The sequence below is a fragment of the Mchenga conophoros genome, linkage group LG16, assembly GCF_057382185.1.
Source record: "Mchenga conophoros isolate Kocher_MC1m ecotype Shallow Benthic linkage group LG16, M_conophoros_male_GT1.1, whole genome shotgun sequence".
NCBI classification, from domain to species: Eukaryota; Metazoa; Chordata; class Actinopteri; order Cichliformes; family Cichlidae; genus Mchenga; species Mchenga conophoros.
The window spans coordinates 12,887,408-13,175,765 of NC_140541.1; the positions used below are offsets into that span (position 1 = coordinate 12,887,408).

The following is a 288,358-nucleotide window of genomic DNA, read 5'->3' on the forward strand; positions in this document are numbered from 1 at the left end:
GGAAGCTTTATTGGTAATGGCGAGCGCGTAAGAGATCGCGCACACACATACGCTTCCCCTCCCTTCCCTGCGTCTCCGCCCCCACTCCTCAGGGCTCGTTAAAAAGCGCCAGTCCTGGACCTGGAGGTTAGATAAAGACCTGAAGCACCCTACGACGAAGTGGGACTTTACGCTGAGGGCCACATTTATTTATTTAGAAGTTTTCACGACGTTTCTGGATCATTTCTAAGCGAACTAGTGGAATCATGAAGTCCCCAAAGCTGAAGCCTCAAGGTAATGTCGTTTGTTTTAAATATATATGTATATAAATATTATCTTATATATGAGTACGATAACTGAATTGCAGTTGTGTTTATATAAGAATAGAATAATGTGCTACGTGAATGATTTTCAGACCTGAATCATAACATCAACAGTTTGCGTAACATTTTATTTCAATTTTGTGAATTATCCCCCCCCCTTTGCAGCCAAGTTCGTCAATGAGGAGGATCTGAACGATGTGCTGTGCGAGTTCGACGCGGTGATCGAAGACTTCACATCGCCGGTGGAGAGGCGACACTTCAGGTACGACGAACACCTGAAGACCATGAAGAGGAGGAGCAGCGCCAGCGTCAGCGACAGCGGCATCAGCGACACAGAAAGTAAGTGGGCAAGGATTGTGATTTACTCTCGGCTCACCTGCTCCTCAGTATTACCATGGTTATCTAACCAGTGGAAAGGTTCAGTGGCGCGACTTTGTTGTCATCCTTAACATGGAGCAATTAAATTGGACCCCAGACAGTCAGGCAAGAGTTACAGAGTGTCACAAAATAATGACACGTTGTACTTCTCTGCAGACTGAAGACACAGGGTTTGTTATCTCTACAGTACCACTCCTCCTATAGCGCACTGTATGCCTTGGGTGTGTAGTGTCTTATCAGGTACACTGTAAAGTAGGCTTTATGTAAAAAACATGCAAACTCTCTAAGTAAGGAAACCTTTTAAAAAAAGCCAGGTTCACAAGCTTGTTTATTTTGAGTGTACTTGGCTTGAGGAGGATATGTCACATCAATGTAATATAGTACACATAAACATAAGAGAGTGTTATTTAATTTTAATTTAGTATTGCTGATTAATGTCACAGTGGCCCAAATACCACACAGTTACATAAACGCTAGCAAACATTTGACCATCAACTAAACAAGAAAACTGAGCAGGAATCATTATTCTCAACAGGAGGAAATGCTAGAGACCACATTCCACATCCACAAGAAGTGCAAACACGACATAACTGGAATCGGGATCACCACACTGCTAAACTTATTGAAAGTTAAACATTAACATTCTCACAGGTGTATGAGGTACAGATAAGCATACAGGCTATTTTGAATTGATTAGGGTATTGTTTGCATTTACAGTGCCGCATCCAGAGGGCACCCGAGTCGAGCGTCAAACTGTTGCATACGCCTTCATGTATGCTCGCACGCAGGGAGAGTAGCAGTGAGAGAAAATCCCTTTCTCATGCTTCAGAGATGTTGGCGTCACGTTGAGCTGCATATTTTGGCACACCTGCCCCTATTTTGTGGCTGCGTCTCTAAGGGTTTACTGTCATATGTTACCATATCACTCTACCATACAGTGTCTTAAAAGTCTAGCTTCCCCCATCTGTAGAGCCGACTTCAGGCGGGCAAGTGGGATATGCTGACACACAGAGAAAAATATGCTTCATGTCCCCATGCGCAAATATACTTTTCCAAACACATGCCAGTGGGTTGGGCCGTCTAAGGGAGGAAAGAGGGTGTACAGGTTTGATGGCCAAACAGTCGAATGTATGATATATACTAGAAAGAGAATCAGATGTTTAAAACTAGATAATTGCACAATAACAGGGGCCATTATCACTAATGATCTCGCAGGGAGCAACATCAGTGATACAAACACAGGGAAGGTGTTTGAACACATGTCTATGGCACTAATGAGCTTGCTGATTTGATCAGTGGATCGGATTCCTGCTTGAACCCTGTCCTCTCCATGGTAGTGAAGTAATGACGAACGAGCTGTCTCCCACAGGGGTCATCTATTGTCTCAAAGTCTGATGGATGTATTGACTGTTGAAGGCGTAGATAGATGACAAAAAAGTCTTGGAGCTGCACCCTGGAGTGTCAGTGTGAGTGAGAGAGGCGACAGAGAGCCACAGAAAGTGGTATGAAGAATGTAGGAGTGAATAAGAAGGACAGACAGACATGAATATAGAGCAGCAGAGGAAGCTGAGAAATGAGAGGGATTCAGGTTCAAGTCAAGTGCAGACATTAAGGGCTCATCAGTGTGTGTGTGTGTTTGCATGTGATCCACTTGCACTTCCCGCGTGTTTTGCCTTTATCCCATGTGCAATTTCCCACAATCCAGAGTTGCGGGAGAGGCATTGGTCAGAGAGGCGGGAACAAGTGGGTGCTTGACATCTCAGACATGGTGCAAGATACACATCGGCATCTTTAAGTGTAGCCTAATCTTAGTTTGAGCACACACACTTCACAGCTACACATTCATTATTATCAGTGTGGTTTGCACTTCTACAAAGAATGATATAAAAAGTCTCTCATGCTGTCGGATAAACATTTATCCCTATCCAAGCTACACCCCGACAGGTCACTTGTCTGCCACAAGCAAAGATTCTCACTCACATTCACACAATTTAGAATCACTAGTTAATCTAACCCCACTAACTGCAAGTCTTTGGGCTGTGCGAGGAAGCCGGAGCAGCCACACAGATGGTGGATTCAAACCCAGAACCTTCCTTGCTGTGAAGCAAGAGTGGTGGTTTGAAGTACTGTGCGGCAAAATAAAGGTGACTATTAGATCATTTATGTAAGACTCTGTGTAGAGATTTGGGTGGTGCATAAGAAACACAAACAGTATCCCAAATAAGAGCGTGCTCTGCTGTTTTGAACATGTCAAAGATAAATCTTACTAAAGAGCAGGAGAAGAGTTGGCTGCCTTTAGAGACCTCTTTGCCCAGAAAAACTTTTGATATTACTGTCACTAACAGCCTCAGTGGTGCTTTAATCCATGATTTATGGTCATCGAGACTTTTTCTTTTTTAGCTTTGAAAGTCATCCAGAAACTTTTGCTGCTAGAAAAACAAAGACTTCCGTAGAGATTCATTTTAACACTTTAGTTTTTGTGCTGTACCCGCACGTGTTTGTGAGGCATGCACGCGACAGCCCATAGAGAAAGGGTGTCATTAGAGGAGAATGCGATGATTACACACTGAAGCTTGTTCCACTGACACAGATGTAGAGAAAAGTGAGTACTCGCTTGATCTTATGTGCCTGCATTTTCTCTTCTGTCTCTTTCTGACAGGTGCCGAGTCTCTCAACAGAAACAGCTTCAGCTTCAGCGACGAGAGACTGAACTCGCCCACCATGCTCTCCCCCATCACCACCACCTCACCTCCCCTAATGTCACCAAAACGTGAGTAAAAGCCCTTGAAAACTCATGGACATAAACAAGCTATGTATTGTACTGTATATGTAGTAATGAGTGATTGAAGAAGCTTATATTTAAACTGCTTCAAAATCGTGATTCTTTCTGCGTGTCTCCATTGCAGCCAAACTGGGCGACACTAAAGAGCTGGAGGACTTCATCGCTGACCTGGACAAGACACTAGAGAGTAAGCACTAATGCAATCTGGCTGTCAGAGCCCCATGATAAATTAGCCTGCATGCTGGCGCCACCCGCTACTCGGGATTAACCGGAGCGTTTGTTCCCTGTGTCGGCTGTGTTAACAACTGCTCATAAAATGCCATGAGAGCCACCCCGCAGGTTTCTATGAAACAATGATGTGTCAGGATTATGAAGTGGCTGAGGCTTGCTATATGGACCTCCAGGCCTCCAGGGCCACACTGGAGAGAAAGGCTGCGTATCCCTTTTCACCTGTCACTCAGCTTTGAAGTGCAGATCATACACAGTGGAACGCTGCTTTATAAATTTCATCCTGGTCTATTCTTCCCCTATCTCTTTCCGTGTATACAGTGCATGGTACATATACCCTGTACGGAGGCATTTTCCTCTGGGCTTTTGTTCTTTATCCAAATTGATCCTCTTAGTGTAGAGCAGGGGTGTCAAACTTATTTTAGTTTGTGGGTCACATACAGCCCAGTTCAACCCTCCAAATCATTCCTATTACTTTCTTTTCTTTTCATGTAAAGTGTAACTCCAATGTGAAAATATCTACAGGTAATAAAACATCTATTTGTAATGATAATGATGAGATGTCTTTAGAAAAACAAGTCAGTTTGAACAATATGTGGTGGTAGTGAAGCAAAGAAACCCCCACCTTACTCTCGTGTAGCCTTGAGTGATGTCAGGATAAACTGCAAACCCAGCAGTGACCTAAATAACAGCTGTCATCACACCATTCATTCTTATCAACTAGCAGCACAGTTCTTCCAAATGTAAAAAGCAGTGAAAATTCCAAAATTTATGCCCTCCTTGTTGCAGTCTTTGCACTCTGCAAAGCCATTCAGTGGGCTGAATCTGGAACCTCTGCTGTATATTTGGCAACCCAGAGGTAGGGAATGTTCCGTGGTGTATGCAAATTTGTCATCTCTAGCCTACTGGGCTTTAATAATAATATTTGACCTGAGTTGACTTGGAATGCACAAATCTGTAACCTGAGAAGGCAATTTGGTAGCTTACACTATGTTAGGCTAATAGACGGCTGGTTTGTGCTGCGCCTCCTCTTTGCTCAGGCCTTGTCAGAGTTGGAACTTGCATCAGAGAATAAGGAATGTGTGCCGGGTAAACCCTGTCGGAAATTTCAACTTTAAATGTCAGTATTGGAAAGAGACAGGGGTGGGAGTGAGGAACTTTTCTTATTTCCATGTCTGTTCCTTGGGCTCCCTACTCTGTTTTAGCCACTGCACATCCGTCTTTCGCAGACATCCCGTCTGTCTGTAAAGTTGGACATTCAATTAGCCGTTCAGGCAGTCAGCCAGCTCCTCTGTTAGCAACGGAGTGTGGTGTGTTTATTGGGGCCACCAGTGTTTACGATGAGCAGCCTGTAAAGTTGAGCGTCCACCATTCTGAGAATAGAACCAGGAGCCAGGGAGTCCTGCTCTAACCGTGTCCGTCTCTGTCTGGTCTAGGCATGTGACACAGAGGCCCACAGTCAGCTTGGAGCCTGGCCATGAGGGAAGGAGGGAGTGTAAGTCTGGAGGACCCCCCTTGAACAGTTAACATGCACCTGCCCACCCCTCACAGAAAACCACCCAACAGGATGCAGCTGGATGGCGGAGCAGCTGCCAAGTAGCTCGACCACAGCATCAGTTCCAGCCGCTCAGCGCTCCCAAAGTTAACCCAGCACTAACTTCAGACCACATGGCTGTAAAGACTGCAGTCAGGGTTAAGATTAGCTTTGTAGGACAAGAATACTGCGCAGCCATGAAGTAATGGACTCCCATTAAAGGTGCATTCGTTGTTTGAATTACAATTCATCCTGCCACAGACCAGATTACACTCCCTCGTGCAAAACTTGAGCTGGAAGAGTTATTTTAAAAATGGCTTTTTATAACAGAAAGATATTTGTATTTTATAGAGCTTCTTATTGTAAATATATCTCTCTTTTATTGTGAAATCTATTTTTGTATCATATGTAAATAATAACTGCTTCAAATTCTATTTACCTTTGTTTTGACAGGACAGTCAGATTAAGATTTGACAAGTTGACTGGAATAAAGTTGATCAAATGTGAACTAAAGCCGTAACCCACTCTGAAAAAAACTGGAAAATAATGTGTGTATTTATACAGCTACTACCTGCCTGCGATAACATAAAACGATTAAAAATTGTTCTTTTATTAGCACGTGTCTTGTCTTTTTTTTTTTTATTCTGAGCTTCAGTTCACATCTGAAATTAATCTGCTTTTGGATTTAAAAAATCCTGGAAACTCCCCTGCAGGGAGGTGTTTCCAGAGGTAGGCAACCACACTAGGTGTACCTGCTGTCTTGCAAACTCTACTGGTAAAGCAGTGTCGATCTGTCAATGGAAGACCACCAACACCACATGCACAAATGGCCCTGTGTGTTTCAGTGACCTGATCACTCACTGTTTATCTCTGAAATTAAAGCCATTGTAGGCAAAACAAACAAGATCTACACTGAGTGTCAAATGTTTCTTGGAACATCGACATAGTTCTCTTAATGTGATCCATCAAAGTGAATCACAAACATAGACTACATAAAGAAGGGCAGGAAGAGCCTTCACTTCCTTCTAAGAATGTAATACCTACATGCAAAACTGCAGGCACAGTGAAAGATGTGTTACAAGTCTCTTGACTTCTGTGCGCATGAATCAACCACTCGGCAAAGCTGAGTGGTTGATAACTTCTTAAGCAACACTGTGTCTATTTCCAGAGGTGGAAGGAGATGGGAGGGCGTGACCCCTTTCTGGCTCAGTGGCAGCTGTGACTAAAGGAATCTGATGTCTGCTGACCAGTAGAGGTCAAAGGTCAATAACTACGAGTAGTTATGCCTCCTTACTGATAGTGCCGCAGGTGTACACAGAAGCAAGTCTTTACACTTACTAGGCATCTCTGGGCAGTTAACTGGGCAGGTTTTTTGTTTAAAATTGGACTCCCCAACTAAATGACTTCAGTGGTCAAACAGGCATAAAAAACACGTTCACTTGTATTCTTTGCTCAAGAAAATGTTTAAAAAGATTTTCCCATCAAGTTATACACAAGATTATATGATTAGGTTACACATTATGGCGTTATTTATGGGTCCGTTCAGAGCGCCATAATCAACAGACCACCAGAGCACTGAACAAATGCTGTGCTAATTCATGGTATGAATATAGAAAACCAAGACTAAAGCACTTCATGTTCTTTCTATAATATGGCTGCTACTACACAGTTATTGGCTCTTTAAGGGGACGGGGAGGATAACAGAATTCACCAAAAGATGTCTATTCAGGATTCCTCGAGTCCAGCCTTTCCCCCTCTCTGTCTTTGCCATTGAGATGATATTATTTTTTTCTATTCTGATCTCACATTTCCTATAATCTAACTAGTCTTTATTGCTAGCGGGTTTTTGATACAAGGTTTCTGTTATAAATTGTTACCTCCTGAGCCAAGGAAATCCTGCTTGCATTACTGCAACATCAAGATCCTTTCTGTGATTTGAGAACAGGATTACACAACAATATGAGGCTTAACTTTACCTCTAATGACCCATCTGGAACATGTTGCACAGCTACAAAGTCTAAATTAAAAAGACTTTTCAAAGTAAAGTCATTAAAAGATTTCATTTATTTTTCTAATACAAAGTGAAGTAAAGAGAAAAATTCTCAGAAAGTCAGCATTTAGTGTAAGACAACAGAGTTCTTCTGAACTCTGGGTTATCAGTCTTGGTTATCAAATCCACTTATCAGTCTGACTAGGACTATCTTTCACTCATGGTATGTTATCATGATAAGAATCTAAACATCTTAAGTAGCTAAAAGTTCAGCACAGAAGTCCACGCGCACACACGCAGGCTGTAGCTAAATGTAAAGAGATACGCCTATGCCCCCACTCCCACCTTCAAATAAGTGTGCGGATGTGACCAGACTACTGTCAGTCCATGCCAGTCTGTATTAATGTGATGGCAGGAAGCTGGCACTGCGACACCCGTCCATGTTGTTTTTTCAGTACAGTTGGCACTGGGAAGTTGCCACAGGGAAGCTGTGGGTACAGTGCCACTGCCACTGGATGGTGTTTGGAAGACAGCTGGCACTGATCTGGCAGTCCTTGTTGACATAACACATAAAACAACCTCCCCCCCTTGGCAGCAGCGAGCATCTTTTTGGCCACATGGGTCAATCCTGTAGAAATGTTGGCCTTGGCAGTGTGGACAGCAGTCATGTTCACAGGCCTGGAAGTGTGGGAAAGTCAGGGAGTCAGGAGCAAGGAGGACACAGCTGTGGAAAAGGGGCTAGAACAAGATAAGGCAACGTAGCAAGGTGAAAGGATTAAGAGGCTTCCAAAACAGAAAATTAAGATGAATAAAGAGGTGCATAGACAATGGGAGCAAGATGGGCAGCATCATATCAAACAAACTAAATCCTTCCGTATGACATCTATACATTCACACGGATTCCCATGGGAGGCCCCTCGAGCCTGCTCAAGTGGTTGGTCTATGAATAGGCTGGGCAGAGACCCACAGATGTGCATCCACATCACAAAGAGACAGAAATACACGAATCCAAATATCAGATTCAGCTTTCTACCGAGTCTTCACATTACTGGTGTCCAGATGTCACTGCTAACACTGCAAGAAGAGGGAAACATTAACTGATATGTTCAGATGTCTCTGTCTTTAATCTACCCATCCTGTTTGCACTGTTGCCTCATAAAAGAAAGGTTTGAGTCAGCTTTTTCTGAGTGTTGGTCACAGATTCTTTTTTGTATTCTGCTTTCCATCCAAACTAAGGAAAGTCAAGTGAATGAGATTTAATTTCCCCCATGTCTGGATAAGTCCTAGCCTATAATACAAGAAGTAATACAATCTCCCTTGGTTAGAATTTTTTTCAGTGATGTGAAGTGGTTAAAAGATCCTCCCAAAAATTACTGTAAATGTCCCAGTTTACTTTTTTTTTTTAGATATGACATGTTCGAGATATTAAAGGGATATCAGTCATTAAGGGATGTTCCCCAAATTTGGTGATGTTTTGAAAACAATGTGATGAACTTCATATGACAGAGGCATGCACTAAAGACCTCCCCTCCAATGACAAGCTTTCAAAATCATGAGCAAGTTCAGACTTCCTCAAATGAAGATGAACAACTAGGTTTAGCTGTCATTTGGGTAATTATGATTGCGTCTCTCTGACCTTATCATGTCCCCTAAATTGCACATTCATTATGATCATCACCACTATTACACTGACTCATCTATGACCTGAATGACAGTGTCCTTTGACTGCAGTCAACAGTGAGAAAGATTTTTCACAGATGGAGAACATTCAAGATAGTTTTTATTTTTCTCATGACTGGATGTCCCAGCTGGATGTCTGAAGAGAGAAAACGCAAAAAACTCAAAAGCTAAAAAACGCCCAAGAACAAACCCCTACATAGCTTCTGTCAATGTCTTAGGGCGGATGAGATGAAAGCGGAGATGTTTGGCCAAAAAGCACAAAGTCGCTATCGGTGAAAAACAAGCCAACATATCAGGATAAATAGCAACTGTTGATCACCATATTGGAGTAGGAAAATTTTGGCTTTGCAGTCAATGAGTTGACCAAAAGCTCCTCTGTTTATCAAAGTGTTCTAATGTTGAATCTCTCAAGCTTGGCCAAAATTGGGTCATGTAATACGACAAAGGTCCCAATCACAGCTAACAAGAAGAATGAAGGTGTTGCAATGGGCCACTCAAATTCGCAGACCCCAGCCTAATTGAAATGCTGTAGTACAGGGGTGTCGAACTCCAGGCCTCGAGGGCCGGTGTCCCGCAGGTTTTAGATATCACCCTGTTTCAACACACCTGAATCAAATTATTAGTTGTTAACAGGCTTCTGGAGCACTTCAAGACATGTTGAGGTGATAATCTAGCCATGTAAATCAGCTATGTTGGATCAAGGACACATCTAAAACATGCAGGACACCGGCCCTCGAGGCCTGGAGTTCGACACCTGTGCTGTAGTAGGACCTTAAGAGACTACAAAACTATAATGAACTGAACCAGTGTCATTGTGATGAACTGAGCAGTGAAAGAAAGTCAGGCACAGGTTAAAATCCAAAAATGTTTTTTTTTTTTGTTGAACCCAAAAACATAGTTGGTTAAATCATACAAAAAAAAAAAATCAAAATCTTGGGCCCATAAGAGAGGTCAGAATAACAGAACTCTACTCATAGATCAATCAAATAATACTGATAACTCAAACAAACTGACCTCTCTAAACGAGCCAAAGGGGAAACTTAAATAGTGGCTGATCAGCCCACAAAAACACAAAAAGGGGTAGAACACACAAAACCTAACTGAAACTAACATAACAAATCCCAATTCCCCCCCCCCCAATGATCAAGAGTTATGGTATGAGCCAATTTGCTGTCCTCCATATATGCTGGCTCCGCCCCTTTTCCACCTCTTGGCTCGTCAATCAAGGGACTGGAGTAGCTGCAACTCAGTTAACTCAGAAAACAAAGAGATTAAATCATACATAACAGTGTAAACTAAAATGTGCGCACTTATTTTAGAATGCAGTGTTATGTGGATACGTGAATTAATTCTAAACCAAAACCAGTTATTATCCTGTAAATTAAACCCTATTTAAAGAAAGAAAAATGTTAGTGTAGTGTTATGTATAAGCCTCTACACTAATATTTGGTGGATATTACCACTGTGGAGCTGTAACTGCAGCCATCACAGTTATATAGAAAAGTGTCCCAAAATTTCTCCACAATGATGTGAGTGACTGATAAAGTCACACAGAAAACGGTTACTGCTAAAGCTGGTTCTACGAGCTACTGAACTTGGCTTTAGTTTTTCACAGGGCTGTATGACTAAAATGACTTTGAATGGCCTATCCATGAAGATGGAGTCTTATCACCACCGTGGGAATTATGGGTCACTCTCTGGTATGAAGGCAGATATTTCACACATACAGAACAGAGGCACTGCCTGCTTGGAAATCGGAACAATATGTGGGTGTGTTGGTGCTGACAGATGAGTAAATTTACTGCTGTCAAAAGCTAAGCAGCAGACGGTTTTCTAGAGACTCACATATTAAGGAAGAATGAGACGTTTTGGCTTGTTTAGTTACTAAGAAACAATGTTGAGTGGAAAAAGAGTTAACATTTCAAATCTGACTAAACCCATAACACAAAGTATTATGACAACAGACTAAAGTCAGTTATGTAATCGTTGTGGGCCTTCTACTTTTTTCTAATCTGGGTTTGAATGTTCTCTCATTGAGCTCTGTGAGAAGCTGAATCATGTTTCTTTTTTTTAGATGAATCCGTGTCCACTGGACAAATTTTGGGTGGCTGCAATTTAAGTGGTGCAAAGAATTGGCCATTTGCCTTCAGACTAGAGTTTTCTCTCTCACTCACTCGCTCACACACACACACACACACAAACCCCAGTCGTTTTCATAGAAATATGTTTGTTAACTTATTAATTTTACATGCCAGGGCAGTTACAGCTTTCTATTCCACTGCAGTTCTTCAAGTGGCCTCTTGAGACTGTGCACAAAAAACAGGTTAAAATTCCCAAATTTAGAGCAGAAATAAACATGTTTACAGAAAACAAGTTTTCTCTGTATAGCTATCTCAGTTTGTGTGTTTTCCCTGTTCTTCAACTTCGTCCCACAGTTCAAAGGTTAATTTGCTATCCTAAGTTAACCATAAATGTTAATGGTTGCCTGCGTCTCTCTGCATGCATCCTGCATCCTTGGGCGAGATACTAACCCCAAGTTGCGCCCTGATGCATCAACTGAAGTATTAATGTGTGTGAATGGTAAATAGGAAGTACTTGTGTGAATGGGTGAATGAGACAAGTTGTGCAAAGCACTTTGAGTGCTTTTAGATATGAACCAGTCCATTTACCATCTGTCATAGTTCTGCTTTTCAGGCAGACTGAATTAACCGTAATGTGGAAAACATAAATAAATTAAACATAAATAAAATAAAAAGCTGAACATTGGCTTCTCAGTGCTTTGTCTGCTTATGAATAATTTAATTTAAAATCTTACGTGACTTTAATATAAGCAAAAATGTGCTTATATTTTATTCAGTAACTGAAGTCTTAGCACATACAAAGCATTATAAATTTGCTCATCACTGCAGGTTGCATATGTGGCTGTAGCAAAGCACAACTAGCGAGTTATAAAGCTTTGGCACACTCTGATATCACTGGGATTCGAGCCCACCAAATCCCCAGCCAAATTTTAGGCACAGCTGCCTTCCTTGGCTGCTCTTAACTGAGTCTGTACTTCCTCTGAGCCTCAGACAAACTGGAAAGATTTAATGCAAGGAATGCAAATGACTGGTGTGTTTTAAAGTAATACTGAAGAGAACCAGTTTTGTAGTAGTTTTGCTTCACCTTCATTTTGATGGACTGTATCAAACTAATATTTTGTCCTATTGAAACAAAAACTTTTTCTAGTCTACAAAGAATCCAACTATCCAATTTGGTAATAAATACCAGATATGGCTCATGAATCACGCCGGATGCCTACGTGGCTGATGGACCACAGTTCGCAGACAGACTCTGAGTCAGGGTGTATGACCATTACCATGAAGTGTGACCCTGTATTTCCATCTGATGAGTCACTGGAGTGTTGCACATATGCTGGATGGGCTATCCCAAAGAGCCAGTATGACGGCTGCATTCTGCATTCATCAGTTTACTTTGCAAACATTAATCAGAGGTTTGTTATTAAAGTGTTAGATATTTCCTTTCTCCCATGTGAAACACAGAAAAAGTCATTAATAAGCAAACACCAGAAAACACAATACATAGACAAAAACAGACAGATTCCAGATGGCCCTCTGTGACCATACAGCTCTTCCTATGTTGTCAGTTTATGCTGTCTGGTTCCCATCTGTTCCACTCTCTATTTCCTCCCATTTATCCATCTGTCTGTGTCCTAGATCCATAATGCATTTAACAAAACCCTTTCGTTCCCACTTCCTCTCATTTGCCACACCCCTTTTGTCATGCCCACTTTTGATAAGTAGATTTGGAGGGATCTCTGACAATGAAGAAGAAGAAGCAGATATGGGCAAGAAAATGGAAAGACCTTCAGAATGAGCAAAAGTAATTTGAAAGCAAGCGAGCAAAAACAAATGTGACATGCATGTCAATGTTTGCTGGAGTATGCAGCTTCGTTTCAGATGTCCCCATTTACCTGCACTTTGTTAGTTCTGTGTTTTTTTCTGTGTTGGAGGCAGAGTCATGCAGACAAATGCTTTTCTGCTGAAATGAACTGACTTCAATTCGGTTCATTTCACTTTCAATTCAATTTCATCATACTCATTATAATTTTCATCATATAGTGACAAATCACAACAACACTCACCTCACAGTGCTGTATAGTGTATGGTAAGAAAAGTCCATAAAACCGGGCTCAAGCAGAGGCAGCCATCTGCTGGGTGTGATAGGAAGGAGACAGGGCACAACACACACTGTGGAAGACTCACCAATTAATAATTGGAATAAAAGAAAAACAAAAAAAATATCCTTTAAAGTCAGGACTCTTAAAAGTAGTTCACGTGTAGCCACTGTTAGCAACTGATAACATTTTGTTACCACATGTCATACCAAGCAGCACAACAAGATACCAAGGACATGTTTCCACTCACTGTAGTTGACTACACCTTCCTCACTTTGACAAATACACAAGACTTTAAGAAACATTAGCAGCTATGTCAATAGCAGCTAAACTATAAACTAGCAGAAGAACAAATGTGTTTTCTGCAGGAGGAGTTATTGAAAGGGAGTGGCTGCAGGGGTAAAAGAGGATGCCTTTGTTGCTGCCCCATACTGTATCATATCATATTATGAATGTACTTCACTTATTACGCACATGACAAGTAAAACAACAAAGCAAAGAACATTACCCAAATGCCCGTCTGAACAGATGGGCTGTAAGCTGTTTTTTACATGATGCAAAGAGAGAGCAGCAAACACTTTCACAGATTTGGAGCTAAGGTCTGGAATGGACAATCCCTCTTACTTTTTAGACGGGTAGAAGGCTTCCAGGAGTGGAACTAAGGATCAGGCTTGGAGAGCAGGAGTGGAGTAAGTGATAAATGGGTGCCTCACCTTGTAAGGCCATAAAAGTAAGAACCAAGATTTTAAAATGATACCTAAACTTGAAGCATGTGCAGACACTTTTTAACATTTGGGTGATATGAGATAATTTACAAGGGTGAGTTAAAAGCCTTGAAGCAGCATTTTGGACAGACTGGAGGCGATTAATAGACACTTTAGACAGACAAGGAAATGGAGCATTGCAGTAATCCAAGCGGAAGGAGATGAAGGCATGAACAAGTTCACTTTTTGAGACAACAGTCCTGAGTTTAGCACTATATTTTTAATGGAAAAAGCAAGAGTGGGTCATAGACTCTATCTGAGCATCGACAGTCAAAAACTGATCAAAAATGAACCCAAGACCGAGTAAAATTTAGTATGAAGAGAACAAACAGACATTAGAGAGAAAATGCTCTGTTTAATGTTTGATCTGTATCATCTATACTCTGATGTTATCTAGTTGATTCTCAAATGAAAGCACATTTTTACTGTAATACGTTTTGTGAAGGCACACCAGGATCATTCACAAACATCTGCTGAAATAATGATAGCAAAGAAGTGTTTGTGAAAAGGCATCATATCAGAATTTTCTAATTGGTTTACATCCTGTTCATTAATTGGGAATCAGCATGTGCTGTGACTCGAAGACTAAATGCATACTTCAGATTAACACACTATAATTAGTTACAGCAACGGAACTGACAAAAACTACCCGTAATGCAATAATCTAGTGTCAAGCAGGGAAAAATGCTTAAATACAGGCTCTTTTATATGCCATATTTAAACTGTGCAAATGTGATGCACTGAAACATGTTTCTTTGAGCAGAGCTCTAATTTCCTTACACTAAATATTCATCAGCAAACACTGTGAATAATCATATTAATCTGATGCAAGTAAACGCTATTACATAGACAAAGGCCGCTGTTAATAAGTAAGCATCAAAGAGATGCTAACTCCTCTAATCTCTCCTGCTTTCACTTCTCCTCCCATCTTTCTGTTCTGTCTGTGTATCCTCCACCTGCTCCTTTTCACAGCTCCTGCAAACATGTGTCTGTCTATTGTCTTCTTGTCACGCTTGCCTTTACCCACACTTATTCTCCTTTGGGATTTCTTAGAAGAGTTGACTCTGCTTCTGTTCCTCCATCTCAGACCTCGTTACTCCCGTCAACATCTCTGTCTCTGTTCCTTTATACAACCTGCCCCTTAGCCAGGTTAGAAATGTGGGTTAGTGTTTAGCTTTGGGCCTTCACCAGGACTCCTTCAGTAAGGGTTAGTTTACGTGAAACTGCACTTTCCTGATCACTAATATAAAACTGACCTCACAGCCCATTGTTCGTCAGTGGTGCTAGTTTCAGTCATTATGCAGATGCACTGTTTAAAAGGTTGGGGAAACCTGCAGTCAGCTCAGACTGAAGGAGTCACTTGGATGAGTGACAACACATTTCTCCCACTGAAAACGTTACGCCCAGGTGAGCAGAATCAACTTTTTGAGATGATCCTTTCTTGGATTAAGCAGGAAACAAGCTACTGGAAATACTCCTTGTAATTCAAGTGAGCCGCTTGAACATCCCTCCCCAAAATACTACATAATAACTATTGATTTACATCAGAAAGGGGAGCAATTTCCTCCAAAGTACTCATATCAGCACTTTGCACTTACCTAAAGCTCCTTCTTCACCTACTACCTCAGGACTTTTTTATTTTCCTAGACTGTTGCTGAACAAGTGCCTTTCATCCTCAGGAGAGCTCAAGGGGAATCACCTCACACAATCATTGCTCTACACAAGGAGAATGCTGTCTTGTCTTTCACAAAAGGCAGATGCCTTCAAAGCCCTTTGCTTTCAACCTTAACCTGTTGTGTTTGTTTTATGCTTTCTTTCTTTGCTCTGTGATTCATTTTCTCCTCATTCTTGATGAAGTATTGTTTCCATTTTCTCAGGCAGTAAGGCGGAGTTAAACAGGATTTTAAAATGTGCATGAACTTGTGTTTAAATCTAGCTTTCTCTCTGTGTGTAGGTGCACATCCCAGTGCTTGTTATCATTCATAAATCAAATGAGAGAGGTGGTAGCCAGGATATGTCTCCAATCCCCTAGACTTCCTTTCTCAAATTCACTTTTTATTAAATAGATCTTGGCTGGAAGGATACTAAATGACTGTCAAATCAAAACATTTAATTACTGATAAGATAAGATAAGATAACCTTTATTAGTCCCACACGTGGGAAATTTGTTTTGTCACAGCAGGAAGTGGACAGTGCAAAAGTTATGACGCAAAAATTAGAATACAATAAGAATAAATACAGTACACAACTGTACAGAATAGAATAAAATAATATACTATATACAGTAGAATAAAATAGAATAAAAATATACAATAAGATAAAAATAGAATACGAATGCTATATACAACTGAGTAAAAATACAACGATGCCAGAAAAGATTATTGCACTTAGTGTTATTGCACATGTGTGGATGTGTGTGTTTGTTCAGTTAAAGTCTTTGTTGTGGAGTCTGACAGCAGTGGGGAGGAAAGACCTGCGAAATCTCTCCGTCCCACACCGTGGGTGCCGCAGTCTCCCACTGAAGGAGCTGCTCAGTGCTGTCACAGTCTGCTGCATGGGGTGGGAGACGTTGTCCAACAGGGATGACAGCTTAGCCGCCGTTCTCCTGTCACTCACCACCTCCACTGGGTCCAGAGGGCATCCTAGAACAGAGCTGGCCCTTCGGATCACCCTGTTCAGTCTCTTCCTGTCCCCAGCAGAGATGCTGCCGCCCCAGCAGACCACACCATAAAAGATAGCAGAAGCCACCACAGAGTCATAGAAGGTCTTCAGGAGTGGGCCCTCCACCCCAAACGACCTGAGTCTCCGCAGCAGGTACAGCCTGCTCTGCCCTTTCCTGTAGAGGGCGTCTGAGTTATGAGTCCAGTCCAGTCTGTTGTTCAGATGAACACCAAGGTACCTGTAGCTGTCCACAGCCTCAATGTCCATACCCTGGATGTTCAGTGGTTGCAGTGGAGAATGCTTGTGCCTGCGGAAGTCTACCACCAGCTCCTTGGTTTTACTGGCGTTGATCTGGAGGTAGTTCAGCTGGCACCAGTCCACAAAGTCTTGAGTCAGTCCTCTGTACTCCTTGTCGTCCCCATCAGTGATGAGGCCGACTATTGCAGAGTCATCAGAGAACTTCTGCAGGAAGCACTGGGTGGAATTGTGGGAGAAGTCTGCAGTGTAGATGGTGAAGAGGAACGGAGCCAGAACCGTTCCCTGTGGGGCCCCCGTACTGCAGACGACCCTGTCCGACACACAGCCCTGAGTCCTCACATACTGTGGTCGGTCGGTGAGGTAGTCCAAAATCCAGGTAGTGAGGTGATGGTCCACTCCAGAGTTCTCCAGCTTGTCCTTCAGAACCGAGGGAAGAATAGTGTTGAAGGCACTGGAGAAATCAAAGAACATGATTCTCACAGTGCTTCCAGCGGTCTCCAGGTGAGCGAGGGAACGATGTAGGAGGTGAATGACGGCATCATCCGCGCCAATGCCAGGCTGGTAGGCAAACTGAAGTGGGTCCAGTGATGAGTTTGTTAGGCGCCGAAGCTGAGCCAGGACCAACCGCTCCAGGGTCTTCATCAGGTGGGATGTCAGAGCCACCGGCCTGTAGCTGTTGAGGTCCTTGGGGCGTGAAGTCTTTGGCACTGGTACAACACAGGAGGTTTTCCAGAGCTGTGGGACTCTTCCCAACCTCAGGCTCAGGTTGAAGAGGTGCTCCATCACCCCACACAGTTGGTCCGCGCAGGACCTGACGACCCTCGAGCTGATGCCATCTGGGCCCGCTGCCTTCTTGCCATTAATCCTCCTCAGTTCCCTCCTAACCTGGGTGGTTGAGAGAGACAGGCTGGAGCCTTGTGTTGAGTGTGTATTGGATGCTGTTGTTGGGGGTGGGGAGGAGTGAGCAGGGTGAATAGAGGAGGTGTGAAGTGTCTGAGGTGTCTGAGGTGGAGCAGCAGCAGTGGGGGTGGGTGAGTCTGCAGCCGATGTTGTAGACTGTCTCATGGTTGAATCAAATCTGTTGAAGAAATGATTCAGTTCATTTGCCCATCTCACATCCCTCCCAGGCAGAGAGTTCTGCTGCTTGTGGCCTGAGATGGTTCTGAGGCCTCTCCAGACTTCACCAACGTTGTTTTGCTGAAGCTGGTTCTCCATCTTCTGCCTGTAGCTGTCCTTCCCATTCCTTATCAGTCCCCTCAACTCTCTCTGCACCCTTTTCAACTCCTCTTTGTCTTTGGATTTGAAGGCCCTCCTCTTCTGCTTGAGGACAGCTTTAATTTCTGGGGTAATCCAAGGTTTGTTGTTGGAGAAACACCGTACAGTCCTGGTAGGTACGGTGTTATCCACACAGAAATTAATATAGTCAGTAATGCATGTAGTAAGGCTGTCGATGTCCTCTCCATGGTCGTCACAGATCACCTCCCACACAGTCGACTCAAAACAGTCCTTAAGAGCCTCCTCGCTCTCCTCTGACCATCTCTGCACTGTGCGGGTGGCTGGTGGCACCCTGCGCACTAAGGGCTCATACACAGGGACAAGGTGCACCAGGTTGTGGTCAGATTTGCCCAGTGGAGGGAGAGGTGATGAACTGTATGCCTCTTCTGCATTGGCATACAGTAAGTCCAGTGTTTTATTGTCTCTGGTTGAGCAGGTCACATACTGGGTGAAGGTGGGCAGTGTGGAGTCCAAAGAGGCATGATTGAAGTCCCCTGATATTATGAGAAGGGCTCTCGGAGATTGTGTTTGCAGTCTGCTGACCACTGAGTGGAGAGTGTCACAGGCTGCATCCGCGTTGGCCGAGGGGGGGACATACGCTGTTGTTGCGATAACATGCGAGAATTCCCGGGGCAGATAGTACGGACGCATGCTAACGGCTAACAGCTCAATGTCTCTGCTGCAGAGTTGTTCTTTCACAGTGATGTGCCCAGGGTTACACCATCTGTCGTTCACAAAAACTGCCAGTCCCCCTCCTTTCCTCTTACCGCTCTCTCTCGTCCTGTCCGCTCGCAGCATCTGAAATCCCGGTAGTGTCACGCTTGTGTCCGGAGTTAGCGGTGTTAGCCACGACTCCGTTAGCATCATGATGCTACATTGCCGGTACTCCCTCTGTGACCAGGTTAGCGACGTGAGCTCATCCATCTTATTGGGCAAAGATCTTACGTTTCCAATGATTACAGAAGGAAGAGATGGTCGATAACGTCTCCTTCTCGGGCGACGGCGCTCCTTCCCAGCACGACACCCCCGTCTTTTCCTCCTCAGCTCGCTGGGAATGTCGGGTCCAATGATCCAATAATAGCTTCTATCACCCGCTCCTCACTCCCAGCACAAATAAACAGAAGGTAGCTCAACAAGACACTGCATGTCTTTGAACTAGGGTTGCCAACTCCCTGAAAAATAAATAAGGGACACCTCGTGGCCAGGGCCGGGCGACCCAGTTGTCTTCACCCTTCCCAGTGTGGTGAATTTTCTAGCTCTTTTTTTGTGTGTGAAATTATTTTTTTAACCATTTCACTTGAATTTGATTTAAGTAGATGTGTATTCTTTGTGATATGAACACATGTGAAACAAATGATCATTTAGCCATTTATTTTTTTAGCTCAAAATGACAACATTAACACAATAAAACAGGTCTCCTTCTTAAACAGAAGCCTGTCATGCTTAACTTTTGAGAATATAAGTAAATCTTTCTTTAAAAGAACTCTGTCCTGCTTAACTTAAAATAATAGAAAACAATAGAAATAAAAACATTCTTGTAACAGTGCTCATTTAGTGCATTTAGTACAATTGGCTTAATGCTAATCAGCTGCTCCTGTTTGTAAACCCGCTTGTTCCCATGATTACGCATCTTAACTCATCATCATTATTCATCTATGTATTACTTTTATGTATTAGTCATCAATTTGTTGTAATCATCTATCCTTACAGTTGTTTATTACACAAAATAAATTATATTATCACACTTCTGGCCACATAGCGCTGATATTCACTGCACATGCCCATATTAACTTTTTCCAGCCAGGTGTTTTCCTTTTCCCATTTTTCCCTTTCTCTGAACAAACATTGCTGCTCTAATGCTGGGCTTACACTGTGCGGTTTTAGGCCCATTTTGAGCCGATTTTTGAGTGATCGGACCGATTTTGGCCTTCATCGTGCATCGTGTAGTATACGTGGGGTAACGAGAAGTGATTAACACCTCACGACCAGCTCCCGATCATCAATCGCTCGTGAGGGTCTCACCACAGGCGCTCACACTGCTCACGCGCAAACACGTAAACGTTGGTGTAAAAGACGGCGCAGCACGGCTGTGCAGCGTGTGATCTGGACACAAGCAATGGAGGCACACAACCGTGAAAATAGTTGGATTTACATTGCTGCTCAGTCACAGCTGCCCGATCAATGTTTTTCATTAGCAATTTAGCAAAGTTGATGGTGGTGGTGTGTCTGTGTGAGTGAGTGAAAGACGGAGAGAGAGAGCGCGACAGATTTTCTGTTATAACCTTCATTTTATGACTGGTGTCAAGCCAGCCTCCAGTTTGTTTTACGTTCCCTGTGTATTCAAAGTATTACGGGAATGGATGTGGAAACCGGATTTCAAAATAAAAGCCAACTTCGAGTGAATTAACAGATATGTTAAGAACATAATAACATATAATTTAGGCTTTTTTTTTTTTTTTACAAACTCTAATGTTAGATCTATATGACACAGCCTTGTACCCTAATTGTGCCCTGTCAAGGCCATCTTATTTTGGATTTCAAAGTAAAAGCCCTGTGAATCTTCATTTTTGAACTACTCTTTCAATGACTTAATAATGCTCTTAAAAGCAAAAGTCGTATTTCCAAATACTATTTGAACTTTATATCAACACTTTCCAACCACAGTCTTTTTACAGTGATACCATATCAATATCAAGTCAGTCTGATTTTGCCTTTCATAGTAATGGCCCTTTGAAATTGTCCATAATTGACTTAATCTTCTAACGATTCAAAATGCTCTAAAATGAAAAATTCTTGTTTCCACAGGGTAATTCCACCTTAGATCAACAGTATACAGCCCCACAGTGATACCATATCAATATCAAGTCATTCTGATTATGCCTTCCAAAATAAAAGACTTTTTAAATTGTCCATAATTGACCTAACTTTCAGTGATTTCAAAATGTTTTAAAATGGAAATTTCCTGTTTCCACAGGGTAATTCCACTCCAGATCAACAGTATACAACCTCACGATGTTACCATATCAATATCAAGACATTCGGATATTGCTTTAAAAAATAAAAGCATTTTCAAACTGCCCATATCTGAGTTGCTCCTGGAACAATTTCAAAATGCTCTAAAATGGCACATTCCTGTTTACACAGGGTAATTCCACTTTAGATCAACAGTATACAGCCCCACAGTGATACCATATCAATATCAAGTCATTCTGATTTTGCTCTCAAAAATAAAAGCCTTTTCAAATTGTCCATAATTGACCTGACTTTCAGTGATTTCAAAATGCTCTAAAAAGGAAAATTCCTGTTTCCACAGGGTAATTCCACCTTAGATCAACAGTATACAGTCCCACAGTGATACCATATCAATATCAAGTCATTCTGATTATGCCTTCCAAAATAAATGCCCTTTCAAATTGAGCATATACGGCCTACTTTTTTGACGATTTCAAAATGTTCTTAAACAGAATTTTGCTGTTTCCACAGGATAATTTCACTTTAGTTCAACAGTATACAACCTCACGATGTTACCATATCAATATCAAGTCATTCTGATTTTGCTTTCAAAAATAAAAGCATTTTCAAATTGCCAAGATACGACCTACTCTTTTAAAGAATTCAGAACGCTCTAAAAATGAAACTTGCTCTTTCCACAGGATGAATCCATGTTAGATCAAAAGTGTACATCCACACCATGGTACTACTTCAATTTCAAGTCATTCTGATTTTGCCTTCCAAAATAATGGCCTGTTGAAAATGCCAATAACTTACCTAACTTTCAGTGATTTCGGAATGCTCTAAAAAGGAAATTTTCTGTTTCCACAGAATAATTTCACTTTAAATCAACAGTATACAACCCCACAGAGATACGATGTTAAGATCAAGTCACTCTGATTTTGCCTTCCAAAATAAAAGTATTTTCAAATTGCCCGTAGACGACCTACTCGTTTAACGATTTCAAAATGCTCTTAAATTGAAAGATGCTGTTTCCACAGGATAATTCCACTTTAGATCAACAGTATCCAACCCGACAGTAAAACCATGTAAATTTCATGTTGGTCTGATTTCGCCTTTCAAATTAATGGCCCGTCGAATTTGTCCATATGTGATATACTCTTTCAATTATTTCAGAATGTTTTAAAAATGAAAATTGCTGTTTCAACACATATTGGGTTTTCATTTTGAAAAGCAAAATCAGACTCAATTGATTATGACAGAATTGAATCATAAAGATGATGTAAAAGGAAGCTGAAATTGCCACTAGGTTGTAATTGATAGTACGTTTATATTTTAAGTCTGTGGAAAGATGTCATGGTTGGTTTGCAAGCTGTTTTGTAATTTCTTTATTTAGAATGACATCTTTCCACAGACTTAAAATATAAACGTACTATCAATTACAACCTAGTGGCAATTTCAGCTTCCTTTTACATCATCTTTATGATTCAATTCTGTCATAATCAATTGAGTCTGATTTTGCTTTTCAAAATGAAAACCCAATATGTGTTGAAACAGCAATTTTCATTTTTAAAACATTCTGAAATAATTGAAAGAGTATATCACATATGGACAAATTCGACGGGCCATTAATTTGAAAGGCGAAATCAGACCAACATGAAATTTACATGGTTTTACTGTCGGGTTGGATACTGTTGATCTAAAGTGGAATTATCCTGTGGAAACTGAAATCTTCCTTTTTAGAGCATTCTGAAATCACTGAAAGTTAGGTAAATTATGGGCATTTTCAACAGGCCATTATTTTGGAAGGCATAATCAGAATTACTTGAAATTGATATGGTAACATCGTGAGGTTGTATACTGTTGAACTAAAGTGAAATTATCCTGTGGAAACAGCAATTTTCACTTTTAGAGCATTTTGAAATCTTTAAAATAGTAGGTCGTATCTTGGCAATTTGAAAAGTCTTTTATTTTGGAAGGCAAAATCAGAATGACTTGATATTAATATGGTATCACTGTGGGGCTGTATACTGTTGATCTAAGGTGGAATTACCCTGTGGAAACAGGAAATTTCCATTTTAGAGCATTTTGAAATCACTGAAAGTTAGGTCAATTATGGACAATTTAAAAAGTCTTTTATTTTGGAAGGCATAATCAGAATGACTTGATATTGATATGGTATCACTGTGGGGCTGTATACTGTTGATCTAAAGTGGAATTACCCTGTGTAAACAGGAATTTTCCATTTTAGAGCATTTTGAAATTGTTCCAGGATCAAGTCAGATATGGGCATTTTGAAAATGCTTTTATTTTTGAAAGCAAAATCAGAATGACTTGATATTGATGTGGTAACATCGTGAGGTTGTATACTGTTGACCTAAAGTGAAATTATCCTGTGGAAACAGGAAATTTCCATTTTAGAGAATTTTGAAATCACTGAAAGTTAGGTCAATTATGGACAATTTAAAAAGTCTTTTATTTTGGAAGGCATAATCAGAATGACTTGATATTGATATGGTATCACTGTGGGGCTGTATACTGTCGATCTAAAGTGGAATTACCCTGTGGAAACAGGAATTTTCCATTTTAGAGCATTTTGAAATTGTTCCAGGATCAAGTCAGATATGGGCATTTTGAAAATGCTTTTATTTTTGAAAGCAAAATCAGAATGACTTGATATTGATGTGGTAACATCGTGAGGTTGTATACTGTTGACCTAAAGTGAAATTATCCTGTGGAAACAGCAATTTTCACTTTTAGAGCATTTTGAAATCTTTAAAAGAGTAGGTCGTATCTTGGCAATTTGAAAAGTCTTTTATTTTGGAAGGCATAATCAGAATGACTTGATATTGATATGGTAACATCGTGAGGTTGTATACTGTTGACCTAAAGTGAAATTATCCTGTGGAAACAGCAAAATTCTTTTTAAGAACATTTTGAAATCGTTAAAAAAGTAGGTCGTATATATGCTCAATTTGAAAGGGCATTTATTTTGGAAGGCATAATCAGAATGACTTGATATTGATATGGTATCACTGTGGGGCTATATACTGTTGATCTAAGGTGGAATTACCCTGTGGAAACAGGAATTTTCCATTTTAGAGCATTTTGAAATTGTTCCAGGATCAAGTCAGATATGGGCAGTTTGAAAATGCTTTTATTTTTGAAAGCAAAATCAGAATGACTTGATATTGATATGGTAACATCGTGAGGTTGTATACTGTTGAACTAAAGTGAAATTATCCTGTGGAAACAGCAAAATTCTGTTTAAGAACATTTTGAAATCGTCAAAAAAGTAGGCCATATATGCTCAATTTGAAAGGGCATTTATTTTGGAAGGCATAATCAGAATGACTTGATATTGATATGGTATCACTGTGGGGCTGTATACTGTTGATCTAAGGTGGAATTACCCTGTGGAAACAGGAAATTTCCATTTTAGAGCATTTTGAAATCACTGAAAGTTAGGTCAATTATGGACAATTTAAAAAGGCTTTTATTTTTGAGAGCAAAATCAGAATGACTTGATATTGATATGGTATCACTGTGGGGCTGTATACTGTTGATCTAAAGTGGAATTACCCTGTGTAAACAGGAATGTGCCATTTTAGAGCATTTTGGAATTGTTCCAGGAGCAACTCAGATATGGGCAGTTTGAAAATGCTTTTATTTTTTAAAGCAATATCAGAATGTCTTGATATTGATATGGTAACATCGTGAGGTTGTATACTGTTGATCTGGAGTGGAATTACCCTGTGGAAACAGGAAATTTCCATTTTAAAACATTTTGAAATCACTGAAAGTTAGGTCAATTATGGACAATTTAAAAAGGCTTTTATTTTGGAAGGCATAATCAGAATGACTTGATATTGATATGGTATCACTGTGGGGCTGTATACTGTTGATCTAAGGTGGAATTACCCTGTGGAAACAAGAATTTTTCATTTTAGAGCATTTTGAATCGTTAGAAGATTAAGTCAATTATGGACAATTTCAAAGGGCCATTACTATGAAAGGCAAAATCAGACTGACTTGATATTGATATGGTATCACTGTAAAAAGACTGTGGTTGGAAAGTGTTGATATAAAGTTCAAATAGTATTTGGAAATACGACTTTTGCTTTTAAGAGCATTATTAAGTCATTGAAAGAGTAGTTCAAAAATGAAGATTCACAGGGCTTTTACTTTGAAATCCAAAATAAGATGGCCTTGATAGTGACAGGGCACAATTAGGGTACAAGGCTGTGTCATATAGATCTAACATTAGAGTTTGTAAAAAAAAAAGAAGCCTAAATTATATGTTATTATGTTCTTAACATACCTGTTAATTCACTCGAAGTTGGCTTTTATTTTGAAATCCGGTTTCCACATCCATTCCCTTAATACTTTGAATACACAGGGAACGTAAAACAAACTGGAGGCTGGCTTGACTGCAAGTCTCGAATTGGAGGCTGGCTTGACACAAGTATTTTACGGAGGCACAGTGTGAGCACTCAGGTCGCATCAGAGCATCGGGTGGTATAGTGTGAGACCTGCATCGTGACCTACCAACTTCTAACCCCTGCGAGTCAATCGTGCAGTTTGAGCAGGAGCTGAATAACGTGACTGAAAAAATCGCACAGTGTCTGCCCAGCTTTAGGTGTATTGTCGTCCGAGACTTGCACCGCAGTGTCGGCGTTTGTTTCCCTGTTGGCCATGCTTCTTGTTGTGGTCATCTGTTGTCTTCCGGTATTTTCTCCATAAGCGACCTTTCCTCGACCAATGAGATGAGCGGTAATCTGAATTGTCATACTCGAATTGTCATAAGTGTGCTGTCAGCTCATTGGTCACAAAGCAGGAGAGGGGCTGGGAATTATGTTTTCAAACAAAGTGTTAATTCCATTAACATTTATAGACTACTTTTGATTCTCACTGTATTACGGGACAAAGTGCGTCCCTTATTAGCTCAATACGGGACGTGTACTTTTGTTTCGAAATACGGGACGATTCCGTTTTTTAAGGGACGGTTGGCAACCCTACTTTGAACTGTACGGAACATTTTTCATGAGCAGTAAATCATGTCGAGTTTAACTGAGAAAAGCTGTAAGTCAATAGCTGAAGGGACTTACATATTACAGATCTCTGATATAAAATATTGCTCAAGTCAAAGCAGATGCTTTTAAAGTGAAACTCAGAAGAGATTCATTGGACAGCACCATAAATCCAAGCAACTATCAATGGGGCTGAAAAATGAAGCTAATGCGGAGCAGCCAAAAACTGCAGTTCCTCAAGTGGCCACTTGAACTTGAAGTAAAAAAGCATGTTTCCAAACTGGTACAAAAATTAGCTTTGGACTCTGTGGATTGCACCCCTATTCATAAAAATTAGGAATGAGGCTGCTTTGATTGACAGGTGTGTTGACAGAGGCAGCTGTAGCTGCTAGTCATCTGCTAGGCTAGTCACTGGACCCTTTGTCCGTGTTTGTCCTGCTGGGACGATTTGGAACATTTTGGATTGAACAGTCTGATAATGTATCATTTTATGTGGAGCAGCTCATTCAATATACTTTGTATTCTACTTTACAAGACTCTAATTGTAGTGTTTTATTATTATGTCATTTAGCACTTGCTAGCAGATATGTGTTGCAGCTAGTATAGCTTGCTAACATAAGCTTATAACGTAGCATTTTATCTTCTCATCCAAATATGATCCCTTCCAGATCTAATATGTTGGCAAAGGAAACTACTCCAAAGTAGTATTTCATCCATTTTCCATATACATAGTGTATCTACACACTATAAACCTTATAAAGGTATTTTTGCAGGAATATTAAACTTTTTTTAATACCCCTTGACATGAAATGTTTTTTTTTAACTGTTTTACAGAGATTCATATTCATCATTTAATTTTTTTTTCTGCTACTTTGATCAAGTTTTGTGGAAACTTGTTTTTAAGAATCTACACTTTTAGCACTGCATTAAAACGGAGAAGACTGCAGCCAGGAAGTTCAGAGCTGTGAACTGAAATGTGAAATTATGCCTTTTAAACAAATTAGAATGAGAATATTAGGCTCCATGTAGGGCAGCCAGTTGGAAACCAACAGGGGGTCATTACTTCCATTACATAAGCCACTGGCACAGAGGGGAAGTCCCCGTAAGCTACTTTGTTATATGCATCGATAATCACCAAAATCTCCAACTCTAGTCTGTTTCATTTGAAAGGAAACTGACTGATTTGGTTGACTATGATTGTTCTCATTGGTGTCATATCCAACAGCAGGCGGTTTTTGCATTCAGATAAATCTACTGCTTACTCACAGCATAGCAAAGAACAAAAACAAAGGACAGTAGAACATTTAGTTTCTAAAGCGTCACATGCAAGCTCTGGGAGTTGGTTTCTAAAGCTTGCAAAAGTGACTCCAAACAAATAATAACAATACTCCGTCTCCTGGTTGTCTATATAGAGAGCTCATATTACCAATATGTTTGCCAGCAAAATTTTAGGCAATAATTTCTCCTTGATTTAAACCTGACTGGATTTTTCTTTTCTTTTTTTCCTGGTAGCATCACTAATTTGTTATTAATAAAATAATAAAAATGTGTTATTTTGTCAACATGCTTCTGAAGCAGCCCTTGAAACACATGAACATGCAATACACAGTTAACAGCTGCTTGAATATTGCAGTCTGGCAATCTTCTCTCAGTAAAAACACAAATTCTGCATATCATTGCATTCCCCATACAACTTTCTAAAAAAAAAAAAATCCCAAAGGCATCAGCGCATAAATTTGCAGTGTGATCACAATAAAGTGGAGTGAAAAACCTGTAGTCCAAAACAAGCTTTGACTCCGTTGTCAAAGCTAATTACCCCAATCAAGGCTCCAGCATGCAAGAACAACAGACTCTAACTGTGGATACACTAATTACTGTTCTCTCCCTCTCACTTTGAAGAACTGCAAGTGAGAGAACAGGAACACCCTATAACTGCTACTCCATTTTTTTTCTTTTCCCAGCCCATTAAGCAGCAGAATAATATTGCTGACTATTATTAGACAAGAAAGAACTTTTCAACAGGAATTACGTGGGTAATGACATTTAAGCAGGGAAGCTGAGAGGTGAAAAATATCTTCCCCTGTTATTCCAAAACAGGTCTGAATGCTGGTCTGTAATGAAGTTCCTGTCCTCAGTGGAGTAAGAGTCAGGAAACGCACGCACGCACACAATCCACCACTATGTCTGCACTGTCTTGGAGAGGCAGATTCTTGAAAGGAATGCATGCGTGGGCTAAACTGTAGGGGTTTTTTATGATACAGAAGATGGGTGATAGGGCCTCCACAAATCTGCTCCTACCTGTCACAGTTTCAGAGCTTCATTCATCATCATTATGGCCATTACTGCGTTTTCCCTCAGGGCTCTTGCTGGCAAAAAAGCCAGCTCAGACACTGTCTGTGAGACACTGAGGCTGTGAGGTCAGCTGTGATACCTCCATCCTTGTTTTTTGTTTCTAGGAATCAAGATCGGAGAGACATGGATGAAGCATGAACACAATAGGTAAAGCCACAAGAGAGGCAGAGTGAGGAACCTCAGTTGCCTCTAGTGACATCAGTCCTTTCTTTGTCATTCATTATGACACTCCAACGGGTCTGAACCAGCTGAGTTATCGCATCAGATCTGTGGCACACAGTGGAATATAGCTGGAGGAGAAAGTGACAGAGACAAAAGAGAGAAAGAGAGTACGGGAGAGAGAATGGTGGGGGTGGTTGAAGGTCTTGCCAGAGCAACTTGAGTTAGACAACGTGATGCAAGAGTGAAGCAGAAGGGAAAGAATGAGAGAGTGGAATGGGGGCAGAGAGAAAGGAGCAATCTGCAAAACAAATCAGGGTATATAGGCACACACACACACACACACACACACACACACACACACACACACACACACACACAAGCACACTTAAATCACCATGCAGGAAGTGGAACAGGCAACAAACAATAAACAGCAACAACCAAAAAAGTCAGTTCCAGCCTGTAGCCAAGGCAACAAGTCCCCAGCCAGATGTGCATCCACCACCATGTGCAAAGTCAGCAAGTATGCAATTCTCATATGACTATGAGCTGGCCTGTGGATGACTCTCCTGGCTCAATATTTTGAGCCTCTGATAAATTAAGCGTAGCCCACAGCTAACTCCACAGTGGGCTGATTTAGCCACAAAATAAACGTTCAGAAAGCATGGAGGAGACACATGGAGAGAATTATACTAATCAATACAACTAAACTGGAATAAATGTCAGGATTCTGCATTTCCAGAATAGTTGATTGGCAAAGACTTCTTTTTGTGCTCAGAAAGTTTTTTTTCCACAGGGCTCTATGCAGTCCTCTGAGGAAAAAAAAAACCCTTACAGTTTCCATTGCAATTAACAGGGCAAGTATCATCAAGGCGATGAGGCCACTTGTCTGACAGCTAACTCTTTGTCCACACTAGATCACACCGGACTGCCTGTAAATCTTAATGTACTGAAACAACGTTGCAAAAAACTCAAAAATTCCTCCACACCAATGTGAGAGACTGATAAAGTCATATAGAGAAACTTAGCATATGTGTTTGTATTTCAAGTATCTAGCACAACAACAAGTCAACACATGGCAGCATACAGACAAACACTGTTTACTGGTAGTCATGGATGACAGCCTTATCAGATCTGTTTGGAGTGCTGACCACACTAACACTGTGCCAAAACCACATCCTCTGCATGACGTAAGATGCTTCATAGGACCATATGAAATTGGATGCATTACTAATGGGGGATTCACTGACTCTGATGTCTGATTTTACTGATGCCTTCATTTATTTCAGATCATATGATATCAGTAGCCACATGTACTGTATATAAGTGATGTGAATGTAGGATGTGTACAGATGTAGAGAGATTTCAAATAGCAGTCTGTGGTAGCAAGAAAACTAGAACAATGTCAGTTTTCCAAGCTTGCTCTCTTTGTGTTTCACTGGCCTGATATTACTTACACACTCATGCACAGAACCTTGCTTATGTCTGAATCGGCTGTTATCATTACAAATGTTCCACTTTGGTCTGGCAAGACTTACCTGAGTTATTCAACAACTAAGCACATGGTTTCAGCAGAAACAAATAGCTTTTCCAGAGAGACTATGGAGTAATCTGTTCAAACTTTAACTACCTGACAAAGTCAGAGAAAACAGGGGCACTGTCTGAGTGCATGTTGTACATACAGTGTGTGAATGTGTGTGTGAATGGGTGGATGACTGGATATGTAAAGCGCTTTGGGGTCCTTGGGGACTAGTAAAGCGCTATATAAATACAGGCCATTTACCATTTTTACCATCTCTTCAGTATAGCTCATTTACTTACATATCAAGCTGTAATTTTACACAGCTCCCCGTGAGTTCATTACAGACCACAATTATGTTGCACCCTGCATTTTGTCCACTGTATCAAATAAGAGCGATGTGGCCGAAATACCTCTTTCCTTTAAATGCACTCTGATTAAGAGTTTGTGACACAGTTCAGGTAATTTTCCTTGGAGATCAGAGGACACTACCGTAAATTTCCTCATTGAAATAATCCATAAAATTTCATTTTGAACTCAGTCAGTGTAGTGATATCTGCTAACTATCAAACTAATCATTAATTGCGTGGCACACACAAAACAGCCGAATCACAAATGAACCGATCTACACACAGCAATTTTTCCCCGGGGAAGCACAGCATAGATACTAATGGGAAAGCACTGAACTGTATTCAGCAATGTAAATCTTAATCAGCGGACATAAGTGGATGAATATCACTAACTTGGTTTCCTCTTGGAAATATTTTTTTTTCATGCTGTATTTATACATTTAAAAACAGCTAACAGCAGGCCAAACAGTAAGTTAATTTCATTTAACTTAAGAAAAGTAGGAGATGACATTGCAACACTGGGGCAGGGAGTAGCCTTGACCTGATGATCTTCAGGTTTGGACAGTGCAGGCTTCTCCACTGCAGAATGCTGTTTTTAGGTTCCTGTTTTTAATTTACCCTCAGGCAGTCGATGAGGCTACCCAGTCAGATGCCAGAACTTAGAAGTCATCTGGCTCCTATCATATCCAAACCCCCAAATGTTTTTAACAGCATGGTAAGAGCTGGAGGATCCAGCTGATTGTCCAAAACACACGAGGCAAACCAAAAATGTAATAATATACCTAAAAAAACTCCAGTCCTTTTGGCTTTCCAGTACTTTCTTGGGTCTTAGCCAGGTATCTCTATTTGACCCTTAAAACACTTTTGGGTGTATTGGGTCTGTTTGATGTTCACCATAGATCAGGCGATCAAAAATCAAAGATGTTTGAGGATTAGCTACAACTACAAAGTCCTGCATATGACAACGTGGCACCTGTAATGGTGATCGATCACAAAATTCTGAGTTAAGGCATTTTTTTTATTTATTTATGATCAGGTAACAGAAAATAAACTGCTGTTCAAAAGCACAGACCCAAGCAGTGATACTAAGGAACCCAACCAGCTGTTCAGGACGTTGAAACAAACAAGAAGCTGTCTCTTCCTGTGCCTGTCATGTAGTTATTCGTTCTCATTGTCTGGGAAAAATTCCTCTCTCCGTAATATATTGGCACTAAACCAGTGACTGGAAGTGACTGGGGCACTCTGGAAAAACAGAGACTATCCTTAGTTTTAAAATGTTGAGTTTCCTTCCATAACCACTAGAGACAGGAATCTATACTGACCAAGCGTTTCATTTCTGGAGCCACACTTCAGCACAGAGCTACTCCTTTGACTAACAGCCTGCTGAAAGTGAGATTCCTTAAAACCTTACCTTTGACCAGCAATCACTACAACAATGCGGTACTGACAGGGGTGGGATGTCCCAACTACATGGTAAAAAGAACATATTAATGCTGAAAAACTGCACTTAAAACTAATTTGTTTCCCACAAAAAGTACATTAAAACTAGTTAGCATTAATCGTATTTATATCTGCATATAACACTGACATACTGACATGCTAAAAACACATTGCCCGGGTTATATCAATAATAGGTTTGCCTTTAATCATTTCATCAACATACACTCATGTTTGGAACAAAAATTGTGTCAGGAGAACTTGAATGATGTGATGAAATAAAGACGTGTAATCCTCTCTGTACCGCAGTTTGTTTTTCATCACTGCTCCAACAGTCTGACTGGCGGCCCATGTGTCTCCGTATCAGCATTTCTATGTGTCAGGTGCTCCGCCACTCTGTCTTTGGGTCTGTCAGCAGCACAGCTCATAAAGCACCTCCCGAGATTTCATGTCCAACTCAATTAGGGCTTGACAGGGGTGGATGTCAGGTGGCTATTTGTCAGGATGTGTGTGTAAGGTGTGGGTGTGTGCCCAACCCAGGAGAGACCTTTTTTAGGCAGATGAGGCCTCTCTCTTGCTGTTTTTCTCCCTTCCCTTTACAACACAGACATTCTTGTCTCCGCAGACTCAGACATAGACTGATACTACCAGCTAATGAGTACCAGAAAATGTGCTACAACTTCACCTAATTCAAATGAGGAACGCACCCTGCTTCCATAAACAATAAGAAATGTGGCTGCACTGAAGCATAAGACTCACCTGCAAAGTAACAGACCAAACAGAATGCTATCTGTCTCACTGTTGATGGCTCTTCAGCCCCTGTACAATGTCTCTATAGGTTCTCAGTCATCCGCGTCATGGTAGTCTTAAGAGCTTGAAAAGAAGGAGTCCGTTGTTGGGTGCAGCCAAAAAAATAGAGGGTACCAGGTACCTATCTACAGGTATGCTTTTTTGCAGATGATGTAATTCTGTTGTCTTCAATCTCCAGTTTGGAATAGGCTGGTTTGTATTTCAGTGTGGAGTAGCTAGGATGAGATTCAGTATTAATTATCATTAGTCTGAGGCCATAGTTCCCAGTTGGAAAAATGTAGTGTTCACTCCACATTGGGAAAGAGCTGCTGTCCCCAGGACACGCTGAAGAGATTATGCCTCTCAGCTGCCTTGGGAATGCCTTGGTGTGCCTCCAGAAGAGCTGGATGAGATAGTTGTCTGGCATAAGGATTCTGCTTAAGAGCGCCCCAGTAAGGCAAACTAAAGCTGCCATTGCACATATCGTTCACACAAAGATGTACATTTACAGCAATGTGTTTATTGAAACAAAAAACAGAGTCTGTGTTTTTGAGAAATGTTTCCATCTACTGAGCAGGTAACATTCCTGTGGGTACATTCCTAACATACAGGGCTGCAAGCAAGCTAGAAGACTGGCATCAATCACCCAGCAGCTACAATGAGCACATATGCCCCTGCTTTTAATGTTTATAGGGAAACACAAAAGCAGGGGTCCCCAATCCCAGTCCACGAGGGCCGGTGTCCCTGCAGGTTTTAGATGTGTCCTTGATCCAACACAGCTGATTTAAATGGATAAATTACCTTCTCAACATGTCTTGAAGTTCTCCAGAGGCCTGGTAATGAACTAATCATGTGATTCAGGTGTTGGCCCAGGGTGAGATCTAAAACCTGCAGGACACCGGCCCTCGTGGACTGGGATTGGGGACCCCTGCACTAAAGCAATCACCCCACCTCATGTCTCCTGCTAGGCTGCCACAAGATCAGCAATCAATCACAGTCACAGTCAATCTCTCCCTGTGGTGTCCCTCCTGTGATCAGTCCCACTGTAGTTTAACCCAAAGCCAGCCATGCGAGTTGCTCACACTTATTACAGTACGTAGTGAACATGTATTTGTGTGCCCAGGCATGAAATGTAACAACATCAGCAAGAAGTAGCTGAAAATAGATTGCACATTTTGCCAACTGCAAAAAAATACAATGTGACTCATAGGGTATGCCAGCGTGTAAGAAGGGGGAAACACAAGATAAACACACATCTAACTGTGACTAATGAATGTAACGCCCCACTATACCACGTCTTATTTTGTGTTTGTAGAGGGACTTAGGATGAGTGTAACAGGTTAAGTGTGTGTCGGCACACAAAGTTATCCTAAAACCATTTGTCATTGCAAATTCAGCGTGACAAACAATGAGTCAATAAAGCAGTATAGCACAGGAAGCAAGCAGCAGTATGTAATTACCAGCACACTGGGCAGACAGTCTCAAGCAGAGGTTAGTGTAGACATACTCACTGTATACCAGCAACATTCTTATGTAAATGAATCTTATTTTGCATGTGCATGTTGTAAACTTCACATAAACCTCATATATTTCTTGAAATAAGATCCTCTGTGTTATAGAAAGGGCGCTTATTTTTCCTCACAGGCCCACTAAGAGTAAACAGAGGAAGCAGCATAGTCAGAGAAAGTCATGACAGCCATTGACTGAGAACATAAATAATCTTCTAAAACGTCATTACCCGAGCACCGGAGGAGGAAAGACTTCAAAGCAGCGAGAACTGTGCGGCAAATTATTTCTGGTGGTAAAGCACGGAAACCCAAAGAACACAATGAATGTAGCACCAGAGCTATCAGCATGCTGTGCGTATATGTGAACAACAGCACATAGTATGCAGACAGTTGTTTTGGCTACAGTGGGAGGGTGGGCCTGGTGATTGTGGTCCAATGAATGGATCATTGAGGCACACGGAAAAAGTGACCAGCAGGAAATGAGAGGAAAGCCGAGCGGTCTGGGATGCAAAGAACTGCCTCGGTTTCTAAGAATGGAGTTCTTGTGTTCCCTTGTAGAATTATACACAACACAGTAACGCATTATTGCCCACATATCATTCGTGGTTTTACTAAACATCCTAAATATGTTGCTGACACTGAATATGAAATTATAAATGTTGACTCTAACCAACACTTGCAAAATGTCCTTTAATCTGCTCACAATTACGGCTTGTGTCAAGCAAAAGCAAAAGGTTTTTTTTCTGAATGTATTATAAATGTTGGAAGATGATTGCATCAGGAAAAAAAGAGAGTCTAGTGCAAAATCTGTGCCAAATTAAAACATGCGGATCCATCAGCCGTGACAACCCACTGGAAGAAAGGGGCAGCCCGGAGCACTTTTACGAATTATGAACTAAAGAAGTCAGTTTTTGTGTTAATAGCAAGCAGTGGCCATTCTCCAACTGGAAGTTTTACTTCATTTCTTCTGTAAAATTACAATTTAGAGACTAGTCTCCACTTATTACCACCAGCAAACGCTTGTGTGTATCGCTGCCATTATTTCAGTCTGTAAACATGATAGGTCAGAAAGTTTTTAATGAATTCTGATAAAAAAAAAATTTTTTTAAAAAGGCGTGTAAAGTGGACTCATGTTAACAATCTATTAAAATCTGGCTTCTATCCACTGAAGTCTTCAAGGTCCTTTAATATCATGTCACATTTGACCTGTGACCTCTCCTTCAAGGTCAATCGATTGAACTGAATGTCAAAGTGATAATAAAACTATATAGACCTGTTGCCATTACTGTCATTGCTTATACTGACACCATAGGGGCATATAGGGGATGATATATGGGGATTCTAAATATCACTTACTTTGGACCTTTGACCTCTTCTTCAAGGTCAAATAATATCAAACTTTCATAAAATGTCTCATCTTTCAAGCTACACTTAAAAGCATTTATTGAACGATTCTGGTATATGGGGACTCTAAACATCACATTATAGTTTGCATCTAAATATATCACATTTGACCTCTGACCTCACTTTTACATTTCACATCTGCCTTTCTTTCAGGTTGACTTGTTTAAAGAAAGAGAATGAGTTGCCTAGTTAAAAATACACTGCAGTATAATATTGCATTATAAAATAAAGCTATTTGTCCAGTTATTTACAAATCATACCATCGCCTACTCCTTCAGAAGGTTTCTGTAATCAAAGTAAACATCTTCATGCATCCCTTATCTGATTTTAACTGGACTACAAAGTTTTCAAAGTACATTTAAAAATGATTAATAATAATTATCAAAATTATTTAAAAATATTCCTGGATGGAGTAGAGCTTGAATTAGCTCCAGAATTTAAATATCTTGGGGTCATTCTAGACCCAACATTATCCTTCAAGAGTCACATAAATAAAGAGTCCCAGGTACTTAAATTTAATAATGGAAATTTTAATCATATACGTAATAATTTAAATATGAATGTTGCAAAAACTTATTTTTACTCAATGATCATCTCTCATATGGACTATTGTTTGACGTCCTGGTCACTTGCTTGTCCAACAACACTTAAAACTATTGAAAACATTTATAAAAGAAGTTTAAAACTACTTGACAAAAAACCAACTTCCCATCACCACTGTCATGTGTTAAAAAAACATAAATTACATGAACTTCAATAACTTAGTGAAACTTAAAAGATTGTGTTTAATATATAAAGTCTTACACTCCCTTGCTCCACCACCACTAAAGCAGTTCATTAGGCATAAAGAAAGCTCAGACAGGACCACTCGAGCTTCAACCCGAGGAGACTTGTTTATACCCTACAGACGGACAGCATTTGGGCAGAACGTCCTCTCTGTCAAGGGAGGCCATCTGTGGAACAGTCGTCCTCAACCCATTAGAGAATGCTCGACATTCAATTTGTTTAAGGCAAAGGTTAAAAACTGGTTATGGACAAATCAAGTATGTGATCATGTATGAGTTGTATAGTTTTAATGTTTTATTTGGGAACAGAATGGTGTGTATGTGTGAGTTTGGTGATGGAGTTTTTATTATGAATGAATTATGCATTTTTTATGAATTATTATGTCTATTTTTTATGGACAACAGATGGAAATTAAATGGCTATAATCTGGTATGTTTACATTCATGTAATTTTTTTACATTTATGTTCATTAACATGCACTGTTCTAAATAAATAACATAAAAAGAACAAAGAAAACCAAACAAAAATTTACAAAATATGAAATGATTTCCCTGAAAGTAAAACCTGCTCAGAGAGTGAGCTGCTTTGACGGAGGTTTGCGCTCTCTGACTGCTTCTTGTTAAGAAATACTTAATCTTCATCCATTATCTCCACTTGTTTTTTAAAAAAAAAAAAACATCTGCAGATAAACGGTTTTCTTTTGCAACACCAGGAAGGACGCTCGTCAGAAATGTGACTTATCGGATAATCGAGCAGCAGCAGAAATAGTCTTCAGAAGGGAAGTGATGGGGCAGAAATTGAATCAAATAGCAATGTTAACATTTATTAAAATGCTCTACATTACTTTTACAGTTTATTTCACCAGAAATTAACAATGTGAAAACTAGATACATGTATGAATTTTAATATACACTTTTTAATGCCTTCCCAACATGAGGTTCCACCCAGCAAATATCTTACATTTCCAACTAATCAGCAGCCCAGGAGCCAGAGGCAAATTAAAGTAGGTTAATAAAAAAATGGCATATGCCTCACTCACAGAAATCAATAGAGGCTGACAGCTGGACAGGCTTCTATTGATTCAACATAGTCAGGCATGAACAAAAACTATGACAACCAGGGAAGACACCGATATGATGTTTGATACACACTGACCCACTAGTCCTGTATTTTTCTCTTCATCTGTCTCGCAGTGAAAGTATTTTGTGTTTGGGAGCTCTTGCAATGAAAGGCAGCTCTGAGCGCACACGAGGCAACACATGTTCCACCAGACAGGAAGAAAAGGGTCTGCACATGTTGACATAGATGCTCTAGGAAAATACACACACACACATACACGCACACTCACACAGCATGGGGGTGTACAACAGCGGCAGGCTTTAAAGTCCGCGTGCAGCCAGGTGGGAAATTCCCTGGTGGCAGTCCCAACATACCAAAGGCGCCAAGTTATTGCTGCTCGGCGCATCCTAGTGTCGGTCAGGTGGGGCTTTACTGTCGGCTTTCTTGTGTGTGTATGTGCATTTTTCTGCGTGACAGACAAGAAGTCAGGAGCTCTGACATAAATGGATGCTGTCACGACTCCATGGCCCTTCCCTTTGAGTTTCTCACAGCCCGATAGAGGACAAAGGTGTGTGTGTGTGTGTGTGTGTGTGTGTGTGTGTGTGTGTGTGTGTGTGTGTGTGTAGGGGCAAAAACACAATTAAAAAGAACAGCTGTTAGGCTGTGTTTGATCCCTAAATGGGATCTGAGACAGGCTCCAGGCATACGCGTCACCGATTACACAGCAGATTACAGTCACACTAAAAGAGATCACACACTTTGTGTACTGTAGCTGTTCCCAGAGGGACACAGCAAAATATCTAAACATTAGTTACTCTGTCATGCTAACAGGCTTCTTAACAATAACAAACTGTCAAACCCCCGGCTCGTGCTAATGCGACCCCTCCGGACCTGCTGCAGCCATGATAAAGTCATTTGATCTGACACAGAGTGTGAAGATTTTCAGCGCTTTCACAACAAACTTTTTGAAGTTTTGGGTGTGTGAGATAACAAGTGAGTGGACGGTATGTACTATGTGTTTGCATCAAGCACTCGATAACATTGTGGAGGTGAAGATCTGCTGCAGGATTTGGGGGATCTGCTTGGTGTCCATGGCGACAAAGGACCTCCCTGCTGGAAGGGTCTTTTGGAGTCTGAAACAAAAGAACACGAAGAGAGAATGAAGATAGAGGTCAAAGAAAGGAACTGAACTTTAGCACTGGAATTGTTTCCCAAAATTAAAAGAGACTACTTGTATTTGCTGTGTGAGCTGGCACTACATATTCCCATTAAAAGAATACAGTGTATGAGTGTGTGTGGATGAAAGAGATGCCTTTCACTCGGTGGAGCTCAGCAACAAGACAACAGAGCCACCTCCAATGCCTTTGAATCATTTGTATAAACCCATTTACTCTAATGAGCCTCTGCCTTTGTTCTTTCATTCAACCGTGTCCCTATGCATTTCTCCTCTCAGGACATACACACACATGGGCAGTCAACAGGGATATAAAATTAGCATTCCCAAAGTGTTGCTCAAGAAGGAAAATTATATAACTCTAAGGGCATCCATAACCAATTCCAGGGCTTCCAGGGCATGACAAGATATTATTTTAATTTCTATCTTCAAATTCTGACAGCCTGCCCTTAAAGAGTAGTTGACTTCTTGTCTCTTTCTATCTTTGCTTTTTTTCTGCTCTTTGTGAGCAAAGCATAGAACAGGTTTATTATCTTCTGAAGCTCCTGGAGCTAAAGACTGCATTAAGCCAGGCAGTTCTTCAACGAGTTTAAAGCTTCAAGGCCTGCAAGCCTCAACAGAGAGGATGTATGTCTGGTAAGGAGCTACAGTAGAAGCCTGCAGTAGAATGGCAATGAGGATGAGGAGGAGCAGGTTAACGAGTACACTTGTTGCGCTTTCATCTGGCCTGGAAACTTGATCTGAGACAGGACAGTAAGGACAGGCAGCAGATGGGGATGCTGATGTTTTAATACAGCCCAAAAGGAGCTACTTTAACATTCTGGAATTGAAATTGAAGATTTAAAACCTTAACTAAATAAAAATTGGTCAATCTCTTCTTCAGGGTTATCTCCTCATTCATCTCTGGGACTGCTTTCAGTGATAACCGCAGCACTGAAAGCACTGGGGGGCTCTTTCTGTCTCCTGGCCCTTCTGTCTCTAATATGCCACTAGATTCCCTCTGGTGTGTCAAAACAGTAACCCTGCACTTTGCTTTCAATCAGAGGGAGTGGACAAATTTTCAGCAACATGAATCTGTGGGAAACTAGGGATGGGAATTGAGAACCGTTTCTAGCAGTTCTATTCCTAGTATTTCTATTTGTTTAGTCTGCTTGCTTATCAGTTCCACTCGCACCTGCACTACAATCAGCTGATTTCAGATTGTGTGGCTGAGGAGGAAAATAGAGCCACGGTCTACAGCGTGGATAAGGACTTTTATTTTTATTGCACAAAAGCATGAGGGCGCAATGGTAAAGTGCAAACTGCATCCAGGACAGAAACAACCACATTATGCTGCTAACACAACTTAGGGTCTTTGCAAGGATCTGCACAGACAGCATGCTAACCCTTAGTTAGCCAAGAGCCTAGAGTGATGATATACATAAGTAAATACCGACCTCAGCCCTCAAAGTGGAGCCAATGAGATCATTATTAACAATAGTTCCAGATTTCAAAGCACTCACTGTGTAAATTTGAGGTCCATTTTTAAATTGCAACGACACAGGTGCAAGCAGACATAAGCAATCAGAAAAATAAAAGCAGTGTTGGAAGCAATACAGAGGTGCATGAGAAGATGACCTTGAAGAGCAAACTAACTAAATGCAACTGTTTGGAGCCCCAGAACTTAAGAATTGTCTCATGATGAGTTCTTTGCATCTTCATGTTCCTTCATCTACTCCTCTTTTCTTTCCATCTCTTTTGCACTTTGCTCGCTCTTAGTTAACTCCACCCAAGTTATCATCATCTTCACCTCCTTACCTTTCAGCCTGATCGCCAAGGGAGCCAATGAAAATGGCAAAGGCATTGACCTGTGGGTCAGAGGTCAAGACTTGGGCAAAGCGCTCGGGCCGAATGCCGTAGCGCTCCAGATTAGCATCGCTCAGCACCACCACAAAGTGCTCATCTGCTTCTTCTCTCGCCAGCTCCTTGATGCTGGCCTCCGTCCCCTCCAGAGTGTAGTCACCACTCATGCAGAACTGAGAGTGGGCATGCATGACCTGAAGTGCAAGGAAAAGGCTGATTAATAAAGAGCAAGCCACAGATTTTATTTATCTTCATACTTGCAGCCCCAAATGACATCGTTTGGAGATGTTCATCAGTTTGTGTGGCTACTTTGACTTAATGTACAATTTCATGTGAACACAGATGTTAAAGAGAAAGAAATGCATGCAAAACACTTTTTGCAGTCCAATTGGGTGAGCAAAACAAAGCATGAGAATACCTTCAGGACTTTAAGTCTCTGCTTGTTATTCTTGGGGATTTTGTCTGCCGTGACCAGTTCAATGTCGTAGCCATCGCCCGAGTGGCCCACTATGTCATACTGTGTAGAGAAAAGAGTTAAAAGACACAAAAGACACATTGTTACAACATTTAAGTAAAGACTGTAGTGATTTGACTTGTTACTTAACTTGTAATGTAACAGTCTCCCCGACAGAGGTGTGAAGGTGCAGAAAGGTCACATTGTAAATGCGAACATTGCAAGATGTTAACAGTGTCAGAGGTTTACATGTCTCCACCAGACCATCCATCATAACTGACTTACATAAGGCAGCTCACACTCAGCCTGACACTGTGAGCCCCCAGGCAGCTATTTGAAGACCCAGGTATTATGTATATGAGCCACATCTAATAAGGGCAGTTATGACTGTGGTGGTCAAAGGTATGCGACTGTGTGTCTCATGCATCCATATCACTGTTGCTGGGTAAGAAGACCTTTTGGTGCTGTCAATTTTGTATTGTTTTTCCAGGGTTTATTTTGCTACATGACTCATAAAGTCTAACACATAGCTCTAAATCTAACCAGGTTCAATGTCACCAAAATTAAGGCCATGTCAATCCACAGTGGGCGTCATCCACTTCAGGATTGTGAATGGGTGCCTAAAGAGTGTACTAAAAAAAGGCATCAAACTATAAAGTGACATGTTTGACTATCGATGGTGGATGATTGTAAGATGCAAACACGCATATAATGCGAAACTGCGGGCAGCACGGGCACATGGTGACAGTGTATATATCTTATGCGTTACCAGACGCTCTTTTATGTAAGGAGTGTTATTCAAAGACAGCAGTGAGACTGAAATGCCATGTGGAACACTGAAAAATGTGTATGCGAGTTTGTGTGATATGTGATCAGTATTAGGTTGGCTTGAGTGTCACTAAGGGGCCAAGAAGTCTGTCTCTCTCCAAAACTTTTTTTGTATGCACTCCCGTCTCCCCCTGTCTCTTTTCATGCTCCATCTCTGGACCGATTCCACTTCTCGTGGCTACAACGGACTCCTGATTTTCCATGAAAAGCGTCAACTGTATTACCAATTCCTACCCAATAAAGCACTGACAAATTAGATCACAGTGTGGCATGAGAAAGGCTTTAAAAGACACACTGCATGTTTTGATATACGAGGGTGCAATTCAGGAATTATGGCAATAATGAATTTCACACCAGAAACAAAAGCTTGAATAGTTATTATTATTTCATGTACGACTACTTGATACTTAAGTTAAAATAAAGATTTACACTAAGTATATAGGGTATGAAGTGTACTATATAAAAGTGTACTAACACAAAGGAAGCACAGTAATTGTTCATGTGAAGTAAACTCCATATACTGGACATGCAGCTGTTATCTATCACCTGACTTAGGAAAAGTCACATAGAATCTTCTGTATTGTGATGCGCGATGTAGCGTTTTCACCTTGAATTTGTGCTCATAGTTCTCAAGAGCTTCCATGACCATACAAACAGCTTCCATGGAGCGCTCCAGCCTGCCATCCACACCGTTGAAGCGGTACATGCTGCCCGACACGTCGGCCAACACCCGTAACCGCTTGGGCTTCTGCTGAGGGCTGCCCAGCTGTAAGCACACATAAGTTACTAAATAAATAAATACATCAGCAACTACTGATTAAATCGAGCTAAAATCCCTACTTTAGATGGTGTAGTTACATAAAAATAATATTTTACACAAGGTCGGGATTTCAAAACTGGGTGCAATTATTTCAATGTAGCTCAGCTCAGACCAAAACTATGTAAGACTTGGAGCTAAATACGTTAGAAAAACACAGTATTTATATTATGGGCTAGTGTGTGTTGGCATGATTAGTGTGGGAACTACTTTTCTGCTGTGTGCATGCGCGCACAGATGACAGCACAAGACGTAACTAGAAACTGAGTGAGCTGGAGCAGAAACAGCAGGGTGTAATAATAATCTCGCACACACACACACCGCTGGAATGTACCGCCTGACAGATAAAGGTCAAAATTATGTGTGACTGTGGGAGTGAGTGTAGCAGTCTTTGGAGGTGTGGCAGATTCAAAAATAAGAAAGTTTCAAGAAAAAACAAACACCTCTGGTTCCAGCTCTCCCCTGCGTTTATATATAGCCTTCTCTCCAGTCAGTCCATCGATGATCTTGGTGTCATCCAGCTCTCCCAGAGCCTGGTTCTTTAACCACTGCCGCTCCTTCCCTTTAGCCTGAAAGCACATCCACCAAATTAGAATAAGTAAGCCAAATATGCCTGGGAGAGATGATTTTGTTTTGATGGAGGTTTTTAAAGATGACAGAGGAGCTCAAAGTTCACCAATACCAACAACTAGCACTCACACCCAGCAAACAAAAAGAGGCTAAGGCTACATTGAAAAGGCTACACTGAATCTGTGGCCCCATTTCTTGTGATGTTACAAGGAGAAAACCTGAAAGGAAGAGCGCCATCACTCCCTGTCCTGCCCTCATCTTTCCCTCAGCGGAAGGAGATCTTTAGGGAGAAGACGTCAAACAAAGAGGAAACCCGATGTGCCTCTCCCCATTCTCTTTAGGTCACTCCTGCAGTTACTGGTGAATCAGGATATTTGGTTTCGTGTCTTGAGATTTTCTTTACACGGCAAATGACGTGTGAGCACACAAAGAAACAAAGAATAGCCAGCAATAACAAGGTTGTTTGACTTCACATCATTGATAAGTAGTAACAGATGTAACAACTACTTTCACCTTTCTGAATGCAGTGCACAGTAGAACAGCACAAACAAAGGTAACGGAACCAGATCCCTTTTTTCCTCACTATGACAAACAATTCTGACATAAATGGATGCACATTCTCTTCGTTCATGACGCAACAACATTTCTCAAAGCAGGCACAAAAATTACCTATCCAGAAATACAACAGACTGAAGTTATTACTTCTGGTGCTTAAGCGCATCTCATTTAAAATACAAGGTGTCAGCTTCAATTTAACTATTCAGTTCAATTTTGTTCACATGGTGCCAATTCACAACAACAGTTGGCTCAAGGCGCTGTTTTTTTTAACTATGTTGAACTGTAACTGAAAGAGGTGTTGTGTTAGTGCGGCACCTAAATGTCATATAGGGCTGCCACAAACGATTATTTTGATAGTCGACTAGTCACCGATTATTTTTGCGATTAGTCATTGGACGTACAGCGTACAGCTTATTGCACCAGCAGCATCTGGTCTTATATAACTATCATTAGCTTACAGCTTGAAGTGTTTGTGCTAACTAAAAATAAAGACAAGATGGTAGTTTATTAATTTTTAATGAAATTTGCAGATTGTTTCGGTGAAGTTTAATAAACTCCTTGCTTTCTAAAATATAACAGGACACCGGAGTATATTCTCCAGCTCACACTTCTGATAATCAGCTGTCTGCTTGACAGTTTTAGCTGTGCAAAAAACTATAACTTTAATCTCAGCCAAACCGATTTACTCAGGAACAAATAAAATACTAAAGAAAGCCAAACAATAACATTTTTAAGTTATCTAAGTGACTTATATATATGTTTAACCTGACTAGCGAAAGACGGCGGTGGGTTTGAAAACGATTTGCCGGGAGTCCGGTGTTCTCACGGCTCTAGTTAGCCTTGCCCCCGCCTAGCTAACGAGCTAGTGGGTAACAGACGTCTCCGAAAACGTCGGAGCGCTTTTTAAAATATGTGGTGTCTTGATAAACTGAGCAGATATTTGAGGTTTACACAGCTACATTCTCGCCTGAAAATATGTTAAACGTTTATTTTGTGACCCAGAAAGAATAATAAGAGTAAAGTTAAAACTAACTAGCTGCCGCCATTGTTGACAGCTGCGCTATGAATTCTGGGACACAGCTTCTTCTTCTTCGGGGTTTAACGGCAGCTGGCATCCTTGTACATGCAGTGCTGCCATCTTCTGTTTCAGTCCGTTATTACACTCTTAAATCCTACTACTCATTCCTGCGTCCTTTGTGATCTTACAAAGCTTCAAACGATGCGTCGACTATTAAATTAGTCGTCGACGATTTTAATAGTCGACATAATCGTGACTAGTTGACTAATCGTGGCAGCCCTAATGTCATATTAATGAAATGTCTTGACGCAAAAGCCAGGATACTCTTCCTCATCAATAACGTAAAATAAAAACACTTTGCGGTCAGCTCGGACTGATATCTTACTTTTAGAACTTCACAATGCGGGCTGAGGGTTTGTATGTTCCAAGCCAGTCTATTGTTGAGAGGTAAATAGAGAGGGTTTTCCCTGAGGAAAACCCCAGCAGATGGAAACAATACACTATCAGTTTATTGAAAGCTTGCCATTTATAGTTGTGTGCGTGTGTATGACTCCTTTCAGTCCCTCTGTAGGAATGGCATAAAAATTGACATGACTTCATAGCGTCTTGCCTGCTGGGTTTTAGTGGGATCTCCATCATCTTTCCAGTGAAGAAGCTGCCCAAGGCAATAAGGACAAACGCAAATTACAACCAAACTCATGTTCAAAGCCCACCTGGATGGAAAACAAAATCACACACCCTCCACAGCACAACACATGCAAAAAAAACACCTTCACACCTGGATAGAAGAATAATAGAGCACAGTTCAGTGTCACTGCTCTGTAATCGTGGCTGCATGATTGCGTTCTTGTCAGATGCCCATGAACGCACACAAACAAGCACACCCACCAGAGACGCTCGCACTAAGACGCCCAAACAAAGGGCGGAAAGTGGAAACCAAAATAATGAAACGTAGACAATACCACCACTCCCTGTGATCTTAGTCCGCATTCTCTTTAACAAATCAGAGTGCTCCTGGGGGACAGCGCCCCCTCTTTCCGTGTCCAGCACCACGTGCGAGGATGTATAAGGTCAACCAATTGTCATCTGCTGACTTTATGACCCCATGACTTTTTTCAGTGTCAAGCCGTACAATAGAAGCTACTGCAGCCTGAGTTGGTGGTGTTTAAATAAACTGATCTGACAAAGACGAGCCTGTCATTACAAGCAACCACTTAAACCAGCAAATTGGGAATCTTGGCTTTCAATATTTTACTCATTTTATAATATTGGGACTGAGCAATAAATAAAAAAAGCTACTGCAGATGAACCTGGATGTTGCAAAAACACTGATACCTTCAAACAAGGAAACTTGTGTTAAACACAAACAGTGTGTGGTGTGACGCCAACCTGTAAACTGTCCAGGATGATGCGGAGTGACTGAACTTGTCTCCTCACGGCACTGGAGAAGCGCTCGTATGTAGCAGCATCGTATTCACTCATATCAATCTCCTTCAACCTGAGACAAAAAGTCAGACAAAAACAGAGGGGAGGGGGAGATGCATGGCATTAGCTATGACTAAACCTTTATTGTCCAAATTAACACCGTGTGCATCTTGAGGCAGTGAGATACAGAAAGAGTACAAACAGAGCCCTTTTTTCATTAGCCCAGGACACCTGAGAACAAACTGACAAAGGGTCAGTGTTTCTAAATATGAACCCATGTGCTCTCTAGAACACACCTGCGGGCATCAAGACACAGGTGCTCCTTTCTCCCCAAGTCATGCTTATCGGTGTAACGCCAGCGTGCAGGTACTTTAGTATTACTTATACACAAAGACACAGAACCTTCCTTAAGCGTGGTAAGGGTCCTTCATGCTGGTGTGTGTATGTGTGTGCAAAGTGGGTGAAATCCTCTGACACGCATTTGAAACCTTTGGTGACGACTAGACCGTCAACACTGCAGACATTCAGAGCAGTGACTTAAAAAAAACAATGCAGGGATGAGAGTAAGCCTTATCTATCACAGGCTGCAACAAATCTGCGTGGATCGGTTGTGTGTGAGCAGATTCAGACAAAATACTGACACAGACTGCACAGGCATCGGCTATGCAATCAAAACAGATCATGCATTCACACACACACACACACACACACACACACACACACACACACACACACACACACACACACACACAAACTCATAATCACCAACACTTGGATGGCAGTTTTAAAAAATGTTAATTCAGGTAAGTCATGCAGTATAAAGACAAGAATTTGTAGTTTGAAAAGCTAATATTTTTAATTTGCATCCACTCAATTTGTTACTTCCTATTAGAAAAAAAGAAACTGCATCTCAGGCTTCATTAACGGAGGCTTCAAAAACAGTATATAAGTGACAATAATGATATTTGTTTAATGAATGCAGTTTCATGATGCAAAGCATTTATAATTGATCTATGATCACTAATGTGACGACTGGGGCCTTGTAGTGAAAGGGTTGCTTATTGGAATATATTTTAATAAACGGGTTTGCTAAAGCCTAAACCTTATGACTAACCTTAATATATAATTTAATTTCTTTGAATTAATTCCATGAGCCTTTTTTGGTTTGTATTCTTCTGGAAAACAGTAAATAACGACAGAATTATTATTATGATTATTTATTTCTTTAAAACTAAATTGGATTGAATTAAAGGCCTTTATCACTTGTGCACATCTGATCTGAGACCAGTCTAAATTTGTTTGCAGAGTATCCCCTGTGCACATCCTCACTGTTTGTGAATGACCTTCCTACAACTTATATAAATAAATGATACTTCAAAGTTTTTACTACTCAGCTGTTAGGTATACCACTCATCATATCATATTAGTGTCCTCTTGGACTCTTGGAGTAGAATCTATGTCAAATGAATCTAAAAGGAAATTAAATAAAGGTAAATGTACAATAAACAAACTTGATCTGCATTAAGTAATATCGGACCTACACACACAGCCATTTTGTTTGTTTCTGAGTATTCTTACTGCGTCGCGTCAGTCCACAAAACAAGAGCAACGCCTTCCTCCACACATTCCTATGTGTGTGTATATGTGCATCAGTGTGAGGATGCATGCAATGGATGTGGCGAGCAGACACTCTGGCCAGCGGCCGGAGCTATTTCCTGCAAATTCCTGAACCTTGACTTATACGGGAGAGAGCAACAGAGGGTTTTTACTAAATAAGGTGGAGCCAGCACACTGAAAACTCACATACAACAACCACAAAAACAAAGACTTAAGGTTGACACTCCCTGCTACTAAACAAGCTGTCCTCCACTCAAAAAAGCTCCTTTTCCAAGGACAGAGACAGTTTTATTTTCCTATTTTTCATAGTGTTTTATCACTCCTTTATTGTCATGCATTTAATTAGAGGAACTGAGCGGTTAAATAGGCCTTTGTGGTCGCCTGACTATTAACTGTCACATTATGTGAGCATTTCTTTACAGTCATTGCAATGAAACTTTGAAATACAGTCCTCACTAAACAATAACAGCTTTGTTAACACCCATTAAATCTTGAAGCGGGACACCCATTTTTTGGATTTGGATCTGTTACTCTGGTATTTAGGAAACCTCATTCTTGTGTATTTGCTTTGGATTTCCTTAAACATAACTACAATCGTGTTTCCAAGCTGAACCAGTGGGTGAAGTGTAAATTTAACAACAATGTGATTATTTGTAAACGAATCTCATTGAAACCACACTGGAAGACTTCGGGAAATGAGAGGAACAACTGCAACTCAAATGTTTTCCAGTTTTTCCAGCTTCCTTTCCTGCAGTTTTTGTTCATAATCCATCAAATGTTTTCAGTGTTTCCTGCAGCACAGGAAAAACTGTCTGCAGGCCAGACATGACATGCTGAGGTCTGATATCAGCGCTGATGTAATACATGCAGAATGTGATGTGGCTCTGTTTTGCAGAAATAAAACAAGAGGTCTCCAAAAAGGCGTCTGGATCTGTTGTTCATTTGTGGTGCATTTTCAAATATAAGTGTTAGTTATACCAGCTGCACTCAAACCCACCAATACCATTATGGATGCTGGCTTTTAACAGCAAGCTGGATACTCCTGCACCTATTTAGACCAAAGGATGCTTTTTCCATGATAACAAAGGGAAATTCAGATTTTGATTGGACCATCTTAAATAAACTGCATTGCAAACCAGCATTTCTTCTTGTTTATATATAACTTTTGCTTTTCTTGCATTTGAGGAGGCAGATCCTAAGGGCACGTCTATAAACCCACTATGGAATTCAAATAAAAAGTAAGGATGCAGCAAGAGTGAAACTGTAAAGAAGGGGATGACTGCAAAGAGGAAAGAACAAGGCCACAAAACACAGGATCGAAATGGGAGTTTTACTATTTCTGGTGTCTTTCACCACCACTGAAAACAAGCAGAAGATCTTTGTGTGTGTGTGTGTGTGTGTGTGTGTGTGTGTGCGTGTGTGTGTGTGCGTGTGTGTGTGCATGTGTCACTTACTTAAAGGTTTCTGCAAAGATCTTAGTTTTACTGATGCTTAACTTAAAGCTAAGTAAACATATGACTTTGGACACACATTGGGAAGGAATAGGAAAAAGGCTGACAGTGTTGGCTTGTGGCATGGAAAAGAAAAATCAAGCAGCCCTTTATTTCTATGTCTGTGCTTACCTGTTAGAGTGACATGTGAGTGAATAGCAGAGTGTCAGCATGTAGCTACTAGATATTATCTGAGCTTAGTGATAGACAGGCTGAAGACAAGGCAGAGGAAAAAATCTGAAAAACAAGGCTATTAAAATGGGTAAAGACAGAGGGAAGAGAAGAGGGGGAAAGAGAGAGAGAGGAGAATCTGAGAGGTTGTCCTCTTGGGGTGAAAGCAGGCAGTGTATGAGAAGGGCAATGCAGGAAAGAGGGAGGGGGAAGGGGGGACTGTTTGAAGCTAAAGTGAACAGAGACGCCCTTCATGGATGAGCTGGTGAAAGGGATGCCCTCGCAACCTAACCTCCTCTGAAGTGAATATGGACTCAACACGCGCGCGCACACACACACACACACACACACACACACACACACACACACACACACACACACACACACACACACACACACAGAGGTCGCCCAGTGGGATCTACCACTGTGCTTTACCATCCAGCTGGGACAGAGCGCCCTGGAATTGTTTGGTGCACCATACCTGGGGTGGCAGATGGCCCACACATGCGTATTGTTCACACACATCTGGTTCACATCACATTACATTATACACCTCAGACACTTCAGTTGTTGTTTTTTTGCAACAATCAGTGAACAAAAAACCAACAAAAAAAGTCTGCACACCTCTCCATGGTTTTGCACCTGTGGCGTTAACTCTATTTGGATATGGTTAAAGATCAAGCGTGCTTTCCAACACCGCACAGCTATTTTTAGCATGCATTTCATGCATATTACCTTTCTTTGAAGGCCTTTTCAGCCATTTCTCGGGCTGCCTTACGGACCTCTTCAGGAACCGCATCCTTCTCCACCTGTGAAACCTGATAGACCTTATGCCCTGCATCCAGACGATAGGGGCCTCCCTTGCCACCCAGCCCTGCTGTGTCTCTGCCACCTGTAGAGAAAGCGATTCAAACTGTTACAAAAGCTTTTGTCATTAATAAACGTTGACACAAAAGTATTGCCATACCTCACAAATATAAAACAGATCATTATCATTATAACTGACTATATAAAAGTTGTTAATTTTCTGTTGACAGACGATACATTAACTGACTGTTTCACCACTACGACTGATGACGATTTTTCCTGCTGCCTTCTAAATTTGACCACATCTTCTGACTATCAAAAGGACCTATAATGCTGCTAACAAGCTTGACATTTTTATTTTGGAGTTGTCTGTGCCTCTTTATCTTATACTAGGCCTCTGACTGAAAGAAGCCATTTCAGCTTTGTTCAGATTGGTTGCCATCATAAACGGGTTTGAACAGCAGGTGGGTGAGGCTTCTATCTTCACAGCCAGAGATTTGTGCCTGAGATGACGATACATAATCTATGTTGTGTCTATGATGCAGACTAACCAAGTTCAGCAATTTTGCTGCCAAAACACTAGTTGGTGGTGGAGTTTCTCACTTCAAGGGGATCCATTCTCTTCCAGTCAATTTAAAAAAAAAATGTTAGCAGAAGAAAGAGTCGAAAATGTGTACGTGTCATGCATGTAGTTACAATACTAGGGACATATTAATAGGTTACATTACAAGTTATGGCAATGGGTTTATAGAAGGGTCTGTGGATATATTTGGACACATGGATTTTTTTATTTCATGCATGTTACAATGTGGTCAGAAACAACTGTTACCTGTGCCTCCCGCCCACTGGTTACCCCCGACATGAGGAGCATTGTGGGGGTCGATCTTGCCATGTTTCGGGGCGCTGACATCCAGGCCACTGTCCCTCTGGATGGTGATCTGCAAGGATAGGATGAAGGGAAGCCATGTGGGTGATGTCATAAAAATGCCATAAACATCCAACAAAAACATGCTCATTTTTTGATACAAAATAACAAAAATGCACAAAATAATAATTCGGTATTTCTATTATTTTAGAGTAAATTGAACTGACAAGCTAAAAATGTATCCATATTATGAAAAAGAATCTAAGTATGTGTGTTCAAATAGCACCTAATGTAATCCGGTTTGAGATCAGCCATCATTTCTTGATAAGCCCAGATCATTTCTCTAAAACCTTTCTCTGCAATGTCATGATGCACTGAACTAGTATGTGAGGGCCATACACACAACCAAACAGTCAGTTACATAGCATTATCAGTCAAAGCATTATTAGAATTAAAGGAGTCTCTATCATTTAGTAGTGAGGTCTTAGCAGAATGGACAGAATAAGCTCTGTCTTTCTCTGCAGGGGGGATAATAGACGGAGGGAAGGAGACACAGAGGTTAAAACTTTGCTTTTTTAGGTCCATCTCAATGGCACCATCAGAGCCAAAATCAGCATGCTGCCTCTCACTCTGAGGCAGGGCGGCAGGCCAGAGTCTGGCACGCTTGAAGGACTGAGAGAGAAACGGGTAGTTCAGTGAGAGACTAAGTGTATCCCCTGTGGTTCAGCTGCATTCTTACATATTGCAGGAATTCAAATGGTATCTGTGGGGGGAAGAAGGTCTCTTGTAAACTGTGGAAAGCGCTGTGTGTATGTTCAAGTTATTATCTTTTCTGCTGTTGATTTTTTTATTGGTTTCTTGTGGTCTGAGCGGTTAACAGAGACTTATCTGAAGGGAGCGGCAGTTTGCTGAAAAGGACCCCTCCCCTCCCCGTCCTCACCCAGTATCCACGCATCACACTGACACACAGAGGAGCTCAGAGCTCAGGCTCTGTTCCCACACCTGCACGAAGCTGCTGGATCAGCAGTGCTCTCTATATTTAGTTCAGATTAGGAGCACCAGTCTGATACACAGCAAGTCAGATTATACGGACAAGATAATGCCCATTGTGGTACTGAGCTTAAACAGAGGCTCTATTATTGATGACGGGATTTACCAGACAGACAACAGATGTTTGGATCCTTGAACAGATTCACATTAACGTTTTAAATCAAGCTGCACCTCTAAACACGACTTACACAGCAGCAGCTTGTTGATCACAATATAAGGTCCTTCTAAATCATATCCTGTGTTGTCAACCTTTGAGACACCAATGGGGAGCATAGTTTAAAATGAACATCAAGTTGCTTTCAATAAGAACTGAAAATAGCGATTAAGACCATGAACTCATCTTCAAAGTGTCTGCTAAATTCACAAAATGAGAGTCATTTTTCCACAGTCTATACAAATGCAACCAGATGAATCGCCCCTGCTGGCCATTAGAAAGAATGTATACAGAATGTATAATAAATTCCAATTTTAAATTTAAGACAACTAACTGTTAAAGTGTGTCTAAAAGTAGATTTGACATTTCTGATATTATTTTATTGCAGACAAAGTCACTCGTCAGCCTTAAAATAATAAGACAGAGGGAGACTGGAGGTAATGTAGAGCATGTGTCACCATTACAACGTGAGAGCACAGATGGAGGGAACCCTGCGAGCTAGTTCGGGCAGACAACTGGAGTTGCTCTGCGTCACACACACATAACCTGACCCTCTCTTCACATCACATCACAAACACACCCTCTAAGTTTGGCAGCCTATTTTAGCTCCCATCACCATCTGTGAAATGTCTCTCTGCCTGCTGCTTCAAACCATCCACCTCTACCACGTCTACTCATCAGTCCCAATTTTCATACGTAGCATACTGTGAAGTTATGAGTTCACATATGAGTAACATAGTGACAAATGAACAAACCCGGGAGAATATCTTTAAAAAAAACCAAATAAAGATCAAAATATTTTATTCACTTTTTCCTTTTCCCAAGGGGAGATGTCCCCAAACCAATCACTGGAGCCAAAATGATGCTTTTTCATGTTGATGCTGATGTGTAGCCTTGCCAAGACCAGCCTCAAAGGTTGCAGAAAACAATTGAGGCCTGGCTATTTAAAGCCATGTTATGGTACTTAGCTTGATGCGCTTGATTACAGTTGGACAACAACATGCGTGACTGGACCAATGTTTTTGATTTTTCATTGATAAATAGCTAATCAAGCCATACATGCAAAGCACAACTTTAAACACTCTCCTTTCCTACAAATAGACACAGACTCAAAGAGTGAGGCACAATCACAGCAGAACTCCAGCTGTGTGGGCTGCCTTACACAACAGACTGACATGAGGATTGCCTATACTGGCCGACAGTAAAAATGTCTTTAAAAAAATTAAGAAGAAACTAGTGTTAACCTAAGTAAGTAGTGAGACCTTGGTCAATAACCAAAGCTCACCTCCACCACTGTAACTGATCTCTGATTACACACTAACGTGCCTCTCAGAAACCTCTGCATAACATGAGCTGTGCTGCACACAGCTGTGTCATGTTGAGGAGTGGGTGTGTGCACTTGATCCACAGGAATATGACTTTAAGGCTTACAGTTGCTATACAAGTGTTTTTGAATGAGATTGCAATCACTCGATAAAAGTTAGTGCCACCAACCTAGCACCATCTCCATCAGGTTAACATCACCTGGTCCCCGATGCTCATTTTGTGCCTGTCATTCACAGAGGAAGTTGAGCTATGGGATTTTCTCAGCGTCGGCTTATTTCAGTAATTCACCCTTGTCATCACACTGTATATAGATATAACACTCTCTCTGCGTCGCAGCATAATTATGAATGTATCACCACACTGCTAATGCACTCTAATCTGACTCTGTCAAACCAGGAAAAGGGTTGAGTTCTTAGAACTCAACTAGTGTTGAGTTCTAATCTAATATAAAATCCATTATAAAAGCTATATTTTGATGTATTAACACAAATTGTTCTCCTTTAATTCCATAAAAGATATTTATGCACACAAAAATATTTGTATCATCTTTAGCTGTAATAAAAGGTCATGTCTAAAATCATTCCCTGTTTGCTACATGGTGTGTTACATATAATTTGCATCAACTGATCAGAATGTCTTAATTAAGGATGAGAACTTATCCGTGTAGTGCCCTTAAAACTGGAACGACAGAACAGAAAAGAAGAGAAAAGAAAAACGTACTTACAGTCTCACAAATGTGCTGAATTTAGAGTTTCCAGAATGATTGTTAAAGTCTGAACAGCCTATGGTAATGACACAATGTGCAAGCGTGTGTTCATTATGTCAGTTACTGTTCAGCTTTGAGTGAACTATCGGCTGTCTATTATACCAGGATTAGTAAATGAGTGATTTCAGACACAGCTAATGTTGGCTAAACTATAACTGTTCCAGTAGATCTTGCTACAGCAACTGAATGCTCATTGTCTTTGAAAAACACAACCGATGACCTCCCAGGCTGAAAAATAGATGTCATGGAAAGGTGAAAAAAACATGGACTTTCATGTTAAAATTCACTGAAAAAATGGTTTTAACCTCTATGCATCATCTCACATAAAACTGTACATTCTCTTTTTTATAATTCCTCCATTTGAATGGATTAGAAGGTCGTTGGGGCATTGCTTTACCTCCACATATCCGAGCCACTGAACTGGACCTCTTGAGCATGTTTAAAATAACAGATTTTATAAAGTTTATAACCAGATATGAAGTACAGAAGCTTAAACACATATGGAATCTCTTACTTATGTTCATATGAAAAAAAATAACACAATATTTAATCCACAGTACATCTCAGTTTTTCAACACGATGAAGAAATTCTGCTGTAGTAAATGAAAAGAAATCTGTCAGGATGACTCTTTGGGACTAAATTGTAATTAATAGATCTGTAAAATTACATAAAAAGTACCTCATTTCCCAAAATGTCTTGTAATAAGAAAACACAGTTTTTGCTTCTTCTTTTTTTCTGTATAGACAAATAGATCAGTAGGAAAAACTGTAAAATAAAGTCCCAAACATATGCCCTTCTTCACATTTTCCAAAGCCGTCCAGTGGGATTTTAAGATATTGGGAGTCTCTGTCGGGCTAATTTGGCCCCCAGGCCTTCTGTTTGACACCACTGATTTAAACAATGACACACAATTGAATTAAAACCCTCGCTTTTTTTGTTTTTTTTTAATACTGGCGTCTTTAGCATAAAAGGATTTAAGGATGGATGATTCTTACCAGTCACGCGAAACTGATAAAACCACACACTGTAATGAATGAAATTAAGAGTTGAATGCTTCATGCGTAGAGATGTTTGCTTAGATTAGAATGAATATTCCAAGATTGTATCACGCTTAAGGCAAAGCTTTGATGCAGTTTAAGCAGCTCCATAAGAGCAGGAAAACACCTTTGAAGAACATGCTGAACTGTAAATACCTTATAATACCTGCATTGATGCCAATTTTCATTTATTTCTCCACAGAGTCTGGGTATGTTTGGACAGCATGCTTGATTGGTGCTTGTCTCATGCTAAAGTAATTTTGAATTTCCTGCTCCAAACAAAAGACAGATTACTACGCTCCGTAACCACAATTTGGGGTTTAAAGAAGCACCACAGAACTGAATGGTTGATGTCAAATTACTGCGTAAATCTTGGATAAATGTGTTTGTGTGCTGCTGTTGCTGCATGTCCCACTCATAAACAGTAAGCTAATGATGGCACGTTAGCGCTGAGAGACAGGCAGAAACCAAAAGAAGGAATTAAGGGAAAAAGGACGGCAACGTCAGTGGAGAAAACTTCATTTTTAATGACAGTGGGAATCAACGTTTTTACCCCTCCCTTTTTCTTTCTTTTGCTTTCTACCAGTATATGTCTCTGTCTGTCTCTTATCTGCGGTCCACGCCTTGTCTTCTAGGATAAATAACCTCATAAATTTCTTATTCTCCTTCAGACCACTACAGACAGACAGTGATATAAGAGCGATGGTGTAAGTGTGAATACACACTTTTGAATGTGTGTATGCAGTCACACATAGTGCATGAGGTCAGCCCTTTTCTTGAGTAAATACATGTCCCAGTGTGATGCTGGGCGCACGCTAGTGTGTGGGTGTCAGCATAAATGCGTGCCCGTACACGAACGTTCAAAAATATTCTGTGTGTTATATAAAGGTCTCAGTGATTCAGTGTATCTGCAGATTGATGAAGCTGTGTTATGTTGTGTGTGTGCGTGCAGGTTCTGAATGACCTGAAATTAATGGTGTAGGAAACACTGCACCATTAATCAATGGCTTTTCAGTAAAATGAACATATAGATGGATGCATGAATGGATGGGCATAAAGAGATTTCGGAAACTATTATTAAGATCGACTAATTTATGAAGTGAGCAATGTGGTTAGAAAGCTTTGTCTCAGAGTTCAACATGCCATATTTTTATGACTTGTATTAACATACTTGGCCCTATACTTTACAACTGGTACAGCATACAAATATGTCCATTAAGGTGGGACAAAGCATCTGTAGACACTTCTACAGATGCTTTAAACTTTGAGGGAGCAAGCATGTGCATGCATGAATATGAGTGAAACTGAAGAGCTTGTGTCAGTGGGGAAAGGCCAGGTAGATGGAAAAGTGGCACCTGGCCAAACCTGCCGAAAACAGGGAAGTGTAAAAACAACAAATCACACAATTAAGTGTCAGGTTGAGTGACTATAACTGGTTGCAATATGCAGGATAGCTGCAGACACCAATCTGGCACCATGCGTGCAGATAGATGATGAGTGATGTCTCCTATGTATCTTTGTCTGCAGGAATGATGTCAGCTATGCTGTAATGGAGCAAAGTCAGAGCGACGTGTGGAGGCGCCACGCTTACTTGGGCACACACACTTCCACTTCACACTTTAGTCAGAACCCATTTTGTTATGCTCTATAACCATGTCATAAAAACAAGGTACTTGGCACATACTGTGCAAACATCTACGCCCATATAGAGCTAACGTAGTATGTACACTGTTTGGCAAAGCAGATATAGAGAGCCTTTTAGGCGGCTGTGAACAAACTCAGTAGAGCCCATGCTGTTTGCTGAGACTGAGCACAGGGAGAGTCTGTCCAAGTCTAACCTACAGTGGACTCAAGGTGACCCACCAAAGAAGATATGACTATTGACAAATCTAAACCAGAAACAGGCAGAAACGGTGAGCTATGGGTGTTTTCGAGTCTATAATCTCACACAAAGACGCTTGGGATAGCCTTGTGATATGTTTTACAGCAACCAATGCAAATAGCTCAGACTCCAAAAATTAGTCACTGATATTATACAACTTCATGATTGGTCTCCTTGTTACCATTTTTTCAGGCCATGTTGCATCTTCTATCTTCATGCCTGGTGCAACAAACACAGATCTGCAGCTAATGCTCTCTGCATGTGGACGACTCCAATATGCCAAGAATGTTTGTGTCTATGTGCACATGTGGGCACCTAAACAATGCTGTCTCAGTGCTCTGGTCTGAATGTTCTGACCTACACTAAGGGTCAAAGCTATTGCATCATCAGCACGACAGCCAGCCATTCATAACCACCCACCCTGGGTACAGCTGGGTCATGAATTATGGAGCTGAAAATATTCCCTTTAGCACAAAAACAGAAATGTTTCAGCTAATGTCTTCTGCCAGAGTGAGGCGAGCATGCAGAGCAACTTCCAATGGAGAGTTGCTTTAAAATAGAGGTGCTGCCCCTCTGTGGTGTGGAGATTAACTGCAGGCTGCAAGCGTTTCTAGTCATTGTATTTGCCACTTTGTGGAATTCTATAGAGAAACTTATCAATGAGCCATGTAATGTGCTCAAAGACACTCTGTTGTATTACCTGTATGGGTCTGCCGTCCTCTGAGCCAATCATATTCCTCCATTCCATCAGTGAGCGCTGCAAGGTGTCTAATCCTGTCTCCCAGAGACGGATGTACCCGCCCATATCCACCGTGACGACACCTCCAGAACCAAGAGCAGCTATCAGCACATCACACTCTGACACCTTGGACACCCAGTTGGTGTAGGGCGACACAGTCATTGACCTGCCAATTACAGATACAAGAAAAGGTCACAACACAGAACACAGAAAAAGAAGTTGATTTAGATAAGCAGGGACCATTGAGTTTTTATTCCACTCTTTTCTATTCCAGATCCTATGCAATTATAGTAATGATATTTATTCATGGTCTGTACAGATCTTATACTGGGCCTTGGGGCAGGCCTTCAGATCATCCTCTGAAACAAATGTTTTATCTCTTTCCACCCTTTAAAGCTGCCCCTCTTAAATAGATGATGGGAGGGGCTTCTGCGCTTACCGGCAGAATGGTGTACTTGAAATGACAATTTTCACATATGCTGGGTTAATTTTTTTGGAACCTGGTCCATGTTAAATATGAGTATCCATTTGTCTAAGAGACAAAAATTAGGGGGAAAAAAGCGTAATATGTCCTCTAAAAAAATTACAAGTTTCCAAGGTTGAACACATGTAAGATGCAGAGAAGATATATTAGCACTTTTGGGTTTTTTTTCTTTTATAGTGCAATGCTGTCACTGACCTCTAGCTGGAGCCAAAGGATGTAAAGTTACATTCTTGTTCTGAAAGTACTGCAGAATGAGGTAGTGAGGTAGTAAGACACCAGCGGTTTACCTTGGAACAGGAATATATTTGAGCTTCTTGGAGTTGAGATCAGTCACCTCCAGGTATGCTGCTGTCATTGGAGGTGTGACGTCTGCGTGGCAAAGAAAACTAATCTTTAAACTTTTGAAAACTTTCAAAACTTATATTTCCTGAAAACCTTTATGTAAGGTGAACTCTGACCTTTGGGGTACAGCTCTTTTAGGGGGACTTTGTTAGGTGGAAGAGCTCGAACCACCTGATTGACCGGGATCAGACCGACACAATTCTCCTGTTTGGCCGTGGCGCTCCGAAGCCCTCCTCTGAAGAATGCTTGAGCCCCGCTGTCACCACTCTTTATCGCTGATAGGTTGACGGGTCTTTTAAAGCTGTACACTTCATTAGGTGACTCATCAAGAGAAGAAATCCGAAGGAAAACGTCACTCTTAAGCCATCGGTCATACGCATTAGAGTAACTCACTCACAATGCTCTTTGTTTTCAATTAACATCTTCTCTAACGCTTTCATTTTTTCATACATGAATCAGGCAGATAAAATACAGACTCAAAGCTAGGCCTTGTCTTAGCTTTGACTTTCAAATAGGTTCCAAAAAAATGTTAACGCCACATGACCCCGCTTCCCTTCAAGCTCTATAGAGTTAAACTAGATATTTCTACTTCTAGTAGAAACATAAAAAGAAAGAAGACAGGAAACTGGAAAAAGAATTATTATTGTCACACAAATTTCTTCACCAAATTCCCTCATAATCTCACCATGAGATCTGGGAAGCCGACGATGAGCCGCGCGTAGGAATCTGTGTCAACCAGCACACGGTTAGGGGAAACAATCTTCTGGTTCAGAGCGGCACTCAGGTTCTCGTTGGGTAGCTGCTCACATGACAGCATCTGGGGTATAGACAACTCGGCTGCAGTGATGGACCAGCATGAGTTTGGTGGAACAGAAACATGAAAGAAAGCAGTGAGACAAAAGAAAGAAATAGAAACTTGTCCATTGGGGGAAACTGGGACTGAGTGTTGTCGAGGGTCACATCAATAAGCTGAACTCACTCGTGCTCAATATTAATTTTTATTTCTTTATAAGCCCTCGCTCCTTGGGAAATCAATTGCCCTACTTCTGAACTCAACTCTACTCAATCTTTGTACTTCATGTGAAGAATGCAGAAATGACATCATTTAGAAACCTGTCAAGAAGCTCCCGCATTTCCTCTTAAGAATACAATCCACTGAAGTGTGACAACTATGAGCTATAGACTTTTCAAATGACTAAACATTTGAAAATGTATTTAACTTATGGCCATTTAATGTATAAACTTAGAGGTCTGAAATACAGCTGTTATTAGTTTAATTCTCTCTATTTCAGTCTCCATGTTAATTGGGTCTTTAAGAACTGCTACACAGCAATACAGAAGAACATGAAAATCTGTTAAATAAACATAGGGAGATTGCGGTTTGCCATTAGGTGCGATTTTCCGAAAACACAAAATTTCATTTCATCTATATGGTGACGATTGCCAGCTTTATCTATCTTTTAATCACTCTGACAGCTCCTCGGTTGGAGTCCTGCTTGATTGTCTTAGCGATGTTAAGTCAAAATTTCTAAAATTTTAACAAACGGAAAACTGAAGGAATTTTATTCGGTCTCAGTCGTTCTTTTGGTACCCCAGATGTTGACTTTGCTGCTCTGACCCCTGAAAAGCTCGGTTACTAATCTTGGGGTAAAAATCGACAGTGCGCTTTGTTTTGATGCCCACGTAAATGGCTTGGTGAAATCTTCATTCTTTTACCTCAGACGTCTGTCAGAGGTAAGCCTCTTCTCTCCAGGCGTGACTTGGAAACTGTCATCCATTCTTTTATAACCTCACGCTTGGATTACTGGAACTCCCTTTTAATAGGGGTTGGCCAGGGCGCTCTGTCACACCTGCAACTGGTGCATAATGCTGCAGCACGGTTTTTAACTGGTAAAAGAAAATTTGAGCAAATTACTCCAGTTCTGGCCTTCTTACAAAGGCTTCCAATTTAAAATCATTTTAAATTGTAAATCCTTAAACAGTTTGGCGCCTGTATATTTGTCCAATCTGCTGAAGCCCCCCTCGTTTACTCCGGTCAGCTGAGCAGCTGTTGCTCTCAGCCCCTAAATCGCGGCTGAAACTTGGAGGAGACTGAGAGTTCTTCTTCTTCCTCGTCACATTAGGCAATCTACTTCAGTATTGGTCTTTAAATCCAGGTTAAAAACAAATTTTTATCCGCTGGCTTTTGACTCAGTGAGTAACTGCCATTGTTAATTTATTGTTATTGATTTATTGTACTTTTTATATTTCTGCTGTACAGCACTTTGGCTGCCCATGTGCTGTTTTTAAAGTGCTATATCAATAAATTATGGTACGGTACAAAGATTATTTCAAAAGAGATTTCACTAATTACGATCAAAACGTGCAAACCTTTTAAGCGCAGTAGGACCCGCTTTGTTTGTTTGTTCTTTTTAGTTTCTTTGTGGCTTTTTTAGTCCATTTAAAAATGTGATGAATATAATGTTGGAGAAAAAAAAACAGTATATCCCACAAGTGGATATTTGACATATTTAAACAAGCAAACACTTTGAAACAGTCTCTAAAAGTTAAAGGTGATCTACATGAGCAACATCACAAGTTATTAGCTTTTCAATTATTTATTGATAAAAATATAAACGGATATTCTTGAATGGAAAAAGTAAGTGCATATTTGGCCTCCAGACGCTAGCATTGAACAACATCTTGAAGTTGTTTTGCATATTTGTCCACCAGTTACTGACATCAGCTTTCTAAGATTTATGACCACAAGAAGTCAAAACTTGTAGAGAACATATCTTTATTGCTGGACTGACGTGTTTAGGCTTGTGGCTTTCATCAGTCAGGGTCATCAGGATCATGATGACCACGAAAACCCCGAAGACACGTCTTGTGGCCATCAGAGCTAAAGGCCACTAGTCAATACAGATTACATCTATCATTACAGCCCTCTTCCTCTGCTTGTCTACCACCACTATGTCCAGTTGATTAGCCGCCACCACTTTGCCTGTCTGTAACTGGAAGTCCTACAGGATCATAACTCGGTTGTTCTCAACAACTCAAAGGGGCATTTTCCATTTTGACCTTGGGACAGGCCATACTCAGCACAGGTATTCCTGTATATTATACAGGCTACCTGGTTCTGCTATTCCATGTATGCCCTGCCTGCTAGCATCCTGGACACTGTTGTTATGTGCTGGATTGTCTCTGGGTATCTTTGCACAGCCAGCACCAAGGATCTTGCCTGGTGTGATAGACCACAACATCCCAGGAACGACATCAGATCTGTGTCCAGAAGAGCACCAGTCTAGTTAAAGCTAAGATACTGCGCAGGACCATTAAGCTCCCAGACCTCTGGTAGAGGTCCCAAGCTTGAATGATAAAGACAAGAAAAGTAAGATTTTTCATTTCGACTCTGTGTGTGTGTGTGTCTGTGTGTATAAATATATACCTGAGCTTGTTCCATGGCCTGAGTTGACTGAGTCCTCACTGATGCTGTGAAGCTGACAGACTCCAGAGTCTTCAGCTGCCATGTGCATGGGCTTGGTCAGCAGGAACTTCCTATACAGTCAGACATGCACGATTATTTTAAAGTTCAATCCAGAGACCTGGACAGATATTTGAGATCCATTACTTACTTGTTAGAGTTGCTCTCCAGCAGCAGCCAGCGGTCCTCTGCCACCAGGAAGACAGACTTTAGGTTGATCGGAAGGGAGATGGAGTGAACTCGTCCCTCAAGCACATCCAGGACCTCCAGCTGGTTGCTGCACATGCAAAAGCAGCGACTGATACCACAGGACTTCAGGATGCTGGTGCTGTGTAACAATGTCATGGATGTAGTTTACCTGTCCTCCTTATAGAACAGAAGCCAGTTTTTGTGGGAGAAGTCACGACACATTTTATACCCTGCCTGCAGGCAACAATCACAGAAACAAAAACACATTAAGTTCAAATCTTTTCACGGAATGATCAGATGAATAATTGACAAGTCTTTTCATAATGCAGTCTAGTTCAATGTCAGATTTAAATCTAGTCACGTGGAAAAAATAAAGCCTTGAATGAAAAGCAAAGAGTTTACGAGCCACAAGTGAATTTAAATTTGTCTCTGGAGACACAGAGTCTTCTGACCTGTTGTTCCTTACTGTTCCACCAGTTCGACGATCTGCTGGAAGACTGATCACTGTCGGGGGAAATCATGAGCCTCCGCAAGGCGCCTGTCACCAAGTCCAAATGGAGCACTGTGTTACCCTAAAGAGACAGAAAGAGGAATTAAAACTGGAGAATACAACTGAGAGGAGCCTGAATTCTGGCTGGTTTTCAGGGGATCAAACACTTTTCTCACTCGGTGCAAATTATAACTTTTGTATAATATGTTTTTTGGTATGTGTTTTTTAAATGATATTCTGTCTCTCCATTAAAATTAAACCATAAAAATTAGAGTGTTAATTTGTCTATTTGGATGCCATTCACCACTACACCACAACGCACCACTGCAGGACTTTCCTAACTACAACTACACAGTTTTCAAACAAAGCTTGCTGACAAGAAAATACAAGCTCACTACACCAGCACTAGTAGTGTCATTCAGGACACTGATTTTAACATACAGCTGCTTGTCTACAAATCACTCGGCAGCTCTGTGCCTAAACACATGTCCAAAAAGCTAAATACATATTATATGAAATATTTTGTTATTTGAAAGACCTAGGAGTGTCTTCTCATGTTTTAAGGTTCAAAGGAAACCTGTAGTGAGGTGGGCAGCATTTTTACAGCCTAATCACTTGGAGATCCAACACTTTTGTATAACACAAAACTGTCAACACTGAATACAGTTGTCAGCAAGCGTACTTGGAAGATTGATGGAAAAGGTTGGTTATTAGTCTGCTAAGACAGCGGTCCCCAACCTTTTTTGCGCCACGGACCGGTTTATGCTCGACAATATTTTCATGGACCGGCCTTTAAGGTGGGTCATTCCCCTCATCCCCAGACTCTGCTTCCTCCTCGGAAGACGTGTCAGTGGGATTAAGGAGGTCCTCGAAGTATTCCTTCCACCGCCTGACAATTTTCCGGGGGCGAGGTCGCTGAGGCAGTTAAACAACTCCTTGGTGGCAGAGCCCCTGGTGTTGATGAGGTCCGCCCCAAGTTCCTGAAGGCTCTGGACGTTGTAGGGCTGTCCTGGTTGACACGCCTCTGCAATGTTGCGTGGAGATCAGGGGCAGTACCTGTGGACTGGCAGACCGGGGTGGTGGTCCCCATCTTTAAGAAAGGGGACCGGAGGGTGTGTTCCAACTACAGGGGGATCACACTCCTCAGCCTCCCTGGGAAAGTCTATGCCAGGGTGCTGGAAAGGAGAGTTCGTCCGTTAGTCGAACCTCGGATACAGGAGGAACAATGCGGTTTTCGTCCTGGTCGCGGAACACTGGACCAGCTCTTTATCCTCTCCAGGATACTTGAGGGTGTATGGGAGTTTGCCCAACCAGTCTACATGTGTTTTGTGGACTTGGAGAAGGCATTCGACCGTGTCCCTTGGGGTGTCCTGTGGGAGGTGTTGCGGGAATATGGGGTGTCTGGCCCATTGCTACGGGCCATTCGATCCCTATACAACCGTTGCAAGAGCTTGGTTCGCATTGCCGGCAATAAGTCGGACTCGTTCCCGGTGGGTGATGGGCTCCGCCAGGGCTGCCCTTTGTCTCCGGTTCTGTTCATAATTTTTATGGACAGGATTTCTAGGTGCAGCCAAGTGGCGGAGGGCTTTCGCTTTGGTGGCCTCAGAATCTCATCTCTGATTTTTGCAGATGATGTTGGCTTCATCGGGTGAGGGCCTCCAGCTCGCACTGGAACGGTTCGCAGCCGAGTGTGAAGCAGCGGGAATGAGGATCAGCACCTCCAAATCTGAGGCCATGGTTCTCAGCCGGAAAAGGGTGGAGTGCCCACTCCGGGTCGGGGATGAGTTCCTGCCCCAAGTGGAGGAGTTCAAGTATCTCGGGGTCTTGTTCGCGAGTGATGGGAGAAGGGAGCCGGAGATCGACAGACGGATTGGGGCTGCAGCTGCAGTAATGCGGACGCTGCACCGGTCCGTCGTGGTGAAGAGGGAGCTGAGTGTAAAAGCGAAGCTCTCAATTTACCGGTCGATCTACGTCCCTACCCTCACCTATGGCCACGAGCTGTGGGTAGTGACCGAAAGAACGAGATCGCGGATACAAGCGGCAGAAATGAGCTTCCTCCGAAGGGTGGCTGGCCTCTCCCTTAGAGATAGGGTGAGAAGTTCGGCCATCCGGGAGGGGCTCAGAGTAGAGCAGCTGCTGCTCCACATCGAAAGGAGCCAGCTGAGGTGGTTCGGGCATCTGACAAGGATGCCCCTGGGCGCCTCCTGGGTGAGGTGTTCCAGGCATGTCCCACCGGGAGGAGGCCCCGGGGCAGACCCAGGACACGCTGGAGAGATTATATCTCTCGGCTGGCCTGGGAACGCCTTGGTATTCCCCCGGATAAGCTGGAGGAGGTGGCTGGGGAGAGGGAGGTCTGGGCCTCTTTGCTTAGGCTGCTGCCCCCGCGACCCGGCCCCGGATAAAGCGGATGAAGATGGATGGATGGATGGATGGACGGCCTTTAAGGTGTCGCGGATAAATACAACAAAATAAAACTAGTACCGGTAGGTACCGAAAAAATACGATTTATTCATAACACACTGAAAAGACCCAGGAAAACCGAGTTAACGATAAAAACAATAATAAAACAACGCTGAAAACCGATAAACTGTCCCTGAGCTCATCAGTGACTAGGATTGTCTTTTGCTTCCAATAACCTCCATCTGTGCTCTTTTACACCACCCACACAGCTGATCGACTTCTTCTTAATTAGTTTCACTGAATTAACTAAATATTTCTTGATTTCAACTTGTAATTCCCTGTGTGGTCTCCTGTTTTTGTTAATTATGAGACAGTTTATGACCATTTCTGTTTAATACTATAAATCCTAGTGTTTATTTCCTCCAGTACAGTTCCTCCATCAACAGAGGGTGCTCTTCTTCCAGTGGAACCCTCTGGTTTGGGTGCTGATGTTCCTCTACATTCAACAAATGTGCCTGCTGCACTTTCAACTAATTCAATTCAAAGATAAACCGATTGCCCGTATGGGCTTCTGTGTTTGTATGCAGGATATTTGTGTGTGTGTGTGCGTGTGTGTTTTGGATGAACTGTGCAAAAGGCTTTCGTTTGTGACGCACAAGGATTCATCTTCAATTGAGTTTTATGAGAAGGAGCCACAGGGGAGCTGGCCTCGGGCCCGGCTACCCTGCTTCACGCTAATGGTTTCCTTATGGCCTCCCATTCCTGACACTCACACAGTGATACTGAAGACAGAGAGGGCAAACCCCATTTCCTGATTCTAAACATACACTGCCATTGGAGGAAGTATGCACATCTGAGAACACACGTGTGCATCCTGCATGTGGATGTATCTGCACTAAGATTTTGTGTATCTGAGGGATAAAAATATAACTACTATGTTTTCATACCCTTAAATGTACCATTGTGATGTCTTTAAATACTTTCACAAGACTGTGGATGCATTCATTCATGTGTGTATGCTTAGCACAATCGGCCAACCTCTGTAGATTATGTATCGGAATTTCAGGAGCGGGACCACGCCTCCAAATACGCTCCTTCCGGTCGTCATCTATATAGGTTCCCACAGTTCTGCAAGCTGTTCATTCTCGTTTACGTGCCCCACCCTCCCTCCCTCCTTGTTCTCAATTCTTTAACTTCTTCACTCCTATTTAAGTACAAGGGGATCTGCCAGGCCCGGGAGCCATTGCCAGTCCCCTTCGGGGCCTTCCCCAAACCGCAGCTCACTTCATGTCCAAGCATTCACCTTTACCTACTAAAATGCTGTCAAACCTAATATGAGGACGTGGGCCCAGCTAGTGAAATGTGTGTGTGTGTGTGTGTGTGTGTGATGGTTTCCCTGATCTCCCTGGAAGGCCAATGACCTGCAAATGAACTTCATGTTGTCTGGACCTCTTCATTTTTAGACAGACGTAACATGATCCATCGCCACAGTATTTTTAGAAGTCCTCCTCTTGCCTAATATGCACCAGCTGTGGAAGTGTTCTGGTCGGAGAAACAGCCTACACACATTGTTCTTGTCTGACACTCTGCTGTCATAGGACAGGGTCTTACGGGGTAAGAGGGATTCAACGACCGACTCAACAACCACTAACCTCCAACCATTTTAAGAAGCGGACTTCTGCACAGCTATTTTAAATCTGTGAGGAATCTGTGGTTGTCCTCAAGAAATAAAAAAAAAAAAAGTTTAAATACCAGTGTTGTGTAAGTGTCCGGTTACTGGATTGTAAACAAGAACGTTAGACAAAAATGGTTAGACTAGGGTTCCTCAGTGAAGACCAACAGATGCAAGTGCACCCTTTCTATACCACTAAAACTACAAAACATACTTAATGGTGATTCTTTTCATTTATGTGTGTGTGTGTTTTTGGTTTTGTTGTTTTTGTTTTGACTCCCCTCCACTACCTTGAAGACACACTGTTGTGGGTTTTGACCACTGGGGGTGCTGTACAGCTTTGATGAATAAATCATCTTCTGGAACTCAGACGTTTATATCAATTGCAAAAGCCAGTCAAGTTTGATGCTGTTAAAGTTAGCAACACCCAAACGTATATTTGACCAGTCACGGAGGCTCCACTACCACCTGTCTAAGACAGACCAATCACTTCAAGGACACGAGGTTTCCTGACCACATTTATAAAAGCGCCTGGCACCATACCAGGTATTGTTGATAAATAAAGAAGAACGGTCTGTGGCCACCACCTGGAGTTGCTACTCCAGTGCACCTGCTGTCACCTTCATTTGCACCAAAGCAGGTGAAATAGATTCATAATGGTTTATGGTTCCTAACTGGACAGAGAGATATCCCTGAAGGTTAACTGACTTTGTGCTATACTGTGATGATCCAGTGTTTCCTTTTTATGGAGTACCTTGTGCTAGCACATCTATTTGTGTGATGCACTCATACTGTATATGAATCAACCTGCTAGCGAAGCCAGACACTTTGACATAATGACTTCAACCTCATGATGGTCGTCAAAATACTTTTGTATACAGTCTATGGTTGAAAACTGAAATCATGATAACATAGCAAAATGTACAAACTGATCAAAGTGGGCAAAAACTGAAAAATGTCACCTTGTCCATAGGTATGTTAAGTGTTACAAGCTACAAGCCTTTTAGGGAGTGTGTGAGAAATGTCAGCACAGAGCAAGCCCCAAACCCCACTTCCCTTTGAACAGGCATTTAGAGCAGTTTGGATAAACGGCCATTGGGCTGTGGTGAAAATGTGTAACATTAACAATGAAAATCTCATTGGGTACATTAATTTCATTCACTCGATCTAATGCAATCTAATCATGCAAACATGTCTTTGTGTACATGTGTATATATTTGTCTGCCAACCTGTTCCTCGTGCAGCACCACCTGTCCATCCAGTGGACTCCCAAGTGGAGCAACCGTAACAAAGGGCTGCCAGACACCACTGATGGTCCTGGGGAAGACATCGTAGAGCTCTATGCACTTGATAGTTTCCCCACGCTCCTTCATGGAGTACAGGGACACTGGGTTACAGGTGGCCACATACAGCACATCTGTCAAAACAAAGATTGAATGCATTCTCTGAATTGAGCTACTGCAACAGGCAGTACATTTCCCAGAATGCAAGGTGCTAATTAAATAGAGTAATGTTACTCTGCAGCTGTCGTGTCGATGCAAAATGGTGACAATCTGAAATTAGGGGTGGTCATCATTGATCGAATATATAGGGATTAATAAATACACTGTAGGGGTGATTTCTGACACAACCGATGTTATAATGGACACATGGCACTCAAGTGATTCTGGATTGAACTGATGAAAGAATTCTGCAGGAGACCAAAAACTTATTTGGGGGTGAATTCAGCAAACCTTTGAAGTTTAAAATCGGATTTTTAAGGAAATTCTGTAAATGTAAAGTTTGTAAATCCTGATGAATACTGAAATAAATCTAAATACACTTAGATAAAGTTTCAAAATAGCTACCCAACTGAGTGCATACAGGTGTTTTAAGATGGCTCGCATGGTGTGAGGCTTGCTTTAAAGGTTTTTTTTTTTTTCTTTTTTACCTCCAATGTGAAGTCTGACAGGTGCTTTTCAGTATGCTTCTGATTAGGCCACCTAAAGCTGATATAAAGCTTCTATAAACTTCTATGTTTTCTTATATATTGGTTAGTTGATATCATCGGCCAGTATGGACTTACTGCAAAGATATGAGGATATATGTTGTCCAGTATGTATGGACTGATTCTTATACAGCGCCTTTCTATTCTTCTAGAGCACTCAAAGCACCTAATATAAGATCCCTCATTCACCCATTCACTCCAGCACTTTTTTCTTCTATGTTTAAGTTCTTTTGTATCTAATGGGATTAGTATCTTGCCCGAGGATATTTGGCATGCAGACTGGAGCAGCCAGGAATCCAACCACCACTTTTCCGATTAGTAGATAGCCTGCTCTACCTCCTGTGCAACAGCCACCCTTGTGCATCAATGTAACACTTGTGATTGTCTCTTTTATAGAGCATGGTGCAGAAAAAGACATCTGGGGTGATTTACAAATGGTGTCATCACATAGTTTGTTAAGCAGAGTTACGTCCTCTCAGCACTGCCTGCAGCACATGTAGCAGAGTAGCACCACAGCTGAACAAACATGGCGCAAAGTCTAACCGTGTGTCCGTGGTAAGTTTCCAACTACTTTAAACTGTAAATTACTGAAAAGTTGTAACAGTAACTCCATCCTTAATAACTCAAGAACCAATAACTCAGGGGAAAAAAACAGTATTAAAAATCCAATCTCTTCTAATATCTTTTTGTTTTTAATTTTACTAAAAATTCTATAATTAGGAATTTTTAATTACCTTGTTAAATTTCCAGGTGTTTTTTTTTTAAATGTTCTTCTGTCGTTAGTGATTTTCCTATTGGTCTAATTACTTTTTAAATACATGAATCCATTCTTCATTATGTCATGTTAATGGTATCCTGTCTTCTTCCAGTTTATGATCACTGTCACTGCATATCTTGTGCTTTTCCTCTCCCTTACACAGCTGCACACTGTTTCCAGTACATACTTCAAACAGTTTCCTTGCTTCATCCTGTACTGTCCACACACACACTGAGGCCTAGGGTAAACGTTTTTTATTGTTGTTATTCCTTCCTGTATATAGCACCTTATTTACTTCATGATGCTTCACCCACTGAAATCTCTAAAGCATCACAAAGAAAAGAACATCTGATAACACAGACTCGAGGAGGGACTGCTTAATAACGTGCGCAAGTTTGTGTTTGCTTGTATAATACCATCTTTGGTGGTGACGTCACAGATGATGTTAACTTCATTCATGGGAATCTGCCAGTGGGCTTTCTCTTCAGTGAAACTCAAAGCCCTGCTTTCCTGCCTGTTGCAGGGGTACTTCTGGACACGCAGAAACACTGGGCCCTGGAAACAGACGTCAGACACTTATAGCAGTGCGCACGTACTCACAATATATCAAAACAAGTCATACTATTGCAACAACATGGCACACTCTAGTGTTCTGCTTGCAGCTTAAGTGCGAAAGAGTTAAAAGAGTACATTTGATAAGCAATGTAACCAGAGGAACCATTTGGGTTGTGGATGAACATCTTGATACATTTCTTACGTTAAAAACTCACTGCTGTCAGTCTTTTGTAGCTGGGAGGAATGTAAGATAACCACAGACACTCACTTTGAGTACTGGTCCAATACACGAGAAGTGTGGGGCATCACACTGTAATAACCTGTCTTCATGTGTATACCTTGACATCTATGGGCCGTGTGTCCGTGGGACACAGTAGTTTGCGTCGAGTGTTGCCACCTTGGTTTATGGTCCAATATCCTGTCATCTTGACCTCCGGCAGCGGAAACCTAAAAATTGAAGGTCACATGATAACTCCACTGTAAGGCCTGCAAAATGTAATTTATAATAAGAAAGTACTGGCACAGATGCATGGAAGTTTTTTGTTTTTTTCTGGGTGTGGGTACTGATGTTGTGATTTCTCATTTTGGAAATGGGAAACGATTTTGCTTGCCCACATCAATTAAGATGAACTCAGCCTACTTAAGGGCTCAACGTGGCTGCCACAAACTGACTTCAGATGTGAGCCTTATCCTGTTACAAGCTAGATTTTTAAAAGAAAGACTTTGAAATGTGATCCCATTGTCTCAAGAAAGGCTAAAGTCAACATATTCAGAACAAGCGTCTATGTGTTTGTGTCTGACCAGATGTCCACTGGTTTTCCCATGAATCTTATTGGCTGCAGGTGGAGTGAAAAATGCATCAGTACCACAAAAAAAAAAAAATTCTGGAGGATAGACAGTTCTCTAATCATAAGCATTTCTATGAATGGAAAAGCAGAAAGAGAAATTACTCTTTGTTTTCCATTTCCAAATCTGAATGGACAAATGTTTGCTGTGATGTGGGTAGAGAAACTAGTCTGATAAGGTGTTTAAGATGGGTGATGACAGAAGAGTAATTTAACGACTTGGATTGATGTCGGTACAGACATAACAGGAAAATACTTGTTTCTGTCCTGTTTGTTTCAGGATTTACTTGTTAATGAGATATGAATGTGTATTTATAAATGTGATACTTAAATAAAACCACAGGAGACAGAAGAAACAAATATTTTCCTTTATTTAAAAGACAAAGCTGTACATTGTGAGGCAATGGGGTTGATTTCAGAATAGATTTTTCTTATAAATAGGTTTTAGAATAGATCTTTGTTTATTTAACACTTCAGGAAGCATTGTGGAGACTTCATGAAAGCCTAAAGATCTAATAGAAACCACTCATACAGTTCAAGGCAGCATCAACCGAGTTCAAGCCTTTCAGGAATTCAATGCCAACAGTCAACAACATTTTAAAATTACAAAATGATGCCTGACAGTCACACACTCACGTGGAACAGTCCCTGAAACCGCTGACCTCTCAGAAGCCACTTTCAGTTGGCAAGTTTCTGGAAAGGTTCTTTGAAAGGCAACAACAAAACTACCAACACAACAAAAACCACTGGCATTAAGACAAACTCCGGGGGAACAATTATGCTGAAAAATCTATGCATTAAAAGATTGCATGGCCAGGATTACTACTGCATGTCTTCTGCATCTTTGAGTTGCTCAGCTCACTACAGAGTGCCTTCCACTCGCATCGCACTAATTTAGTGAAGTATTTCACTATATCTCTTTGTAATATGTAATAAGAGAGACATTTCTCTGTGATTCATTTGCAGCGTTCAGAGCCAGCTCCAAACCAGAAGACAGATTTGTGTGCCGGGGGCCTGTGTAGGAGGGGCAGCACCGTGAAGAATGCACTAATGGAGAAGAGCATCTTGCATGCACGGCAAATATTGTACACTGTGCACGTCTGCCATCACTTTACCAGACTGAGGAAGCTAGCAGGGTTGATTATTCACATTTGAATGGGCATCATATTAGATTATATTTCCACTGTGTGTTAAGCATCGATAGTTTTTGATATATTTAAAATAGCTGACATGCTAAGATAAACTCTGAACAAATCAAGTAATGACAAGTTTAGGTTCCATTATTTAAAACCGCTTCTGACAGATTTCTAATTTTATGAGGGATAAAGGTTTGGATTAACAAGAAAAACGGATCCTCTGTGGAACTGATAAAGATCCGAGATAAGGCTCTACTCTGCGATCATTCTGAGCAGCGCCACACATCAGCTAGCACCTTTTATAGTATGACAAACCCCAAATCTTGATCTGCTCCATCGTTGACTATGTGTTCGTCATGTATTTTGGTCCATCCAGCTATTATTATCCCCCTGTGAGGCTCTGTGACCACAGTTCTAACAGTGCAACAATCTGATTCTGTCTGTGTGTGTGTCACGTAATTGATGTGCCTCTAATGTGTGTGTGTGTGTGTGTGTGTGTGTGTGTGTGTGTGTGTGTGTGTGTGTGTGTGCGCGCGTGTCTTGTCAAACATCTTGTGCTCCCGATGCCTTACTCCTTAGCCAGCTTGACAGAGCTGGGCTTGGCTCCAATGGGAATCCCGTGCTTGTGCAGTGCTTCAATTAGAACCTCCCGCATGTCTTTGTTGTATGAGTCAAAGTCAAAGACGTTTCTCACCACGTTGGCCAGACCCTCATCGGGAAATTTCTAGCGGGAGGTAAAGGAGAGTAGGAAGGAAAGGCCAGAGAAGAGGAAGTAAAAGAGGAAGGGTCACCAGGGAAAGAAAAGGAAGAGGAAGGAAGGACACAGAGAGTAGGAGGGGGAGAAACAATGATAATGACAGGTGGGAGGTGGGAGTTATGGAAAAGGGGGCAGAGACAAGGAAAATTAATATGATTTTCAGCTCCTTAACAGGGGTCAACGCAGGGAAAGTTTGGGATAAGACATAAGAAACGAAGATTAGTCATCTCTAAACTCTGAACAATGACAGACAACAGCATCTTTGCTCCGTCTTTGATGATAATTACAGACTCCAGTTCTAATGCCTAAAAGCATTTTCTGTATTACAAAGCAAACATGGTGGCACATTTGAGAATGATACTACCTACGTACTGTACAAGTGATGTTTCCTGGCAGCTTAGAGCAGTCCTTGGATTACTTGTATACATGCTGACTTCAATATTTGATACTTACGCCAGTTTAATATGAGAATCCACCACTGGAAGAATATATTTACAGTATGACAGACAATAGAGGAAAGAAGAAATGGTCTTTTTTAAAACAGCAGATTTCTGATGCTTTCTTTTATATAAGCAGACAACAACCTAAAACATTGTTGGAGTGAAGATTTTGGTGACAGACTTTCTTTTTTTTTTTTTTTACAATACCAAACCAGCACAGGGGTTTGGAACTGTTTGTGTGCACACTGAATATTTAACAGTAATGTAAAAAATATGAACAATAAGTGTAATATACCATGTTTGTCTGATTAGAGTATTATAAATAAGCAATGAAGGGAGAAGTAAAGACAGACATTACAAATCTAATTTGATAGCTGCTTTCAGTACTTGACAGTTATTGAATATTTCAGAAATTTTTCAGACTATATTTCCAGGCATAGAAGTGCTTGACAGCAAGGTGGAAATTAACATAATAGCTGCAAATACGAATGCATCCCCTGCCCTTTCAACTCCTTACTGCAATACATCTTCAGTTCTGATGTGAGTAATCTTCATGCCATTATTAGGACCATAATTGCACTTTTAAGCCTCCATATTACAGTGTACTTATACAGTCCAGTGAATCGCTGCACAGTCAATAGCAGTCTCTCCCAGTAGGTTACAGCTGACTATAGAGCACTGAGCTGCATCGATCACGATGGTATAAATTAAGGTTAAAATAGCAATGAAGGCATAAAACGAGCTATTTAGAGTACAGCTAAATTGAAATGATTCCCTGTCACACCCAGTCATTCAGACATCAATAATGGTGGTGATGGATGAAAGAACTGGGAGGTCACTCAAATATGAGCTGGTCTCTGTACACTAAACTGTTGATCTATAGTGCAAGCTTTAATGCTTAATCCCCTCTCCTTCTCTTCTTTTGGAGTCTGTCCTTTTTGTGCTCTATAGCGTGTACATTTCTGAAGAATGTAACCACAAGGAGGCATGGTAATGTGACAGCTCTGCATGCAGCCATTCACTTGCTTTTCTTTTTCCAGATGATTGAGCTGAGAGGATGATGGTAAACAGCAGCTTATAGCTATTGATGGTGGGAGACTGTTAATGTAAACAGCATGCGCTCTGTAATGTGGCTCCATACTGTTCGTCTGAAGGTGGAAAACGGAGTAGCTGCTCAAAAGACTATGGTATCAAAGGGATAAAAAAGATTTGAAAATATGGTGACAATCACTTCTAAAACCTTGTAAAATATCATTCTAAATGTAAAACAAAACATCTACTCATTGAAGAAAGTCTAGCAATTTTATACTATACAAATATGTCGCTTTGATGACATATTGATGATCATCTCGCCTATCTCCTAAGTCGGTTTGTGGGCTCTGAATACTAGGAAATTAGAGGGTTAAAGAGAGGAATCGGTGGCCGGAGAAAGAAAGACATGACAAATGAGGGTGGAGGGACTTTTAAGCTCCTATGGAATGGACTGGAAAATTCCTTTTAAGAGCACAGCCAATGTAACATATGATACTAATTATTTTAATGTTGGAAACCACAGTCCTGCATCAGGCAATTTAAGGCGGAGCCATTATGCTTGTCTTTATGATATACACATCACAAATTACAAAAAGATTCGGTACACTGTGAAAAATGTATATTAAAAAAAATGCAGTGATTTGCATATCTTACCTAAGCCACATTTTACTTACAAGAGAATACAGAAAATATATTGAATGTTTAAACTGAGAAAAAGTATCATTTTAAGAAAAGAAATAAGAGCATTTTGAATTTGATGGCAGCTACAGGTCTCAAAAACAGTTGTGACTGGGCCATTTTTATCACAGTGTAGCATCGCCTCTTCTTTTAACATCAGTCTTTAAAAGTTTAGGAATTGAGAAGAGAGCTCTTGGACTTTTGGGAGAGGAACGCTATCCCATTCTTGTCTCATATAAGAGTTTAGCTGCTCAACGGTCCTGGTTCTTCTTGGTCCTATTTTTGTGTCACGATGCTTCATTTGATGAAAGCCCTCTGACTCTTCTATTATGAAGCCATGCCATTATAATATATATGGAGTATGCTTTCTATCATTGTCTAGCTGAAATACGCAAGGCTTTTCCTGAAAAAGACACCTGGATCTTGTGGTAAAACCTGTATTTACCTTATAGTATGGATGGTACCTTTCCAAGCTGCCAATAAATGAGCCATGATAAGATTCTACTTTTTAGTCCAGAGGACGCAGTGTCCATGTTTTCCAAAAAGAATTTCAAATTTTGATTTCTCTGACCACAGAACAGTTTTCACTTAAAAAAGCTTTGGCCCAGAGACAACAGTGGTGTGTAAGGATTTTGTTCACACGATAGAGCTTTGACCTGTATTTGTGGATGGCACAGTGAACTGTGTTACTGAACCCCAAGAATCACATCTGTTTTCACTGCAGTGCTGCCTGAGGGCCTGGAGATCATGTTCATTTATTATTGATTTTCAGCCTTATCCCTCGGGCAAAGAGATTTCCCCAGTTTCTCTGACTCTTCTGATGACATTATGTACTGAGGATGATGAGATATTAGCTTTTTGCACACTGGTACCCATCTTCACTTCTGAGAATCTCTGCCTCTCTGAGATGCTCTTTTTACACCCTAACATGTTACTAACCAATGAACCCAATTAGCTGCACAATGTTCCGCCAGCCGTCTGTTTCTACAATAGCACCACTTACCTTTCCAGCATTGCCCTAATCATAACTTTTAAAAGACGTGTTGCTGTTATCAAATTCAAAATGCCCTCATTTGTTTTCATTAAATAGTAAAATGTCTTAATTTAAAAATTTGATATATTTTCTGAATAAAATGATGATTTCTATTTTTTATTTCATTTTACACAGTATACAAACCATTTTGGATCCAAGGTTGTATATAACGCTCCAGTGGTGCATGCTCTTATAAAAACATGGTCAAGGTTTGAAGTAATGTGTTTAAGCTATGTACAAGTATATATATATATATATATATATATATATATATTTTTTTTTTTTTTTTTTTTTTTTTTTTTTTAACTACATGATGTTTATTTGTTTTCTTATAGGTTGTTTTATATTACGTTCCTTATTTAAAAACTGTATTTTCTTTGTTTCTGGGAAATTCTAAATTTAAAAAAAAAAAAAAGCTATGTACAAGTAATCCACATGAGTCAAAGGTTCACACGTCAGACTGCTCTAAATGCTTTGTTTCACACTTCTGTAGCTCTGTCTGATGTAACAGAGGGGATGCCACGAACATCAATACTGCTATTTCTAGATACCAAAGTTCTATAATAATACTTTTTTTTGTTTTAGTACTACAGGTACAGTAGATAGTACATGTACCAGCTGGGGCAGCATAGTCTTCTCAATGTTCTAGTCATGCTGATGAATGAAAAGAAGGACACCCACAAGTTCAAGAAAAAGTGTGCAAGGAATAGCAATAACTGCAATGGAAGATGGTGACTAGTCCAGCTGTTGTCACAGCTCTGCTCTGACGTGGTTATAAGAAAGATAAGAGTTTAGTATGGAAGCACTTTTCATTTGAAGCAGATGACCAAGGGCAATATGCAAACAATCCTATCATGCTTCTCAGACCCAGGCAGGAAATACTTGCAGTATAGTGACAGACCTAAAACCATCTGTTCAAAGAATTCAAGTTGACAAAATTTCAGTTAGTAACATATAGTTACTATATGTTACTGAGTTAGTAACATATGTTGTTACATATAGTAAGAACATCCAAAGTATTATCCTTCTTGTTTAGATGTTTTTTTCTTCAAAACAAAGTTCAGGTTTAAGTACATGCAATATCTTAATTATATTGGTAAAGGTACAGACTACTACATTTCCTGTATTGTGACATTCCTAGTAGAGAGGGGGCATATTTAATATGGTCATCTCAGGCATAGAGGTCTGGCTGGGGGCGCGGAAGCCCCACCCACCTGTTACTCAAACCTCTTTTTTTTATATCATTGATAGCCAATCAGAAGAAACCTGGCTTAAAGGAACAGAGCTAAAACATAGATTCGATTTTTTTGAACTCTCAGTCAAGTAACGCCACTTTACAAGAGGATAAAAACATGGAGATACCGTTGATCCCTTTAACTGACAGTTAGCTGTATGTTTAAGCTGTAAGCTTCTGAAAGTGGACCAAAGCACAGACACCCTCTCTCCTCTCGGAGACAGCTATATTTTGAGGAGACTCTCTTACATTATTAAAGCACTAGCAGTTCAGGATTCAGGTCGCATAAATGTTATGAATTATTAATAAAAGGTAGTCAGTATGTACCGTATTTCAGTGTGTCTTCCTACCTGGAGGTGTTTGACAATGTTGACCACCTCTCTAGTAGAATAGGGGTAGTTGATGGTACCCTGGTCGGCCAAGGACCTGAGCTCTCCAAAGGCTGCCACGAGCTTTTGCAACGTAGCATCGGGAACATCGGGGCCATACTGTTTTAGCATAGCCAGCTCCGCTTTGGGCTTCGGGTTGTCCACAGCATGGCAGCTAAAAATATCGCCTGGTACAAAATACAAGACAGAATTTAATGTGTTTCTCTCCATATACAATATTCGATACCCAGGGCAAAAAAAAAAGTTAAGTGTTTATCTATTTTTAATGTGTTGGGGTATTAATGTTGTAGGAAAAGCCTCAGTTTCAGTTGTGCGTGTGTTTTTGGGTACCTAGAGCTCCAAAGAAGTCATTGCCCAGAAAAGGAAAACCAGGTCTGTTAGCGAGGACGATCATCCTGAAGTCTGGGTGCATAATTATGGTGTCAGGCCTCCCCTCGGCTTCACGTGGACCTGTGGAACAGACAGTTGTTGTCTACACATGACCAAAACAAGCACAGTTTCATCTCAGTCTGTTTCTGTATGAATCTCCTTTTTTACTCTCAGTGTTTTAATTTGTCTCACAGATTTTCACACACACCTCTACTACGCTGACAGCCTGAAGGTCGTGTTTATGAAGTCTCAAGATTGCGTTTACATTCCACTAGGAGGATGAGCCTCTCAGGAATGGAGTAGCTGTCAGCAGCCCATGTGATTACATGGGAATATGTGGAAAAACTAAATGTTTACAGAGCAGCGTGATCCAAAATCTGTTGGTACCTGTCCATAAAGGCTTTTATCCTAAGCTTCCTTCAGTGGCCTGCATCTGATGTTCCACTCGTGTTTGCCTTGTAGTACATGCAGTCGTTAATTCGTCGTAAAAACAGTTCTCGTTCTGAATCTGGGACATGTCTGCTGTCAAGGTGTGTGCATGCATGAATGTGCGTATGAGTGCACCTGAGATGATTCTGCGTCCATCAGCCAGGATCATCTCTCCGCTCTCCACCAGGGTTTTGAGAATGCAGGTGACGTTTGTAGGAGCTTTGTCGGCCTCATCTATCACTAACACATGGCCAAACTTCACTGCCTTTACCTGAACACAGACAACACACACAAACATACACACACATGCCATTTGACTAACAAAAAAGCACAACTGCTGTTACAGTTGGGAAAAAGCTGATGATGAAGATGCTGTCCCAGATAGAAAGAGTTCATGTGGTGAATACATATATCAAACTGGCCTACACATTCACAATCCACCCTCACAGGTTTTTTCACTTATTTTGACTAAGTAGTCCTAATTTTGGGATTGTGTAGGTGTGCATCACAATGTACTAAAAGCTCTGGACACTGTGTTCTGAGAAGTCATCAGATATGCTCCTATGAAAGCTGCTTATTCGACACATAAGTTGAGAAAGTTCTTAGGCATATGGGAGACACAAATACCACAGTTTCTTCTCTGCTGGCGATTAGAACAACAAAGCTACTATTATGTATTTTTATTTTCATGTATTTCATGGAGTAAACCATTAAGAAGCCTGCCATTGTCAAGCAAAATAATCCTTTTTTAAAATCTTGATCTAAAATGGCCAAGATGGATATCTTTCTCTGAGATTAAAAAACAACAAATAATGTTCACACACAACTCTGTGCCACTGCACCCAGAAATGTAATACACTATTGATGATTTTGTATCTTTCACTAAAAAGTCCAGAAAATAAGACAAATCACTGGTAATCATAAGTGGAATCCAATGACAGTCCCTGAGCATTCACATACTGTTATACATAATATTATATATTTACATGTATGAGTCCTCAAGGCTCCATCCTTGGATCTTTCATACTTACATATACACCCTTTCTCTATCTCAGATGTTGCATTCATATTACATTTCATTCTTATTCACACCGCACACATCAGTGTCACCTCAGGACTACTGAGCCCTACACTTGAAATTAATGAGTGGATGTGCCCAAACTTCCTGAAATTGAAAGAAAGGACTGAGGTATATTTTTTTCACCTCTAAAGAAAAAAGAATTAAAGTCTCTAACCTATCTAGACGAATGTTGCTTAAATTCTCAAACCAGGCAAGAAATCTTGAAATAATTATTGACTGACCTAAATATCGATAGTCATATAAAGACAATTAAAAAAAAATCAGCCTATTAACCTTAATCTTAAAACTATAGCAAAAATGTATGGATGTCTGTTGTTACAGTTGTGAAAAAGCTGATGATGAAGATGCTGTCCCAGATAGAAAGAGTTCATGTGGTGAATACATATATCAAACTGGCCTACACATTCACAATCCGCAGGATGTCTGTCTAAAACTGATACAAAAATAAATAAATATGTGCACAGATTTCTTTTTAGTGGACTATTGTAACAGTGTCTTTATGGGTCTTACTAAAACTCCATCAGACAGCTCATTTAGATTCCTGTAATTACACAAAAACAGTTGAGCACATTAGTCCAATTCTCAAATCTCTGCACAGGCTTTCTTCATCACAAAAGATGGCTTTTAGAACACTTCTAATAGTTCACACTAAGAATTAAACTGACTGAGTTACATTTCAAATGTACTTGTACCTTACAAAACATCCAGAACTCTCAGGTAAATAAGAACATGCTTTCTATGTGGCAAAAACAAATAAAACCATACAGAATAAAACGATTCCAACACAACTTGATTTGTGGTGATGATCATGTCTACCACAATATACATCTGTGGCATCTGTGAACATGGGGGAAAAAAAAACTAACTGACCAGAGGGGAGTCCTCATATGTAATGATGCCATCTCGCACCGAGGGCTGTAAGGTCAGAGTCTGGACTGTTGTATCCCTGCAGAGGCAAAAGAAAACGAAAAAAGAAGATGGTTACAACAGAGCCATTACATAAGAGGAAACAGGCTCAAAGAATTCTGAGCAGAAATCCATGTGGACAGTAAAGACGGCTAGGTAATGGGAAACATATCTGCTGTCATGTTGTTGCTCTAACCCGTAAGCACAGCACTAATTATGGTAGTAAAAATGTGGGTAAAGGTACTTAAAAAAAACTTTTTAAGCCTTGCTGTAATGTGAATTACTTCTACACCTGTTCAGTGCTTTGGTGCAACAAGCCACAATGCACACCAGTCAACAATCTGCCTTGACTTTGGACTCTCTAATGCGCGGTTTACACCCTTGTTAGCATCCAAATGAATGTTTACCCTCTCTCCTCATTCATTCAGCGTTTCAAGATAACTGCCCAGGCATGTTTCAAAGATGGCTGCTGAGTAGCAAGACTGGCATTAGAAGGACTTTAGCTACACGTACATGCACAGCAGGGGAGAAGCACAGCACATCTTTATTAGACAAACAAATTGTACTTTTTCTTTTAATTATATAGTGCTAGAAAAAAAGTGCACCCTTAGAAATGCTTTCTATTTCTTAAGGACCTTTTTGGGGACTTTTCCTTCATTAGATAGTGGAATGGAGAGTGGAGAGGAAAGCAAGGGGACTCGGGCCGCATATGGTGCCTCATTTCAGCCTGGTTGCATGTGCTCACCTGCTTGCCCCATAAGCTTAAGTTACACTCAGAAATGCTTTGTATTAAGAACAAAAAGGGCAAAACAGGTTCTGGTTACTAATTCTTCTACAAAGTAACTCCTAACTGAAATGGCTAAACTTAGTCTTGTTGAACTGAAAGGGTAACTCTGGTGATCAGATCTTGCACATGTTTCTCGTAGTGCTTTTTTACTTGAACATTTGTTACTATCATTTGATGTAGATGCAGTGCAGCTAAAAAAAAAGGTGTCAGTGACACTGTACTTGGTTTCCACAGGCCAGCCACACAATCATAACACTGAACATTTCCCCGACAACTATAACTCCCTGGGGTCGCCCAAAATTTTCTCTTCCTCTGAACATCTCCTCTCGCTTGCTCTTCGATATCTCACAATATCTGACCCAGGAGCTGTCCTAGTTTCCTTCCTGGCCGGCTGCACGTGTCTTGCTTTTTCTGAGCCACATCTCTGTAGGCCTTCAGTCACACAGGCTCCCAATAGCCACAGGCAGATATTTCTGCCTCTGCCCTGGTCTAATATTAGCTACTGCTACAGTAGCAAACCAGGCCACATCCATGCTCAGCTCCACTTTGACTTTCACATGACTTTAAACAACTACACACGCACAGGCAGTAGAAAAATCTGGCCTTAAGAATGATATTGAATATGTTATTGATCTAGAATTGACCGGCGTCAAAATTAAACTTTTCTCCAGTAAATTGCTCGGCTTCCATCAGAGTCATTGATTTCTTATAAGTGCCGAGATCAAAATGAAGCCCATCTCTTGGCTCCATGATCTGAGCTACAGAACCTGACCTAAAATTCTTATGGTGTCACCATGTGAGTATTTATAGAACCAGGGGACCCGAATTAACAAAGACTGAAAAGGCTTTTCTTTAGTTTGTCCATGTAAAGTCTTCGTTCTGGGAAAGAAAGGCCTAATTTACTGAGGAAAAAAATAGATTTTAATGCTCTTATATGAGAAGGTCAAGGCTGCCAAGGTAGTAAGAAAAATACTGGCTTTTTCCTTACAGCTTTTGGTGGAACAGGAAAGTTTAGTGATATCTTTAAAAAACATTAAAGCATCAAATTAAAAGTGGCATCAGACACACTGAGCAGGGAAGTCTTCTTTGTCCATCTGATTTATTCCAACAACTGTGTTGTAATAAAGAAGCTCTTCATTCACACCTCTCACGTTTGTCTGTCTTCCTTCACCCACAACCAGCCAGGCAGATCCCTGCCCCTCCCTGAGCCTGGTTCTGTTGGTAGTTTCTTCCTGTTAAAAAGGGAGCTTTTCCTTCCCCCTGTCCCGAGTGCTTGCTCATTGGATGGGTCCATCTGATTGTTGGAGTTTTCTCTCAATTATCGTAGAATCTTTACCATTACACTATAAAGCACTTTGAGGAAATTGGCGCAACTTGGAGCTATATAATGTACTAATTTTAAACTGGAGACTGCCACTGTGTTGGCTGGCCATTTCAACTCATTTCTTTGCCATTGCATATGTGTTTACAATTTTCATGTAACCCACAATAACAGAGAAAATCCAACAATCCAACGTCACCCTATGAACAAGCTTTTGGCAACAGTGGGAAGGAAAAACTCCCTTTTAACATGAAGAAACCAGGAAGAATCAGGCTGAGGGAGGGGGCAGCCATCTTTTTTGACCAGTTGGGGGTGAAGGGAGGGGGCCAGGTGAAAAGACACACTATGGAAGAGAGTCAGAGATTAATGACTAAATGTGAATGATAAGAGATAAGTGTCTCTTAACTGTTCTGCTGGTCAACTCGGTTCCTTGATTCAGTTAAAAAATGAATTTAAGATTACATAACATAATCTTTCCACATACCTCCTTGTTACTGCAGAAGTACCCTCTGAAGCAGAAAGTTGTTGGTTGGGAACCACTACTCTAAACATGAACCTCATAAAACTTTAACTTAGCTTCTGGAACTAAAAGTCTCCAGAATGACTTCTCTGCTTCCAAAAATAAGGCTACTTGTGCTGAAATCCATGGGAAAACAAAATTTAGGCTCTCTGATCTAATCAAACTGATGAGTTTATGGTCTCAGTAACTGGTTTTAGATCTTATCACTGGCAACATAAATCATTAGTAAATCATGATTTCAATTAGAGTCAAAAAGAAAAACACCGTAGGGTATGCTTAGTGGAGGAGCTACGCTGTGACTGGGGGTGCAGAGTACCTTTATTTCTCAGTGAGACTTCTTAGTTGGCTCATGAAGTTTGGTTTCAAAAAGGCTAGGACAGCAACAGAAAAATGATACTATGGTGATTCTCCTCACCTGTGGAGCTGTAGATATTCTCTGGGCCTGTTGAGAAGGTGCAGGAACCGGTCCACAATTTTATTTTTGCCAACACCCTGTGGAGGGACATCATCATCAGTCTTTATATGTGGACTGTGTTTGTAGTTAGACCACAAAGATAGAAAGAAGCATCCATTTCAACTTTCAAAGAGGCAGGACTGAGAGGAAGACCCAACTGCATCCCTCTAATTTTGATGGTGCTTTGCTGTGACAGGGGCTGTTCTTCGGGACTCCCACCGGCATCCCACAGAGCCTGTCGGATCTCTCGGCCAGTCTGTCAGATGTCCAGTAAGTCGCTCTGACAGCTCGTAATGCCTCAGCGTGGACCGTGCATGGTCACACACTCAGATTTGCAAATGCCTTCTGCCACTCAGTCCCTCTCATATGCAAGCGCACAAATAAACACAAACACAGAAACACTCCTCTGGGCTCACAGCACACCATGTCCAGTCATCCATCCTCATTTATCCTCCCTTTAACCCAGCCCAGTTGGACAACGCTGGGGGCACAGAGTGTCCCCCAAGGAGTTGCTGCATGTGTCCTTATGTTACTTATGCCTTATGTGAACTGTGACTGCGCAGGGTTGGAGGGTGACATGAGGATGCAGGGAGTCTATTTCGTAACTCTTCCCTCCATGCTCGAACAGAGCTGACATGGGTGGCCTACTTCACTAAAAACCACTACTCCAGAAATTAGACAAAACCATGGTCTGCAAACACAGATCTGACCTCTGTTTATTTTACATGACAAAAAGTGGGTTTGTAATCCTGACCATAAATGGACCAAAGGTTGCCCAGGGTTCTTTTCTGTGGGCAGAGGAAATTACAATATGGTGAAATTAATACGCTTTCAAACATCACTCACCTGGTTTCCCACTAAGAGGAGGTGCTCTCCTAACAGAAAGTCTTTCAGCATGTCCTCCATCACCATCATGTGCTGCAGAGATATTTAAGCAAACACATATTCAGCTGAACAAGTAGCTCAGATTGTAATTTAACCCAGATGGATGTTGCAAAGAGCAATACTGCTTACAGTTGAGAATAAATCAGCTTAAAATGTATTAAAAACAACAAAGTTTGCTCAGAAAACAGGTCATTCATAAAGTAGGTCATCCTCGTTGCTTCCATCCTATCTCAACCTCTTCCACCTTTTTTATTTCAGACCAAAACACGGGCAGGCAGAGGAAAAAGCGCAAAATGGGGACATGAAGAAAGAGATAAATCATCAGTGTTGCCAGAGGATGTCACAGTATCATTACCATGGCTGGTTGTTTTTTGGATATACTGCAATTAATGTCACCAATAAGGCAAGGATTAGGCACAAGACACTAGCATTAAACCAAACAAAAACCTATTGATTTATCCACTGAGGAAAGCGATCTGTGAACAGGATACCAAAGGCAAAATTTATGGAACTTGCTGCATTTAAAGATTTGATTCAGATTCAGCTGCTTGAGTTGTGATATTTGTTACCACTCAGCATCAATCAGCACAGAGCAACAGAAGTAGGACTGTGAAGAATCTGAAAAGAAAGATAAGCACTTGGAGTTCTGCCCATTTTCACCCCCACAGCATGTACCCTGAAGCCGATGTGACTTTTGTATTTTTGGCAACTGAACATTTTAAAAACTGAAAAACACAAAGTCCATCAGGAGGAAGCTTTTTAAAAAATTTTTGATCCTATTTAAACACCAAAACTCAATGTGTATCACACCAAACATTCAGCAGTAATCATGCCTGGCGTACACACGACGACACACAGTTAAGAATTTTATTATACCATAAAAAACCCCAATACCAACCAATCAGAGGTCGCTAACAGTGTATTGGGGCTGATGTTACTGCCAGGCCAGATTAGCATCTCTAAAACTATCTGATAAGGGTCCAACACAGATGAGAAAGAGCATGGCCAGAGGAAATATCAGCTAATACCGGAACTAAAAGCAAAATCCTTACACAATGAAAACTTTAATCTGACAAAGGCAAGTATGATAACGATGACAACAAGGGACAGAGCTGTGTTTTCATTGGTGTATGATTGCCTGAACTGGGTGGTGGTGAATCTGCAGAGCTAAGCTTTCTCAGTTTGAGGGAGAAAAAAAAAAGAGCAATTGAAATTCAGATTACGCTTTACAGGTTGTAATCTGCCTTAGCACTTATGTGATCAAATCTGGGTCATGTGCTGAGACTGAAAAAAGTCTTTTCCAGCCCTCTCACAGCTTACCTGGGGATTATCATAGAAGAGCACGTCAGGAACCTTCATTTTCTGGTCAGCATTGTAGATGGGAGCGGAGACACTCCCAATGGTCAACACACCGTCCTTTACCATACCTGTAGAAATACAGCAATGTGGGCCATAAACATGATGTCAATGGAAAATTGTATTTAGTAGTCAGTATAATCTTTTAGTGATATAAGTTTGCATATGGTAGAATACTGCATGTAGTTATTTGTATTAGGAAATATTCAACCATGTATACTTAGAGGCATATAATTAATTGTGTGTGATCTCTAACAGGCTGCAGGCTTGGGGTGCATCCCAGGAATGCACCCCCACGTCTGGGAGCATGAGAGCTCATACCTTGTTTTATTGTTTTACGGCAGGATTAACGTAGCTATGTCTGTTTTAGTTTAAGTGCTTCTTTACATATAGATGAACTGCTGGACTTCCTCACCATGTTATCTAGGGTGGGGGAGACTACCCCCTTTCCTGACCAAGGATGTACCTTTTGTGCTCTCATGACCCTTTGATCAGCAGGACACACACACACACACACACACACACACACACACACACACACACACACACACCTACTGAAGTATAAATAAAGATTGGGGCAGTTTCTTAGTGCGAGTCTCAGTCTGGAGGCTGCCCTTGCTAGCAAGAAGTTCTGTGTGTTTCTCTTCTCTGAGTCTTTACTGAAGAAGTGTTTTAGAATATTTTCCCTAACACATGGGCTTCTTCATTTAGACTGACTAATGCTGGGAATGGTTCCTTTTACCCCAACTCAGACTTTGAGATGCAGTGATTTGACCGTACAAACTGCAATAAAACTGCATTTTCTCACATGCAGCCCATGCCCAAACCTTTCTGGACATGACAGAAACGCATGTGAGACAGAGGTGCCTCCAGAATTTTTTAATTATAGGGGTGGCCATATGGGAGCCACTAAAAATATTGGGGTGGGACACAAAAAAGAGAATTTACAGTTTTATTATGCTGTTGTCAAAAAAGAGAGAGTGCTTGCAGTACTGGTGCCTTCTGGAGCTGTTTAATTGAATTGTCTAAATAATAATCGGGCGTGCTGTGTGGTACAGCCAAGTTTGTGCTTTATCTTTGGTGAGTAAAATGTTATTATTATTATTAGCAGACACCTTAGGACTTCACCATCTTGTACAAATATTCTCACTTCTGGCTCAAAAATAAAATAAAATCCAAGTCTAACGCTCCAGAAACCTATGACGCCATGGTGGCTAGGTCTATCTTTTAAGTACAGTCTTTGATGAAAATATAACATTGGACACTTTAACCTGCTGCTGCTGAATACAAAGTTGGTGTGATGTCAGATTGTGCTGATGCACGACTATCAAAGCTAACAGGAAATATTCTTCCAGTGGAAAAGAAGAACTATCAACATTCATAACATAATGTGGATGAATAATGCATATCAGAAATCTGATACTGTCATTCATGTCTAGAAGATGTATCAGTGTAGTTGGCAAAAATTCGGAAACGTTACATTTCTATTGCTTTTTTGTTTTTGTTTAGGTACCTTGCCTGTACTGCAGGCAGCACGTGTATTGAAGCTGCAGTTCTCTCAGAACTGACAGGGACAGCATACTAGTGTCCTTAAATGCTGAAGAAGGAGCAATACACCCAAAAGCACAGGGGAAACTGCAGGCAGAAGATGGTAACTAATGCTGCTACTGCAAAATCTCTGCCCATGCTTTAAGAAAGGCAACAGGGCTATACACAAACAATGCTAATGTTGCTAATTTCAAAGCAAAGGAGAAAATACCTCAAATTTCATGAAGCAGCTAAAAGCATGGAATTACAGTTTCATTAAGAATTCCAGGTGGATGAGTTTCAATTCAACATTCAACAACATCCACAGAATTATCCTTCTTATGTTATCCTGAAATACACATTGGCGCTTTGTATGAGACAGCTGGCTGTGCCAGGTTAAAATCAGCTTTGCCCCATCAGTTACAATATTTGCAGTAGCTAATATAGAAATGCTTAACTGAGCATAATCTAATGAATGTCATACCTCATAGTGACATTAGCAAGCTACTAAGGAACCAACCCAACATTTCCTGCTAACAAAGCATTGTGCCAACATTTTAAGTAAACAACATGCCACCACCAAGTTAGTGGATTCAAACTACTTTTTTGACAAAGGAGGTTAAAAACATGGAAGAATCATTTTGTTTTGACATCAAATGAGCATCAAGAATCATGTACCAATATTAGTAACCCAGTAGTAAATATCCTGGATTGTGACATGTAATACAAAGAAAAATAATCCATGGAGTTCCACAGCATCCTTTTATTTTATGTTTTGATCTTACCTACAATAGCATCATTAGCTGCTTTGTCACTGAGCATTTTGTCACCAGCTTTTTAGTGATAATAATCCCACTCACTGGTTTACATGAGTGGTGCTCCTAGTTCTCACATGCCAACTCACAATCGAACACTAATCACACACTCAAGTGATCCACTGTTCAAATTATTAGTGCTTTGGAAAACATCCATTTTACCTGTAACCAGAATAATTGCATGCATGAGTCAAATGAGAGCGTCAAACCTGATTTTTGACAATGCTGAGAGGTGCTTGTGAGTCAGAAGACGAGATTATTTTGGGTTGAGCTGTTTGTTTTCTTTGAGGCCAGCTGAATCCTGCTTTCCATCTTTTAAATAATACATGTGCCTGCGCTACCAGTATGTCCACACAGTAGAAGTCGACATTTATTCTTTACAAGGAAACATCACAAGTTCAGAATGAATGCTAAGAGACAAAACTTTCCAGCTACCAGCTTTACAAGTTATTTGTCATTTATCGTGCATTGTTCCATTTCTGTAGAATAAGCGATTGAGGTTGCCTTTGGAGGGGGGTTACAGTTCTATATTCAGTTATTAACCTATGTTCCGTAATATTGGTACAATAAAGACTTTATTGCTGTATGTAAATGAAGCGAACTGATTTGTGCTTCTGCTGGTATACAGTGCTGTGCAGAAGTCTTGAGTCACAATCTTAATGGTCCTCTATGAATCATTCAAGAACAAAAAAGGCACCTAACTAAAGGGATGAGCCTGTGTTATGTCAACAACACATAACACACAATTTCGCATAATATACCATTTTAAATCTAATTGATCTAAGTGACTGGAACTCACAGGGATAATCAAGAGAGCGATCAGCGGGGTCTGTTGCATCCTGTATGGAGCAGTTCATGAGGTTTTTTTGAAGAGAGGAACGGGCCAGGCTGGGCAGGAATCTAAAACACACGCACACACACACAAAATAAAAACCCACACAGTTGCCTTGTTTTTATGACACACAAATCAAATATTAACATTAATTTCTGTGTATCCATATTGCTGAAACCTAACCCAGCCATCACAGAGTGAGATGTGGGGTCTACCCTGGACAGCTTGTGTGTGTGTGGGTGTGTGAGAGAGAGAGAAAGAGAGAGAGAGTGTGTACCTGGAGAGACAAGCCTTATTAACTGCGTGAGTGATGCTCTCCTCAGGGTGCTGAGAGAGACGGCGACAGATCCTTAGCAGCTGTCTAGTGGAGAGAGACGAGGCCAGAGACTGTGCCTAGCAACAGACACCATACATGAGTAGCCTCCAAACATCTCTACCTTTATATCTGCACGAAAAAATATCTGCAATCTGACACGTGACTGTTGGACTGTACACTTCTGACATCCATTTACACCACCTGGAACGAGAACAACACCTGTATTTTGGGAAGTTTCTCAAAACTCCACTACCATTTACCTGTGTCTGTAGTTTGTCACATGCTAGGTCTGGTGAAGTAAACCCAAAATTCTGTTGTAATAATGCAGTAATAATGTTCATGTCCCGCCCACCATTTGGGAACTGCTGCCATATGTAAAGCACACACACTTACTGTGGGGTCATTTGTCTTGCGGAGACTGTGTGCGAGGTGCAGTAGCTGCTCTGCTCCTTCCATCGGTACATTAGGAGCCTAAAAACAAAAGAAGAAAAAGAAGCCAAGAAGGACTTATGATGAGAGTGGAAACAGAGGCGTTGTCTTCCAGTTAGAAAAATACTGGCAAACACCAGTGCTACCCCTCAGCCTCCTAGAGACACATGTATGGGATCAATTTCAAAATCCTACGTCGCCTTGTTTTCCAGTTATCAAATTCAAAGGATTTTAACAAAACTTGACCACTGACCTTTGACCAAGGTCAAGGTCACTGAGATTGAAACCCATCCAAGATTTTTAGTAGGTCTCAGTATTTGCATGTCTCACCAGTCCCTGTATGAGGCCCATCTCCTCTTCTTTGGCCAGCGGCATGACATTGTGGTAAAGGAACATAGTGAGCACCTCGGGGCCCAACCACTGCTGAGCTCTGCTGTTGCTGCCTGCACTCCCCACGACAGGGGGTTCTGCTAGGGCCAGCACTCTGAACGATGGATGAATGGGGAAAACTGATCTAAAAAGACACAAAAATAAACACACACATTGGATCACGCTGGCACACAAGTTGAACATCTGTTCAAGTCGATGTGGAACGTAGGTGCACACAGTGTTGCTCACGGATGTATCCGTTTGCATGTGTGTCCTAGCCAATCGAGCTCAGGGTTAAGAGCATGACTTTTGACAGCTGCCCATGAAATCTTCTGATTCAAGAGGACAGCAATGTCCATTTCTATCAAACCACGGAGACACCCATGCTGCGGCAGGATATATTTACACTACTGTGGGCAAAGTGGGCGCTAACCATCATCCAAGTCACTGGATGAATGTGTGGGAAGATATTTTATGCATAAAAACACACTCCACTATCTGCTGTACTCCCTCTGTTTGGTTGTATAATGTAGTGAGTATGAAACATTTAATTGTGTGAGATCCTGTTTCTCTTTAAACTTTATTCTACCTTATTCTAGTTGCTCAGACCTTTGCTGGTTAAACTTTATACTGTTCTGCTCCTTCTGCTAATGCCAGCTATATCTTTTCATGCTAATAACGTTTATACTTTTTGAGATATTAAGCTTTTTATTCAATTTTTGGGCCAATTTTGCTTAATGGCACCACATTATCAGTGTGATCACCAGTTTTGCTTGCCAGGCTGAGCCATGTTTTAGCTCAGTGAGATGAGCAGCTGTTCTCAGAGCAGGAGTTCGAATCCCGCTTATGACAAAAAAAAAAATCAGTTGACAGTTCAACTGTTTAAACTCTTTTCAACACAAATTTCAGCTTTTTCACCCCTTTTTAGCAGAATGTTCACTTTTTCCACTACTTTTCAGCACAAATTCCAGCTTCTTCAGCTGTTTTCAGCACAAACTTCAGCTTCTTTACCTCTTTTTTTTTTTTGCAGAAATTCTGCTAATTCACCTGTTTTCAGCACAAAGTTCTGCTTCTTAATCTCTTTTTAGGCAAGGCAAGGCAAGGCAATTTTATTTGTATAGCACACTATCAGCACAAGGCAATTCAAGGTGCTTTACATGATTAAAATAAAACACAAAACACTATAAAAGTAAAATACAGGAAAACATTTACAAGAAAGCATTTACAATAAAACAATAATCAAGACAATAATTTATATGAAAAAATTTAAACAAAGAAGTAGAGAGCCATAATAGGATCAGTTACTCATAAGCAAGTCTAAATAAGTAAGTTTTAATTTTAGACTTAAAAGAGTTCAGTGTCTCTGCAGCTTTAAATTCTCCCGATAGTGTGTTCCAGATGTGAGGAGCATAGAAACTAAAAGCTGCTTCTCCATGTTTAGTTCTGGTTCAAGGGACGGTCAATAAACGAGAGCTGGAGGACCTGACTGATCTAGATGGTTTGTACCATGATAGCAGATCCCTAATGTACTCTGGTGCTAACCCATTCAAAGATTTATAAACTAATAAAAGCACTTTAAAGTCTATTCTCTGAACTACAGGGAGCCAGTGTAATGACTTTAGAACTGGAGTAATGTGCTCTATTTTCTTGGTTCTAGTGAGAACACGAGCAGCAGCGTTCTGAATCAGCTGCAGTTGTCTAATTGATTTTTTGGGTAAACTTGTGAAGATACTGTTACAGTAGTCAAGCCGGCTAGAGATAAATGCATGGATGAGTTTTTCTAGGTCTCCTTGTGTCATCAGTCCTTTAATCCTAGAAATGTTCCTCAGGTGACAGAAGGCTGACTTTGTTATAACTTTTATGTGGCCCTGGAGGTTCAGGTCTGAGTCCATTATTACACCTAAATTTCTGGCCTGATTGGTAGTTTCTAGTTGGACCAGTTTGAGCTGATTACTGATATTTAATCAATCTTTTTTGGGTCCAAAGATAAGTACTTCAGTTTTGTTATTGTTCAGTTGAAGGAAATTATGAGACATCCAATTATTAATTTGCTCAATGCATTTATTAAGAGTTTGGATAGGTTCAATATCACCTAGTGACATTGAGATATAAAGTTGAGTATCGTCTGCATAATTGTGGTAGTTAATATTATTGGTGGTTATAATCTGGCTTAACGGGAGCATGTAAATGCTAAATAAGAGGGGTCCTAGGATGGAACCCTGGGGGACCCCGCATGTGATTTCTATATTTTGTGACGAAAATTGGCTAATTGACACATAGAAGTTCCTGTTCTTAAGGTAGGACTTGAACCAGTCAAGTGCTGTACCAGAAAGTCCGGCCCAGCTCTCTAGACGCTCCAGTAATATATCATGATCAACGGTGTCAAACGCCACGCTAAGGTCCAGTAGTACCAATACTGTGGATTTCCCACGGTCAGTATTTATACGGATGTCATTAAACACTTTGACAAGGGCTGTCTCAGTGCTGTGGTGCCTACGAAAACCAGACTGATAAATATCAAAGCGGTTGTTCATTGTGGGAAAGCTGTTTAACTGCTGGAAAACAGCTTTTTCAATAATTTTACCGATACATGGAAGATTAGAGATTGGTCTGTAGTTCTGCATTAATGTGCTGTCTAGGTTCTTTTTCTTTAATATTGGTTTGATAACTGCTATTTTTAAGGCTTTGGGAAAGACACCTGATAGAAGGGATGCGTTAACTATTTGGATCAGATCCTCCCTGATGGCTGGGAGGACCTTTTTAAGAAATAATACTATATAATAATATATCCAAGCAGCAGGTGGCAGAGCTTAGATTCTCAATAATTTTATCGAGGCTTGATTGATTTATTGTTTGAAAGTGAGTCATTTTCTCTGCATAAGTGCTAATTGGGCTTAACGTCGGTATTGGGGTTGAAACTAATGTGCCAATCAATCTTCTGATTTTCAAGATCTTTTCAATAAAGAAGCTGGCAAATTCATTGCAGGCCCTGGTGGAGCTTAGTTCAGGGGTTATTGCCACTGGAGGAGTAATTAATCTCTCCACTGTAGCAAATAATGTCCTAGCATTATTGTTTTTTCTATGAATAATCTCAGAGAAAAATGACTCCCTTGCATCCTTCAGGGATAGTTGATACTTATTCAGCCTCTCTTTATCTCGCAGTGAACCTGGAGTTGAGTTTTCCGCCATTTTTTCTCAGCACGCCGGCACTCTCTTTTTTCATTACATACCAGTGGATCACTTCTCCACGGAGACTTCTTTTTACTAGAGACAGTTTTAACCTTGAATGGTGCAATCTTATCCATCATGTCTAAGATTTTGGATAGAAAATCATCTGTCAGTTTGTTTACTGAATGTGTGTTGGTGGATGTTGGTGATTTAAACAAGGTGGAAGTGTACATCAGTTTAAAATATTCAGCTGAGTTTTCTTTAAGGAAGCGTTTTTTAACAGTGATCTTACTCTGATTAGGTATATTGGCTAAGATGTTGCTATCAAATGAAATGCAGAAATGATCAGATAATGCAATATCAGTAATGGCAATGTTAGAGATATTTAGATCTTTGCTAATACGTAGGTCCAGAGTGTGTCCTCGATTATGCGTTGGCTCACTAATGTGCTGGATTAGATCAAAGTTATGGAGGACATAATTCATTGCTTTTGTTCTGCTATCTTGTGGCTTGTAAGTATGAATTTTAAAATCTCCCACAATTGCTATCTGGTCATAGTCTAGACATATTGCAGAGCAAAGGTCATTGAAATCATTAAAAAAGTTTGTATTAGATTTTGGTGGTCTATATATGTTTAGAAATAAAACTTTGTTTGGTTCATTTATTTCAATAACTAAATATTCAAATATATTTAGCACAATTTTCAGGTTCCTTATCTCTTTTTTGCTGAACATTCAGCATTTTCACCTCTTTTCAGCACAAATTCCAGATTCTTTTTTTAGCAGAAACCTCAGCTTCTCTTCCTCTTTTCAGCAGAAATTCTGCTGATTCACCTCTTTTTAGCGCAAAGTTCTGCTTCTTTACCCCTTTTCAGTAGAAACTTCTCCTGAAAGTTTCACTGCCCTCTCTTACCATCGGAGTGAATTTGGGACAGACACAAAAAAAAAAATGTCTAGTAACAATTTCTGAATAATATAAAGAATTTCACAACACAGTGAACTAGAAAAACCTTCATAAAAACAAGAGAAGACATTTTTTCAGCCACATGAAAATATCTTGAACAACAAAGAGTGGAAGAACTGAAAGGCCTTGTTATTGTTACGCACTGTTTTTTGCATGGTGAGGTGCTCGTTGCCAAGATCTAGCTCCTCTGTCAGATGATGTTGTGTATGTGATGAACTTTGTCAGGACAAGACCTCTGAGAAGCTGCATACATCCATCTTCATGTGACGAAATGGAAGCAGACGCACAACAGCTTTATTATCCATACGGAGGTCTGAAAGTTGTCGAGGGGCAAAGCCTGTCTATATGAGCTGCAGAAGGAACAAAAACTGTTTTTGACTGCTGAGAGGAACAGTGATGAGTGGTGTGTGCGGCTGCCATACAAGGAGACATCAACACTGCCGCACTGTGTGACATAACAGGTAAACATCTGGAAAGTCTTAGAGAGAAGTTGTCATTTTATTTCCTTTGAACTTTCGCTGAATGCCTTCACTGGGATATGAACCACAATAGATCAGCAGCAGTTTTTGGAAAGGAAGTGATTTGGTAAGAGCAGGAGGAACTAACTGAACTGAGACAAGCTAAGCTCTGCTGATCTACCTTTGGACAGTTTTTAGCCGACTACACTCCACCCTTTTCCGGCTGAGAACCATGGCCTCAGATTTGGAGGTGCTGATCCTCATTCCCGCTGCTCCAAACTCGGCTGGGACCACCACCCCGGTCTGCCAGTCCACAGGTACTGCCCCTGATCTCCACGCAACATTGTAGAGGCGTGTCAACCAGGACAGCCCTACAACGTCCAGAGCCTTCAGGAACTCGGGGCGGACCTCATCAACACCAGGGGCTCTGCCACCAAGGAGTTGTTTAACTGCCTCAGTGACCTCGCCTCCAGAAATTGGGGGGGTCATTCCCCTCATCCCCAGACTGTGCTTTCTCCTCGGAAGTCGTGTCAGTGGGATTAAGGAGGTCCTCGAAGTATTCCTTCCACCGCCTGACAATTTTCTCAGTCGAAACCAAACCGATTTGCTCAGTTGTAAATAAAACAGCAAAGTAAACGTGACCCGACAAACAAAACCTGAGTGAATTAAGTCCAGTTAAACACTGGACCACTGAACCACTGAGTGCTAACACTCAGGTGAGGTTTCAAAGCAGTGTGCCGGTGATTGGACATAAGCCGCTGATAAAGTGGGTTCACCAATAAAGTGCTCTGTTGGGAAACAAGCTCCAGCAGCTCTGCACTCAGGGAAAAAACGATATTTACTTATCTTGTGCAGAAAAATGTGCCGACATTGCGTTAAATCGAGCACCGGCTGCCCAGTTAAACTGTGACTATCACCAGGTAACGTGGGCGTGTTTCTTGAATTAGCAGCAGGTGTTAAACAGCTGACAAGTGAGGAGGAGGATGCATGCAAGTAAACTGAGGGTCTGTTGAGCTGATCGCTGGTGTCGTGAGAAAAATGTCAGCTCCTTCTTTATGTTACAGAAGCACAGAGACACAAGACCAGGCGGAAAGAGACGATCGTTCGGTGCAAATGAGAATCTGCGAATGCAACATGTGGAACACGGAGAGTGGAATATGTAAACAAACCGGTTAACGTAACTCCCCCCCCCGCCTTTTTCCCCGAAAAACAAACAAGCTAAAAAAAAACCCAAAAAAAACTGTCAAGATGGAACACCGGGGCTGTGAGCTTGGTACACTCTGTCAGCTGACTGTTAGCAGAGCTAGTGACATCTCTGAAAACACCTGAGCACTTTTGTAAACATGTTCTATGTTGACAACCTGACCAGACATGTGAAGATTAGTCTTGACTTACTTGGCACGGCAACCAATCAAATGTTAGAGAAGCTGCAGTGGCAGCGTTAACCCCGCCCACTTAGTTTGATGGGTGAGGCTGACAGATAAAATTATTTCAAGGTGAGACATGAAGGGGACAATAGTGCCATAATGAATTAAATAAATAAATTATTAAATAATTCATTAAAATGGTCAATAATTAATTAAATGTGTCAATAATTAATTAAATGTGTCGTATATATTTATTAAATTAATTATTTCCAATTTTAATTAATTATTGCCACATTTAATTACTGATTTAATGGTGTATTTAATTAATTCATTATGTCAGTCCTGGTGTTCCATACTTGTGCAGACGTATACTGCGAGAAAAGTACTGAAACACGACTAATTTGCATGAGCATGTACATGTCCTCCATCTGGCTGTGTATGCTAGGCTATCACCAGCTTCTGCAGCTCCATCAACAAGCATTTGGGCGCACTCTGAGGAGGGTGCATTTGCTCGCAGATGAAAGAGGGTGTTGTTAAAACAGCGCTATTATTATTATTTTTTCTGTTGACTAGTTGTATTAGCTCCATCATTATTAGCAAACTTACTCATGGGCAAATAAATAAATCGCCCTTGTAAAAACTTTCAACGATAGGCTCGATATATTCATCCAAACGCCCAACCCTAACACACACACACACACACACACACACACACACACACAAACTAGAAGGTTCTTTCTTCTTGCTCTGACTTTGTCAAATCTATGTTTCCTACTGGATACACTTCATCTGAGCCACAGGAGTGGGAGAAGTGGAAGTGGGTTTATTTAAGCCCAGACACCCCACCACAAACATCCTTCCTGCCAGCTTCGGTGGGGGGTTTTAAAAAGTGCATGCTCATACATACACACAGAGGCACATGCAGGGTCAAAACCATCAACAGTTGTTCACATGTAAAATATGCAAGATTGTTGCCCCCACTCCCTCACACCACCCCCAAAGAGGTTTTAACGGAGTTGGGAAAACTGGGAGAAAAATAAGTATACCTGAAAACTGGAAATCATGCCTTTGACTTCCAGCAGTCACTGTCAACACACATTGTCACACTCAACCCACTCCCAGTACCACTGCTCTAACGCAGTTTGTCTTTTTGTTGTTACCAGTTTTGTTAATTAGGAAGCACAATGGGCAGTCAGAAAATAAGAAGAAAATGGATGTGTAGTGTATAAAAAGTGTCTGATCTTATGAGAATGTTCTCAAATGCTGCAGATCCAAGCATTCTTCTTTACTTTGGGCTATTTTAAGAACCAATGTAACCCAGCCATAAATTACATATTGTTATAATTACACAAAATGTGTTCCTTATACCTGACTGTTAGGACCTCCAAGCCTGTAGTTATATTCATTATTAGTTGGAGCCCCTCCTCATTGTTCTTCTTCTTCTTTGGTGCAACCCTATAAATACAGTGCACCCCTTTGGCCTCTCCCCTTTTCTACAATTCCCCTGTGGGAGAGGTGGGTGTCATTTCTTTCCAGACACTGTATAACACACATATAATGTATATTTATCCACCCTGATGCTTCTGATTGTGATTTTAGTTCAATTATTGCCATCATTGTGCTTTTTTTTGTGAGATGCTATAAATGTGTAGTATGTGTGTGTCACAAATGTGTTTTAGGCGCCATTAACGCTAGCATGATATATAATTATAATATAATTCTGGCTAGCTTGGAAGTTGTGATGGGTTGAGCTAACCCTCTCCCCCACTGTTTGTATTTGGTCGTAGGAGCTGGAGCGAGCAAGTTATTTACTCGGAGGTCTTTCTTTCTTTTACCTTTCTTTGTCAGGTATGTCGGATTTTGTGTTGGTGTTTTTTTTTTATCTTATGTCAAATATGTCCCATGTAAGTTCGTACTTTATGTTTAATGTAAAAATAAATGCAGCCCTTTTTCTACAATTCCCCTGTGGGAGAGGAGCTTTCTTTCTTTTACCTTTCTTTGTCAGACACAACGCAGAAACACACTGGTTACACTAACATCTTGTAAGACAGTCTCTGTGATATTATCCTCAGAATATGTTAGATGAAAGAGATCCAAAAGAGAGATACAACTCAAACACACGCACCTATTACAAGTCCTACAGTGAGTTTCAGTATCAAACCAATGAAACCAACAAAAATCAGCTTCTCACTCTCTTTTAATTTTTATGGAATAATGTTTTGTCTTCACTCTCTGCTCCCCACATGTTTAAAACAAAGAAAACTTCACATACACTACTGTGCAATAGTCTTGAGCTCCCCCTGATTTCTTTATATTTTGCCAACAATGAGCCTGACTTTAGTCATCTGTAGTCAAGTGGTCTGAAAAGAAAGACATTGGCTGCCTTTTCTATCATATTCAGTTCAGTCTTTGTGCCTGACCATTTACAGAGAAATGTCTTTGTTTGTTATCGTTTTTCCCTAAACCGCTTAACACTGACCTATGAATCATTCAAGCATTTTAAAAAAGCACTGAACTTATGAGATACATCACTATTGGGTCTACACAAAACAGGCAACCTAAGACAGAACCCATTTTAAATTATATCTTTAGTCACTTTGTTACTAGCAACCTGTTAAAAAAACATACAATGTATGTAATACATGTGTGTAATGTATCCTATTTCTTTGGTTGAATCTACAAAAAAGGAGTTGGCATAAAATAGTATTCCTGCACCAACAACGCATGTTTCAGCATGGTGTGCAGTGCATCCTCAAAAAATAAGAAGTGGTAGGCATGAAAAAAAATCCAACTGTAGTAGACGAGGAGTATATGACTCATGAGAGGGGGAAAAAATACAGTAAGACCCAACACAGTACCTGAGAGATGCATCTGGACCTTCAGTTTACAACCTGGGTTATAATAAAACTGTAAACTGTGCAAACTGTTTTTACTCACTTGGAGTTTAGGTGGGTTACACAAAGTTGGGATGCACAGTCAGCCAAGAGTAGATGTCATTAGATATGTTATCAAGCAGACACAGGAGCTAAGGACATTTAGTGATGGGGACAGGATTGGCAGTAAAACAGGTATCAGCCACCAAAAATAATAAATCTAATATTTTCTATTAATTCTATTTTTTATATGATATTCGTTTGTTTCAGACAGTTGTTCCAACAAGGAACTTAAACTCCTGCACTCTTAGCAAACACGGCTAAATTTTTTGATTTATAAAAAACACTAGAGCTGTACTTCTTCTGCTTCCTCAGTAGGTTGGTAAGTTTGTGTTACTGTGTCACTAAGGTGCTAGTTTTTGTTATTTCAGTAAGTATCCTGTGCCAGTACCCTCACTTCTTGTACTCTTGTTGAAACGACAGCTACATTTTTTAGCTTATTCTTTCTCATCCTTGTTGACTGGTGCCACACAAACAATGCTCCTCTGAAGGCTTTTGAATCTAAAATTTAAGAGAAGGTGAACTACAACTTTACTTTTACACTTGAATATATTATTTATTTTATCACTCCATTCCATCACTTTAAGCGTGAGCCTGGAAGCTGAAATAGACAAGGGACAGTGGAGATTTGGGATTTCACGAGTGTGCAGTTAGAGAAGAGGTGAAAGCACTGCCATGGCTTTATTGTCTTTAAGAATTCAAACATAGGTCAAACTTGTGATATTTGTTACTGTCTTTAAAAAAACAAAACAAAAAAACACTGTCACATTTCCAAGTGTGATCACCTTTCGTACAATTAACCCAAATGTGTGTGCATGCATGTGTGTACCTCTCTTGCAGTTCCTGGTCACTTAAATGTAGTTGTTCCTTTAGAGTCTGGTATCTGTCCCACCTCAGCAGCCTGGTCCCATCATACAGATCTATCTCCCTGTCATGGAGTAACCTGGGGCAAGAAAATAAAATCTGAGAAATGAGCTGAGTGGTGTGTGTTTGTTTGTTATTTTACAGCACCGGCTTCCTTTATTAAGAAACTGAAACAATAAGAAATACATTAAAGCAGAACCTTAGCTGCTGTGGAGCGTTCTGAAAGGAGAACACAGAGTACAGATGGCACAGATAACAAAAAACCCAATATCAACAGAGCATTTGGAAAATATCACAGCAGCTACATCCAGGAAATGAGCCAAAGCACCTGGATAGTACAGCCAAGGTTCCCAGGTTGACTCTGTGTATGCCGTCAAGAAGCAGCAGCTTGCCCTCCATGGCAGCAGTGACCAGTGGAGATGGCCTCCATGCTGTGTCCCCATTTGGGAGCGTGTACCTCTGTTGGAGAAGGTCCCTGACTGTCATGTCCTGGGAATCAAACACAATGGAGGGAGGTGTGTGATAAAGGCAAGAAAGTGGGAGATGGAAAATGAACAGCAGAGACAGATGTGTACAGCAGGTTGGCAGAGCAAAAAAGATCTAAAAATAGTCAGAAGTGATTCTGTCTGCGATTGCGTTTAGTAACTGTGAAGACAAGATGACAAATGCACCAGCTTTCCATTTTTCCCTCCTTTAACTCTGTTCCCAGATGGTTTGGCCCAGCTGCTAAATGCAATATCTCTACTTTACAGATAACACTGTCTGTTAAGCAAGACTGTCATATTCACTATCATGCTGCCATGTCATGGTAAAGACAGGGGGTAGACGAGGGAGGACAAGTGCAGAATTTGTTCTAGGCAGTGATTACTGCAATCCTAACAGCTTCACAGCAACATACTACTCATTGCTTTCTTGAATTAAAGAGAATTAGGTACAGCTGTAACAGCAGCTGGTATGAGAGAGCTTCATTTTGTCACAATATCAAGTTCAAACATTAAAAGACTCAGAGGAAGTGTCATTCGTCCTAGATCTGGTGACATTTATCATTTCTACGCATCATAAACCCCTCAAGTCCTGTCTATTATTTTCACATTTTTATCTAACAGAACAGACAGTGATGCATTCAGTGAGAGCTCCAACAAGTAAGCCACACTGATAAACATGGGACATAACAATACTATATCTCCCCATCACCAGGCTGGAGTGAAAGCCTGAAAGCCTTATAATAAATCAGAGAGACTGGTGCTATTGAACCAGGTTAATTTTTTTTTAAATGTCATCAAAAAAAAAACATCAACAGTGCCCATGCGAAGGATGGTATTCTATACATATGCTCTTTAAAAGATTTTCTGCAAACTGTTTTATGACGATCCTGATGAAGGTCATGAGTCAACCCCCCCCCACACACACACACACTCAGCTTGTTGAAGGACACAATCTATATTCTGTTCTCTAGCCTGACATGTCACTTTGCTTTCCCAAAAATGGGGTTTTCAGAGTTGACCAGATGAATTGTGTGGTGGAGGATTCCACAATTCCCGCAGCACAGGTCACCCCTGACCTCAGCTAGCTAAGAATAGCAGCTACATGATGCATTCATACATACAGAGCTGCAGCACACCCGCTTCCTTCACAATTATCACCGAGCTGACTACATTCCACACACACACATATTGCACACATGCACTGTACACTCATTCAAAATTCTAAAAGCAATAAAAAAATCAAAATAAATTAACCAACTGAGCATGCACTTCAACTTATGCTTTTCCCTATTTTCTCTCATATATACATATTGCTCAAAAAATTTACACGAACACTTTTTCATCAGAGAACAGCATCAAGTCCATTAAAATTCTGGGATTTTGATCTGATTGGTTAGGTATCGGGATGATGCCCTGGTCCAGATCTGGGTGGGCACCATCCATCATCTCAGAAGGCCAGAACAGCTCCAATATAAGATACATAAGCATTATATTTACCTGTCAATCATGCAAAGTTAATCTAGTAAAGTCCAAATTTTTAAATATGAAGCTGGAAATTAGCATAACAGAGCCACTTAAATCTAAGAAGACTTTTAATAAAATACCCTCATAGCAACATTTGCTTGCCTCTCCACCCTACTGGTTGGGGTTCTCTATGGCAGTATCACACTGGGGCCTACACATTCCAGAGAAATAACTGACGCAACAGTTAAATGAATAAGCAATCTCATGCTGAGTGTGCACGGTCATGCCGGGCTGTGCCAAGGTGCAAAAGCATCTGGACATCAGTGCCAGAGTATAAATTGTTGTTAACAAAATGCTGTGTCCGCATGTAGTGCTGGGAGCCCAAGGTAGACAGAACAGTGCTACACCCTCTTCATGACATATCTGAGTTATCTGAGCCACTGGTAATAATATTTTTCCCTGACATTATAAATACATTATTAGATTAGCATATATTTACTGCCTAAGTGATACTGCTTTAATTTGCAAACTAAGACAGATATATACATGATGCACAGAAGTATCTGTAAAAAGAAATACTGCAAAATCTTTTACAATGTAGGTCAAAGGGATGACAGATGGTGAAAGATATGACTGTGGCATTAATTATTCGGGGTCTGTGACGCAAATGTTTGGTGGTTACATTCGTACTTCCCCTCATGCTCTGCAGACAACTCAAAACTTCAGAAATAATCATATTTTTGAACATTTTAAAGACCAGACGTTTTTACCTGGTAGAGCATGACAGGCTCCATGCTGTAACCCAGCATCTCAGCAAACTCTCTGGCAATCACCGACTTGCCGCAACCCTAGAAATAAAAGAAGGTATTCGTTATTAAAATCAGATTCACTATGTGCATTGTATGTGTATATGTATATCAAGTGTTAGCCACCTTAGGTCCTATCAGACATATGTCCTTAACCATGTGCGACTGTATCATCTCGGCCAACAACTGGGAGTGGCTTGGTGTATGAATGTAGGTGGGACTGCTTTTGGGTGGACGTGGCTCCTTAACGCCTGCTGGAACCTGAAGTTTCATAAACAGGAGAAACAAGCATGAAGGAGGCAAACAACAGCAGCGGCATCTGGTGAAGCCTGACATTTTACCCTGTGTGGGAAGAAAAAAAAAGTAAAAAAGAAAGTAAAAATATGTTTAGCTCCCTTTATGGTTACTTTCTTATGACTGGCTGCCCCTCACAGACAAGTTTGCACAGCTGGTGTGCAGAGTTTTGTGCTTGCAGCCAGCACTGTGTGCATATTAAGGATGTTTCCCTTTATTGACTTAGTACAAAAACTAGAAAAAACACACATACCACTCCCTCAGTGGGTGAGAGTGGTATGTGTGTGATGGTTTATATCGATATTTTGGTTTTGCTGCCCCCAGACTTGGGTCATTCCACCACGGTCATCCAGACATCACCTGGAGTGGCTCTGTGCCCCACAGATTAAGAACCACTGCCCTAAACAAACCCGTGATTCACAGATTCACGGCCGAACAGCTGGAAACAAAATTCATTATTTTTTAAGAACTCTGCGTTAAACAAGCAAAAAAAAACCCACTACATATTAGGAGCCAACACAGTTCCTGCCACACATGAAGAAAGTGCAGCCTCAAAGAGTTAACCAGAGTGATATCATTTGTTTACCTGCAGGATCCACACCACTATTTTTAGTAGTCTGAAAGGATGTCTGTTTTTCCAAACACTATGCAGTAACATTCACACGCACTGCTGCTTTTTTATCTAACATGAAAAATTAATGACTGATAAACATGTTGCCTTAACAAAATTTACATTCAGCTACAGAGTGTCAGTGAGAGATAAGACGGTCAAGCTACTGATACAGTGTGTCTGCCTGTCTGTCCGTGTGTGGTCTGCGACGTGATAATGGGCATCTCTATAAAAGGATGACTTAATCACTCTGCATGTTTTTTGATTCATAATGAAGCCTAATGCTTGCACTCATTAGGATCGATTACACTATAGATTTGCTTTATGCATTTTTTTTATACATTAAATGCTTTTTATTGTTAATGTTTGAATGGACTAATGGAAATTTAATACAGTGACTTTTATCTGAAAAATGCAGGATGGGTTTTCTGCAAAATCTAACCCGTCAATGCAACGCTTCAGTGACTCTCACATTGTCAAACGTGAGAAACGCTAGCTAACAGTTGCTTAGTAAATGAGCCTGCTAATCATAAATATCAATAATGACTAACTGTGACTATTGTAAACGACTCACGACTCCAGCTAGCACAGAAAAATTACACAGTATCTTAAGAAAAAAAAACCCAGTGAAATAAGTACATAAGGCTGGCTAATTTAAGACTGACACATAGTTGTAATGAATTTGACCAAATTATAAGCCATATCAATGTTGTACGATTTGTGTTAGTCAGAGCTGGCTGGCTAACCGCGTAATATGTATGCTAACCTTGCCAGACAGTTAAATCTGCACAGCGTGCAAACTAGACTTTAGCTTAAATGTTTACTGCAAACGGTGACCAAAAAATAAAACCAACAAGGACGTATTTAAAACTGCTGTTCCTTTGATGACCACTTGAGGTCAGCTCCAAAGACACTAATCTCCACTGACTCACATATCAAAATGCTCAACTTTACAGCAGAAATAAAGTATGTCTATGTCATGGTATTAAAAGAAATGGTATTTAAAAAAAGAAGAAAAAATTGCTATCTTGAAATTAGGGTGTTTTTTTCTTCACTCATTGTATTAAGGTCTAAAGGTTGGTCTTGATGCATACTCAATTTGGCCGTAGCGTTTTCAGTGGGAGAAACATTTCGTCACTCATCCAAGTGACGTCTTCAGTCTCAGCTGACCACTGATCTTTGACCACTGATCTTTGGCGGAGTCATTTACATGAAACGGGAAAGACCATCTCTGAAATGAGGAGGGGGGCCTAAGTGTACATCTTTTCCCATCTTACTTTGCCGTGATTGCAGCCATTCCCCAACTCTCTGTGAATGGTACTCATTGCCATCAATCAATGATCACTGATCAATGGTCTTTGATGAGTGGTTATGACAATTTGCAGATCAAGGAACTGACCTCACATCCCACTGTTCATTCAGTGGGCTAGATTTGTGCAAATGTGCTGTTTATAAAGTTGGGGAAACCTGCAGTCAGCTGAGACCGAAGAAGTCACTTGGATGATGACGCAGCGTTTCTCCCACTGAAAACGCTACATCCAGAATCAGTCTTTTGGGGTCTAAAGGTTGGGTAATAATTGCGCTGTCCACAGAGGTTGCTTGACTTTATGTGTTCTGCTCGTCCCTCTGGAGCATCTTTGAAATGCTTATTTGAAGAAATACAACTTGATTTGTTTATGTCTAATTAGTGAATTAAATTATATCCTTCATTGATTTCTAACATCGTGATACTAATTGGGTATCTGTGTCTTTGCAATGATCCCAACTTGCAAACCAAGCTGGTTAGCTGATAAGCTACAGTCCAATAAACAAGAAGGCAACTACCACACCTCTAAATTCAAGGCTTCAAAATAAAAGTTCACAAAGCAGTGGGCGATGTCATGCTGGCTATGTCTGTCTTTTATATGTAGTCTATGGTGTACACCCAGACTGCTGGTACCTGAAAGGTGATGTCTTTGTCCACTACATGTAAAGTGATGTCTGCATGGCCTTCTACATCTTTTGCCGTGGACACACTCAAAATGGTGGTGGGTGCTGGCTGACGATGACCATCCAGAAGCTCAAATCGCTGTGAAAGAATGCATATAAAGCAAAACTGATGCCTTCAATCAACCATATGATGTTCAGGTTATATCAAGCATGCACCTGAGGTAAAACCATATACAGACACTTTAACATCACATCTTGACTTACACTGAGTACACCCTCAACAGCAGTGCGACCGTCCTTGCCCAACATACTGTTATATGGATAAAGCCTATGGAGCAGTTGCTGGGAGGATAGCATTGGGAAAGAGTTCTGGAAAAGGACAGAAAAGTCACACAGGCACTAGTAACTTTAAAACAAATTCTCCTTTAAATTTTTGGCTTTCATTTTTCTATCTCGCTCCTGTCTCACCAGGACATGAAGGACAGGAAGCAGGTTGTCCACAGGAAAGTCAGGAAGGCCTAGGCTGGATGATTCCTGGGAGCATAGCGTAGTAGCTAGTGAGAGCAGCTGGGAAACTCTGACACACAGGAAACAACACAATACTGCATGAAGACACAGACCATCAAAGAATACTCGCACTTCAGTATGCATCTACCTAAATGTACCTTTCTGCAGCGACATTTGGTCCTGCTGAGTACAGCAACTCCAACTGGTCCTGAAAATATACAGAAGAAAACAAGACTTAAATATCCTCAAAGTCTCACAAATTTACCGCAGAACACTGTTGGCTGAGAGGCCAGAGAGAAAGAAAACAAAAGCTCAATACTTAAATTCCAGAACAAATCCAAAACTAATATATCCTCTAGTATTATCGCTAATTTTCTTCAGTATAATAACATTTCAGTATGTTGTACAAAGTGTGTTATGTTTATTATCAGAGTGCATAAAAGGAAAATTTGTATCGGTTCGTCTCTTTCTCCCCCACAGCCACACCTTTCTTATCTTATTGAAGCTTTCAGATCTTATTGAAGCTTTCAGCTTGCAGATTACTTTCTTTTAAGTAATCCATAAATTCCTGGATTGACCTTGAATGGTAGGTAATAGACGTCTCTAGCCTGGAAGCGAGAGCGGAGAGGAGGATCCAGCGGATTGCCTTTGTACTTGGGTACAGGAAGACCAAGCGCGATGACCCGAAAGTCCTCGCTTACGCGGACAATCTTCCAGCTGTCCAGCTCTTCTTTGGTGTGCTCCTGAAATGCATCAAGGTAAGAAATGGCCTATAACTTTCTTTCATCTCACACATTTGATATTAAATGCTATTTTTATCCAAAAGGCTGCAGCTCCAAAGCTCCATGTGACAAGTACAGACTCTGAATGTCGCACAGCAGCAGGATTTATAGCAACAGCATTTTTTTCCCTCAAAACACAACAAGAGCACTGTAGGAGTAGTGTGGAAATTCACTGCTTAAGTGGGAATTTACATATAGACATGACTCCATAAACAACAGCCAGCATTATAAAAAATAATAACAGCGCCCCCTGAGGCTCCCAGTAGATGAACCTGTGCTAGAAATGTGAAAATCCGAGGTAATATCCTTCTTGAGTTATCGCATTTTCACCTTGACCTGGAAGTTAAGATGACCAATATTTGAACGTGTCTGACATTTTTAGTGAATGCACCTAAGTGTCAATTTGAAAATCGTATGTCGCCTTGATCTTGAATTATCATGTTCACAAACTTGGGTGCCCACACTGCCCAGGGATTCGTCCAGCGTGGCAACAATAGCCCATCAAACTTTTACAGCTGAGGGGTTAAAAAAAGTTAATGCCTCAGCTGTTGTTACCTAAAAAGATTAGTCCCATGTGTAAGTTCTAGTTTAGAAATTAGCCGTGGGAAGTGTTTGACTTGTGCAGGCGAGTGTGCTGCTCTGACCTGCAGCAGCTTGTCATAACGCTCCGCTGACATGAGGAAGCGGCCATCCTCCAGCTGCATCTCTCGATTCTCCAGCAGGTTGTTAAGAACAGGCAGGACGTTCCTCTCAGCTTTCTCCAGCCCCTCCAGGACCAGGACTCGGCCTCTTATTGCGGCCCTTACAGCACACTAGGAAAAAGCATTAAAAGTCAAGACAAAGCGATGAAGTCAATCAATACTTCAGAAATAATAGGAGAGGAAGGGGAAGGATGTTGTAAACTCTTCCAACACATGATGAGTTTTGCCTCAGGTCAAATCTGTCGCTCCACTGTACAGGATGACCTCTGATCTCTGGGCTAAAAGCTTTTGTACAGACAGGGAATCTGACCTTCCACCAGTCCTCATTGTGCATACTCTATATAAGACAGTATAAGCTTCCGATAAAGCTTTTCCTGAGGTTGTCCTCATCTGTGTTTGTCCTCCAAGCTACTCAGAAACTTTCAAACCAGTCTCTGCTGTTTTAAGAACCTCTATTTTCTCCCACCAAATGTGGGATAAAACATCTCAAGTTTATACAGTGTGTGTGCAAATGCATGTGTCTGCGCACATTTCTGCAGAAATCAAAAAGCACGTCTGACGTCAAGAGGCAGGAAACTTTAGCTGTCTGGGTGGACCGCAGAGCGAGCGGCTATGTAATTAGGTTAACATGTAAATGCGTGGCAGGTTGTGTGGGAAGCAGAGCCATAAAACTATAGTGAGGACCAGATGCTCTATATTTAACTCTTGATCCATTTTCGGCACCAACGCTGTAATCAGATAATTGTTAGAAATGTAAATGACGCAGGATGTAGAGTAGGAGAGAGAGAAAGAGAGAGGCAGGGAAGCACAGAGGGGCCTTGTGCTATGTCTGACACCAGCCATGCGGAAAAAAAGAAAACATCCCACCAAATGCTTTTAGCCACTTAGAAATGTTAGAAATGTCACAGAACAGTGAATGTGTAATATTAATGTAGCTAGAACTATTAAAAAAAAAGAAAAAAAAGAGTTAAAAGTCTACAGAGACATCACTTCCTATAACATCTCTTTGTGTTATATGTGATGTTTCATTTTTTTTCATAATGCTATGTGTATGAATCAAAAAGCTTCTGTTCCTAATTTACCTACTTCATGCACATACAGAAGCATGTTTTCCCCAATGTGTTTGCAGGTCACAACATAGACTGTATACAAACGCTAGATGCAGCATCAGGTACGTCCAAGTTCATTAAACCTGCATTCTTTGAAATGACCAGTAAAGGGCAACTACCTAGTGGCAATTTCTCTAGTGATTTATGACCTCAGTAAGTATTTTCCTAATAGATTTATTGTCAGTAGTTTCCAGTCTTAATGAATGCAATATGATGTTCATAGTACGCTGTATTTTGAATAAGAAAAGACTACAAAGAAGGGAATCCTTCAGAGCTTGTGACTGAAAAGTCGCTACTACACAAGTGTGCAGTCTGCTCATTTTCTCAGACAGGTCTACCTATGCCCATCATGTCACATCAGTTTAAAAAACAATAAAACAAACCAGAATGGCGATGGCAAACACAAACTCTTAAGTTGAGACTTTCAAAACAAGAGTCCACAAACCAAAATGGGTCAAGACTCCAGTTAACAAGGGTCCAAAACCATTTTAAGCTTTAATGGTAGGTTGAGAACCTAAAAAAGAACAAATTTAACACAACTCAAGCTGAAAATAAATTTGAATGATTTTTTTAATAAATGGCCTAGCATGATATAAAAAAAAGTTTTAAAAAATCAACCCTAGATAATATTTTTAATGTCACATAATATCCAATAAAATAATTTTAAATGTCCCACAAACCAGATTTTTAGAGTCTGATGTCTTCAGGCTCTGCTCTTGTTCCAGAACCTTTCAAATTAAATCAATTAGACTGCTTGAGTCCTGAACAAAAAGGTTTTCCATTATTTCCGGATTTTTGGCTTCTAATTTGACAACAAACCTCTATTTACTCTGTGGTAATTCAGCCACAGCAGTGAGTTTTGTTTCCCCCATGGGGCCAGCCCTTTAACTTTAACTAGTGGAAATAAGAGAATCCAGTTTTCTTGTGGATACCTTTGAATTATATTTATATTTAATTATAACTACATGTGATATTTAATTGCAAGTTTTTTTGTTTTTGTTTAATTTTTTTGTGTTGGAAAAAATTTTGTACTTTAAAAAGACTTTTCCAACATGTAACTCTGCCTAGAAAGTGTAGAAAGTGCATCCTGTCAAATGATTTCAGCACAGCTGTACGTTTGGGTTCAGATTCAGCTCCAGTGGAGGTGGAAGGCTTTTTATTACTGTAATAGAGACTTATTTGTAGACTGGGTTTGAGGTAAGCTGCCTTACATAAGAGCCAGCTAAATGAAGAAGGGTGACTGGGAAATGTCAAAAATATAACAAGCATGCGATTACATCCATGTGACTCCTTCATGCATACTTTGAGGGTAGGGTGATGCTTGGAATGAAGGAGGAAGGGTGAAAAAAAGAAAAAAAAAGAAAAAAGACCAAGAACCAGAGATAGAAAATGAAGTGGAAGGATGGGAGGGGAGGGACAGCTTAAGCTCAGGGACTGACACGTTAAGCCTGAATATAGGGCTCCAAATCAGCACAGACCCCTGAGGAATACTTGGATGTTCTAGTTAACACACAAACGCACACCTCCTACAAAACTATTCTCAAAGAGAAAAGCTCTCTAATTTGCACCCACACATCTCCAGTCCATAAAACAAATGTTGGAAAATATAATATGTACACAGTGTTATTGCACCAGACACATGGCACAGGACTCATAATCCACAACATCCCAACAACATAAAACCTTTCCACTGGACATTTGAATGTAGGAAAGCCCACAAATAAGCAATCTTTCACCCCATTTATTAACATCAATAATGCTGTTTCTATGGAAACAATGGACAATGTTTTGATTTAGATAAAGAGGTGGGAGGAAGATGAGCCTCAGGCAGAAGAAGTTGGATGAGTTGGCTAGCTTTTCTTGTTCCAGGGAAAGATGTGCACTGATAGAAACAAAACTATTAAAGTCATTAAGGGATGAAGACTGTTTAATCAAACAACTTGATCATGCATATTTTTCACAAATGGTTATTCCCAGTTTCAGTTTGTGTCTATGGTTAAATGATTTTCCATGAAAACTCTCAAAACTGATTTTTTTGTTCTCCTAATGTTCTAACAGAGCAGATGATCCGACTATACAATGCTACCTTACTTAAGTTACGGGGAAGTGTTGCAGCCCTAATCCAGGGTTTGAGTCCATGTTTGGTTTATCACTGAACCAGTGATACAAGTGAATATGCAGATATTCATAAAACAGTTACAGCATTTTCAACAACTCTGTTGGAGCTTTGATGGACTGGCGACCTGTCCAACAGCCTTTTGTGCTACGGATTGGTAGCCACTAAAATATAGCAGTTTCCTTTATGAACTTGACCATTTATCTACATTACATGCACATCTATGATTCAGAATCACCAGTTAACCTAACATTCATGTCTTTGGACTGTGGGAGAGCGCTAGAGCACCCAGAGGAAACCCAAGTAGGCACAAGGAGAACGTGCAAACTCCACACAGAAAAGCTCAGCCAGCCGCTGGGTTTGAACCAGGAAACCTCTTGCTATGAGTACTAGTTACTTCATAGCAAACCTAGGAAAATAGGTGGATAGACATATGGATAACAGTTAAAAATTTCAGCATGACTTCAGCATCCCTTCCATATCCAGTCATATAAAAGGACCAATGCTGGAAGAAAATTCCCTCAACATGACTAAATGCTGTTAATTTCAACTAATGAAGAGTGTGTGTTGGGACTACTTCCTATTTCAGTACATTGTGTTGACAATTATAAAATGTGAAAAATAAACTTAAATTGAACATATTAATAAAGTACCTAGTATCTCAAATCCAATCATTTGCCCCAGTTGTTATATGTAATTTAGGCATTTTGTCATGGTAAACAAACCCAGGTTGTAAGATTTACAACGGCTGTTGAAACTGATTCTACTCTCATCAGAGAGTACAAAGCTCCGAATTCATGAGTTATTTTTCAAAGGCGTCTGGATTCTATTAATGCTAAAGCTTGGGGAAGGGGAATCATAGCTGCACTGGTAAAATATGGAGGAGTGCACTGATGCATGCTATTTCTATAACTGCCCAATAAACAGTTAAGCTGTATTAGCCTGAGGTCATGCTAATAATAACATAGTCAACCTGGTACCTTCTACATTAAGGTGCCCACAACGGCCCGGTGTCGAGGCCAGCCAAACATCTTTATTGTAGGTCACACCTGTTTTAATCTCTTAATTTCCTGTCATCTCTCTACTGACAGACTCAAATAAAAGCTTAGTTCATGCAGAAGACGCTACTGATAACAGTCAATATTGCTTCTAGTGTTTGTTTAGTGTGGCACACCAAAGCACCTTTTCCCTCTTAAATTTGCTTACAGTTGTGTGTGACATCTAAAAATAGTCTATTCCTCTTATCTGGACTACATTGTACGCATGAATGTTGGATTGCTTTGGTTATGAAAAATAAAAAACAAGTCTGGTTTTATAGAAGTCACGTTATGGGATAAGAGCTCTTTTTTCCCCACGGTCTACACCCTGAGTAAATCCTTTACTGATAAGTTTGGTCTCTGTCACCAGTTTCAAGTCACTGATTATAATATGACTTTCATTGTCTAAACCATGGTCCAGGGATATATATACACACACATATAACAATTGTTGTAATCCTATATAATTTTGATATTTTTTTCCACAGGTAGTTCACAGAGCCGAGGTCATAAATCACTAGAGTGTACAGAGCTGTTTATACTTCATTCACATTGAGACCTTCTGGTAAAATATCTTTTTAAATTTCTGCTCTGTAAGTATCCCTTAACTGGATGCCCCATTCTCTAATTATTTTTTTCTTGTAAGTTGATCAAATGTCTTAAAACATTTTCCCTCTATGAGTGGAGTGGTCTGGAAGAGCCACAGGCAAACATTTTATAATGAAATTGCATTGTGTCACATAGATGGAACCCTGCCATTTAATTTAGTAAAAGGAGTCACAAGCATCAAAATGATAAACTTAACAAAATCTGCTGGAGGTGAACAAAACTACCACGTCAGCAGTGTGAAGGCACTAATGGCTGATTTGTGCTGGAACACAAACAAGCTGCCTCGCTTTATCAAACCATAAAACTGCTCAGTACACTGCTCATGTGTAGGAAATGCTGCTTCTTTGATGTGTTTACTCCTGATGCATTAACAAGGAACTCAATGCATATACATATTCATAAAACCACTTTCTCAGAGCACTAAGAGCAGTGAAGACAGTGGAGTAGCACTACAGTAAGTGGACTCCCTTCCAGCTGCAGTCTAATTATAAGAAAGCCTAATAAGCTGCTAGTCTGTTCCAGGAGAGCAGCTTTCTGAGTAAAGTTTAAGGAATAAATGTGCTGAAAATAAAACGTGAAAAACTTCCCCGTTTCCATGGAGCTGATGTCTGAACTGTTACACAACTGATTTATTTTTTACGCAGATGAAGCCATGTGCTAATTAGTCGTGGATAATGACATGACTGACTAAATGTTAATTATCACAGCTTATTATCAGTTGTGACTCTTTGAAGCCCAATGCCACAGTTTAATGATCAGCCTAATCTGGATGTAACAGTGCGGCCCTTAGCGGCTGGAAACACAGTGAGATGGACCAAGGCAAGTGTAGTGGAACAAAGTATTTATTTGCTATACAGCTCTCCTTACAACAATTAACTTGTCGAGCTTCTTCACAGCACAAAAATCCATCCTCTAATGAGGACTGGCAGCCTTAAATATGTTCAGCTGTCACAGACTTAACCATTATTCCACTCTCAGGTAAATTCTTAAATCCCAACCTTCCACCACAGTATACAATATATCAATAAGAATAAATAAATACATTTTCACATTTACATATTAATAAATATTTCACACTTTAATGTTACACCAAACCCAATATTATAAAAACCCAGAAACCCAAGCACAAAAAGATTCACCACACTCTCTTTACCAATGGTCTCTCCCGGAACCTTTAAATGGTGTCTGGACCCCCGGGGAAACATTTGCCCAAACACCTTAAAGAGGACACAGGCAAGAAAGGTGAGTAATCATTATCTTACAAACACCTATTTGCACCACTTTTATCCCTAGATTTCACACACACACTTGCATTAGTTTTCCTTACTGGTAAACCTTGATCACAATCACCATTCTTCTCTCCTGACAGACAACCACCACATTCCTTGATGAGGAGCAGCTGTGCCGGATCTGAAATAAGGCTACCAACTGATTTTAGAATTCCCAATAAATAGTCAATAAATATTTAAACTTCTTGTGTGCAAATCCATGCTTAAAGTGCAATGCTAAATAAAGTGCTTGATAAGGTGCTTTTAATAAAGTGAAAGGTGTGCTCTAAAGTGCTATACAGATAATATAATATAAATAAATGCAGTAAGGGAGTCCTCTTCCTTACACTGGACTTAGCTTTTCTTCCCATTTCATAATTCGTTTTTCTGTAGCTGTGAGACAATAAATGGAGATGGATGGAAAACACAAAGTTCTCCTTAGAGAAACTGGCCTGGATAATGAGGAACTGCTGGTTTCTATGGTTACTCAACTTACAGAGTCCACACAGAATGGAGGCATATGTTTGCCGAAAGCCTCGATCGATCAAAAAGGAGCATGGAAAGCAAGAGAATGAAATTTGGAAGAGTGCAAAACTGTGGTGAAGCAACATTTTGTGTTACTATGTTTCATGCGAGGACAAGGTGCACTCAGTTAATGTTCTACTCACACTCCAAGCTGTGTTTGCCTTCAACTGTGGTTTTAATGGTTCTGTCGTATTACACAAACACATAGCCAGAAACTCATGACTGTACATTTTTATTATTGTAATTAATGCAGAAAAAGCAATCCCAAATCTTTCAGTTGTATTTAGCACACAGGCCATGCACCTAGCATACATCCAGGCACGTGCAGAGGCGGGGGCTAGAGGGGCTTGAGCACCCGCCCCTTTCCTGATGGGTGCCCAAAGTGCCCTTTTGTTGAGGCAACTTTTTTTTTTTAAATTATTTAAAAAAAATTTAATGTGTGTGTGCGTGCGGAGTCCTGTCTGTGCCCCTCAACAATAATATTTAACTATTAATCACAGTTTTGCTAAATAAAAGGATCTGGCTTGCATCAGTCACATGATCACATTTAACCAATGGTCGCCCTTGACGGCAGAACGCGCTGGTTACGAGCCGGGAACGAGCTCACAAAGAGCACGCGCATTTTTAGCGGTCCGGAGCTGTAGGAGAAACACAAGTTAACTCAGAGACACAGACTGATGCGACAAAACCAGTAAGTAGGTGTACAGCGTACACTGTAGTGTATAGCACCCAGGAGTATTAGCTTATTACGTACACGTTGGTAAGCTGTCTTGTTGCAACTGACGAACTGAAACAAACGAGTGTGCTGTGTGTGCAACAGCGCGACAAACATCACCTGTCCTTTTATTAACTGCACAAGTAGTGCTGGTCATAGCTGCTGGCTACCTGTGTAAGGCTGTCATGGGTCTGTAGCTCTGTCACCGTTTTAGGGAACATATTTAGTTTTAAAGTATTTAGAAACATATTTAGTTTTAAAGTAAGTTTCCGGACTTTTCCTGCCTTTCTGGAGGGATTATATTTCACTAAAAAACGATCTAATATGCATGTCCACATAATTATGCATTATTATAATTATAATATATTAAAAACACACGCTGTATTTTAAAGAACATACATTAAGAAGCAGATTATATTAGATTTATATTTTAAATAAGACAAAATTTGGATTTTACAGCAGTAAGATTATTGTATCTCTACAGTTTAAAAATGTAATAAGCTTTCTCCCTGCACAGAGTGGATAGTGAAACAAATGGAATCATCATAATGACATTATTTCATATTTATTACTTCCCCCTCATTGCTTTATTATTGTAGCTCTAGTAATAAATAATAATGTAAGGATTCTGGATCAGCACAGTGATGCCCATAGTATATACAGTATTCTGAAGAAGGTCTAAAATGTCACTGTGTGTGCGTGCATGTGTGTGTTTTATTTAGATGGATTTTTAAAAAAAATATTACTCATGATATAATATTGTCCAGACATGCCTGGTAAGGACATGAGGAGGAAACAGTAGGAGCTGTGTGAGGCTACTAAAGGCAGTGCTATAACATTTTTCTGTCATCACTTTATTATAGATTAAGTGCAAGAGTTGTTAGGTGTGGATAATTAGATTATAGTTTATTGCAATAGCAAGTTGTGCCTTGTTCTCAGATAGACAGCAAGTGGAGAGTGATATATGAAATGATGGGATGGAAGGAAGAAGAGAAGCAAAGAGTGATTCACAGTCTAGTTTATTTCTCAGTTTTTTGTTGCCTTATGGTTCCAAGTGCGGTCACCAATCTTTGCATTTTGTTATTATCTCATGACACTTGTTTAATCAGCTACCATCTCTCCTGTGGACTTTTTACTGTCTACAGTCTCAGATCAACACAGCCCTGCCCTCCAGCACTATCAGCAGCAACCCCTCAACAGCAACATTGTACCATCAGGTAAAACATTGGCTACGTTTGCTTTGCCTTGTTGCCCATATTAGATTCTTGATGAATGTGTGTTGTTGTTATTCAGCCTGGTTCAATGTGCCCCTTTTTAACTTTGAGCACCCGCCCCTTTAAACCTCTCTGCACGGCCCTGCATACATCCAGCTGTTGTGGCAATTGATTTGGCTTTGTGATGCATAATGCACAACTAAAATAAAACAATATTTCAGAAAACACAATATTATACTTTACAGCTTTCATCAAAAATAATTCAAATGTCGATGTAAAGTGGATTTATGTCGAAGCCTGCATATTAGACTGTGTACAATCCATTAAATAAGCTTACCTGGTCTATGTAGAAGGCCGTCCCCGATCGAATCTCTCTCCTCTGTTTGAGGTCGGTCTCTGTGGTGTCCCTGGACAAAGCGACATACTCCACTTCCCGTTTAGTCAACTCCTAGTCAAGAGCAAGAGAACAAGTTTGGCTTGTTAAAAGTTAAAAGCATATTCTCTGGCTTATCTGATGCCAAATAATATGATAGAATTGTAAAAATAAATCAAATTACTATGCGTATCCTGCAAAGACACTCCTAGTCCATCGTTTATTAGAACAAACCTGGTAGAGCACAATTTACTCTTTACTTTGGTGCCGAATTTGTATAAAAGTTTCCATCGCACTATTAGAATGATACAACTTTATATTTATCTTATTAACGCTATGCAATGTTTTAAAACTGCATTTACATTTCACTACTTTTGACTGTATGAACTTCTGCACTTTCTGAATTTTGCCACTTTGACAAATAATCGTTCTAAGGATGCTGCACTAGAATAAGACCTGTGTGGGAGTTACTGTGAGCCATGTACACATTTCCACAAAGGTCAGTGAATTTACTTTAGGCAAGCCACACGGTCAAGCTCAGCCACGATCCCTGAAAATCAGCAAGTGCTTAGTTACTCCACATCTGCAAGTTGCTTTGCAACCAAAGCCAAAACTATGGCATCTACAATACTGAACCGCAGTTCCATCTTCCATATCACGGTAATGTTTAATGATTGTTTAGCAACAAGTGAGCAGGAAAAACATCAGAATAATGGAGTTTTTAATTTTTGTTCATGGTTCAGTCCTAATCACATGATCAAAACTGTGGTTTAAAGAAAAAAAAGAAAAAGATACTCCTCTTTTATATTGAGTGTTTCAGTGTGTAACATGGAGGACTCACAAGGTACTGCATAGCTATGGATCTTCTCAGGGGTCCTGGGGGGCCAATGAGGAACACATCCTGACCCAAAAGGTCTTTCTGCATAATCCATCGGAGGTGTTGAGCCACCGTCTGAGGTAGGGAGTCTGAAACTGGCCAAAAAAAAAAGCAAAAAGGAAACGTTTTATGCTGACATACCTATAGGCTTTGTTGTGACATACACACACAGAAGATTACCTACTGTGTTTCACAGGAACAAGCTCTGGATTCTGGGGTGGCTTGAGTTTGTAAGTGATCTCACCAATCTTCACTGTGTCACCTGTAAAGGAACAGGATGACCAATGCATGCAAGATGGTTTTTGACAGACAAGTCAAGTCATAATCACAACAGTAGAGTTGATTTTATATTCACATTAGTGTTAGTCTTTGATGAAGGTACAATAAAAAATAAAGATATAAAAAAAAAACACTTCTCAAACAGTTTCGGTTTAACAATATGGTTTTATTAGATTTGCAAATCACTGCATTCTGTTTTTATTCAAATTTTACAGTGTCACAATCTTTTTGGAAACTGTTCACTTACTTAACTTTTGACTTGCATAAGTTTCAAGTATATAAAAGGCAGCTGACTCAGGGGTATGAATCAGTGTTGTGCACTGTGTTGTCCCCCTCCCCCTGGCAAGACTGTCCTATGTTGGTAATAATGTAGTAAGGTTCCAGAAAACCTGGTGCGAATCCCTGGACAGATCTGTGGTGCATCTCAGGGTGAACATAGAGACAGGCAACAGTTCACACTCTTGCATGATCTAATAATTATTTGTCTTTCCTGAAGTTTGCTCTCAAACTTAAGATTTACTCTCCCAGAATGGAATTAAGCTGCTTCTGCTCAGCTCTGCTGAGAATCAATAAAGCAATGGCCGGGACTTCCAGTCAATCAATCAATAAATAAATTAAAACATGATTATAGAAATCAAAATCTTATTTGGTTTTCATATATCCTATTTTCAGTGATATCAACTTTAATAGCAGAAAATTAACTAGGCATATAATTATTTTTTCTCTCTTTTTTGCCATATTTTTCAAGTATCCTTCGTGAAGCCTGGAGAACTATTCCTGAAGACTATTTAAAGAATTTACATGAAAGTTGCCCAAGAGAGTTATGGCTAATGAATGAAGGTGATCATACACACTTTGGTTTTGCCTTAAATACTGTCTGTATAATTTCCTTTCCCATTTTCCTATCAAATTTCTAAAGAAATGAGCGGCAGCCCAGGACTTTTGCACAGCACTGTAAATATAAAATTGAGTTATTTGTATTAACTATTACAAAAGGTTGATATTAAGATGCAAGTTTCAGCTTCAGGTTTAATTAGCATACATCGTTAACTAAGATTTTGATGTAAATCAGGTTTTAAAAGGTGTCCGGAAAAAAAACAATACATTTAAAATGGTGTTTGGAACTAAATGTGACAGAAGTATTGCCGTTATTTCAGCATGCTCCAGTTTAAAGAGCAACACGTGTGTTATACGTGGCTAAGTACCATGTTCCAACCTTTCACCTAGTGCAAGGTAAATGCATCGACTGTCTCACTAGATCACTTCTCACTTCAGATGCTGAGCTTACACCGTTTTCCTCTACGTGGAACAAACTATATATTCAACAGTATTTTTGCTACCAAGGAGCCACCGCAGTGTGATTCCTGCCCCATTAGACAACAGCTATTTATTTAGCCAGTTAGCTGTCACCAGACACATGTGTTCCTATTTCCAGCTGAAAACAAACTGAAAACACCTGTTCACTGGCTGTATACGTGGCATTACAACTTAAATGAAACAATGAAATGAAACAAGTGAAATGGCATTACAACTTAAAGGCCGGTTACCTGAGGCTGTGTTCAGAAGTTTGACCTCATGAGTTCTGAACATCCAGCCGTCTCTTCCCAGGACACAACCCAAAATATACCGCACCCTTCTTGCAGCAACAGCCGCAGCTGTGCCGCCACATAAAATTTGGGAGTGCATGTTCAAAATGTCTACGTTATCATACAAAACCTAACAATGAAAAAAATTAGCAGGCTGTCTTTTAAAACGGTCTGACCCGCGGCCTTATTCCCATTTCACAACAAGCGTCAGCTCATTTTTTCGGAGTCGGAAATAAATAACAGAAGGACCAAATGGTCCGACAAACAAGTCTTCCGTGGGAATACCATTTTAATTGAAAAGTGTTCCGTTCGCGCCGATAATTTTTGCAATATTACTAAGATTCTGTTGTTTAAAAAAAGCATAGTTTTGTTTAGTAATATTTTAGGTTATTAATTTGGCACCTGGTTGTTTCAACTGGCTTTGGCTAATAAAGAAGGCTACAAATATTGTTTATTGAAAATAACATTTTTTTTGTCTTTTGGAATATGTTATGCCCAAATAACTCTTTACAATATATTCTAATTTTAGTGGCTTTATTAATCTGAATCTATTCATTTATTTGCTGATTCTGCTGTCCCCTCTTCAAATAAAATCCATTCTTGGATTCAAGTTTTTAAAGTAGAAGTGGACATAACAAATAAACACATGCTGAACCATCTAACAAGGTAAATACCAATTTAACATTGGTGATGTTAAGTGGTAAATCCTGCATGATTAACCATGCAACTCCTCCAATTCTCTAAACGTAAATTTTAAGAAATCGCTGCTAAAAATTATAGAAAGTTCTGGAAGTTCATTGTCGAGATTATCCCCAACCATTTTTGTTAACTCACAGAAATGTCCTTTTTTAAATTTATTTATTTTACTGTGGATGCATTGTATTAAAAAAAAATAAAACAACATTAAAGTAGATAGTGAAAAAACAGGAACTTTTCTCTCATTTAATTATTTTTTTTTCTTTTTCTTCATCACTGTGCTGTAGTATGAATGGCTTGGAGAAGATCTTTATCAGGAGGACAAACTTTAAAATGTACCAAAATACAGTTGAAAGTACTAAATTTATCCCCTCCTTCACATTTTCCATAGACTACAAATGGGACGGATTGGAGTCTTTGCTGTCCAATTCTGGCCCCCTGGGCCTTATGTTTGAAAGCCTAGAATTAGATTATCAATATAGCATATTTAGAAACAAAACTTTACAGAAAACACAACAATAACAATATTATAACAGAACAAAATTGATCCGGGAGGAGATAGAAACCCAGCCTCAGAGAGTCTCAAGCTAGTGCACTCCTTCTGTGCCAAATCAAACACATGGCAACCCCTTGGGAGATAAGGAAACAGCCAAAGCACCTCTTTATATTTACAAAGCAAAGCACTGGCCGAAGCTGTGGCGAAGGGCAAGGGTGGCACCAGCGCCATGTGAAATATTCAATTCAATTCAATTCAATCTTTACGTCCATATTTTAAAAAGAACAATAACACAACATATAAACCATAATAAAAATGATAAAATCTTTTTTAAAATATAAAACCATAATATACATAAAAACCACAGTTACTTAAAAAGAAATCAATAAATACACAAACAACCAGTCCTTCCTCATGCTGGATGAGTAATGGGAACCACTCACTGTCTGATCTGTGAGTGCTAAAATTATACTCTTAGCCATCCAGTCGTTCTCTAAAAGTAAACATTAACTTTCTTAAAAGTGCTTTAAAAGTGCAAACACCCACAGCTACAAATATCTGCATGTTATATGATGGCCCATCGTTCACATCTGCACGTAGCTGGACTGGCCATCGGGCATACAGGGCATTTGCCTGGTGGGCCGATGGGTTTTTTATTGTTTTACTCTGATGTTTGGTGGTGGCTATGGCGGAGCTTCCACAGAGGCCAGCAGGTGGATGAGGGAAAGTGGAGGAAGGGACCCGTGGTGGCCGCCGGGTCGGCCGCGTTTCGTATTGGGCTGAAAAGGAACGCGATCTGTCCCGTACTTCAGCTAGAATGAAAAAAAAAGACACAAGTTACGAGTTATTCTGTGTCTTTAGGCTGTCAGCTGCCTCTACTTCTCTCATTCTCTCTCCCTTTCTCTGCTGTTGCTACTTCAGTCACGAAACTGGCTTTTCTCTCTTGTTTGTTTATTGCCCACTTCGCGCCAGAAACAGGAAACCAGCAGTGGTTGCGCTAAACAACAGCAGCACGTTTAACCTTGATCAGCTGTTGTTAGAATTTATTAAATATTACTCTCTAGTATCAGCTGATGTTTGCTGGAGCCACAGCTGTAAAAGCTGCTGGTCATGATATGTGGTGAGAGGGAAACATGAAGATGAAAACAGGAGATGTCCTGAATCATCAGAGCTGTAAAGGTGATGGAGAAACAAGTTTACCTTTTAGGTGACATGAATGAGTTGAAGGGAAGTTATAAACTGTTTCTGAGAGACAACTTACACCAGGATCCTTTTTTACGTAGCTGACAGCTGGTAACTGTGCAGGGGCGGGTCTAGCAAAGTTTTGCCAGGGGGCCAGGTAGGGCATTAACAGGGAAAAGTGGGCATAAAGAAATACTTTACTTTCTTATATTCATTTAAAATGTCTAGCTTTTAACAAATAATTATCTGAATCTTACGACCAAAGTTTTTATCAGATGTAAAATGTATAGAATTCATACATATATACCAACAAGACACTGTACATTAGTGTCACAACAGCATTTTGTTTTTATTTTATTCTTTTACCTGGTGGGCCGGTCTCGAGTCAAAATGCCCGGGCCGATTTTTTGTCCCAGTCCAGCCCTGCATCTGTACCATTACTTCAGTACAATTATGACCTTCCTCTAGGTAAAGTACATAATGTACCCTTTGTACTTATAAGTAATGCTTAATGCTTTCAAAAAAATCCGAAATATTCGGAATTCCTCTTGGAGTTGTTGTAGGTACTCCCTCTGTAACACTGTAGTGTGTATGGTCCAGGTTACATATTTATTCTTCCTATGAAACTAAACAATGCTTTCCATAAAGCAACCTACAACATTATCATCAAACTAACGTCAAACGAAGTGTTCGGAGCTGCCAGAGAGTAACTGGAGGGGCGTGGGTTTTACTGGACTGAAATGACACGAAGAGTGGGGGAAAATCTGAGAACACTGAGAAAAAAAATCTATGCTAACTAAATCCGGACCGGCAATGATTATAGATGACGTCATTGAAACTACCCTCACAATTGTGCTCACACGTGCACACAGTTGGATTACACACATTCGCGACCCCCCCCCCCCCCCCCCCCCCCCCTCGCGAGCGAGCGGTGCCGAACGAGCCCCGGCAGTTTAAATCGCTTTGACATTTATCACGTGTAACGCCAATAAGCCCGGTTCTTGAAAGAAGAGAGAGAACGTCGCGGAGGAGGAGGAGAAGGAAAGGAGCGGACAGGAGGAGGAGAGGAGAGCGGTGGGAGGACGAGGCGAGTGTGTAGTCCAATCTGTTCGGTGTGCACATGAGTGGCGTAGCGAGGCCAGTGAGCGCGAGGCAGGTTGTGAATTCCTCCACCTTCCTTCCCTAATTTCGTTTCTTTTCTCTCCGGAGCGGACGCTGAGGTCTGGGACTATGGAAGATGTCTACCCTTACAGCCGCAGCCCAGCCTGGGAGGAACTGGTTAGTAACGTTCAAAACTGGTGGAGACTTTGTTTTGAATCGCTCCCCATCCCATTCTACTTTGAGTTTTTCCAGAGAAAGGAAAACAGTGAGACGTCTTGCGTGGTCTGTTTGTGAGTTTGCACACTTTGGCGGTGTTTGGTCCGCTAAAGACTGCGCGCGCGCCTTTACCCCCTCATTGGCGTTATTACGACGGGCTGTCATTCTGTTAAATAAATAAATAACTAAATAAGTGGCCCGTTTAAACTGTTTCGTGGGACGTTCGTAAGTCTTAGTTAACAGTTCTCAGATAAACAACAGTTTTTGATTCTTTTTTCACCCACACAGTCTGTCCATTTCCTTTAGTTTTAAATCGAAGTAAAACTGTTGTCCGCTTCATGGAAATTCAATTTAACGCTGTCTTGTCAAATCAGTTTAGCGGTTTAGTTACATACATAAAAGTGAGTTATTTGGACTTGGATTATAACACGGAAAAAATTGTATATTTATAGAAAAATATTGAAAAAAATACAGAAAATATGCCTTTGTGGCCTATATGTTCATAACTCCTATATAGCTCTCATTAGGCCCACAACAGCAGCTATAAATAGAAACAAATATTATGAGACTATTTCTATGAATTACAGTGCCACTACCATATAACTCTTAGCTAGTTATCACTGTGATGTGTATATTAGAAACCTACTTATAATAGTCTTTGTGTGCATATTAGTTATTCAACATCACATCAGGCAAAAACAACAACTCAAAAGTAGTTTAATTTCTCTCGTGTTTGTGTCAGACAGCCGCTAGGGTCTGCCATTCCATGGCCAAGTTCCCCGGTTTACGGAGTGGATGAGGCGGTCTGTAGCCTCAGTCTGGACTGGCCGTGCAGGCTGGAACCATAACCAGCAACAAAACAGAGACTCGGCTCCTTTTTTAATATCTATATATAAACGCCGTGTAGCCCATCCCCGCTGTGCCGCGACATGCTACATCCCCTATGCGTTTCCCGGCCCACACACACTCCAGCAAACACAGCCGTCTTTATTGTCATAGAGGCAGTGAGAGATGACAGCGAGGAGAGACGCTTCCCAGCCGCTGAGCAGCTCTCGCCTCCAGGAGAGGAAGGGGACGGCGGAGGCGAAGGCTAACCCCGATTGGTTTTATCCCTCCCCTCGACAGGAGCCGGAGAAAGGGCCGCCGTCCGCGGCGGGGATCCATGCCCATGTGGTGGGCGCTGTCGCCGGCTCCGGCGCTACGGAGGAGTCCTCCGATAGCGAGGCAGAGCAGGAAGGCCCCCAGAAACTCATCCGGAAAGTGTCCACCTCAGGGCAGATCAGGAGCAAGGTAAGGCAACTGTCGCTTCTCTGCTTGTATTGATATCTGATTTAGTGTGTGTGTTTGCTGGGACTAGCTGCTCCCTGGCTGCTGGGTTATCCTCAAGCAACGTTTGCTATGACAGCACCAAGGATCTACCTGCTGCTTTGGACATTCAACAGTTTCATTTGTGCGCAGAGCTTTATTGTCTTTCAGCCTTACTGATGCCTAAGATACCAGTAAAGCGAAGTAAGAAGCAAGGATAGACTTATATTTAAGCATTTACATGTAACATGAAAGCTCCGTCTTTCTATGGAAGGTGTGAAATAAAAATCAGTAATAGGGGGTTATTTGGGAAAAATTGCAGATGTAATTATTCTCTTTACGTTAAGGTTTAAGATTATTTAATCATAACTTATCGAATCTGTTGCTGGCAACAAAGTCTACTCAAGCAAAAGAAAGCAAGTATTCCTTATGATAGCAACATCTTTTTGTGTGTTAAATTTTCATCTATGGTGTGCACAGTTCTTTAGCCTTGAATGTCATTCTGGCCTTAAAGTCAGTTTGACCTGATAGAAAATGAAGTAAACATTTCAGCCTTTATGATAAAACATTTTGTTTCGCATCTGTTTGCAATCTGTTGCATCTCTCTGCTTAACACGCAGGACTAAGTGAGAGTATGTTGTGCAGATTCTTCGTCTCTGACACCCAAGCTTTCTTGGCTCACACGCTTAATGAGGGCCACCCTCCCACATCAAGGGATCCACTTAATTATTGACTGCTCCGCTCCACCCCATCTTCATTATTCAACATGGGGATATATTTAGAGACTTGGGGCTCAGGAATGTCTGGACATTCATTTTTTATGCAAAATCTCCTAAAATGCTACCTAGAGGAAACACTTTAAGAGATATTTGTGCTGATTTAATTAAGAAGTTACTAAAAAAAAATCAAAAATTTGATGCTGATTGTTATGTTATGAATAATAATGTTATAAATAATGATAAAATGTTATCAGAAGTTACTAAATTCAAACAGTTTTGCTTAGAGTGACTAGTAAGAAACAAAAAGCTCATTATTCTGCGAGAAAAGATTTGAGAAGCTTAAAGCCATAAATGTTTGCAGTTGCAACATTATTATGTCAGGCAAGGGCTGACCTAAAGGGTGATATAATATATAGTCTTAAGTGTAAACAGAGGTGAATGACTGTCTCATCAGCTAATGTTTGTTGAATTTTCCTCAAGGACTGTTTGCTGTAGGTTGATTTTTCCATCAGTCATTCTTTATTCGCCTGTCATCCATGAAGTTTGGCTGGAGTTTGAAAAAGTGAATAAAAGGCAGGTTGATATGATGTACGCTCCTGACTGCAGCAATGTATATACTGAAGGTGATGCTAATTGCATCGGTTGGCAGACAGCCCAGATAGCCCTAATCTGTTCTGCCACACTATATTCAGCAGGCTCCATGTCACTGTAGAATTATCAGTGGTATAAAGCACTTCTGTTGTAATTGCATCAGTTTGCCTAGCATGTTGACTTAGCGCTAACAGAGGTCTCAGACTTGTTTTCGTGTGGGTCATTGAGTTTTCTCTTGGTGTGTGTGTCTGTGCTGAGAGTTCCTAATGGATCATGCAGGCACTGACACACTGAGTGTTGTTCCACTGGGTTGTTTGCACAGCTCTGGATCTGTGTGTGCATGCATGTATGTGCATACGCTTGCCCGTCACATTGTCTGTGTCCATCCCTCTGTCTGTCCACTATCTCTCTGGTTCTTTGGTTGCTACAGACAACGGCATCTTCCGTCCCTTATTGGTCAACTCCATGGTAATGCCTGCCTGTTAGACCGGTTTAGTTACAGGGGGCACATATGGCACGGAGTAAATCTCATCCCATAATTACCTCCGATATGCCCTCTCTGCGTATGTTTGAAATTTTCCAAAAATTCCAAGAAAGGCTTGTCAGTAAACCAAAACGCAGACAGAATGTAAAAATGGGAAAGACGGCTAACTTGAATCGGAAATGTCCAAGTTAACAACTCATATAATGTAACACGAAAGCTCTCAAAAGCTTTTAGAGTAGGAGGAATGAAAGAAAAGAGTCAACAGGGGGGTTGTTCAGGCAGAATTAGATAAGCTATTAAGCTCATATAACAACATCTCATGCAATCTACTGTGGGCAACAAAGTCAATTTAAGGAAAAATGGACGCTCATATGGTAACATTGATATTGATTTCAATGAAAGTCTTGACTCGTGACAGAAGAACACTGAATAATGCAGCTGAAGTCACTGCAGCTGTTTTTCTGACTAATATCAATTATTATTGATATAAGCCCACTGTTGTTGTTCCGGGAGCTCTTCTTTTATACAAAAACTAATGGGATTGGACTGTACATGGGAGGGATTAGAAATAGAAATAGAAATTAGAAATGGATATTTCTCTCTATGGTGATAAACATACATTGCTGTGCAATGCATTTCAGCCATTAAGTGAGTTTATGACAATAATCGCACAAAAGATCCAGTATACTTGGGCTACATATTTATTATTATAGCCAAAATGTAAGGATGCATAATAATCTTTTCATAGCCTCTTTGCTGTCATCTCCACTCTCAGCCCCCTCTGTTTTTTTTTGTTTGTTTTTTTTTTGGAGGAGGTGCTGTTGCAGTTGAAGAGAGCTTATAAACGTGTGACTAATGCTGTAGCTGTGTGATTGAAAGCAGAGCTGATGGCATGTCAGAACCTGCTGCTGTTGCGCTGCTGTTACTGCTGTCCGGGGAATCGGGATAGCTCTGCAAGCTTGACATAAAATAATCCAGAGCAGATATGCTGAGTTAGTGGGAGTGGGGTGGAGATATAGCAGAGAGATGTGACACACTGTGGTTTCCTTTTATGGAAAGTGTAGGACTGGCTTTTTGGATATGAGATATATAAGTTGGCCCTGCGACAGACTGGCGACCTGTCCAGGGTGTACCCTGCCTCTCGCCCTATGACAGCTGGGATAGGCTCCAGCGCCCCCCGCGACCCTGAAAAGGATAAGCGGAAGCGAATGGATGGATGGGATGGATGGATGGATATATAAGTTGTTGGAGATTTTTTTGTTTTTTGTTTTTTTCCCCTAAATTTAACTGGCATTTATTAGGAAGTCTCTCTGGATGTATTGTCTAACTTTGCAAGAAGGGGCTACTCAGTTTCTTTCTTTTTTTTTTTAAGTACTTCATCTTGATAACAGTGTAAACCTGAATAAGTTAACATGACCATAAAAGAATTAGGGCAATCAATTTATTTTTATGTTAATGCAAAGCCAAGTATTACAGTAACAGTGTTTGCATATTTGGATAACATGCATTTTCTGACTCCAGTAAATCAAAGTGCTTGTTGAGTTAACGTAGACATTTTCGGTTTCATTTTCAGCCACAGAACATAAATACACAAACACACTCTTTCAGGATAAGTTCAATATTTTCTTTTGATATAACTGATGTGATATAAATGGGATTGCTATTTGTTCCGCTATTTGTTTTTGAGATGTTCCACTCTTCAGCAAGACAACTTGAGTTTTGCATGACATCAAGCCAGCAACCTACTGCACTCATGGTGTCACAGCTTTGTTAAATATAAATTACATAACTTCCTTAGTGATTAACCTCTTAAACCCCAAGCCTAACTCATCTCCTGCCTTTTTCCCCCGTATCAGGGGGCGTTGGGGCTTAAGAGGTTAATAAAGCATGGGGCGATCGTGGCTCAAGAGTTGGCAGTTTGTCTTGTAATCGGAGGGTTGCCGGTTCGAGCCCCAGCTCGGACAGTCTCGGTCGTTGTGTCCTTGGTCAAGACACTTCATCCGTTGCCTACTGGTGGTGGTCAGAGAGCCTGGTGGCACCAGTGTCCGGCAGCCTCACCTCTGTCAGTGCGCCCCAGGGCAGCTGTGGCTACAATGTAGCTTGCCATCACCAGTGTGTGTGAATGGGTGGATGACTGAACATGTAAAGCGCTTTGGGGTCCTTGGGGACTAAGTAAAGCCCTATACAAATACAGGCCATTTACCATTTACCATTCTGATGGTTACTTTAACATGAAGAGAAATAAAGGACAGCTTGAGTAACTCAACTGTAAACATAAAGGAGCAAATATAAAATGACAGAGTATTGCAGAACATATATAATATTGTAGCTAAAGTCCCTTTAGCTGAAGAATTACTGATGTAGAACCTGAACTTTTATCACCTGGGAAGTGCTGACGTAGCAGAAAAACTGACCTGGTGTCTTGTCTCAAGGCTTACTTAACAAAAACTAAATAACTCAAAAACAAAAATCAGTTTCTTCAACTCAAAGAGGAAGTAAAGAAAAACAATATATTTATTACATTGCTATTATTATATTGCTTACTTTGGGTGTATGCGATTATGTATATATGATTATGAATTTAAGTAATACTTAAATTGCTAAAGACAAAAGACACCATACTTTTACATTTGCCTTCCACTTTCAGATAACCTATATCTCACTTGCTCCCAAATGTACATAATTATGTTCTCTGAAGTAAGTTGCTAAGTTGAGGCTTCTTCTGTTCAAAGCTTGTAGCTAAATCTACTGAGATAATTGTGTGGAAATTACTGGCCTCAATAACATCCCGTGTGCCCACTTGACACATGTATAACTCCCCATATATGTGGTCCAGTTGCACAAAGGAAATCACAAGGGAATTGCCCTGTCCCAACTACACGTTGGATTGTAATTTTCCCTTCACTATGGTGAAATTTTAGCATGTGGTGGGAGTTTGAGGAGGAAGACTACAGAGTTGCAATTACACCCACAAGAGAGGACAGTATGCCAAGACAGTTGCAGGAGAGTGGCGGATGTGTAGGAAGAAATGGAGAGATTCAGCACTGGTGCCCAAAAGACTTGCTTCCCCAAGAACTCCAGCCTTTTTCAGCAATGACAAATGATTTGGTAATGGATGTATAACAGAGCCTGACTGCATGGAGTGATGGTTGAAACAGTGGGCTTCTCTTAGCTGCCAGCCAGTTTCCAAGAAGACTAAAGGCAGATAACCAAAGAGTCTTTTAACAGGAATTAGTTTTGAAACTCAACTTTATTTCTTTAATTTGGTTTGTTTTTTTTATGGTGGTTGTGTTTTTACTTGTAGTTGGTGCAAGAGCAAACATGTTCCCACAGAGTGCTAACAAAACCAAATATAAAAAAAATGGAGTGGCAACAGTGGGAAGAATAAAGAAAGGTACAAGACTACTGTTGGCACATATTTCCTGCACAGTGGTTTACAAGCTATGGTACTTTTTTAGGTTTGCTTCACTGATGCTTCTTATGTTTGTTAAAAGCATAATTACACATAATGGTAAATACAGCAATTGGACAGAAACATTAAAGCCGATACATTTATATATTGTTTGGACATAAAAATAGTGTAAAAGATTGCCGATTCACAGGACTTTGCAAGCGAGGCACAGTGGTTTCTTGGGAGTCACAACCTTGTTATGGTGACAGTACTCTAATAACACTATGGAATAAAGTGATCAGAAACATTTTTAACAAAAAATCTACCAATATCAAGCAAACTTCAGTGAGGTTGAGAAGAGACTTATAGTTGGTATAAAACACGCTGCTCTGGGCTTTAAGATAAGAAACATAAAAGACCAGCTAGTCACAGCTTAAGTTCATAAGGTCTTACTCGAACTGCCTCTGTGTGAGTTAAGTGTCTGACTGTTTGTCTGGGTATTGTCAAAGACAGGACGTAGGTCTGCTCTGCTCTCTTCGTTTAGCCTCCTAGGGAACTCCTGCTCTGCTCTTATCCACCAACCACAGCTGCTGAATTCATTTGAACTGCTTGTGCCTTTGTCCATTGTATCAGTTTGTGTGTGTGTGTTTTTTGTGTGTGTATGTCTGTGCATGTTGTTTGTAGCCTGTGCTGTGTGTCCCGCTGTCAGTGGCCAGGCAAAGTGTGGGTGTAAGGTACATGGTGCTCAGGTTACTCATTTCTCTCTGGCACAGGACCCACTCTCTCTCACAGTTTAGCCAAAGAGAGAAGCCGTGTACAGAGGCAAGCAGGGGGACTATTTATAGATCACTTCTGGCCTACTTGGCAACAGGAAGGAGATGAAGACAAGGAAAGGAACTATGGAGGCCAAGGAGGAACAAAATAGAAACTAGAACGGCCAACTAGAGCAAAGTCATTTCTTTTGCTGTGGATGAACTTCAAGTTCCACTTTGCCACTCTCTGCTAAAAGTCAAAAAGTCGAAAAGTTTTCTCTGGATTTGTGAAACACACTGGGATATAAAATACACATACTGATGAGGACAAAATTATTAGCCCCCTGTGAAATTTAAAGTTTTTGTTAAATTTTTTTTAACAGAGTGTGGGGTTTTCAACATAGCATTTCTAAACATACAAGTTTTCTTTAGAAAATCATTCTTTCAGAAAAAACTAAAATGACCAGGGTCAGCATTATATACTGACCTTATTATCCACTCATAGACCAAACCACTGCTGTGCAATGATGTGCTTTAACTTTGTAATGCTCAAACCTTCTAAAATCAAGTTCAAACTGAAAGTTATCTAACACACAGTATAAAAACTTCAGAAAGGCTTTAAGCTCTTATGTCAGAAAACATCATGTCAAAAACAAAAAACATCGGTTTAAACTCGAGAAGAAGAATTGTTGATGTTCACACTTCAGGAAATGGATATACAAAGTTCCCAGTCTAAAAAACTGGAGTGAGAAGTACTATTAACAAATTCAGAGAGAGACACACAGTAAAGGAGTGGTAGAGAACAGGCCTGGAAGACTGAAGTATGCTAAGGACAACCTTGAGAAAGATTATGTATACTCTTATGTATGTATGTATACCAAGTTCATCTTTTGGTCAGATGAGATGGGTCTGGGTTGTTGCTTTGTCTTTCAACACAACGACGAAACAAACACAAAGAAATGTCGCTCCTGGTGAAGAACTACATCTGTGGATTGAACTGAACACCAAGGTCCATGCCAGAAGACCATCAAATCTGGAGAATCTTGAGAGATCTGTCAAAGAAGAATGGGCTTTGCCCAGGAGGCATGTGTGGGACTTGGTACACAACTGACTTTTTGCATTGGGTGTGTGTGTATTGAATCTTAATAAAATAGGTGTTCATTATGCTCCTCAGTCATCACCTGGCTCTCCCCTTTCCCTTTTACAGCTCACAATATGTGCACACGCTCGTGTCAACAGTGGTCCTCCAAAGGACATTGCTGTACTGTATGATGTACTAACAACAGTTATGTTCACATGAGATTTTGTGGAAGAGATCCCCAAACCTTGGTGTGTTGTCAGTACCTCAAAAAGGTTTAAATGTGGAGATGACCTCAACTGCTATGTCTGTGATACAGCCCCCCTTTGACTGTAATTATGCAGCAAGCTGCTAAGGCCTTATAGGGAAGTCAGCTTTGAGATATTGCATCTTAATCTGCTGCAAGAATTTAGTCTTCAGGCCATAACTTATGGAAAAGGAAGGACAGAATTAATGTAAGTGGACATATGTTTTTAGAAAATGAACAGTGTTTCTCTTTCCTGTTGTTTTCCTGCTTCAGTCACCACCAATGGCAAAGGAGACTAGAGCCAGACAAATGAGAAGAGAATAATGTTGAGGTGTAGTCATATCAGTTTTAATGAATCTAAAGTAGTAAAGAAAATTGCAGTGTTACTTAACTAATCTCAGTTTGGGTTCAGGAAGATAGTAATAGAAAGTTGTTCAAGTGCTGCAGAGCTACAGAAGGACTTGAGTAATGATTTCACAATGTTAAGGATTCATCATTTCTAATAATCTATATTTTTGTTTCCCAACATCACATGCCTACTTCTTGCAGTATGACATAACCAGTCTGTGTGATGTTCATCCACAGTGAGCTTTTATTCTACAGCCGTGTTTTCTGTGTTTAAGTTGACACAGCTGGTGGGCAGGATGTCAGCTTCAGGCCTCCGTGTCTGTTTGTAATTCTCCCCTAAGAGAGCAGCTTTCCTTTGCTATAAATAGCCTTGCATGTGTGTGTGTGTGTGTGTGTGTGCACATTTCATTTTGTATGTGTGTGCACACATGTGTGTGTGGGGCCCACCTCTCCTCTGTGAGCCCAGAGAGAATGATGTCCTTCCATGCAGCATTTCCATCTGTGTGCGTACAGAGCTGCGAAGAAGGATTTGCCTCCTCCCTGATTTCTTTTTTGCATATTTGTCACACTTACATGCTTCAGATTATCAAAGACACTTTAATATTAGACAAAGACAATCTGAGAAAATACAAAATGCAGTTTGTATTGCAGTTATCCAAACCCACCTGGCCCTGTGTAAAAAAGTTATTCCCCAGTAAACCTAATAACTGGTTGTGCTACCTTTGGGAGCAAGAACTTCAGTCAAGCGTTTGCGATATGTATGCAATTGTTTCCCAGTCCATTTCTTATTGTTGAATCATGAACACTGACCTTAACTGAGACAAGCGAGATCAGTGCAGTTCCTTAGATTTCTCCTGCATGAGTCATTGATGCCTCTCATCACGGTTCACTGGAGTAACAAAGCTTTAGAAACATCTTTGCAACCCTTTTCGGACTGATACATGTCTATAACATTTCTATAATATTTTTGTCATTAGCTCTTGAGTTTCTTTAGATCATAGCATGATGTGTTGATGTTTGAGATCTTTTAGCTTACTTCACCGTTTTAGACAGATTCTATTTAAATGAGTTGATATGTGAAAAAAGTAATTACGTGAATTACTTTTTCAGGGCCAGGCAGGCTTGGATTGGTTTTTGGCTTTAATAAATGAAGTCATCATTTAAAAAGTGTGTTTTCTATTTACTCTGGTTATTTTAGTTACTATTAATATTTGTTTGATGACCTGAAATGTGTGGGAAATGCAAAAAACAAGAAATTAGGAAGTGACAGTTTTTTTCATAGCTCGTACTATATTGAGCCTTTTAAAAGCTCAACACTATAAAACCTAAGTACTGAGGACAAAGTGAAATATTCTGCTTGCTCAGGAAATTTGTTAGTCATGTGGAAGAAATGACTCAGTGAAGTTTCTATTATAAAACTGCTTTTTAAAAAACATCTAAATTAAAACTAGCTGACATGAGCAAACTGCATAATCTGCCCAAAACCTGTTCTATAAACATTTTTCAATGATAGTAATGTTAGCGCCACTTTACCTCACTGGGATGGGCAAGTGCCCATATGGCTGAGAGTGGCTGGCCCGGGTTCAAGTCCAACCTGCGGCCCTTTACCACAAGTCTTCATCCCTCTCCACTTTCCTGTCAGTCTTCACTGTCCCTATCTAATTAGGCAAAAAACAACAAAAAAAGTAAGGTTAGAGCTACAGATGCCTTACAAAGATGATGTAGATAACACATAATCTTAAAAATATCTGCAGTTAAAATTTCATATTAGCAAAGAAAGATTTGTGCTTCAGATTAGAACCGCTTTCAGTCTTCTTTAAAACTCATTACATGGGAAGTTATAGTAAGCACTATGGAACAATTAAAATATTATTAATATCAACAGAGAACTATGTTAAAACAGTATAAATATAAAGTTATTTTTAGGCCCCCAAGTCAATGATGAGATCCTCATTGTAAATGTAACTAAAAAAAACAGAGATCCTGGAAAACATAGTGAAATCTTATTAAAAAATATATTGAAACAGTTAGTGGCTTTGTCTTAAAGTAGGTTTCAAAACTTTCCCCCCATAAGGTGACCTTCTAAAAGGATAAATCAGTGTCAGTTACCTAACACCTCATGGAAACTCTGACAAAATCTCTGTCAAATATACGCGATTTGTGTGACACCAGGCAATGGTAGGTGCTTCTTTTAGGCATTTAACAAAAAACCCTCCTTGACTCTGATATGGTATTCATAACTTGAGACTTGACTTTAAATAGATTTGAATAAACTTTAAATAAGTTGACTTATTTTTTTCTTGTAATTAAATATTTGGATGATTTTAGAGGCTGTAATCCCAACAAAACCAAAACCCTTAGCTTGTTTTTGTTATGGCAAATGCAGATGGACCCAGGAAGCAGAACACACGGAGGCAGAGTTGCGGTGAAGACAGTTTATTTACAGTGAGGGGGAGGTATTTACAAGGACAAAATATATACAACATTGTATGAATGGGGACGCGGAGCCAGGACGTGCAGGTGACGAAAACACACACAGGTAGTGCACTCGATCTAAAAAAGGAGAGGGACGAGAATTAGGAGGGTCTTGCCCGATAACCGAGAAAAGCTTAAAGTAAACTTTACAGACAGTTGGAGAGCTTATTTGGTACCAAGGTATCCAAGGGCTCCAGCAGGCAGGGGCAGAATTTCAGATGCTCCAAAAAAACGCCAATACTCCGACACTAGTCTTCTTTCAGGTAGCTCCTAAAGAACACTTTTGAGGAAAGCATCTGATGAGTAACAGGTGTGCCAGGTTCAGTGACTCACTGCCCCGCCTACCTATACAAAAAGGGAGGCACCAAAAAACACATACAGACAAAAGCACCACATAACCAGAACCCAACTCCTAACAGTTTTGTAGCTAAGGGTTATTCTAAAGTTCGCCAAAGTGCAATTAATGTTGATAGGAGGTTTGTAAATGTTTCATATTAGTACGTGGTATTGTAATGGTATTCCCATTAGTAAGTAAGTAAGTAAGTAAGTAAAATTTATTTATATAGCGCTTTTCGCAGATAAAAATCACATCATCTGCAACTCAAGTGAAGAAAAGGAGTCCGAGTTCATCAGCCTGCATGTGAATCTGTCCTAGTGCACAACAGCGAGTCCTCCGCCACGTCCCGAAAGACGTGGAGTTCCGATGACGGAGCAGCCAGCCGGGCAGATTTCCTTCAAGTGAATATAATCCATGCTTTGCTGCCACATCTCAGTTAAACACATGAAGTTTAGGGATTCCTTCATGAAGAGATCGCTTAAAATAAACGATTTGTTTGTAACTGGAAATATAAAAATTTCCCAGGTTTTCGTGAGCATTTTTTTCTCTAAATGTAGAATACTTGAAAAAGCTGGCCACACTTAAGCAGTCAGTGGGTTACTGTTCTTTCTATCTTTCCTTCTTTCTTTTCCCTTTAATCTCTTTCCTTTTACTTCTTTGTTTCCTCTGGTGTGTGTGTAATGGGTTTCCTTTCTTCTCTACTTTTGTCCTATTCCTTGTCTCCCATGCATAAAATTGCTGTTCACATTCACACACATGCACACACGATCACAGACAGTAGGCACATTTTATCTAATCAGTTTCCTGTAGATAAATCAAAGAGTGCCTTCTACATTTGTAAAAGAGAGAGAGAGAGAGAGAGAGAAGGTCTGTGCTACTTTTTGACTGAAGGTTCCTCTGATATATATGTTTTATTTCTGTGATGTCTTTCTGTCTCCCTGCAGACAAGTATAAAGGAGGGATTGCTGTTGAAACAGACTAGCTCATTCCAGAGGTGGAAAAAGCGCTACTTCAAACTGAGAGGACGAACTCTCTACTACGCCAAAGATGCCAAGGTAGGTTTACTGAGTGTTTCCTCACATGGCGCACATGCTCTAGTGGCCACTGGGGATGAATTGCTAATTGCTTTTACTGTTACTGTTATTCTAACGCCACAAATGACTGAGAAACACAGTCCGGCATTAAGGATGCAATGTGCTTATTTATTTTCTTAAGGAACTGTAGATAAGACAATAAATACCCATCTCATGTCTGTATGGTGAATACATATCTTGAAATTGCACCTGATTAGCTTAGCTTAGCATAAACGCTAGATACAGGAAGCCTTTGCTCATACCTCAAACCTCATTTGTTTAACCTGTGAAAAAATCAACAGGGAGAAAAGACATTTTGCTGTTTTACAGGGGATTATGCACCATATTGTGTTTTGGCTTGGACCAGTCAGTCAGTCCTTTTACCTATAAAGACTTGCAGGTTAGCACTGCAAAGCACTTCACAGATGACTAACAAGCTGACAACAAGGCAGAGCAAAACCCCACCAAATAATAAAAATAAGCACTACTTCTTATAAATGAAAAACATAAAACATCCATCCATTCATCCATCTTCTTCCGCTTGTCCGGGGCCGGGGCAGCAGCCCAAGCAGAGATCCCTCTCCCCAGCCACCTGCTTCAGCTTGTCCGGGGCAACACCAAGGCGTTCCCCGGACAAGCCGAGAGATATAATCTCTCCAGTGGGTCCTGGGTCTGCCCCAGGGCCTCCTTCTGGTGGGACATACCCAGAACACCTCACCCAGGAGGCACCCTGGAGACATCTTTGTCAGATGCCTGAACCACCTCGGCTCCTTTCGATGTGGAGGAGCAGCGGCTCTACTCTGAGCCCCTCCCGGATGGCCGAACTTCTCACCCTATCTCAAAGGGAGAGGCCAGTCACCCTTCGGAGGAAGCCCATTTCCGCCGCTTGTATCCACGATCTCGTTCTTTTGGTCACTACCCACAGCTTGTGACCATAGGTGAGGATAGGGATGTAGGTTGACAGTTAAATTGAGAGCTTCGCTTTTGCAGCGTCCACATCACTGCAGCTGCAGCACCAGTCCGTCTGTCGATCTCCCGCTCCCTTCTCCTGTCACAAGACCCCGAGATACTTAAACTTTTTCACTTGGGGCAAGAACTCGTCCCTGACCCAGAGTGGGCACTCCACCCCTTTCCGGCTGAGGACCATAAAACTTGATAAGATATAATATAACTATATTGATATTAGCTTATAACTACCCAGATAGCAAAATTGGTATGGCCCAGATCTGCCCACACAATGTGCTTACACATGGCCCACATACCGCAAAGAATGATGGCCCTTTGGTAGCCCAGATCTGGTTTGCCAGAGGTGGCCCACACATGGGCCAGCACAAAGCCAGTTGCAGACACACTGCTGGCCCTGTGCTGGCCCAGAACAGTTTCAACTCTGGCCCCAGATGTCAGCCTAATGTGTACCTTAATCAAGCCATGTAATAACAACATGCGCCGGAACATAATAGTGCAAAAGTAACATGACAAAACTCTGTTCAGACAGTGACTGGACTGATTCTTATATAGCACTTTTCTACTCTCCCGGATTACTCTATACAACATTCACCCAATCACACACTTTCTCTAAACTGAGGGCTTCCTAACTACATGCATACACATTCACACTTTTGACATGCAGACTGGAAGAGCCAGGGATCCACTAACCTTCTAATCAGTAGGTGACCTGCTTTACCTTCTGAGCTACAGCCACCCAGTAGTAAACATGAGTAAACCCTCACTAGGTTTTGGATAAAGTGTTCACTCACAAACCTGTCAAACCTGCATTTGAAATGTTGGCTACCATAGCAGTATACAGGGTGGGCCATTTATATGGATACACCGTAATAACATGGGAATGGTTGGTGATATTAAAGTCCTGTTTGTGGCACATTAGTATATGTGAGGGGGCAAACTCCTCAAGATGGGTGGTGACTATGGTGGCCATTTAGAAGTCGGCCATCTTGGATACAACTTTTATTTTTTCAATAGGAAGAGGGCCATGTGACACATCAAACTTATTGGTACTGTCACAAGAAAATCAATGGTGTGCTTGGTTTCAACGTAACTTTATTCTTTCATGAGTTATTTACAAGTTTCTGACCACTTATAAAATGTGTTCAATGCCCATTGTGTTGGATTGTCAATGCAACCCTCTTCTCCCACTCTTCACACACTGATAGCAACACCGCAGGAGAAATGCCAGCACAGGCATCCAGTATCCGTAGTTTCAGGTGCTGCACATCTCGTATCTTCACACCATAGACCATTGCCTTCAGATGACCCCAAAGATAAAAGTCTAAGGGGGTCAGATCGGGAGACCTTGGCGGCCATTCAACTGGCCCGCGACGACCAATCCACTTTCCAGGAAACTGTTCATCTAGGAATGCTCGGACCTGGCACCCATAATGTGGTGGTGCACCATCCTGCTGGAAAAACTCAGGGAACGTGCCAGCTTCAGTGCATAAAGAGGGAAACACATCATCATGTAGCAATTTCAAATATCCAGTGGCCTTGAGGTTTCCATTGATGAAGAATGGACCCACTATCGATGTACCCCATATACCATACCAAACCATCACTTTTGTTGTTCCAACAGTCTTGGAGGGATCCATTCAATGTGGGTTAGTGTCAGACCAATAGCGGTGGTTTTGTTTGTTAACTTCACCATTCACATAAAAGTTTGCCTCATCACTGAACAAAATCTTCTGCGTGAACTGAGGGTCCTGTTCCAATCTTTGTTTTGCCCATTCTGCAAATTCTGTGCACCGATCTGGGTCATCCTCGTTGAGATGCTGTCACGGTCTGCGGACCGTGTGTGGGAGTATGAGGTTCCAGGTGCAGACATAGATGAGGAGACAGTATTGAACTTGAAACGAAAAGCGAGCCTTTATTTGGGCTGATTAACGTGGCAAACAACAGAAAGCACAGAGGCAAAACTAAACTAGAAGCTGAACTGGGAAAACTAAGAACTGACACTAAACTCAGACAGCAGGGAAAGCAAAGACAGGGTGACAACGATGCATATGGGAGACTACTATGAACCGGACTCTGTGCTGGAACAACAAAGGACTATGAAACGTATACACGTAAGCAACATGACCAGCACAGAGTCCTGAAACCTGGCGTAACATGGGTGAAGTTGAACAGACGACGCGGCGACAAACAAAGGAAGACTGATGACTTAAATACACACGAGGTGATCATGGGAAGTGGAGACACATGAGAACACAGCTGACTAGAAGGAAACATAATGACAATACAGGGGAGAGTAAGGCTGTATCCCAATTCAGGGTCTGCAGCCTTAAAGTACACAGCCTCAACGATCCTCAAGGGCCGCGTACTTAAAGACCGCTAAGGCCGGAAGTGCGAGGCTTGTGAAATGGGACGGTCTAGCCTCCGTTGCGCTGCCCAGGTTGCCTAGCAACCATGATACTAACAGCTGGAAACGTTACATACAGCATTGTTTGACAGAAATGAAGGAGAACATATTTTGTTCATTTGTTTGTTTGTTTCTACATGAGCTTTGATCATTCTCTGTAAGATTAAGGTCAGCTATTGAACGGCGTATATTTTAAAGTAAAGGCTTTAAAACCAAGTTTGTACAAACGTCACTAATGTCACATAACTTTGCCGACATGTGGCCAACAGTAATGTTTTCATGTTCTTCGTTATTAAACATTTGCACATAAATAAGTGACATAATATTCAGTACTTACTTAAAGTTTACTCTTCGGGCGCCCCTCGTCCGCCGTTTTTTTCGGCAAAATTATCCACACCCACCGCCGCGCTATGCATTCTGGGATATGTTGGGTCACGAAGTCTACACCGCCACGTCCTTAAAATTCAGGGAAATGAAGGATGCATTTGAGGGCCGCATTTCGAGCAGCCTTCGAATTGGGACAGCCTTTGTCGCGTTGCGGTGACGTAATCGGCCTTAAAATGTGGCCTTTAAGGCTGCAGACCCTGAATTGGGATACAGCCTAACACTAACTACAATGAACAAAGAACACCATACTCTTTCAAAATAAAACAGGGAACACAGAGACATAGACATGGAGATAGAACATGAACTTAACCTAACCAGAGACATGAAACATGACAGGTAGACACATGGACCAGGGAGAGATGACAAAAGGAACTAAGAAACCAAGGACTAAACTGCAAACTAGAAAACAACTAGATGCGTTAAACTACACATGTGGATACAAAAATATGCATTAGAACTTAAACCCTGGGCCTCATGGCCCTGTACCGTGACAGATGCTGCAGTAGCTGGAGTTTGTAAGGGTGCCATTTGTGAGTAGCTAATATCCGGCGAAGGGATGTTCGACTAATGCCACTCTCCAGTGACATGCGGCGAGTGCTATGCTGTGGGCTCTTGCTGAATGAAGCTAGGACAGCCACTGATGTTTCTTCATTAGTGACAGTTTTCTTGCGTCCACATTTTGGCAAATCCAACACTGAACCAGTTTCATGAAACTTAGCAAGCAGTTTGCTAACTGTAGCATGGGAGATGGGTGGTCTCGTAGGGTGTCTTGCATTGAAATATGCTGCAATGACCCGGTTACTGCGTTCACCAGATATCAACACAATTTCGATCTGCTCCTCACGTGTTAACCTCTTCAACATGTCAATGGCTGTGAACAAAGAGAAATTTGTAAATTACAACTCATAAAAGAATAACGTTACGTTGAAACCAAGCACACCATTGTTTTTCTTGTGACAGTACCAATAAGTTTGATGTGTCACATGGCCCTCTTCCTATTGAAAAAACAAAAGTTGTATCCAAGATGGCCGACTTCTAAATGGCCACCATGGTCACCACCCATCTTGAGGAGTTTGCCCCCTCACATATACTAATGTGCCACAAACAGGACTTTAATATCACCAACCATTCCCATGTTATTACGGTGTATCCATATAAATGGCCCACCCTGTAGTATTGCAGCATGGCATTTGGGTCTTCTAACTAAAATAGGAAAATAGAAACATAAATAGTGTCATCATTGCCAGAGCTGGCCCACATCTGGTTCACATACACCCTACCATGACACCAGTCAGTCAGAAGTGCGAGCTTGATGCCGGATCAGGGCCAGACCTGTTTTCTATGAGCGTGGGCCACATAAACCAAACCACAGTTGGGCCAGATGTGGCATGCCATCACATAAACAGTGCCATCTACGCCAGGCCTGGCCCATATCTTACTATGCCAGAAGTCAGCTAGCAGGCCCGGCTTGACACCAGATCCGGGCCAGACCTGTCTGCTATGTGGGTATGTATGTCAAAATGTATGTCATAATTAATAAGAGCTAAAAACAGTAATAATTAATAGTGGTAAAAGTACATTGAAAGGACAAAGTATCATAATTTAAAATGTACATAAATAGGTCTTATTTATTGAATTAAATAATGCTATATGGGCCGAAAAGTCAAATAATTATAAAAACCAAAAGCATAAAATAGCATAAAGTCATTTCTATAAAGCATGGTCTATGAAAAGCCTGGTTGAAACGGCTGGTTCTAAATTGAATGATTTCAGTATTTATTGCTGCTATCAGCTCCTCCTGCAGCCTGCACCAGCGGCTTGGAGCATTAAAGCCAAAAGGTATCGCCAAATTAATGTTCTGGTCCTACACTTTGGAATAGTTAGAAAATTTGAGCTGGAATACCAGACAGGTGTGCGAGTGAAAAAATGTAAATGGCCTGTATTTATATAGCACTTTACTTAGTCCCCAAGGACCCCAAAGCGCTTTACGCTACATTCAGTCATCCACGCATTCACACAGTGGTGTGATGGCAAGCTACATTGTAGCCACAGCTGCCCTGGGGCGCACTGACAGAGGCAAGGCTGCCGGTCACTGGCGCCACCAGGCCCTCTGACCACCACCAGTAGGCAACGGGTGAAGTGTCTTGCCCAAGGACACAACGACCGAGACTGTCGGAGCCGGGGCTCGAACCGGCAACCTTCCGATTACAAGACTAACTGCCAACTCTTGAGCCACGCTCAAGAGTTGTGTAATAATGTAGTGCTTTAAAAACAAGTAAACTTTAACATGATACAGAAGGCAGGGCGGTTTAAAATCAGGTGCATTGTATCATCTCCTTGATCAAGCTCTCTGGACACAGTTCTGAATGGGACTTGTCACATCCTGGAGCCTCTGGTGGTTGCTTAGCAAGGAGTCCCACCCTGGTGATACACTGTGTTAATTACTGAGCTTTATGAGGTGTGTCTTGTTACCTTTGGACAGAGCCAGGATAGCTGCTTTCTCTCTGTTCTCAGTCTTTATGCTAGGCTAAGCTAAGCGAGCGGCTGTTCATATTTATGTACCGGTATGAGAATGACACTGTTATTCAGTGTTTAATTATTACTTTTATTTACATCCCTGCTCTCATTTTTGACCTATCAAATTCTGTTAGATCAGTTATTTCTCTACCTGTAAGCACTTCAATTAATTTTCCATTAATGTGTTTAATTTTCCTCTAAACATTTATTTTATTTTAAGGAGATCTTAACCTTTTAACCTTTGATATTCTGACTCTTGTTGACATTTTTTCCCCATTTACCTCTAATCTAACCTCCTCGGTCTGGAACTTGTGTGTGTATGTGCACCTCTGTGTGTATGCGTTTGTCTGCACTCGCACTAGTCTGGCAGTGCCTTGGCACACTGGCAGGAGCGGGCGCTACGCAGAGTGTCCAGGAGTCGCGTGTGCTGGCGAGTTCTGTCCGTGTGCTGGACGGGCGCACGACACTCCCCCCCACCCCTGGGTGCCAGCGGATCTGAGGAAGGCCTAGTGAGAATTCGGGTCAGCACAGCACAGCCAGGGGCCAGACCACCAGGACAGCTTAACCACTTACCAGTATAAAACAGTGCTGCATTCATGCCATATTGCTTTAAAGGCTCAAGATGGATTGAATATCCTCTATTATTTTTCTTGAGTCACTTTAAATTTTTGCTGACACAAAATAATGATTTGGGTGGGATATTTTATGGATAAAATAAGATGAAAAAAATTCTTCCCATCAACAATGCAGCAAAGGAGGTTGCAAGAACTCACTACTATATGACATGAATGTGCTTTATATAATCTGAGGTTGGGCAGAGACTGTAAAGCCACGCCTAGTTTAGCCTGTTAATTAAAGTTAGTGATAGCCCTAACTAGGGCTATATATAAGTTATCTTCAGTGAGGAGTGTGGCTTTCATTGCTTTACAGTGTGTGTTATTTGTCATGCCTTGAGTGTCTTGATGGCTGTGCTGGAAGAAGGAAAAATAAGTTAAACTTAAAGGTGACCTGTTATGGATTTCCTTATTTCCTGAGTCAAGTAGACATTTATTCATACAGCACCTTTGAACACTTTTCACAAAATGTTTCACAACCCATGACATAAAAACATGACAGCAAAAAAATCAGCTCAGATTTAACTGCTTTTTAAGAGAAGATCAAATCCAAAGAGCTCAACATCAGAAGATCCAGAGACTCGAATCCACTTCTCCCAAAGCCCTGTCATCTTTAGTTCTCAGCCTTGTGTGATGCACAGCCAGAAGGTCCTGATCACAGGACTTTGGCTATGTGTCAAGCCAAATGCATGCCGAGTTTAAAAGGATCAATAATACTGGTAAAACTTCTAGCGAAGAGGTCAGAGTGATTCATCAAATATTCATGTTAAAATCACCAACTGTAACCAATCTGGACAACTTCATAGTAGAGGAAAAAATAAAATTCCAGAATTATTTACTGATGGGAGTATGTCTAAGTCATACTGCCTGGTTTCAGTAGGTAATAAGAAATCTAAATTCTTGAATAGTAGTCAATTATTTAACATGAAGTTTTTTGTAGTCAAAGACTTAAATAGAGCCACGCTCCACGAGGTGGTAGTCTGAAACGGCCTGATTTGGAGAGCCTAGGAACTGAAGGTTTGACACATTATGCTTGTAAAGTCCACTCACCAAGGGGAAACACGGCAAAGCATCTGGAATGTCTGGAAGAACATTCCTGAGGCAAGAAGGCCTCATAAATCCAGGCTTTGTGTATTCATGCAAGGATGAGGAAGGAAAATCAACTTTAAAGAAAGTGTATGAGCACAGCTAATCAGAAAACAGCAACATTGTTTACCAGCCACTCCCACAATGAGCTGAGTGTCACCTGGACCCCTGCTCATGTCCCTGTCCTGCTTGTGGTCTGCACGAACCCAAGAGAAGACAGCTAAGGATACCAGACAAGTACACAGGAGGACAAGGCATCTGGATCCATCATAGATAATCCAAGAGATAGAAGCATAAGCATGAGCAACTGAAGCATCATTAAAAAAAGGACAAACAACATAATGGTAAAAACAGCTCTTAAAAGAGTATAATTTCCATATTAGGTTTGTTGTTATTATATTAACCATGATTTATAATGACATCATCATATGAGCCAAAAGCTCATGTTTTCAGGATGCTTTGATGCTCCATTTCACACTCTCTTTATTGACTCTGTATTATGTCAGTTCCTGCGGCGGTGGCTCCAAAGTGAGTCAATCCCCATAGACTGCCATGTTAAAATTCTGAACTGGCAGAGTTGCTTTAAATCACAGATGTGCTCACACAGGTAGCTGCAGCTAATATTTGTCTTTTCAACGTCACCTCCACCACTATGAGATGCTGACATGGACTCGTGCTTTTGTTGAACTTGTTTGAACGTTGCACCCCTACCACTTGTAAATGCAACGTGCTAACCAACTGTACATTTGCTGATAAATCCACCCTCTGGACTAAATTTGGTTACTTTTGGCGCTAAAAATATGATGGTAGTACACTTAACATTGAAGTTTCAAACGCAGAATCCAAAGCCAACAGCTCATGACTCAGTAGCTACTTCTGTTTTTTATATGCTGTCTATGGGATTTCCTAAATAAGGCTGTGCACATATGCCCCACCCATCTGTTGTTTAATAGTGTGTTCCAGATTAAGTCAGAAGTCAGTTCCCAGTTGGAATTTCTTTCTGGAATGCTCCCTCAACTTTGATTACCAACTTGGAAAGTCAGAGCAACCCCAGCCAAACCCAAGTAATAATCTAAGATGTTGCCAGTGAAGGTAAACAGTACTAAAGCTGTGAAACTTTTGATCTCTTCTGCCACTGTTGTGCATTTGTGACTTGCTAAATAAGCTATGCACAGACACACTGACTCTACCCATGAATGCACTGCGGCTGAGTTTTAAGTGCAAAACAACAAGTTCGGAATATTGGGTTGGAAATAAGCATAACAGGTTCCATTTAATAATCCAAAATGTTAAAGTAAATAAGTTCTTTGTGTCACAGCCAGACAAGATGTTCTTATCTATAAATAAGTGCTCATTGTCCCCTACATGTCCATCACTACACTCTGGTGTTTCCAAGGTTGCCTGGCTGGCTGTGCTGCCCTGTGCTTAAGAAGCCTGGCCTCCTCATTGATCCATCCGTAAGGCCACATCTCAGCATCACATTTTGTAAAACAAGCTATGCTCTTCTCCTTGGATGGCTTATTTAATGCACCCTAGAGGACACCAGAGCCTCTGTATGAAGTAAACTCATACACAGAACGATCACCAAGACAGGTGGAAAAAAATACCAATTACAAACAAAATTATCCCAAAAAGTGACAAAAACACAATTACATTAAAGATCCAGAATGAGCACAAAGACAGACAAAATGTGACAGTCGTTTGTTTTTGGTTTGGACTCATAGTCCTGATATGAAGACTGAAAATATCAGAGTTAAAAGTTAAGTGTGTCATAGGTAGATTTCTGGATTGTGTGCTAGATTAAACAATCAGTTATGAAACAATCTGTAAGTCATTACATGACCTGCTGTGAGAAGGACAGGGTACAGGGATTGGAGGCTTGTTGAAGCTGCTGAGATGCTGCCACTGAGCAAAGCTCTGGATCTATGGGTAACAGAGGATGCTCGCCTTTGTCCACCATTCACTGTCGGCTTTCATTACAGCTTACCTCAAGACAGTTAGGTACACAAAGTTGCGTTTGTGTGTGTTAGCGTGTGTATTGGGATGGTGTGGTGAATGTGAGAGAGGGAGAAAGAGTATGTCAACAAAACACGCACACACAAACATTCGGTACACACACGTGATGTAAAGGGAGAGCAGCACAGAGTGCTGTGACAGGGGGACAGTATTTGTGTTGGCATGCCATTCACACTTAGGTCGCATGCATTTGTAGGCATATGTGTAAATGCTGTCACACACACCCACACAGTAAGCCTTGGCTAGTAGCCCTCTCCAGCCAGGCCCGTGGAGTGTTGTTAGCTGGGCATTCCCTCTGACAGCTGCAGCAAGGCACTCCTCACACACACACACACACACACACACAGTCAGAGGGCATTCCTTTGACGCCATTGGTTTTTGGCCTGTGGCTCTTTAAGAGCTCAGCTGCATGCCTTACACATCACAGCTCTGTTAGGATATCATGTTCCTGTTTGCAGACTCTGGCTCTCCTCTCCGTCTGGCTCCAGCTCCTCTACCACACAGAAATTCAATAAAGCACATTAACATCAACCATCATGTCATTCATACTATTTTCATTTAGGTGGAGAAAGGAAAACACAAGAGGGAAAGCCTGTTGATAGCCTCATACTGTATCTGTGTTGTGGTGATGTGTTTCCAGGGACATGAAAAGAAACCGAGTTAACTTTATGGGTCCCAGAAAAATTAGGCTTATTGTTTGACCATAAGCTTTTTCCCTGTTCAGAATCGCTCACTGTGATGAAATGCAATAAAATCAATTTATAAAAATCTACACAATAACTAAAAAGTCCACCTTAATAACATTGTAGTTTACTGGAAACATCTGTATCACATCTGTAGACTAATTACTGTCTAAACCAGTATATGGAGCACACTATTCCAGTGACTTTCTTGTTCTAAATGTAAAAAAGAAAAATCCAGATTATGCTATATAAGTCATTTTAAATTATTTTAAACAAAAAAATTATACCAGAAGTAGACGAGCTAAATGCAATAAACATGAATGTTGGTCAAATATCCTAACACTCAGACGTTAGCTTAATGCTTTTAATTTTGCTCTAATAGGCACAAACTGTAATATAACACAATTGTTTTCAAGTGCAATGGAACTGCACGGTTAGGATGAGCATATTTCCAGTCAGGTTCCTAAGCTTGAATCTCCAATGTTACACTCATCTCTGACAATTGTGATACTTATCAATGAAGTATACATCAATGAAGCATAAGGAAATCTCAGTTCAATCTGATTATCATACTGGAAAACGGATCATTGCAGATAAACGAGGAGGAACAATTTAAAAATTGGTTTCAAAATTGCCTCCAAACTGCTCTGCTGTTTGGTGTTTGATGTGATCACACATTATCAACAGACCTGCATGCTGTGCAGATTTTCAGGGGAAATAAAAATCAGTAAGGTATTTTACATGCTCCCAATCATTGTTTCTATTATAGTGGAAATGAAAATACTTTTTAGGTGATAGCTGACGATGTAGGGTCTTTACCTCACAATACTAGGTGTCTTGAGGCAACTGTAGTTGTGATTTGGCACTATATAAATAAAACTTAATTTAATTGAATTGAATTAAATTTAGTGTCATTTCAATGTAAGAATATAAGAAACAGCTTTTCTTGAGTGGAAAGCATTTAGGTTGGCTGGCCAAAGTATTTAGGTGGGTGTTAAAGGCGGTATCTCCCAGGATGTCAATTCCTAAATGCCTGTTATAAAAACAGCTCACCAAATGGTCTATGATGTTTATTTAGTCATGTCATAATGACCCACACGTGTCATGTAGGAAACCAGAGCTGATGGGTGGCACATCTGTTTTTTCCTCCTTCTTAAATTCCCTGAGCGTCACATTTACATTTAAAACTGAATTCAAAAGTAAATCCATCCGCTTTTCTCAGCTTTGAAGCATTTTGGAAGTTTCAGTGTTAGAAAGCAAGTTTGTCCTTTTATGTTTTTCATGACTTTTACAGTTGCTTCCATTTTACACTAGAAGGTTTAACTAATTCATTTTAGGACTGCTTTGGTGTGGCCATGAAACAACATTTACCTCACAGCCAGTCACCGCTGTCTTCATGATGTAGTATACAAGTAACAATAGGCTACGTTCGGCCTTGTGCATTTCCAGAGACTCACTCTCGTGTTCTCTTCTGTGTCCTTTCCTGCTTTTTGGATCTTCCTCTCCTCCACCACCACCACACCGTCTCTTCTCTGCAGTCTCTTATCTTTGATGAGGTGGATCTGTCGGATGCCAGTGTTGCAGAGTCCAGCACTAAGAATGTCAACAACAGCTTCACAGTAAGTGTTGATCGACAACACATGTGCACACACACACTCAATACACACACCTACATTTTTGGTAATGACCAGTAGGAGGCGACTCCTCTGGTTGCAAAAAGAATTCCAGCAGTAGCTAGATCTTTGAAAAAACTGTCCTCATATCCCGTGGTTTATGATGAAAGCTACTGAGTTCACATCTTATTGAATAAGATATTCATTTTGTAAATGATGGTGCCTGTTATAGTGAAACAGGGTGATTTATCATGGGACTCACATATCACCAACCTATGAGCATGCGGCACCCCTTGTTCAAATCCATCAGTCATTCATCACATCAGGTTTCAGAACACCTAGATGAAGGCAAAGGGTTCACAACAGGACTGTGCTAAGTAAACAATATTGGCACATAGTAGTCAGTAGGGTTTGGCACTTAGTTGAGAATCTTTATCTCAGATTTAAGAAGTTTGGAAATTTTTTAATGTCAATAAATGTTTTCAAAGTTCAAAAAATGGAGCTGGCAGCAGTGACTGTTGGGAAATCTTTGGTAATAGAGAACAACTTTTAGCCAAAATATGAGAATTGCTCCTCCAAATGACGTCAAACTACGACTGTTTTTACACTGCATACCTGCCAACAAGCATTTCTCTCCTTTATTTTAAGACCATCTCTCAGGGACTTTCCAGCTCCCACTGATGCAACACTGAAAAACACTGAAACATAGTGTAATAGTATCGCCAGAATCAGTTTAAACATCACGGAAAACAGTGAAAGAAAGGATGTTGCAATCCAGTCTCCATACTTCTCCAAACCCCTTTACTTTGCAAATCTCATAGTTTTGAAACGTAAATGTTGGCAAGTTAAATTGTGCTCCATGACATCACACCAGCAAGATTTTATGAAGAATTTGTAAATGGTTGTCGAAACAGGAGAAGAGCACAGATGGATGCATATGTACGGATTGTCTGAATTATTAATAAGAAGATGATTGTTTCTTAACCTAGACTAACAGTCTTTGTGTATTTAGCTGGAAAGCTAGCTATCAGGGTTAACAAAACATGGGATATGCCCTTTAAGGGAAGTTATTCACCTGACAAGCTTTACACCTGAAAAGGTCAGTCTTAGTTATAAATAGAAAACATTACCATAGATTGCTAATTAGCATTGCTCCTTGTGTTTTTGTCAAATGCCTCTCAACACGGCACATCCAAACGGGTGATGTGGTTGTGAATGGACGGCTGAAAAGAACGAGAAGCTGTGAGTGTGAGTGTGTGTGAATGAGAGTATTACAAGCAGCAAGGATAAAAACAGAAAATAAAAGAGCTTGTGTCCTTTCTATAAATGTCTCTTCTCTCCTCGGTTGTTGCTATAATAAGAAACACAGAGGCGGAGGGGGTAGGCAGGAGAATGGTGCCCAGAGGAGAATACGGAGCTATTTTTAGCATCGGCTTGAAACGCTTCATTGGCTGGCTGGCAAAGCTTAAACCCCTGCCATATTCATAAATAAGATTATATGTGTGCAGTTGTGATAGGATGTGAAACGCTGCCTTATGAGCATCAGCATCCTATTAAGAAGGTGAGTGCAAGGAGGCAGAAAGAGAGGAGGAAGGAAGGAAGGAGAGAGGGGAGATAAAAATATAAAAAGGACTAAATACTGTGGAGATGTGAAGAAAGAGGGGAAAGAAGGTCCTGACAAAAAAATAAATAAAAAATGCTTTACACTTATTATTGATTGAGGATGACTGACTCAAGATGGAAAGGCAGAAGGAAATCCTGGAGTGATGTCACACCACTGCTGACTGCATCCGCACACATTCTCCCAGGGGAAAAGAGGGGGAAAAAAGGGCAGCGAGCGAGAGATTGAGGCAAGAGCGAGCGCTGAGAGGAGGAGGAAGACGGAAGGGAGCGCGAGAACGGAGAAGAAATGAAAATAGGGTGGACCACAGTAGAGGGGCAGTGAAAGAAAAACCTAAAGGTAGTTCACCTGAAGCTGTAACACTCTTGACTTGTGGTTACGTGTGTCAACCCAGACACGGTCACACACACCAACCGGGGGAGACCAGGATTCATCAGACAGGTTGTGCAAGCACGACTTAGAGAGAGAAAGAGAGAGCGGTGCTGCAGAGGACGCACTGCAGGACTTTGACTGTGCAGTCTCTGTGTCCGTCTGTCTGTCTGTGTGGTCTCTTGTTGTCTGTCAGTTGGTCCCCCGAGGATGAATGATGTTGCTGACGCCTTCTGTGCAGGTTGGTGCTAATTGGTTGAAAGGCTTGAAACATAAATGATTCGCTTCATCGTGCATGTTCGTGTAGGCGCTCTGCACATGACTCCTCGGTGTGCCTAATGTGCATGGTTGTATTTTAGCTGAGCGGACCTCTTAGAAACCTACCAGCAACATAAAGAAAAATGTTATGGTCACAAAAAAACTGAGAAAAAGGAATATTTTTCACTTGCATTCTTATAAATTCTTCAGCTGTTTTTTTTTACAAATTGCCTTATTTGAATGAAAAGATTAATGCACGAAGGATATAGGAGTAAAAAAGGATTTAAAAAAATCAAGAATGCATCCATCTGTGTATTTTTATGAGTGGTTATGCTCTAACAGAGTTGTACAAGTGTATATGTTGGAATACACTTGTGTGTGTATATGTTTAGGTCTTTGTGGTGAATATGTGCTTGTGTGAATGTATAATGAGGCTGTCGTTGTCGCTCAGACAGGGAGCACCTTGAAGTCCACGTGAGGAAAGGCTCAACCCAACCCGAACCCACAAACTCGTTCCATCCTCTGCAGGAACAGCTGCCTCTCACGCTGACTTACTCGTGCTTATTTGCTCGGCTCTCTTTTTAATGTTTCCTTTGAATCCATACGAGGAATCTTTAGGAAATTCACTTTAGCTTAATTTTGGGTGTTTGCAGAATGTGAATTTAATCAGTTTATGCATTGGTCTGTGCGTGTGTTGTAGGGAGTGAGCAGCCTGATTTTCTACTGCGTTGTGTATGAAAGTGTCTAAAGCGTGACTTGTGTTCCAGATTATTGGGTCATTGTTGCTGATTACCTCTCTACCAAATGAAAATAGCTTACTAGAATCAGTTTCCTGGTGCAGAGTGGATGGTAGAAGCTGAACGATCTTGCCCTATAAGGCTGTAACTGCAGTAAAATGCAATTGTGTTGGAAGCTAAAGTTCATACCTAGAGAAATCATTTGCAGAACATTATAGACTTCTTATATTTTGTATTATTTACTCTCATGTATACGCTGTTACAATGATGGATGCTTATACTAAACTTGGCCAAAGTTTCAAATAATGAGGTCTGTGTATGTACAAGTCATATTTATGAGCCAGTAGCTCCGAGTTCTTTAAACACTTCATTTAGGAAATGTTTTCTACTCCTGGCCATAGAGAGAGGATATCAGAAGTAGCAGCCTCTTGGGCTGAAAAAGAGACCAACACCAAGATTTTAAAAACTGCAGTTTATGGAGTGGTTGAGGCTGGCTACAAAAAGCAAGTCAGTCCCCACAGACTTCCATGTTAAAATGTTAACATTAGAGTATTAACAAGCTTGTTACAGCCTGGTACAGGAAACGCCCCATTTCCTATCCCAAAATATAATTATCTGCTATGAGGTATAGGCTGGATGCTCATATTAAAGATGCAGACACAATTGAAAATGCACATATTGAAAATGCAGACACAATTTTAAACAATGAGGTTGGTGTATGTGTTTTGCAATATTTTGTTTAACAGGAATAACCAGTCAAAGTAAGTAGAGATGAGAGTACCATGTTTTAGGCAGAAAATGAACAAAGCCCATTATAAGATAAATGAGGATTATTTTAAACAGTGAATCATCCAGGTTCCCTTTATAGAGCCACTTCTTTTTGTCACATGATGACCAGTTAGTCAGTCAGAGGGATGCCAGGAACCATTTTTGGAAACAGCCATTCCCGTTCCCCCTGGCAACAAATCTTATCACTATCTGAAAGACACAGATACACACACAAATACACATACACACACATGGATATAGTACCAGCAGATAGAAGATGATCTAAGACCAAAGAGATCAATTTTCCCATGTGCATGTGAGTGCACACTCCAGAGCACAAATGGACACCCATACTCATGCTATTTTTTTCAGCTCCTGGGGGGTAATGAAGATGTATAGTGCTTAAAAGCATACAATATACTGTTGATTGAGCTTCCAAGACAAAAGTTATAGAGTCAGAGTTGCAGTGGGGAGAGAGAAGAGATTTTCTCTTGTTGAACATGCAGAATAATTTATAAATGGACGATTGATTCAGTTAAACATGCACTGCAAACAAACAAGCAAGCATGGGAATACACACCAAATGCTTTCAGTAATTTGGGTGTTTTCTCCACTTAAGAGGAGAGGAAGAATCCTAATGTCATTAACTTTATTACTGGGTGAGGGCAAGGAGAGGACAATATTCAACATACACAAAAACACATTAATGCAGATAAGCATGTTTGACAGAGCTGGTACGATTTTTCATCATGGCTTCATTTTTCAGAACATGTTGTTCAGTTCTCAGCAACCCCCCCTCCAAAAAAAACAGATATTGACTCAAGGTCCTGAGACAGATTGATTACATGAGTGATTAAGCTGACTGATGAGGAAATGAGAGTCAGGGAGCTTTTACTCCACACTTTTATTAATTAGGACTGCAGCTTTCAGTTATTTTTTATTTTTTTTGCTTTACCAATTGTTGAATCTATAAAATGTTTATAAGTTGTATCTTTTAAAGTGTTTTAGATGGAACATGCTAACCTTAATAAAATTCCATCCATCCATTCTATTCCACTTATCCAGTTCAGGTGTTCCTCCCTTAATAAAAATAATAAAGAAAATAACCTGATTTTAACATCTTTGAATGAACTTTGTTTCCATAGCTTTTACATAATTTGTGAATTGCTAGAATTTATTCTGTTAAAATAAACATCTGCTAGTGTTCCAGTCAACTTGGCAACACATAACTTTGTTAACTTGACAATAACCACATTCAGTGTGAAAAATATTATGCTTCAGTTGAGCATTTAGCAGAACTGTTGGGCAGTGTTCTCGCCAGAAGGATTCCCACAGAAGAACATCTGTTAGAGCTAAAAGCTATATACAGAAATAAGGCTTATTAGGAAACAGAAGGTAAAGGCTATGAACTATCAGAGTTGGGTTAAAATGCACATTTCTGAATAATTTTTTAAAATAAACAAAAAAAAAACCCCACACAAAATAACATGCAGCAGCAAGTCATATTTTACTATTTACAAAAAAGGCGCTATTAAATGCAGTTCATGTCTAAGTTAGTCTGTTTTCAAATTTGTTTGTTGATGAAAGACCTAGAACTTGGGTTATTGTGAATACTACTACCATTAAATTTAGAATTTCAGGATCATGTTTTCATTCCAGACTGATTGATAGCAGGGGTATTAGAGTGCAGACTTAAAGAGCCTGGCATGGAAACATTCAGAGCTAATACAAATTCATCATAAGTCTTCCATAGGCACCACTTAAAATTGATTGTAAGCCATCTCAAGCAATACAAAGTAATTCTTTTTTTTTTTTTTTTTTACTTTTATTGCCAAAAGTAACAAGGCAATTCACAGCAACAACATAACCTGAGACCAAATTTGCAGTATATAATAGTGAGGATTATTCAAAAACTTAATTTCAAAGGAAAAACATACATACACATATACATATACATACATACCAATACTTACATTCCTTAGCACAGATGTAACAGTGTTAAGGCCTGAGTGTCCTGTCAAGATATTTTATAATTGGAGCCCATTTTTCTCGAAGGTTGGCACTTTTAGTTGTAGTTGAGCTGTTATCCGTTCCATTGTATAGACATGTGACATCATCCAAGTTCCATGAAATCGTTTTCTAACCCGATTGGTTCTCTTCTAATATTGTCCCAATTCTTATGCTTTGTAATTTAGTCCCTTAACTGGAAATATCTATAGTGGACCCCTGGGGATAAAGCATATTTGGCCCTTAGATGGGCAAAACTTTTAAGAGTATTCTTTTCAAACAGCTGATTGACTGTAATCAATCCTTTCTCCGCCTACCTCTCAAAACTCTAATCTGACAACGATGGAAGGAACTCAACATTTCCATTTATGGGAACAGCTCGAGACATGGTCAAATTCCCTTTTAGCATTTTTAACACTTGGTTCCAAATATTTACAGTGTGCTTGACCCATGGGTTAGTTATTTAAATTTTTTTCTGTGATTTTGGATTGAGAAATGGGAGACTCCGAAGGGAGATACCTGGTAAGGAATACTCTTCCATAGATACCCACTGCATTTCTGAATCATGAATAATCCAGGCAGCCATTGATTTTAATTGAGCTGCCCAGTAGTACATTCTGTAGTTAATACAAAGTAATTTTGTTTATCTTTTATTTAATTTATGTTATGATACAAGGTTCATGGAAACTCTGTGTTTTACACTTTGTTTCACTTGAGATTCATGCAATTTTAACATTTTTTTTCTGTGTCAGCATACTTGTGTTCAGGAGCGATTCTAGAATCAGAGCTTTGGGGGTGCTGAGCACCCAGAGAGCTGCCCAGCCAGGCAAGATAAACTTTACTCGTCACGATGAGACTTCTTCCCTGGCTCTGTCAGTCCCTGCATCCTTAAATATCTCCAGTTGTCCTGAATTCCCTCTGACTGTCTACTTGGTGCATTTAAACCCCTGTTCCTCCCTGTCCTCATTGTCTGTTGTCTTCATCAGTCATCATAATTTTACCATCTCTGTGCAAGTCGGCAAATTTCTTTATTAAATCATAAGATTCTTAAATTCATCAAGTCTCTCTGTGCCTGGGTCCTCGTCACAAAACATGACATCACTTTTTTGAAAAGTCTGTAACAAAACCATCAAATCTGATCAAGGTTATGTAAATGCTGTTAAAGACTACTACTGCCAAAGAACAATGGATTGGAATTAAAAAAAAATAAAAAAAATCCTAACCTTAATTACTGCGGGAGAATAATGAACGATGCTCATAGTGAGTAAAAAGTAGACTGAGTGCATTTTTTGGACAGAGATTCACTTTTAATGTGTATGTATAATATAATACAGATACATAAAAAATACACTCCAAAAATAGAAGAGTCCTTGAAATGTACAAAATACTATTAAAAAATTAGAAAAATGGAGACACCTTGGCCTTTGGTACGAAGTATACAATGTATGAAAAGATGTTTACTGCAGATACTACTATGGCTCTGCAGTTTTTTTCTTTTCTTTTAACCTATGTCGCCTCACCTTGAGGTTGGCAAATCTGTCTATCACATTTTGGTGTTCAAGTCTCTCAAGCATCTCTTTCTCAACTGACATCACAGCCAGGTGCTGGAGTCTGCTTTGACCCATGGTTCTTCTCAGCCAGGTATGGAGCTGACTTAAGACACTAAATGACCTCTCACAGCTACAGCTGCTAACTGGGTTTGTTAGGGCAACCTGAATTACAGTTTTCACTGTGGGGAAGATCTGATTATCCAGAAGATTGTACAATGTTAACATATCTGGGATGGCACCAGCCTCACTCTTGAGCTTCAAAAAGTTTTTGGCAACCGTGACTTCCTCTGACTGAAGTTCGCTATGGTAATGCAGTGCCAGGGCTGACAACCCAGTTTGTTTTGCAAATTCTGTATAGCAGCTTTAATATGGGACAACATAACTTCCAGATTGTATGAGTAAAATTAGTTGGGGGGTTTTTTCTTTGCCGGTTTAACAGTTTCTGTTTTGCCTGTTAGTATTCCCTGTCTGTTTTCTTACCTGGTTCTTGCTGAACTTGTACTTTCTCCTCATGTTCCCCTCTTTCCTCTCTCCCTCTTTGGACTGACAATCATACACAAATAGTTTGTATTCAATTAGATTAAAAAAAAACTATTAAGATCACTAATAAAAAAGTCCTCTCTCAGTGTAATTTCAACCAAAAGGCAAATAACCAAACCACATGTACATCTAATAAAAGATATGAATATTGAAACACTGATCTAACATTATCCTTTATTGACGGATCATTTAATTTTACACTTTTACCTGAATGTGGCTCCGTTTTTTGAAAAAAACTTCCTCATATCCATTATGAACCTGGCTGTCTATACTTTTGTTGTTAAAATGTTCCATCTCAATTAAGTAATGTATGCTTTTTGTATTTTTAGTAGTGTGTCCCACAAACAGCAAATATTGTCAAAAAAAGTAAGAAATCTTTGGGGGTGCTTTGATTCATTCCCAAAAATGGGCTAAAATCGCCCCTGCTTGTGTCCCATTAGAAAACTAAAACAACTGAAAGTGAAACTTATGAACCTCTTAAGACAAAGAGCAAGCTTTAACACAGTGAGTCACTGAAGACTGGTGTTATTGAACCTGTAATGCAACAGAAATGAAGTATAACAAATGCTACTTCCATTTTAGTAACAGTATTGCTAGGTGGCCTTTTCTGTGGGTATTCCAAAGTTGACAGCCTTTTGGAAATGGTGGTGGGGTGTTCACATTCAATCTGATTGCAATAGTTGGACCTCCTATGTGGAAGGGATTCTGTGAAGACAAGAATTTGCACTGGTAAATGCATACACTGATCAGGCATTGCATTATAACCACCTGTCTGTTGTGGTGTGTATAATATTGTGTTGGTCCATTCCTGACTTGTTGAGGCATGGACTCCACTGAAAGTGTGCTATAGTATCTGCACTGAGATTATAGCAACATATTCTTTAAGTCTTGTAAGTTGCGAGGTGGGGCCTCCATAGTTTGGACTTGTTTGTCCACCACATCCCACAGATGCTTGATTGGAGTGAGATCTGAGGAATTTGGAGGCCAAGTCAACACCTCCTCCTTCTGCTTTTCAAACTGTTCCTGAAACATTTTTGCTTTTCTTCATGATGCATTAGCCTACTGAAAAAGGCCACAGACGTCAGGCAATACTGCATCCATGAATGGGTGTACATGGTCTGCAACAATGCTTAGGTAGGTGGTGTGTGCCAAAGTGACATCCACAGGGATTACAGGACCCATGGTTTCCCAGCAGAATATTTCCTAAAGCATCACATTGCCTCTGTCTGCTTGCATTCTTCCCATAGTGCATCCGGGTATGGTATGTAAAAAAAAATTGCCCATTGTTGGGGCTTTCGGCAGTGGACAGCACGGGGTCAGCATGGACACCCTGACTGGTCTCCATCTCTAGTCACATGCATTCCAACAAACTATGATGGACTGTGTACACCTTTCTATCAGAACCAGCATTAACCTTTTAGGCAGCTTTGAGCTAAAGTAGCTCATCTGTTGGATCTGACCACATGGGCCAGCCTTCACTCGCTCATCAATGAGCCTGACCACTGCAGAATTTTGACCCTTGTCAGACTCACTTAAATCCTTATGCGTCCCCATTTTCCTTGCTTCTAACACATAAACTTTGAGGATAAAATGTTCACCTGCTTTAATATGTCCCAGCCAGTAACAGGTGCCACGATAAAGAGATAATCAGTGTTATTTATTTTACCTGTCAATGTTAGTAATTTTGCCCGATCGGTGTATAAACTTTCTTTAGCATGTTCAACTCAAAGTGACTTTCCTAGAGAACTGGAGAGTTAAAAGTGGGTAGGGCTGCTCGATTATGGCAAAAATGATAATCACGATTATTTTCACTGAAATTGAGATCACGATTATTTGACGATATTTATTTAACCCTTTAAGACCTACTATAGAACCAAGTCCACCAGAGCTTATATTATTTTTTTTACATGCTGTAGTGCCATTTGTGGGAGCATTTCAAGTTGCTATACAACTGTTATAGCCCATATTTTACTAATATGTATGCATTAAGTCCATAGTAACTACATTAATTGCAAAAAAGTGCAATAAACTACAAAAAAAATTGAAAATCACTTTTGTTTTGTTTACATATATTTCTACTTGGAGAAATTTAAGAGGTTTATCCCTCAAAACTTTAAATACAAAAAAGTTGCAAAAAATAGTTTACAACAACAGGAAATTTATTTTGAGTGTCTTCATAGTTTTATTTTGGAGATACAGCAATTTTTATATACTGCAGGAAAAACAAAAAACAATCCTATGATGCAAATTTGCAAAGAAAACAGCATGTGCATCATTTCACTGTGGGAAGTGTTACGAACAGCTGATAGGAACGGCAAAGCGTGTTTCTGGAATATTATGTTTTTGTTCCTGCAAGCGCTTTTTATGCAATTTTTGCAAAGCTATATGTGGAACGAAACCGTGACCGAGGACAAGCTGATGGCATCAGATGTAAGTACAACTCCTCCGGTTTCATATGCAAAACAAATTATTGCGCTAGCTTACACGGTTCAGGTTCTACAGGGATTTAAAAATAGTTACGCAAAACGGAGCGTGCTGCTCTGACCGGCTTTAAAGGGTTAACAATGACTTTAAAAAAATAATATAAAATAGTGTGCAACACCACTGAAGTTTTTTTTACCTCTCTTTTCAACCAGCGGCAGTCACTCTCCTCTCCAAATAACTTCTGCTCAGCTTTCCGAGCTTCCCTCGGGTCCTCTTAATCAGCGGTCTCCAACCTTTTTTGCGCCACGGACCGGTTTATGCCCGACAATATTTTCACGGACCGGCCTTTAAGGTGTCGCGGATAAATGAGGGAGGGGCTAATAATCGGCTCAGTCATTTTTAATGATCGTTGAAAGCCCAGATCGTAATCGTGATTAAAATTCGATTAATTGAGCAGCCCTAAAAGTGGGTATCATGTAAGCTTTGTCATGCCATCCATTTTTATATAACTCTGCTGCACTGCATGTGCATTCACACATGGTTGACCCTTAATATGTAATGAACATATTGTCACTGGGCAGTCAGCTGCTTTATAGGGTTTAGTAGCCTCCTACTAAAGTGTGTCTAATGAGAATAACTGACTACCTGATGTTTCATGTTTCTTTGTAGCTTAATGTTGAGATGCATCCAAATGTGTGCATGTGTGCATTAGTACTAAATAGCAATAGACTACAAGCTGTGTTAAATTGTAAGAATTTGGTGTTTTTGTGAGGTAATTGATTAAACAGAAATTCATTTTGGTCTCACTGCTGAGAAAACTACAGTCGCATTCTTATGAGTCAGTCTGAGAAGCATTTTAATAGTATTTGTGTTGAGTTGTCTGCCCTATAAGTCCAACGAGATGTTTTTTTTTATTATGTAGTGTGTAGATTCAGTCTTTTATTACTCAGTTCCTATTGAGCCACACTCACCCTGTAAATGCACTCCATGGTTCACTTGTTTTATATATCCAAAGCAATAAAATATAGAACCAAAAAAGTCTTAGTTTATCAGTTTAGGACATTTCATTTTGTAGCTTAAAGAAAATAATGTTGTTATATAGGTAACAAAGTACATAAGTTTACCTCCACCAGAGCTTTGGCTATTTGAAACATGTTGATGCAAACCAGATGGTCAGTGAGCAACAGAAACCTTTCTACAGAAAGAAAGGCAGTGCAGCACCAGATGTATCATTAAAACCCTAAAATACACATACCCTAATAAACATTGCACACTATACACACTTGCAGCCATAGTGACACGGGTTTGTTGTGCACCTGCTGTTTTCCACACCTTGTAATAGCCTCGGTTGCTACAGGTCTAAACAGGCCTGCAATCAGAAAGACAGAGGGGGAGTTAGGGGTAGTGTCTCACTCATTTTTTCTTTGATGGATGCATTTAGTCCAAAGGCTGTGTGGACTGCACTGTAACACATTTGTCATCTTATTGCTAAAAAGGATGCAATTTAAGAAAGGATTGGAGCTCCACAGCAGTGTATTGCTTACAAGTGGTGTGCATTTGAAATGGTGCATCAAAAATCAGGGAGAGAGCGAGAGGCTAATCAGCTGAAGTCTATGAATATTTGGAGACATTAATAAGTTAGAGGAAAAGCTGCAAAGCTATGTATTTTTCCTCGTGCAGTTTTTACACTGAACCTGGAAAGTATTCACAACACTTCACTTGTTCCATATTTTGTCATGGTACAGCCTTATTCCAATTCCAGCATTGTAAATAAATCAACCACCAGGAACCTTCATAGAGCTGGTTGCCTGGCCAATCTGAGGGATCAGCGTAGAATGGCCCTAGTCATGGAGGTGACAAAGCGCACAATAATAATGGATTGGATTTATATAGCGCTTTTCCAGGCACCCAAAGCGCTTTACAATGCCACTAGTCATTCACTCTCACACACTGGTGGAGGAAAGCTACACTTGTAGCCACAGCTACCCTGGGGCAGACTGACAGAAACGAGGCTGCCATATCACACCATCGGCCCCTCTAGCCAACACCAGTAGGCGGTAGGGAAAAGTGTCTTACAGAGACAGAGAGCCCGGGGATCGAACCAGCAACCTTTCGGTTACAGATGTGCTTCCCAACCCCCTGAGCCACGGTCGTGCGCTTACTCCAGTGTTGCTTTGTGGAAAGACGAGAACCTTTCAGAAACACAACCATTTCTGTTGCACACCACCAATCAAACGTGTATGAGTGGCAATATGGAAACTACTCCTAATGAAAAAGGTTCATGAAGCGTGGTGGTGGCAGAATCATGCTGTAGGGATGTTTTTTGGCAGCAGGAATTGGGACACTAGTCAAGGTTGAGGGAAAGATAAATACAGCTATATGTCTGTGTAGGTTCTTGGAAAGAAAGCAACCGGATTTCATTACATTTTATGAAGACAAGAGGTGAAACGTCTTTACAAAGCTAAAAAAAATCCATAGCCAAGATAAGAAAATGTTTGGCTACGAAACCACGCTGTGATTGTCCTTGAGTGGCCCAGCCTGAGCCCAGACGTGAACCTGATTGAACATCTCTGGAGAAATCTGAAAACAAGCTGATGTTCCCCATTCATTATTATTGAGCTTCTCAAAAAGACTTGAGGCTGTAATTGCTACCAAAGGTGCCTCAACAAAACGCTGAGCAAAGGCTTGGTATATACATGTAATATTTTTGTTTTTCATTTTTAATAAATTTGAAATAATTTCACTTTGTCAATTTTCGGTATTGTGTGTAAAATTGTGAAGGCGAAAAGGTGAAAAATGAATTTAATACATTTTGGAATAAGACTGTAAAATGATAAAATGTGGACCAAGTGATGTGTTGTGAATACATTCCAGATGCACTATATTATAGGCTGCTTCTTCTTAAATTATTGAAGAAGGGAACAGAAACTTAATAACTGACTGCTTGTGAACTATCCTTCCTAAGATTAGCTCCAGCAGAGCAAACTGCACCTAAAAATGTAACATGTGGATGAAAGCAGGTGTAAAATCTGAGGCTGTTTTATTAGACACAATGCGACACAGTGAGTCAGAGAGAGAGGGGAGGGAGTAATAAGACAGTGCTGTTTCTTCTGAGTAATGGATAATGAAAACACTTGATGATGGCAATGAAGAATGTAACAGTAAATTAAAATATGCACATGAGGTGACCTCAAAGAGAAGCACCAGAACAGAAGATAAAGACACAGCGGAGATGCAGACCTTTATTTATGTTCCTGATTTCCATTTCTGCGTTTTTACAGTATGTGATTGCAAAATATAAGTGCATAGAATTGTATATGTATATCAAAAAGAGATTAATTATGTCTGCACTGTTTTGGTCAAAGTTAGTCTCCAGTAGATTTCTGTTCAGAATTCCTTAAGTGCCTTGTCTCCTCCCTATATAACATCTGTGTCAATGATCTTTTGTTTAGAGGCTAGTATTTCCTCACATATAGATTTCACTGACTAAGGTCCTTAACTGTATACAGAATACATCATTGGACTATTGTTCACACAAGTCTGAGCTGATAAAATAATGGACAGAGGTAGATGCTGCCTCTGGGTTTGAAAGTTACGTTGTGGGCATTGAAGCTCATCTGCTCATTCACAGCTGTATGTATGACCGAAACGGTATGGAGCTCTTTCTAGACCGGAAGCAGCAACATGGAGCTTGGTCTGGGTAGCAGCTGGATGAAGGAAAAACATCACCATCAATAAAATTTCAAAATATATGTTGCTTGATGACAGCAGATACTTTGCTGATACACATGAGCATAGCTAGAAGCAAAGAAAATCTTGTGGGTTTGGGTTTTTTTTTAAACAGCTTCTGAAATGCAAGAGTGTGATCATGACTGGATACCACTTCGGCATCTGATATACCTCGGACACAGAAGATGTTGTTGTTCCCTCGGACTAGTATCAACAGAGATCCTGCACCTGCTGCAAGAACACAAAGTGTTGCAATGAAACATTTTGCCATCATAAAAGACAGAAAATTATTTTCACATCTAAAAAAATTTTATTTTTCAGATTCACAGTACAGTTTAACTACAAGGTAGAGCATGTTAAGTTATTATTACATAGCAAAACATTATGCTACACAGTAAAGTATTAAATATGAAGTAAAACAAAGTATATACAAGGTGTAAAGACACCTTGTATATACTTTTCTGCATCTTTTCCCCTGCAATCTTTGTGTGTACCACAGAGCCATGGCTCAGTGGCTGAATGTCTGAGTCCCACATCAATGCAAGCTTCAAGCAATTTATAATTCTTAGCTTTTTTTTGATGTATCATAATTCACCACAAACTGTTTCTGAGAAAATGTTGGGGAACAAGAGCAAGAGCTCCTAAAACTAAAGTGACCATTCTTTGTGTTTATATGGATCTATCCTTCCTAATAACACTCCTTAGCCTAATTGTTTAGCATCTGTCTGTGTCCTATTGTGTTGTTAATCTCCCAGGTCATTTGGATGTTTTGTTTCACCATTTGTTAGTGTGTTTTCCTCCTTGTTACCTGTTGGCGTTATGATTCCCAAGCTCTTTAAAAGCATGTGAAGCCAACATGAAAGTCATTTAAACCTAAATCCTTCCAATGGAATCGGAAACCCAGTTGTCTCAGTCTGTGACCTCTTTCTTGGTGATTTGTAATTTTAGTTGCTAGTTTTCTGTGTCTTTCAACATAGCTTCATTTTCACTTTGTGAATTATGGGCCCATTTAGAGTGAAAAAGCTTTAGGATAGAGATACCTTGTGAGTAGGGATGGGTACCGGTGTCCGGTGCCATGATGGCACCGGTTCTGACATAAACGGTAGTAACCAGACCGAAAAGCAGCGCACATTTCGGTGCTTTATTTCGGTGCTTTTTTTTCCTGAGCTGTGATACACTTCTAGCCAATCATTTTACGTTTCCCAGGATAGTAGGCGGGGCCAGGTACGTACGTTCAGTTAGAGCAGAGCTACAGATTAAAAATGTCCAAGGCGAAGCGGTCAAAAGTCTGGCTGTACTTCACAGCAAAATATGCAAACTCAGCAGCAACAAGTGCTTTAAGCTGATACTGTGATACTGTCAAAGGAGGTAACACCTCGAATCCGATGAAACACCTGGCGACGCATAGCGTTTTTTTTAAAAGCCGAGAAATGCGCCGTATTTGATAGCTTGCTGCGAGACCTCACACTGTGCACGTTGGGTGGGTTGCCAGTTATCGGACCCGGAGCAACATCCCCCAAAAACCCGAAGAATAGAGTCCTGGCCCCTAGCCCTGCCAGTGTAGCAGAAATGATGAGGATGATGATGCAGCAGCAGCCGTTCTTCTCTGCGTGAGTCGCTTAATGTTGTTCGTGTGTAATTTACGTTGAGTAGGCTAACCACGTTATTACATTAATGCATGTAAGGTGAACTAGCAAACATCATCATAGCTACATGCGGCTGTCCTCTTGTTTGATGGCAGATACTCCCTTCACCCTGGCCAAAAAGGCTAAAATGACCAAAGAAAAAGTGGGAAACAGTTAAACATGAGAGGTTTTTGGACAAAGTTTGTGTTTTTTTTCCATTGTTTAAGCACTGCTTCCAGCCAAGAGTGATACCATATATGCCCCATAGCTGCAGAAAAGGCTAACATTGTTATCTTTTTACAAAAAAAACAAACAAACAGCTGAACATGAGAGGTTTTTGGACAAAGTTTGTGTTCTCCATTCTTTAAGCACCGGTTTGAGCACCGTTTAAGCACCAGCACCGTTTCAAAAGTACCGATTTGGCACCGGTATCGGATAAAACCTAAACGATACCCATCCCTACTTGTGAGTAATAAGTTCCTACTAATGATGCACTAGTATTGCTTGTTTGTCACAGTTGGTTTTAAAAATCAAAAATAACAATGAATAAAACATTTAACTAGAGGCAGTATCAGACAAGTAATGCTGTGCCAATTTTCAAGTTATTGTGGCTATGACCATCTTATCTATACAGTCTACAGATTTCACAAGCAGCTTCTCTGTAGACAGTATTTTAAATTTAGCTCTTTATTTTTACACTTTGTTTTCCACACTTGTCCAAAAAGCAGACTGGATAGCTCAATAAATGAATTACATGGTTTTAATTATTATCTCATTTGGTAATACAGTCCACTTAAAATATGGCATTTGTATTTAGTGACCTGCTTTAGACAAAGCATTTCTTGCAGATAGAAAGCTAGTGGTTGGAGCAGTTTTAGTGCTGTGAGATTATCTTGTGTACGTGTGTGTGAGCCGTGCCTGTATTTCAACTCTCTCCTCTCACTAATTTAAATCAAGATAACACACTGTGGGAAAACAATGACTTGGAAAGAAATGGAGAGAAGGAAGAGATGAGTGAGCATAAATAAGTGATGGGCTGTTGAAAGGGTGCTGTTTGTCTGTAGGGTTATCTACAGGCACTGTCCTTTAAACACACGAACACACACACACATGCTCACAAGTAGAGGACGAGAGAGGAGGAGGCAACGGGAGAGAGAGAGGCTCTTTGCCTTTAGTGAGGCTCTTTGCCTGTCAGCACATATCTGCCTCAAAGCCTCATGAAGAGCTGGGAAGAGACTTAACTGAAGAAGGTGTGAGTGAGCTAGAGTTAATGAGAGACAAAGAGAGTGTATGTATGTAAGAGAGAGAGAGAGCGAAGGAGAGAGAGAAAGAGGGAGGGGGGCTTTACATCCTTGCTCTCTCTTAAAGACAGAGCCGGTTGTTCTCCACTCAGAGGTACCGCAGGCTGAAGAGGAAAGAGCTGGAAACATTAAGCTCTGTTTCGCTTGCGCTCTCTCGCTGTTTAGCCACAGTATCTGTCTCACTCTCTCGTACCTCCTCCCCCCTTTGCCTCCAGGTGATCACTCCGTTCCGTAGGCTCATCCTCTGTGCTGAGAACAGGAAAGAGATGGAGGACTGGATCAGCTCGCTCAAGTCCGTCCAGTCCAGAGAGCATTACGAGGTAAGGTCCAGTTCAACAGATTAAAGTGTGTGTGTGTGCGTGTGTGTGTGTTTGTGGAGGGGGGGGGGGGGGGGGGGTTGTTTGGCAGTTTTGGGGATGGGATACATAGAAATGCGTAGTTCAGATAGGGCTGCAGCACATGCATAAGCACGCCTCCACCCGCATGTTGTCACATGTTCGACACTGGGCAGAGTAACAGTAAGAAAAACTGTATTGGCACATCCTATTCTCCCAAGTGTTTTTTCTCCTTATGACTTTCTAACACAGAACATACTCGGTAGATGCCTATTTGAAAGCTTTTTTTTTTTCACTTCAAGCCAGTATTTCTTGAAGAATCTAGAAAACATGTTACCAGCATCAAAACTGATCGTAACTGCTCAGCGTATTCCACTGTCAACAGAATATGTTAAGAAGACTGTAAATCCTGGCTGTGCACTGACAGCGAGGTGATGTGGCGAGCACAGGAAGAAAGCTGTGCTGCATTTTAATGCCTTTGATTTGAGAGGGAAATCTTATATAAGACCCCATCCCTCACCCCCTTACTGCACTGCAGTGCTGCAGCAACCCCAGAGCTCACACAACACAGGGAACACACATGTTCACACAAACACACGCACACACACAGACACACAAGCATGCGCACTCCTGCCAATATGTCCACACAGCAGCATTTAATTGCTGTATCCTTTTATGTGACACTGTTAAAGAATGCAAGTACCCCAGTTTGTAAGCACCTGTTACAGTTGTACTTGTGAAAAACCAATTATATCCAGGACTGCGCCAACTACTGCAGATGCAACACCCACATGGGTACACTACACTGTGGCTCCACAGTAGGACCTCTCCATATACTAATGTGTAGAGGCATCCAGTTCATCTGACCTGGGTGTGTAGCTTTTTGTAAAAGTCGTCACTCTAACAACTCTAAGGAAGTGGAGGCTCTCTCTCTCCTGTGGAGGCTCTTTTCTTATACCAGGCACTTTCCTAACTAATGTTGTCATGGTGTTAGGGGAAAATGAATAATAGTTATTCTAAAAGAAAGCTAGTATACCACAAAGGAGTCGAGTATCAATTGTGTGTCTGTAAATCAATGTTCAATGTTTTTTCTTTTTGATCATGCTTACATTTGTGACATGTGACTGCTGTTTTCACCTCTCCTTTGCCAGACAGCACAGTTTAATGTGGAACATTTCTCAGGGATGCACAACTGGTACGCCTGCTCCCATGCACGGCCCACCTTTTGCAATGTTTGTAAGGATAGTTTGTCTGGGGTCACATCTCACGGCCTCTCTTGTGAAGGTGAGTACAAATACACTCAAAACTACACATGTTTACTATCACAAGTGTGAAACTCAAAAAGGATCATTATTTCATGTATTTCACTTTAAATTTGGGGTAAGCCAACATGTTTTTGTCATCACTGGATGAAAAATCAAAAGATTTTTGGCACTAGCACATAGACTACTCAATACTCCATTTGCAGTCTGCTAGTTTCTCCTGTCCCTGTTCTCACTGTAAGTGCATCTCCTCACACAAATGATAGGTCCTGTGCAGTAGAGCTATCTAACAACAAAAAGGTGAAGTGAAATAATGTTAAGTTAGTACTGAGTTGACAGTAACATAGTGTTAGCCTAAGTGCACTAAAAGCTTCAGAAGATGGCACGAGTGCAAACAAGAGAGAGGAGGACAGAGAGACAACGGAAAAAATTTGTCATCTACCGGTAAGCTTTTCACTCGTGCCACAAACTACTGCAGACAATGAAGAAAATTGTTGGTGTAGGAGGTATGACATCCATCCAAACTTCCAAAGAACCGCTGCACTGCTGCTAACTGCATGGCTCTCAACAGCTATGAGGTCACTAAAGACCATGGTACTTGTTTTTGTTGTTGTTTTTTTTGGGGGGGTTTTAGGTTGCAAAAAAGGTCGCAAAAATTGTCACATATGTAACACTTAAAATGTCTTAAAATGCATTTTACTTCTCCAACACAAACACCTACACTGATTGGAGAGCTAACCGCAGCCTCACAGAGTAAACAAATATGTGACGTATGATCAAAAAGATTCCAGAACTCTGCCCATCCCAACACACCAGATGTAAATTTGGCTGCTTTTCCTCTCAGATTGACGTGGACATTCCATGTCTCGTCCTACATTTCAGTCACCATGGACTTAGGTGTAATTATGGTGATTATTAGGTCAGCTGGCAAGTATCTCCAGGTAGAGTAAAAATCCTTTTTTAACAGAAGGGAGCTCATGGTAGTTGCCCTAATATGAGCTGTTTTGCGTAAGTCTGTGCTTCACTATATCTATATCAAATAATAATGTGAGCATATGTACTAAGCCAGTAGTGATGGGATTTCCGGCTCTTTTTAGAGATCCGGCTCTTTCGGTTCGGCTCACTAAAAAGAGCCGGCTCTTTCGGCTCCGAACCGGCTCTTCAGGTTGTTTTGTTGCTTTAATTAATTTATTATTAACAATAATATAAAATTATGCACAAAAGGAATTACTAACGTAAAAACAAGTGGTTTTATTTATATATGTTTATATATAAATATATGCGGTGGCCCCTAGAGACAAAACACGTACAAACTCCAAAACACATTTCTAGCATGAACTGAACTTCCAAAGCAGAGCTACTAGATCACTTAAATTACACAATTGAAAGCATGTGTGTATTGTTTGTGTATTTATACACAGGCACTCATATATATATTCAAATAATTTAAAAAAAAAGTTCATTTACCTGTTACTACCACACACCAAATCCGGTCGTTGGTACTTGCTGGCTTGTGTAGCCACAAGATAACAAAGGCTCAACACTGCGCCCAGCATCCTGGAGCACTTCTGTTGTCTTTTGTACGTGTTTTGAGTTTTTATGTGCTTCTGAGTTTTTACGTGCTTCGGAGTTTGTACGTGTTTTTACGTGTTTTGGAGTTTTTACGTGTTTTGGAGTTTGTACGTGTTTTTACGTGTTTTGGAGTTTGTACATGCTTCAGAGTTCGTACGTGATTTGAAGTTTGTATGTGCTTTGTCTCTAGGGGCCACCGTAAATATACTTTTATTTATTCACTCCACATAAAATGTAATAAATAAATCATATAATACAAAAATCAACTATTCACATTTCAAGTTTTAACTATTTAAATTTTCAGCTTTTTCCTTTCACAAATTTAAAGTGAAAAGAACACAAAACACTGCAAACCACAACACAATTAAATATAAATTATAATATGAAAACAAAAAGAACATGCACATTCTCTGTCATATGGACCTGCATGAATAAACTTTCTCAATCCTTTATCATCTGCAACCGAAAATAGTTGTGGATGATTACTATACCTTTCTAATGTTGTTGTCCCTGCCTCTCTTTCTCTCTCTCTGGCTCTGTTCCTGTGCTACTGAGTGTAACTACCGCCCCTCCCCCCTCTGCCCAGCGTAAAGCACAAGGCTCGCGTGCAGAGTGAAGCGGAAAAAAAGTGCGAGAGAGAGGCTGAGAGAAAGAAAAAAAAAAAAACCCCACGTGACGGCTCGCGATAAGGAGCCGGCTCGCGTCGTTCACGTCAAAGAGCCGGCTCTAAGAGCCATTTCGTTCGCGAACGACCCATCACTATAAGCCAGCGGTCTCCAACCTTTTTTGCGCCACGGACCGACAATATTTTCACGGACCGGCCTTTAAGGTGTCGCGGATAAATACAACAAAATAAAAGTAGTACCGGTACCGAAAAAAATAAGATTTATTCATAACACACGTGAAAAGACCCAGGAAAACCGAGTTAACAATAAAAATGATAACAAAATAACGCTGAAAACCGATAAAAACCCTGAAAACTATACATTTCACACCTGAGCCTCAACTCACAGACCGGTACCGGTCCGAGGCCCGGGGGTTGGGGACCGCTGTACTAAGTAATCCCTGTGAAACTAAAGCTCAGGCTTCAGATTGCTTTTTTAAAATGTTTTTTAACTTGTGTCTGTGTCATGTCGGTGAGAGTGGTTACTCCTAATATGGTCGTCTCATGTGGAACAGGCAAGGAAGCTAAAACTACTTGCTTCACACAGAGGATCAACTCGCATCAAGACTCAGCATAGGACAAATAAAGATAGGTTTGAATTCTGAAGCACACAAAGCTAGTCTAGTAGAGTCTAAGCATATCATGATAGAGATGGAAATGGGCACATTAAGTCTTCTTTAATGAGAATGAGGCAGGTTGAAATGATGCTGAATTATCTTGTGAAGAATTTGTTTTTAGACACATAGTGTTTTCTTACATAACTCTCTTTCCTGGCTCCTACTTCAAATAGCCACTCTTTTAAGATCAGACACCCTATAGTATTGCAACAGATGATTTTGCTTTGGAAGCAAAGCCTGTGAGTTGGCAGGTCTATAGGCACTTTGGGAAGGCTATATTGCTATTTTACGTAAGGACTGGTGAGTCACTGAAGTGAGAAAAGCCTTTTCTTGTGTCTGCCCAAGTGCAGCAGATTGGATATACCTGAGCCAGCAAGAGTCTTTGAAATGCACTGGGTTGTGGAGCAGGATGCCCACCAAGCTCACAGCCAGCATATCAGTGCATGTCACCCTGTATTCATATGCTTTTATGCCATATTGCGCGTTAGATAAGCGTTGACTTAGACTGCATTTTTAAAAAATAGCATTTCACTTGCCTCCAATTGCCCTTAACAGGGAAAAAACTGTTAAAGGATCACGAATGACACCATATCTCCTCACCTCATGTGTGAAAGAACAGAGAAGTGGGGTGTTATGAGGAAGGTGTTTGACATGGGGGGCTGACACTATTTTTTTTCTTTTTTGTACTTTCTTTTAGCTGGTGTAAAGTGTTATTGACAGGCAGCAGGCCATAATGAGCACCATCTGCATATCCTCTCACTCTAATTTTGCTAATGTTCCCCTGTGAGCATGTGCATGTGTAACTCAGTCCTGTGTGTGTGCCTACATGTGCGCTGAGTTTGCTGTATACGTGTGGAGGCAGTGAGAGCCTCTCCACTCAGTGCTCATTATCCTCTCATTTCCAGAGCAGAAGGCAAAAGAGAGAGACGTAGAGAGAAAGACCAAATCATTAGAGCAGTATCTAATGGTTGTTATTTGAATCGGCTTATTTTGCGCCACGCATAGACAAGCAACAATAGGAAGGTGCATTGAGATTATGGGGTTTTCATTATACATCACTGAGAGAAGCCTTCCATTGGGCACAAGGTACCTACAGGCAGACATTCATGGACATTGTTTTTTGGGCTAAATCACCATGAAGCAAAGTGAAAGTTACATATGGATATACAGTAATGGCATAAAAATGCTTATATGTTTATTTTAATTTTTAAAATGGCCAGTGCCACTTTTTAACATATCAATAAAAGATTTCATATATTTTTTTATTGTCTGCTAACGTGCAAAATGATTGTAAGTACTGAAGTAGATCCACAACCTTATTTCTTTATATTTTTTTAGGATAACACTGTGTTGTCATCAACTCAGTAATAACTTTCACTTCACCTTTCTGAGTTAGATAACTCAGAGTGAGACAACAGAGCTCTTCGCTAAATTGTATGTATAGACAACACTGGCTCATACACTGTGTTAGATGCCTTTTTTATGCTTGAGTGATTCATGGGACAGTGTTAAGTGGCATAACAATCAAAACAACATTCCTCTGAAAATGGTCATGTAAAATGAGTGGACTGAAAATAAGAGAAAAAGCAGCCAATATTAAAAGAAACACTTGGAAAGACCTTCAGAAAGTCTGGAGAGCTATTATCCAAGATACATCCACCCATCCATCCAATTCCTTCCAATGATGCAATTAAGGTCGCAGCTGTTCCAGCTGTCTTGCTCAAGACTACAGTTAAGGTCTCCCTTCTTGAAAGCAAAATAGAAAGAAATGAGAGGTGGTTCAAGAGTTTTGGACAATACTGCTGTAATTTGTAAATGTTTTGGTGATACAAAGCAGTTGTAAAGCACCTGTGGCTCAGGAGGTAGATCTACAACCTGGAAAGTCAGTGGTTTGATCTCTGGTGTCCTTGGATAAGATGTTGAACCCCAAGTTGTCCACAGTCCAATTTTAGTGAATGTGTGGAAGTGTGTGTGTGATAGGTACAAAGCTGTAAAAATGAATGTCTGTCAATGGACAAATGTGGCAAATGTAGTGTCAAAGTCTTTTGAGTCCTCAGTAAGAGTAGAAAATTTGCGGTAAATTATTCAATTTACTGCACAAATAAACTATGTCATAACTTTTGTGATAACACAGGGCTTTATCTAGCTTTGACATAGCCGTACCATTCAGGTGTGCATGTTACAACAGTTGTTACTGTGTTCACACATCTTTAGCACAGAGTTGGAGTGGTTAGCACCTGCTGACTGGCTAGGGAATTTTACTGTAAGGAACTTATCTGCAGGGACACGCTCCACCCTGACAACCATAGCTGGATAAGCACTGAAGATTAAAAAGATTTCAAAGACATTTAGCTATAAAAGGGCATTGTTTTAACCAAATCGTTGCATTTTTTAAAATGTGATGTTTGGCACAGATTATTTAAATGTGTGCTAAGCATGCCTACATGTTCCTGTATGTTCTGCAGAATGGCTAATTCATTGGAGTTATTTCAAAATACTTTCATTGTCAGCAGCGACAGTGAGAATGGGAGGATCACCCGTGGGAATATGAGAACCAGTATGTGAGAATGGGAGAGAGTGGGAGACAAGAAAATAGAGAGGCTATCATAGAATGCAGTCTTTATTAAACTTTGAGGGCAGCCTGCCAAACAGTTTCACAGCAATCAGCGTGTCTTAAATTTCCCTTCGATTTCCTGCACGGGACAGTCAGTGGGGATTGATTTGTGCTACCTACCCATAAACACACACACAAACCGTAAAAGCAGTTTGCCTTTCCGTCTGTATTTCACCCTCACACAGACACTCACAGTCTGAGACAATGTTTTCTTCTAGTCTGGTTTGTATGACGGCTCTGTGTTTGGCCATTAACAGGCAGTGGTATTATGTCCTGAGAATTCTCTTAACGTCCTACTAATGCTCTCTAACAGCATTTAGTGGTAGACGAGATTGAAACATTGATTTTGCTCCCGGATATGACTTTGGCTCAGTTTGTAGTGTATCTGTGTGGCATGCCTAATGATGAGGTTTTGCGTGTTTAGAGAGAGAGAGGACAACAAGGTGGGGTAGCTGGAAGCAAAGCTCCCCATATCACAGACATTATTCATGAGTCTGCTAAGTGCCTCATCTTTACAGGAGAAAAAGTCGAGAGCAGTCTCCGTCTGTCTGTGCCACTGTACTGTTTCTTAAGAGACATTTATGTTGTATTTACACTTCACTCTTCATTCCTGTTCAAAGCAGCCAGCATTAAACGCATTCAAGTCCATGCTTCTGCTTCTCATTTATATGGACTAAAGCTTGATGGACTGGATGTTAAAGTTGTACAATGACTTTGTCAGCACTGATCATCTTTAGTAAAAATGATGTAAGATCCCTCCATCACCACACCTACTTGTAGCTCTGTGTTTACACTGATCAAGTAACAAAAATCTTACCAGGCTTAAGCCCTGTGAAGCTCCAGATCTCTCTCTGTTAAGTGAATGTCCATTCAAGGTTCCTTCTTTTTTTTCTTTGTTTCGATCACTCTTTACCTCCTTTGACACCAGAGCAACATTTCGTTTGCCCGGTAGACCTTCCACAATCATTCCCATTGCTGAACCATGCAGCATTTGATTAACCTGGGAGAACTACTCAATCTCTCCAACAGTCTAGGAAAAAAATGCTGTCCTCTTCCAGTTTTGGTTGCTTTTTTCAGCCTTCATTTTCTTGATTTTCTGGTAGACAGTAAACGCATAGTGAAAGTAAGGTTAGCAATGTAACACTGCTAAAAACCATTGTTCTCTAACTACGACATTACTTCTTAAATCAAGAAGCGTCTGACGTTTCAGTTGAATAGTTAGGTATTTGATAGGCGAATTGATAGCACTCTAATACTCTCTTAGCTTAATTTAGCACAGACAATGGAGACAGACAACACCTAGCATGACTCTGTTGCAAACTACCTCTCAAATGGAGGTAGTCAAGTTCATGAGTTGAATAGTTTTGTCTCACATAGGGTGCTGCAGGAGGTAGAACAGGTCATGTACCAGCCAGAAGGTTGCCAGGTCAATCCCTTGCCCCAATCTGCAGTTTGAAATGCAAATGTCAGGTTGTAAACTGGGCTAATATGGCTCACGATGAACAGTGTTTTCAGAACTTTTTTGAGAATTTACGCACACAGTAGGCCTCTCATTTGGACTAATTTATTAAAACACTGGGTGTGTCTGTTTCTGAGGTCTTCATTTGTGTTTTCAGTCAAGAAAAATAATTCATATTATGTTGCTGCCATTTTTTTTTGTTCCTGTGCAATATTTCGGCAGATGTGCAATTTCCATCCCTATCCTTAACAACCATAGCCCTTCCACCCTATTATTATTTATTGCATTTTATTATGATGCCCTTGTACACACCCCCACAATGCTTCTTGCAACCCAAACAACGTGTATATAGTGTACATAGTATTCTTATATTGTTTCTCTTTCTTTTCTTGTATATTGTTTTCTTTACTTTCGCACCTTTGTGGTCTTGCTACCTAATTTGACTGTGCAAGCAAGTGTACAATGACAATAAAAGTTCTAAATTTTATCAAATTAGAAAAAAATGACAATTCAATTCAAACTGAATTGATCTTAAATTGGCTAGAAATACATGGTTTATAGTCTTTGGAGGAAGATTATCTGGATCACTGTTTGATTCATAAATAACTGTCTTAATCATCAAAGTGACAGTTGAAAGGTGGAAACCATTGTCAGACTCAGGTGTGATATTTGTGTTTTACAGTGTGCAAATTCAAAGCGCACAAACGCTGTGCTGTCAGAGCCACCAACAATTGTAAATGGACCACCCTGGCCTCCATAGGGAAGGATATCATTGAGGATGAGGATGGGGTAAGTTTGTTCAAAAGCAGTCTTCTTTGAAAGGCAGAATGTTCATGTAATTTTTTAATAAGATTTTGAGCTGGTTGGGAATTTCCTCAGCCTGGTTTTCTGCAAAGAGTTTCTAAAATATAATGTGGGAGTCAATATAGAAAACTGTTCTAGTTCAAGTGAACGGAAGCCGACATTATTAACCATTTTTAATTTTGTGTGTGTGTGTGTGTTTGAAACCTACAGATTGCAATGCCTCACCAGTGGTTGGAAGGCAACCTGCCTGTCAGTGCCAAGTGTGCTGTGTGTGATAAGACGTGTGGCAGCGTGCTGAGACTGCAGGATTGGCGCTGCCTCTGGTGCAAAGCTATGGTAAGGCATCTATCACATGCACATCGCACATAACAATAAAACCATCTGGTTAATTTTATGTAGGTTCCCTGTTGTCGTGCCAAGGCTCTGATCCAAGCATGGACAGTGGATGTTTGGAGGTTTCCTTTTTCGCTGGGCTGATCGCAGCACTTGGGCTTGTCCTGGCACTCACCACAAACTCGTGAATGATTGGAATCTGAGAAATCTGGAGAGCCAGCTGGAACAATCTGGGAACTCAACTTGTAGTCATCCTCTGGAGGCAGCTGTCAGTTACTCCTGGCTTTCTTTATTGCAGACAATAAATATCTGGTTGATCAATACAGATGAATTACAAAAGGTAATAAAAACCTTAATAACAATATCTGATGGTTTTAAGATTGTATTTTGGGAAATACAGTCCCTCTTTTTACACTTCAGAAGGACTTTACCCAAATGCTATCAGAGCCTGCAAACCAGCTTCCAGTACAAAACTCTTTTCCTTTGTTTACAAATTCTGCATATTTACCATGATCAGGTATAACATTATTACCATTATGACCATGATATAGTGTTGTTCCCCATTTTGCTGCCAAAATGACACAAGGTATACATGGCGTTACGTAAATGGACTGATTCTTATATGGCGCTTTTCTACTCTCCTGGAGTACTCCAAGTGCTCTATACAATACCCTGCATTCACCCATACACACCCATTCACACAAGTACTGTTGTCTATGCTTTGTCAGTGCTTTCTAACTAACATACATTCATACGCATTCAAACGCCGATGGATGCATCAGAGAGCAAGTGTGGGTTAGTATCTTGCCTAAGGATATTTGGCATGAAGACTGGGGGAGCCAGGAATTGAACCACCAACCTTCTGATCAGCAGATGACCTGCTCTACCTCCTGAGTCTCCAAAGGTGGATTCTGTTCATATGGACGTAGCATTTTCATGGGAGAAACATTTCATCACTCATCCAAGTGACTTCTTCAGTCTTAGCTGACTGCAGGTTTCCCCAATCTTATAAACAGTACATTTGCATAATGACTGAAACCAGCCCACTAAATTATGGAAAAATCAATAATCTTATATCTAAAATCTGCTTAGAGTTTTAATTCCCTGTATTTGGTGTTGTTCTTTTAGGTGCACACAGCCTGCATGGACTTATATCCACGCAAGTGTCCCCTAGGTCAATGCAAAGTCTCCATCATCCCCCCTACTGCTCTCAACAGCATCGACTCAGATGGTAGGCAACACACACGTGATCAGCCGTGCAATCGTGCTGACTCACTCTGAGGGTCAGAGGTTGCACCTGTCATTAGTTTTCAGAGGTGAATTCATGAGATTTTGCTCTTATTTGTTCAGCTGATGACTTCTCATTGAACTTTGACCTTTTGCTCTATCGTATGAAAAGATAGTGGCAGGGAGGATGTTTCATTTTGGTTTAGTCAGCATCCACTCAGGGACACAGCCACTGACACTTTCCTTTTCTCAATACCTTCTTCTCTGAAGAAATAAAAAATGATAAAATTATTTTCCCCTCTGATCTTAGCACCAAACAGACCCAAAGCAAGTTTATTAAACTGCGGCATAAGTGGTTCAACCATGTATATATGACTATATGACTAGATTTTTTGGCGGTGTTAAATGAATGACAGTGTAAAATTATTTTGTTTTTTGTTAAAATGTTCTTTTCAAACCATCACTACTAAACTCTTCATTATTGTGTGTGTGCTTTATCGCTCCAACAAATGTACAAAGTTCATATATTCTGTAAAAACCCATGGATGCACTTTTAAAAAAAGAGCAGACCCAAAACATAAACTGTATGCAGCAGGAAATGTTTAGGTTTTATTCACAAGTTATCCACATTTATGTCTCACATTCTGATTTACTCAAGAGTGCCTCCCTTTTACATATTAAATTACTGAGACATAGAATAGACAAAAATGACAAACTGTTGCTATAAATTCCCTCTTCCATTTCTTTTTATATGGAGTTCAGTATAGAGTGTTAATACAGGATCATGACAAGGTATGTGTTCCAGGACACTGCCTGTTTCTCATATAGCGAGGTGGTTAAAAATAGACCCATGTGACAGTTTGAAACACACGTTTCTTAAAATAGATCCTCTCACAAGACGTGTGCATGTGATAAAAACCCAATTTGATAATGATACAACTGTGCAAGAGGCTTCATAATACCCTCAGACTCTACTTATGATCTCAACATAAAGACAGACTTTATACAGGTGTGTGTGTGTGTGTGTGTTTGCCAGTGCTTAAATCCGTTTTAGATGAAGATCAGCACCTGAGAGGCAGACTCACATTAACATGTGGGATAGGGAGAGGGCTAACAAAAGGGGAGATATATGCTTCGTTAGGCTCTCTCTGTCTCTCTGTCTCTCTCCCTCTTTCTCTTTCTTGCGCTCTTTCTGTCCTTCTCTCGCCGTCATCTCGGCACGTGCCAGGATCCCCTCTGCTCGAACACTGGCTGAAAAGAGGGGGAGTTTGGTTGTAATTGGCTGGGGGGGCTGACTGTAGCACGTGCCAGAGTATCGTGACTCCCTGCTTGTCCTTTCTCTCTCCTCCACTTTCATGTGCTCTCCCTCTGTTCATCCTTTACAGAAACAGTCACAAAGAGAGTGACCCAGAAAGGACGATAAATCAAAAGATTGTAGAGGAAGAGATTAAAGAGAATGAGAAAGATATGAAGAAGGATGATTGTGTCCATGCTGCCAGAGATGGTATTCCCATATATTTAAGGTTGAAGCCTTAATATGCGCAAAGCTTTCACCACAGAGGCAGTGTTCAGATTACAGCTGGTAGTTACATTACCTCCCCGAGACCAGAGTATGTATATGTGTTTTGTCCTCTACTGCACAGCAAAACACGTGTTTGTGGCATGTGTTAAGCCCGTCCTATGCATTATTATGCTTGGTGTCACACACACACACACACACACACACACACACACACACACAGACACACACACACACAGGAATTTGATGAGGCTGTTTAGCGATGACAGAGCTGGCTCACACCTCCTGCTGCATCTAGCACTGCTGCTCAAGTTTAAGTCATAACATGGTAAGATATTTAAAACACTAAAGCATCAAGTTAAGACAGTTTTATTTAAACATTCTAGTAGCACAAATCAAAGGTTTTACCTGATTTTTTTTTTTTCTTCCATCCAATCCAATTTGAATTAGATGAAAATGTTAAAAAAACAAAACAAAAAAGCTTGATGGATAAAGTTTTAGGATGTGTAACACACAGAGAATGCATACAGAACATTTATTGCAGATATAAGATGATCATTCAATTCAATTCAGTTTTATTTATATGGCATTAAAAACAATAGTTACCTCAAGGCACTAAATATTATAAGATAAACACCCTACAATAATACAGAGAAACCACAGCATGTTGCGCACCAAAATGGAAGCATAGGCTTCTTAGATGGGCTACGTCACACAGTAGGGCCTATTATCAGTAAGACAGTAACATTATATTGCTCAAAAAGGTGTCAACTGCAAAAAAATCAAGCGCTCCACTACAATGACCTCAGTTAGTGGAACAGACACCAGTCAGCTTGTGTTGACACACAGCAACACCCCTAATCTTAAAGTGCTTACAAAAATCGAACAGGTGATATATTACTTTTATAATAATATTAGATTAGATTAGATACAACTTTATTAATCCCTCAGGTGGGTTCCTCCGGGAAATTCAGTATAGAGTTGATATCGAGGTTGAAGCTAACCATAGACACCAAAAATGTTTTTCTTACCAGGTTGTGAAGATGTGTTTTTTTAGTGCTGGAAAGTTGTGCATTTAAAAGTGGGCAATAAACTCAAGTGGCCATTAGAGGAAATCCCGTTTATAGACCTGGCATAGAACTGAGCAAAAAAGATTGATTAGGCAGATCTGCTATGTGACTCCTTCTCCACTTTGGACACTCTATACACAAAAAAATTTCAATTCAAACAGCAATAAAACAGTAATTTATGTTCTTTTTCCATGTAAATTTCAGTCTGATGAAACAGAGCCATGTTGACTTTTGTTGTTCTTACTGCTGCCATGACTCCTCAGGCTTCTGGAAGGCCACCTGTCCCCCGTCATGTGCCAGTCCCCTCCTGGTCTTTGTCAACTCCAAAAGTGGCGACAACCAGGGAGTGAAGTTCCTACGGCGCTTCAAGCAGCTTCTGAACCCAGCTCAAGTCTTTGACCTGGTCAACGGTGGGCCACACCTTGGGTGAGGAAAACACTTGCAAACAAATCTGCTGTAAATATCCATAAATATCAAAGTGCACCAGTTTTGTTATTAGGCTTTAGTTGAAAGCTGATCCTGCAGAATAAGTACATGAGTGGCTTTGTTGTGTTTTTTCCAGTTTGCGCCTGTTTCAGAAGTTTGACAACTTCCGAATCTTGGTGTGCGGAGGTGATGGCAGCGTGGGATGGGTCCTCTCAGAGATCGACAAACTCAATCTACACAAACAAGTAGTGCACAGTAACATAAGCGTTATTTTAACAATGACAATGAAAACACTATTAGGATTTGTTTCTCTTCTACTGAAAATGAATGATAATCACAAACTATCATAAACATATTGGATAGAAAGTCTTTTTAAACAGGTTTTGCACAGCTTTCCAGAACAAGTACACAGACGATAATTTGTCTTTGGCCAGTGTTCCAATTGCGCTTTTTGCCTTTGCTCTGAGCAAGCTCACATAAAGATACAAAGTCATTCCACACTCACAGGCAGGAATGTACAGACAAACAGCTCATTTTGAGTATAGCAGACACTGATGCCAAATAAACCCTGTGCCTGCCTTTCAGTGCCAGCTGGGGGTGTTGCCCTTGGGCACCGGCAATGATCTGGCGCGAGTGCTTGGCTGGGGCCCGTCATGTGACGATGACACCCAGCTGCCTCAGATTCTGGAGAAGCTAGAGAGGGCCAGCACCAAGATGTTGGACCGCTGGAGCATCATGACCTACGAGATTAAGATCCCACCCAAACACAGCTGTCCTACCACGCCTGAGGGAGCTGACGACTGCCAGGTACTCACAGGAGTTGACAGATATTCACATGCATCAGTAGACCCAATAAAAGCCAGCAGGGGATTCCAGACAGACAGACATGGGGAGGAGGTAGTTGCAGGGAATAGCACCTGACATTTTGAATTCATGTTCACCTTACCTCCAGTTTAAACATGGGCAAATAAGCATTTTAGCACTTATACCTTATTAACTGTAGTGCCTATAAGATTGCGTTTAACAGTTGTTTTCTGAATAGAAATAAACAGTTTCATTGTTTTCTCAACAGTTTCACATTTCAACCTATGAAGACTCAGTAGCTACTCACCTCACAAAGATCCTCAACTCTGAGCAGCACTCTGTGGTCATCTCCTCTGCCAAGTAAGTGTTTATAACACCGCCGTTACCCAGAATAAGAAGTCTAAAATCAACCCAAACAGCAATGTAATCAACTACAGGCTAAAAACCATGATGTGCAAGTCGTGGTGATATTGCATTGTAATTGCTGCAGCATTATTGCAGCTGCTCCAGCAATCACACTAATAATTCTGACATTTTTAAATATGTGAGCAGTCCACTTGGGGACACATTTGACAAAAGTACATTTAAGCAACTGTTCTTGTATTGATTTTGTCCTAGTCACAAATAACCAATGTACCCCTCCCTTCACATAAGTAATGAATCTTTTGTTTTTGGCTGGAATAAAAATGTATTTATAAAGCACAACTCTACAACAATAGTTTTCTCAAGGTGTTTTTTTTTATAGTAAGAAAGAACCGCTATGAGCAGCAGTTGGCAACAGTGGGAAGCAAGAACATCCTTTTAACAGGCTCAGGGAGGGGCAGCCATGTGCCACATTCTAGAATAAAGAACAAAGAGGAGAACAAAAATTTACTTTTGTGAAAAATAAATTATTTCCATATAGTGAAAATAGTAAATGAAGTATGTAAAAAGATACAAAAGGAGGTAAATAATTAGCTTTTCTCAGATTACGTTATGTCAGGAAGAACTTGTGTTTTCTCCCCGTTTCTTAGAATTCTGTGTGAGACAGTGAAGGATTTTGTTGCCAAAGTGGGGAAGGCGTATGAGAAAAGCACTGAGAATGCTGAGGAGTGCGACTCTATGTCTCTCAAAGTAAGCCTCAAAAACAATGCAGTAAACATCCATTATCTGCTTGTGCTGAAAGCCAACTCCATATATATTAAATTTCTGATAATTCACTGTCCTGTGAATGCTGCTGCAGCACTCCATCTGGTCCTTAAGTGTCTCTTCCTCTGTGCCCTCCAGTGTGCCATCCTCAATGAGAAACTGGACTCCCTCCTCCAGACCCTCAACACAGAGTGCCAAGCTCTACCTCCGCTCCCCCTCTCCACTCCACCTATTGTAGAGGAGGAACAGGAGGAGGAGGAAGAGGAGGAGGAGGAGGCCAGTGAAGAAAGCCTGACAGAGCTGAAGGAGAAATTGGAGGAGGAGGAGACGGAGAAAGGAGTGGCAGGAGGTTCGCCGCACCAGCTGTTCAAAAGCAGGGAGCAGTTGATGCTCAGGGCCGACAGTCTGAAGAAAGCGGTTCGACAGGTCATAGAACAGGCAGAGAGAGGTACGTGTAGTGAGCTACAGGATAAGGATTCTGCCTCGTGATGATGAATGGAATTATCAAAATGTTTTTGAAACAAAAACATGCGGTTATTAAATGCAACTTATTGTGTTATGGCCAACCCATTTATGCCCTGTTTAGTGGTTGATGAGCAGAATGCCCATACGGAGGACCCAGAGCTTCCATCCCCTCTGGAGAAGGACAGCGAGGATGAGAACAGAGACAGTGAGAAAGATGAGGACACTAAGGAACTGGAAGCAGTGTCATGTAAGTGTTTCTGCTGCTTTTTGGCCTGTTCCCCTTCTACATTTGCGAGGTACTTCCAAACATTCACTTACTTGGCCCGCTACATTTCATAAAAGGCTAGTTCCAGAGAACTTAACCTGCCCAGCTTTGCATGTCCACTGTACAAGTCTTCCAGCTTGCATTGTTCTTGTAGCTGACACATATTTTTTTTGGGCTGAATTAAGAAAATAAGTCAGCAGTGGTCGGTGTAAAAACATGTTTCCTCACTCTTTTCTCTACTGAGAGAAGGAAACACAGCTATCTCTATAATTTAGGCAAGTTTAAGAACAACAAAAATGCCTTAAAGGCATAGATTTTTGTACACATGATTTTAATGTTGCCACCTGGTGGGTATTGCAGTCATTGCACCACAGTGGACCAGAGACATAGCTAATGGGAAAAAAAAGCCTGCTGACGCAAATCAAGTTTCCTGTCATAAATAAACTCAGGGATTAGTGCTAAAAGTGCTTGGAGCAACTTTTCCTCCTGTGATATTCCACCTCTTACACCAGGCTGAGCTGCTTAGGTTCTAATCTTCAGACTGTGGCAACTTCTTTAATAATAAATCAGTGTACCTGTTGAAAGTACACAGGCAGGCCAGCTGTTTCAACATGCAGGTTACTGTGAAATGTCCACTGCGCTTCTTTGTGTGTGTGTGTGTGTGTGTGGATGGGCCACAGGATATGTTATTGTCTTAGGGGCAGAAGTTCTTCCTGTTTATCATTGGGCTGCTTCCTTCCTTCCACACATTTTCCAAGTATTAGAAGACTAGGAGGAATCAGTCAAACCCTCTGCTTTGTGTCCTCTCCTTGTTTCCGTCTTTCGTCCTGTTTCTCCTTCCTGACCAGGAAGCACTCCGAGGAAGTAGAGCAGAAGAGATTGCTGCCCATGGTCTGGTTCAAATATAGCTATCAGTAATTGTCAGCCTTCTAACCAATTGCTCTTGAAGTCATACAATGAAAGCAAAAATAATGTCAAATCCAGGATGCAACACCAGAATAAACCCCGAGCAACCAGTCTTTCAAAGTAAACGTGTGTAATTTTACTGTATGCAAAAGTAAACATGTTGTTAGACAGTGGGACTCACTCACAAGCAATGCGTTTTGATTCATCAGTATATTCTTACCTGAAATTAAATTCGATGTAGAGAAGAAAAAATATTAACTGGAAATTTGTTGGCCAAAGCCTCAACTTGTTCAGACAGTCCTTGTACAGATCACAGGTAGCGTGTGCAAGGTAGGAAAAAGATGACCATTGCATACCTTTGATGAATTGATGTTGATTTTGTGTATGTTCTTAATTTATGAGCAAGGTATGAGGAAGGTAATAACATTGTTAGCCACATCTTGGTGAATGAGGCCCTTGTGAGTACTGTCTATTGGACACATAGACCCCAAATGTTATTATTTGTACCTGCACCCAGCCTTACTGTATAAATATTATATTCCTAAAATTGCATTAATATGTTCATATTTTTGTTCATATGTGGATGCATGATGCATGTCTATGGATGTGCATCTCTGTGTTAATAAGTACCCTCTGACACAGCTGAAGCGCATTTTGTTTTGCTTTATACTTTCCATCATATCTGTCCCTAAATTCAAAGTAAGTTTTTCTCTCCTTGGCCCAGCTGCTAAGAGTCCCTGTTCTCCAACGGAGAGGAGAGTGAGCCGTAGCACCCAGTCCTATAGCTCCTTCACCATCACACCCTTCACCACCAGCAAGGAGAATCTCCCTGTACTCAACACACGCATCATCTGCCCAGGTAAACACACATAAACAGGCACCAAACTCATCACATTGGATCAACAAGGGCACAATCAGTCAGGCATTGCAGTTCAGTATTGTGTGACACAGACGATGTGTGTTTGTGTGTATGTGCAGGTTTGCGAGCAGGTCTGGCTGCCTCTATTGCTGGCAGCTCTATCATTAGCAAGATGCTGCTGGCTAACATCGACCCTTTCGGGGCCACATCATTCATCGACCCTGACCTGGACTCTCTGTAAGAGCCATGTCTTTTTCTAATGCCTTCTTCCATCTTTGTCACTGTGATGTTGTTTGTTGGTCACATTCTACACTGTTGCTTTGTCTTTCTCTCACTTCATGTATTTGTGTGCAATCTAACTACCTTTTTTGTGTGTGCGTTTGTGTTGACTGCTTGTTCATCCAGAGAGGGCTATATGGAGAAGTGTGTTATGAACAACTACTTTGGCATTGGCTTGGATGCAAAGATCTCGCTGGAGTTTAACAACAAGCGAGAGGAGCATCCAGAGAAATGCAGGTGAGTCTCATTTCCAATGAACACAGCATATTTGTGTGGGTTTTTTTATAATTTCATTTTATTTGCTTTGTTTATACATAAACAAGCACATGAACTTTTGAACAGTCCTAAGCTGGCAGCGTTGGAGCAAATCTGCCTCTTTTGATAACTGAAGTTACTTACCAGTCAAGTATTCTCATTTTTTCAGTCTGTATGTGAGTTTTTCTATTTTCAGGACCTCTATTTCTATTTCCAATCACCAACTGTCTAGAACTGAGTGTTGCAGTCCTTAGCCAGTTTTAAGTTATCTTTTTTTGTGTGTGCTGCTAACAGGATAACCTTAAACAGGTGTTGGTCCTTGAATAAAGACAAGTAAATATGTCACCAAGAGCTGCCAAGATGCCATCCCAGAAGGTTTTATTTTCCCACGTGTCTAAAAAAAAAATTGTGAAAATGTGATCACTTAATCTTCTGCAAGGCTGTTGTACATTTATTTGTTTGCTTGTAATTTGGGGCATTACAAAATACAGAGTCTGACTTTTCCAGGCACATTCCCTCCATTTCAGTGATTGTGTTGCAGGTGATGTGTTGTCCACGTATTTGTGTGTTTTAAAGTTGAAGTGACACAACAGTCTTTTTCCTGCACACCGCCTCTGCACCTTCCCCACACAGGAGTCGTACCAAGAATATGATGTGGTACGGTGTTCTGGGCACTAAGGAGCTGCTGCAAAGAACCTACAAGAACCTGGAGCAGAAGGTCCAGCTGGAGGTGAGACATGGAGAAAATCAGGCATTTAAGGCTTTGGATTAAAAAAGAAACGAGAAAATTTTTAATTGAAAACACTGCATGTTACACACTTGCATTTCACCAGCGCTTAAATCTTTATAATCACTTAAATTACGCATGACAGAATAAGGAACACGTGACAAAAATTAGAGTTCACCTCTCCTTTTACTCACAAAGATTTTTATTTTTTTTAAAGTTAATAAAAAAAGTTTTAATATTAAAAAAAATTCTATTGTTTGTTATTATGTAAAAACATTTAGAGAATAACTGTCCTTAATAATATGCCCTTAAAAAAATTCCATGATTATGTGTATATTTGAACGAACTCCAGGTTTCTTAGGCAGTGACGATGTTGGTCTGGTAAGAGTAAAAACCACCCTGTTCTGTGAGATTGCTTATTTACACAGCCAGAAAACTGATAACGTGTAATAAAAAAAACACCAGTTTTTTTGTGTCAGTTTTTCAATGAAATAGTTCTGAAAGCTCAGTAAAGGCAGAAGCAAAAATGTGGTTAAATGTTTATAGAACCAGCAAACAGCCTTAATTTAGACACACAGAGTATATGTGGCTGTAGCTCAGGTGGTAGAGCGGGTCATCTATTGATTGGAAGGTTCGATCCCTGGCTTCCCCAGTCTGCATGCCAAACATCCTTGGGCAAGATACTAACCCCAAATTGCTCTCCGATGCATCCATTGGAGTGTGAATGTTACTTAGTAAGCACTTAGAAAAATGTGCTTGGGTGAATGTACAAGTTGTGTACAGCGCTTTGAGTGCTCAGAAAGAGTAGAAAAGCGCTATATAAGAACCAGTCCTTTTTTTTTTTTTTCACCATGTTCTCTTTTCTTTTGCTTTACTGGTCCAACTTAACTTTGTTATTTGGGTCTTTCCCAGTGTGATGGACAGTACATCCCACTGCCCAGCCTTCAAGGCATAGCAGTGTTGAACATTCCTAGCTACGCAGGCGGAACCAACTTCTGGGGCGGCACCAAGGAGGATGATGTAAGTACATTTACTGTTCTCAAGCTGTTCACTGTAATAAAACTGCTCTCTGTGTGATGTTCCATCCTACTTGGCATGGCCCTGGTAGGAAACTCAGATCATCTTTGAGGGATGAAAACAGGTGTGTTTTCCGCTCTGCTTGGAGCTTTTTTCTTTTTGTCTTCTTTTTCTTTTTGTCTTCTTTTTGTCTTCTCTGATATTACCTAAAGAATGACAGTGTGGACGCCTGTTTGACATGACCCCAATAGCCTGGATGTGCAGGGGGAAGGATGGCTAGAGAGACGTCTCTGCTTGTATGTTTAAGGCTCAGAGCACACTGGCTGAGGGATTAGAGTGTCAGTTTGCACACACTGCAGAGGGCTCACTCAGGGGTGTATGTGGGGGGGCACACACACACACACACACACACATATACAGCAATGTGCATGGGGTGTTATGTAACTGTTTTTGCTGGAGAGGAGGAAGCAGAAACAGAGACAGTATATACACGACTGCACAAACACAGGCACAGATTATCATCAGAGTTTTGCCTTTGTTTGGAATAAATCATTCATTTTGACACGTGGGAGTAAATATAGTTTTTTATACATATACATATATATGGAGAGAGAGAGAGAGAGAGAGAAGATAATATACATCTTAGTAATTGTAAAAGCTAATGATAAAATGACCGATCCTGCTAACACACAGATCAGTGCCCTCCCACTGGCTGTGTCCATCTAGTGGCTGGTGCCCCACAAGACAACTGAGAGGGTCACCTGATCGCTTTTCAGCAGTTTCTAAGTTTTTTTTGTTTGTTTGTTTGTTTGTTTTAGAAGTACAAATATGTGTAAAAGAAAATTCAGGAATAAATTTGACAATTTTTCATTTTTTTTTATTTATTTATTTATTTTTTACAACATACACATATGATCTACTCCTCAAAATCTTGGGGTCCCTTGGAAATTAAGTCTATTATTTTATGTTATATATAAGTGATGGATCAAAAATGTTGTCAAAACAATTAGATTTCTACGTTAGATCTACAGAGGCCTGTTTCAGCACCCCTCACTGCTGTGTCGCATTATGTTACCTTATATCCTACTAATGATCATTAGGCTTGGGATCTCTTTGTCTAGTCATGTTAGCACTGCTGACAGCAGTCATGTTCACTTAATCAGTCTGTCTAGTTGAGTTTCTGAAACTCGTCAGAGGTTTCTATTTTAAGGAATAAAGTTATTTTGTTATTTTAAGAAGTTGTGCGTGTATTATTCTCTTCACAAGTCCGCACAATCTCTCACTGTAATTAAAAAAAAGTCTGACGCTGAATTCATGTTCAAGTCTGCAAGCTAGAACATGAATTCATTGTCAGTGAGTTTCAGAAAAGAAGCCTCTTTCTTTGGCCCTTTTCAAACCTACACAGACGCTTAACCGACTAAATGAATTACTTCTTTCATCAGTATAACAGTTGTCAGCAGTGCTAACATGATTGAAAATACTTTTCTAATAATCTTTCAGCCTATAAATTGAATGTGCAGCTAACACGGTGTTCCACAGGAGCATGGGTGTGATAGTGTCTGAAAATGGGCCCCTATGGCAGTATGCTGCCTTTTGCACATGGCTCTGTGGACCTCCTTTACAGGTTGGGTTGCTTCATTTTGTAAACACTGTGAATAGATTTAGAGGTTTCATAGGGCAATTTTGGAAATCTACTTCATTTTCTCATTTTAAGGAAACGGTAAAATACAACTAAATCTATATTTCAACAATCCAGCTCAATGTTGGGATGGCTGGTGTGTTTGTGGAGCGTCAACTTGGAGCAACTAAATTACTACGATAACTAAAACAAGAAACTGAACACGTACATGCAAAACATGAAGATGAACATGAAAAAAACCTGAGCAATCGAAAGAAAACGCTGACCTGATATTACCTGACATGGAAACAACAGACAACCCAACAAAGAACAGAAGAAGTCAGAGGACTTAAATACACAGAAGGGTGATGAGAGAAGTGGAAACACCTGGGAAAACACAGCTGACACAAATGAACCTGACGCCACAGGGAACACAAGACACATAATAGAATGTAGACAAGACAACACAGTCAAAGCGTGTTGCTGGGTCTGAAATACACCGGGATGTCAATGTATTTCAGACCCAGCAACACGCTCAGACAGAAACTGGTTCACCCGAAAGACAAAACGCCAAAACACAGACTTAACAATGTGGTATATGCTGTACAGTGCAGTGAGGAATGCTCAGACCTCTACATTGGAGAGACCAAACAGCCACTTCACAAGCACATGGCACAACACAGAAGAGCCACCTCCACAGAACAAGACTCAGCAGTCCATCTGCATCTTAAGGATAAAGGACACTCTTTCGAGGATGCCAATGTTCACATTTTGCACAGAGAGGACAGATGGTTTGAAAGAGGAGTGAAAGAAGCCATCTATGTCCACTGTGAGCGACCATCTTTGAACAGAGGCGGGGGTTTACGACACCAACTCTCTGCCATCTATAATCCAGTTTTGAGATCCCTTCCCAGACGCCTTAATGCCCACTCACATCCTGGGCCATCTGACCTCAGGAATTCGCATGATAAGGTGGGGCCAAGTTTCACAATGAACACACCCGAAACTCTGGCTGATTGGGACCCACACCCAGTTTCACACCTTGGCTCAGGCGATTAGAGGATCATCAGGGGGTCCTTTGTCCCTCTGTGGGGGGAAACTCCCACTAGGTTTATATCTGGGACTCTCCACCATTTGACCTTAGAACTGAAGAAGCTTCTCGGATGAGAGGTGAAACGTCTTCAAGCAACTTAAAGAAGTCCAGACGCTTTTCTTTGCAAGCTCCTTTGACTACGATGACCTGGATGACTGAGAACCTTCACAGACACAAGACAACACAAGCTTGACAATGTAAGCACACAGACATTTACACATGACAGAGGACAGGAAAAGACTCATAAATCAGGAGACATAGAAGAACCATAAACTAGACTGGAACTCAACTAAACCATCCATCCATCCATTTTCTTCCGCTTATCCGGGGCCAGGTCGCGGGGTCAGCAGCCCAAGCAGAGAAGCCCAGACCTCCCTCTCCCCAGCCACCTCCTCCAGCTTATCCAGGGGAACACCAAGGCGTTCCCAGGCCAGCCAAGAGATATAAACTCTCCAGCGTGTCCTGGGTCTGCCCCGGGGCATCCTCCCAGTGGGACATGCCCGGAAAACCTTGCCCAGGAGGCATCCTTGTCGGATGCACGAACCACCTCAACTGGCTCCTTTCGATGTGGAGGAGCAGCGGCTCTACTCTGAGCCCCTCCCGAATGTTGTCTGGGGGCTTTTGCCCCCTGGTCGGGTCTCCCATGGCAAATTGGTCCTGGGTGAGGGACCAGACAAAGAGCGATTCAGAAAACCCCTATGAAAAGACCATCTAGGGAACAGTTTACCCTGCCTGGGATAGGGTTACCGGGGCCCCGCCCTGGAGCCAGGCCCAGCGAGGGTGCCCAAGTGCGAGCGTCTGGCGGCCGGGTCTTAGTCCATGGGGCCCGGCCAGGCACAGCCCGAAAAAGGGACATGGGCCCATCTTCCTGCAGGCCCACCACCCGCAGGTGGCACCGTAGGGGTCGGGTGCAATGTGAGCCGGGCGGAGGTCCTGGTGGATTGATCCCCGGCTACCAAGACTGGCAATTGGGACATGGAATGTTAACTAAACCCTAACTAATAATAATACCAGACCTGAACATTATCTCATTAGTAATCAAAAATACAAAATAACTCAACTACACCCTAAACTAAGAAAAACGCACAAATCTAACATAGGAAATCAACAGTACTAAATAAACTCGAGATGCTGGGTCACAGACAAACTGACCAGGCCCCTGATACTGGGTCTTTAACTGTCCCTTATTTTAAAACCACATCCTCGATGTAGCTCATAAACCTCCTCAGGTTGGCTGAGTCTGTAGTTTGTTTTAAAGGGCTGCTGAAAACAAATTTTTGAATATGTTAGCTTTTCTTTTATTTATGTTTATGTGGAATATTTACATAAATTTGAAATAGCGGCAACTGTATCCTTTTAGGATCCTTCCAGCTACATTACATTGACATAGATTTCATTATTGCCAAAATGTTTTTATGCAGATATTCTGTGCTCCATCTTTCGATGACAAGATCCTGGAAGTGGTTGCTGTTTTTGGGAGCATGCAAATGGCTGTGTCCAGAGTCATCAAATTGCAACACCACCGCATAGCACAGGTGAGCAGATGCGTTAAAACCGTATGAAGTGCAAATTGTGTCTCTGTGTCTGTACACTGTGTGATTCTAATCCAAGCGTCTTCCTCAATCAGTGTCGAACTGTGAAGATTACAATCCTGGGTGATGAGGGGGTTCCCATTCAGGTAGATGGTGAGGCCTGGATCCAACCGCCTGGAGTCATCAAGATCCAGCACAAGAACAGAGCACAGATGCTCACCAGAGACCGGGTGAGGAAGGGTGCTGCTGTTGCTGAGTGAAAAGCAATTTGTGTAGATATATATATATATCAGGGGTCGGCAAGCCACAGTTGGCACGCGAAGGGTTAACTGATGGCACGACCATAGCTGGACTGGCCATCGGGCATACCAGGCATTTGCTCGGTGGGCCGATGTTTTTTTTTTTTTGTAACGGTATAAACAATGAAAGGTGTTGGATTGGCCAGATGCTGGTCGGTGTGTAAAAATAACTCAGTTGTTTGGTGGTGGCTATAGCGGAGCTTCCACAGATTCAGTAAAATTAACAAGTGGTGGAGGCCAGCAGGTGGATGAGGGAGAGGGGAGGCAGGAGGAGGAGAGACCCGAGGCGGCCGCCGGTTCAAGTGTCAGGTGAACTGAACTTCAGGTAAGAAGTTATGACCTGCAGTCTATCTGGGTCAGATATAAACCAAGTTTAGGTGGAGTTTATTTTCATTGTGGTGACTTTTTACCATCAGTTACAATAACTATGCATGACGGAGTTTCTATACAGCTGGGTGGGTGCTATGATGTTACTGATAGTGAACTTTATTTTATTCATAAGGTTAGTTAGTAGAGTTGCCAACCGTCCCGTACAAACGGAATCGTCCCGCATTCAGAGAAATTATTACCCGTTTCGTGTTGAGCTGAGAAGGGACGCAGTTTGTCTAGGATGGAAAAAGACACAAAGGTGGATTTATTCTGTCGTTACGCTGCACAGCTGCCTCTTCTTCTCTCATCCTCCCTCTCCTGTTGCTACTTTAATCATGAAACTGATCAATGATCAGCTGATCGGCTTTTCTCTCGTGTTTGTTTATCGCCCACTTTGCGCCAGAAAGAGGAAACCAGCCGAGGTTGCGCTAAATAGCAGCACGTTTAAGCTTCATCAGCTGTTGTTAGAATTTATTTAATATTTATTTCTAGTATCAGCTGATGTTTGCTGGAGCCACAGCTGTAAAGCTGCTGGTCATGATGTCTGTTTAGATATGTGGTGAGAGGGAAACATGAAGATGAAACCAGGAGATGTCCTTACTGAATCATCAGAGCTGAACAGGTGATGGAGAAACAGGTTTACCTTTTAGGTGACATGAATGAGTTGAAGGGACGTTATGAACTGTTTCTGAGAGACAAATAACACCAGAAAGAGAAACCATAAGAAACACTTTCTTATTCTCATTTAAAATGTCTGGCTGTTATTAAATAATTATCTGAAGCTTACAACCAAAGTTTTTATCTGACATAAAATGTATAGAAATCATACATATACCAACAAGACAGTGTACATCACTGTCACAACAGTGTTTGTTTTCATTCAAAGGCTTTATGGCTTTAATACCTGGTGGGCCGGTCTCTAGTCAAAATGCCCGGGCTGTTTTTTTGTCCCAGTCCAGCCCTGGGCACGACACGCAGTGAATTAATCTGAGAAGGTGCATCAAAAAATAAATGGCCGCAGCAGCGGTGCACATCGTAAATCAGCTCGCAGCCTGGTTCTGCCGGAGGATTCTTCCTGTTAGAAGAGGGTTTTTCCTTCCCACTGTCACCAAAGTGCTGCTCATCGGGGGGTTTTCTCTGTATCTATGAAGCGCCTTGAGGCGACTTTTGTTGTGATTTGGCGCTATATAAATAAAATTGAATTGAATTGAATTGAATTAATTGGCTAAAAATAACTTAGCCTACTGGTGAGAGGGACGTTGTTAGCTTTCCACATTCCGACACTTCAAAAGCTTCAGGAGCTGTCCGCTCGGCACAGCATCAGCACCACGGAGATACATGGATACATCCGTAGACTCGAGACACAATGCACTTTTGGGCCTTTCAGGTGTATGGACCAATGTTTTATTTTCTGATCAAACCAGAAAGCTTTAATGAGCAGCTAGATTTGTCTCGCATTAACTGGTTGAGTTAATGCCAGTTAATGCAACATCGAAGCAGCTGGAATCCACAGCTGTGCATTTTCACCTGCTGGACATCACTACCTGACAAGTTTAACTGTCTTCAGAACATTGCAGAGGCCTTATTGACAGTATTTGGCTCTACATATCTGTGTGAGCAGATTTTCTCTCACATGAGTGTCCTCAGGCAGCCGTCTGAATGCTGGACACTCGGAGACCTGTGTCTCTGAGTGGGAGACCAGAGATCACATTAACATGTGTGTCTCTGTATTAACAGACATGCCATATTGGCTTAGTTTATTTTTCCTTATCATTGTTGTGAGGAGACCATAAATAGCATTTGTATTTTCTGTTGTACAGTCCATCTGCTGTTATGGATAAAAAGTGTCTTTTTTTGTTTCAAAATAGCTGATAACTATTCGCTGATAGCTGCCAACATCTGCAAACAAATATGATTCTATAAAGTGGTTCTATATATTGTGTAACTGTTAATATAGAGCGTTATTAAATTTATTGCTAATGCAATCATATGACACACTGACTTCTGAGGAAATTTTAAATGGCACTCGCCATCAGAAAGGTTGCCTACCCCTGATATATATATATATGTATATACTTATCTGTGTTTTCTTCAAAATTACCCCGCAGGCTTTTGAGAACACACTGAAGTCATGGGAGGACAAGCTCAAGTATGATAAGCCTCCTTTGCGACCTCACCTCTACCCTCAGCAGTCTGTGGATCTAGCCACAGAGGAGGAGGCAGGCCTGGTGCAGATGTGTGCCCGGGCTGCAGAAGAGCTCATTACAAGGTAAACTTGAATTGATGTGAATATCAGGTATCAGTCGCCGTGTGGACAGGCAGCTAAGCTCACTGACTGCGCTCTGTCTAATCACAGGATATGTGAGGCTGCAAAGACGAACGGGCTCTTAGAGCAGGAACTGGCTCACGCTGTTAATGCTGCATCACACGCCATCAACAAAACACACCCGAAGTTCCCCGAGGTGAGCTGGGTTTAGCCTGATTTTTGAGACATTGACATTGTCTTGAGAAAGTCTTTTACAACTCACTGTTCCATCCTTAAAACTGCCGTTTAAAATAATTAATTCTTGTAAAATAAAAATGACTTTTTCTTGCCATTAGAGGTCACTGAAGTCAAAGCTTACATTTAAGATGTACCACTTATTGTTTTAAGGAGACTAATGAGCACTGTTCCAGGTGCAATTTCTTGCTCTTGAGATATTTGAATCTTTAAAAGCTAGGCACTGTGTTTCAGACAAATCTTTTAAAATGTGGTATTTTCTGCCATATTTCAAAATGACAAAGTCAAGTACTTGAGTACTTGAGTCCAGTTTACAGCATCCACAGTTTTAGTTGAACTGCTGCTAAAAGTTAAGCTAAGTTTATTTCTTCATTGGCCATTAATATAATAATAAAAGTGCCCTTTAAGTAATTACTATATGTGGCAATGTGTGAATTTCCTCCATTGTTAATTGATGTTTTAAGGGTTGTTTAACTTGTTCTGATTCTGATTATAAGCACTTACTTTATATTATATTAAACCCCTGAAGAGAGGCTAAGCTACTAAAATAGCATCTAGAACTGTGTGAAATATGTGCACTCTGCTTCTGTTTTTCATGGTGTGTAACATTGAATTCTTTTTACAGAGCCTTACTCGGAACACAGCCATTGAGGTGGCCAGCACTATGAAGGCACTCCACAATGAGACCGAGTCTCTTCTGTTGGGCCGAGTCTCTCTGGTGAGTTATCATGGCTGAAATAGATTGTTTCAATCCTACTTTCTTTTTATATGTTTATGAAACAAAGACTTGAAGGCAGTGTACTTTAAAACTAGATTATTTCTAATGGTGAAAGAATCTTGGTGGAGGGGATCACAGACAGAAGTCTTGTTATGGAAAACAGCCCCTGGCTCACTTGCTCTGTGCCCTTCGTAAATACTTTCCTGATCAGTTTATAGTTTAAGTCACCAGTTTCTGGTCTTGCTGAATACAACATGATGTTGTTTTTGTAAGTCGTGGTGTCCACTGCAGCCAAGAAAGTCAAGTGGGCTATGCTTTAAGGCAGACCTGTTTTGTGATGAATTAGTCACTGGTCCTCTTAGGGTGCTGTGTAAAATATATACCTAGATCCATCTCTCGCTCATCTGGCATAGGGGGAATGCAAGAATGCTTACTCTGAGACTTCATAACAGGATTTTGCCATTTGCTGCTACATCCATCTTGTATTTACAGTCTGTGGTTTTATTATAACTTGGGGTCCTGATGTTAAGGTTGCATTATGGTGTGTTAAATTCACCTTGTTCTCTGTCATCCTTACAGCAACTGGACCCACCAGAGGAGGAGCAGCTGTCCAGCGCTCTGCAGAGCGTGGAGCTGGAACTTGGGAAACTGGGAGAAATCCCCTGGCTTTACCACATCCTGCAGCCCAATGATGAGGAGGTAAGCAGCCTCAGTAAATATGCGTTTGCATGCACATGCTCCATTGTGTGTGGTATCTTTGTAAAATAGAAGACATTAGGTACATTGTGTACTCCTGCAACTCAAAGCTAAAAGTGAACACTATGGAGTTATCTGCAATAACAGTGCCTTCAAATATGGTCACATTGTCACTGAAAGTACAAATATGAGCTTCAAATTTAACACACAAATCATTGTGCTGTTCTTGTCCATCCCTAGTATTCTGACAGGGAAAAATATTTGGAAAACAAAAACTCAGAACAACAAAAGCTAATTGGAGGCTGTCACTAAGTAACTTTCCCACCAGGACTGAAAGATAATAATAGTTTGTTATCGGTTTAAGCATAGTGTGCATACATATTAATACTTGTGGCTTAGATGACTGACTGATCAGTTACTGACCAGCTAAATCCAAAGTGTTCACACAGCTGTCTTGCAGCTGTCCTGTATGTCTTCAGTGTAGCATGGCTTCAGGTAACAGGAGAGTCGAGTAGCTAAATAAAAGGCTATAGGTTGACTGTGCTTATGTACCAGGATCACTCTCTGGGTTACGGCAAGAGGAACAGTCGCAGCAGCATGTTTCGCATAGTGCCCAAGTTCAAGAAGGAGAAGGCCACCAAGAAGACAAGCCCTCAATCAGGTAGGGCTGTGTCCACTTTTCCTCAGTACTGAGCAAACTGGAAAAACTCAGGATAAGGAATCAGTAAGTCCCTCCCATCTGCCTTGGGAGGGACTTACTTACCAGCTGCCTTATTTGTATTTACACTGTATAATTGTTTCCACCTCTTATTAAAAAGGATGATAACAATAAAATCATAGTAATTTTTGATTTGTTAATCATAACTTGAAGTTAGTTGAATTGAAAGGGTACAGATGTTATTTCACTTGCTATTCACTTGCTAAAGGCAAGCAAGATGTTTAGCGGGAAGTGGTACCATACTTTATTCTTCAGTAATGTAAAGCTGACCACTGCTCCATCACACACACAAGAACAGCTTGTTTCTGCCCAGAGTCATCACGGTTACCTTTCATGATGGTTATCTTGCCCCTCACTCCTGTTGTTTTTGAAGCCCATGCATAAATGTTGTACTCCATTGTCGTCCCCTAGTAGAAACACAAAGAATGTGTTTGAATGTGTTTGAGGTGTTAACATCCCACACCCTGACCATCAACTTGCATACTCCCCTCTTTTCATGCTCTTATCCAGCTGTCAGTATGTTTTCAGAAGGTACAAAGTCGGGAGAAGAACAAGTCTGTGCACCAAGGACACATGTGCAGAGATGGAAGAGTTCATATGAACACAAAAAAGAAAAACTGAGTAGAAAAGGCAATATAGGATTTGTAGATGAGGAGACAGTGAGATTACAATGTTGCTGTGTACAAATAAGTATACTGAGAAGCCCTTCCTTCTATCTGGGGCATTTTCCTGGGTAGTTGAGCTGTATTTCCTGCAGATTGCACAGGCTTCCGCCTCCCTTTACCTCCTACTTTTCTCTGTGTGCGCTGATATTGGTCAATGATGTGCATGCTCCCAGCCTGCCGTGAACGCCATTGGTCACTGCCTTGTTCTGACCAACCTTTGGCCTCTGTCCCACTCCTTCCTCATCTACCAGCTGCCGTCATTGTTCTTTCTCCTCCCTTCTTCTCTCTCTTCCCTTCCTCCCCTCCATCTCTCTCTTCAATGATTTACCACAATCTGTGTCCATTGGTGAGGTTGTGTGTGTGTGTTTGAAGACACATTCACAGAGTATATGTGGTTAAAAGAAGTGAGAGTGTGACAGTTTGTGGAATGTGGCAGTGCGTTTGCATACCTGTGAGGCACTCTGAGCCTCTCTCTGCTCTGCTCTGTGTGTGCATTTTTGTGCGTGTGTGTGCGTGTGCACACATGTGTGTGTGCGTGTACAGTGGAAAGATGGGGCACAGAGGAGGTGGGCATCTGGCTGGAACAGCTGAGTCTGGGGGAGTACAGAGACACCTTCATCCGACACGACATCCGAGGCTCAGAGCTGCTGCACCTGGAGAGGAGGGACCTGAAGGTACTCTCTCACTCACACACACATATACACACGCACACACACACACACACACTGGTACCCACTTGTTGTCACATCTCAGTGAATCTGTGTGAACCCCCTCCTCCAATCCAAAATCAACTCTTTCTCTCTGTACCCTCTTGGTGTGCTGCGTTTCTTTCGCTCTGTTAGATGTCTCCCTGTTTTTGCCACCTCTCGTGCTGCGCTGCATCGCTCTGCTTGGCTTTTACCGTCTGATCGTGGCTTGTTGAAAAAGACTTGCTGTAACCCACTAACACTGTATACCTGCTGAAAAGGGGGGGAAGCCTTCAGGTCAAGGAGGGGCTCGGTGTGGATAGACCAAACTGAGTTAGGCTTAGGGCAAAAGTGAGAAAAAAATGAATGCATATAGTGGCAGTCTTGAAAAAACTGTGTTGCAACATGAACGTGGAGCGAACAAAGGGAGCAGAAACATAGCCTTTCTAGGAACTGTTCGAAAGCTTGTACAGTGTCTACTGTCTTCAGTCGTATGCATATAAACACTTGTCAAACAAAACAGCTTGCAGTTTCAGATTATACTGTCAACGTGTATATCAGAACATGAGGACTAGAGCATTCTACTTTAAAACAATCTGTCAAAAAAAGTCAAAAGCACATTCTTTACTGTGTAACGTAAGTTAGAACATGACTGTGGTTTTTGATGCTATTTTCATAATACACTGTAGTGAAGTGTATAAGGCAACTCGTAATAATAATAATAATGTTGATCTGGGTTGTGTAATATCCACTGAACCTCCAGGTAACGATCTTAAAATAGAAGGACACTGGAAGCCAAGCACAGGTGCACAAGAAGACAAACTTGAAGTTATTATGAACCACATTTAAATCAAGTATGGACTTTTTTTCCCTCAATCTTCTCAGTTGCACAGTTAATGCTTCGTGGGGTTTTTTGTGCTCAGATGAAAACTGATGATGAGGGTGTTTTTATCCTAGAGACCACTCCCATAAAAATACAAATGTTTCATCATAGGGTAAAGGTTATCACTCAGAATAATTTTGATTTGACATTTCAGTGACTCTTTTCTCTACACAGAGAGGTGGACATAAACCAATAGCATCAAAATACCCCCCACACCATATCAGGTCAAGGTTTAAGGTTATTTTCCTTTGATTTCTCGACCATCTCTTTACACACGTTAAGCTGAAACACTGGTAAGCAACAACTATGTATCTTTAGATATCCTATAATAATTGGCTGATATTTGCACTGATAATATATCTGTGATAAGCTGGTATTGCCAAGTAAAATCAATCTACCTGTTTGATTTGTTAAAAATATCAGTACAAGAAAATTGAATACCATTGTTTATGCAAACACACACAAGATACCCAGGTTCACATTTGTATGGCAATATACTTGTGTTCGTTCTATATCTGTGCCCCTCATTTCATTGTCTTACAATTTATCACTCAGTCATACTGTGGCTAGCTGTCTATGTTGCTTGGTAGTTTATATTTGAATGGATAAAAGTACAGATTCAGTGACTGATATATATTGTTTATTGATATACATTGATTGTTTTGAGTCATTTAAAGGCCAACCGACTCTGATTCCTTTGTCGTACATACATATTTGCTAGTTGTTTGAGCCTCCAAGTCTGAGGCCATGGAAGAGGATGGAGTGCTGACTCTGGGTCAGGGAGGAGTCACCGCCCCACAGTTTAAGCATCTCAGGTTCTTGTTCACAAGTGAGGGGAGAGTGGAGCTGGAGACTGATAGATGTATTGGTGCCACGTCTGCAGTAATGCAACGCTGTACCAGTTTGTTGTGGTGAAGAGAGAGCTGAGCGTATAAGCAAAACTGTCAGTTTGCTTGTTGATTGTCTTCCCCAGCTTCCCCTATGGCCATGTGCTCTGGGTAGTGACAAGGCTTTTCTGGGAAGAGGCCCTAGGGACAGACCCTAGACAGCTGTCCCCCCTCCCATTCTGCCTCCCGTTTGAGCTGGAGGAGTTGTTATGGTTTGTTATGGTTAGAAAACATAACAAATTGCCGATGCTTGTTGCATCTAATAAGATCAGAAAAGACAAGGTTACATTTTGGTTTACTAATTTGAAGCCTTGGGTTTTTTTCCAGGTCTTTTAAAATTACTCATAACATATTTGTAGCTAATTTTGTAGCTAATAAGCTAACAATAGTACTAGTGCTAGTAAGCTAGGTTTGGGAGCATACTGAAACTAATGTGATTATGATATTTATTTGGATTTTAGGTTTTCACTAGTTGACTTCAGGCTTTAAATGAACATACTTACCGGGGAATTTGAACAGTCAAACATGAACTGAACATCTGAGGGTTGGATCTTTATGAAAATCTGAAGACACTGGAGGCAACTTCTTTATTAAAAGCTATCCACCTTTTTTTTATTTGGTTGCTCTATATCGTATCATTACAGACAATATTAATGCCATATGATGTATTGAAGCTGTTGTGCTTAGTGATAGATACTGGCAATTGAGAGCTCATTTTCTCAGAGACTTTTCTAAAATCAGTTTTCCTCTCCCTTCAACAAGAGGGATTTAAGTCTGTATTATACAGTCTATGGCTTTTAGCTGCCAAAGCAATAGATCATTTTCACAGAAGGTGCTGACCAAAACCAGAGCAAAAAATATGGCAAGTTAACCATCGAACCATTTTCACAGTCTTAGTTTGGTACATTAGTATCTATTCATTAACACATTGCTCATGATGTCAGTGGAAATTTATATTCAGTTTACATTTTTCTGCAAATGATAACTATATATATCATAATTTATCTCAAATGTGACATGAATGGCAGCCCACCTTATAGCTTTTAGTAGCTTCTAAAGAAAATTTGATTAAAGATATATTTCTGTGGACATGATTTGCCTAAATATTCCTAAGATATATTTGTTAGATCACTATGAAATGTTTTAATTATTAATATTTTATAGTTTTGACACTATTAATACTGATTTCTCCCACTATAGATTATGAAGCAACCTGGTGTGTAGCCTTTAAACGTTTGATTTCTAGTGCTGTTCATACCAGACTGTTTATATCACCCACTCGACATTTATTTATGATGGTGTGAAACAGACCTCTCTCAGCGTGTTTTTAATTCCTGTCTTTGTTGGCCCTCAGGATCTGGGGATATCGAAAGTGGGTCATATGAAGAGAATTCTCCAGGGAACTAAAGACCTGGCCAAGGCCTCCATGATTGACCTCTAACCCAGGAGCAAACGCTACCAGAAAGGGGAAACTTGCATTCCTCCTGACTTAGTGGAAGTGTTTGGGAGCACCATAGGCAGTGGCGGAAGAGATATGTATTGAAGGAGAGATGGATATTTGATCCCTCTGCTGAGAAAGTCTGTGTGATGTCGTGATCAAGATACATGTGCGTGTGTTTGTTTGTTCTTTGGTGCCAAAATGACAATCGAGAACGCTGATGGAAGTCACACACACAAAAAAGCCATTTCTTATTTAATAACCATTCATAGCACATAATCAGGTATGCAACTAACCTTACTGTTGACAGCTTGTTGTCTGAGTTGTGATAACAAACTAGTAGCAAAACTAAGACTTCCATAGGTGTGGGGTTCTGCTTCAGTTGAGTCTGTGTAAAAAATGTATTTGCTGGCTCTCTGCCTCACATTACAGAGCTGCACATGCAGAACAGAATAATCTGGACCATGCAGGTGGTTGTCTGGAAGCTTTGTTTGAAAACAGTGGGATAATGTTGCATGCTATGCTTGCTCAACCTTAGATGTGTTTAATTGCATGATTAGTGTCTTGATTTTTTTTGTGTGTATGCGTGTGTGTGTGGGTGTGTGTGTCTGTGTGTGTGTGTGCAAAATGACACTTGAACAAGTTTTACATAACTTAAGTATTATAATGCCATTTGTTACTACTGAAAACATCATTTTTGGTCTAAATCCAACTTTTTATTCTAGCTTTAAATTATTTTGTTTGCATGATAATGACATGTTTAAAAGGTTTCTGTCAAGTGCCATATTTTGAGTCATTTCGTGTAAGACGTGCTTTAATGGTAGACATCGTAAGAAATCTTTAAACAAGTTATCGATGAGTTATGATTATATGAAATTAATAAGTTGACACGTTCTCTGTGGATGTGAAAAATCTGTACCAAAGTGAATGTCGAAGAAATCATCAGACAGTTTTGTCTTTATTTAATAAGCCAGTAGGTTTTAAGTCTTAATTTCATTTTAGGTGGGAAAAAGCTGTATTAGTCAGGAAGAGAGTAAAACTGTTGGTCAGACGCCAACCACCTATACTATAGGGTTGTAGAGATTTTTTAAAGGAATTCTTAAACAGGCACTTTCTACTTCTTGCTTCATGCAAGTGCAAATCCTCATATCATTGCATAGAGTTAACAGTTCACCTCAACTTTTTACCTTTTGGCAACTTAATACAGTATTTAACACTATTGAGGAGTTAGATATGAGTTTTGAATAGAGCAGTTGATCTGCAGTCTGCTTAACATTGTTCAAGTGCAGCTTTTTCAGTTTTTTTCTCCTTCAAATTCCAAGTGAGACTTTGCTAGAATGCTACTTCTAATTGTTAGTTTCATTTAAGACTGGTGGCATTACAGGGTATATTTCTATATGTGATGCTAAGTTTGTATATAATTATGCACTGTATATACAGTAAACCAGTGTATGCAAACAATGTTTGTAAGTGTAATCTGATGCATTTGTAGACATGGCATGCATTGTCGACAGCCCACACATTCGATTGTGTACATTACACCATACCAGTTGTTGTTGATTTTGTTCTAATCTCTTGTACATGATGATGCTGTTGTATTCTAATGATGGTGCAATATTTTAATCTCTTGTTTTGATACTGTCTCTGAAACTTTCCAAACATGATGTTCCTCGGTGGGTAAAAAAAAACACCACAGAAAAACCTTGTAAACGTTCTTTTGTACTCTTCCTCGAGGTTTGAGGATTTTCAAAGTTAGACCCAGAGACAGACAGACAGCTTTTTACTCCAGATTTCTTCCAGGGGTTCAGTAGTTTATAGTTTTGCTCCTTTGTGCTTCCAAGATGATACACTAAAGTAGGACTGTGCCAGCGAATGGGAGAGATTAGGCAGGCATGACTGTTGTGTTCACTTCATGTATCCTGTTGTAACGTGTGCATTCAAGTGTGTGTACTACAACAGTGGCATATTGTACAGTTGTATACTTTTCATTGCCAGCTAATTTTACAGTATAATTGAAAATTTTGCCACACCCATAGACTAATATGCCACCCTAGCAGAATGTGAACGAAACTTTGGAATTGTGTGTTCCCTCCACCAGGGGGCAATCTATCACATCTCACACCTCTACAGGCCTGGATTACACCATTAAACTGCATTATCTTCCAGCTCCTTATGCTGACAATCAGGTGCTCATTGGCATAAATAAAGTTACAGTCCAATTTGAGTTTTTATCATTCAGTGTTCATAAAACTACAAATTTGTCAGACCTTCCCATCTTTTTAGTCTCATATGCCTTTTATCCATTAAATAGATGAGACTAATGACAGTTAGCCTTTTGTAAACCAGAACCCTTTGTTATAGAAGCCTTTCTGTTAGTATGTGCTTTATACAGTGCTAGGGTGCTCTACGCTGCTTCTTTGCTGCAGCGCTCTTGAAGTTTGGCCTCACATCCATGTACTCTCATCACGCCAGTCACCAAACGCAAGTTGTGAATGATGCTGTTGCAGTTCATGAGCTGTGTCTGTCTGCATTAATGGCGTCTGCATGTCCAGGGTGTCTGCCAGGTTCTGTTAATCTGAAGCATTTTGGCCCCAGGCTCCAGCTTGACCTTGCCATATACAGTGGAAGTTGCCACCTTTCTCCCTTGCTGTGTTTTCCAGTGGTCTGTAAATAATGCTGCAAACTGCCTGGTTTTCAAAAACCAATGAAACCCATGCAAGGATCTCTAAAAGATGGATTTAACACTTGGTGTGGTTATCGAAGCGTTGGGAGAAAAGTGAGTTTCATTTGTTTACATTATGTTTACAATGGCACAGTTTTACTTTTTAAGGAGATATATGTAGGTATAGACAATATTTGCATATTTATTGCCTAAGGTTAAATGATATGATGTGTATTGTGTTTTCACATTTGGAATATAATGTTACAGTTGTCACCTGTATTACTATCTGGATGATTTTGGTAAAGTAGTTGATCATTTTTATGACTACTAAGTGACTGTTTTCTGTGCCTTTTTATGGTTAGAATGCATGGTTAACTATTTATTACAATTTGGAGTCACTGAGATGTGTATTTTTGTATTCTGAATAAATAAATGGTTCAGCTTTTGTTGTACATTTTTAAGGTGCCTTGAAACAGGCTACCTATTCATATCTCTCTTCTTCAATAAAATCGGATACATATGCAATCTGACAGGCTCTTCTTTTTTCATTAACACTTTAAACAAAAGGATTGTGTCTTATAATTTCAAAATATGTCGAGAAAATGGAACACGTTAGTGCCATTCTATCTCCTTTAATGCAACACAGCCCTTTTTAAATGGGGTGGCACGAAGGTGGTGACCAGAAAATGTATATCAGCCATTAATTTTTCTTAGACAAGAACAACAAAACATACTCAAATTTCCTAAATAAACTGGCTGGTTTGTTTACTCTTTTATGCTCTCTCTGCTTTGATCAGCTTGTTTGTTGTTTTTGTGGCATTCCAAACAGGTGTTTTGCCAATGGGAACGTTTCAAAGTGCCCTCTGGTGGGCAAACTATGCATTGTTAACACTCATAACTTTTTAATTTTTCAAATGTATTTTGCGACTGTTGTACATGGCACCAGATACACTGGTACATGTCTGCTGATAATACTATTCAGCTTAAATCAGTCAAGTTCTCAACAATAGAAGAAAAAAGTGACTGAAGTTTTGAGTCCAGTCTGAAACCTGAACATTTATCTCAAATGGATTACTTGCACATACACTACACTCATTATTTGAAACGTTGGTTGCGTTTAACAGGAGCATCCAACACTGGAACAGTATACAGGTGTGCCACAGAAAATTTAAAAGGGGTAAATTTGAATATATCCAGGCACATACAAACAACAATGCCTACAAAGACATTTTCTATTTTCATTTTGATAATTGTGACCTGCAGTACAGAAAATAAAGCAAATAAAATCATATCAATCATATCAGAGTTTGAATAAATTACTGTTCAAATAGTATGACTACAATACATCTCTTATTGTAGGTCAGTACACACAACCACAGTCATGGGGAAGACCAGTTGTGGTTATCCAGATGATCATCAACAGGGCTGCAGAACATCACTGCTAAAAAAGTTGCCTGTTTGCAGAGAGCTGTATTAATCAATTTTCCTCGTTGGAAGTGAAAAGTGTGGTAGTAAAAGGCGCACAAGCAACTGGGATGACCAGGAGTAAAACCTTCGGTTGTTACATTCCTAATATCACAATATAACTGGAGACATTATAAGCATCTTTCCTGGGCTAAGAAAAAAAAAAGAACCACACTGTTGCACTCTGGTCCTAGTCCACTTTTCAGATGAAAGTAAATGTTGCATTTCATTTAGAAATCAGCATCCAAGAGTCAGGAAGGAAAGAGGAACAGTGGAGAGTGTTTGAAGTCCAGTGTGAAGTTTCCACATGCTAATTTGGGGGGTCAGCAGCTGTTGTTGCTGCTTTTGGTCCAAAGTCAGTGCTGCTGTTTACCAGGAAGGGAACTTCATGATGCTATCTACTGACAAGCTTCATGGAGACGTCCATTTCTTTTTCCAGCAGAATTTAGCTCCTGCCCACAGTTCCTAAACTACTACTTAATGGTTTGCAAACCATGTTACTGTTGTGCTCTGACCCGACCTGTGTGTGGTAGATGACAAACACAGATGAGTTGATGTTTGCTATCAAAGCAACCTTAGCTTGAGATGATGATGACTGTAGCAACAGGTTAGCAGGTCTGTTTGCTGTAAGCCCACAGTATCTCAACATAACACAGCCGGTGGGCCTAGAATTCCACCTGTTAACACCCCAAACCTTTCCAAGTGAAGCTAATTTTTGCTAATATGTTTTGGGAATTTACACTTTACAGTTTCTCTGTTGTGCTGTGAGATTAATCACTCGTGTCAAACAAAAGAATAGCTACATTGTGACTTCAGACTTTTGTGGCATTTAGAGAACTATTTTATACGACCAGACCCCCGAGCATTTCCTTCCGCATCCACTCTTATGATTAGACTTTTCTTTACTGAGATATTCTCTCTTTGTAGTATTGCTGTAGCTCACTTCTACTTTTCTGCTTAAAATTCCTCCTGATATTTATTTTTATCCCAAGAAGCTAAAACCAACAGAAAGACTGTCCAGCTATATTATTGGTGTTGATGTTCACATGATAAGTAAAGGTATCCAGAACGATGAAGGGTGGGTGGTCAAACAAGAAGGCAATATATATCTATGCCAGGTATATGTCAAAATCGGTTTGCTATGATGATGCATTTTATTGTTATTGTTGTTGTTTTTAAATAATACTCAGTGTATGTGTGTGTGTGCGCGCCTGTGTTTTCATTGTTCTGTCTTCAGCGGCAGTGCGACACATATATTTTTTTTCGGTGTGCGATTGATTATGCCTCATTCTTGTTTTCATGGGAAGAACGGCAGCACGCAGTAGATGGGGATTTCGAGTCAGGTTTAGGAGCTGTCTAAATTAATCTGTAATTTGCCTGAACTCCTCCCGGTGACTTTTGGGCTGTGTTTTGGCGATTGGGAAGAATTGACATAGTTATGGTATTTAATCACAGAGGTCCTAAACACTGCTGTGCTCAGTGTGACTTGAAAGTTCACGTTTTCATTTTGTGGTCGGAAGAGTTCCAAACGGGTGAATCGTTTACGAATCGCGCATCAAACACAGCGGCTACCGTCAGCGCTGCTGGAGTCCGACACTGAGCGAAGAGGTAAAAATGACTTACTAATAGCAATTGCGACGTATATGCTAAACGAAAAATGACCACAAACTGCTGCCGGTTTATCTGGATGTGTCGTAGCGCTGTCATTAGCTTGGTGGCTAGGTGCTAGCTGGCAACGTTAAGGTGACAACAGACCGAGCGGACCGCGGCCTGGTTCTGCTGCTAACATAGTGATTGACAGCCTGTCAACTAACAAAGAGGTTTATTTTGCTGTGGTCGACAGTCTTTTTAAGTGTGCCCAAGGTTTGTTGTGTACTCTGTATGTCTATGTATAATGTGCCTTTGCTAGCTAGCTGGTTAGGCGTTTGTGTGTTCTGGCCATGATTTCACAGAGCCTGAGTAGTCGTGAATCAGCCTCAGCATCCACGGTGTGTGGCTCTTCTGCGGCCTGCTGCTGCGGGGGGTACCAGCCCCGCGAACTGTAAATTAGCCAGCTTTCTTCCTCCAAAGCACCCCAATGCTTTTTTACGTCTATTAAAAATCTAGCAGTGTTTACAGGCATTTATTCATCCATAAAGACGACAAGCATGCAGTGTTCAGGGGGAGTTGTCAATGCCAACAAGTCATGTTATGCGAAATGTTTACATGTAAATGGTTCGAATAGCAGTTAACATGCAGATCAAGTTATCATTTTGTTGAAAAGAAATTTTACATAGAAAATGGCAAATGTGTTATTTTGTCTATAAAATAACTCTGTGGTCAGAGTTGCACATATTTGTTCTGCAGCTGCCATGTCTGAAATGTACTGGCCTCCACGTGATTGTCTTTTTGCAATAATGACAGATATTGGAGAACAAAAAGTCAGTTTATCTCTAACCATAGTGGTACCTGTGCCTCAGTAGAAGCTGGTGTCAGATCTCACAGTGAGCTGTGAGTTTTCTTCTCTCCCTGTCTCTGTTTATCCACCCTTCCGGCCACCCACACTCACCCTCAGAATTTGGCCCACAACCAGATCCCTACATAGCCCTCCACAGGTTGGCTTTGTTTTTTTTGGGGGGGGGTTTCCCCCCTGCCACCCATTTTAGATCATCAGCTCCCCCCACCAGACAATCCTCTCGCTGGCTTGACTTAGCTTCATAATTTTTGTTTTTTGTTTTGTCCAAACATTGATAATTGACTTTTATGAATCAGCCCTGGAGGATTTGTGTAAGCCTAAACTTAGTTACCCTTAATTGTAGTTTTTCCTGTAACATGACTAATGCTGAATCCATTTCGCATTATGTGACCACGCTGGTTGCATAAGGTGGTGATGTAGGCCTCCTGAGTCGATTCTCACAAACTGTACCACTGAATGACAAGTCTGTGAGCTAAACATGAAACATAAACAGATTAACAATCTACTTATGCAAATTAGTCACCGCCATAATATACATCACTGTGGCTGCTTTTGTTGTGAGTGAAGTGGGGTGTGCTGCATAGTTGATTTTTAGGCAGCAGTAGCTGTGAAGCTAGGAGGTCCTGGATCACCAGAGGAAGCCCGTGGCATGCACTCTACCCCTCTGGTTCTCAGGATGCAGGATGGGCTGATCAGTAGGACCGCCTGCCTGCGTCTAGACTCAACTAGCCACTTTGGCCCGTACCTCAAAGGAGAGGCTTGGATTTCTTGGGAAACTTTTCCTTCTTGTACACTGTAAATATTTTGCTTCCATCACTCGCGCTCTCATGCTGCTTACCAAATGTGGTCGTCCTGCTCTAAGCGCATACACCCCTCTGTTCTTTTGCCTTGCTGTTTGATCTTTGATGCAGGCCTGGCTGTTTAAAGAATAGCAAAGAGAAAGAAAAGAAGCATTGCCAGTACAATACAATAGCTTAGCTTCACAAGCAGGGTAAGTCTAGGTAAGTCCTGCTTTGAGGCACTTGATTCATGTTAGTGGAACTATCATCTTCACAGCCCACTGACTTTGTTGCATCATGCTTCTTATTTTGGCATCTGTATTTATGTGCAACACTAGATAGGGACATAGCTTCTTGCTAATAACACTGAGACTGTCATTGCTTTGTCATGTGATTGTTGCTGTGGTCAGGGGGGTGGGAAAGTGGAGTGGAATGTAAGCGCACCAGAGAGATCACACTGAGCTGCTCTCTTTTACTTGCAGAGGATTGTAGATTAAAATAGAAAAAGACTTAGCTGTGGTATTCAAAGTGACAATAGAAGTCGTTAAAGAAGTTGAACTTCACACTTTAACATATTTTTTATCCACTTTTCTTACTCCTTACAGGTGAAAGGCCAGCCGGCCAACCAGCCACGTACAGCTAGCTGTCACTATGGATGCCTGTGCCCGTATTCGAGGAGTCCCAATCAGGTCCAGATCCTCAGTGCGGAAAGAGGTCTGTCTGTCAGGATGTATTTGCATTTAATTTTGCACACATGTGCAGTACACTCAGGGCTCCACCTATTGAATTGCCCAGTGGCTAAGGACTAGCAGAAAGGTATGGTGAACAAGTTGGTGGGCCAGCCACTGGCCCACTGGGAGTTTCACAGTGCTGAGTTCACCTGTGAACCAAACCAGCTGACTTGCCGCTATCAAGTTGTTTTTCTTGCAGTCAAGAATTAGTTGCACATTAAAGGAGTTTGATGAAGGCTATGACCTTTCAAACATTGCAACTCTCTTTCACAGTTCAAAGACTAATTGATGATTCCTGTGTGTGATTGTAAGTGTGAACAGTTGTCAGCCGCGTAAGTTTTGGCCCCCCAACAGTCTGCCGACCTCTCCAGAGCATACCCTGCCTCTTGTTCTATGACAGCTGGGCACAGTATTTATTCCACTAAAATGTATTTAAAGTTTTGTTTTTTAAGTATGCTGAGGATTAAGATTATTAATATATACATCCATCCATCCATCCATCTTCATCCGCTTATCCGAGGTCGGGTCGCGGGGGTAGCAGCCTAAGCAAAGAGGTCCAGACCTCCCTCTCCCCAGCCACCTCCTCCAGCTTGTCCGGGGGAATACCAAGGCGTTCCCAGGCCAGCCGAGAGATATAATCTCTCCAGCGTGTCCTGGGTCTGCCCCGGGGCCTCCTCCCGGTGGGACATGCCTGGAACACCTCGCCCAGGAGGCGCCCAGGGGGCATCCTTGCCAGATGCCCGAACCACCTCAGCTGGCTCCTTTCGATGTGGAGCAGCAGCTGCTCTACTCTAAGCCCCTCCCGGATGGCCGAACTTCTCACCCTATCTCTAAGGGAGAGGCCAGCCACCCTTCGGAGGAAGCTCATTTCCGCCGCTTGTATCCGCGATCTCGTTCTTTCGGTCACTACCCACAGCTCGTGGCCATAGGTGAGGGTAGGGACGTAGATCGACCGGTAAATTGAGAGCTTCGCTTTTACACTCAGCTCCCTCTTCACCACGACGGACCGGTGCAGCGTCCGCATTACTGCAGCCGCAGCCCCAATCCGTCTGTCGATCTCCAGCTCCCTTCTCCCATCACTCGCGAACAAGACCCCGAGATACTTGAACTCCTCCACTTGGGGCAGGAACTCATCCCCGACCCGGAGTGGGCACTCCACCCTTTTCCGGCTGAGAACCATGGCCTCAGATTTGGAGGTGCTGATCCTCATTCCCGCTGCGTTACACTCGGCTGCGAACCGCTCCAGTGCGAGCTGGAGGCCCTCACCCGATGAAGCCAACAGAACCACATCATCCGCAAAAATCAGAGATGAGATTCTGAGGCCACCAAAGCGAAAGCCCTCCGCCACTTGGCTGCGCCTAGAAATCCTGTCCATAAAAATTATGAACAGAACCGGAGACAAAGGGCAGCCCTGGCGGAGCCCATCACCCACCGGGAACGAGTCCGACTTATTGCCGGCAATGCGAACCAAGCTCTTGCAACGGTTGTATAGGGATTGAATGGCCCGTAGCAATGGGCCAGACACCCCATACTCGCGCAACACCTCCCACAGGACGCCCCGAGGGACACGGTCGAATGCCTTCTCCAGGTCCACAAAACACATGTAGACTGGTTGGGCAAACTCCCATGCACCCTCAAGTATCCTCGAGAGGACAAAGAGCTGGTCCAGTGTTCCGCGACCAGGACGAAAACCGCATTGTTCCTCCTGTATCCGAGGTTCGACTAGCGGACGAACCCTCCTCTCCAGCACCCTGGCATAGACTTTCCCGGGGAGGCTGAGGAGTGTGATCCCCCTGTAGTTGGAACACACCCTCCGGTCCCCCTTCTTGAAGATGGGGACCACCACCCCGGTCTGCCAGTCCACAGGTACTGCCCCTGATCTCCACGCAACATTGCAGAGACGTGTCAACCAAGACAGCCCTACAACGTCCAGAGCCTTCAGGAACTCGGGGCGGACCTCATCGACACCAGGGGCTCTGCCACCAAGGAGTTGTTTAACTGCCTCAGTGACCTCGCCCCCGGAAATCGGTGGGTCACACCCCTCATCCCCAGACTCTGCTTCCTCCCCGGAAGACGTGTCAGTGGGATTAAGGAGGTCCTCGAAGTATTCCTTCCACCGCCCGACAATTTTCTCAGTCGACGTCAACAGCGCTCCGCCAGCACTATACACAGTGCAGGTAGAGCACCGCTTTCCCCTCCTGAGACGCCTGACGGTTTGCCAGAATCTCTTCGAGGCAGTCCGAAAGTCTTTTTCCATGGCCTCTCCGAACTCCTCCCACACCCGAGTTTTTGCTTCAGCCACTGCCCGAGCCGCATTCCGCTTGGCCTGTCGATACCTGTCGGCTGCCTCCGGAGTCCCACAGGCTAACCAAGCCCGATAGGCCTCCTTCTTCAGCCTGGTGGCTCCCTTCACCTCTGGTGTCCACCATTTGGTTCGGGGATTACCACCACGGCAGGCACCAACCACCTTGCGGCCGCAGCTCAATGCAGCAGCTTCGGCAATGGAGACGCTGAACATGGTCCATTCGGACTCAATGTCCCCAGTCTCCCTCGGGATGCTGTTGAAGCTCTGCCGGAGGTGTGCGTTGAAGATCTCGCGGACTGGGGCCTCTGCTAGACGTTCCCAGCACACCCTCACTACGCGTTTAGGTGCACCAGGTCTGTCCAGCGTCCTCCCCCGCCACCTGATCCAACTCACCACCAGGTGGTGATCAGTTGACAGCTCAGCCCCTCTCTTTACCCGAGTGTCCAGAACATATGGTCGCAGGTCTGGTGATACGATTACAAAATCGATCATCGACCTACGGCCTAGAGCATCCTGGTGCCACGTGCACTTATGGACACTCTTATGTTCGAACAGGGTGTTCGTTATGGCCAAACTGTGATTAGCACAGAAGTCCAATAACAAAGCACCGCTCGGGTTCAGATCAGGGAGGCCGTTCCTCCCAATCACGCCCCTCCAGGTCTCGCTGTCGTTACCCACGTGAGCATTGAAGTCTCCCAGCAGGACAACAGAGTCTCCAGGTGGAGCACCTTCCAGCACCCCCCCCAGGGACTCTAAGAAGGCTGGGTACTCCGAACTGCCACTCGGCGCATAAGCGCAGATGACAGTCAGGACCCGTTCCCCGACCCTAAGGCGCAGGGAACAAACCCTCTCGTCCACCGGGAAAAACCCCAACGTACCGGCAGCAAGCCGAGGGGATATAAGAATACCCACCCCAGCCCGCCGCCTCTCACCAGGGGCAACTCCAGACTGAGACAGAGTCCAGCCCCTCTCCAGGAGACTGGTTCCAGAGCCCAGACAATGCGTAGAGGTGAGCCCAACTATATCTAGCCGGTACCTCTCAACCTCACGCACCAACTCAGGCTCCTTCCCCACCAGAGAGGTGACATTCCATGTCCCTATTGCCAGTCTTGGCAGCCGGGGGTCGGTCCGCCAGGGCCTCCGCTCCTGGCCGCCACCCGGCTCACAATGCACCCGACCCCTATGGCGCCTCCTGCGGGTGGTGGGCCTGCGGGAGGATGGGCCCATGTCTCCTCTTCGGGCTGTGCCCGGCCGGGCCCCATGGACTAAGGCCCGGCCACCAGACGCTCGCCCTCGGGCACCCTCCCCGGGCCTGGCTCCAGGGCGGGGCCCCGGTAACCCTATCCCGGGCAGGGTAAACTGTTCCCTCGATATTCTTTTCATGGGGGTCTTCTGAATCGCTCTTTGTCTGGTCCCTCACCCAGGACCAGTTTGCCATGGGAGACCCTACCAGGGGGCAAAAGCCCCCAGACAACATAGCCCCTGGGATCCCTGGGACACACAAACCCCTCCACCACGATAAGGTAGCGATTCTTAGCGATATACATCTACTAAGAAATTACATGATATACTTAAAGATTCAGCTGCTTAGTAGTCTATTAAGTAATGAATAAATGAACTGCTTTAATGTTACTAGTAAAAGTTTTGCCTCCTGGCCTTGGAGATCACTGCCAGTAAGATGCCTGCTTGGTAAGTGTTCACTTTTTCTTAGCTTCAAGTCGGTGTGATGGTTGAGGAATGAAGACACAAGTATAAATACAAACAACAATGCTATGTAGACTCCACTGGATTTCAGTACAAAACTCAGTAACTATATGTTGCGCTTTTTAAAAGAATTTTGTTGCAAAGATATTTAATTTCCTCTCTTATCCCCGCTTGATTTTCATTGTAGTTTCTAATGCAGTTAATTCATTTTCATTTGAAAATGCACAGTCCTGTAGAACCTTATCAGGCATTTTAAAATAATGGGATTGCTTAGGATCTGCGCGTGTACGAGAAGGCAGATGCACACAGTCAAGTTCCTTTTTTGCATTCCTCGGTGCACGGTGCAGAGATGAATAAAAGTATACTCACTGAGGCTGTAGGCCAGTGTGTACTTCTATTTAAAACAAACAAACAAAAAAAAAGCTGCATGTCTGTTTGCAGACTGTGCGAGACAGTGGGGCGCAGAATGTGAAGAGCCTCTTCAGGAATAAAAAGGAGCTCTGTGGCATTGGTTTAGAGCTGCCAGCAAGAGACGCCACCAGGCTGACAGAGGTATGTCACACAAACGCACCAGTGAAGCTCAGCCATGTTTAAACACATGACACATCAATATTGACCATCAGCTGTGCTTTTTCAGATTCACTTTGTGTGTCTGCCTGATGTAAGTGAAGGAGAAGATGTCACCCAGCAGGTACAACATGTTAGTTATGGACAGTAGGTCATACTTTGATGGTAGAGGACACAAAACTCAAAAACTAAATCTCTGAGTTCTATCCTGGTCTTTTAGTTACCACTTTGGCCTTCAAACTGGGGTGATTCTGAGTGTTCTTGTCCACCAGGCTCTGTCTTCTCTGTCAGGGGGGCTGTGTGAGCTTCTCAGGTCCCTCCACGTCCACAGCATTAAGAACGATGAAGTCCTGCTGCTCAAAGACTCTCGCAGGCTGCCAGAGCACAAGGATGCCGGACCTCAGGTATATAAACGACCGTTTTTGTGTTAAATTAATTTGTTTTGTCAGCATGTCAAACAAAGCAGAAGTGATTGGAGAGAATAGCAGGAAATAAGAGTGGGTAAGTGTACAGCACTTACTGCCTATCCTAGTAAGTACAGTCGATTAGAAAAGGAGCTCTCTAAACTGACGACAGACACTTTCTCTTGTTTAACATTCTGGTGTTGTATCTTTTTAAATGCATAAAATTTTTGTTTTAGCCTCTCATTCTGGTCTTTAAAAATGTATTGACTAAAAGAGTACTGCAATGCTTCACTATGCTTATTCAGACCCCAGCTTAGCTGCATTCCTTTTGCTGTCCTCGGGATGTGTTGGGATCTGAATTTATATGTGTAGGGTTAATGATACTTGAAACATGTCCAAACACAGTAAATGTTTAATTTTAAGAAGATGTATTTTTAACAACCGCTAATCCAGTTCTAGCAGTTGTTGATTAAAAGTTTTCCCACATGAGGGCTATGTAAGCAGATGTATGAGTCTCTCTCACGCTTCCAAAGAAACACAGGTGTGGGATAGGCTGACAGAGAAGTTGCTTTTGCAGCCGCCACTTTCCTGTTCCTGTGTGCCATGTTTGGGTTCACACAGACCCTGCAGCTCATTCTGTGGCTCTCTCGCCCCAGCTTTGTGAATTAAAGAGTGGGCTAGCACTAAAGGATTTTTGCGTTCTGCATATGCATCAATTTGCAATCAGGACACAGACATAACAATATACTTCCAGCCATCTCCCTCCTCCTGTGAGATAAAAAAAAAATGCCCATGTGAATTTAATTTACAAAAGTGATTGCTTTGACTGTCTGTCTGCTTGCTGGGTAAAAATGATTTTCTTCAAATGAGCTGAAAAATCACCAGCCAAACCATGCTGTCAGCAATTCTCATTTCCCCCTTATTCCCCTTTCTCATGCCATTTTCCTCTTCCTCCAGTATTGGTTAAAGACAGTGTGTGTTCTGAGGAATAGTTCCAGCACCAACGTTTACCCTCAAGCCAGTGTTCCAACTTTGGTGGGCCTGCTGGGGTGCTACATGGCAGGTCTCCGCTATACGCTGGAGCTTCAGGCTCTTCAGAGGGGCGCAGCTGAGCCCAACCAGCCAGATGAAGACGACACCAACCAGTCGGTCTCATCAATCGAGGATGACTTTGTCACAGCTCTAGAACATCTGGAGGAGGACGACACAGCAGACAATACCTGTAGGTTTAGCAGCCAATGCTTATTGGCATTTAGTGGCCTCTGGTTTTTGAGTCATGTGCAGAAAAGGATTTCTTTTTATTTTAATGCTCTCATAATGCTTTGTGGTATACCACTTGTAATTTCATGTATAATATAGACATTCCTATATTTTCCAAGTAGCACCAACTGGTAAAAAACTCCATAGTTGCGCTTAGTACGGGGAAGAGGAGAGAAGAGAGCAAAGATGCCCCCCCAAAAAAGTGTGACCAAACAAGGACCCGTGTCTGCTTTTTGGAACCTTGTTTGGTTTTTGAGGGGGAATAAAAGCTCTTTTGCAAGTATTTCTGCTTCTGTGGTCGGCTCTCCTCTGAGAAGGACTTTCGCAGCAGGCAGAGATTAGCAGGCCTGACACACACACACACACACACACACACACACACACACACAGACTGAGACTGGCAGGACAGTTGAATACTTGAAAATACTCAAATCTGAAAATACTTGAAGATTTTTGCCCTCAAACTTTGGAGGAAAAAAGTGACATTATACAGCAAAATGTAAAACACAGTCTGTTTAAAAACTCTAGTCCCGTGGCAGATATTTCATTTTTGATAATACAGCCTAAGAGTAGATTATTTGTTATTTTGCATATTGTTTTGAAATGTAGGGTTCAAATCAGCCAGAGGTGTGAATGTAAGTGTGGAAGGTTGTCTTTCTCTCCGGATTAGTCCTGCGACAGAGTGGTGACCTGTCCAGGGCGTACCCTGCCTCTCATTCAGCGTTGGTCGGAAATTAATCAAACATATAGACAGTGATTACTTAATAGGTCTTCAGCCAAATTGTGCTCAAGGTCATAGTTATCATTTTTTCTACATTCTCAACACATCTAGCCCTATGGGAAGACTTACATAGAATTATTAATATTGTGATTTAATGTGAAACAATTAGAATCTTACAAGAATAATGTAATATGTATTTTTTCCATCCGCAGCACTATGCTGTCATAATCTGTGCAAACTTTAATTAAAACGTCTCTAGAATGTAAATGGTTTCAGTTCACTGCTAGATGGCACTAATTAGCTATTTACTAGTTTTACTTGTCTGTTATTTTTCCACAGTGCCATGAGCACTGTGGAAAATCATCTTATAATCCCCTCTTTGCAATTGTTGCATCTAACCACTTTTCTCCTCTTTCTCCTTCATGTCCATCTCCACAGCTGCAGCTCCATTTAGTCATTTTAAAAGGCGTGATGTGGCTTCACAGACAGTCCCAGCCCACAAGAGAAAAAAGGAATTATCAGGCTCCCGCGTTATCATAAGCTCGTCTTCGAAGAAGTATTCAGCCAAACACAGATCTGGTCCTGACGTATCTGTCACAGTGCAGAGGTCATCGGGTGTGGAATCCCAGTGGACTTACTGCAGTCCTGGAGCTCGTCTCCCCTCACCTTTGATTCATGTCAGTGAATCAGAAGAGTCAGACTGTTCCAGCCCCAGCCCTATCATTTTCCTGGATGAAGTGGGCTACCAGAAGAGCCTGCTGGCCAAACTGGACATTCCTCAAGTGCCAGGGGGGCCCAGAGAGCGAGTTGAAGACTCAGATTCCGAAGTTAGTGAGTTTTTTGACAGCTTTGACCAGTTTGATGATCTGGATGAGCTCAACTCTGAGAGCTGTACTCTTACTCTGCCTCTGGATGCGATTAGTGTCCCAGCAGCACAGAAAGAGGCTGATGAATCTGGCATAAGTACATCATCTTTAAAATATGTTTCTAGGGGCTGCTCAACCAAGGGAATGAATCCTCACCGCTTTGATCAGCCCACTCTCCCAGCCAATGTGAAAAAACCCACGCCCCTGAAACCAGGCTCTCCTTACTCAATTCCCTCTGAGGTGCCGGATTCCCCTCGGCCTGTACAGACTCCCTCTGAGGAGAACGGTGGTCCCCTCTTCAGTCCTTTGAGCTCCTCTGCCTTCAGTCCCCTGGTGGACTCCAGCGGGCCACTGGAATACTTCTGGAATACAGAGGCAGATGGACAAGATGACTCTGAGCTACGCAAACCTCAGGATCTCTGTTCTTTGTATAAGACCTACTCAGACTTTGCTAGCAGTCTGTCCAAAGAAATTCTCGGATCTGTCTGTGGCTACCAGTCTGCTGTCGACATCAGTGACAACAAGAATCTCTCCTGTGTCTGCCACAAGGAATTTAAGAACCCTTCAGGATACCTGATGAAACTCTCAGAAATACAGGAGACTGTGACGGTGGCCAAGCTGCAGAAGAAATCCCAGTCTCTGAAAGATGGTATTCAGAGGTTTGCCAGTGACCTTGTGGAAATGAGCTTGGGCAGCGCTTTGCGAGACCTCCAAAAAGGGGTGTCCTCCTGCACCACCACCTTGTGCCACCTAGCTGCTCGACTTACCTCCTCAGTATTTCAAATGGCCTTCCATGAGATTGGCATGCGACGTGCATATGTACTGAAGGAGCGGGCAATCAACGGGCTGGCCACTTTCCTGGTTGGAGAGGCCGTGTCCGCAGCGCTCAAAGAGTTCCTGACTGTGAAGAAGCAGATTTTCCACAGCACTGTATCACGTTTTGCTGCTGATCTGGCTGAAGAGCTTGTTTTTGAAGGTATAATGGAAGTATGTCAGTTCTCCCACCCCTCAACGCCTCTCACCCCAAGTGATTGGTCTTTTGGCCATGGGCAAGAGGAAGAAGAGGAGGAGGTGGTGGTGTCCTCCTATGCTTCAGACCTTTCTGAGTCTGTCATCCAGGAGGCCTTCATAGAGCTCTCTCAGGCAGATGTTGCCTTCACAAGCCAAGCAGCTATAAGTGTGTCTGTGGACAACATCTGTTATGTCAGTGCAGATAACACCTGCACTCATACCTGCAGCACCTTTGCTAACCAGCAGGTTTTAAGTGTAGCGGTCCCAGCGGAGGATGCTTCTTGTACTGTGAAGAAAGCCCTGTTCACTGTATCAGGAATGGCCAGCTGTATTCCTGTGCCCCAAGCAGGGCACGCCCTCTCCAACCTCCAGGATTCCGAGGAGACCACTCAGCAGAGGTCTAGCTTGTCACATACCCCACCGACCAGCCCCAAAAGATCAACTGTGTCATCCTCTGACAATGCCACGTCTCCACTAACGGCCCTTTACAGTCATGGAACTCAGACCTCTCTACCAGCAGGAGAGCCCTCCCAAAAACAGTCTTCATTCCAAAACTTCTCTGGCAACATGGTGGATATGATAGTAACTGAGGCTTGTGAGCTAATAACTGCCTCTAAAATGAAGAAGGGTTTGGGCGACTGTGCTGACTTCCTCACAAAGACAATCAGGAGCCGCAGGGACTCTTACGATGCTCTGGATTCCCCTTCAAAGCAAGGAGTTGTCAGGGAAAGTTTTAGATATGACTATACAGATTCTGGGCATGTTAGGCTAGGTGGCCCTATGGGACAAGAAAATAATCCTCCCATTTCCTTTCAGACAGGCACTCTAAACCAGGGGAGTTACCGATGTGAGCGAGGCCCCAGGACCAGGGGTGTGTCTGAAACACATCCTGTGATGATGAATACTTTGGAAGTGCCGGGTAATGAGACGGGTGGACAAAGGAGGATATCCGCTACTGTGGATGATTCAGCTCCAAACTCTGGACAGAAGTCTGCTGCGACTCCTGGTACTCCTCCGTCCACCCCCCAGCAGCCCAGTGAGGTGTCCAAGGAGAGACAGATAAAGCAGTTCTCCAAAAAGCTGAAAAGCAAGCTGGCTAAAGAATTTTCCCCTGCAACACCACCTCCAACCCCTCACTATCAGCCTGAGCTGGGCCCGGGACCAAAAGACACCATCCCAGATGCAGACAAGGCAGAGTTTATGCTCAAACTGATGAGATCTCTCTCTGAGGAGGCTGATGGAAATGAGGAAGAAGAGGAGGAAGAACCGGCAGAAGAAGGCGGTGTTGGAGTCATTAACACATGTTCAGAGAGAGGGGGCGGCCGACACACACCCAGCCCGATGTGCGCTCGTGTAATGTCCAACAAGGAAGCTCTCCACTATGCTGAGCGGTTGGCGTGCCACATAGTCTCGATGGCAACAGAGATGGACACCCTAGGAGGGGCGGAAGAGGAGCAGGGAGAGATGAACCAGGGCAGTGAGAAGAGGAGAGACAGTGTGGCTCAGTTTTCAGAGCAGACCCTCAACTCATTGTGGGTGTATGCAGGAGAAGTGGCGGGAGAGGTAATTAGTGATGTGAAGAGGATGGTGAGCTCTGGACAGCAGTGCCCGTATCACAGAGCTCTCAGAAGAAGAAGCTGGGACAGATCTAGCTCCGAATGTTTGCATTACCACCACAGACATCACTCTCAACCCGGTACAGATCAGAGCAGAGACTGGAGGTTAGGAAGGCTGGCTGAGCAGTGGTCCAATGACCTGATTGCCTCGGTCTCCCAGTCTTCCACCTCTGCTTCGAGCACTGTGTCTAGCTCCAGCTCTGGTCTATCCTCTGAGTATCCCAGCTGTGAGAGCGTGACAGATGAGTATGCCAGCTACCTCATTAGGGTGCTGAAAAAGGAAGGGGGGAGTAGGGAGTTAGTCCTGGACCAGTATGCAAGCCGTTTGGCTTATCGTTCTATAAAACTTGGCTTGGCTCACGCCAGTCGTAAAATAAAGCAGAGATCCTCTAGTGCACGTCTTCGTTCCTCTAAGTCTCTGCCAGATGAATGGAAATCGTCTTGTAGTAGTAAAACGTCATCAGCCAAGGATCGAACAGAGATGGATAGAAACACCCAGTGTTGTTGCAGGGACTCTGAAGAGCAGAGTAAGAGGGAGTACATGGATCTAGTCCACTTTGCTGAATCTTTAGCATATAATATCACCTGTGATGTCACACGCAAGCTCCATCTCTCCTCTGTACGGCTGCCAAAGTCTTTCACTGACTCCTGTCTTTATAAAAAATCCAAACTGGAAGACATGGCAGAGAATCTCATCAGGAACTCCTTCTCCTGCCCTGTGTTATCCAAGGAGGGTAAGAGCAAGCACTACCACAGCACAGGGAGTCTCTACGATCAAGGTTACAGTAGCAAGGTGATGCAAGTCATTGAGCATTATGCCAGGAAAATAGTGGATGACACGCTGAAGATAAGCGTGGCTTCAGTTGGCCATTCATCACGGGAGCACCAAGACCATGACAGACACACTCACACACAGAGGTTGTCTGAGGGCCCAGTTCTGGTCCGGGCAATGGGGGAGAGGCCATGTTGTTGCTGTCAAGTCCAGGAGTGTCCATACTGCAGCAAGCACAGCAGGCACCACTACCAACCTGTGCTGCAGAGGAGGAAAAGGGGAGGAGACTGTCAAGCAAGAGTGCTCTCTAGTCTGGAGATTCCAAAAATCCACATCGACCTGGACCACAGGGTGGCATTTGCAGAGGAGATGGTGTCCATGGCAATGGATACAGCAAAGCGCGAGCTGAGCAACACCAGCCTTAATGCTGACAGCGGGATCGGCCATGATGGCACCAGCTACGCCGAGAGCCTCACTGCTGAGATCATGACATCAGCCCTGTCCAACATATGCCAGGCTGCCCTTACCAGGTACACACTTCCCAGTTCACATCAGGAAGAGTGTCTGTTTGCCCCGAAATTCATTCCATGCATACGTTTAATCAATGGCCAGGCCATAAACATGTGTTGTAACCTATAATCAGCTTTGTTTCACTTCTTTTGACAAACATTTTAATGTTTTATTTTCCCAGTTTTACTGCACTGACATGTGACTATTTGCATTGTTAGTGAGGCCTTTTTTTTCTTTCTCTCTCCTTTGGTTTCTTTGTATTTAGTGCTTCGGGTAGGGAAACCACTGAGTCCACTGTATCCCAGCAGCTGAGTGTTGGAGATGACAGCCTGGGAAGCTGGTCTAACCTGAGCTTTGAAGATGAGCACCCAGATGATAACAGCAGCTTCCTCCACCTCAGCGACAGGTAAACACACCTAACTTTATATCTATCACCTCTAGAGCACAGTCCAACTTGGTGCTTTAAAATATACGTTAGAATGGGGTCTGAGAACATTTGTAGTGCATTCCTTATTATACACTTATTTATGCACAGCTTTTTAACCAGAATTTGAAAGAAAGAATCAGATTGTGATTTATGGAGTGGCTAGCTACTAGTTACACTCCATAAATGTGTATATATGTATATATATATGTATATATGTTATACTAACATATAAAGATTTTTTCCTATGGATGATTTTTAGCTTCAAACTTTTGTTTGTGGCAATAAAAAACCTACCTAAGGCACTTTCACTAAAACATCTGAAGAATCCTTGAGAGTAAATAAACTACATACGGGGGCGCTCCCCTTGAGAATTAAAGGTTTGGTTGTTTTTTTTTTTTCCCTGTTTTGCATTCACACCCACAATAGGAACTCTAATGTCACATAAGAACCAGCTGGTGGTTGGGTTAGCAACTATAGCAACCACAACAAGTCTGAGAACAAAGTGATCATAGCTGTGTGTCGTGGGTTTCATGATTAGCTTAGTTGGAAAGCAGACATGCAGATTTTGACTTTATGGTTGAAATCACCCAGTTTGTGCTCCTTGAGGTGACATTACCAGTAACTGTCTTTGTGTGTTGTTATACCTTGAATGTGTAATGACACAGAAGTCTCTGCAGCTCCCAATAACCCTCATGATCACCACCAGATCCCAGACTAATAGATCATTTGTGCCTGTTTTAACATATGCCAGTGGCACAGTGGTTAGCACAGTTGCCTCACAGCAAAAATGTCCTAAGCTCAATTCCATCATCAGGTTGGAGTCTTTCTGTGTGTGATGCATGTTGTAGGATAGGCTGGATAGGCTCCAGCCCCCCTGCGGCCCTGTAAAGGATAAGCGGAACCACAAGCAGAAGCAATCAAGAAAAGAGAAACAGAAAAGAACTTCATAGAGACCAAATTATGCTTTATAAACTGCTTACTGTATTATGGGAAATCTCCCAGTAGTCTGATACTATAGAAGCATAACTAAGGGGTGGTTCAGGGTTCCTTGATCCTGTAAGCATTAAAAAGGAACATTTTAAGCCCATTTTTCAAAGCTGAGGGTCTGTCTCCAGACTTTGTCAAAAATTCCCTTTTTTGATAGAAGGTAAACGAGGCGCGACAAAATGCGACGCACAGCACATTCTAGGAACTTTGATTGTTGCTGGTTGCCGATACACTGAAAACATCATTTCTCAGATGGTGTAATGTTCAGTACCAATTATTTTGTATATGATTTAACCCACATTTAATTACCTAACGTTAAATGGAAGAGGTTTACTACTCAGAATAAATGCTAATATTAATATGGGAGAGAAAAACCCCAAAAATTAGTAGACAGTGGAGCTCTTTAATGGTTTATTATTGCATTTCACTGTTTAGCTAACAAAACTGAAATGGTGCAAGCATCATCCTGAGAAGTTTCCGACAGGTAAGCTGAAATAAACCTTGCTGTACAAACATGAACATAAATACTTATTTATTTTTCATGTTCCAAACTCTGCACCATGGCCAAGACTAAAGAGCTTTCCAATGATGTCAAGGACAAGATTGTGGGCCTACACAAGGCTGGAATGAGCAACAACTGTGACGCACTAACACTAACTGACCTTACTGCTCCAGGGTGCCGGCGTTTTAGTGCTGTCGTGGAAGGAAAGCACCGGTTTGCACAATCTGCATTGAACTTTTTCTGTGGAATGCTTTCAAAATGTTTAAAATCTCAGTTTCTATTTTCTTCAGTCCTCCTGTTTTGCTGTTTGTGCTACATTCTTCTTCAGTATTGTCTAGTCTTGGCAGACGATATAGGCAATACTGCCCCCACAGTTTCCTGTAGTGTATTGCAGTTACAACACATTTATTAGCATATGAAAATGTTAACAATAAAATTCCACGTCAAATAATTTTTATAGTCGTTGCAGCTCTGCTTGGTACAGACTGATACTGCATGTCTTGTATGCAGTATCAGTCTACATGTGGGTATGCAGTAAAATGTTTTTTCATGTTTTTGTGACAGCTGCTACCATTTCTTTTGTCACAGCAAGTAGTATCCTTTTTTTCAGCAGGTTATCTATCATATGTTTCTGTATTTAGTTGTTTCAGAATGGACAGTCTGTTAATGTCCAAGCAGAAGACATTGAATGTAATCTATTGTTCTTAATTGGTTTGGGTTCAGAATTTAAAGCCTGAGGTTATACTTTGATCATACTGTGTCACTTTATGTTTTTGGGGTTTTTTGGAGGGTTTTTTGCTCCCGTTGGAGCCATTTAGGAGTGTTTTCTGCAGTTCATTGTAGATGTAAGGTTTCCCAAAGACAGTGCAGATTGTATGTTTTTCCAAAATCATTTAAACTTGACTGCCAGAGTGCAAGTTTTCTCTGATTTATGTTGCATTATATGTGAAGGCTAAAGGATAAGTATTTTAGATTACTGTCTATGTTACCAAGTTCTAAGTAGTTGTAGGCATGACCGATTTGGTCTTCTTGTCTTGGATGGACATGACCTATGTTTGTGTGTGTCAATTTAAAAAGAAAAAAAAAGTGAGTGAGTCTGATAAAGTCTCTGGGAAATGGGCTGTTGACAGTTCTGGCAGGGGTTGATATCTCTATGGAAGCAAACCTGACAATGGGTTTGTTCCCAACATGCTAAAAGAGCATATTGTGTTAGCATTAAGTTATTTTGGCCATCAGGGCAAAGTTAATGTGTCATAATATTTTCTAAAGGTGTGTCTTTAAGTGCTCACCTCTCTTCAAGTGCTGTTTCTACTGGAACAAAGTCCACCATGTGTAATTCATAAGACATTTCAAAGGCCTGCTGCTACTATTTCCGCTCAGCAGATGAAATAACGGGGGGAAAATTCCTTTATGAGTTTAGCGAGACAGAGATCAGGCTGACTGACTAGATGAATCACCTCTCAGTATGCCATTCAGACCACACCTGCCGCTGAGGTAATGCAGATTAATAGAGGTATTTTTAGATATCAGAAACATCTCTCCCTTTTAGTTAGGCTATAGCATGCCACAGTATGCAGGTTCCAGCCAGCAAGGCTAATCATTCACTAATTATAGCGAGAGTGTATGTTGTTATGCTTCTGTTGCCAGCTGGTTGTCCCGCTGGAAGCCACATGATTAACGAGATTATGTGAGAACAAAAATGTAATGATCTCACATTTCAGGACTTTAGCAACAAATGGGCCCAGTCAACATTAAAGCTGATTCAGGGAGGTGTACAGTGGAAAAAACCTGCATCATTTGAAGAATCCTCCTCTGTTTTTTTTCAACCTCACCTGACATTTAAAGGATTACCAGAAATGGTCATCCACCTCCGTGTTGTTTGTTGACGATACATGACAGTAAGCTCTTATAGCAAATGTGATGAAACTGCTTATTACATCCTGATCTTTTGTTGCATTTTGGTAGCTCTCTGTGTTAGCCACTTACTGTGTCAGTGTTACAGCGGTGTGTTACCTGCCTTCTGTGTCCAGCAGTAATGGGAATAGCAGTAGCTGGAGCAGTCTGGGCCTGGAGGGGGAGGCGTGTGAAGAGCACTTGTCATTCTCCCCCTCTGACAGGTTGGTCAGCACCCGATTGGCATGGCTATCCTTGGAAAAGAAATGCACACAAGACATGGGGGTTTACCTAGAATGTGACAAAGAATGAACTGAATTTGCTATGAAAGCACCACAAAGTACTGAAGTATGTGATAGATCCACCAGTGGAAAATCTTTCTTCATCATATGAAAATGATTTAAACTGCCACTCTACAATATTCTGATTTATACTTTGTCTCATACTAGGAACCACCAGCCCCCTAACATGACCATACTTGAGCTTTAAACATTAATAGGCTTGACATGGCAAATGCTTGTTGATGCTAATCTTAGCATGCAATGTGTTGCTTAAGTTTTGTTGGTTCTGCATTGCTTGCATGCAATTTTTTGTCTTTGTGGGAAATATGTAGTGTTATTATTTTGTCCATGTTGTATCACCTCTGAACAGCCAACCAGTCCCTGAAGAACAACGTGGAGGGTTATTTTTCATTTAATTTCATAGTTTTAGAAACTATAATATATTAACTTTCAAATTAAGTCTCTTGCATGCATTATGACCGGGCATCCATTTTTCCCCCCCACTTATCTAAAGTCTAGTCACAGAGCAGGTTTCCTTTTGGAAAATCCCGAGATAGACCCAAGCTAGTGAATTCTAGATATACCCTGTGGTCTCCTCCTACTTGGGTGTCCCTGGAAAACCTCTAAGTTAAGCCTCAAGGCACCTTGATCAAATACCCAAAACACCTCACCTGCCTTAAGCATTGGGAGTACTCTGGGCTCCTTCTGGATGTCCAAGCTCCTCAGCCAGTCTTTTCGCCAAGCCTAAACTCATTTTTCTTGCTTCTTTCCTAACATTATTTTTTCAGTGACCACCCAGAGCTCATGATTGTAAGTGAGAGTTAAAATGTAGATCAAAAGCTCTGTGGCTGGTGCGCCAGTTTACCTGTTTCTCTCACACCCCACATACTTTTTTTTTCTTGTGAACAAAATCCGAAGATACCCAACCTTTTTAGACTAGGGCGGGGTCTCTCCCCAAACTTTGAGGTAGCAATCTGTCTTACTTTGTGTTTTGCCGTTTCATGAATGTAAGTGATTCATGAAACTGTAAGGATATGTAAAATAGTTGGAAATGTCATACAAAGGGAAACCTAAAGCTAATCTTAAACAGGTAGTAGACATGGTGGATGTTTAGAGGTGGCTGCATATATCAGTCTTGCAGCTGTTGCAACTAGAGATGGCACGATACCACTTTTTTATGTCTGATACCAATATCATAAATTTGGATATCAGCCGATACCAATATGAATCCTATAGTGTTTTTTAATCAACAAAACTGTTTTTTTAATATTTTGTATAAGTTCATACTCAAGTTAAAAAAAACAACAAAAAACCCCCACAAAAATACAGTATGCACCCAAAATATTTCATAGTTCAGCAATACTGATCAATCTAATAAACTTAGACCTACTCCATCCTCCCTATTCTGGTATTTTAAAGAGTAAGCACCATAACTAATAGGGTTCTAAAACTCCCAGCAAAAATAAATAAATAAATAAGGAACCGCCCTCCACCACATGATGCTTAATTGACGTAATCAACTTCAATTTGATGCAGTGTGGAAAAAAATGCAAAGATGTATTGCCATGTACTACCCAACTGACAGTACTACCAACCATTTATTTAGTCTTCCTTTCTCAGGCTGATGAATGGATTTTCTTTCAGCTTGTTTAGCAGCTTCAACTCAAAATGTGCTTTTAGAAAATTCCAGTATCATTTCAGCTCTAGGTGCTACCACTGAACGGCTGTATTGAAAATCTAAAAAGCTAACACATTCAGTTGTCCTTTTATAAGATATTATTTGACCGGATATATTAACATAGCCGGTCTGTTTGATATTTGAGACCTCTGAGAACAGAGTATCTCTGCATCTTGTCATTCCCTTATTAGTCCATGATCAGAGCTGGCAATAAATATTCACAGGTTTGTGCATTTTGATAGTCATAACATCAACTAAAGCTGATGGCTTCCAAGATTATATCAAAAGTGCAACAGATTTTCCAATATGAAACATGTCAAAACCTTTAGTTAAACAAAGGTGTTACAGGTCAGAAAAAAGAAGAAAGGATAACTTGAAGCTATTCTGAATCCACATTGATGTGTCTTGCTGATTAAAGCAGAGCACAAGGTTGACTTACAGATTTGCATTTTGTATTAGTTCTTATATTAGCAATTGTGCTTTTACTTTGATTTTAGTTAGTGTAGTTTTCATCAGCTTACAGTGGTGTAAAATGTATAATATATTGTAATTTCTTCTGTCTAGAAATAATGTTTATAGTAACAGAATATAATGTCAGTATATAATGACTAGCATTCATAAAATATTTAATAAGTTTCCGTACTGTTTTAGTGGTAATAAATCCCAAGACGATTATTGGTTAATAATTTCTTTGTGATCTAATTAATATTCAGTTACTTGTTAATAATATAACTACTAAAAGTATTTTTTAAATTCAGTTTATTAACATTATAGTTTTGTTTTAATAATAAGCTATTTTTATATATGTTGCTCACACCCACAGTTACTTGATGTGGAGCGTAGTAAATAGCAGTTTTGTGGCTACCAACAGGTGGCAGATTTCTCACAGAGTCACATTTGTGGTTTAGTTCTTTTTAAAGAATTCAAGAGATGTTAAAATGGAGGGAAAAAGGTTTGATTCATGCATTGTGTGAGTGAAACCTCAAGTAGACAGACACACAAAGATTTTCTAACTAGGAAGTACTCCACACCTATAGGTTTATACTGTTCAGGCACCTCCATTGATGCCCATATATATTTTGAGTGCATAGCTTTATCGCCCTCCTTCTTAGTTCGCCTCCTCTCCCTACTTTTTCAGTGCCGTCGCTCCTTTGCAGTCTCAAACAGTGAAACACCTTAAACGGTTTTCCTTTCTGAAAAGAAAATGATATCCTTATATCCTAACGTGCAGAGCCTGAGTGTCTGTAGCTGTGGGCTGTGTCAACAGGCCTGTGATTAACAACCTTATAAAGTGGTGAAATGACTGTTTACCTGCTGGCACGTCACACAGCAAATATTTGCACAATTGACAGAATGGATATCAAGTAGCTTTTCAGAAGGGAAAAATCAACTTTCACACTGATCAAGATCTCCTCTTCGTCACTGCGCATTAACTGACAAAAGACACCTGATCAGAAAAGTCAATTTACAGGAATTCAGGAAAGATATACGGCATCACCGTGTCTAAGACGTCTTTTGATCAGAATTGCTTTGGTTGCAGTGTTTGTGTGCTTTGCTTTTGTCAAAGGCTATTAGCTTTAGTGTGCTTATTGCCATTTCTATATCTTTGCATGCATCCTTGTGTGTCCGACCTGTTCTGTCTTCTTACTAACCTGTGTGGCGTTTCTCATCCAACAGTGACAATACAGAGGACAAGGAGGCTGAGGTCAAAGAGGAATCAAGTGGTAAGCACGTTTTATTGCCTGCAGCATCTTTCTTTCTTTAATGTTTTTAAGTAGACTGTGGCAGTGCTACAGGTTAATACTTGGAGTTTTTGGGACATCTAATGGAAAAAAAAAAAAATTTTGTGCTCTTGCTCTTTGCTGTCCGAGACACAGTTGGATTCCAGCTGACTGTGTTAGTCTGTCTGTGTTGTTGCTGGGGATTTAACCACCCCCACATTCAGCCACACTAATACTCATGCATGCACTCCATCCACAGTCAGTCACTCTGCCTTCTGTATGTCTCAGACTACAATTGCCTCCACTTAAAGGGGTCCCCTTATTGTGTTTGCTGTGCTATGGAAACCTGGGTTTGAGCAGATCAGGACATAGTGTTCTAAAGAAGGAGCGCTAGAAAACTGAAAAGGTGTGGCTGACGGCTGAGTGAATCCTTTTTCTCTGTGCTGCAGGGACACTCTGTGTGGACAGGACTCAAGTGCAAACTCCCAGGACTGTGCTTGTCATAGCAAACTCAGATGTCAGAGATCCTGGGAGTGGCCCTAAGCACGTCACCCTCGACCCCCAGCTCAGGAGCATGCTACAGTGGCTGGCAGCCTCCATGGCCGACATCCCTCAGATTCAGCTAAGTCCTGACAGAGAACTGCAGCAGGTGATTGTGGCTATATTCCTCACAAACAGGTTCCCTCTGTGGTCTTCATTAGTCAGCACTAAAACTCTTTTTAAACCACGTCATGTCGCTTCAGTGAAAGAAGTCATTCTTTCCGTGATTGTCTGTTTTGAAGGTCAACAATCCTGTAAAGTTCTGTGCTGGTTCCCACCATACTGTGCTTTGCTATGGAGACAAACAGCTGAGAAGCACCAGCTACTGTGACGATTGAGCTGTAGATTTTTTTTGGAAAAATCACCAGTAATTTCACCAGTTTGTTCCTGTTTTCTGCATTTCAGTAAAGGTCATAGTCATCGCTGTTACCTGACAAAACTTAATGGTATATATTGTTATACAATTTCCAAAGCCTGCACAGCCAGTAAAATTGTGGGGTGATACAGATCCTGATGTTTAAATATGGCCATGTGCAATGTTCATATACTAATTTTACTCTTTTTGCTTTTTTTGTTTTTCTTATTTAAAAACCCTGTGTTTGAACAAAAGCACAATCTCAAACATTTAACACTGTAATATTATAATAATACAGCAAAACATCTGCTACTGGGATGAGATTCTCTTTGCTTTATTTGATGGATTTTGGTCTAATGACGCCAGTATATGGATATGTGACCTACACATATTAAAATGAGCCCCTTTTCTATTAGTACCTACTCTGATTGACTTGCCACAGTTTTCAGGTTTCCATTAGGTCATAGTACCTGGTACTAAGTAATAAAATAGTACCTTCTCGGCTGGGATTCCAAGCAACACATACTAAAATGTGACATCGTCAGACTGCATGCCACCGATTGGCCTGGTCATTGGCATCACTCGATGGGTCATGAGAACATAAATCGCTACAAAGAAACAAGTCTGACAAAAAGCCACAGATCGAGCAGCAGATTGATCGTACTCGATTTTAATGGAAAACCAGTCGATCTGAGTCGAGTCGTGGTGAGCCGTGGAGAGTCAATCCGAGTAGATACTAATGGAAAAGGGGCTTAAGTGTGTTTCAACTTGGGAACGGTACAAGCATTCAAGAGTTTTGTGTTTCAGGAGTGTGTTACAATGACTGTTTAGGCATTACATTTACTTTAGTAAACATGATTACATTACATCATGTTTAATTTCAAACCCTTACAATTCTAATTTAACTGTCTATTATTATTATTATTATTATTATTGTTTTATTTTGTTTTTTTGAAGCACGGCTCTCTGCTTAGGTTATATTCAGAGAATTTTTGAGTTCCTTTTTTCCCCAGGCAGGAAGAAGTATTAACTAACACCCTTTCACTACTACTTCAGTAGTCAGCTTGTAAGGAAATCCTAAAGATTCTGAAAGTACAGGGTGGGCCATTTATATGGGTACACCGTAATAACATGGGAATGGTTGGTGAGGGTTAGGGGTGATATTAAAGTCCTGTTTGTGGCACATTAGTATATGTGAGGGGGCAAACTCCTCAAGATGGGTGGTGACCATGGTGGCCATTTAGAAGTCGGACATCTTGGATACAACTTTTGTTTTTTCAATAGGAAGAGGGCCATGTGACACATCAAACTTATTGGTAATGTCACAAGAAAAACAATGGTGTGCTTGGTTTCAACGTAACTTTATTCTTTCATGAGTTATTTACAAGTTTCTGACCACTTATAAAATGTGTTCAATGCCCATTGTGTTGGATTGTCAATGCAACCCTCTTCTCCCACTCTTCACACTCTGATAGCAACACCGCAGGAGAAATGGCAGCACAGGCATCCAGTATCCGTAGTTTCAGGTGCTGCACATCTCGTATCTTCACACCATAGACCATTGCCTTCAGATGACCCCAAAGATAAAAGTCTAAGGGGGTCAGATTGGGAGACCTTGGCGGCCATTCAACTGGCCCACGACGACCAATCCACTTTCCAGGAAACTGTTCATCTAGGAATGCTCGGACCTGGCACCCATAATGTGGTGGTGCTCCATCCTGCTGGAAAAACTCAGGGAACGTGCCAGCTTCAGTGCATAAAGAGGGAAACACATCATCATGTAGCAATTTCAAATATCCAGTGGCCTTGAGGTTTCCATTGATGAAGAATGGACCCACTATCGATGTACCCCATATACCATACCAAACCATCACTTTTGTTGTGCCAACAGTCTTGGAGGGATCCATCCAATGTGGGTTAGTGTCAAACCAATAGTGGTGTTTTTGTTTGTTAACTTCACCATTCACATAAAAGTTTGCCTCATCACTGAACAAAATCTTCTGCGTGAACTGAGGGTCCTGTTCCAATCTTTGTTTTGCCCATTCTGCAAATTCTGTGCACCGATCTGGGTCATCCTCGTTGAGATGCTGCAGTAGCTGGAGTTTGTAAGGGTGCCATTTGTGAGTAGCTAATATCCGCCGAAGGGATGTTCGACTAATGCCACTCTCCAGTGACATGCAGCGAGTGCTACGCTGTGGGCTCTTGCTGAATGAAGCTAGGACAGCCACTGATGTTTCTTCATTAATAACAGGTTTCTTGCGTCCACATTTTGGCAAATCCAACACTGAACCAGTTTCACGAAACTTAGCAAGCAGTTTGCTAACTGTAGCATGGGAGATGGGTGGTCTCGTAGGGTGTCTTGCATTGAAATCTGCTGCAATGACCCGGTTACTGCGTTCACCAGATATCAACACAATTTCGATCCGCTCCTCATGTGTTAACCTCTTCAACATGTCAATGGCTGTGAACAAAGAGAAACTTGTAAATAACTCATGAAAGAATAACGTTACGTTGAAACCAAGCACACCATTGTTTTTCTTGTGACATTACCAATAAGTTTGATGTGTCACATGGCCCTCTTCCTATTGAAAAAACAAAAGTTGTATCCAAGATGGCCGACTTCTAAATGGCCACCATGGTCACCACCCATCTTGAGGAGTTTGCCCCTCACATATACTAATGTGCCACAAACAGGACTTTAATATCACCAACCATTCCCATTTTAATACGGTGTATCCATATAAATGGCCCACCCTGTAGAATGGAAGGCAGAGCCTTCAGTTGTCAGGCCTCCCATGAAACCAGGTTCCAGTTTAAATTTAGGACAGAGTCCCTTTCTACAAACCCAGCTTACTGTGGTTCAGGTGACCCTGAACATCCCCCTTAGTTGTGCTGCAGTAGGCTTGGGCTGCTTGGGGACTTCCCATGCTGCGCTCAGCAATTCTCCTTCAATCCCCACATTTCACACTCTGTTTTTATGCCACTATTGCATCTCATTAACTTTTATTTACTCTCTCCTGTAAGTTATGTTTTGTTCAGTTTGTTGCTCGCTATCTCTCCTTTTTCCTGTCACTCCACAAAAAGAGGGAGTTCTTCCTCCCTCACATTGCCAAGCATTTGCTCTTTCTAATATTATGAAGTCTTTTCAATACAAGATAAATGCCTTGAGATGACTGTATAATCAATGTGTCCTTTCAGCTCCCAGCGGTAGTCCAGAGGCTTCGAGAGAGGAAGTGGAAGGTGGGTGAGCTGCTGCACATGCTGCTGCGCTACTGTGATGTGAGCCACAGTCAGCCCGAGGCCAGAGAAGAGGCACTTGAGGCCAGCAAAGAACCTCACTGCATCTCCCTCTTCCAGTGGCTTCTGGAGCGCACCTAAGGCCTCTGCTTTTTTCCCTCCTTGCTCTCCTCTCATTATTTCCAAACAGGGCTTTGCAACCTCTGTGAGCCCCATAAATCTGAACTCCCTCTCACAAATGTGGGCAGCACGTGTGTTGCATTGCGTGTATGGCATGCCATCTTTTCCCGTTTTTTTTTTTTTTTTTTTTTTTTTTTTTTTTTTTTCCTCCCCAGTTTCTGTTTTGTTGCTGCAGTTTCATCAGTTATCAGGCCTGTATGTGTAACCTGTGTTGATTTAATGAGGTGTCTCCTTTGCTTGCCTACACTCTTGAATCGAAGGCCTCACACCTTGCTGTGCTTAAGCTACAATAAGTGGGGGAAGACCCACCCGGTGTGTTTCCAGAGGGAGATGCAGTGTGTTGGGAGAAAAGACAGACTGGGAATCCCCACAGCTGCTGGGTGGATGATGTCATCACACCCACACCTCACCTCTCTGGTGGTATTTCCACATGTTGAGAGACCAACTGTACACGCGCACATATGCACACACAAACACATTTAGATTATTAGAACCAATTCAAGAGAAAAATTTGCATTTCCTGCAAAAATGCTGTGTGGATGCTGTAACGCTGAAGCTGTCTGCTAAAAATAGCTGAAAAAGATGAAAAGTTGCAAAAATTGTATGGTGGTGAAGAAACTGAAAATTCTGCTGAAAACAGCTGAAGAAGTAGAAATCTTTGCTGAAAAGAGGTGAACTGTTGCCATGAGCAGGATTCAAACCTGGCCCTCCTGGCCTCAAGGCGGCTACTCATCTCACTGACCCAAACTCGTTCTCACAAAAAAGAGATGGAGAAACTGACAATTCTGCTAAAATGAGCAAAAGATGCTGAGATTTGTGCTGATAAGAGGTGAAAAGGCTGAAAATTCTGCTGAAAATAGTTTTTTTTTTCTGAAAACAGCTGAAAAAGCTGGGATTTGTGCTGAAAAGGGGTGAAGAAGATAAAATTTCTGTTGAAAAGAGTTAAAAATGTTTAACTGTTAACTGAAAGAATTGTTGCCATTAGCAAGATTTGAACCCAGACCTCCCAGTCTGAGGACTGGGTGGATGGGATGCTTTACAGCATCCACACAAATACATGAACACAATTCCGTTACTGTCTTGATCCACTAGAGTTGTGCTGCAGTAAGTACATTTAGCTTTTCTCTAAATGATTCACTACGCTGCCATACAGAGAGGTTGATAAAACTCTGTTAAGCCCACCTCTGTAGTTTAATGAACTGTGCCGTCATTTTTGCAATGATGATCATGAGCAAATTTATTTGGCCACAGAATAAATAAGAGTTTTACCTAATACTGTAACCCTGCTTCTTCTAGTAGCAATCTACTTGGTTGTCATACTTAGTAAAATATTAAAGAGGAGAATGAGTCATAGTGAGGATTTATTAAAAAAGAAAAGAAAAAATAATCTTTGTATGTATGTACAAGGATTATTTTTCTATTTCTTTTTATAGATGTAAATATAAATATGCCTTATTTTTTTTGAAGGTAGAGTATCTAATCCAACATGAAATGCTGCTTTTACTTGTGGAGGAAATGGTCACTTTGGCTTACCGCTACTAAGCCGGGTGACTGATCACCCTCTGCAGTTCAGTAGTTAATTGCGTATGGCGGTCAGCTGTGTCAGTGGCCCTCGTCCAGTCTTGGGGAAGATCCAGTGACGCAGATAGCAGATCGTTGAGTAATTAAAGACACCGGCTCTGTCTGCACGTCGTAAAACCGCAGGCTAGCAACATCTGCGTAGCTCAGGCCTGGACTCACACATTCTGTCACCCACACTCCACAGTCACCTCGAGGAGTCGACGAGTATGAATACCACAACTTCCGTACAGTAACCTGCCCCCCTACCCCCACCTCATCGGTGCAACACACACACACACACACACCCTCATTACTCACCAGCCCCCACATGCACAGCACTACCAGCTACTTGCTGAGAAGCACTTTTTCTTTTCTTCCTCCCCCCTTTTTGGACTTAGCCTGAGGAGAGACTGGGCGTTTCCTATCCCTCCTCTGTGGACCTAAAATCAATCTACAAATTAATGGGATACATTTGGATGTTTGTATTTATTTATTGTTGTTGTTGTTTGTTTGGTTTTTTTTGTTATGTTCTGTTTTTCCCCAAATGAGGGACTGAAGGATGACATGATGCTGCAAGGTCGTCAAATTTAAGTTTGAAACACTGTAATATACCACAGTCTCACATGTATTATTATAAAACTACGTGTTGTCGGTGGTGTTTGCCTGCATGGCTCAATCTAACTTTTAAAGCTTAACATTGTTACTCTCCTCCTTGTGCTGGCCTACAGTAATGGTGCAGCAGTGATTCATGTGTGTCCACACTGCCTCACAGTATGCTAGAGGCCTCTGCAGATGCCTTCTTTGTTCCTGCTTAAATCTCTAGGCTGCCATATGGTCATATAATCTTAAAGGTGTTTGTTCTGTATGAATTGTTTACACATTACAATATTAATAGAAAAAAAATAACAATGGAATATATATATATATATATATATATATATATATATATATATATATATATATATATATATATATATATATATATATATATATATATATATAAATATAAATAAAAAAGGGAGCAGAAATCACACATTGAAGTATTAACCTGAGAGGTGAGGGACAGTATATATATTGGTTTACATTAAAGGAATGTATTAAAAGTCACAGACACTTGAGTGCTTCACTGTATAGATTCTCTCCTGATGTGACTGCCTAGTTTGTAGGACTTTCCCAGGTTTTTCCCAGCACCCTGCCCCTCTTCTTTTATTTTCATTCTTGATCTACTTTACATTCCTGCTCACCCCACATGACCTACAGTAGCGCTAATGTTGTCGTGTTTGTGAAAGCTGAATCTGAACCCGCTGAGACTGCTGTTTAGAAGCAGATGCTGTAAAATCTGTTTTTGTTACACTCGTTCCCATTGTTGTTTTCTGCCTCCCTCTTTAACTCTTATTTTGGGGCGTTTGTACAAGGAAAAAAACAACAAAAAAGATTCGAGAGTTGTACCTTACTTCTTCTCACTTGTGTATTTTCCTGCTTCCTTGTAAGATCCTGCCAAACAAAGATATTTAATAAATTATAATAAGTCATATAACAGTGAGTTCACTACTTGTTCTCCCAGTGGCATTGCTAAATAGTTTGCACATTCTAAGCTTGAAATCAGAAACTATACATTTATTTGTCAAAGCTTGGTGTGACAATAAAGCTTTTTCATGTGCTCTAGTTTTGTTTTTGTTTTGATTAATGTCTTAATGGTGAGAACACATCCGTGTATCAGCACGCAGAGTATCGTTTCACATTGCTGAAGTGTTGTATTACAGGTATTACAGGTAAAGTCTGCCAGCTTTCCGAAAAGGAAATGAACATATTTTTTTGGTAGAAACATGCAGCCATTATGCTCTTTACTCGTGTTGTAAATTTTTTTTGTCTTAAATAATGTCACGATGTATTGTTCTACATCTAGAATTAGCATGAGAACTTTAATTTCAATGTTATTTTATCTGAAGGAGGGGTCCCTGCAATTTCCACCCTCTATTTGTTAACTTCAACAGCTTGTGGTACCAAAAAAAAAGGAAACCCACTTTAATAGAAGTAATTCCTCAAGAACCACACTGCAAACAATCTTTGACCAGATATCCTTCCTGTATATCTGAGCTTGGGACCAGCACTAGCAGTTTGCTAGCAGGAGTCCGCTCGTGTCTCTTCCAGGTGTTGAACTGGGGATCGTTTAAACCTAGGCTGACTACATTAACCACTGCGCCACAGAACCTTTTTTGTTTTTCCAAGCTGCAACTAATCATTTAAAATCAAAAAACAATCTCACTGTCAGCAAAGCACCTTACCAATTTGTTTCAAGCACTTGGATGAAAAGCATTTCTTGGATGCTGATTAAGGGTGAGTTTCTCACTGATGACAACCTTTACTGCTGTTAAACTGCAGCTTCCTCCAGACCTAAAATAAAGGTGTCACTTTACTAGGCGAGGCAGCTCTCCTCCTCCTCATTATCTGTGCTGCATGTCTCAAAGAAAACAGAAGGGCTGTGTATCTATTGAATGATGGCTTCAATAACAGTTCATGGTTATTCCTGGATACGGCAGCACAAAACAACCATTGTTGCTGTGCGATTAGATCGTACCACACACACATGGATAATTGGGTAATGTTTGGTACAATGGCCAGAGCCTGTCAGGATACAGCTCTCTTAGCAGCAGATGAATGGAGATGTCTGTCTGACACAGAGGAAGAAAAAAGACGAAAGAGAGAGGGAGGAGGGAAGGTGGGAATACCTAATTGCAGGCTTTATCGTGATAGATAGGGAGAGGAATGCGTCTGACAAGCACATCTTTGATCTCTTGAGTGTTGGCAAGCCTACTGACAGACAACAAGAGGCTCTTAGACCAACCATAGAAACATATGGGCTGCTCAGCTTGTGGGTGACCTGACTGAGTGATGTCATTTCCAGGAGGTTTCTTGAAATTAGGGAATAACTGTATGGGGGTAAAAAAAAAAAAGAGAGAGATGGCATACTGAGAAAGACAGCATCCTTCCTATATTAGAAGTGACATGCCTTTCTATCACTCCTAATATTTCAGATCATCAAACAAATTTCAATATTAGACAAAAATAAGGTGATTAAACACAAAATGCAGCTGTCAAATTATGATTGTATTTATTAGGGCAAAAAAAGCAATCCAAACCTACCTAGTCCTAGGTGAAAAACTCATTGCCCCATAAACCTAATGGGTGGTTGTGCCACCCTTTGCATCAATAACTGCAATCTGAAAAAGAACTCTTTCATATCCTTTTGGAGGAATTTTGGCTTATTGGAACATGAAATTTCAAAGGATCTCAATCTGACTTAAGTCTTAAGTTTTTGTTATGCAGGTCTCACTACCATCTTGTGAACCTTCCCTTTCGCTCTTGTTGCTATCCCTCTGTCACATATCAGCCCTAACACTTGTCTCCACCTACTCCACCCTGCCTGCGTTCTCTTCTTCACCTCTCGTGTGCACTGCCCGTTGTTCCCTGTAATTTAAACTCATCTACCTTAAGGCCCTCTGCTCTTTACAACTTCACTTTCCTACCTGCCTCCCTCTCATTCTTTCACATGTATTTTTTTTCATTCCTCTGCTCTCCTCCACCTCCTCCCTACTCTCACTACAGATCACAATACCATCTGCAAACATCATAGTCCACGAAGACTCCTTCCTGAACTCATCAGCCAGCCTGTCCATCACCATCACAAGCAAGAAGGAGCTCAGAGGCGATCCCTGATGTGATCCCACCCCCATCTTGTACATAAACGGCTTCATCAACATACTTCATCAACACTTTTTAGCGATTTAAGTATCTGTTCATTCATTACATTTAAATTTACCTTACAGGTGTTTGTCATGATTTGTTTTGCTAATCATTACGCATTAGCAATAGTTTCAGCCATTTATCTATGCCTGCATGTTTTTAATGCAGTCTGTGTCTGGGATGCCTGATTTTACTTCATGAATAAGTCAAGATGAATTAATCCATAGATTTTTTTAAAATTAATTTAACAGTACAAAAACCCATGTAGACTAACACCACCATTTCACAGTATGCCTGTTAATATTATCCTACTTATAACATTTTAAACCCTTTCTTTCTCTTCTCGACAGTGGAAGCTATAGAAATGTTATCGGTTTATGTACTGGATATGTGAGAAAGCAACACCATGGTTAGGTGACACACATTATTCTTACGTACAATGCGTCAGTTTAAGGTGACCACATGCAGCTGGGATGAAACTTGGTTACGGATAAGACTCATGCTAAAACATGACCACAAAAACCTCAATCATAGATTGCAACAGAGATGAGGCCGCAGGAATGTCATTCTGACACAAAAGCAGAAAATCAGATGCTTTTATTAATCAGTTCTGAGAAGTGCACACACACACACACACACACACACACACACGCACAATGTTGTCAGCGTAGCAATATGTATAGCAGTTACTGTGTAGAATATAATCACTCAGCAATGTAGGGAGACAGACAGGAGCCCAGTACCATAATACCCTCTGTCTGTTCCACAGTAGTGTGGGCTGATGTCTGACACACACACAGTCTCTGACATCATATAGGCAGGGTTCTGGCTGGGTGCATCCTCTCGGGTTCCCCCCACTGTGTCGACTTGTAATTCACTGACATCACTTCCCTCTCAACAGCAACAAACGGCTGGGTTGTTGGGAGAGTCCACTGGATGAGGGGAGAGGAGGGGGTACGTTTGACTCAGACCCATGGAATCCATGATATACTGTACTAGGCTTTGTGCTGGAAAGGGGAAAACCAGCTACATCATCTAGTCTTTTGTTTACTTCAGTCTTTTTTCTTATTGATGCATCTGCTCTTTCTTTCATCACCATGGACTAATAGGTGTGCTTGCCTAATGGGCCAAGAAGCTGAATCACTGAGGTGGGTCTAAGGTCACGCTGGAGAGCAATGAGGCATTTCAACAGATTCTGACATGATAATTCAGAAATTAATTTTCTCCTGGATCGTGAGATCAATTGTTTTTAGGCAGAGGTTGCAGTCTTGCTATCCAAAAAGCTCAGAATCCAAGTGTAATACTGAAAATGTTTATGGATTGGAAGATGTAATCATTTGGATCTTATTGCAGCTTTTCTACTGGATGTCTGAAAGAGGCCCATTCAAACTATTTACATTGCACACAACTTGCTTGCACCTGTCTACATACAGCCACCACCTGTATTGGAATTAATATATTTTCTCATACTTTTACACCTTCTTTATGGTGGGCAATGAGCCTCTTCTCATTGTTTGTTACTGTTTGAACTGATTTTGAAGAAGATGTAAAGTATTAGTTTTTCACAATTATTTTGACTCACATAGCAAATACTTCACTTATTTCAGTGTTTTCCATCTACAACCTGTGATTCAGTAGCTTGTTGAACCACCCGTAGCAGCAGTAACTTGAAGTAATCACTTTCTGCATGACTCTAATATCACTGTGGAGGACTTTTGGCACACTCTACTTTCTTTCTTGTCCTTTCTTCAGTTTATAGAGGTTTGTGTATGTGCAGCTCTCTAAAGGTCCAGCCACAGCATTTCAGTAAGGTAGGTATCTGGATTTTGACTGATCCATAATGTCACCTGCATTGTTTTCTTTCAGACATTCTGTTGTAGATTCGCTGATGTGCTTGGGATCATTGTCCTGGTGCATGACCTAATATTGGTGAAGCTTTAGCTGCTTCAGCTCTGTTATACAGATGTGTTCATGGTCAACTCAGTGCCTGCTAGGTGCCCAGTCGCTGCAAAAACAGGCCCAAATCTGGATCTCTCCACCACCGTGCTTCACAGTTCTTGTGCTGATATGTTGTATTTAGTTTCCTCCAGACATGATAATGTGTATTATGGCCAAACATCTCCATTCTGACCTGCAAACTGGCAAACCATCTGATTTTGATAAGCTAATTGAGTGCATTTGATTACTGTGTAGTGATAACACGTTAGACTTACATGAAAAATCCAGAAACTGTCATTCTGAGACACAACCTAAACCTTGCCTCAGGGGGAACAAGCCACCCTACAGTCTCATAATGACTTTCCTATAATGGGAAAGTTGTGTTAGAGAGAGCATAATAACCACAGGGATCTATCTGCTCTGGTGACCCCTTCGGAAACCTCTTTAAGAGGGTAATATCATTTTCTAATTTTATGAAATACCTACATCTTCACAGGGTGACCTAAAAGGATCCTGTGCAAGAAAGCAACATGGCACAGCAGTGGTTACTCTATAAATTATTCATGACTTTATGCAGAGATGGTATCCTGCTGGTGTATCACAGTCTTTACTTTTCAGCACAGTCACAGTTTTATATTAAATCACACTAAGGTCGAATTTTGCTCACAATTTTGCAGTTAAAGTACTGCAAAGCTCCAACACCTCCCCATGCACACACACCACTCCCAGCCCCCACCGTCTGACTCCCATTGATAAATGAAACTTGGCAGCCTTGTAAACATATTGGATATCCTGCTGTGATGTTTTTGCTGATGTCATGGTAACACAAATTGCGGCAGACCTCTTTAATCCTTTTGACTTCATGACTAAGGTCACAACTAATGAAAGATCCCATGGAGTCACTGCCAGGGAGTTGGAAATGTTCATTTTTCAAAACGTGAGCACAACACTACCCATGACATTTCCCTGCTATTGTCTGCTTATTTCCAGGAGTGACCACACAGTGATGCTGTAACTATGAGTGTGTGTGTGCATAAGCTGGACAATAACTCCGGCACATCAACTCCCAGGGCACCTCAGACCCTGGCAGAATGAAAACAATCAGCGTGGGAGCGAAGGGATGGAGACAATTATGAAAGAGAGAGGGGGGAACAGCGAGAGATAAGAGTTTATGTCAGAAGGAACAGCTGAATCATGTTGGAATTGAGTGTTTATCTGAAAATGAGCAGACAGAGCAGACCTTGGGTGGAGGGGAAATATCATAGTCAAGAGGGGCCGCCGGTGTTTCCCAAACCGATAGCTCTGTTTTGACTCGTTGAAGATTGAAAACAGCCGCTGGAGCTCTGTGTGGACCTGGTAACATGGTAAATAAAATTAGATATTATCTGTGAAGACGAGTAGTAAGTCTGTCTGACTCATAAAAACAACAAACACCTCACAACTGCACATGCACACTACACATCGTTGTTCCCACTTTGGAGGAAAGGAAAACAGCAGGAGCAGGTTTTCAGTGTTAATCTAAGAGGTGTTGCTTCATCTGCTGTTGTGTCTCTCCTCATTTTCTGTCAGTTCACACCCACTGCTGTATTGACTCAGTAGTGAGCACAAGTTCAGCTTTGAAAGACAACACACGAATGAGGAAACATCTTGACAAATCATATCTTCCTTCCTGATGGCCTCGGGGAGTTCCGAATACACACCTTACCCTGGAGATAACAGTTTGCTGTGGCTTATTTGGGCAAAGCTGAGCCACTCTGATGACCACAGAGAGGAAGTGAAGGTCAAGTCTGGGAGAGCCTTGCAAAATGGCCAAATGAATAAAAGTTGTCTCATGCTGATGTCACGGCTGGTGCACATCGGTGCTTTTCCTCTTCCCCCATTGTCTTCCTCCACCCCTTCTGAGCTTAACTCGACTGCAGCCAGACTGGCAGTTGATCTTTTATTGTGTTGGATTGAATGCTTTGCAAGAGAGATGTGGTTTGGAGATCAAGAAAGTTCTAGCGAACATCCAAAATGTCAGTTTTGCTGTTTATGCTTCATTTTTGCATTACTTTTTACCGTCTTCAACAATTTATTCAAATATCTCAAAATGTTTTATATCAATAAATTTGTGATTGCATTTAGTTATGGAGGGAGGTCTATGCTAAATATCAAATGCAACAATTCAACTATTATCACTTACTAGCTGCCAAAATTATTGTCAGTTACATGAAAGTTTGCAAAAACAGGAAATCTCATTATGATAATTCAATGAACTGCGAGAAATCAGTGGAAATCACAAAGAAATTTATGTTAAACAACTTCTATTCACACAACAGCATAGATCTGAAACACAAATTTATAAATTCCTCCATAGACAGTGAAGTAATTGCTGCAAGATTATTCAAATGTGCAAAATGACAGGCACTTATTTAGCAATATAGCACTGAGACTCAGACTGATTGCAGCATGTTGGCAATCTGGCTCTGTTTATAAATTAGACCGCAAACTCTTGTCAATCTGTCTGAGAGTGATTGCAGTCAGTGTGAGTCCTACCATGATTGTTTTAATACCTTCCCACTGAAACTAAAAGTGGTTGCTGCAACTACTGGCAATCTGGAGAAAGATGGAAGAAATATAGGGCAAAAGAAGAGCCTGTTCTTAATTTTCAAATTTCAGGGCGGAGCAGCAAATTCCCTTTTATCATTACAGATCTAGACAAAGCTTACAATGAGTCATATCATTAATCAGACTGTAGATCTGTAATGATATCTTGTTGAAGTTACTAATTTATAAGATACTCACATACCAAATGGTGATGATGATTTAAAGGCTGTGTGAGAATACTGGACAGTATAAACATATGCTAGCTATGGAATTATAACATTTCCAGTATTATGGAAAAGTTTACATTAATGGACTCATTTGGCTTAGTACAGGATGGGCTCACTGTCAGTTTAGGTCAAAGATAATGATCATCAGTTTAGATTCTTTAGCATCGCTTGCCAAATTCCTAAATGACTGGGCTTGGTTGGAAAGCAGCCATGGCAGTAAGTCATGTAACATCAGCTAATATGTTTTAGAATTAAGCTGGCCAAATACTCAAAGAGAAAGCTTTGTAGTCCCTGTCCAATATGAAACAAATCTACCAAATCAACAAACCAGTCTTGGGAGATATTTAGAACTGAGTCATTTTTCCATGCTACACAGCTCCACTAGATCCCATTGTTCCCGCACTCCCACTCTTTATCGGCTTATACTAACCACATGACTACATTATAATAATAAGGCAAGGCAAGGCAAGGCAAGTTTATTTGTATAGCACAATTCAACAACAAGGTGATTCAAAGTGCTTTACAGAGACATTAGAAACAAGAACAAATAAAAAGCATGATTTAAAATTGATTAAAACAAGCAAATAAACTAACTAACTAATTAACAAACAAACAAACAAACAAACAAACAAACAAACAAACAAACAAACAAACAAAACAGTATATAAAATCAAAACAGATAAAATCAGAACAGTAGATAAAATCAGTAGTTAAATGTAAGTTTTGAAATTTAAGCTTAAAAGTGTGGATTTGGTGCTTTATTCAAATGCAGCTGAGAACAGGTGAGTCTTCAACCTGGATTTAAATAAACTGAGTGTTTCAGCTGATCTGAGGCTTTCTGGGAGTTTGTTCCAGATATAAGGAGCATAAAAGCTGAATGCAGCTTCTCCGTGTCTGGTTCTGACTCTGGGAACTGATAAAAGACAGGATCCAGATGACCTGAGGGATCTGGATGGTTCATACTGGGTCAGGAGGTCATTGATGTATTTTGGTCCTAAACCATTCAGAGCTTTATAGGCCAGCATCAGAACTTTAAAGTCTATCCTCTGACGGACAGGCAGCCAGTGTAAAGACCTCAGAGCTGGACTGATGTGGTCCACTTTTTTGGTCTTAGTGAGGACTCGAGCAGCAGAGTTCTGAATGAGCTGTAGTTGTCTGACTGATTTTTTAGGTAGACCTGTAAAGATGCTGTTACAGTAATCAAGCCTACTAAAGATGAATGCATGGACTAGTTTTTCCAGGTCCTGTTGAGACATCAGATCTTTTATCCTTGATATATTCTTGAGGTGATAGTAAGCTGACTTTGTTATTGTCTTAATGTGTTTTTCTAAGTTTAGGTCTGCATCCATCACTACACCCAAATTTCTCGCCTGGTTTGTGGTTTTTAGATGTATAGATTGAAGTTCTCTGGTGACCTGTAATCATTTTTCTTTGGCGCCAAAGACTATTACTTCAGTTTTGTTTTTGTTTAGCTGGAGAAAATTGTGGCACAACCAGTCATTGATTTCCTCAATGCATTTACCAAGAGCCTGTACAGGGCCTCGGTCTCCTGGTGACATTGTGATATATATTTGTGTGTCATCTGCATAGCTGTGGTAGTTTATTTTGTTGTTGTTTATAATCTGTGCCAGTGGGAGCATGTAGATGTTAAACAGAAGGGGTCCCAAGATGGAACCTTGGGGAACTCCACATGTGATACTTGTCTGCTCAGATGTGAAGTTACCTATTGATACAAAGTATTTCCTGTTTTCTACGTATGTTTTGAACCAGTTTAGTACAGTTCCTGAAAGACCTGTCCAGTTCTCCAGTCGTTTGAGTAATATGTTGTGGTCAACTGTATCAAATGCTGCACTGAGATCCAGTAAAACTAGGACTGACATTTTTCCACTGTCTGTATTCAGACATATGTCATTAAACACTTTGGTCAGAGCGGTTTCAGTGCTGTGGTTCTGTCTAAAACCTGACTGGAAGGCATCGTAGCAATTATTCTGTTTTAAGAAGTAATTGAGCTGTTGAGAAACTGCTTTTTCAATGATCTTACTTAAAAACGGGAGATTTGAGATCGGCCTGTAGTTGTTCATTTGTGTCTTGTCAAGATTGTCCTTTTTCAGTATAGGTTTGATTACAGCAGTTTTTAGTGATTCTGGAAACACACCTGATAATAAAGAAAAGTTGACGATCTGTAACAGGTCTGACTCTAAAGTCTTTGAGACCTTTTTGAAAAAACTTGTTGGCAGGACATCTAAACAGCAGCAGGAGGAGTTCAGTTGACCTAAGATGTCCTCCAGGTCTTTGCTGTTAATAGGTTGAAACTGTTTCATGGTGTTTAAACAGTTTTTTGGTGGACACAGTACATATCCTGGATCTGCTGTTGATGTACCAATTGCTTGTCTAATTTTTTGGATTTTTTCAGTGAAGAATTTGGCAAAGTCATTGCAGGCCATGGTCGAATGAAGTTCAGCTGCCACTGACACAGGAGGGTTTGTTAGCCTGTCAGCTGTAGAAAATAAGACCCGAGCATTATGGCTGTTTTTAGTGATGATGTCAGAGAAGTAGGACCTCCTTGCATTCCTCAGTTGTAAATTATAATTGTGAAGTTTCTCTTTATAGATGTCATAATGAACCTGGAGGTTTGTTTTTCTCCATCTGCGCTCAGCTTTCCTACACTCTCTTTTTTCTTTTTTCACCAGTGTGGAGTTTCTCCATGGAGACTTTTTCCTTCCAGAGATAACCTTCACCTTAATGGGAGCAATAGTGTCCATTACATTTAACATGTTAGCATTGAAGCTATTGACGAGCTCATTGACTGACCCTCTGGACAGGTCAGGTGTTAATGGGAAGACCTGGTTAAAAATTGCACTACTGTGTTCAGTTATACACCGTTTTGTGATCACTGTTGTTGATATATTTGTGTGGGCTGAGATTTTACTTTCAAAGAAAACACAGTAATGATCAGACAGGCCCACATCAGACACAGTAACCTTTGAAATGCTCAGGCCTTTGGAGATCAGTAGGTCAAGAGTGTGTCCTCTATTATGTGTGGCCTCTGTTACATGCTGAGTCAGCCCAAAGTTGCCCAGAGTGTTACTCAGGTCTTTAGTCCCTTTGTCCTGAGGGTTGTCCACATGAATGTTAAAATCCCCAGCAATAATTACACAGTCAAAATCAACACAGATCACAGACAGCAGTTCAGACAGCATAATAGTTAATGCTTATCATGGCAGGTTAGACAGTTCTCTAGCTAGCATTACCGTTAAGTATACCAACATGACTAGACATTTAAATAAAGAAACCACCTTACCTTAAGGCTAACATTAATAAAATACTGGCTAATGTTATACAGGAATATTACATTGCATTAACTGTGAAGATCAAATTTAAGCTTATGAGCTTAGAGCTCATTACCTGATGTTAAATAGTGGAATCATATTTTATTTTTTTCAAAGTTTTATACTCACCAGCTATGTTGTTAGCTACCTCAGTTCACATGACAGCAACTCAATGCATTTAGGCATGAAGACATGGTCAAGATGGCCTGTGGAAGATCAACTCGAGCATCAGAATGTGGAAGAAAGGTGTTGTGCCCATACAAGACAAGCTGGTCTGAGCATTTCAGAAACTTGTAGTAAAAAGTGCTCAGTTAGAGTAAAAAAGTACTGCTTAAACTGACCCACAGCTAAAGAAATATCAGAGTCTGAGGCTGGCAGTAGTGGTGCAATAGTGTGGTTAATATTTTTTTGGCAGACTTAGTACCAGTTGGGTAATGTTTAAACGCCACAACCACCTTAGCAGTTTCTGCCCATATCCACCTCTTTATGACCACAGTGTACCCACCTTCTAATGGCTGCTTCCAGCTGCATAACATCAATAATGCCACTCAAATCATCTCAAACTGGTTTCTTGAACACAGCAATGAGTTCACCATGCTCAGATGGCCTCCACAGTCACCATAATCGCAATCCGACAGAGCTCCTTTGGGGTGTGGTGGAATAGGAGATACATATCACGGATGTGTAGGTGTTTTATTAATCTTAACTTACTACTGCACCCATTTATCTACCATATTTATTTAATTATTCTGATCAATTGTTGCATTTTGCTAACTAGAAAGTGGTTCTGTCTTTTATTGAAATTCAATGTGACCATACCTGATAAATACAGGCTAATCTTTATGTCGATCAAAAATCATGACCAGTGCCATTTCTTTTCGTATTTTCACTGGAAAATACTCCACTGGTATCTCTGTTTAGAAAAGAAAACTGTTGACATTTAAGACTGAGAGCTGGGATGAAAGATGGAGGCAGGGCAGGAAAGTGGAAGCAGCTCAGGATGAAAGCATTTAGGAGTGCTAGTGTCTGTATCATAGATAATTACTGGTCTTTGAAAATCATATTGGCATTGGCTTTCCTCTCCTGACAAAGCATGAAGGCTCCATCTGGGTTTTTCTGTCCTTATGAATTTTTGTTGATTCTATGGGAGGTTTGTTTTCTCTTGTTACACATTTGCAGTGGCAAAAAAGTAGCGTATTACACTCTGCTCATCACTTTTCCTAAAAGTAATGTAGTATGTTATTTAATTACTTCCAGGAGAAATTAATTTTTGACATTGCTTGATACATTACTTTTTTAGTCCATAACATGATCTGAATTGCACTGTCACAACTGTCTGCTGTTGGTACCCTCTGGAACATATTTATAATAGCTATAAATACGCCTACCTTTAAGTGGCAATGCTTCATTCATGAAACACTTTAAAATAAATAACACTTTGCTGTGCATTGATCTGTGCTGCAGATTCTGCTGGTGTCGCTTGTCATTTTAGTGTTTCCCTCCACACAGTGCAGAAGTGCCTGCTCTTATAGTCTGCTAAGTCTTTACCCCGACTCTCCCACACTCCCCAGCCCACTCACATCAACTGAAACAGGATCTGCCTAATGGTCTGGAATATCCCTGTTTGGGCTGATCATCACTCCAATTTTCTTTTCAAATATGTAGTTTTGATAAAACCGCAGCCTGGTGTGATGTGAGGGCCGGGGGAGGGGGGGGGGGGGTGTAAACACTGGGGTTGCTATGGAGGCGGCAGCCCAAAAAGTTCTTGAGCTACGAGCAAAGCAATCAGAAAGGCAATGTGTGTGTGTTTGACTGTGTCCATGTGTGTGTGTTTTATTGCAGACTTGGAGTGACCTTCTTACCACAGAGGATGTGGGAGTGAGGGGAAAGAGACAATTCTTTGCTCTTCGTGTGTCTTAAAGAGCAGTCTCTCGATCAGATAAAAGAGCCCAAAAAATAAACAGTGGAAAAATCCAGCCTTGTTATATCCTTGGTGTTCAGGGTCTCTCTAAAGTCTGAATGACCTCGAGAAGATAAGTTGTTGTCAATCAAATCCTACTACAACAGCTGTGCTCAGGATGCGTGCCATCAGATATTTATGCCAGGCAGCAGTGCAACCATTTCCTCATATCTGGCTTCTCTAATTTATGCATTTCTACCCTTCTGGTTTGAAAAACAGGCTGAATCCAGTGGAATCTTTCTGGTTGCTTTGAAGTTGAAATAGCAATGGGCAGAACCATATTGACCAGACCCTGCTCACTGTGACTCCACAGTCCTGCAGTTTCTGAACCCTGCACTTTAACCCATGACCCTTCCCTCCAATGGGATAAGTTGCCGACGTCACAGTTTCACAAAAAAGTGTGAGGTTGCAGAGTTCAGTATCATAGTAAGTATACAGACATGTTTCACTAGTAATGCACTTAAAACCAGAGATAATGAGTTGCTCATAACAATGTAAGAGTTGGCTGGTGGCAAAGGTAAACACCCCGTCTCAAGTTTTATCTTTGCATGCAGTTATATTGGCACTTTTGGGTTTCTCTTTCTCTTCCTCTCTTTGTCTCTCATTCATGTTTCCTCTCATTTTTCTTCTTCTTTGTAGCAGCTACGGGGCTTTTGGCCGTCTTTCAGCATCTGAAAGAGCATCCAAATCCACTCTGTGGCTGTAGGCTTACATAGCAAAACACAGGGGTATGGATATCACTCAAACACACATTCATGCATGTGCACGCGCACTTGAGAACCAGACCGACATGAATAAAAGTGTGGGCTTACAGTCCAAACAAACACACGTTAACCTGAACACTGCTGTTTCTCTACTGCAGCGGCGAGCTTGTGACTCCTGGAGGAAATTGCTGAGGGCACAGGAAACCCACAGCTAAACACAGGTTCTCACGGTGTATTAATGAGCCCCTGACTGAGAGATGAGCACTTTATACCACAGAGCCGATACCAAGAGCAGTCGACGGCCAGCCAAGTGTGGGAGGTTGCTGGAGCCCTGACACGGGGTTCGAAAGGTCTCGTAGGTGAAGTCTACGTCGCTGCTGGTTTTGCTCTGACGCAGCATCAGGAGAAACTCCAGTCCTTGTGCTACATTTCAGAAGCAAAACATCAACAGAGGCAGTTCTATACAAGCATCGTAAAAACAAGAGTAATAGTAAGAGAGGGGGGAATGTGGTTACACTACAACATAACCAAAATCATGTGTGTGGTTTTATGAAGTTAGACAGCCCAATAATGATGGAGTATTAAATGATTGTAGCGCCATGGTTTGATGGTTTGAGCGTGGGGGGGTGAAGGGAACATGGGGGTGTGTGGGCACATATGAAAAAGCCAGCCTTCTCCCATGAACTCCTCTGGCACCCAGAACTTGGATTTCGCAAACGCGTCCAACCTACTACAACCACCCCTTCCCTTCTATTGTCACTACTGGTGCCTAAAATAACTCATGTTCCTAAAGGAGGCTCGTTTTCTGCTGGGTTTTCAAATACTACAGTGTTGTTCTGCTGGCACTAGGAAAACAGGAGAGGTTAGGGAGGTCACCCTCTGGGCTAACAGGAGCCACTGCCGTGTTTAGATGCTGCAACAACCACGATATATAACCACTGGACCGTCTGTGGACACACAGCCTTAATGAGGTGGTCCAACCGTAGCATATACCATTATCCCATTGTGCATGTTTTTAGAGAACGCTGTTGCAAGTGGATTATAATAGAGCACGAAGAGGAATTAATAGCATTCTCATATTTTTTTTTAGATGCATAGCTAAAGTGACATTGCTTGGCATTTCCACAGCTAGACGATGCCCATACTGTAGAATCACTTTTTCAGTCACTGAAAGCTGCAGTAATCAACACTGAGTGTTAGAAGTGTATCATAAACTATGTTTAATGGTAGAAGTGGATGCTCGGAAAGGAAAAAATAGGAGAGTAATTTGCCAGTTAATGTTTGGGTTTTAGGCCCATAGTGCTCGTGTTGTGATTCATTCCTCCAATGCTTATCGAGTTACCAGCTTGAATGAGCTTTTTTAGGAAAAAAAAAAAGCTTTGACAAAGTAACATGTCCAGAGCTAAGTTAGTAACAGGCGGGTAAATAGAGTGATACATGTAATAGCTAGGTAGACAAATATTACCCTCTGAGTTTTTGAAACCAAAACAGAGCTAATATTGGCCTTTCATTCATTGGGTGGTCAGAAACAGGACCCAAAGTAAATGTTAGCATTCATCTGTCACTGCTAGATATGGAATATATGTTGTAAATGTGGTCTGCAAAGCAAGTGTCACAGTCACTGTGTGGCTAAAAATCGATTAATATAGCTTTAAATAAATAGTTTGACATTTTAGAACTTGTGTTTACTCTCTTTCTTCAACACCACTATGTAGTGCTGTGAAAAAGCAATTGCCCGACTCCTGTTTTCTTCTTCTTCTTTGTCTGGCACACACAAATGTTTCAGATAATCAAACAAAGTTTAATATTAGACAAAAAATAATCAGAGTAAATACAAAATGTAGATTATAAAAGCTGATGTCATTTATTAGGGGAAAGAAGCTATCTAAACTCACCTAGCCTTGTGTGAGAAAGTAATTGCCCCATAAACCTAATAAGTGGTTGTATCACCCTTGGCAGCAAGAACTATAATCAAATATTTATGGTAACTGTAAATTTGTCATTCTTCTTTGCAAAATTGTTATAATTTAGCAGCAAAACAACCCCAGACCATCACACTACCACCACCATGTTTGATTGTCCATCTTCCAGATCTTAAAGATGTTTTTTCACCTCAGGATTCTTCCATGGATGTCATTTTTGCCCAGTGTCTTTCTTACTGTTGAATCATGAACACGAGGCCTACAGTTCTTTAGATGTTCTTTTGTGACCTCTTGGATGAATCTCGAAAAATAAAGTGTTTTGGACTCTTCTGGCAGATGTGAGAGTGCTAATAATCATCTAACCTGAAGAAAAATCATTACAAATTTGATGAGCTAGATGTACAAAAGAGAAGAAAAATTACACATACAAATTATACATCAAACTTCAGAGCAATTACAGCAATCTAACTTCACCATCAGGAAGGAGAATATTTTCAAAAGTCATGACAGAAACACGTATCAACTACTAGCTGAAAAAGAATTGCTTCATTTATGTCATTTGACAAACAGCTGTAAATTGCGACCTTTGTTGTATCAATGGTGATAGTGTAGAAAGCTTTTGTTTACTGTTCAAAACTCTGGATTGTTATAGGAGGTGCACATAATTAAAAGGCTGAACACTGATTCCCTTCATACAACTGTGGTAAGTGTCACAGTACCTGAATGGTGAGAGGAAATTTGAAATAAGTTTGTTCATGCAGGAAGGCCTATTATGGATATTTGTGGTCAGACTTATGAATCACTATGACACTGTGTTTTTGTATTAGTTATTCCACTGCTGCAATAGTGGAAATCCAGACTTGCTGTCATCTGTCTTCTGTGTCCAATTAATTTTCATAAAAATTCTATCTTTTTTAAACAAGCTTTTTAGATAAAACAAATCATTTTACTAAGCAAGTTCTTTTTGGAAAAGAAGGGGGAATGCCTGTTTTGGTCAAATCAGGAAGAATGTCTGTTCTGAATGTTTGAATGAGACAAAAATGTGTTCAATGTAAGTATTAAAAATAGAGAATAAACACTTAATGGTTTCTTGTTCACAAACATATGCATGAATTTAAAAGATGTTTAAGCTATTAAAGAACTCCAGATCTAAAAACACTGCTGTTGTCACTGCTGGGAATTACAAATCATTGGAAAGTGTAATCCATTTCTTGAATGTAATTCTTTTAGAAGGACAACAATGACGTCTAGGCAACATTGAAGATTTAAAGTGATGATGTGGTTCAATTTTCTTTTTGGAACTACTTTTCAACCATGACTAGACTTCATTAAAACACCACCAGCCAGTGGTTGTTCAGTCGAAATGTTTGCTCGTTCCATTGCTCGTAAACTCAATTCTGTCATTTTCACTCTGGTCCAATAATTTCCTTACCCATCTTCTTCGAGCCATTCAAACTCTGCTCTCAGTGCTTTATACTAGGGCTGCTCGATTATGGCAAAAATGATAATCACGATTATTTTCACTGAAATTGAGATCACGATTATTTGACGATATTTATTTAACCCTTTAAGACCTACTATAGAACCAAGTCCACCAGAGCTTATATTATTTTTATTTATTTTTTTTACATGCTGTAGTGCCATTTGTGGGAGCATTTCAAGTTGCTATACATCAATACAACTGTTATAGCCCATATTTTAATAATATGTATGCATTAAGTCCATAGTAATTACATAAATTGCAAAAAAGTGCAATAAACTACAAAAAAATTTGAAAATCGCTTTTGTTTTGTTTACATATATTTCTACTTGGAGAAATTTAAGAGGTTTATCCCTCAAAACTTTAAATACAATAAAGTTGCAAAAAATAGTTTCCCACCACAGGAAATTTATTTTGAGTGTCTTCATAGTTTTATTTTGGAGATACAGCAATTTTTATATACTGCAGGAAAAACAAAAAACAATCCTATGATGCAAATTTGCAAAGAAAACAGCAGGTGCATCATTTCACTGTGGGAAGTGTTACGAACAGCTGATAGGAACGGCAAAGCGTGTTTCTGGAATATTATGTTTTTGTTCCTGCAAGCGCTTTTTATGCAGTTTTTGCAAAGCTATATGTGGAACGAAACCGTGACCGAGGACAAGCTGATGGCATCAGATGTAAGTACAACTCCTCCGGTTTCATATGCAAAACAAATTATTGCGCTAGCTTACACGGTTCAGGTTCTACAGGGATTTAAAAATAGTTACGCAAAACGGAGCATGCTGCTCTGACCGGCTTTAAAGGGTTAACAATGACTTTAAAAAATAATATAAAATAGTGTGCAACACCACTGAAGTTTTTTTTTTTTTTTTTTAACTCTTTTCAACCAACGGCAGTCACTCTCCAAATAACTTCTGCTTAGCTTTCCGAGCTTCCCTCGGGTCCTCTTAATCAGCGGTCTCCACCCTTTTTTGCGCCACGGACTGGTTTATGCCCGACAATATTTTCACGGACCGGCCTTTAAGGTGTCACGGATAAATGAGGGAGGGGCTAATAATCGGCTCAGTCATTTTTAATGATCGTTGAAAGCCCAGATCGTAATCGTGATTAAAATTCGATTAATTGAGCAGCCCTACTTTATACATCATTCTGTCATTCTGCCTATTAGACTGTTTGGCTTTTCAATTATGCTGAAACTCTCCCAGATCAGCGTGTCACCAGCTATCTGTCAGTGGATCACCTCTGACACTCGGTCCCTCAGTATTGGTGCCCCTCAAGGATGTGTCCTCTCACCACTATTGTTCTCTCTCTACACCAATGACTGCACCTCCAAGAACTCGGCTGTTAAACTCCTAAAGTCTGCAGATGACATAACCGTCATTGGCCTCTGTGGAATACACCAGGCACAAACACACGCACACACAGGTATGTACTGCCAACTTCCACATTTATTGAAGCTTTGAGTGTTGAGTTTTGACAGCTGACTCAGTCGTACAGTCTGACAGCTCACGAGCCCAGCTGATCTCTCTTCTGGCCGCCCCTCCCCGTCTCACTATAAACACAGCGGAGGGAGACCATCATCAGTACATAAACACCATCAGCTGTTCTTACCGGCCTCGCAGCGCCGCCCTGTTGAGCCTTCTGCTGCACTCCTCCCCTGCAGCTGCGCCCGGGGCCACGCCTCCGCCACACACCCCCACCGCCCGTTCGAGGCCGGGGAGCCGTCCGGCCGAGCCAACTCCCCCCCCCCCCCCCGCGAGCGAGAGAGGAAATCGGCCACCGCCATCTGCGCCCCCGGCCTATGGATCACCTTGAACTTAAAGGGCTGCAACGCCAGATACCACCGGGTGATCCGGGCGTTGGCATCCTTCATGCGGTGGAGCCACTGCAGCGGGGCGTGGTCCGAACAGAGGGTGAATGAGCGTCCCAGGAGGTAATAGCGCAGGGAGCCGACCGCCCACCGGATGGCCAGGCACTCCTTCTCCACGGTGCTGTACCGGCGCTCGCGCTCCGCTAGCTTCCGGCTGATGTATAGGACAGGGCGGTCAGCCCCCCTCACCTGCTGGGACAAAACGGCTCCCAGCCCTCTGTCCGAGGCGTCAGTCTGCAGAACAAAAGGGAGGGAAAAGTTAGGAGTGTGAAGCAGCGGCTCCCCACAGAGAGCCTTTTTCACCTGCACAAACGCCGCCTGGCACAGCCCCGTCCACTGGACCAGATCCGGGGCACCCTTTCGAGTGAGATCGGTCAGGGGGCTGGTTAGCTGCGCAAACCCCGGCACAAAGCGACAATAGTAACCCGCCAACCCCAAGAACCGTCTCACCTCCTTTTTCGTCCTGGGGCGCGGGCAGGATGCGATAGCCGCCGTCTTCTCCACCTGTGGACGCACCTGCCCGCCCCCCAGGTGGTACCCCAGATACTGCACCTCCCTCCGTCCAACCGCGCACTTCTTCGGATTGGCCGTGAGCCCCGCCCCCCTCAGGGACTCCAGGACCGCGGCCACCCGCAGCACATGCTCCGCCCAGGTGTCGCTGTGGACGATCACGTCATCCAGGTAGGCGGCAGCATACGCTGCGTGCGGACGCAGTACCCGGTCCATGAGACGCTGGAAAGTGGCCGGGGCCCCGAACAGGCCGAACGGAAGTGTCACGAACTGGTACAAACCGTACGGAGTGGAGAAGGCCGTTTTCTCCCTGGCCTCGGCAGACAAGGGAATCTGCCAATAGCCCTTGGTTAAGTCCAGTGTCGTGAAAAAGCGGGCCGTGCCTAACCGGTCCAGGAGCTCGTCGACCCGAGGCATGGGGTAGGCATCAAAGCGTGACACTTCGTTCACCCTGCGATAGTCGACACAGAACCGTATAGACCCATCCTTCTTCGCCACCAGAACGATGGGGCTACACCAGGCGCTGTGCGACTCTTCTATTACTCCCATCCTCAGCATTTCCGCCAATTCCCTCTGCACGATTTTTCGCTTGTGCTCCGGGAGCCTGTAGGGCCGTGAACGCACCGTCATGCCAGGCTGCGTCACGAAATGGTGCTCGATGAGGGACGTCCGGCCGGGCAGGGGGGAGAACACGTCCGCAAAACGCTGTTGCAACGCGACAACATCCGCTCTCTGGGCCTGTGTGAGATGGTCATCACAAGGGAGGGAGGCGGGAATGATAGAATTTGGCACCTCAGGCCCCAACTCATCTCTCTCCTTCACCAAGCTCACCAGAGAAGCGGTTTCAACCTCTCGCCACAGTTTGAGGAGATTGAGGTGATAAATCTGCGTGGCTCCTCCCCTGTCCGACCGAGCGACCTCATAGTCCACGTCCCCGACTCGCCGTGTGACCACAAAGGGTCCTTGCCACTTGGCGAGCAACTTCGAGCTGGAAGTAGGGAGTAACACAAGCACTTTATCTCCCGGTGAGAATTGCCTGAGCCTAGCCCCTCTGTCATACAGGCGTTGCTGACGCTGCTGAGTCTGGAGCAAATTCTCCCGTGACAACCACCCCAAAGTGTGGAGTTTTGCTCTCAGGTCCAACACGTACTGAATCTCATTTTTGGCGGGGCTCGGACCGTCCTCCCAGCTTTCTTTAATCAGGTCGAGCACCCCACGTGGCCTCCTGCCGAACAGCAGTTCAAAGGGAGAAAATCCCGTGGAGGCCTGGGGCACCTCCCGCACTGCGAATAACAGAGGGTCTAGCCAGTGATCCCAATTGCGTTCATCCTCGTTAATGAACTTCCGAATCATGGACTTTAAAGTCTTATTCAGCCGCTCCACCAGCCCGTCAGTCTGAGGGTGGTAGACGCTGGTCCGAATAGATTTAATGCCCAGTAATTCATACAGTTCCCGCAGTGTACGAGACATAAACGACGTGCCCTGGTCAGTCAGTATCTCTTTCGGGATTCCGACTCGGGAGATGACCTGAAACAGTGCCTGCGCCACACTCTTTGCAGAGATGGTGCGCAGCGGAACTGCTTCCGGGTACCGCGTTGCGTAATCCACCAGGACTAACACAAAGCGGTAGCCGCGTGCACTCCGGTGAAACGGCCCGATGAGGTCCATGCCGATGCGCTCAAACGGGACCTCAATGAGGGGGAGAGGGCGCAGAGGCGCTTTCGGTATGGCCGGCTGGTTAACAAGTTGGCAGTCCGGGCAGGACGCGCACCAGCGGCGCACATCCGCTCGGACGCCCGGCCAATAAAATCGGGCCGTTATTCGCTCCAGAGTTTTCTCGTAGCCCATATGCCCTGCCATGGGGTTATAGTGGGCCGCCTGGAAAAGCGTTTCCCGGCGGCCCTGCGGCACCAACAACTGGGTGTGTGTTTCCTCGGTCTGAGTGTCACGACTCACTCGATATAACCGGTCGTTTAATAAGACGAAACGCGGGTAGGTCTGCGTGGCCTCAGGGCGCACCACGTGACCATCAATAGCCATCACTTGGTCAAAGGCTGAGCGTAGGGTGCCGTCACGAGACTGCTCCAGTGGGAAATCACCCATGGGGGACACTTCCGGGGCCGGCGGGACGTCCCGTGAGGGACCCGCCGGCTCCTCCCCCCCGGAGTCGGTGTCGGACGACCCCGCGTCACCGCTGAATGCCGCGCACACGCTACACCCCGCTTCCGGTCGTGATCGCACCCCCGCGTACTGCCCCAGTAGCTGATGAAACCCCGGCCAATTGGTACCCAGAATCAGGGGGTGCGACAGGCGCGGGCTAACCGCCGCCGTTACTCTATGCATTTTGCCCTTATACTTTAATAACAGCGGCACTATGGGATACCTGTGAACATCACCATGCACACACCTCACCTCCACCCATTCTGCCTCCAGCAATGCCCTGGGGCGAACCAAGCTTTGGTGTACGAGGGTCTGCGTGCAGCCCGTGTCCACCAACGCCTGGCGTATACCCCCTCGAGTCCTTACCGGAATACTGTATGTCCCTCCTGGACCGGGGAAGGGTGCTGGGGCGCCAGCAACGCGGAACACCTGCCCCACTTCCATAAGCGGACAATCCCTCCTCAGGTGCCCCGGCTGCCCGCACTTCCAACACTCCGGCCCCGGCGTCTGTGCTGCTCTCCGTGGCTCGGGGGCGGCTCCACTTGGCTCGGCTCCCCTGGACGGCACCAACGCCGCGAAAGGGTTAGTGGGGCTCAGCGCCGGCAGCCGCTCGGCCTGCCCTGGTGCCGGCACACGGCGCCTCGGGGCCGGCACTGGGGCCTGTTTGTTCAGCCTCCGTCCGGCGTCCCCGGGTTCCCCTGCTCCAGCGGCAAGGTGGTCCTCCGCCAGCGTCACCGCTACCTCCAAGCTTGCGGGCCGGTGGCACCGGACCCATCTCGCCGTCTCCGCTGGCAATCCCTCCGTGAACTGCTCCAGCACCACCTTGTCCACCAGCTTCGTCTCGCCCTCCGATGCCCCCGGTTGCAGCCAGCGCACCACCGCGTCGCGCAGCTGCCGGGCCCAGGCGAATGGTCGGTCCGTTGTAGCCAGCCGACAGGCCCGGAACCGCCGGCGATGGTCTTCGGCGGTGAGCCCCAGCCTGTCCACCACCGCCCGGCTCACGTCCGGGAAGCTGCTCCTCGACGCCGGAGGCAGACTCAGGGCCGCTGTTTGTGCCTCCCCAGACAGCAGGGGGAGCAGCCGCGGAGCCCACTCCTCCCGCGGCCATTGACAAGCCTCCGCCGTGGCACGGAAGGTCTCCAAAAAAACTTGTGGGTCGTCCCCGTCCCCCATCCGGGGCACCGCCACCGACAGTGGCGAGGGCTTCGGCGTGGCAGCGGCCCCGACCAGCCGTTCCAGAATTTGCGTCTGTCGGTCCGTCTGCTCCTGCAGCGCAGCCAGGTGGGCACGCTGGTCGGCCGCCTGATCCCGGCTCATCGTCGCCATCTCCGCTAGCATCTGCGCCAAGAATTGCAGAGGCTGGGCGGGTGGCGCGGCCTGTGGGTCGGACATTCCCCCACCGGCACTTTCCTGGGTTTCGGCACCACTTGTGGAATACACCAGGCACAAACACACGCACACACAGGTATGTACTGCCAACTTCCACATTTATTGAAGCTTTGAGTGTTGAGTTTTGACAGCTGACTCAGTCGTACAGTCTGACAGCTCACGAGCCCAGCTGATCTCTCTTCTGGCCGCCCCTCCCCGTCTCACTATAAACACAGCGGAGGGAGACCATCATCAGTACATAAACACCATCAGCTGTTCTTACCGGCCTCGCAGCGCCGCCCTGTTGAGCCTTCTGCTGCACTCCTCCCCTGCAGCTGCGCCCGGGGCCACGCCTCCGCCACAGCCTCATTCAGGATGGTGATGAGTCTGCATATCGGCAGGAAGTTGAGCGGCTGGTACTCTGGTGCAGTCAGCACAATCTGGAGCTGAACACGCTTAAGACTGTAGAGATGACAGTGGACTTCAGGAGACATCCCTCAACACCCCTCCCCTTCACTATATCAGACAGTCTGGTGTTGACTGTGGAGATCTTCAAGTTCCTGGGTACCACCATCTCCCAGGACCTGAAGTGGGAAACCAACATCTCCTCCATCCTCAAAAAGACCCAGCAGAGGATGTACTTCCTGAGACAACTTTGAAGTACAGTCTTCCACAGGAGCTGCTGATCCAGTTCTACACTGCAGTCATTGAGTCTGTCCTGTGCTCCTCCATCACAGTCTGGTATGGAGCAGCCACTAAACAGGACAGGCGCAGACTGCAGCGGACTGTACGGGCAGCAGAAAGGATCATTGGCGCCCCCCTGCCCTCCATCCAGGACCTGTACCTCTCAAGAACCAGGAAATGGGCAGGGAAAACCATCACAGATCCCTCACACCCTGGATACAGACTTTTTGACCTGCTGCCTCTGGCAGACGGTACAGAAGACCAGGACCACCCGTCATAGGAACAGTTTCTTTCCCCTCGCCATCTCCCTCCTAAACAGTTGCTAGACTGCAACTGCACTTTATGTACATTCTGTGGTATTTATTCACTTCTGCCATCCTGTATTTTATGTATATAAGATTTAGACTGGTTATTTAGGGTTGGTTTACACGCCTTTGTGTATGTATGTGTGCATATGTGCATACTTATACATCTATCTATATATATGTGAATATGTGTGTGTATTGTGCCATTTACATATAGTTACATATTGTTGTAATTGACATTGCTGTGCTTGAGAGTCACCATCTATCGGAACCAAATTCCTTGTATGAGTTTGCGCACATACATGGCCAATAAACGTGATTCTGATTGTGATTCCAGTGGTGACATCCTACATGGCGCCACATTCATATGGATTTGCCTGGATCCCTTTCAGCAGAAGAAGGAGAAGCCACATTCATCTGTACTACAACCAGTTCTACTCACAGTAGCTTCAAGAAACCACCACTCCTATTGACACAGCTACTGACATCTACTGGTGGGATTTTACACACTGTAACTTCATATGGTAAAAGGGCTGATTCCTATGTAATGCTTTTATACCAGGAGCAATCAAAGTGCTTTATATAACATGACTCATTCACAATGATACTCACAAGCACTTTTTTCACTTAAGTGCTATCTATCATTTTTTTGTTATATTTCTAACATTCAGATACATTCATACTCTGATGGAGGCGTTGGAGAGCAAGTTGTCGTATCTTGTCCAAGGATATTTGGCATGCAGACTGGAACAGCCAGTCCACCAACCTTCTGATCAGTAGATGACCTGCTCGCTCTACCCCCTGAACTTCAGCCACCCACTCATGACTTGTGTTCTCCCAAGTCTAGGACTAGAGTGGAATCACTGACAAGAATTCACAACTATTTACATTGCCCAAACTATAGTATCAAAAGTACTTTCTGCATGTCTCCAAAATATAGGGTTAGTTTGGGACTAAGGCTTGGACAGTCACTGATTAAGAGTTAGACCACAGAGGGTTAAAAGAGAAATAGTTGATCTGCAGTTCCAGATGAACTGGAAAAAAATGTGAAAATGTTTTCTTACATGTTGTTTCATGTCTCCTCCATTGCAGTTTTTACACACAAGCCCAAATGGCATTGAAACCCGCGAATACACATACTCAAATTCTTGCTCCATTATGTTTCGGTCGATCTGGCATCAAGCTGATAAACTTATCTGATATCACTCTTGCATTGATGCCCCCATCCATCTAAGTGGCATCTTTTTGGCATGACATGGGATTGTTTTGCAATCAGATTAATGAAGTCTTTGAAGTTCTTCATGTTAAACCAATACTGAAACTGACAGAGCATCAGGAGGATGCTAAAGCTTGATTCCAGACACCATGGGATGCCCTGCTTGCCTGTGTTGACATATCAGCACTGTCTTGCGAAAATTTTTTGGAAGAACAGACCCAACTATACCTTAAACAGCAGCTTGAAATAACTAGATTATGCAGAAAAAATGCTTACATATGCACTAAAATAACACTTCAAACAATATTTATTACAGAGTAAGAAACACAGGGCTTGACCATAATGTAACACGTGGGAATGAGGCTGGGGAAGATGAAGCTACAGGAAGTATGAAGTCTCTAAAGACGTTAATAGTTTAAATCAGTGCACACTGGAAAATTACCAACCCTAGCTAATGTTGTCTAATGTTGTTTTGCTAAACAATAATGTGAATTTGCCTCTAACGTGTTTCAGTTTAACAAAACTGACAATTTAATAGTGTATTAAGGCATCTCTAAACAAAATTAATGAGAGGATCAACTGTTGTCGATCAACAATACAAAGTGACATGTCTTTATGGAAGAGAAAACAGCAGAATAACAGCTAATTTCCAATATTTTTTTAAGACAATGAATCAATATCACCCCTTGCTTCAGCTGCACAGAACACCCGGGCAGGAAAAAAAGCTCTTTTCCTTTTCCTATCAGGAAAACTGTGGAATCAAAGTCCTGTAAGGCCCGGGTTTGTCCAATCTGCACATACACATAATTCACCATGATGAAACTCCGATTAAAAAACACCAACTCACTGCCCCGCCAACTCATCAAATTACTACAGGGACAGAGACAACTTCCTAGTGTGATGTAATATGATGCATGTTCACAAAAAAAGCGTAAGAGCTCTGCTTCAAATTCACTTTTTCATCTAAATTTTAGCCTTTATGTTTCGCAAAACATGTCAAATCAAAAGTACATTTCCAAGAAATATTATGCATGACTCAAAAGAAAAAAAAAAGACTTACAAGCTGCTCTTTACCATAACAAATATACTGAAAAAACACATCTGATTCACAATTCACAAGAAGTGAAGGGTTGCGTTTAGTGGGCTGATTTCACAAGTTTACTGTCGTGGTGCATTTCCGTGGTGCCAACCAGGAACTTACAAAAAAACAACAAAATTCCAATGCAGAGATGTGATAAATGCATGATTAAGAGTTTCCGTGCATTTTACACAAAGGAATGTCTTCAAATGTGACCTCTTTCCTGTGTTACAAGAAACAAAACCACATCACTTTATCAGTTATGCTGGCCCAGCCAGAGACCTCTGTGCACACAGACCCTAGGTTATTACATTAGACTAAAGCAGGACTAAAGCATATGGTTAAACACCACCAACAAGTGAGGGACCAAGAAAAAATCAGTTAGGTAACCATGGGAAATCAGAAACTGCTAATAGAAATAAAACACCAAACTGAATCTCTTTAAAAATATGCTGATAATTTAGAAAGTTCTAATTGTTTTAGCAGTGGTCAGACCCTCAGCCTCCATATACATGCGTCCGGGACATGGTTGCCCAATAGTAATGTGGCGGCAGCAATGAAGCACAGGATTCACAGAATGTTATACTTCATTCAGCCAGTAATCTGCACCACTGTTCATCAGAACTCCCTCTCTGAAAGACATGACGATGGCTGAACAGGACCAAAAAGCACCACTGAATCTGTTGAGCTAATGAGATCTGACACACAAAGACTCACTATCTTAAAGCAGAATGTGTCTTGTATATGTTTGACTTCACTGAGGTGCTGGAGCTTAGTTAACTGTTTAAGTTCAAGAACTTTTTGCCCCTCAGTCCGGACCCATTATGCAACTTCCATAAGTGGATGTGAGACATTGAAGCCTCCCTCTACTGGATAAGGAAACATCTTATATATCCAGTAGGTCAGAATAGACTCTGCATTAAAAGCTATTCTCGGGTTCTCCCTTTTATTCCGAAGGCGTCGGCACAGCAGGCAGCTTTGCCTGTTTTGTTTTGGACAGATTTTTATGCCGGTTGCATTTCCTGTCGCTACCCCCAGGGAACCTTTGGCTCCTCTTGAGATCAAACCAGAGAGCTTTCACTTTTTAGGTGACTGTGTAAACCAGTACACGTGGAAACATAGCGGTGTAAAAACGAGGAAGATCATATCTGAATACTTTTAAAATTTTTAAAAAGACAAGTTTTTTCTAAGCAAAGCAGCATTTTTTTTAGTATTTATGTCAAAAATTAATGAATGAATGAATGTATGGCTGAATATGTTTGTATTTTATTTGATCTTTTTCTCGGTTTTCTTTAAAAAACAAAACAGGAGTGCCCACTGATCACTGATGGGTTGGATTTTTTTCTTTTTTAAACCCATCCTCTTTGCATCCCTGCTGTGCGCCTAATTCATGTTCACGGGGTGTAGACGGGAAGGGGAGGATCACACATTAACGCGTCTCCACAAAGGGCCAGACATAAAGGGCTCGCTTTACCTGTCATGCGCTCAGGTCGATCCGGTTGACAGTCCTGCTCGAGTCTGTTTCTCTCCGGCTACCGGAGGATCCCTCTGATTGGCTGCAGACGCAAACGCGCTCTCTCAGCCCACCCACTGCTGATTATAGGGACTCTTGCAAACTCGGTTTCCTTCCTTGCATTGAGTCTGGGACCTGGCCCCGGGGCTGAACGGCACACACACAAAGCGCGCAGCATGGCAGCTACCCACAGCGAGTACAGAGGCTACCTGCGGAACACCGTCGACATCGAGGTGGGGCAGCAGCACCGCTTCCACCCGGTGCAGAGTTCGGAACCCACATACCGGCCGCTCCTATTCGGGACCCTCGCTGTTATGGGATTGCTTCAGGTGGCCTCCAGCGTGGCGATCTTATTACACCTGACAGGTTATCTCCAAGAGGTAAGAATCTCAGAGCAACAGCGTGGTGTGATCTACTGCATAGTTCGCTCCTATACTGCTTTCATTGTGTGTGTAGCTTCACTCAAACTTGGGGTTTGTGTGTAAATATTTACTTCTAAAAGACTGTCAACAATTGCTGGCCGTGAGCGAGGTAGGACCGGGTCCAGGGATGTTTGCGCAACTTTACAATACCTATAAATGTCAGATAACCTTTCTAGCTCTACATGTAAAGCAACCTGTGAAGATAAAAAGAGAGAGAGAGAGAGGGGGGGGGAGCAGCTTTCAGATCGAGCCACTTGTGCTGTTCTCCGCGCAAAGCTTTGGTGCACTTTGGTGTTCCTTTGAAGGTGCTGCGCCTCGGCGGCACGCAGTTAAACTGCTGCCTCGCTGCAGAAACACCCTGACTCGCTGATAGCATCTCACGAACCCCCCTTAAAGATTTTTTTTTTCCTTTCCACGAAGATTACCTGTTTTTGAGACGATAACATCTCAGCAACTGAGGCTCGGCTGCGAATCCAAATGTCAGTCTCCATGATGTCTTGTTTGCAAAATACAGATGTTTTCACTTGAGGCTGCCGCTGCTGCCGCTGAAGTTCTTCGTGCAGCGTGTTTACATGCCGTCCGCGAGCTGTATTTGTAATCTGTGTGTGACATTAGCTGTAAACGTTTGAGGATAAGCAGAAACGCAGTGGAGGCAGGGGAGTATGGCAAAGTTCAAGCAGGACCCTGTGGATGTTCCGACGTGCTGCCATGTGTGACAGCGCAGTGACATATGATCTGGGATCGCTCATATTCCTTGAAGACGCGTGTGTGGCATCTTGTAGGTTGCGTGTCTGCGATGATGTGAAATAATAATAATAATAATAGTATTAATAATTGTTTTTTCTACTTGATGGCGGTTTTAGAGTTGAATAATCGTCGTGTTTGAACAAGCCGAGAGGGCAGACCGCATCTCTGCTCTGTCAGGATGCACTAAGTTCACCTGGCGAGCATCTCTCTTCCTCCTTTCTCCCTTTTCCCATCTCTTCCACCTGTTTATGTGTGAATTTCGGGGGCGTTTTACAGGGCTCATAAAATCGTAATCCTATAAAAGTAATGGTACAAAAATTATGGCAGGTACTAATTATGCAATATCATACAGTTCATCAAAGTCTATATAATCTTAATGCTGCAGCTGGAAATGATTTAAAATACTCGCACTGTTGGATAGCTTTAGCTCTAACAACACAGCTACATATATTTGTACATTTATTGGAGAAATTGTATAAGATAATAATTCAGTTCAGTTTTAATTATATAGCGTGGAATTACAACAGTCGCCTTAAGGCACTTTATATTCTAAGGTAAAAACCCTAAAGTAATACAGAGAAAATCCTAACAATCAGATGATCCCCTATGAGCAAGCACTGGAGGACAGTGGGAAGGAAAAACTCCCTTTTAACAGGAAGAAACATCCTGCTGAACCAGGATCAGGGAGGGGCGGCTATCTGCCAAGACCGGTTACAAGTGAGATGAGGAAAGTATAAGTAATAAGTAACTAAAGTTTTAAAATAAACAAGGTGGTACCTCAGGGATACAGTGGAGTATAAAGTAGCATAGCATGAAAATACTGAAAGTGGTAGTTTGAGAGCCAATCATATTTCCAGAGGGGGCCAGTGCCACCCTATGCCTCCATTCTCTAGAGACACCCCTGATTATTATTTTTTGGCTTGTCAATAAAGGAACACTAAAGAAAGGCAGGGTTTTTATTATACAGATATGGATTTAATTCCATAGCTGTACAATAAAAGTGTGTGGAATTGTCTGAGAAGATGACAAGAGGGGAAGGCTGTCTTAAGTACCCAGCAGCACAAGAGGCCCTGTGGTTGGTCAGGGCTTTTTTCCGATGACAGATGCATATAGCAGCAGTCTGTGTGAGTCATCAGTATGGTGCTGGGCCATCATCTGACCACAACACCTGTAAAACTTCCTGGAGATGGTGAGGAGACCTGGGATCGGCACAGTGTCATGCAGAGATAGGAATGTGCTGAAGAGACTATTTTTAATTTAAAACAGCTGATTGGAATGTGAAGGTTAAAGTGTGTTTGCGTGCATGGGAGACTATTGGTTGTTATTACACACAGATAACAGAACAGCAGCAACTGAGAGCCAAAGCTCAAGTTACAAAACAGACTTTTTTTTCCCCTCCTGTTGCGGTGGAATGCAGAATGACATGCGGAAAATAGCCTCCCACTCTCTTGTACTCTCGCAGACACACACACACACACACACACTGATGTGTACTGTATGCGTGAGTCTTAATCTCATTTTACAGGACAGCCTGTAGACCCTGAGATATTTCTCCTATCTTGACCTGTCAGAGAACCATTCTTGAGATAGATTCGGCTCATTAAATATGATGTTATCACTGCATTAAAAACAAAACAAAATCTCTATAACCGTTTTTGTTTCTTTCTTCAGGTAGATTTGTCCACAACTCCACATCGGCCCATGGAGGTGAGTCTGACCCCTGGGTGACCCCAGGCAACATGCCCTCTGACACATTCCACTCAGATATTGTGCATTTTCACACGTCCCTCCTGCTGCAACATTATACACATGCTACACGCACACATGCACTTAGTTAATCAGACTTGATCATCTGTAGATTTTGATTTCCTCCAATCAACTCTGAAATTGTCATTAAAGTAAAGCTTAAGAAAGAAGTAGTTACACTGCTGCTAATTAGAGATAATGCCACAGAGGCTAAAAGTAATCTGCTTTAAGAATACGCCAACGCTTGCAAGGTATTTCCTTTTGTCACTGCAAAGGGGGAAGTACATGTTTTTTGTTTTTTTTTTAACAGAGAAGAGCCTAAAGCACTTGGAAAACAGGATAATCATGTGCAATTTCTGCAGTGACAGGAGTTATGATTTTCCCATGGGTATGTTTTTCAGTGCACACCACAGCTTCTGTAAAGCAAGCACAAAAACCCTAGGTGGTCACACAGGCTGGAGAGAGGTCAGACCACAGCAGGAAAAACACCTCTCTGCCTTTGATATAGCATTGAATAGCTTCTTGGGGTTTTTTCCCCCCACAAGTTTGATTAATCTTCGATGTAGAATGTAGTTTACAGCATTGGCCATTACTGAGTCACCCATTGGCGTCAGTGGTCGCAGAGTGTTTGTTCGATGATCGGGAGAAGCACGAGGGAGTTGTAAAATGGAAATTCTTAATCGCTGAAGTCATATTTTCTAATCCCTCTATAGAAGTTGCCGCCCATTTTTTTTTTAAAGTAGAGCAATAGCAAAAAAACAGTCCAGGAAGTAAAATAACACTGGGTTCCCATAATGTTTTAATTTCCTTTGAAATTATGTATTTGTGTTTGATATCCCTGGCGGAGTGCTTGCACAAACCACCCAGCCTGTCTTGTACTGAGGAGTTCATTGTGTCAGCCCTGCGGCTGTTTCCCATGTAGCACAGGAAGACATGCTGGGAGTTTTTATGAGGTGTCAGGATGACAGGTCCTCATGGCCAGTGCTGTGTTGTGTCGGGGTCAGCACCGAGACTGTTGGTGATCCCTGCAGACTATAGAAGAGAGTTGGTGCTCTCAGGCCTCAGCTGGACAGCTATCGGCTCATTTTTGATGTGAGACAGGATGTTCAGGCTTGGCCTGCACTGGGGCTGGGCCTGTGGTCAGTAAGATCTGGGGAGTGGTGAGAACACAGTGCCATGAATCAGACATAGCTCATGATCTGAATGTTTAGAGATCTGTTTTAGGAGTCAGATGCAGTACGAAATACAAAGAGACAATCTGCTTTGGTGGCCAAGTTCTGAGTGAGAGGACTTTTGTTCTAGTGTAGCATCACAGAAACCACTCATCAACATAATAGACATGGGGAAGGATGGATGCGGTGTGTTGTTAAAAGGCTGAACTGAAGCCTGCATTCACTGTGTTGCAGGACCAAGCATGTGCAATCCAGTCAGCCTTAGCTGCATGAATATTTTCTAAGCACGTCTTCATCGTGTAGCAGCTTAGCCTGGTGCAGAGTGGCTGCCATCCTGCACACTTTACTTCTAGGTCCCTGTGTCGCTCAGGTAGCTGCCAAGCTGCTGTTAACTTTGTTTAAATAATCTCTTCACTATGGTTAAAGAGGTATGACTTGGTCTCACCACAAATCAAGATAGATCCCACAATGTAGGGCCAACTGGGAGAGCATTCACAATTGCTTTGTAGCCTTGGCAAGGCCTTGTTTACCCCTGTCTCATTCCAGGGCGCTGCACTATAAACATGTTTGTGCAGCAAATTGTTTTTGGGGGACAGAGACTGCTAATCTTAGCTTGAGATCTGTGCAAATTTGTCTAGACTTAGGCTGTGAATAAATACTTAAGAGCAATATTAGAGCGTTAAAGGTGTGACGTTGCCAGACTGGCTTTGTACTGGAGTTTATTTGGAATGTGCAACTGTGCTCATGTGTGGTTTCACAACTGGTATGTTTAAAACTTTCAACACTCTCCTTTTCATTAGATTTTTTTTTTTTTTAATCTTGGCTCAGAGTTGAGGTGAGATAATCCTGCCATTATACCTGCATTCTTCCAATCAGAGGAAACTGCTTAAAAAGTTTAATAATCTTCACCCCAGTGTTTTGCGGCAAAGCCCTATCTGTTACACAGAGCATGTGAATAAATACTCAATTTAAAAACAAGTGATAGTGGCATAACACTACACACTAACACTATATATATCTATGTCTATCTATTTATCTATATATATATATATATATATATATTCCACCTTATCCCTGGGATGTCTTGAGTAAGAGCAGTCAGAAAACAACACTCACACCTGATATTTTAATTTCATGCCAGATGTGTAGGAGAGTTGGCAGCTCCTTTGCAACTGTTTACTTGCTTGGAAACCATGTTTTCCTTGACTGTATATGCTCTGTCTTGCCTGAGGACAGCCCGGTTCAGACAGTGGATGGCGGCGTCATCGCGGCCTTGAATAGAATCAGCAGTCAGAGACTGAATTCAGTCCAGACACTATTGCTGCCAAATCCCTGAGAAGAACAATCTTTCTGAAAGTTTACACTCACCAGGAGGTCACACACATCTTCAAGTATACACACATGCTCAGCTCCATGGAAAGAAGCAGTTATTCAAACAGACAGCAGAATAAAGCTGTGGGTAAAAAAATGTCAAAATCTTTTTAAAAACATTACAGCTTTATAGTGGGCCTATAATCGGATCTTTATTATATGTCATATATATATGTATATATATATACTGTGTACTGTTCCAGTGGTCAATGTTTATAGTAAACTTGGCTAAAGTTTCATATAGTGAGGTCATTGTATGTACAAATAGTCTCTCTTAGCCAAAAGTTCAGGCTCCAGACTGCTCTGTTTCAGTCATCTTTTTCTACTCTTAGCTTTGTATGATGTCATCAAGAGTGGATGCACTTAATACGGTCATCACAAGCACTCATCCTCACCCACCTTTAACTTTCTGTTTACTAGAGGCAGCCAATCACAAGAAACCTTGCTCAGCTCACATGGCTCGCTTTCAGACCGAAGATTGACTGAGAGGCTGTATACTGATAGCATCATGTAATAGGCCCTGCTTAGTTCTAACCATGCTGGTGCAAGTTAATTGTGACTGATTATATGAGAGGTCGCTAAGTTCAAAACCTCACGATGATAAGCTCAGGAACACTTTCATGTTTGATCTGTAAATCTGTCAGTTTGTTATGTCAGCTTTTCCACTTTTTCTGCAGGAGGTGCAGACAGAGCCAATGCTGAATGCACTGAAAGATCCAAAGAAAAAAGGACGATGCAAGAATAAAGATGGCATGGCTTCAGCCCATCTACCAATCAGAACGGATCAGGATTTCTCAAAGAGTGAGTCTTAATCGAAATGTCTTTTTTTTTTTTTTTTTTTACAGTTTCACATTTATAATAAATAAAATGTAAACGAAATATGTTATTTGCCCCATATGGGTTGATATAACTATTATATATAATATATGATTCATATTGTATGCATCATCCAGTTTAAAAAAAAATCGCCAAATGAAATGATTTGTTTTTAAACACTAACCAAAGTGCTCAACAAATGAAACATTAGCTTGCTACTATATGGCATATACTTGTCCTCTGCCTCATCAGAGGCTTCTGAAGCCGTTACCAAGATGCCCCATGAGTGGCGAGACTTGCTCATACTTTTCCATTATGTTTTACTTTCTACTCATTGTAAACTGTGTAAATCTTAGTTGTACAAAAATAGCTACAGCTATGGTTGAATTCATAACTTTTTACCCTTGTTCAGTAGTACAGCATTAAACGTCCTTTAGAAATTACTTTGCATTGGGATACAAAGATGACTTCCTGTTTTAAGTGTTGAGTCTCTTGATGGTGCTATAATGTTAATTCAATTCAATTCAATTCAATTCAATTTTATTTATATAGCGCCAAATCACAACAAAAGTCGCCTCAAGGCGCTTCATAGATACAGAGAAAAACCCAACAATCATATGACCCCCTATGAGCAAGCACTTTGGCGACAGTGGGAAGGAAAAACTCCCTTTTAACAGGAAGAAACCTCCGGCAGAACCAGGCTCAGGGAGGGGCGGGGCCATCTGCTACGACCGGTTGGGGTGAGAGAAGGAAGACAGGATAAAGACATGCTGTGGACGAGAGACAGAGGTTAATAACAGATATGATTCAATGCAGAGAGGTCTATTAATACATAGTGAGTGAGAAAGGTGACTGGAAAGGAAAAACTCAATGCATCATGGGAATCCCCCGGCAGCCTACATCTATTGCAGCATAACAAAGTGAGGATTCAGGGTCACCTGGTCCAGCCCTAACTATATGCTTTAGAAAAAAGGAAAGTTTTAAGCCTAATCTTAAAAGTAGAGATAGTGTCTGTCTCCCGAATCCAAACTGGAAGCTGGTTCCACAGAAGAGGGGCCTGAAAACTGAAGGCTCTCCCTCCCATTCTACTTTTAAATACTCTAGGAACAACAAGTAGGCCTGCAGAGCGAGAGCGGAGCGCTCTAATAGGGTGATATGGTACTACAAGGTCATTAAGATAAGATGGGGCCTGATTATTTAAGACCTTAATGCTTAACAGAGTTGCAACGAATATAAGTTTTACAATAGAGAGGTTAAGTTTTAATGTTGTGACCTGATTTACTGAACCTTTAGTTTGAAACTAGGTTAGTTAAACCAGATTACTGCAAATATAGAAAGGATGTTCTTGATAAACAACAAAAGTTCTCTAAAGGTGAAGTAATTCATCCAGTTTTTCTGTTGTTCTTTGTCATCACACAGAGAGTGAGCTGGCGGCCATCACCATTGAATGGGATGATACACATGCGCACCTCCATAACATGGGTTACCACAAGGGGAAACTGCTGGTGAGGGAAGCCGGTTCCTACTACGTTTACGCCAAAACTTGCTTTCGCTATTACAATTTCAAAGGGCCAATTTCAGACGACAATCCCCCAGTGGATGTTAAAAACACCCAGCTCTTCCAGTACTTGTGCCATGAGAGCATCAAACACAACAGCAAGGCTGTGGTATTAAGCAAGATGGGCAGCACTATGCGGTGGAACGGCACAACCTATAATATGTACTGTGCCCAGCAGGGACGAGGGGTCCAGCTGGATGTCGGAGATGCCTTGTTTGTCAATGTGTCCAACGCCTTCATGCTGGACCTGGCAGGAGAAGCGACGTATTTTGGGGCCATAAAGTGGGGTATCTGAAACTTAAATACATGGGGAGCGGACATGCTACTGAACATTTGATATGCCAAAGAACCACTGTTAGTGATGTTAATTTGTCAAAAGAGTTTTTTTTTTGTTTTGTTTTTTTTAAATTGTTTTGTTTTTTGTGTCACATTGTTTTGCATCAGATAGCCTTTTTAGACTCTTATTATGAGGAAAAACTTATGCAAAAGGTAAACACCTTTCAAAAAACAAACTTGTCTTTCCACTTTCTGTTTTTCCTTTCCCAAAAAGCAGAACTAGCACTCTCTACTTCACCCAAAATAGCACTTGAGTTTTATTGGACTTTTTTGTGGTTTGTGTTGGGGAATTTAAATACATTCAGTTTAGATTACAACATTTAGACTTAAGGATTGACATGTGTTTATGCACTAATTAAACGATTCACAAGGGAGCAACTAAGGAAGTAAGTTTGTTGGGAGGAGGTGCAGCAAGAAAGGATTTATCAGTGCTGATTGTTGGAGAAAAATGTCCAAAGAGAGAATTGGAGTTGATAGAGCATCTGCTTGTACTTAGCAGATTATCATAGGATAAAAATAAGGCCTTGGTATAAGTGTTTTCTTGAAAGTCTTTGGAAGTCAGATCAAGGCAGGCAGTGAAGCATCCTTGCAGTTTAGCAACTTTAGCGGATAGTGACAGTAATAGGTAATTTCACCCAAAAATTAAAATTAAAATTTAGGTTTAGTATGAGTTTGACTTGGGGCCATGGGGTTGTTGCTCCAAAAACATTTATTATCCATCTTTCCGCCCCAAGTGGTCATTTGAAGGTTACAACATGACAATGTCATAAATGACATGTTTGTTTCATTTATGACGATCAGCAAGTGAAGCAGATAGCAGGACTGTCTGACCATGAATGACAGGAATAGACTCCTGTCTCTTCTTTCACTAGACGGACCAAGTTGAGTTTGGTTCATCTTTAACTTAACTTTTTTTTTTTTGTTTGTTTGTTTTTCATTTGGCTCTTAGTGAGGTAAATGGGAATATGCACTAAATATTTATTTATTAGCTAGAAAAGTACAGAGACGGGCCACTGTTAAAGTGACCTTTCGGCTGTAAAATCATTTATATTTTATGTCTGTATGACATTCATTAAGCAGCACTTAGAGGAAATAGTAGGCACGCTTTTTGTTATTAAAACACAGGGGCTTCCTTTTAAATTCTATATTTATGTATCTCGATTTTTGACAATTCTGTGTGTACTTGCCTAGCCAAAAGCAATATGGTTATATTGTTTCTTCTACAAGATTGTAGCACACCTGTAAGACCTTCATCTGTTTTCATCTGCTAGATTTTTCTATTCAGTGTTCTTTTTATTTATGTTTGTGTATGTTTTAATAAAAAAAACCTACTTTTTTACAATTGTTTCAAGTGTATTGGAAAAGACCCGATCCAGGCTGTTGTTTGGTGTGGCTGAACTTCACAGGATTAGCTGCCTCAAGCTGTAAGGTGATGAACAGGCCACCCTGACTGTGATATGATTGCAATGTGAAATTTGATCATCTCCAAAATCTTTGGAAAATTCAACACCGCTGTTGCCAAAGAATGATGTCACGTTGTTCCTTTACCTCTGCACACCCGGTCACAGTGGCCCACTAGAAACCGCCCACTACTGCTAACTCACAGCAGATATTTGGAGACCCGGCTCGAAACGACCTGCAAAATAAACAAGAAACAGCCTGTATGTAATATGTAGGAGTCGTTTTGATCATCGTTGTAATGGGTCTCCCATGAAGCCCTGCGGCACGCAAGAGAAAGAGAAACTCTTAATGTTAGACCCAAAGCCAAACAATTCCTCTATTGTGTGATCTTGGGTGTTCACCAGCATATGGCCAGAGAATGACTGGGGTTCACACGTTTGTTCTGCATGCTGGGACCTCACACGACTCTCAGCTCATTGTTCAAACACTACTTACTGAGGGTCTGAAATGAAATCTGGGGGTGGAATAAAAATACTTGGCTGAGGTGGGTGAGGAGCTAATTAGTTTTTGAGTTTTGACTTGATTGGCATTGCCGTATTTCATTTCTGACTGCGGAAAGTACAATATAGAATTTCCCTTAATGAAAGTTCACAGAACAATAATACATCTTAAAGGCAAAAATGGGAATGCTATTTTTTTAGAAAGCTGTTTTATGCAAATAAACAATACTTGTACAAAGTTTTGCAACAACAAAGTAATTCAGCTGTGCTCAGATTTAGCTGAAGCCATAAGTGTAAACAATGGACTTCCGCTGTGTGCCACCCTTTTGATGTGACTTGATTTCTCAATTCTTGGCTCTTAGCTAAAACCATTAAAATGTGTTGTGTCAGTAAACATTATGGATAGCCTGGCATTCACTGGACCCCCACCCTGAGCATGCATCCACGCACACATACACACACGTGCGCGCGCGCACACACACACACACCCATATATGTACGCTGACAAAGAAGTCTCGCCTGCTGCGCTCAGAGGTTCATAAAATAGGTCATTTTTGGTACACGTGGAGAACTTATTTCATTACTCACATATTTTAAAACGCAAGGGGCCACAGCAACCAATATTAATGTCATATAGGTTTCAACGTACACTACAGGGCACAAGCTGCATCGCTTTCTTCTATTTTCCCTGGTGCCAGTCAGGGGTGTTTATAGAATTTTTTAAATGGGGAGGCACTGGGCCAAGAACCAGTCAGGATGAGGGCTGGGTGTTGAAAATGAATCAGATCACAAGGACTTTCATAGATGTGAGGCCTCCTGCCTCCATAAAGTCACATTAGGTTGCCATGTAGCAATATGGCAAAACTAGGTTCAACCACAGAGTAACAAAATACAAGGCTGTCCAGCTGTACATGAGTTTTATTGTACTGAGTGGTTGTTGGTAAACCCCCCCCCCCCCCCCCCCCCACACACACACACACAAAAACAAAAAACTATGTCTTAGACATCACTGTGAGTCAAAGGGGGAGTCCATATTTCAACTTAACAGCTTAAGAAATGTATTTTCTAGCATCTTGCATTAGTTATATGAGCATGCAGACATAATGTTTTAGTATTTGTCATTATATAGTTACATTTACAATGATGCCCTGAAGATGACAATGCTGTTTTTCCCAGAAAGGGAATCCAGACCCCATGTGTTCCCATGTGAATAAAAGTTTGCGGAGGCTCTTGGGTTCAAATCAAATTTCAGACAGTGGTGGTGCCAGCCCAGACCCTAGCCACACCCCTGCTGCCAACAGGTTTTCACATATTCCATGACAGTGTGTCGCAGATGAGCTCCAGCAAACACAAAGTGGATTTTATTTCCATCTTCTGCCGTTTTACGATGCATCTCCATCAGACGTGATTTCAGAGTTATTATTTCCCCATGGTTCAGAGAAGAGGTGGAGCTGTTGATTCAGAAAAACAAAGTCATGTGCTGGAAAATATATCAGGGTGTTTTCCCCCAATAAGCAGCACCAGAGGCATCGGTACTGAAGTTAATGCCATTAGCTAAGTATGGCTGCCTAGTTTTATGAGGCTTTGTGGTTTGGAGGAAATGGAGCTCTGAGAAGTCCGTTTTTACCGAGCAGCTGCAGGGCTTTGTTCTGTGCAGGTCGCTTGGCTCTCTTACATGCACTGAACTATCCACGCACTTACACAATTGCACTATCAGTATACAAATTTGTGCCTACTACTGCCCTTCCTGCTTCATGCACGCATACACATGCACGCATACACACACACACACACAACACACACAACACACAACACACACACACACACACACACACACACACAACACACACACACACACACACACACACACACACACACACCTTTGCTGAGTCAGCACAGTCAGCTATTTTCACAAGCTGGGCCCTCGCCCTTTGTCTTCACCCCAATATAGCTCAGATGTTTCAGGCTTTTGATGTCTGACGTTTTTACAGCTTGGCTAATACTAACATTAGTGTTATTAAAACAATAACAGAGTGAGATTTACAGGCTATACTGCAGACGCATGGGCGTGAGATAGCTGGAAGGGTTATTACTGTAACCAGGCCTGTCATCTCCTGCTTAAGCTGTCGGCAAGCAGACCTACACAGAGACTGTCTATGTCTCTGTGTAGGTCAGCAGACCTTTGAGGGGTCTTCAATTAAAGGGAACCCCATAATAAATTAAAAAGTCAAAAGGTCTAAAGGGCATTGTAATGGGTCAGCTGGTCCAAGTAATAATGGATTGCATTTATATAGCGCTTTTCAAGGCACCCAAAGCGCTTTACAATTCCACTATTCATTCACACACTGGTGGAGGCAAGCTACAGTTGTAGCCACAGCTGCCCTGGGGCAGACTGACAGAAGCGAGGCTGCCATATCGCGCCATCGGCCCCTCTGGCCATCACCAGTAGGCGGTAGGGTAAAGTGTCTTGCCCAAGGACACAACGACCAGGACAGAGAGCCCAGGGATCGAACCGGCAACCTTCCTGTTACCTTCATAACCATTACAGATGAGCTTCCCAACCGACCGTGACTGTGATTGTGATCGGCATTGTACCGATTGCCCAAGTACAATGTCAGAACAAAGAGATGAAGTCCATGAGTCCTCTCTATCCTTCTTTCTTTTCTCCCCTGTACCAAATGCTAAATTTTGCAATTTTCTATGGAGACTCTCAAAGGTAATCCCACTTTGGCTATAACTGAGACTCCAGTGAGCTTGTTAATAATCGTTTTTGACAATTTTTCAGAACCATGGAGAGCAAATCTAAAATTTGAACCCCCAAAACGAATGCCTTATTAATGCCTTAGCAAGCTCAAAATAAGGGAAATGTGTTATACGGCTAAGGTCCTTCAAGAAGCAGGTCATGCAAGATGGGAGCCATTTTGGTTTCACTATTTGGCAGTCATTTTGAAGGTCCTAACTAAACGAAAGGGGAGAGAGCTTCCAACAGACCTATGGCGACATCAAAACTGCAAGTAAAGGATTACATGTTAAATTTAATCAAAAACCAAACTTAGAAAGATTTTTCCCCCCAAACACAAATTTAATACAATTCATACGTTTACTCTACATGTGCACAGATTCACAACATGATGACTTCAGTAATGGCTCAGTCCAGAGTGCCACGATGAGCAGTATCTCTGCTCTTCCCACTGGAGCATGGACAATTGCAATGCAGTCAGTATGTAAGCCAAGAAAAAGCACTAAAGCACTCTTGCATCTACACTGCAAAAATGAATGGAGAGACATGCATGGCACAACACTGCAGAAAATATACCAAACCTTTTCTGTGCGCTAATACAATGAAGCCAATGCCGAAGTGCAAAGTTAAACTGCAGTTTCTCAAAAGGCCACTTACGGCTGAGCCTCTTTTCTGCTATTTTTGCGCTCGTAATGCCTTTCAGAGCATTTTTAATGGACTATTTGACAAAGACCATGACTTACTGTGTGCTACAGACTGCCAAAGAATTTTGTGCTTCAGTTATGATGAGTTAAATTCTATTATCTAAATTGTTTAATGCCTAGCACTCGCTAGCACTACATGACAACTTAGTGCACCTTCTCAACCATACAGTGTATGTGTCACATTGGATTAGGCAGGATTCAGAGCTATGCAATCAAAGGGGCATTTATTTACAACACCACGTGAGTTATGTATATATATATATATACAGTGATCAAGGGATGAGGGCTCCAGGGGTTCCAAAAAAGGGGTCCAGGGCAGGGGATAACAGGCTCACACTCCTCTTTGTACCAGAGTGACACAAACACACTCAATCCGATCCCATGCAGTGACTCACTCTCACTCACGCTCATCCAGGTCAGGTCCAAGGGAAACAGGCAAGGACCCAGGTAGATCTGTACAGGGAGATGGAGACAGCTGTTAGGAGAGAAACAGGAAACACAAAGAAATTTGCTACACTAACAGAGGTAAGTATAACAATCCAGCGAGGAACAGTCCTCCACCAGGGTCCTAAGTACTGGCTGGAACAATCAGAGGAGATTAGCAGCAGGTGAGAGTAGCGTGGATGTGGAGATCAGTCGGAGACCAGCTGCCACCTTGGTGCGAGGAGTGAAGACAGCACACCGGGGCAAAAATGGAGGACCATGACAATATGGTCCCAACTAAGCGTAAAAGATATTATTTGCACCCAAAGAAGAGCTTTGCAATGTCCTTTAAGAAGCCTGGAGAACTATTCATGAAGACTGTTTAAATAAATTACAAGTGAGCTTGTCTGAGAGAGTTTAGGCGTTTAGGCTGTGTCAAGGAATAAAGGTGCGTGTTTTTGACTTACATACTGTATTCCCATGAATGATTTACATTTTTCTAAAAGTCACTGAGACCATTTCCAACGATTCTAGAAGGAAAAGGATTGAGGGGCAGCTCAAACTTTTGCACAATACTGTTTGTGCCCAGAAATATCTAGCAACATGTTGACTGAAAGGTGCAAGTTACTACTACTTAGGTCCTCCTTAGCAAGGAACTCAACTTCCAGCTGACAAGTAGACCAGACTGTGGTTATACTGGGCAGCTTCCAGGTGTCAGAGAGTGTGTAACTGTGCCCAGAATATGCACATCTGTGGCCGCAGGGGTCAGTCAAAATAATGAGTTTCCATATGAGCCGTAGTTTGAAACTAACATTAATCAACTCCAAGCACTGAAAAAGGCCTATTATTATATTGCTTGTCATAAACAAACTCATCATTGTGTTAAGAAATACCCAGTACTGAGTTCAATTTACTGCTGGCACAGTAGAAAAGCCACCAAGCAAACTGAGTCTGAAAAGCCTTGAGCCAGCAGCTGACCATTGGTGGTGAAACCAAAACAAATATGTCTCAATCCGAGCTCTGATTTATGGAAGCTTTTGGGAAAATTTGAAGTACTTCCATACTAACCATTCCATTGTTAAAATGAACTAATAAAATACACCAAAACATTACTATTGTAAGCAGATTAAGAAGAATTACAGTTTTTTTTAAATTGGTTTGGTACTATTTTCACAACTAAAGTGTGCATTTTCAAATCTCTCAGTACAAAACTCACATTTGATCACATTTGTATATATATATATATACACATATATATATACATATATATACATATACACAGTGTTGGGAAGGTTACTTTTAAAATGTATTCCGTTACAGAATACATGCCCCAAAATGTATTCTGTAACGTATTCCGTTACGTTACTCAATGAGAGTAACGTATTCTGAATACTTTGGATTACTTAATATATTATCGTGCTTTTTACAACAACGTGAATGTACTATTGCTGTGTGATTTATTACTATTACTGAAGGTCCGCGACTCCGAACTGTAGTAAAGGGACCTCTGACTAATACGGCGGGGTCCCTGTCGGCTCATAGCCGAAAAAATAGCTTTACTTTGTTGTGTGGGTCAATTTTTCTTGCGAGAGACAGAGAGAGGCGTTGAAAGACTGCTCCAACGGAACTTATTGTTTTCGGAGGAAAACACGAACACGGTGTACAGTCGAGTCTTAATAGCTTACTTACAACTGGGCTCGTCAGGCACTCTTCTTGGCTGCAGTGGTTATTATTATATTTACATGTTTCCAGCTCCCGTTTTTCCTCGACGACAACTCGTACCTTTCCACTCCCCTTTTTCTCCCTCCTCGCGCTCACAGACACATAACGTGTATGGCAGTGCATTCTCCCTGCAACACGGACTACACTGCCCATGATGCTACATTCTTTAGAGCTATGCTTGTAGCATTCTGCCTGTTAGCTTAGCACAACAACAACAACGAAAAGGCGCTCTCTCACCCAGGAAACACACAGTCGCAGAAAGAGAGAGAGAGCGTCGCCCTGTAACCATGGCAACCGTAACGCTGCCGCCTGGAACGAAAGAACGTAGCTGTCAAACAAAACCCAAACAGTCCTGACCCGCGACAAAATGAAACAGGAAAGTACCGCAGTGTAATCCATTTATTTCAACAAAGTAACTGTATTCTGAATACCACCTTTTTAAACGGGAACTGTAACGGAATACAGTTACTCATATTTTGTATTCTAAATACGTAACGGCGGTACATGTATTCCGTTACTCCCCAACACTGCATATACATATATATATATATATACATATACACATATACACATACAGTGGGGCAAAAAAGTATTTAGTCAGCCACCGATTGTGCAAGTTCCCCCACTTAAAATGATGACAGAGGTCAGTAATTTGCACCAGAGGTACACTTCAACTGTGAGAGACAGAATGTGAAAAAAAAATCCATGAATTCACATGGTAGGATTTGTAAAGAATTTATTCGTAAATTAGGGTGGAAAATAAGTATTTGGTCACCTCAAACAAGGAAGATCTCTGGCTCTCACAGACCTGTAACGTCTTCTGTAAGAAGCTTTTCTGTCCCCCACTCGTTACCTGTATGAATGGCACCTGTTTGAACTCATCATCTGTATAAAAGACACCTGTCCACAGCCTCAAACAGTCAGACTCCAAACTCCGCCATGGCCAAGACCAAAGAGCTTTCGAAGGACACCAGGAAAAGTATTGTAGACCTGCACCAGACTGGGAAGAGTGAATCTACAATAGGCAAGCAGCTTGGTGTGAAAAAATCAACTGTGGGAGTAATCATCAGAAAATGGAAGACATACAAGACCACTGATAATCTCCCTCGATCTGGGGCTCCACGCAAGATCTCATCCCGTGGGGTCAAAATGATCATGAGAACGGTGAGCAAAGATCCCAGAACCACACGGGGGGACCTGGTGAATGACCTGCAGAGAGCTGGGACCAAAGTAACAAAGGTCACCATCAGTAACACACTACAACGGCAGGGAATCAAATCCCGCAGTGCCAGACGTGTTCCGCTGCTGAAGCCAGTGCATGTCCAGGCCCGTCTGAAGTTTGCCAGAGAGCACATGGATGATACAGCAGAGGATTGGGAGAATGTCATGTGGTCAGATGAAACCAAAGTAGAACTTTTTGGTATAAACTCAACTCGTCGTGTTTGGAGGAAGAAGAATACTGAGTTGCATCCCAAGAACACCATACCTACTGTGAAGCATGGGGGTGGAAACATCATGCTATGGGGCTGTTTTTCTGCCGAGGGGACAGGACGACTGATCTGTGTTAAGGACAGAATGAATGGGGCCATGTATCGTGAGATTTGGAGCCAAAACCTCCTTCCATCAGTGAGAACTTTGAAGATGAAACGAGGCTGGGTCTTCCAACATGACAATGATCCAAAACACACCGCCCGGGCAACAAAGGGGTGGCTCCGTAAGAAGCATTTGAAAGTCCTGGAGTGGCCTAGCCAGTCTCCAGACCTCAACCCCATAGAAAATCTGTGGCGGGAGTTGAAAGTCCGTGTTGCTCGGCGACAGCCCCAAAACATCACTGCTCTCGAGAAGATCTGCATGGAGGAATGGGCCAAAATACCAGCTACTGTGTGTGCAAACCTGGTAAAGACCTATAGTAAATGTTTGACCTCTGTTATTGCCAACAAAGGTTATGTTACAAAGTATTGAGTTGTATTTTTGTTATTGACCAAATACTTATTTTCCACCCTGATTTACGAATAAATTCTTTACAAATCCTACCATGTGGAGTCATGGATTTTTTTTTCACATTCTGTCTCTCACAGTTGAAGTGTACCTCTGGTGCAAATTACTGACCTCTGTCATCATTTTAGGTGGGGGAACTTGCACAATCGGTGGCTGACTAAATACTTTTTTGCCCCACTGTATATATACACATATATATACATATACATATATATACACATATACACATATATATATATATATACACATATACACATATATATATATATACACACATATATACATATATATATATATATATACACACACATATACACATATATATATACACACACATATACACATATATATATATATATACACACATATATATATATATACACACATATACACATATATATATATACACATATACACATATATATATATATATATACACACATATATATATATATACACACATATACACATATATATATATACACACACATATATATATATATATATATATATATATTTATATTTATATATGTGTGTGTCAGTGCGCCCCAGGGTGGCTGTGGTTACAATGTAGCTTGCCATCACCAGTGTGCGAATGTGTGTGTGAATGGGTGGGTGACTGGATATGTAAAGCGCTATATAAATACAGGCCATTTACCATTTACACACACACACACATATACACACACACACACACACACACACATATATATATATATATATATATATATATACATACATACATACATACATACTAGGGGTGCAACGATACACAAAATTCACGGTTCGGTTCGATACTTTGGTGTCACGGTTCGATATTTTTTCGATACAAAAAAATGTTCATGCCTTTTTAATTTGTCATTTATTAAAATTATAAATATATATTTTAACTCAAAAGTACAGTTTTTAAATTTAACCCTAACCCTTGTGCGCGTTTTTTATTTTGACAGCGAATGCGCACCTGCGGACCACTTATGTGCAGCCCTGGTTATTTAGCTCGTCATATTGCAGCCACAGAAATTCTTTTGTCCATGAAACCATAAAGCTGCACTTTCTTTTTGCCTTATAGTCTCATTTGTCATAACTTCTCCGTTTTGTGGTAAGCTTTTCTTTGGCTGTCACTTCTTCACCCCGACCTGTCTTATTTGGCTCAGCAGAACTAAAATATATATACTGCTACTTTTACACACGACTCACATAAGCTCAGCGATTCTCTGCGCGATCAACCTCTCACATGTTTAAGCTTGCTGCGGGAGATTTCACTTGTCATGTTTGCATAGTAAGCTAACGATTAATAAGACGATGTCAGAGGAATTGGTGCACAAATTATCATCACTCACAGATCAGTGCTGTCATTGCAAAGTGAAAGCAAAAAAACAAGCGCAAATTCAAACGCGATTTCAATATGTCACATATTGACAGTGACATAATTACCCAGCTACATTTCTGAAAGAATGCAAAAGCATTGACATATATTTTTCCTACAATAGCCCGACGGGCAGGGCAGAGAGATTTTTGTAGCCCGACTGGAAAGATCGCTAGCTCCGGGACGTCGGGCTAGCGATTTTGCAAGCCCTGTATCTGATTGAGGAATCACTCATCTTTGGAAAAGAGAGTTTATTACAGAGAAATGTCTCTTTCCAAAATAAAAGCTATACTATCCGCTTCTTCTGGGCTATATTCTCAGCAGCATAAGGAGAATCACGTGCTAACGGCTGTCTAAATGACTCGGCTAAAGTTAGTAGCATGCTTGTTGTTTTTGTCTTTGCACTAGGATGATGTCGGCGTAAATGTGCAGTCATATTCGTTGTGTTCCCACTAGTGCTTTCAGGTTAATCTCGTTGAAATGACCTTAACGCCACAACACCAAATCTCCGTTAACGAGCTACCGCCGATCGCCCCGTGCATGGGGCTAGACGGCCAACACGTTAACGAGCTAACTGCGCTAACACACTAGTTCACACCAATGTAATTAAGCATTGCATGGCACATCCAACATACTGTTTTACTTTAGTCCATGACTCGCTTACCTTCAGGGTCATACGTCACATGAAAACCAAAATAATTCCAAACGCCAGATCTGAATGAGGGTGGGGGAGGTCCATCTTGCAAGGAGAGCTTAACTTCTGTCTCGCTAGCTTGCCCTGCGCTCTTCCTCCTGACTATGCTGTCTGTGTTGAGCGCTCAGTGGATCTGCGCTCGACAGTGCAGCCTAGGCGGAGTAGTCGAACGCAGATTCACTGAGCGCTCAACACAGACAGCATCGTCAGAAGGAAAGTTGATAAAATAAATTACAAATGTTGTATTGTTCGATACATATGCGTACAGAACCGAAAGCACTGTATCGAACGGTTCAATATCGATACGAATATCGTTGCACCCCTAATACATACATACATACATACATACATACATACATACATACATACATACATACATACATACATACATACACACATACACACGAAAAAGGGAGAAAAAACAACAAGTCATTTACATAAGCACAATATATTTTTTATTTTATTTTTATCACTTTTACACAATTAATCAAGCCGGTCATTAACATTGGGCCATAAATTTTCATCAACATCACAATGGATGTCTTCGTTGTTCAGGCACCGTGGGAAAAATTTCCTGGCATGACGAATCCAGGCTTGACATTGCTCAGGAGTTATATCACCACAAGCTTCACACATGGCTTGAAGAAGGGAGACATGCTCATGGGGATGGCGATCATACACCTTCCACCTCCATGTAGAGAAGAATTCCTCAATTGGGTTGAGGAAAGGGGAATATGGTGGAAGATAGAGTGTCATGAAGCGAGGATGTGTTTGAAACCATTCCTGAACCAGCTGTGCATGGTGGAAGCTGACATTGTCCCACACAACAACATAGACAATGTCTTCTCCCTGACAGGCCTGCTCCAGTTCATTTAAAAAAAACTATCAGGTGTTCAGTGTTGTATGACCCTAGAACTGGTCTACAGCCTACCACACCATCTTCAGATATAGCTGCACCCATTGAGCTGTTTCCTCCACGTTGTCCAGGGACTTGGATGGTAGCCCTTTGTCCAATAAGGTTACGTCCTCTGCGTCTAGTTTTTGCCAGATTGAAACTGGCCTCATCAACAAAAATATACTTGTGATGATTCACAGCAGCGTCCAGCTCCATCACCCTCTAAAATGATAATTTAGTTAGTTTTTTTTTTTACAACTAATAGTTGTCAGTACTGTTACAGTAATTGCATGCCAGTTTAGTGTTGTACCTGAATATATTCTGAACGCAGTTGTTTCACCCAGACATTGTTCCTCTCAAAAGGAACCAAGTAAATTTGTTTCATGGAAACCTGGTGCTTCTTCAAAACTCGGGCAATCGTTGGAAGGCTAATTGATGGCACATTGGCAAAGGTGTCATTGTTGTTCTCAATAGCCTGTTTGATTTCAGACAGCCGTATGTCATTCCTTGCCCTGACCATTTCCACCACAGCCAACTCCTGCTGGTCAGTCAAAACACGTGGGCGACCACCACCAGGTTGTCTCCTGTTAATTCTGAGGACAATCATATACTGTCAATATTGAAGTATTACAAATTACATTACTGTAAACTGACAATTACATGTTGTTCATCTATACAATAGAGTACTATATTTTAGAAGTGAAGTTGCTATAGCAGACATACCAGTTTTCTTGGCGAAAAGTTCTGATGATAGAGCTGACAGTTGACCTTTGTAAATTAGGCTGTACCAACCTGGCAGCCTCAGCCATGGTAAAGCCTCTGTTAACCACATGGTCAACAATGATGGCCCGGACTTCATTAGAGATGATGGTGCGTTGTCTTCTGCCTACATTTCTCTGAAGACCACCTCTCTGTTGAGGAGCACCACCACCTCTTTCTCTTTGCCTGTGCCTGTGCCTGTGCCCACCTCTCTGTCGAGGAGCACCACCACCTCTTCGATGAAGGTTTCCTCTCCCTACGAGTCTATCCTGCTCCATATTTGAACAGTGCAAAGTCTCAAACACAGTTCTACTTATATGGTAACTAATTGTGATCATCAGGGGGAAACAATTAGCAATTAGTATTTCTAGATTGAAAGCTCTTGCAGCAATGTGTAACTTACAAATGACCAGACAACAATCAGTCAAGTTAAAAATCCATGGACATAATGAAGGATTCATTGATTAAACATTAAGATCAGTTGAATTAAATGATAGACAAATGTATTAAACTGAATAATAAGAGGTGCAAATCAAAAATTTGATAGTGACAACATTATGAAAGGCAGTAACTGTGAACAAAACATTTATTTAGATGAAACACTTATTTTGTGTAGTGAAAAGGATATTTTGTCATTATGTGTATTGTACTGACACAATTGGAAATATGCTGAAAAGCACTTTGAATCACCTTGTTGTTGAATTGTGCTATACAAATAAATTTGCCTTGCCTTGCCTTGAAATGTTTGAAAAACGTGCACTTTTGATGATCTGTTGTGATATAAGTACTAAGAGTTTTGAAAATGTACCAATTGCTTGTGAAAACTGCGCCAAACCAATAAAAAAAAAAAACTGTAATATAGAACTTATGTCGAGTGTTAAAAATGAGTGTTTCTATGTCAAATCTGGAGGTGTTACAATGGAAACATTAACTCTTGACCTCTTAACTCTGAACTCCTAGAGGGGCTATGACACCAACAGAGTAAATTCACAGACTCCGCCCCCAGCACGGCTCCAATCGAAGCTGAAGTGAAGCCGTTTCAGAACATTTTGCTCTACATATTTGAGTTGTTTGCCATGCTTGGTAAGTCATTTTTTCAAAAGATTGTTTCAATTATTATTATGAGCTTTTACTTCTGTGGCTCTTTGGAGTTGAGACAAAGCTGTGTGAAAGGCATTAGCCATGTTGCTCGGTGATAGCATAATATTCTGTTTTAGCTAGCTGAAAGGTATTGTTTGCGGGCAAATACCACAGCCTTGAAAAAAGCTTGCATGTGAATTTTCAGTCAAACTTTTGGTCTAATATACACCTAAAACAATGTCTAGAATGTGAAATGTTGGTATAATGGTGCTACTTGAAGCCTGAAAATGATCACCCATAAAAAAAAACAAAAAACGAGCAAACAGCAGTAGCAGACGTCCTGACTGGATTCTACGTTAGCATAGATCCCTCCAGAGTTTTGTGCACACGGTTTAGGTAAAAATGAAAAAGGTTGAGGTTTTACATTTAGTTCAGTATTACCTGTTGCCTGTGTCCTTGTCTTTTGGGAAAATACTTTACACAAGTAAAGTATTTAAATTAACACTCTCTGGTGTGGACCCATATAGACACTTTAATAGTGTTGAAATCAAATCCGACAGTGTTAATTTGGACATGCTGGATTTGCTGTGTGGGGTTAATTTTAGTCGGAGATAACGGATTGATTTAAATTCTGAGAAAAGAGTAAAATTTAAATGTCCTTGTCCTTTATCAGTTGCTCACAGGTTTTGTTTGTTTTTTGCTTTGTTTTTGGTTGCTTTTATTTCTTTTTGAAACATTACATAAACATTTTAAACATATACAAAACAATTAGACTTAAAAATAATCAAATTTACTGCAATAAATTTTTTGGGGAATTTAAAAAATCTGCATTGACTGCAAGCGTTAAAATCAGTCAACTGACTTTTTTTATTTAGCTTTTTAAATTTTTCACATTTTCTTTTCTTTTAATAAAGACTTAATTTCCTGTCAAATATGGTGGGTCACCCACTCTTTGTGGTTGTTTGATTTTAAAATGTGGACGGGGGATTAAAGACTAATTGAAAGCCCAGAAACACCTGCCATGTCTGTTAACAGTGCAATGTGTTATTGGTGGAAGTCAACAAAATACTGTTGAACTGAAGAAGTGTACTTAAGATTGAAATTTAGCAGTCCTAAAAGCCACTGAGGCAGTCAGTTGCTTTAATTTTTCTACATTTTGTGTGAATGTTTTTGAGTTTTCAGTGCCCAGATCTTTACAAACAGTTGTGAAAAATGAATATTGAGTTTTGCTAAACTGAAAAAAAAGTGACTCTGTTGTAGTCATTCTTTTTAAGCTATGTCAACTTATTCCCATGGGAGACAGGGATGAAAACTTTAAGTTCCGGTTATTAAATATTTTTGAATTTAATTATTAAATGTATTACTTTTATTTTAGTCAAAAGGTACATTTTGAATGTAATCAAAATATTGGAGTTCTGATAACCTTTTAAGTTCATGAACTTAACAAACTTAAGGCAATTGGTTGCCTTTAAGTTCTGCTAACGTCTTCAGGTTTACAGCGTACACAGTCTTGTTGGCTGCCTCTTGGGTTGTGCTTATTATGAGTTTGTCCTTAAGACATGAAACAGTTGCTGATATGATCTGCTGTGTCGGTTTCGTTTGGCTGTAATAGTTACATTTTGTAGTGCTAGCATGCCACAAGCATAGATATGAAACTTACTCAAAAGAGTCAGAGGACTGTCGTCAGTCACTGTGTCAGTTTTACAGCAAGTTTACCATTGGAATCCAATGGACCAAAAGAAATGCAAAATGAGAATTACAAAGCCGCTCAAAACAACCCTAAAGACACACACACAAAACCAAAACACAAAATAGAAAAAAAAAGCTTAAATGACCATAACCAGATGCAAAATCACAAGACATACATGCTCGAATGCAACATAACCACAAAGAACTTCCAATAAACTACAGATAAATGCAAAAGTAGATGAGTAGAGGCTATTGGGGTATTTTGCACAAATGTCGGTGACAGTTTTGAAATGTGTCCAAGCAATGATTGTTTGTGCATCTGTTCTGTTAGAAAGAACTTTTGGTTAGTTTGCATTGACCGGGAAAAATAATGTGACATAGATTATTTCAAATTAAAATAAATATAAGTTTAAATTTGACTGTAAAAGAATGTTCATAGTTTCTCAAATGCTCCCCCAGCCCCTAAGAGTTTCTAAATGTGCCCCAGACTACTTATTTTCCTTCTCCTAACTTGCCTTATGGGTATCATTGAAGTTTTACCTAATGCAATGTTTTCTTTTCAGTTTTTATTGTTTTTATTGCTCTGACTAAAACCCTGCACTACTCAGGATTCTAATGGCTGGTTATCCCACAGATTTGAGCATTGCATTTCAGAATACACCCAGAGGAAGAGGGAATGTCAGTACAGTTAAAAACAGGAAAGACTGTGGTTAAACTTACACTAATACACACAGACAATGAAGGCATGGCCAGACGCACACAGATATATGCACCCATGCAACTACACTTAATAACTCACACACACATGCATACACAAAGGGACTCCCCATCCCAGTCATGGTGCTGCAATTCTCAAGAATAATCCCAGATAAAATGTCTCAGATGGTTCAGTTAGCTTCCATTAAGATGTCGTGACACCTGGGCAGTCATAAATAACACTGACAAACACTCTAATCCTCATAAGGATTAGTGCAACTTAGATCCCTTGATTAAATCAACGCAGAGAATCAGTGATATAAAGATGCTATCAAAATGGGCTACTCTTTTGATACTATTCTGTAGAAGATGTGTTTGATTGTGTCCTTTCTGTCAGTCAGTCAATCAGTCGCTGAGTCGGATGTGTAATGTAGTAACGACAGGGATGAGTCAGACAAACACATTGTCAACAAAACCTAAATCTGCGGAGGCTCTCAGACTTCCCAAACCACCAGCAACAACAAGCAACACACCCAGAATCAAGACAAGTTGGAATGTCATTCATATGGTCCTCATTTGATCCCTCTCCCATCCTCTCATATTTTTTTCCATCCCACGTCTATGATGAATTCGCTGTTTGGTTGTTTGGTTGGATGACTTGTTGACCCACTGATTTGTTCAGTGGATGATTTTTGTGACACTGAAGTAAAAATCTTTACCTTTATGAACAGAGTCTCTGGTAAAGGGAACGCGTGGTGGAGTCCAGCTCAATGGAGTATTGTGCCAATGCTCTTGCACAGGTTGTACAGGGACCAAATTGCTTGACAACCTGTAACCACGAAGTCCACTCTCATAAGACGACATGAAGGACACTGTCATATTCCTTCTCCAATTGGTTGGTTTACATTAGCCTTCCTAATCCTCAAAGGTCTGCTCATCAGTGAACCCTAATTCCTAACTTTCAGATGACATCTTTTTTTTTTCATTAGATTGTTTTCCAAAGCCTTGGCAGTTAGGGAACAAAGAAAATAAGAATTCTGACTGACCCACATCAAAACGTATTCACATATATTGACATTTAGTCTGTTAAAAAACTTAATATAGAAAAATGTGTGTTCCATCCATCCATTTTCTTCTGCTTATCCGGGGCCGGGTCACGGAGGCAGCAGCCCAAGCAGAGAAGCCCAGACCTCCCTCTCCCAGCCACCTTCTCCAGCTTATCGGGGGAAACCAAGGTGTTCCCAGGCCAGCCGAGAGATATAATCTCTTCAGCGTGTCCTGGGTCTGCCCCGGGGCCTCCTCCCAGTGGGACATGCCCGAAAAACCTCACCCAGGAGGCGCCCAGGAGATGTTGTAAGATGCTTGTCAGATGCCCGAACCACCTCAACTGGCTCCTTTCGATGTGGAGGGGCAGCGGCTCTACTCTGAGCTCCTCCCAAAAATGTATGTTTTTACCATATATTAAAAAAAACTATTAAAAAAACCGGACCACCATACAGTTTACAAATGGAGGAAGTAATTATTTGATCCACTGCTGGAACTTTGCTCAGCTACTCCCATTGTATAAAAGATCCTCATGGGGTGAGAATGATCATGAGAAAGGTGGTGCATCAGCCAAAAACTACACAGGAAAAACCTGTTAATGATCTGAAGCAGCTGAGACCACAGTCACCAAGAACATCATTGGTAACACACACACACTGCAAGGTCCCCCTGCTCAAGAAGGCACATAACTGAAAATGGCCTTTCGATTAGATGTTAACATTCAGACAGGGCGTCCTTTGGGTTGGGTTGTACGACTAGTTGGCTGATTGTTTGGTTATCCGGTGGGTTGTGGTGAAACAGACATGGCTATCCCCCAGCTTGCTGTTTATGTAAATTCTAAATATTGTTATCTCTTAATCCTTTCATTGTGTAACAAATTATAAAAACAATACAATTACTGGTCATAATTTGGGTTTCAGTACAGTAGTTACATGTTTCAGGTTCGCTTTAGGATTGTGTTTAAACAAATGAACAATTGCTTTGGGTCAAACTGTG

General features: G+C 41.4%; 5 protein-coding genes and 1 long non-coding RNA gene across 19 annotated transcripts; 4 read left to right on the top strand and 2 right to left on the bottom strand.

The window, feature by feature from the left end:
- The first annotated feature begins 116 nt into the window (after positions 1 to 116).
- rgcc (regulator of cell cycle) lies at positions 117 to 5,839 on the top strand. Its single transcript, XM_085250045.1, has 5 exons — positions 117 to 273; positions 468 to 641; positions 3,340 to 3,450; positions 3,587 to 3,649; positions 5,127 to 5,839. The coding sequence occupies exons 1-5, from the start codon at positions 246 to 248 to the stop codon at positions 5,132 to 5,134; spliced, it is 384 nt and encodes a 127-aa protein (XP_085106171.1). The 5' UTR covers positions 117 to 245; the 3' UTR covers positions 5,135 to 5,839.
- A 30,253-nt stretch (positions 5,840 to 36,092) lies between these two features.
- Positions 36,093 to 119,501, bottom strand: vwa8 (von Willebrand factor A domain containing 8). Its single transcript, XM_085248841.1, has 45 exons — positions 119,245 to 119,501; positions 117,603 to 117,680; positions 117,383 to 117,513; positions 116,506 to 116,616; positions 107,519 to 107,686; positions 106,671 to 106,835; positions 106,251 to 106,300; positions 106,054 to 106,162; positions 105,850 to 105,954; positions 105,596 to 105,724; positions 102,879 to 103,013; positions 102,717 to 102,794; positions 100,326 to 100,486; positions 99,963 to 100,076; positions 90,206 to 90,389; positions 89,840 to 89,917; positions 89,408 to 89,523; positions 89,098 to 89,198; positions 85,921 to 86,027; positions 84,562 to 84,633; positions 83,677 to 83,753; positions 80,598 to 80,673; positions 78,782 to 78,917; positions 78,179 to 78,298; positions 77,810 to 78,015; positions 72,858 to 73,009; positions 70,643 to 70,751; positions 70,166 to 70,304; positions 68,235 to 68,422; positions 62,896 to 63,015; positions 62,613 to 62,677; positions 62,406 to 62,531; positions 62,219 to 62,328; positions 59,477 to 59,628; positions 58,908 to 59,112; positions 58,737 to 58,818; positions 57,927 to 58,131; positions 50,975 to 51,083; positions 50,074 to 50,230; positions 46,025 to 46,133; positions 42,933 to 43,058; positions 42,280 to 42,438; positions 40,809 to 40,907; positions 40,346 to 40,584; positions 36,093 to 38,507 (listed from the first exon to the last, which is right to left on the bottom strand). Exons 1-45 carry the CDS (start codon positions 119,381 to 119,383, stop codon positions 38,399 to 38,401), a joined length of 5,706 nt encoding a protein of 1,901 aa, XP_085104967.1. The 5' UTR covers positions 119,384 to 119,501; the 3' UTR covers positions 36,093 to 38,398.
- A 3,120-nt stretch (positions 119,502 to 122,621) lies between these two features.
- Positions 122,622 to 202,885, top strand: dgkh (diacylglycerol kinase, eta). Of its 10 annotated transcripts, XM_085248460.1 has the most exons (31): positions 122,623 to 122,935; positions 124,100 to 124,264; positions 135,646 to 135,756; positions 142,411 to 142,569; positions 147,986 to 148,066; positions 165,205 to 165,309; positions 166,476 to 166,608; positions 174,195 to 174,301; positions 174,527 to 174,652; positions 175,778 to 175,880; positions 178,729 to 178,891; positions 179,028 to 179,136; positions 179,477 to 179,698; positions 179,964 to 180,055; positions 180,709 to 180,808; positions 180,962 to 181,271; positions 181,410 to 181,535; positions 183,184 to 183,318; positions 183,438 to 183,555; positions 183,724 to 183,834; positions 184,486 to 184,582; positions 185,492 to 185,599; positions 189,729 to 189,842; positions 189,935 to 190,069; positions 192,616 to 192,776; positions 192,864 to 192,969; positions 193,633 to 193,725; positions 194,305 to 194,424; positions 194,977 to 195,082; positions 196,348 to 196,478; positions 199,615 to 202,885. In XM_085248460.1, exons 1-31 carry the CDS (start codon positions 122,888 to 122,890, stop codon positions 199,699 to 199,701), a joined length of 3,882 nt encoding a protein of 1,293 aa, XP_085104586.1. In that variant the 5' UTR covers positions 122,623 to 122,887; the 3' UTR covers positions 199,702 to 202,885. The 10 variants fall into 10 exon arrangements, with proteins under 10 accessions (XP_085104578.1, XP_085104581.1, XP_085104586.1 ...); XM_085248452.1 differs by lacking the exon at positions 142,411 to 142,569 and having other exon boundaries at positions 122,622 to 122,935; positions 123,974 to 124,264; positions 194,955 to 195,082; XM_085248451.1 differs by lacking the exon at positions 142,411 to 142,569 and having other exon boundaries at positions 122,624 to 122,935; positions 123,974 to 124,264.
- LOC146556388 (uncharacterized) lies at positions 161,623 to 169,188 on the bottom strand. Its single transcript, XR_014888873.1, has 3 exons — positions 168,650 to 169,188; positions 162,235 to 162,294; positions 161,623 to 162,041 (listed from the first exon to the last, which is right to left on the bottom strand). It is a non-coding gene; the product is annotated as an uncharacterized LOC146556388 (long non-coding RNA).
- Positions 202,886 to 205,138: 2,253 nt separating the features above from the next.
- akap11 (A kinase (PRKA) anchor protein 11) lies at positions 205,139 to 233,828 on the top strand. Of its 5 annotated transcripts, none has more exons than XM_085248549.1 (12): positions 205,140 to 205,432; positions 207,664 to 207,772; positions 212,240 to 212,350; positions 212,436 to 212,489; positions 212,638 to 212,769; positions 213,727 to 213,991; positions 215,189 to 219,545; positions 219,791 to 219,931; positions 223,472 to 223,558; positions 226,971 to 227,017; positions 227,464 to 227,663; positions 231,108 to 233,828. In XM_085248549.1, exons 2-12 carry the CDS (start codon positions 207,710 to 207,712, stop codon positions 231,285 to 231,287), a joined length of 5,637 nt encoding a protein of 1,878 aa, XP_085104675.1. In that variant the 5' UTR covers positions 205,140 to 205,432; positions 207,664 to 207,709; the 3' UTR covers positions 231,288 to 233,828. The 5 variants fall into 5 exon arrangements, with proteins under 5 accessions (XP_085104679.1, XP_085104675.1, XP_085104678.1 ...); XM_085248551.1 differs by having other exon boundaries at positions 205,141 to 205,432; positions 223,475 to 223,558; XM_085248550.1 differs by lacking the exon at positions 205,140 to 205,432 and adding an exon at positions 205,496 to 205,687.
- A 27,628-nt stretch (positions 233,829 to 261,456) lies between these two features.
- Positions 261,457 to 270,993, top strand: tnfsf11 (TNF superfamily member 11). The gene is made up of 4 exons (XM_085249825.1): positions 261,457 to 261,863; positions 264,324 to 264,359; positions 267,619 to 267,742; positions 269,177 to 270,993. Exons 1-4 carry the CDS (start codon positions 261,660 to 261,662, stop codon positions 269,608 to 269,610), a joined length of 798 nt encoding a protein of 265 aa, XP_085105951.1. The 5' UTR covers positions 261,457 to 261,659; the 3' UTR covers positions 269,611 to 270,993.
- The last annotated feature ends 17,365 nt before the right edge of the window (positions 270,994 to 288,358 follow it).

What these genes read in the sequence shown, in the direction of transcription:
- vwa8 (XM_085248841.1), bottom strand. Translation starts at nt 119,383, where the DNA reads ATGCACTCCCAAATTTTATGTGGCGGCACAGCTGCGGCTGTTGCTGCA. An exon ending in GTTATGACAAGCTGCTGCAG is followed by an intron (nt 106,836 to 107,518) that starts GTCAGAGCAGCA and finishes GATGCATTTCAG; the next exon opens with GAGCACACCAAAGAAGAGCT. An exon ending in AAATATATTCCTGTTCCAAG is followed by an intron (nt 58,132 to 58,736) that starts GTAAACCGCTGG and finishes TGTAATTGGCAG; the next exon opens with GTCAATGACTGTGTCGCCCT.
- dgkh (XM_085248459.1), top strand. Translation starts at nt 123,986, where the DNA reads ATGACAGCGAGGAGAGACGCTTCCCAGCCGCTGAGCAGCTCTCGCCTC. An exon ending in GCCTCTGGTGCAAAGCTATG is followed by an intron (nt 174,653 to 175,777) that starts GTAAGGCATCTA and finishes TTGTTCTTTTAG; the next exon opens with GTGCACACAGCCTGCATGGA. An exon ending in AACGGTGGGCCACACCTTGG is followed by an intron (nt 178,892 to 179,027) that starts GTGAGGAAAACA and finishes TGTTTTTTCCAG; the next exon opens with TTTGCGCCTGTTTCAGAAGT.
- tnfsf11 (XM_085249825.1), top strand. Translation starts at nt 261,660, where the DNA reads ATGGCAGCTACCCACAGCGAGTACAGAGGCTACCTGCGGAACACCGTC. An exon ending in CTCCACATCGGCCCATGGAG is followed by an intron (nt 264,360 to 267,618) that starts GTGAGTCTGACC and finishes CTTTTTCTGCAG; the next exon opens with GAGGTGCAGACAGAGCCAAT. An exon ending in GGATCAGGATTTCTCAAAGA is followed by an intron (nt 267,743 to 269,176) that starts GTGAGTCTTAAT and finishes GTCATCACACAG; the next exon opens with AGAGTGAGCTGGCGGCCATC.
- rgcc (XM_085250045.1), top strand. Translation starts at nt 246, where the DNA reads ATGAAGTCCCCAAAGCTGAAGCCTCAAG. An exon ending in CGGCATCAGCGACACAGAAA is followed by an intron (nt 642 to 3,339) that starts GTAAGTGGGCAA and finishes TCTTTCTGACAG; the next exon opens with GTGCCGAGTCTCTCAACAGA. An exon ending in TCCCCTAATGTCACCAAAAC is followed by an intron (nt 3,451 to 3,586) that starts GTGAGTAAAAGC and finishes TCTCCATTGCAG; the next exon opens with CCAAACTGGGCGACACTAAA.
- akap11 (XM_085248549.1), top strand. Translation starts at nt 207,710, where the DNA reads ATGGATGCCTGTGCCCGTATTCGAGGAGTCCCAATCAGGTCCAGATCC. An exon ending in TCATTCTCCCCCTCTGACAG is followed by an intron (nt 223,559 to 226,970) that starts GTTGGTCAGCAC and finishes CTCATCCAACAG; the next exon opens with TGACAATACAGAGGACAAGG. An exon ending in CTGACAGAGAACTGCAGCAG is followed by an intron (nt 227,664 to 231,107) that starts GTGATTGTGGCT and finishes GTGTCCTTTCAG; the next exon opens with CTCCCAGCGGTAGTCCAGAG.